This window comes from Heptranchias perlo, chromosome 19 (genome assembly GCF_035084215.1).
Source record: "Heptranchias perlo isolate sHepPer1 chromosome 19, sHepPer1.hap1, whole genome shotgun sequence".
Lineage (NCBI taxonomy): Eukaryota > Metazoa > Chordata > Chondrichthyes > Hexanchiformes > Hexanchidae > Heptranchias > Heptranchias perlo.
In genome coordinates, this window is record NC_090343.1 from 890,246 (window position 1) to 1,099,531 (window position 209,286).

The window sequence follows — 209,286 nt, forward strand, 5'->3', positions numbered from 1 at the left end:
AAGTCCGCTTGCCTGTACAAAATGTTTGAATGTAGTGCTCCATCAGTACGTTTGTGTAGAGTTAACCTTTAAAAGCTCTAAGTAAAGGTGATGTAATGTGAAGCTTCACTCCATGTGCCTGGGTACTGAATGGAGATTTGCTCACAAAGTACCATGAGCAAATTACAAATATGTTCAGAGCATGATGTGATCTTGTATGTTCCTCTAATTCAACTTTTACATTCAGCACTATAATTGTTTATTTTGGTTGGTGATGGTATTCTGAAACTTGCCAAGAACATTCTGTACTTTTGTAGTCAGTACACAGATCACTGGCTGTGATCCTTGATTTCCTGCTCAGATTATCAGTTTGAGTCCCAGTTTCTGGCACTCAGCGCAGGCTGGGATGAAATTTATTCTCTCGGGTCACAAGCTGGAATTGTTTGAGGTCGAAGATCAGCCATGATCTTATTAAATGCAAATGGTATGTTGGCCTTTATTGCAAAAGGGTTGGAGTACAAGAGTAAAAAAAGTCTTGCTGCAATTGTACAGGGCTTTGGTGAGACCACACTGGAGTACTGTGTACAGTTATGGTCCCCTTACCCAAGGAAGGATATACTTGCCTTAGAGGCGGTGCAACGAAGGTTCAACAGATTGATTCCTGGCTGTAGACAGGGCTCTAAACTAAAAAGGAGGGGGGAGGGGTCAGGTGAGGGTAAATTTATAAATCTAGAGAGAAAAGTCAAAGCCATAGAGCAGTGTAGCGATTTGGGTAAATATAAGCAGAGTGTGACAGGAAGTGACAGAATTTAATGGTAATAGTGCAACAGCGAATAAGGTCAAATCAGGGAAAAATAGTATAAAGTTAAAATTAAAGGCGCTTTTTCTGAATGCATGAAGCATTCATAACAAGATAGGCGAATTAATGGCACAGAGATAAATGGGTTTGATCTAGTAGCCGTTACTGAGACATGGTTGCAAGGTGACCACGGTTGGGAACTAAATATTCCAGGGTACTTGATTTTTTAGAAAAGATAGGCAAAATGGAAAAGGAGGTGGGTGGGGGTAATCATGATAATAAAAGATGACGTAAGGACAGGGGATGTGCCAGAGGACTGGAGAACCGCTAATGTAATACCATTATTCAAGAAGGGGAGTAGGGAAAAACCGGGGAACTACAGGCCAGTGAGCCTAACATCAATGGTAGGAAAATTATTGGAAAAAATTCTGAAGGACAAAATTAGTCTCCACTTGGAGAAGCAAGGATTAATCAGGGATAGTCAACATGGCTTTGTCAAGGGAAGATCATGTCTGACTAATTTGATTGAATTTTTTGAGGGGGTGACTAGGCGTGTGGATGAGGGTAACGCAGTGGATGTGGTATACATGGATTTCAGTAAGGCCTTCGATAAAGTCCCCCACAGGAGACTGGTCAAGAAGGTACGAGCCCATGGAATCCAGGGTGCCTTGGCACTTTGGATACAAAACTGGCTTAGTGGCAGAAGGCAGAGGGTGATGGTCGAAGGTTGTTTTTGTGACTGGAAGCCTGTGGCCAGTGGGGTACCACAGGGATCGGTGCTGGGTCCCTTGCTGTTTGTGGTCTACATTAATGACTTGGATATGAATGTAAAAGGTATGATCAGTAAGTTCGCTGATGATACAAAGATTGGTAGGGTGGTAAATAGCGAGGAGGATAGCCTCAGTCTGCAGGACGATATAGATGGGTTGGTCAGATGGGCGGAACAGTGGCAAATGGAATTTAATCTGGAAAAGTGCGAGGTGATGCACTTTGGAGGGACTAACAAGGCAAGGGAATACACAATGAATGGGAGGACCCTAGGCAAGACAGAGGGTCAGAGGGATCTTGGTGTGCAAGTTCACAGATCCCTGAAGGCGGCGGAACAGGTAGATAAGGTGGTAAAGAAGGCATATGGGATACTTGCCTTTATTAGCCGAGGCATAGAATATAAGAGCAAGGAGGTTATGATGGAGCTGTATAAAACACTGGTTAGGCCACAGCTGGAGTACTGTGTGCAGTTCTGGTCGCCACACTACAGGAAGGATGTGATCGCTTTGGAGAGGGTGCAGAGGAGATTCACCAGGATGTTACCAGGGCTGGAGCGCTTCAGCTATGAAGAGAGACTGGGAAGATTGGGTTTGTTTTCCTTGGAGCAGAGGAGGCTGAGGGGGGACATGATTGAGGTGTACAAAATTATGAGGGGCACAGATAGGATGGATACTAAGGAGCTTTTTCCCTTCGTTGAGGGTACTATAACAAGGGGACATAGATTCAAGGTAAAAGGCGGGAGGTTTAGAGGGGATTTGAGAAAGAACTTTTTCACCCAGAGGGTGGTTGGAGTCTGGAACTCACTGCCTGAAAGGGTTGTGGAGGCAGGAACCCTCACAACATTCAAGAAGCATTCGGATGAGCACTTGAAATGCCATAGCATACAAGGCTACGGACCAAATGCTGGAATATGGGAATAGAGTAGACAGGGCTGATGGCCGGCGCGGACACGATGGGCCGAAGGGCCTCTATCCGTGCTGTATAACTCTATGACTCTATGACCTTGGCTCGGAAGATCAGGAAGTAAAATCAGTATGGGTGGAAATAAGAAATAACAAAGGGGCAGAAAGCACTGGTTGGAGTAGTTTACAGGCCCCCGAACAGTAGTTACAGTGTTGGACAGAGTATAAATCAAGAAATAAGAGGAGCTTGTAACAAACGTAATGCAATAATCGTGAGGGATATTAATCTTCATATAGACTGGACAAATCAAATTGGCAAAGGTAGTTTGGAGGACGAGTTGATGGAATGTATTCGAGACAGTTTCCTAGAACAATACGTCATGGAACCAACCAGGGAACAGGCTATTTTAGATTTTGTCTTGTGTAATAAGACAGGGTTAATTAGTAATCTCATAGTAAGGGATCCTCTGGGGAAGAGTGATCATAATATAATAGAATTTCACATTGAGTGCGAGAGTGACGTACTTAAATCCGAAACTAGAGTCTTAAACTTAAACAAAGCCAATTACATAGGTATGAGAGGCGAGTTGGCTAAGGGATGGTAGCATAGTGGTTCTGTTACTGGACGAGTAATCCAGAGGCCTAGACTAATAATCCAGAGTCACTCGTTTAAATCCCGCCACGGCAGCTGGGGAATTTAAATTCAGTTAATTAAATAAAATCTGGAATAAAAAGCTAGTATCAGTAATGGTGACCATGAAACTACTGGATTGTCATAAAAACCCATCTGGTTCACTGATGTCCTTTAAGGAAGGAAACCTGCCGTCCTTGCCCAGTCTGGCCTATATGTGATGCAAGACCCACAGCAATGTGGTTGATTCTTAACTGCCCTCTGAAATGGCCTAGCAAGCCACTCAGTTGTACAATCCCGCTACAAAAAGTCATAAGAATAAAACTGGACGGACCACGAGGCACCAGACATGACAAAGGCAAACCAAGCCCAGTCGACCCTGCAAAGTCCTAACTAACATCTGGGGACTTGTGCCAAAATTGGGAGAGTGTCTTGTCCCACAGACTAGTCAAGCAACACCCTGACATAGCCATACTCACAGCATCATACCTGTCAGCCAATGTCCCAGACTCCTCCATCACCATTCCTTAGAATGTCCTGTCCCACCGGAGGTGTCGGCACAGTGGGTATACAGTCAGGAGGGAGTGGCCCTGGGAGTCCTCAACATTGACTCCGGACCCCATGAAATCTCATGGCATCGGGTCAAATATGGGCAAGGAAACCGCCTGCTGATTACCACCTAGCGTCCTCCCTCAGCTGATGAATCAGTCCTCCTCCATGCCTTTGGAGGAAGCACTGAGGGTAGCAAGGGCACAGAATGTACTCTGGGTGGGGGACTTCAATGTCCATCACCGAGACTGGCTCGGTAGCACCGCAATTGACCGAGCTGGCCGAGTCCTGAAGGACAGAGCTGCCATACCGGGGCTGCAGTAGGTGGTGAGCGAACCAACACGAGGGAAAAACCTACTTGACCTCGTCCTCACCAATTTACCTGTCACAGATGCATCTGTCCATGACAGTATTGGTAGGAGTGACCACCGCATAGTCCTTGTGGAGACGAAGTCCCATCTTCACACCAAGGACACTGTCCAATGTGTTATGTGGCACTACCACCATGCTAAATGGGATAGATTCAGAACAGATCTAGCAGCTCAAAACTGGGCATCCATGAAGCACTGTGGGCCAGCAGCAGCAGAATTGTATTCCAGCACAATCTGTAACCTCATGGCCCGGCATATTCCTCACTCTACCATTACCAATATTTCTCATTGAACCAACCTTGGTACTGAATGGTACCAAGTACTGAATGGTGGTGGACAATTAAACAACTAACAGGAGGACGAGGCTTTGTGAATATCCCCATCCTTAATGATAACAGTCCAGCAGATGAGTGCAAAAGACGGCTGAAGCGTTTTCAGCCATCTTCAGCCAGAAGTGCAGAGTGGATGAACCATCTCGGCCTCCTCCCGAGATCCCCATCACTGAAGCCAGTCTTCAGCCAATTTGATTCACTCCACGTGATATCAAGAAACGGCTGTGTGCACTAGATACAGCAAAGGCTATGGGCCCGACAACATCCCGGCTGTAGTGCTGAAGGATTGTGCTCCAGAACTAGCTGCGCCTCTAACCAAGCTGTTCCGCCTTCTTGAACCGCTGCAGTCCATGTGGTGAAGGTTCTCCCACAATGCTGTTAGGAAGGGAGTTCCAGAATTTTGACCCAGCGACGATGAAGGAACGGCGATATATTTCCAAGTCGGGATGGTGTGTGACTTGGAGGGGAACGTGCAGGTGGTGTTGTTCCCATGTGCCTGCTGCCCTTGTCCTTCTAGGTGGTTGAGGTCGTGGGTTTGGGAGTTGCTGCCAAAGAAGCCTTGGCGAGTTGCTGCAGTACATCCTGTGGATGGTACACACTGCAGTCACAGTGCGCCGGTGGTGAAGGGAGTGAATGTTTAGGGTGGTGGATGGGGTGCCAATCAAGCGGGCTGCTTTTCCCTGGACGGTGTAGAGCTTCTTGAGTGTTGTTGGAGCTGCACTCATCCAGGCAAGTGGAGAGTATTCCATCACACTCCTGACTTGTGCCATGTAGATGGTGGAAAGGCTTTGGGGAGTCAGGAGGTGAGTCACTCGCCATTAAATACCCAGCCTCTGACCTGCTCTTGTAGCCACAGTATTTATGTGGCTGGTCCAGTTAAGTTTCTGGTCATTGGTGACCCCCAGGATGTTGATGGTGGGGGATTTGGCAATGGTAATGCCGTTGAATGTCATGGGGAGGTGGTTAGACTCTCTCTTGTTAGAGATGGTCATTGCCTGGCACTTGTCTGGCGCGAATGTTACTTGCCACTTACCAGCCCAAGCCTGAATGTTGTTCAGGTCTTGCTGCATGCGGGCACGAACTGCTTCATTATCTGAGGCGTTACGAATGGAACTGAACACTGTGCAATCGTCAGCGAACATCCCCATTTCTGACCTGATGATGGAGGGAAGGTCATTGATGAAGCAGCTGAACTTGGTTGGGCCTCGGACACTGCGCTGATGAACTCCTGCGGCAATGTCCTGGGGCTGAGATGATTGGCCTCCAACAGTCACTACCATCTTCCTTTGTGCTAGGTGTGACTCCAGTCACTGGAGAGTTTTCCCCCTGATTCCCATTGACTTCAATTTTACTCGGGCTCCTTGGTGCCACACTCGGTCAAATGCTGCCTTGATGTCAAGGGCAGTCACTCTCACCTCACATCTGGAATTCAGCTTCAAGGGCAGAGTCAACGTGGTTTTATGAAATAGAAATCATGTTTGACAAAACTGTTAGAATTTTTTGAGGATGTAACTAGCAGGGTGGATAAAGGGGAACCAGTGGATGTCGTATATTTGGATTTACAAAAGGTATTCTATAAGGTGCCACATAAGAGGTTGTTACTCAAGATAAGGACTCATGGGATTGGGGGTAATATATTAGCATGGATGGAGAATTGGTTAACGGACAGAATACAGAGAGTAGGAATAAACGAGTTGGCAGGTTGTAACTAGTGGGATGTCGCAAGGGTCAGTGCTTGGGCCTCTGCTATTTACAATCTATATTAATGACTTAGATGAAGGGACCGAGTGTAATGTATCCAAGTTTGCTGATGACACAAAGCCAGGTGGGGACATAAGCTGTGAGGAGGACACAGTCTGCAAAGGGATATCGACAGGTTAAGTGAGTGGGCAAGAAGGTGGCAGATGGAGCATAATGTGGGGAAATGTGAGGTTATTCACTTTGGTAGGAAGAATAGAAAAACAGAATATTTTTTAAATGGTGAGAAACTATTAAATGTTGGTGTTCAGAGGGATTTGGGTGTCCTTGTACACGAAACACAGAAAGCTAACATGCAGGTACAGCAAGCAATTAGGAAGGCAAATGGTACCATGGCCTTTATTGCAAGGGAGCTGGAGTATAAGAGTCAGGATGTCTTGCTGCAATTGTACAGGGCTTTGGTGAGACCGCATGTGGAGTACTGTGTACAGTTTTGGTCTCCTTACCTAAGGAAGAATATACTCATCTTAGAGTAGATTAATTCCTGGGATGAGAGAGTTGTCCTATGAGGAGAGATTGAGTGGAATGGGCCTATACTCTCTGGAGTTTAGAAGAATGAGAGGTGATCTCATTGAAACATATAAGATTCTGAGAGGGCTTGACAGGGTAGATGTTGAGAGGCTGTTTCCCCTGGCTGGAGAGTCTAGAACTAGGGGTCATAGTCTCAGGATAAGGGTTCAGCCATTTTGGACTGAGATGAGGAGAAATTTCTTCACTCAGAGGATTGTGAATCTTTGGAATTTTCTACCCCAGAGGACTGTGGATGCTGAGTCATTGAGTATATTCAAGATTGAGATCGATAGATTTTTGGAGTCAAAGGGAATCGACGGATATGTGGATCGGGCGGGAAAGTGGAGTTGAGGTCGAAGATCAGCCAGGATCTGATTGAATGACAGAGCAGGCTCGAGGGGCCAAATTTCACCTACTCCTCCTATTTCTTGTGTTCTCATGTTTCTGATTGAGTATTCCAAATGTACTTGTTATTGTGGTGGTAGGGGGAGGGGTTGGGGTTGTGGGATGGGGAGAGGTTGAGGCAGGGTTGGGTTGGGGGAGGGGGAAGGGTTGGGGAGGGGGAGTTGCGATGACCCGGAGTCCGAGAGGTGAGCCCAGTGTAAAAGGAGAGTCCGAGAGCGGGAGGTGAGCCCAGTGTAAAAGGAGAGTCCCAAGAGCGAGAGGAGAGTCCGAGAGGTCAGCGCAGTGTAAAAGGAGCATCCGAGAGCGGGAGGTGAGCGCAGTGTAAAAGGAGAGTTCCGAGAGGTGAACGCAGTGTAAATCTAAGGCGACTCATGGCAGCAGAGCTCGCACCCGTGATATGCTCCTCCTGCACTTTGTCGGAAGTCATGGACACTACAGGTGTCCCTGGCGGCCATGTGTGCAGGAAGTGTGTCCACCTGCAGATACTGACTAACCGTATTTTGGAGCTGGAACTGCGGGTGGATTCACTGTGGAGCATCCGTGATGCTGAGATTATCGTGGATAGCACGTTCAGTGAGGTGGTCACACCGCAGGTAAAGAATACGCAGGCAGAAAGGAAATGGGTGACCGCCAGGAAGAGTAAAAGGACTTGGCAGGTAGAGCAGGAGTCCCCTGGGGCCATCTCCCTCTCAAACAGATATACCGCTTTGGATACTGTTGGGGGAGATGGCTTACCAGAGGAAAGCAGCAAGAGCCAGGTTCGGGGCACCACGGGTGGCTCTGCTGCACAGGAGGGGAGGAATAAGAGAGGTAGGGCTATAGTGATAGGGGATTCAATTGTAAGGGGAACAGATAGGCGTTTCTGCGGCTGCAAACATGACTCCAGGATGGTATGTTGCCTCCCTGGTGCTAGGGTCAAGGATGTCACGGAGCGGCTGCAGAGCATTCTGGAGGGGGAGGGTGAACAGCCAGTAGTCGTGGTCCATATTGGTACCAACGACATAGGTAAAAAAAAAGGGATGAGGTCCTGCAAGGTGAATTTAAGGAGTTAGGAGATAAATTAAAAAGCAGTACCTCAAAGGTAGTGATCTCAGGATTACTCCCAGTGCCACGTGCTAGTGAGTATAGGAACGGGAGAATAGACCAGATGAATGGTGGCTGCAGGGATGGTGTAGGAGGGAGGGATTTAGATTCTGGGACATTGGGACTGGTTCTGGGGAAGGTGGGACCTGTACAAGCGGGACGGGTTACACCCGAGCAGGCCCGGGACCAATGTCCTCGCGGGGGTGTTTGCTAGTGCTGTTGGGGAAGGTTTAAACTAGAATGGCAGAGGGATGGGAACCTGAGCAGGGAGACAGAGGAGGGGGAAACAAGGATAGAAACAAAAGACAGAAAGGGAAGAAGCAACAGTGGAAGGCAGAGAAAACAAGGGCGAATAACAAATAGGGCCATAGTGCAAAATAAAACTAAGATGACTAGCAATCTTAAAAAAACAAGTCTAAAGGCATTGTGTCTTAATGCGTGGAGCATTCGCAATAAGGTAGATGAATTAACAGCGCAGATAGATATTAAAGGTTATGATATAGTTGCGATTACGGAGACATGGCTGCAGGGAGACCAACGATGGAAACTGAATATCCAGGGGTATTCAATATTTAGGAAGGACAGGCAAAAAGGGAAAGGATGTGGGGTAGCGTTGTTAGTAAAGGAGGAAATCAATGCAATAGCGAGGAAGGATATTGGCTCGGAAAATCACAATGTGGAATCTGTATGGGTGGAACTAAGAAACACCAAGGGGCAGAAAATGTTGGTGGGGGTTGTCTATAGGCCCCCAAACAATAGTGGAGATGTAGGGGAGGGCATTAAACAGGAAATTAGAGACGCATGCAAGAAGGGTACAACTATAATCATGGGTGACTTTAATCTACATATAGATTGGTCAAACCAAATTAGCAATAATACTGTGGGGGAGGAATTCCTGGAGTGTGTACGTGATGGTTTTCTAGACCAATACGTTGAGGAACCAACTAGAGAACAGGCGATCCTAGACTGGGTATTGTGCAATGAGAAAGGATTAATTAACAATCTTGTTGTGCAGGGTCCCTTAGGGAAGAGCGACCATAACATGATAGAATTCCTCATTAAGATGGAGTGTGAAGTAGTTGAATCCGAAACTAGGGTCCTGAATCTAAATAAAGGAAATTACGAAAGTATGAGGTGCGAGTTGGCTATGATAGATTGGGGAACTTTACTAAAAGGGATGACAGTGGATAGGCAATGGCTAATATTTAAAGAACATGTGCAGGAATTACAACAATTATTCATTCCTGTCTGGCGCAAAAATAAAACAGGAAAGGTGGCTCAACCGTGGCTTACAAAAGAAATTAGGGATAGTATTAGATCAAAAGAGCAGACAAATAAAATTGCCAGAAAAAGCGGCAAGTCTGAGGATTGGGAGCAGTTCAGAATTCAGCAAAGGAGAACAAAGAGATTGATTAAGAGGGGAAAAATAGAGTATGAGAGTAAACTAGCAGGGAACATAAAAACTGACTGTAAAAGCTTCTACAAATATGTCGAGAAAACGATTAGTGAAGACAAATGTAGGTCCCTTACAGTCAGAAATGGGGGAAGTTATAATGGGGAACAAAGAAATGGCAGAACAATTAAACACATACTTTGGTTCTGTCTTCACAAAGGAGGACACAAATAACCTCCCAGAAATGTTAGGGAACCAAAGGTCTGGTGGGAGGGAGGAACTGAAGGAAACCAGTATTAGTAAAAAAAAATAGTGCTCGGGAAATTAATGAGGCTAAAGGCTGACAAATCCCCAGGGCCTGATAATCTACATCCCAGAGTACTAAAGGAAGTGGCCCTGGAAATAGTGGATGCATTGGTGATCATCTTCCAAAATTCTATAGACTCGAACAGTTCCTACAGATTGGAGGGTGGCAAATGTAACCCCACTATTTAAAAAAGGAGGGAGAGAAAAAACAGGGAATAACAGACCAGTTAGCCTAACATCAGTAGTGGGGAAAATGGTAGAGTCTATTATAAAAGATGTGATAACAGAACACTTGGAGGGCATTAACGGGATTGGACAAAGTCAGAACGGGTTTATGAAAGGGAAATCATGCTTAACAAATCTACTGGAGTTTTTTGAGGATGTAACTAGTAGAATAGATAGGGGAGAACCAGTGGATGTGGTGTACTTGGATTTTCAGAAGGCTTTTGAAAAGGTCCCACACAAGAGGTTAGTGTGCAAAATTAAAGCACATGGGATTGGGGGGAATATACTGGCATGGATTGAGAATTGGTTGACAGACAGGAAACAGAGAGTAGGAATAAACGGGTCTTTTTCCGGGTGGCAGGCAGTGATTAGTGGGGTACCGCAGTGATAAGTGCTTGGGCCCCAGCTATTCACAATATATATCAATGGTTTGGATGAGGGAACTAAATGTAACATTTCCAAGTTTGCAGACGACACAAAGCTGGGGTGGAATGTGAGCAGTGAGGAGGATGCAGAGAGGCTCCAATGTGATTTAGACAAGTTGGGTGAGTGGGCAAGAACATGGCAGATGCAGTATAATGTGGATAAATGTGAGGTTATCCACTTTGGTTGTAAAAACAGAAAGGCAGATTATTATCTGAATGGTGATAGATTGGGAAAAGGGGAGGTGAAACGAGACCTGGGTGTCCTTGTACACCAGTCGCTGAAAGCGAGCATTCAGGTGCAACAAGCAGTTCGGAAGGCGAATGGTATGTTGGCGTTCATTGCAAGAGGATTTGAGTACAGGAGCAGGGATGTCTTACTGCAGTTATACAGGGCCTTGGTGAGACCACATCTGGAGTATTGTTACAGTTTTGGTCTCCTTATCTGAGGAAGGATGTCCTTGCCATGGAGGGAGTGCAACGAAGGTTTACCAGACTGATTCCTGGGATGGCAGGACTGACGTATGAGGAGAGATTGGGTCAACTAGGCCTATATTCACTAGAGTTTAGAAGAATGAGAGATGATCTCATCGAAACATATAAAATTCTAACAGGACTGGACAGACTAGATGCAGGGAAGATGCTCCCGATGGCTGGGGAGTCCAGAACCAGGGGTCACAGTCTCAGGATACGGGGTATGCCATTTAGAACCGAGATGAGGAGAAATTTCTTCACTCAGAGGGTGGTGAACCTGTGGAATTCTCTACCACAGAAGGCAGTGGAGGCCAAGTCGTTAGATGTATTCAAGAAGGAGATAAATATATTTCTTAATGCTAAAGGGATCAAGGGATACGGAGAAAAAGCGGGAACAGGGTACTGAGTTAGATGATCAGCCATGATCATTTGAATGACGGAGCAGGCCTGAAGGGCCGAATGGCCTACTCCTGCTCCTATTTTCTTTGTTCTATGTTGTGTGTCCCCTCGCCTGCAGCTCCTTATCATTGCAGGGTTGGTTGGCCTTCCCATCTGTCTGAATTAAAACATGGTGAGTAAAGAGGCAGGAAACGTGACCTGTGGGTTTATGTGCATTTTCTTGCCTCAGCTCATAAGCTGCTGTCGTTTAATGGTTAATTTGAGGGGCGATGTGGTTGAGGGCTAGTTTTCCAGTTATTTTTTTTAGTTATTCACAGTCTTGTGTTCCGCACTGACCTCCTCCCTGTCCAAGATAGATTTTTGGACTCTAGGGGAATCAAGGGATATGGGGATCGGGCGGGAAAGTGGAGTTGAGGTCAAAGATCAGCCGTGATCTGATCGAATGGCGGAGCAGGCTCGAGGGGCCGAATGGCCTACTCCTGCTCCTATTTCTTATGTTCTTAAAATCAAAGGGAATGATTCTCTTCCTGATTTTTCTCATTCCCTTCACCCCAAAGTAATGTGGCTCAGATTTGGGAACTCCATGAACAACAACAACTACTTGCGTTTATATAGCACCTTTAATGTAGTAAACATCACAGGAGCATTATCAAACAAAATTTGACACCGAGCCACATGAGACTGGAGAAGCTGGGGTTGTTCTCCTTGGAACAGTGAAGGTTGAGAGGGGATTTAATAGAAGTGTTCAAAATCATGAAGGGTTTAGATAAAGTAAAAAGAGAAACTGTTCCCATTGGTGGAAGGGTCGAGAACCAGAGGACACAGATGTACGGTGATTGGCAAAAGAACCAAAGGCAACATGAGGAAAAGCTTTTTTACACAGCGAGTGGTTATGATCTGGAATGCACTGCCCGAGGGGGTGGTGGAGGCAGATTCAATCATGGCTTTCAAAAGGGAATTGGATAAATACTTGAAGGGACAAAATTTGCTGGGCTACGAGGAAAGAGTAAGGGAATGGGACCAACTGGATTGCTCTTAAAAAGAGCTGGCACAAGCTTGATGGACCGAAGGGCCTCCTTCTGAGCTGTAACCATTCTATGATTCTATTAGGACAGGTGACCAAAGGCTTGGTCAAAGGGGTAGGTTTTAAGGAGTGTCTTAAAGGAGAAGAGGGAGGAGGAGAGGCGGAGAGGTTTATGGAGGGAATTCCAGAGCTTACAACATGGGCAGCTGAAGGCACGGCCACCAATGGTGGAGCGATTAAAATTAGGGATGTGCAAGAGGCCAGAATTGGAGGAGCGCAGAGATCTCGGAGGGTTGTCGGGCTGCGAATCGAGAATTATTCCCTGGACTTTGACTATACCGAGCTCGTTCTCTCACCTTGCTAACAAGAATCATTCCCTGGACTGTGCCTCTACTGATCGTTGTCACAAGTCAGGAAGCTAACAAGAAATTACATTTAAAGGTGAACTACTGGAAAGATCATTCACAGGATGATTTTGTTTTATGATTTGCTTTATTCACACAATCTTTGTTGCACTAAAACTACATCGAAACAAAACGCAGAAGGAAGCCGGTTCAGTGACTGGAGCTCAGTCTCTCACTCTTCTTGCTGAAATAGAAAAAGAAACACGTTAGTAAACACCAAATATGAGCAGTGTCGGCACCTTCCCTTGAGAGGAGCCGGGGCTCGGAGTCGGCAAATATTTAGGATTACAACTTATATCGTGCGTTTACCATAGTCAGACGCCCCCCTGGCGCTTCACAGGAGCATTAGGAAATAAAATGTGACCAATCCACATAAGGAAATATTAGGACAGGTGACCAAAAGCCTGGTCAAAGAAGTAGGTTTTAAAAAGCATCTTAAAGGAGGGATTAAGGGAGAGAATTCCAGAGCTTAGGGCCTAGATGGCTGAAGGCACGACCGCCAATGGTGGGGTGAGGGATTGGGGGACGTGCAATAGGCCAGAATTGGAGGAATGCAGAGATCCTGGAGGACGTTACAGGGACAGGGAGGGGGTGAGGCGATGGAGGGATTTGAAAACAAGGATAAGAATTTTAAAATCGGGAGGAGATGGGGGAGGGGGAGATGGGCGATGTTAAGGAGACGGTGGTGGGGGGGGGGGGGGAAGAGACAAGTGATGTTACAGAGACGGTGGGGAAAGAGACACGGCAGGGGGTGGGGAGAGATGGGTGACGTTACGCAGACAGCGGAGGGTGGTGGAGACGGTGGGGGTCGAGATGGCGGGGGAGACGGGTGATGAGACGGAGACGGTGGGGGGGGGAGGGGAGAGGAGACGGGTGATGATATGGAGACGGTGGGGGGGGGGAGGGGAGAGGAGAGGAGACGGGTGATGATATGGAGATGGGGATGGGGGGGGGGAGGGGGGAGGAGAGAGGAGACGGGTGATGATACGGAGATGGGGATGGGGGGGGGGAGGGGGGAGGGGAGAGGAGACGGGTGATGATACGGAGATGGAGATGGGGATGGAGGGGGGAGGGGAGAGGAGACGGGTGATGATACGGAGATGGGGATGGGGATGGGGGGGGGGAGGGGAGAGGAGACGGGTGATGATACGGAGATGGGGATGGGGGGGGGAGGGGAGAGGAGACGGGTGATGATATGGAGACGGGGGAGGGGAGAGGAGAGGAGACGGGTGATGATATGGAGATGGGGATGGGGGGGGGAGGGGAGAGGAGACGGGTCCAACAACCGTTCTCTACATTTTTATATAATTCGAGTCGTACAGAGTGACCTGGAAATCTCGGACCTTTCACTACATCAGGCGAATTAATGCTGTTGTTCTGCCAAAGTGAAGCTGCCTGTCTCATTCCTACCTTGATATCCCGGCACCGGCTTCTGATTTTGTTGACCTGAGACTCTGCTATCTCAGCCCGTTCCTCAGCATCATCGAGCTCGTGCTGTAGCTTCCTGTACTTGGTTATATTTGTGCTGGTGCTTTGCTCCTGTGATAAAACCACAAAGTGTTGTTACATCAATAAATGAAACTGGCATCAATGTGAGAAACTTGCAAAGCTGCTGCTAAACTTACAGCCTCTTCAGCCTGGCGCTTGTAGCTCTTAACTTTCAGTTGCAGCTTATCGATCAGGTCTTGCATACGAGCTAGATTCTTCTTGTCCTCTTCACCCTGGGCAAGGAGTTGACAGGTTAATACTAGACCTTTCAAAGCTCCGGAAATTGTAGGTTTCTGCAGTGACTGGTGTGAAAGAGGTGCATAATCTGAAGCATTGAGACACTTCTGATAGAGGTCTTTAAAATTATGACGGGTTTGATATGGTGGAGAAAATGTTTCCACTTGTAGAGAGTCCAAAATTGGAGGTCATAAATATAAGAGAGTCACTAATAAATCCAATCGGGAATTCAGGAGAAACTTCTTTACCCAGAGAGTGGTGAGAATGTGGAACTCACTCCCACAAGGAGTGGTTGAGGTGAATAGTGTAGATACATTTAAGGGGAAGCTGGATAAACACATGAGGGAGAAAGGAATAGAAGGATATGCTGATGGGGTGAGATGAAGTAGGGAGGGAGGAGGCTCATGTGGAGCATAAACACCGGCACAGACCGGTTGGGCCGAATGGCCTGTTTCTGTGCTGTAAATTCTATGTAATTAAATGGCTCTTCACACAAGGGACGAGGGCAGGTAACCGTCAATGTGTGTTCATTTTTTGGTAAATCTTGTGTTTTAAATACTTCTGGAAGCAGGAATAAAAACCTCAGCTTTCTAGTTCCTAAAGTTTGAGTATTTACAAACCCTCCTGTTCCCAATCCAGCTGACTGTTTATTAAACGTTTACTGGCCAATTGGAAAAAACTCTGGGCTTGACTTCCCCGGAGCTCTGCAGTGAATCCATTGAGTGTTGAGGTACTGAGTCACACAGCCCAGGGAGGGTTCGCGTTTGATCCCCACTCAGTCAGGGTGACGGGGGCAATAGGCCGCAGCATTTATGTGGTGGGGGAGGGAAGAGGGGGTGTAAACAGCTCCTGGTCAACACCCACTGACCTCTGTGGGAAGTGCTGCCGAGAGTCATGTTTCTGTCAGAGTTGGGATGTCAATAGACTCATCCATGAGGTCAGAAAGGACAGGGCCTTGGTCAGTGAGTATTCTGGTGAGATGGGGGGGGGGGTCGGCACGGTGACTGGAACAGATGAATGGGATGGGGAAGAGGTCGGAGAGGAGTTCACTGGATCAGGTGTTACCAGGAGTAGAATGTGGAGCCATTCAGGTTCCTGCTCCAGGAAACACATCAAAGTTTGTGAAGGGCAGGTGAAGGATTCCACATGATGCAGCTCAGTGTTGGGCAGTTGGATTCTCACAACCAGCAGTGTGGCCAATATTCTCCCACAAACCCCTCTGTACCTGGTATGTCAGCTCTTTCATTCTCCGCTCGAATTTGCGAAGGCCTTTCAGGGACTCAGCACTTTTCCTCTGTTCAGACTCGAGCTCAGACTCCAGCTCCCTCACCTGGAAAACCGAAGGGAAAATGAGCAAGGTGTCATTGAGTTGTTGTTGATCATACAGGGTTTTGCTAAAATGTTTGTGCCCCAATTCAGGATTTTTTTTACCTTTTCCAGAGAATGGATTTAAAAATAAGAGTTACTTTTAGTGTTTTTTAAGGAATGTGTATTCTCAAGTTGAAAAGAAGAACTGAGATGAAGGGTGGTTAATATGTTAAACAGAAGTTGTTTCCTTCAGAGACTAAACAATAAGCAATTCATTAGCTTGCCGAGGTAATGATAAAGAACTTACACCCATTGTGTTGGGAAATCTTTTGACCCCTGTCTGTGACAAAGGGTTTAAAAAAAGAGGTGAGATCGGCTTTTGGAACCAGGAAGAGTGTGAGGGCCTTCACTGAGGTTATAACTGCTCATGGATAGGTAGAAGCCATCTTGTTTAAGTCAAGTAAGTTGACCCACTGATGTGGGCTACTGTGGTGTATTCTTTATTTTGTATTATTATGTGAAAATAAATTGTATGAATTGAATTGAGTCTGGTAGTAACGGGTGTCCAAGTGTTTGCTCGGCCTGGTTTTAGAGAGGTTGAAGAAATATTTGTGTGAGAGACGGGAATATCCATTTCAGGTCACAAGGGGGAGAGATATTGTACACGTAAATATAGGGCAGCTGGAGTCAACCCCACGAAAGGACGATGCTTGGGCTGCTTGTGGGGGTGACTGAACCCGCGAGGGAATCTACGACAGTTTGTAACTGGCAGACTCTATTCAAAGCTCGGCATTGCACGGCCAATAAAAAGGCCCACAGAACAACTTGTCCGTACTTGTGGCGATGTCATCACCTCAATGAGCTGGATGTTTGAAACTTTCTTCTAAAAAGATTTCTATTAGATTTGGTTACAGGTCACTGGTGAGGGAGAAAAAAGTTTGGCTTCATTCTCAATCCCATGTCACAGTGTGTGAGATTCACGGGTTCGAGATATTACCTCAAACTGACCCAGCAATACCCACATTAACCTGTCTGCAAGGAGAGACCAGGCTCACTGGTCCATTGATGGCCAATGATGTGATTTCTGTCCCTGAACAAATATTTAACATTAGAAAGAGGGCTGAAGAGTAAGATTGTTATTTTTTATGGTTTCTTTGAAAGCTGTAAAGAGTAGGAATGATTCCCCAGACCCCACAAGGAAATCTTGGACCACCCCTGCCATGGGCTTCACTCCCTCCCCTGCGTACTTACCTAACTGCTGGGGACCATTCCCACGGCCTCCTACCACCCAAAATCCCACTCCTGCCCGCTGGCCAAGTCCTGATTTCTGATGGGATCTGGCGGGAGACTCACCTGGGAGATGGAAATGAGGCCTGGAAGTTGAATTGGCCTCAGGACCTCACTCCAGTGAGACCAGATGAGCTGCACCCTCTGCCCCAAACCCGCGGCCAGAGTTAAAATCGGAGCTTGGACTGAACAAACACATGTCCAGAGGCCTCTTTCCATCTCCTTTTCCCTTTGACAGTGTTACTCACTCTGCTCTCCAGCTTTTGGATCTGTTTCTTGCCCCCTTTCATTGCGATCTGCTCAGCTTCATTCAGTCGCAGCTGCAAATCTTTAACCGTCTGCTCCGAGTTCTTTTTCATTCTCTCCAGATGTGCACTTGTATCTTGCTCCTTCTTCAGTTCCTCCGCCATCATTGCTGCCTGAAAACCGTTAAAGTGATTAAACCCCGATCACCAAGTTCCATCGAGTCTACAGCACAGAAACAGGCCATTCGGCCCAACTGGTCTATCCCGGTGTTTATGCTCCACACGAGCCTCCTTCCTCCCTACTTCATCTCACCCTATCAGCATATCCTTCTATTCCTTTCTCCCTCATGTGTTTATCCAGCTTCCCCTTAAATGTATCTCCACTATTCACCTCAACCACTCCTTGTGGGAGTGAGTTCCACATTCTCACCACTCTCTGGATAACCAAGGTTCTCCTCATTTCCCTATTAGATTTATTAAATATGAATATAGGGCAGAGGAGGTGATTAAATTGTATGATGCTGTGTTCAGACCGCACCTTGAGCACTTTGTCCAGTTCTGCCAAGAAACAGAGAGGAGCTACAAGGTCGATGTCTTTTGTCAAATGTTTGAGCTATAAGGAAATACTAGAGAGACTTGGGCTTTTCAGCCTGAAAGGGAGGAGCTTGAGAAGTTATATCAATGACTTAGATGAAGGGACCGAGTGTAATGTATCCAAGTTTGCTGATAATACAGATGTTTGCTGATGATAGGTGGGAAAGTAAGCGGTGAGGCTGCAAAGGGATAGAGACAGTTTAATGAGCGGGTTAGAATCATAGAAAGATTACAGCACGGAAGGAGGCCAATCAGTCCATCGAGTCCGTGCTGGCTCTATGCAACAGCAATCCAGCCAGTCCCACTCCCCCGCCCTTTCCCCGTAGCCCTGCAAATTTTTTCCTTTCAAGTACTTATCCAGTTCCCTTTTGAAGGCCATGATTGAATCTGCCTCCACCACCCCCTCGGGCAGTGCATTCCAGATCATAACCACTCATTGCATAAAAAAGTTTTTCCTCATGTCACCTTTGGTTCTTTTGTCAATCACCTTAAATCTATATCCTCTGGTTCTTGATCTTTCTGCCAATGGGAACAGTTTCTCTCTATCTACTCTGTCTAGACGCTTCATGATTTTGAATACCTCGATCAAATCTCCTCGCAACCGTCTCTGTTCCAAGGAGAACAACCCAGCTTCTCCAGTCTATCCACGTAACTAAAGTCCCTCATCCCTGGAATCATTCTAGCAAATCTTTTCTACGCCCTCTCTAAGGCCTTCACATCTTTCCTAAAGTGCGGTGCCCAGAACTGGACACAATACTCCAGTTGTGGCCGAACCAGTGTTTTATAAAGGTTCATCATGACTTCCTTGCTTTTTTACTCTATGCCTCTATTTATAAAGCCCAGGATCTCGTATGCTTTTTAACCGCTTTCTCAACCTGCCTTGCCACCTTCAACGATTTGTGCACATATCCCCCCAGATCTCTCTGTTCCTGTACCCCTTTTAGAGTTGTGCCCTTTATTTATATTGCCTCTCCTCGTTCTTCCGACCAAAATATATCATTTTGCATTTTGCTGTGTTAAATTTCATCTGCCTCGTGTCCGCCCATATCACCAGACTGTCTATATCCTCTTGAAGTCTATCACTAACCTCCTCACTGTTGACTACCCTTCCAAGTTTTGTGTCATCTGCTAATTTTGAAATTGTGCCCGGTACTCCTAAGTCCAAGTCAGTAATATATATCAAGAAAAGCAGGGGAACACCACTGTACACTTTGAAGAGATGACTAAAGTAGTGGACAGGGGAATGTCAATGGATGTTATTTATATGGACTTCCAGAAGGCATTTGATAAAGTCCCACATAAGAGACTGTTAGCTAAGATAGAAGCCCATGGAATCGAGGGAAAAGTACGGACTTGGTTAGGAAGTTGGCTGAGCGAAAGGCGACAGAGAGTAGGGATAATGGGAAGGTACTCACATTGGCAGGATGTGACTAGTGGAGTCCCGCAGGGATCTGTCTTGGGGCCTCAATTATTCACAATATTTATTAACGACTTAGATGAAGGCATAGAAAGTCTCATATCTAAGTTTGCCGATGACACAAAGATTGGTGGCATTGTAAGCAGTGTAGATGAGAACATAAAATTACAAAGGGATATTGATAGATCAGGTGAATGGGCAAAACTGTGGCAAATGTGAGGTCATCCACTTTGGATCAAAAAAGGATAGAACAGGGTACTTCCTAAATGGTTAAAAGTTAAAAACAGTGGATGTCCAAAGGGACTTAGGGGTTCAGGTGCATAGATCATTGAAGTGTCATGAACAGGTGCATGTATATCTAGAGGACTAGAGTACAAGGGGGCAGAAGTTATGCTGCAGCTATACAAAACCCTGGTTAGACCGCACCTGGAGTACTGTGAGCAGTTCTGGGCACCGCACCTTCGGAAGGACATATTGGCCTTGGAGGGAGTACAGCGTAGGTTTACTAGAATGATACCCGGACTTCAAGGGTTAAGTTACGAGGAGAGATTACACAAATTGGGGTTGTATTCTCTAGAGTTTCGAAGGTTAAGGGGTGATCTGATCGAAGTTTATAAGCATATTAAAGGGAACAGATAGGGTGGATAGAAACTATTTCCGCTGGTTGGGGATTCGAGGAGTAGGGGGCACAGTCTAAAAATTAGAGCACGACCTTTCAGGAGTGAGATTAGAAAACATTTCTACACACAAAGGGTGGTAGAAGTTTGGAACTCTCTTCCGCAAACGGCAATTGATACTAGCTCAATTGCTAAATTTAAATCTGAGATAGATAGCTTTTTGGCAATCAAAGGTATTAAGGGATATGGGCCAAAGGCAGGTATATGGAGTTAGATCACAGATCAGCCATGATCTTATAAAATGGCGGAGCAGGCATGAGGGGCTGAATGGCCTACTCCTGTTCCTATGTTCTTATGTCTATTCCTATGTCCTATGTCTATTAATATATATCAAGTAAAGCAGTGGTCCCAGCACTGACCCCTGAGGAACACCACTGTACACCTCCCTCCAGTCCGAAAAACAACCGTTCACCATTACTCTCTGCTTCCTGTTAGTTAGCCAATTTTATATCCATGCTGTAACTGCCCCCTTTATTCCATGGGCTTCAATCTTGAATACAAGCCTGTTATGTGGCACTTTATCAAACGCCTTTTGAAAGTCCATATAAACCACATCAACCGTATTGCCCTCATCGACCCTCTCTGTTACCTCATCAAAAAACTCTATCAAGTTGGTTAAACACGATTTTCCTTTAACAAATCCGTGCTGGCTTTCCCTAATCAATCCACCCTCATCCAAGTGACTGTTAATTCTGACCCGGATTATCGTTTCTAAAAGTTTCCCCACTGAGGTTAAACTGACTGGCCTGTAGTTGCTGGGTTTATCCTTACACCCTTTTTTGAACAAGGGTGTAACTTTTGCAATTCTCCAGTCCTCTGGCACCACCCCTGTATCTAAAGATGTTTGGAAGATTATGGCCAGTACCTCCGCAATTTCCACCCTTACTTCCCTCAGCAACCTTGGATGCATCCCATCCGGGCCGGGTGAGTTATCTCCTTTAGGTACAGCTAGCCTTTATCAATTTTTAGCCCATTCAGTATCTCAACTACCTCTTCACTTACTGAGACTCTGGCAGCATCTTCTTCCTTGGTAAAGACAGATGCAAAGTACTCATTTAGTACCTCGGACATGACCTCTGCCTCCATGAGTAGATCTCCTCTATGATCCCTAATTGGCCCCACCCCTCCTCTTACTACCCATTTACTGTTTACATGCCTGTAGAAGACTTTTGGATTCCGTTTTATGTTGGCCACCAGTCTATTCTCATACTCTCTCTTTGCCCCTCTTATTTCCTTTTTCACTTCCCCCCTGAACTTTCTATATTCTGCCTGGTTCTCACTTGTGTTATCAACCTGACATCTGTCATACGCCCCTTTTTTTCCATTTCATCTTACTCTTTATCTGTTTTGTCATCCAGGGAGCTCTGGTTTTAGTTGCCCTACCTTTCTCCCTTGTGGGAATGTACCTAGACTGTACCCCAACCATCTGCTCCTTTAAAGGCCGCCCAATGTTCAATTACAGTTTTGCCTGCCAATCTTTGATTCCAATTTACCCGGGCCACATCCGTTCTCATCCGACTGAAATTGGCCCTCCTTCAATTGAGTATTTTTACTTTAGAGTGGTCCTTGTCCTTTTCCATAGCTAATCTAAAGCTTATGATACTATGATCGCTGTTCCCTAAATGTTCCCCCACTGACACTTGTTCCATTTGGCCCGCCTCATTCCCCAGAACCAGATCCAGCAATGCCTCCTTTCTCGTTGGGCTGAAAACGTACTGGTCAAGAAAGTTCTCCTGAACACACTTCAAAAATTCCTCCCTCTCCTTGCCCCTTACACTATTACTATCCCAGTCTATATTAGGATAATTGAAGTCCCCAGTTATCACTACTCTATAGTTTTTGCACCTCTGTAATTTCCCTGCAAATTTGCTCCTCTATATCCTTCCCATTAGTTGGTGGCCTATAGAATACACCCAGTGGTGTAATGGAACCTCTATTGTTTTTTAACTCTAACCCAGTAGATTCTGTCCTTGACCCCTTCAGGACATCCTCTCTCTCCAGCACTGCAATATTCTCCTTAATCAATACTGCCAGCCCCCCTCCTTTCTTTCCTTCCCTATCTTTCCTGAATACCTTGTATCCAGGAATATTTAGTACCCAATCCTGCCCTATTTTTGTGCTTTTTTGAGCCAGGGCTCCGTTATCGCCATGACATCATATTCCCATGTGACTAATTACTCCTGCAGCTCACCAACCTTATTTACCACTCTTCGTGCATTTACACACATGCACTGTAAACCTATCTTACACCTTCTTGTATTCTCTCTTAGTCTGATCCCACCTAATACTATACTATTTCTTACTCTAGTGCTATCTTTCTCTCCTGACCCTTTGTGCCCCTTGTTTCTCCTTTCCAATGCTACATCCTGGTGTCCAACCCTCTGCCAAATTAGTTTAAACCCTCCCACACAGCACTAGTGAACTTCCCCGCGAGGACATTGGTCCTGGCTCTGTTGAGATGACAGATGGAGTATAATGTGGGGAATTGTGAAATTATCCACTTTAATAGGAAGAATAGAAAAGCAGAATATTTTTTAAAAGGTGAGAGACTAAGAAATGTTGGTGTTCAGAGGGATTTGGGTGTCCTTGTACACGAATCACAGAAAGTTAACATGCAGGTACAGCAAGCAATTAGGGAGGCAAATGGTATGTTCGCCTTTATTGCAAGGGGGTTGGGGTATAAAAGTATTGCTGCAATTATATAGGGTTGTGGTGAGACCACACCTGGAGTACTGTGTACTGTTTTGGTCTCCTTATCTAAGGAAGGATATACTTGCCTTAGAGGGAGTGCAATGATGATTCCTGGATGAGAGGGTTGTCCTATGAGGAGAGATTGAGTAGAATGGGCCTATTCTCTCTGGAGTTTAGAAGAATGAGAGGTGATCTCATTGAAATGTATAAAATTCTTCGAGGGATGACAGGGTAGAAGCTGATTGGCCATTTCCCCTGCTTGGAGAGTCTAGAACTAGGGGTCATGGTCTCAAGATAAGAGGTCAGCCATTTAGGACTGAGATGAGGAAAAATTTCTTCACTCAGAGGATTGGGTGTCTCTGGAATTCTCTACCCCAGAGAGCTGTGGATGCTGATCAATGTATTCAAGAATGAGATTGATGGATATTTGGACATGAAGTGAATCAAGGGATATGGGGATAGGGCAGGAAAGTGGAGTTGAGGTAGAAGATCAGCCATGATCTTATTGAATAGTGGAGCAGGCTGAAGGGGCTGTATGGCCTATTTTTTTTAATTATTCGTTCATGGGATGTGGGCGTCACTGGCAAGGCCCATCCCTAATTGCCCTTGAGAAGGTGGTGGTGAGCCGCCTTCTTGAACCGCTGCAGTCCGTGTGGTGAAGGTTCTCCCACAGTGCTGTTAGGAAGGGAGTTCCAGGATTTTGACCCAGCGACGATGAAGGAACGGCGATATATTTCCAAGTCGGGATGGTGTGTGACTTGGAGGGGAACGTGCAGGTGGTGGTGTTCCCATGTGCCTGCTGCCCTTGTCCTTCTAGGTGGTAGAGGTCGCGGGTTTAGGAGGTGCTGCCAAAGAAGCCTTGGCGAATTGCTGCAGTGCATCCTGTGGATGGTACACACTGTAGCCACGGTGCGCCGGTGGTGAAGGGAGTGAATGTTTAGGGTGGTGGATGGGGTGCCAATCAAGCGGGCTGCTTTGTCCTGGATGGTATCGAGCTTCTCAAGTGTTGTTGGAGCTGCACTCATCCAGGCAAGTGGAGAGTATTCCATCACATTCCTGACTTGTGCCTTGTAGATGGTGGAAAGGCTTTGGAGAGTCAGGAGGTGAGTCACTCACCACAGAATACCCAGCCTCTGACCTACTCTTGTAGCCACAGTATTTATATGGTTGGTCCAGTTAAGTTTCTGGTCAATGGTGACCCCCAGGATGTTGATGGTGGGGGATTTGGCGATGGTAATGCCGTTGAATGTCAAGGGGAGGTGGTTAGACTCCCTCTTGTTGGAGATGGTCATTGGAGGCTGTAATGAGGTCTGGAGCCGAGTGGTCCTGACCTTAGTCATGAGTCTACAATGTGGTAACTTATCGAAGGCCTTTTGAAAATCCAAATATATTACATCTACTACATTACCCTTATCTATTTTTTCTGTTACTTCTTCAGAGAATTCAATAAGGTTGGTCCCTTCTGAAATCCGTGCTGACTTTATTATATTTTCGTTCTCTAGATGTTTTGCTATTACATCTTTGAGTAAAGATTTCATTATCTTTCCTATCTCCGATGTTAAGCTAACTCTTCTATAGTTCCCTGGACTGGTTCTATCTCCCTTTTTAAACAAGGAATCACATTAACTGTCCTCTGACCTCTGGCACTATTCCCCTTTCTAATTAATTTTTTTATATATGTAACAGTGCCTCTGCTATCTCCTCTCTAGCTTCTTTTAATATGGGCGGAAGGAATCCATCCAGACCAGGGGTGTTATCCTCTCTAAGTTTGATTAGTTTATCAATTATCTTCCCCCTTTCTATCTTAAATGTTTTTATATCTTTTTTGATCTCTTCTTCCAATGTCACGCCCACCTTGTTAGTCTCCCCGGTAAATACTGAGGCAAAGGAACTATTCAATATTTCTGCCATTTCACTGTCATAACTGAGAGTTTATCTTGTGTATCCCATAGTGGCCCTATCACTATCCCGATACTTCTTTTGTTATTTGTGTGTCTGTAGAATACTTCACTATTTCTTTTTATATTCTTTGATAATTTAATTTCATAGTTTCTCTTTGCTTTCCTAATTGTTTTTTTGACTTTTTTCCCTAACCTATTTCTAACCCTTTTGTCATCCTCTCCTTTATCGTCTACGTACTTACTGAATGCCTTTTTCTTTAGTTCCAATTTTACCCTTCTCTCTTTATTCATCCATAGTGTTTCATTATTGGTTAGTTTGTTATTGCTTTTTAGAGGAATATATTTCTTCTGATCTCTATTGTTCACCGTTTTAAATATTTCCCACTGCTCTTCTATTTCTTCATCAAATTTTTTCCAGTTTACTTTCCCTAGTTCCATTCTCATCCCCTCAAAATTAGCTCTTTTTCCAATCTACTACTTTGGTCTTTGTTTTATTTATGTCTTTCTCAATCATTATCTTAGATGTTCCCCTACACTTACTTCTCTTCTCTGCTCAGGTTCATTTCCCATTACTGGATCCAGCAGTGATTCCTCTCTTGTGGGCTTCTCATATACTGGATAATAAAGGAGTCCTGTACACACTGTAAAAACTCCATTCCCTTTTCCTCTTTCCCGATCTCTTGCCAGTTTACTTGCGGGTAATTTGAAATCTCCCATGATTATTATTCGATGTTTTTTATTCATTTCATAAATTTGCCTCCATATTTCATCCTCCACTGCCCTTCCACTATTGGGTGGTCTGTAGAATATCCCTATTAACGTGATTGATCCCTTCTTATTCTTTATCTCTCGGTTATAGTCCAACAATTTTATTTGAAAATCACAAGCTTACGGAGGCTTCCTCCTTCGTCAGGTGAATGTGGGAATCCTCAGTCCATATGGATTCTGTTTCTATCTTAATATTACTTATGTCCCTTTTTTCTAATTAGTACAGCAACCCTTCCCACAACCCCCTCCTTCCCTATCCTTTCTAAATATGTTAATATCCTGCAACACTTAACTAAAGAACTGGGAGTGGCAGGATTGTAAAATCGCAGCTGGTTGTCTGTCCCTGGTCTGTGGCTCCAGTTCACTCACTCATTACTCTTTGAGTTGTACAATGACTAGTGAAATGGTCACTGAAGGCACCATTGACTGGCAATAAACGAGGCCTTTGGCAGCATCACCGACCCTGACATTAAATAAACAGCAGGTTCATTTCTGGTTATCTCCACTTACATCAGTTATTGCTTTCTTCGCTTTCTCCTCTGCATTCCGACATTCCTGTATTGCTTCGTCCATCTCAGTACTCAGCAGGTTTATGTCGTTCTCCAGCTTCTTTTTCTGGTTAATTAGGCCTGTGTTCTGAACACATCCAAAAAAAAATATATTACTTTTTCAGAAAAAAATATTGTCTTTTCCCCCCTCTTGCACCAGGGACCTGGATTATGAACAATCTCCTGTGTGTCCACTCTCTCCCACCCCCGTGTACCTGGGAGTGAAGCAGGTTAACGCGCTCCATTGCCTCAAGTAATTCTTGCTCAGCTAGTTTCCTGCTTCTCTCCGACTGTTCGAGAGCTGCCCGGAGTTCCTGCACCTCTGCCACCAGCAGATTGCTGTGTCGCTCAGAGGCTGCGATTTGCTCCTTGTAGTCATCATTCTGGCGAATTGTTTCGTCAAGTTCCAGTTGGATGTCCTACGAGAATCACAGACATTATTTTAGTGACACTAATGTTCAGGATTCACGGATCGAACATCTTAAATAACAGAAATTGACTGAAACTAAATCAGCCTTGGGAGGGAGGCCTACAACATGTGGCAAAGTCAGTTCGAATTGTATCTAAAGTTTACACAACCATTTCACTGAAATGCTCCCAAAGGTGTGTCTTTGTTTCCCGATTTCTTCCTGTCCTGGCTCCTGGGCTGGCAGCTCCCCGGGGAGCTCCTTTACTCTGTAACTCTATCCGTTGCCCTTTCTCCCCCAATCTCCTCTCTTCCACTGTTTAAGTTCCCCAGGCATTAATAGTGAGCGCATTTTTAGCCCCAACTCCAAGTTCAAGCTGTAAGTTTAAAGTTACCTGTGCCCACTGCCCATCCCCCAACCATTCCCGCTCTTTGATTTCATCAGTAGGCACTGGATCTTTGCTCAAATTCGGCTTCCAAAAATCCTGGACCTCTCTGCCGTCAAGACTACACTATTCCACTGGACTCCACTGCAAGATTCAGCTGCTGTAACTCTGATCTGCTATTCAGTCACTTAATTTTTAAGGTAACTTTGATTTTCTTTGTTCCACCATTGTCAGCCAAGACTTCAGCTGCCTAACACCTCCCTGGACCCCTCCACCCCCCCTCCCTGGACCCCTCCACCCCTCCACCCCTCCCTGGACCCCTCCACCCCTCCCTGGACCCCTCCACCCCCCCTCCCTGGACCCCTCCACCCCCCTCCACCCCCTCCCTGGACCTCTCCACCCCTCCCTGGACCCCTCCACCCCTCCCTGGACCCCTCCACCCCCCTCCACCCCCTCCCTGGACCTCTCCACCCCTCCCTGGACCCCTCCACCCCCTCCCTGGACCCCTCCACCCCTCCCTGGACCCCTCCACCCCTCCCTGGACCCCTCCACCCCTCCCTGGACCCCTCCCTGGACCCCTCCACCCTCTCTCCTTTAAGACACTGCTAAAACCTACCTCTTTGACTGAGCTTTTGGTCACCTGTCCTAATATCTCCTGAAGTGGCTCAGTGTCAAATTTTGTTTGATAATCGCTCCTGTGAAGCGCCTTGGGATGGTTTTACCACATTAAAGACGCTATATAAATGCAAGTTGTTGTTGTTTATCTAGCCTACAGTCCATCTCCCACCGCTGCTGTTACCTGCTGAGCTTATGACTGTCCTATTGGACCGACTGGTTTCCCACCTTTATTTTGCTAGTGTGGGTCACTCTCCTGGGCTGTAATCCATTTCTCCGCGCTTTTGGATCCCCAACTCCGCCACCGTTTTTCTGCCATACGGTTGATTCCCCAACACCTGGCTCTTTGTTCCCACAGAAATCCCTCCAGCAGTGTGTCCTCCAATACTCCACCCTTCAAATAGCTTCTGAACTCACTCGCCCTCCACACCTGTCTCCGAACCTGGACATCCACGTCAACTTTATCCCACCATTTCCTCTGACTTTAATCTTAGACTCCCTACGATTGCCTGCTCTTTATTCCCTGCTTATTACCAGGACATTTCTATCCTAATCTTGCTGTGTAACCCCTGCTGATGTAACTTCAATTTCCCTGTGTCCAGTCATGTGCCACTCCGGACCCGAGCCCATCACTTCCATTTCCCCCTTTTTTCTTCTTTTCTCTTTACCCCTCCTCGTCTCCTCTCTCCTGTCGTCATTCCTCCTTTCATTTCTCCCCTCTCAGTTACTCTGCCCCCCCAAATCCCTACCCCAACCTTTCAGCACTCCGCGACCTTCCTACTCTCCTGCCGCCGTCCCAGGCTTGACTCCCTCTTAGATGAGCTGACAGCTTCCCTCTGTACCTCTCTTGACATCCTCCGGGGGGCCCATCGAGGCACTCGTCACTGCCTTTATACGAGCAACAGCCCCATCCTACTCTCTTACCGATTTTCCCGCCCAGCGTGCCCGCTGGGGGGCTAATCTTGCCAATCTCGTTCCCGTCCTACTCACCCCTCCCTGTGGACTTACCAGCAGATCAGCTCTCACCGCCCCTCTCCGCATCTCCCTCCAGAATGTCCGTTCACTTGTCTGACCCTTGCCATCCATGAGTTTATTGTGGATGATTGCATCGACATCATGACCTTGACGGAAACCTGGCTGAAGGGTGATGACACCTTCCCCCTTAATAAAGCCTCCCTGCCTGGCTATACCTTCCACTACTTGCCCCGCCCAGACCGCCGCGGTGGTGGTGTGGCCCTTATCACCAAATCACACCTTGGTCTGTCCCCCTACTCCTCTGGCACCTTCTCCTCCTTTGAGCATCTCACCTTGTTCCACCCCTCTCACCTCTCCTTTAAAACCCTCGTTCTCGACCGTTCACCCAAGTACGTTTCCCCCCGAGATATCTTCACTGACTTCCTCCCTCAGCCTCTGCACCGAGCGACTTCTCCCCTTGGTGACTTCAACTCCATCCTCGTGCTCTCTCTCCTCTGAGTTCACTGCCCTCCTATCCTCTCTTGATCTCTCCCTCCATATAAACTCCCCGCTCATATTCACGGCCTCCCCCTTGAGCTTACCATCTCACGTGGCCTCTCTACTCCCATCGTGTCAATCACAGATAAGGCCATCTCTGATCACTTCCTTGTATCCCTCTCCACCCACATCCCCCTTCCCCCTCCCAATCCCACTTCTGTGTTCGCTCCAGGAATAACTCTCTCCCGAGTCACTCACAACGGCATTTTCAAATTCCCAACTGTCGAGTCTTTCGTCCTCCATTCACCACGACATTTCTGCAGCTACCGATCTGCTCAGTCACACCCTCACCTCCGCCTTTGATGCCCTTGTCCCCATTAAAACCATTACTCTCTCCCACCCTGGTCATCCTGGAATGCAAAGATAACCCCCGGCTTCTCTTCACTGCAAACCGACTTCTTAAACCCCTCTCCCCTGCGCCCTCCATCCTCACTCCAACAAGTGTGAGGAGCTCATGGACTTCCTTGTCATTAAGATTGAGACCATCCGTTCAGCTGCCTCTGCTGCTTCCCTCTCTTCCCCTAGCCCACCGAGCCAAACTTCCCATAAAGTTCCTCCCTGCCCTAGCCCTGAACTTGCATATTTCTCCAGTTACTCTCCTATCTCCCCATGCCCTCTTCAAGCTCATCTTGACCATGAGACCCGGCTCCTGCTCCCTCGGCCCTATTCCCACAAAACTGCTGACCACCCAACTTCCCTTCCTGGCCCCCACGTAGCTGATATTGTTAACGGTTCCCTCTCCTCAGGTACTGTCCCCCTCCCCTTTAAATCTGCCATCATCAACCACCCCCCGCTCAAAAAAAAACCACCCTAGACCCCTCTGTCCTCGCAAACTATTGTCCCATCTTTTTTTTACTTGTTCATGGGATGTGGGCATCGCTGGCGAGGCCAGCATTTATTGCCCATCCCTAATTGCCCTTGAGAAGGTGGTGGTGAGCCGCCTTCTTGAACCGCTGCAGTCCGTGTGGTGACGGTTCTCCCACAGTGCTGTTAGGAAGGGAGTTCCAGGATTTTGACCCAGCGATGAAGGAACGGCGATATATTTCCAAGTCGGGATGGTGTGTGACTTGGAGGGGAACGTGCAGGTGGTGTTGTTCCCATGCGCCTGCTGCCCTTGTCCTTCTAGGTGGTAGAGGTCACGGGTTTGGGAGGTGCTGTCGAAGAAGCCTTGGCGAGTTGCTGCAGTGCATCCTGTGGATGGTGCACACTGCAGCCACTGTGCGCCGGTGGTGAAGGGAGTGAATGTTTAGGGTGGTGGATGGGATGCCAATCAAGCGGGCTGCTTTGTCCTGGATGGTGTCGAGCTTCTTGAGTGTTGTTGGAGCTGCACTCATCCAGGCAAGTGGAGAATATTCCATCACACTCCTGACTTGTGCCTTGTAGATGGTGGAAAGGCTTTGGGGAGTCAGGAGGTGAGTCACTCGCCGCAGAATACCCAGCCTCTAACCTGCTCTTGTAGCCACAGTATTTATATGGCTGGTCCAGTTAAGTTTCTGGTCATTGGTGACCCCCAGGATGTTGATGGTGGGGGATTTGGCAATGGTAATGCTGTTGAATGTCATGGGGAGGTGGTTAGACTCTCTCTTGTTGGAGATGGTCATTGCCTGGCACTTGTCTGGTGCGAAAGTTACTTGCCACTTATGAGCCCAAGCCTGGATGTTGTCCAGGTCTTGCTGCATGCGGACATGGACTGCTTCATTTTCTGAGAGGTTGCAAATGGAACTGAACACTGTACAATCATCAGCGAACATCCCCATTTCTGACCTTATGATGGAGGGAAGGTCATTGATGAAGCAGCTGAAGATGGTTGGGCCTAGGACACTTCCCTGAGGAACTCCTGCAGCAATGTCCTGGGGCTGAGATGATTGGCCTCCAACAACCACTACCATCTTCCTTTGTGCTCGGTATGACTCCAGCCACTGGAGAGTTTTCCCCCTGATTCCCACTGACTTCAATTTTACTCGGGCTCCTTGGTGCCACACTCGGTCAAATGCTGCCTTGATGTCAAGGACAGTCACTCTCACCTCTCCAACCTCCCTTTCCTTTCCGAAGTCCTTGAACGTTTTGTCACCTCCCAAATCCCTGCCCATCTTTCCCGCAACTCCATGTTTGAATCCCTCCAATCAGGTTTGTGCCCCCGGCCACAGTACTGAAATGGCCCTTATCAAAGTCACAAATGACATCCTCTGTGACTGTGACGATGGTAAACTCTCCCTCCTCATCCTTCTCCACCCGTCTGCAGCCTTTGACACGGTTGACCACACCATCCTCCTCCATCGCCTCTCCTCCATCGTCCAGCTGGGTGGGACTGCGCTCGCCTGGTTCCATTCCTATCTATCCAGTCATAGCCAGAGAATCTCCTGCAATGTCTTTTCTTCCCGCTCCCGCACCGTAACCTCTGGAGTCCCCCAAAGATCTATCCTTGGCCCTCTCCTATTTTGCATCTACACGCTGCCCCTTGGCGACATCATCCAAAAACACACATCAAGTTCCACATGTACGCTGACGACACCCAGCTCTACCTCACCACCACCTCCCTCGACCCCTCCACTGTCTCACATTTCTCACTCTGCTTGTCCGACATCCGGTATTGGATGAGCAAAAATTTCCTCCATCTAAATACTGGAAAGGCTGAACCCATTGTCTTTGGTCCCTGCCATAATCTCCGTTCCCCGGCCACCGACTCCATCCCTCTCCCTGGCCATTGTCTGAGGCTGAACCAGACCGTTTGCAACCTTGGCTTTCTAACTGACCCTGAGATGTGCTTCTGACCCCATATCCGCTCCATCACCAAGGCCGCCTACTTCCACCTCTGTAACATCGCCCCTCTCCGTCCCTGCCTCAGCTCATCTGCTGCTGAAACCCTCATCCATGCTTTTGTTACCTCCAGACTGGACTATTCCAGTGCTCTCCTGGCCGGCCTCCCATCTTCCACCCTCCATAAACTTGAGCTCATCCAAAACTCTGTTGCCTGTATCCTAACTCGCACCAAGTCCCGTTCTCCCATCACCCCCTGTGCTCACTGACCTACATTGGCTCCCGGTCTGGCAATGCCTCAGTTTTAAAATTCTCTTCCTTGCTTTCAAATCCCTCCATGGCCTCGTCCCTCCCTATCTCTGTAACCTCCTTCAGCCCGTCTACCCTCCGAGATCTCTGAGCTCCTCCAATTCCAGCCTCTTGCACATCCCTGATTTCCATCGCTCCACCATTGGCGGCCGTGCCTTCAGCTGCCTCAGCCCTAAGCTCTGGAATTCCCTCCTGAAACCCCTCTATTTCTCTCTCCTCCTTTAAGACGCTCCTTAAAACCTCCCTCTTTTACCAACCTTTTGGTCACCTGTCCTAATATCTCCTTATGTAGCTCAATGTAAAATTTTGATGATAATCACTCCTGTGAAGCGCCTTGGGACGTTTTACTATGTTAAAGGCGCTATATAAATGCAAGTTGTTGTTGTACACTCACATCTGGCCTTGACTGACCTTCATCTGGGACTGGAGGCTGCGGAATAGTCTCAGGGATTCGGACGCCTGTCTATTCGCATGATTCAGCTGGACTTCCATCTCATTCAGATCTCCCTCCATTTTCTTCTTCAATCTTATTGCTTCATTTCTGGCCTTGGCTTCAGAATCCAGCGCCGTCTGCATCGATTCCAGGGTTCGTTGCTGGTTTCGCCTGAAACGGTCAAGGCAGGTTTATAATAGAAAATAAACTTGCATTTATATCACCTCTCACATCTTAAAAAAATGGATTTTTTTTTTTAAGAGCAGTGACTTTGTTATGGAGCAAACACAGCAACAATTCTCTATCAGAGACGTCCCACAGCAACCAGAAGAGTTACCTGGTCATCTTACTGTGGTGATGTTGGTTGAGGGAGGAATGTGAGCAGGACCCCCCCGCGTGCTGTATATTCTATGTAGGACCCTGCGTGTGCTGTACACTCTCTGTAGGACCCCCCCGCGTGCTGTATATTCTATGTAGGACCCCCCCGCGTGCTGTATATTCTATGTGGGACCCCCCCGCGTGCTGTATATTCTATGTAGGACCCTGCGTGTGCTGTACACTCTCTGTAGGACCCCCCGTGTGCTGTACACTCTCTGTAGGACCCCCCGTGTGCTGTACACTCTCTGTAGGACCCCCCGTGTGCTGTACACTCTCTGTAGGACCCCCCCGCGTGCTGTATATTCTATGTAGGACCCTGCGTGTGCTGTACACTCTCTGTAGGACCCCCCGTGTGCTGTACACTCTCTGTAGGACCCCCCGTGTGCTGTACACTCTCTGTAGGACCCCCCGTGTGCTGTACACTCTCTGTAGGACCCTGCGTGTGCTGTACACTCTCTGTAGGACCCCCCGTGTGCTGTACACTCTCTGTAGGACCCCCCGTGTGCTGTACACTCTCTGTGAGACCCCCCGTGTGCTGTACACTCTCTGTAGGACCCCCCGTGTGCTGTACACTCTCTGTAGGACCCCCCCGTGTGCTGTACACTCTCTGTAGGACCCTGCGTGTGCTGTACACTCTCTGTAGGACCCCCCGTGTGCTGTACACTCTCTGTAGGACCCCCCGTGTGCTGTACACTCTCTGTAGGACCCCCCGTGTGCTGTACACTCTCTGTAGGACCCCCTGCGTGCTGTATATTCTATGTAGGACCCCCCACGTGCTGTATATTCTATGTAGGACCCTGCGTGTGCTGTACACTCTCTGTAGGACCCCCCGTGTGCTGTACACTCTCTGTAGGACCCCCCGTGTGCTGTACACTCTCTGTAGGACCCCCCGTGTGCTGTACACTCTCTGTAGGACCCCCCGTGTGCTGTACACTCTCTGTAGGACCCCCCGTGTGCTGTACACTCTCTGTAGGACCCCCCGTGTGCTGTACACTGTAGGACCCCCCGTGTGCTGTACACTCTCTGTAGGACCCCCCCGCCCCATGTTCTGTGTATTCTGAAGGTCATTAGTGACAGGATTAGATTCCTGTGATGATCTGACAGATATTTTGTCCTTTTCTTCTGATGTCAGCCCAAAAATGACCAGATTTATTGAATTCAGTTTTTTTTCTAGATTTCCAGCTGTGATGCTTGTGTGTGAATGAGATTGAAATACATTCTTCCAATTCACCTGGCTTCTGAGCAAAGAACTGCATCAATTTCAAAGATCTAACAGGACATCCTCTGCATCGAGTCTCTGAGCAATCACAATTAACATATTGTTCAGGTCTTGCACATCCAATAATACTGTCACCAGATTATCTCTAGGATTGTGTGTTTGCATCCTGGCTGATCGACAGGTCAGACAGTCTGTCTGTAGACGGTTGGCTTGTCTTGGAGTTTAGTAAAGAAAAGGCTTCGAGTCCTCTAGTTATTTCAAGAATACATTACATCGAATTACATCGAGTCACCAGCACAGAAACAGGCCATTCGGCCCAACTGGTCTATGCCGGCGTTTATGCTCCACACGAGCCTCCCCCCCCCCCCACCTTCATCTAACCCTATCTACATGTCCTTCTATTCATTGAATCATAGTATGTTACAGCACAGGAGGAGGCCATTCAGCCCATCATGCCCGTGCCAGCTCTTTGAAAGAGCTATCCAATTAGTCCCACTCCCCTGCTCGTTCCCCATATCCCTGCAAATTTTTTCCCTTCAAATATTTATCCAATTCCCTTTTGAAAGTTATTATTGAATCTGCTTCCATCGCCCTTTCAGGCAGCGCATTCCAGATCAGAACAACTCGCTGCGTAAAAAAAAATGTTTCCTCGTGTTGCCTCTGGCTCTTTTGCCGATCACCTTAAATCTGTGTCCTCTGGTCACCGACCCTCCTGCCACTGGAAACAGTTTCTCCTTATTTACTCTATCAAAACCCCTCATGATTTTGAACACCTCGATCAAATCTCCCCTTAACCTTCTCTGCTCTAAGGACAATCCCAGCTTCTCCAGTCTCTCCACGGAATTGAAGTCCCTCATCCCTGGTACCATTCCAGTAAATCTCTTCTACACCCTCTCTAAGGCCTTGATATCCTTCTATTCCTTTCTCCCTCATGTGCTTCCCCTTAAATGCTATTTGCCTCAACTACTCCTTGTGATAGCAAGTTCCACATTCTCACCACTCCCTGGGTGAAGAAGTTATGAAGTATATCCTCAGTCATATAATAGAGAACCCAGAAATTTTCCTGATTCAGTGAAGGATAAAACCTAGGCTTTCACCTCATGGGTATCAGCAAATAAAGTTATGAGGAAAGGTTAAGAAAGTTGGTTCTGGTTTCTTGTGGACAGGTTATAGCTGGACAATTTTCCATATTGTTGGGTAGATGCCAGTGTGACAGTGGCAGTGTAACAGCTTGGCCGTAAACTGGGACCTCAGGTGGAGGCCGAAATGGATTATCCACTCGGCAATTCTGGCTGAAGATGTTTGCAAACACTTCAATCTTGTCTTTTGCACTTATACGCTGGGCTCCATCATGGTGAGGATATGAGGTTCACACAGCCTCTTCCTGTTAGTTGCCTGATTGTCCACCATCATTGCTTGTTTGAAACAGAGGAGACTCTTGAATTGGTACAATAGCGTTTTCAAGATTTTGAAGCAAATTGTTCATTAGGCAAAGGGTTCAGATCCCGGGGGGGTCACAAGTTCATCATATCTTAGGGCAAGAAGGGAACTAAAGGGGAGCTCAGCTCACAAGGTGGGAGAGTGTGGGACGGACACTGAAAAGGGAAGGGTTAAAGAGACAATTGGCTGCATTCTGGAGGGGAAACTCGCTGTTGCCTGTTCTTAAAATTTCTTACACTTTTGACTGCTTGACCAATTAGCTTTAACCCTTAGACTTCCAGAAGATGCATCGTAAATAATAATATGGTGGCAAAACCATTCAGCTCACCTCAGATTTTCAATTTCCTCCTCCTTTTCTGACAGTTTCCGTTCAATTTCAGCTTTGATCTGAGCCAATTCCAGCTGGACCCTGAGAGTTTTACTTTCCTCGTGTTCAAGTGTACCCTGGGAAAAAATGAAAGCACGTTGATCAGCATTTGTTTATTATTTACAGAGCGCCATCTGTTCTGATTACTCATTGGCCCATTTCGCTGGGGTACTGAGGCAGCAGCCCTGCAAGGTGCAATCCAGTTCGACATAACAAAATAAAAGATTTGGAAACAGTGGGAGTTTTCAGTGAGTTTTTAACACTTGGGTTTCCAGACAGTAAGTTGATTTAAATTCAATTAAATTTCGACCGCACTAAGTGATTTGCCAACAGTCGAAGATCTTGATCGTCTTCTGGAGTTTGGAAATTAATCTTCCTCATTCTTAAAAAAGTTCATGGAGAGAGTTGGAATTCTCAGCACAAAATTCCAATGATCATTCCAGCTAGGAGCTGACCCATGAGGCACCGCGGAGACGGCTTTAAAGGGTGTCGGTGAGTGTCGGTTACTGTCGGTTACTGTCGGTGAGTGTCGGTGAGTGTAGGTTACTGTCGGTTAGTGTCAGTTAGTGTCAGTCACTGTCGGTGAGTGTAGGTTACTGTCGGTTACTGTCGGTTAGTGTCGGTTAGTGTCAGTCACTGTCGGTGAGTGTAGGTTACTGTCGGTTACTGTCGGTGAGTGTCGGTGAGTGTAGGTTACTGTCGGTTAGTGTCGGTTACTGTCGGTGAGTGTCGGTGAGTGTCGGTTACTGTCGGTGAGTGTCGGTTACTGTCGGTGAGTGTCGGTGAGTGTAGGTTACTGTCGGTGAGTGTCGGTTACTGTCGGTTACTGTCGGTGAGTGTCGGTGAGTGTCGGTTACTGTCGGTGAGTGTCGGTTAGTGTCGGTGAGTGTCAGTTAGTGTCGGTTACTGTCGGTTACTGTCGGTGAGTGTAGATTACTGTCGGTGAGTGTCAGTTACTGTCGGTTACTGTCGGTTACTGTCGGTGAGTGTCGGTGAGTGTCGGTTACTGTCGGTGAGTGTCGGTTAGTGTCGGTGAGTGTCAGTTACTGTCGGTTACTGTCGGTTACTGTCGGTGAGCGTCGGTTACTGTCGGTTACTGTCGGTGAGTGTCGGTGAGTGTCGGTTACTGTCGGTGAGTGTAGATTACTGTCGGTGAGTGTCAGTTACTGTCGGTTACTGTCGGTGAGTGTCGGTTACTGTCGGTTACTGTCGGTGAGTGTCAGTTACTGTCGGTTACTGTCGGTGAGTGTAGATTACTGTCGGTGAGTGTCAGTTACTGTCGGTTACTGTCGGTTACTGTCGGTGAGTGCCGGTTACTGTCGGTTACTGTCGGTGAGCGTCGGTTACTGTCGGTGAGCGTCGGTTACTGTCGGTTACTGTCGGTGAGCGTCGGTTACTGTCGGTGAGCGTCAGTTACTGTCGGTGAGCGTCAGTTACTGTCGGTGAGCGTCGGTTACTGTCGGTGAGCGTCGGTTACTGTCGGTTACTGTCGGTGAGCGTCGGTTACTGTCGGTTACTGTCGGTGAGTGTCGGTTACTGTCCTGGAATCATAGAATGGTTACAGCACAGAAGGAGGCCATTCAGCTCTGAGTCTATGCTGGCTCTTTGTAAGAGCATTCCAGTTAGTCCCACTCCCCCGCTCTTTCCCCGTCACACTGTCGATGAGTGTAGGTTTCCCACTGTGAGTGTCGGAGATTGTAGGTTACTGTCAGTTATTGTCGGTAAGTGTCGATTACTCACTGAAAGGAAATCATGAGTGAAAAGAACAGCAGATAAAGAGATAGAATGTCTCCATTAAAAGACATTGCTTAACATGATGGAGCGAGATGGGAAGGGATGAGCAGGTGGAATGTACACTCACGCCCGAGATCCTGCAGATTGTAGATTAATGATCCTGGCCCTGGGTGGGTTGGGTTGTAGACGATGAGCCAAGTCTAACGTATTTCTCAGGTTCAAAATTGCTTGGATACAAATCTAAACTTATATAAATTTAAATCAGCTTTGCACAGAGTCAAGGCCTTGGTTTCACTAAGTCTTGTCTCTCATAATTTTACAAGTGTAAGGAAGATCAGAATATGTTCAAGAGTCTGAAACACAGACCCGAACTCAGGATAATCATCATCTTCATCCCTGGAAACCACCACATCAAATTGGCTCTTTATCACGAGATGGTGCTTTACACTATTATACAGGAGATACAATTGCCTCCTGTTTCTCGCCATTGACCAGTATCTATATCTAGGTGTTCATTTGGGAGCAGGCGATCTTTCCATTCACTATTACATGCTAGCTCGTGCTCTAATCTTCTTGGATAACCCACCTCAGCCTCCTCCAGCGCTGCCTGCACCTCACTCTTCTCCTGTTCCAGGCTCTTTTTCACTTTCTCCAGCTCATGGATACTCTTGTTGGTTTCACCAATCTGGTCAGTCAGGTCTGTGATCTCATCTGTCATCAAAAGAAATAGAATCTGTGTTTCCAGTAAACAGCAATCTAAGCTCCCATGGTGCCCTAGTGAACGGCCTCTCACTCAGTCAGAAGGTCCAGGGTTCCAGTCCCACTCTGGAGACCTGAGCCCATAACCTGGACTGACTCTCCAGTGACCTGCCACGGAGGGAGTGCTACTCTATCGATGTTTGGATGAGACACGAGAATGAGGCCTTGTGCTCTAGTGGGTATTAAAGATCCCATGACACTATTTGAAGAAGAGCAGGGAGTTCTCCCAGTGTCCCAGCCAACATTCCTCCTTGAACTAACACTGCCAAAAATAGATTAACTGGTTGTTCATCTTATTGCTGTTTGTGGGATCTTGCTGTGTGCAGAATGGCTGTTGTGTTTGCTTCAATAACAATAGTGATCGTGCTTCAAAGTCATTTGCTTTTTATGAAGCGTTTATTTCTTAATTTCCCTTCTCTCCCTAAACCCACAGTTTATGGACACAGAGACCGACAGGCTGATATCAGCTAACTCGGCACAGACGAGGCTCGATCAAGCTGGACCTTGGGGTCAGTTGATATTATCCAGTGCTTTGACCCACAAAAGAGTCCGGTGCATTTGCCCTGTTGGGATGATCACAGTGAATGTGCAGAGTCCGTCTGTGCAGTCTGTCTGAAGGAGAGCTGGGGAGACGGTTAAAGGCCTGAGTGACATCCAATGCTCAATCTGTGTAAAGGATTATTCCATAAACACAAGAACTAACTTTAACTAAATATTGCTATTCAAACAAACTAATGTACAGATGAAAGAGAAGAATAATGATAGTCTCCCGCCATTCAGTGGCTCAAACAGTAGTCAGAATCGATTAACAAATCTTACATCCGCTGCACTTCCTGTCTACAAAACATTACTTCCTGTTCTCACAATTTTGTGTCACTTTACCCGAATATAAATCCCTGTGTCCACATTAAATTGGAAAATCCCTATGTAAACGTCACGTCATAGTTACACCCTCCCACCACCAGTAACGCTGTAGCACTGCAGAGAAACTCCTCTGCTCCAATCATCTCTATCTTTCCACTTCCTGAACCCTTTTCCAAATATCCCGGCCTCTAAACCCCACTTCATCCACGGGAGATCGGCTCGTGTAATATCATTGGAACTTCTGAGCTACAGAAGATGGATTCCACGCGGGGATTTTAATATACCTTGAAGGTTCTTGTTCTCTCGTTTGAGGGTCTCCAAGTGGTCCAGAGACTCCTCGTAGGCATTCTTCAGTTTAAAGAGCTCGGTGCTCAGACTACGGGCCTCCTTCTGCGAGGCCTCCAGCTCAGCCTGGGCCTCCTCGTACTTCTGTTTCCAGTCTGCAATTGTCTTGTCGAAGTTGCGCTGTTTCTTGTCGAACGCCACGGCCGCTGAGTTTGCTCTCTCCAGGTCTATCGTCAAGTCCTCGATTTCTGTCTGCAGACGGTGCTTGGTCTTCTCCAGCGAAGAGCATTTGGCATTAATAGCTTCCACCGACTCTTCTGCTTCTTGGAGACGGAGGGCCAACTTTTTCCTACAACCAGGAATAAAGGGTGAATCTGGTTAGTTCTTGACGCTTACTGAGGGGACGAGTTCTGAGAAATGAACCCTTACCCATTTTAGGCATCCAGTGTCAGCATCGAACACTCCCAGGGCAGGTACAGGGTCAGGTACAGAGTAAAGCTCCCTCTACACTGTCCCATCAAACACTCCCAGGGCAGGTACAGGGTTAGATACAGAGTAAAGCTCCCTCTACACTGTCCCATCAAACACTCCCAGGGCAGGTACAGGGTTAGATACAGAGTAAAGCTCCCTCTACACTGTCCCATCAAACACTCCCAGGGCAGGTACAGGGTTAGATACAGAGTAAAGCTCCCTCTACACTGTCCCATCAAACACTCCCAGGACAGGTACAGCACGGGATAGATACAGAGTAAAGCTCCCTCAACACCGTCCATCAAACACTCCCAGGACAGGTACAGCACGGGTTAGATACAGAGTAAAGCTCCCTCTACACTGTCCCATCAAACACTCCCAGGGCAGGTACAGGGTTAGATACAGAGTAAAGCTCCCTCTACACTGTCCCATCAAACACTCCCAGAGCAGGTACAGGGTTAGATACAGAGTAAAGCTCCCTCTACACTGTCCCATCAAACACTCCCAGGGTCAGGGACAGGGTTAGATACAGAGTAAAGCTCCCTCTACACTGTCCCATCAAACACTCCCAGAGCAGGTACAGGGTTAGATACAGAGTAAAGCTCCCTCAACACCGTCCATCAAACACTCCCAGGACAGGTACAGCACGGGATAGATACAGAGTAAAGCTCCCTCTACACTGTCCCATCAAACACTCCCAGGGCAGGTACAGCACGGGTTAGATACAGAGTAAAGCTCCCTCTACACTGTCCCATCAAACACTCCCAGGGCAGGTACAGCATGGGTTAGATACAGAGTAAAGCTCCCTCTACACTGTCCCATCAAACACTCCCAGGGCAGGTACAGGGTTAGATACAGAGTAAAGCTCCCTCTACACTGTCCCATCAAACACTCCCAGGGCAGGTACAGCATGGGTTAGATACAGAGTAAAGCTCCCTCTACACTGTCCCATCAAACACTCCCAGGGCAGGTACAGCATGGGTTAGATACAAAGTAAAGCTCCCTCTACTCTGTCCCATCAAACACTCCCAGGGCAGGTACAGGGTTAGATACAGAGTAAAGCTCCCTCTACACTGTCCCATCAAACACTCCCAGGGCAGGTACAGCACGGGTTAGATACAGAGTAAAGCTCCCTCTACACTGTCCCATCAAACACTCCCAGGGCAGGTACAGCACGGGTTAGATACAGAGTAAAGCTCCCTCTATACCATCCATCAAACACTCCCGGGGCAGGTACAGCATGGGTTAGATACGAACATACGAATTAAGAGCAGGAGTAGGCCATTCGGCCCCTCGAGCCTGCTCTGCCATTCGTCCTTCCCCTAGAGTCTTTCTTTCTCACTGGAATGTATCTTTGCTGAGTGTTATGAAATATCTCATTAAATGTCTGCCACTGCATCTCTACTGGCCCATCCCTTAACCTAATTTCCCAGTTCACGTTAGCCAGCTCTGTCTTCATGCCCTCATAATTGCCCTTATTTAAGTTTAAAACACTAGTCTTAGACTTACTCTTCTCTCCCTCATACGGAATGTGAAATTCAGAGATACAGAGTAAAGCTCCCTCTGGGATCTGCAGGTTTTATAGCAGATAGTGTTTTTTTTTAGTGAACCTAGGTCCCTAGTACAGTTAACATTTTCTAATTTCAATGTAATTTAAAAGGGGTAACTAAGCTAAGGCAAGTCATGGCAGCAGACCTCGCACCCGTGATGTGCCCCTCCTGCAAGATGTGGGAAGTCATGGACACTACCAGTGTCCCTGCCGACCATGTGTGCGGGAAGTGTGTCCACCTGCAGCTACTGACCGATCGTATCTCGGAGCTGGAGCTGCGGGTGGACTCACTGTGGAGCATCCGCGATGCAGAGAAACTCGTGGATAGCACGTTTAGCGAGTTGGTCACACCGCAGGTAAAGGGTATACAGGCAGGAAGTGAATGGGTGACCACCAGGAAGAGTAAGAGATGCAGGCAGGTAGTGCAGGGGTCCCCTGTGTCCATCCCCCTCTCAAACAGATATGCCACTTTGGATGCTGTTGGGGGGGATGACTTATCAGGGGAAGGCAGCAGCAGCCAACTTCCTGGCACCACGGGTAGCTCTGCTGCACAGGCTGGGAGGAAAAAGAGTGGCAGAGCTATAGTGATAGGGGACTCAATTGTAAGGGGAATAGACAGGCGTTTCTGCGGCCGCAACCGAGACTCCAGGATGGTGTGTTGCCTCCCTGGTGCAAGGATCAAGGATGTCTCGGAGCGGCTACAGAACATTTTGGAGGGGGAGGGCGAACAGCCAGCTGTCGTGGTGCACATAGGCACCAACGATATAGGTAAAAAAGGGGATGAGGTCCTAAAAGCAGAATATAGGGAGTTAGGAGGTAAATTAAAAAATAGGACCTCAAAGGTAGTAATCTCAGGATTGCTGCCAGTGCCACGTGCTAGTCAGAGTAGAAATAGGAGGATATTTCAAATGAATACGTGGCTAGAGGAATGGTGCAAGGGGGAGGGATTCAAATTCCTGGGACACTGGAAACGGTTCTGGGGGAGGTGGGACCAGTACAAACCGGACGGTCTGCACCTGGGCAGGGCCGGGACCGCTGTCCTAGGAGGAGTGTTTGCTAGTGCTGTTGGGGAGGGTTTAAACTCAAGTGGCAGGGGGTTGGGAACCTGAGCAGGGAGAGAGAGGAAAGCGTAACAGGAAGGGACAGAAGGTATGGAGTAATAGGTAAAGTGTTAAAAAAGGACAAAGCAGGAACTAAGCGTCACAAAACAGATTTGAAAGTTCTTTATCTGAATGCACGTAGCATTCGTAATAAAATGGACGAGTTAACGGCACAAATAACTACGTATGGGTATGATCTTGTGGCCATTACAGAAACATGGCTGCAGGGTGACAACGACTGGGAATTAAATATGCCAGGGTATTTAACAATCAGGAAGGACAGGCAGGAAGGAAGGGGAGGTGGGGTGGCTATGTTAATAAAGGAAGGAATCACTGTAATACAGAGAAATGATATTGGGACAAAGCATCAAGATAATGAAACAGTTTGGGTGGAGATAAGGAATAATAAGGGAAAAAAAACATTAGTGGGCGTAGTATATAGGCCTCCTAATAGTTGCAACTCTGCTGGAAGAAGTATTAATCAGGAGATAGTCGGGGCATGTAATAAGGGAACAGCCATAATTATGGGGGATTTTAATTATCATATTAACTGGACAAATCAAATTGGGCAGAGCAGCCTTGAGGACGAGTTCATTGAGTGCATCAGGGATGGATTTCTTGAGCAGTATGTAACTGATCCTACAAGGGGGCAGGCAACCTTGGACCTGGTCCTGTGTAATGAGTCAGGATTAATTAATAATGTCCTAGTTAAGGATCCCCTTGGAACGAGCGACCACAACATGGTTGAATTCCATATCCAATTAGAGGGTGAGAAGGTTGATTCTCAAACAAGCGTACTGAGCTTGAATAAAGGCGACTATGATGGTATGAGAGCGGAATTGATTAAAGTGGACTGGGAAAATAGATTAAAGGGTAAGACGGTACATGAGCAGTGGTGTTCATTTAGGGAGTTATTTTACAACTTTCAAAATAAATATATTCCACTGAGGAAAAAAGGGTGTAAAAGAAATGACAGCCACCCGTGGCTAAGTAAAGAAATCAAGGATAGTATCCGACTAAAAACAAGGACATATAAGGTAGCCAAACTTAGTGGGAAGATAGAAGATTGGGAATTCTTCAAAAGACAGCAAAAAGTAACTAAAGGATTGATTAAGAAAGGGAAGTTAGATTATGAAAAGAAATTAGCAAAAAATATAAAAACAGATAGCAAGAGTTTCTATAGTTATATAAAAAGAAAAAGGGTGGCTAAGGCAAACATAGGTCCCTTAGAGGATGAGACCGGGAAATTAATGGTGGGAAACATGGAGATGGCAAAAATGCTGAACAAATATTTTGTTTCAGTCTTTACAGTAGAGGACACTAAGAATATCCCAACACTGGACAAACAGGGGGCTCGAGGTGGGGAGGAGCTAAATACGATTAAAATCACTCAAGAGATGGTACTCAGTAAAATAATGGGACTCAAGGCGGATAAATCCCCTGGACCTGATGGCTTCCATCCTAGGGTCTTGAGGGAAGTGGCAGTAGGGATTGTGGATGCTTTGGTGATAGTTTTCCAAAATTCCATGGACTCAGGAGAGGTCCCGGCAGATTGGAAAACTGCTAATGTAACACCGTTATTTAAAAAGGGTAGTAGGCAGAAGGCTGGAAATTATAGGCCAGTTAGCTTAACATCTGTGGTGGGTAAAATTTTGGAGTCTATTATTAAGGAGACAGTAACGGAACATTTAGATAAGCATAATTTAATAGGACAAAGTCAGCATGGCTTTATGAAGGGGAAGTCATGTCTGACAAATTTGCTTGAGTTCTTCGAGGATATAACGTATAGGGTGGATAAAGGGGAACCAGTGGACGTAGTGTATTTAGACTTCCAGAAGGCATTCGACAAGGTGCCACATAAAAGATTATTACTTAAGATAAAAAATCACGGGATTGGGGGTAATATTCTGGCATGGGTGGAGGATTGGTTATCGAACAGGAAGCAGAGAGTTGGGATAAATGGTTCATTTTCGGACTGGCAACCAGTAACCAGTGGTGTTCCACAGGGGTCGGTGCTGGGTCCCCAACTCTTTACAATCTATATTAACGATTTGGAGGAGGGGACCGAGTGCAACATATCAAAATTTGCAGATGATACAAAGATGGGAGGGAAAGTAGAGAGTGAGGAGGACATAAAAAACCTACAAGGGGATATAGACAGGCTGGGTGAGTGGGCGGAGATTTGGCAGATGCAATATAATATTGGAAAATGTGAGGTTATGCACTTTGGCAGGAAAAATCAGAGAGCAAGTTATTTTCTTAATGGCGAGAGACTGGAAAGTACTGCAGTACAAAGGGATCTGGGGGTCCTAGTGCAAGAAAATCAAAAAGTTGGTATGCAGGTGCAGCAGGTGATCAAGAAAGCCAACGGAATGTTGGCTTTTATTGCTAGGGGGATAGAATATAAAAACAAGGAGGTATTGCTGCAGTTATATAAGGTATTGGTGAGACCGCACCTGGAATACTGCATACAGTTTTGGTCTCCATACTTAAGAAAAGACATACTTGCTCTCGAGGCAGTACAAAGAAGGTTCACTCGGTTAATCCCGGGGATGAGGGGGCGGACATATGAGGAGAGGTTGAGTAGATTGGGACTCTACTCATTGGAGTTCAGAAGAATGAGAGGCGATCTTATTGAAACATATAAGATTGTGAAGGGTCTTGATCGGGTGGATGCAGTAAGGATGTTCCCAAAGATGGGTGAAACTAGAACTAGGGGGCATTATCTTAGAATAAGGGGCTGCTCTTTCAAAACTGAGATGAGGAGAAACTTCTTCACTCAGAGGGTGGTAGGTCTGTGGAATTTGCTGCCCCAGGAAGCTGTGGAAGCTACATCATTAGATAAATTTAAAACAGAAATAGACAGTTTCCTAGAAGTAAAGGGAATTAGGGGTTATGGGGAGCGGGCAGGAAATTGGACATGAAGCTGAGTTCGGATCGGTCAATGCCCTGTGGGTGGCGGAGAGGGCCCAGGGGCTATGTGGCCGGGTCCTGCTCCGACTTCTTGTGTTCTTTAGATTTGTGGTTGGGATCAGATCAGCCATGATCTTATTGAATGGCGGAGCAGGCTCGAGGGGCCGATTGGCCTACTCCTGCTCCAATTTCTTATGTTCTTATGTTCTTATGTACACTGTCCCATCAAACACTCCCAGGGCAGGTACAGCATGGGTTAGATACAGAGTAAAGCTCCCTCTACACTGTCCCGTTGACCTGAAACATTAACTTTGTTACTCTGTCTCCAGGAGCTGTCTCACCTGCTGAGCGTTTCCTACATTTTATCTTTTTATTTCAAATTTGCAGCATCTGCAGTATTTTGTTTCTGGTGTGGTCCCTGTTGTGGGAATAGGCCAGTCTTCAGCTATGGACCATTCCCACAGAACCTTTCACAGACTGCATAAACATATTTCACTGAAGGTCCTCAAGTTCTTACAGCAATGTGGTTGATTCTTAATCGCCCTCTGAAAAAGCCTAGCAAGCCACTCAATTGTACAATCTCTCGACAAAAAGTCATAAGAAGAATAAAACCGGACGGACCACCCAGCATCGGACCACTAGGCACCGGACACGACGAAGGCAAACCAAGCCCAGTCGATCCTAAAAAGTCCTCCTCACTAACATCTGGGGACTTGTGCCAAAGTTGGAAGAGCTGTCCCACAGATCAGTCAAGCAACAGCCTGACATAGCCATACTCACAGAATCACACCTTTCAGCTAAAGTCCCAGACTCTTCCATCACCATCCCTGGGTATGTCCTGTCCCACCGGCAGGACAGACCGACCAGAGGTGGTGGTACAGTGATATACAGTCAGGAGGGAGTGGCCCTGGGAGTCCTCAACATTGACACCGGACCCCATGAAATCTCATGGCATCAGGTCAAACATGGGCAAGGAAACCTCCTGCTGATTACCACCTACCGTCCTCCCTCAGCTGATGAATCAGTCCTCCTCCATGTTGAGCACCACTTGGAGGAAGCACTGAGGGTAGCAAGGGCACAGAATGTACTCTGGGTGGGGGACTTCAACCCCTCAGATAATGAAGCAGCCCGAGCCCGCATGCAGCAAGACCTGGACAACATCCAGGCTTGGGCTGATAAGTGGCAAGTAACATTCGTGCCAGACAAGTGCCAGGCAATGACCATCTCTAACAAGAGAGAGTCTAACCACCTCCCCTTGACATTCAACAGCATTACCATTGCTGAATTCCCCACCATCAACATCCTGGGGGTCACCATTGACCAGAAACTTAACTGGACCAGCCACATAAATACTGTGGCTACAAGAGCAGGTCAGAGGCTGGGTATTTAATGGCGAGTGACTCACCTCCTGACTTCCCAAAGCCTTTCCACCATCTACAAGGCACAAGTCAGGAGTGTGATGGAATACTCTCCACTTGCCTGGATGAGTGCAGCTCCAACAACACTCAAGAAGCTCGACACCATCCAGGACAAAGCAGCCCGCTTGATTGGCACCCCATCCACCACCCTAAACATTCACTCCCTTCACCACCGGCGCACTGTGGCTGCAGTGTGTACCATCCACAGGATGCACTGCAGCAACTCGCCAAGGCTTCTTCGACAGCACCTCCCAAACCCGCAACCTCTACCACCTAGAAGGACAAGGGCAGCAGGCACATGGGAACAACACCACCTGCACGTTCCCCTCCAAGTCACACACCATCCCGACTTGGAAATATATCGCCGTTCCTTCATCGTCACTCGGTCAAAATCATAGAATCATAGAATCATAGAAGTTACAACATGGAAACAGGCCCTTCGGCCCAACATGTCCATGTCGCCCAGTTTATACCACTAAGCTAGTCCCAATTGCCTGCACTTGGCCCATATCCCTCGATACCCATCTTACCCATGTAACTGTCCAAATGCTTTTTAAAAGACAAAATTGTACCCGCCTCTACTACTGCCTCTGGCAGCTCGTTCCAGACACTCACCACCCTTTGAGTGAAAAAATTGCCCCTCTGGACCCTTTTGTATCTCTCCCCTCTCACCTTAAATCTGTGCCCCCTCGTTATAGACTCCCCTACCTTTGGGAAAAGATTTTGACTATCGACCTTATCTATGCCCCTCATTATTTTATAGACTTCTATAAGATCTCCCCTTAACCTCCTACTCTCCAGGGAAAAAAGTCCCAGTCTGTCTAACCTCTCCCTGTAAGTCAAACCATCAAGTCCCGGTAGCATCCTCGTAAATCTTTTCTGCACTCTTTCTAGTTTAATAATATCCTTTCTATAATAGGGTGACCAGAACTGTACACAGTACTCCAAGTGTGGCCTCACCAATGCCCTGTACAACTTCAACAAGACATCCCAACTCCTGCATTCAATGTTCTGACCAATGAAACCAAGCATGCTGAATGCCTTCTTCACCACCCTATCCACCTGTGACTCCACTTTCAAGGAGCTATGAATCTGTACTCCCAGATCTCTTTGTTCTATAACTCTCCCCAACGCCCTACCATTAACGGAGTAGGTCCTGGCCCGATTCGATCTACCAAAATGCATCACCTCACATTTATCTAAATTAAACTCCATCTGCCATTCATCGGCCCACTGGCCCAATTTATCAAGATCCCGTTGCAATCCTAGATAACCTTCTTCACTGTCCACAATGCCACCAATCTTGGTGTCATCTGCAAACTTGCTAACCATGCCTCCTAAATTCTCATCCAAATCATTAATATAAATAACAAATAACAGCGGACCCAGCACCGATCCCTGAGGCACACCGCTGGACACAGGCATCCAGTTTGAAAAACAACCCTCTACAACCACCCTCTGTCTTCTGTCGTCAAGCCAATTTTGTATCCAATTGGCTACCTCACCTTGGATCCCATGAGATTTAACCTTATGTAACAACCTACCTTGCGGTACCTTGTCAAATGCTTTGCTGAAGTCCATGTAGACCACGTCTACTGCACAGCCCTCATCTATCTTCTTGGTTACCCCTTCAAAAAACTCAATCAAATTCGTGAGACATGATTTTCCTCTCACAAAACCATGCTGACTGTTCCTAATTAGTCCCTGCCTCTCCAAATGCCTGTAGATCCTGTCCCTCAGAATACCCTCTAACAACTTACCCACTACAGATGTCAGGCTCACTGGTCTGTAGTTCCCAGGCTTTTCCCTGCCGCCCTTCTTAAACAAAGGCACAACATTTGCTACCCTCCAATCTTCAGGCACCTCACCTGTAGCGGTGGATGATTCAAATATCTCTGCTAGGGGACCCGCAATTTCCTCCCTAACCTCCCATAACGTCCTGGGATACATTTCATCAGGTCCCGGAGATTTATCTACCTTGATGCGCGTTAAGACTTCCAGCACCTCCCTCTCTGTAATATGTACACTCCTCAAGACATCACTATTTATTTCCCCAAGTTCCCTAACATCCATGCCTTTCTCAACCGTAAATACCGATGTGAAATATTCATTCAGGATCTCACCCATCTCTTGTGGTTCCACACATAGATGACCTTGTTGATCCTTAAGAGGCCCTACTCTCTCCCTAGTTACCCTTTTGCCCTTTATGTATTTGTAGAAGCTCTTTGGATTCACCTTTGCCTGATCTGCCAAAGCAATCTCATATCCCCTTTTTGCCCTCCTGATTTCTCTCTTAACTCTACTCCGGCAATCTCTATACTCTTCAAGGTATCCACTTGATCCCAGCTGCCTATGCATGTCATATGCCTCCTTCTTCTTTTTGACTAGTGCCTCAATCTCCCGAGTCATCCAAGGTTCCCTACTTCTACCAGCCTTGCCCTTCACTTTATAAGGAATGTGCTTACCCTGAACCCTGGTTAACACACTTTTGAAAGCCTCCCACTTACCAGACGTCCCTTTGCCTGCCAACAGACTCTCCCAATCAACTTCTGAAAGTTCCTGTCTAATACCATCAAAATTGGCCTTTCCCCAATTTAGAATTTTAACTTTTGGGCCAGACCTATCCTTCTCCATAGCTATCTTGAAACTAATGGAATTATGATCACTGGTCCCAAAGTGATCCCTCACTAACACTTCTGTCACCTGCCCTTCCTTATTTCCCAAGAGGAGGTCAAGTTTTGCCCCCTCTCTAGTCGGGCCATCCACATACTGAATGAGAAATTCCTCCTGAATACACTCAACAAATTTCTCTCCATCCAAGCCCCTAATGCTATGGCTGTCCCAGTCAATGTTGGGAAAGTTAAAGTCCCCTACTATTACCACCCTATTTTTCTTGCAGCTGTCTGTAATCTCCTTACATATTTGCTCCTCAATTTCCCGTTGACTATTTGGGGGTCTGTAGTACAATCCGATCAAAGTGATCTCTCCCTTCTTATTTTTCAGTTCTACCCATATAGACTCAGTGGGCGAACCCTCGGATATATCCCCTCTCACTACTGCCGTGATGTTCTCCCTAATCAAGAACGCAACTCCCCCTCCTCTCTTACCTCCTGCTCTATCTTTCCTATAGCATCTGTACCCTGGAACATTGAGCTGCCAGTCCTGCCCCTCCCTTATCCATGTTTCAGTAATAGCTATAACATCCCAGTCCCATGTACCCATCCATGCCCTGAGTTCATCTGCTTTGCCCATCAGACTTCTTGCATTGAAATAAATGCAGTTTAATCTAGACTTCCCTTGGTCTTTGCCCTGCTTTCTCAGACCATCTGTCCGGTCATGTTCTGTGCACTCTCCCTTACTGCCTTTTGTTTCTGTCACCACTTTATTTCCCACTGACTTCCTGCATCGGTTCCCATCCCCCTGCCACATTAGTTTAAACCCTCCCCAACAGCACTGGCAAACACTCCCCCTAGGACATTGGTTCCAGTCCTGCCCAGATGCAGACCGTCCAATTTGTACTGGTCCCACCTCCCCCAGAACCGGTTCCAATGGCCCAGGAATTTGAATCCCTCCCTCTTGCACCATCTCTCAAGCCACGTATTCATCTTAGCTATCCTGTCATTCCTACTCTGACTAACCCGTGGCACTGGTAGCAATCCTGAGATTACTACCTTTGAGGTCCTGCTCTTTAGTTTAACTCCTAACTCCCTAAATTCAGCTTGTAGGACCTCATCCTGTTTTTTACCTATATCATTGGTGCCTATATGCACCACGACAACTGGCTGTTCACCCTCCCCCTCCAGAATGTCCTGGAACTCCCTTCCTAACAGCACTGTGGGAGAACCTTCACCACACGGACTGCAGCGGTTCAAGAAGGCGGCTCACCACCACCTTCTCAAGGGGCAATTAGGGATGGGCAATAAATGCCGGCCTCGCCAGCGACACCCACATCCCATGAACGAATAAAAAAAACATGATATGGGAGATGTGCTGCTGAAAGACATGTACAATCAATCTACAAAAACAATCAGCCGGGAGTTTCTAAGAGAATAATGGGCCCCTGGACCAGGCTGCCAGCTCATGCGGTGAACACTGATTCACTCAATTCCTTCTTGCGAGAGCTGGACCTTTTTCTGCTTGGGGTGGTGATCTCCTGGTACACGATGCAGCTACAGCCTAGCATTATCAGAGTCAGAGTGATCTCCTGGACTAGTTTCGATCGCCTATGGTGGGGGTCGGAGAGGAATTTTCCAGATCTCTCTCCCCTAGTTGTCCTGGTTTTTAATCTCTCCCAGGAGGTGCTGTGGTTTTAGTTGGGGTGGAGAGTGTTTACAATGTGATCCACCAGTATCAGGACTGTGGGGGACAGGCTGGATGGAACAAAGTCTCTTTTCCTGTCCAGTATTTTTATATATTTGTAGTTTGTAGCATGATTACACTGTGTTATGTAATTACTGAAACAGTTTCTCAGGCAAAGAATTCTGCCGGTAACATATCTTAGAATAGAATCATATCCTCCTGGCACATCTTAATTACAGCTCCTTAAGCTAAAAGCAGGTTGGTGAAGATTGAGTCATTTGATTGAGTTCAAACCATCCAGTCGAAAAGAAACAAAAGTACAATTGTCTGATTGGACCTTTTGAGTGTGATCGGTAGATTGTGCTGGAGGTTCAGTTGCACAGAGTTTAACTGTCCAATCATTTTAACTCTTAGACTTACAACCAGTGGAAAGAAAGTTCTGTCTCCCTGGTCTCTGGTTTTGTTTGTTTTCAGCTCATGTGATGTGACGCTGATTGTAGATGAATAAATACATCTATTCTAACATCAGAAATAGCTTTATTATTGGAGAGGGTGCAGAGGAGATTTACTGGAATGGTACCAGGGATGAGGGAACTCAGTTAGGTGGAGAGACTGGGAACAGAGAAGGTTAAGGGGAGATTTAATCGAGGTGTTTAAAATCACACAGGGTTTTGATAGAGTAAATAAGGAGAAACTGTTTCCAGTGGCAGGAGGGTTGGTGACCAGAGGACACAGGTTTAAGGTAATTAGCATAAAAGCCGGGGGTGATGAGGAGAATTTTTTTTAAATGCAGTGAGTGATGATCTGGAATTCACTGCCTGAAAGGGCGGTGGAAGCAGATTCAATAATAACTTTCAAAAGGGAATTGGATAAATACTTGAAAAGGAAAAATTTGCAGGGCTCTGGGGAAAGAGCAGTTATCGTAACAACTCAAATTCAGTGAGGACAATAATCTGTTTAATTTTTCCCGATCGATGTTAAAGGCTGTTTGCACTCACTTTGCCTCCTCCAGTTCCTCCGTTCTCTGGATGGCGTCTGTTTCATATTTGTTTCTCCATTGTGCCACCTCAGCATTGGCCTTGGAGAGAGCCCTCTGTAGTTCCCCTTTTGCCTCCTGCTCCTCCTCGTACTGTTCTCTCAGAAGATCACAATCGTGTCGGGAAGCTTGCAGAGCGTGAGCCAGAGCATTCTTGGTCTTTGATATAAGCACAAAAAAAATCAAACATCTTTGGTTTCAAATATGGGCCCGCAGCCATGGTTTGTCCATTACTGCACGACTTACCCACAGAGATGAGGCCTTGGGACAGAAGGGAGCATCAACCAATCAGCTACCCTGGTGGCTTGGGACTATGGTGGCCGTAAAGGTCAGCAATGTCCCAGATTCACATTGACCATCTCCTCCAGCAGTGAGGCACCACAACATCTCACACCAGCCTCGAGTTGGGGAGAGGAGCAATTGACCAGGGGTCCTGATCCTCATCACTACCCAGTGATTGGCTGCTATGTGAGGCTGGGCAGATTGTGGGTGAGGATAGAAAGGGACACAGTCACTAAACCACGTGAATCTCCAGCTGAAATTCGTTGTCCAGGTGCCCTCATGAAGCATTGGCAGTTGGACAAGGTCACAAAAGGCTGACAGACGTCTGGAAATTGAAATCAGTGATAACAAGGACACCAGCTGGTCTCCACACTTTTTTCTCTCCCCCAAATCACTTAAAACTGCACTTGCAAATTGCCAATTACCCAGCCTTTGGCCCTCCAGAATAATTCAGCGGTTAATCTCGCTCACCACTCACTCACCCCTCCCTCACCCCTCACCCCTCCCTCACCCCTCCCTCACCCCTCCCTCACCCCTCCCTCACCACTCCCTCACCACTCACTCACCCCTCCCTCACCCCTCCCTCACCCCTCACCACTCCCTCACCACTCCCTCACCCCTCACCACTCCCTCACCTCTCACCACTCCCTCACCTCTCACCACTCCCTCACCTCTCACCACTCCCTCACCCCTCACCACTCCCTCACCACTCCCTCACCACTCCCTCACCACTCCCTCACCCCTCACCACTCCCTCACCACTCCCTCACCCCTCACCACTCCCTCACCTCTCACCACTCCCTACTCACCCCTCACCCCTCACCCCTCCCTCACGCCTTTCTTCCCAGTAAAGCCTTTACTCTCTTCCGTCCCGGTTGACCCCCCTGGTACGGCCCCATCTTCACAACGTCAAGTCCAAGGGGTGTAGACCTGGGCGTATCTGGCGCAGAACTGGTTTAGCCAGTCATTACCAGATCTGGCTGGACCACATCACGCACCATCACTCTTCTCTGCCAAAACCACCCACTAATCTGGGAGAGAAAAAATACCCCTCTGTCGTTTACTCTCCACCACCCATCTCCCCCATCCTTCACCTCCAACAGCAAGTGCCAGGAGCTCATGGACTTCTCTGTCACTTAAATTGAAACCATCCGTTCAGCTGCCTCTGCTGCTTCCTTCCCTTCCCTTAGTGCCCTGAGCCAAATCTCTCCCCAGTTACCCCCTGCTCTAGCCTTAAACTCACAACTATCTCCCCTCATACCCTCTACAAGCTCGTCTTGTTCCTGAGACCCACCTCCTGCTCCTTCCATCCCATTCCCACTAAATTGTGGAAAACCCAATTCCCGTTCCTGGCCCCCATGTCAGCTGATATTGTAAATGGTTCCCTGACCTCAGGTACTGCCCCTCCCCTTCAAAACCACAACCATCATCACCCCCTCTTCAAAAAAGTCCTTGCAAACTACCGCTCCATCTCCAACCTCCCCGTCCTCTCCAAAGTCCACCTTTCTCGCAACTCCATGTTTGAATCCCTCCAATCAGGTTTCTGCCGCTGTCACAGTACTGAAACGGCCCTTATCAAAGTCACAAATAACATCCTCTGTGACCGTGGTAAACTCTCCCTCCTCATCCTTCTCCATCTGTCTGCAGCCTTTGTCACGGTTGACCACACCATCCTCCTCCACCGCCCCTCCTCCGTGGTCCAGTTGGGTGGGACTGCGCTCACCTGGTTCCATTCCTATCTCTCCAGTCATAGCCATGGCTTCTCTTCTCTTCCCGCTCCCGCACCGTTACCTCTGGAGTCCCCCAAGGATCAATTCTTGGCCCCTCCTATTTCTCATCTTCATGCTGCCCCTCGGTGACATCATCCGAAAACACAACATCAGATTCCACATGTACGCTGCCGACACCCAGCTCTACCTCACCACCACCTCCCTCGACCCCTCCACTCTCTCTCATTTGTCACGTTGCTTATCCGACATCCAGTCCTTAATGAGCCGTAATTTCCTCCAACTGAACATTGGGAAGACCGAAGCCTTCAGTCGCTGGCACAAACTCTGTTCCCTAGCCACCGATTCCATCCTTCTCCCTGGCCACTGTGAGGCTGAACCAGACTATTTGACTCTGAGCTGAGCTTCCGACCCCATATCTGCTCCATCACCAAGACCGCCTACTCTCACCTCTGTAACATCGCCCGTCTCCGCCCTGCCTCAGCCCATCTGCTGCTGAAACCCTCAACGCTGCCTTCAGCATCTCCTGGCGACCTCCCAACTTCATCCCAAACTCTGCTGCCTGTTTCCTATCGGAGACCAAGTACTGTTCACCCATTACCTCTGTGCTCGCTGACCTACATTGGCTCCCGGTCTGCCAACGCCTCAAGTTAAAATGCTCATCCTCGTGTTTAAATCCCTCCATGGCCTCGTCCCTCCCTATCTCTGTAACCTCCTCCAGCTCTACAACCCTCCACAACTCTCCGTTCCTTCAACACTTGCCTCTTGTGCAACTGCTTCCCTTCATCCCACCATTGGCGGCCGTGCCTTCGGTCACCTAGGTCCCATGCTCTGGAATTCCCTCCCTAAACCTCTCTGCCTCTCTCTCCTTCTTTAAGATCCTCCTTAAAATCTATATCTTTAACCAAGCTTTTGGTCACCCCTCCTAATATCTCCTTCTTTGGCTCAGCGTCCATCTTCTCTGATTATACCTCTGTGAAGCGCCTTGGGACGTTTCTTTACATCATATCGATGCAAACTGTTGTTGGAAGTAAAGAGGTGAAGAAGTGACTTACTTTGCTCTCCTCCTCCAGCTGTCTCTTCAACTCTTCAATAGTTTGTGTGAACGATAACTTTCCACGACTCAGCTGGGTGACCAGAGCTTCCTTTTCTTCCACTTGTCTGCTAAACTCCCCTGATATTGATCAAAGGACAATCTTATAAACTCTTATTCTCTATAAATCAGGAGCTAAGATTCCATTCCCTTACACTACTTGCCCCTCCCTGGAGGCACCACCTCTTGGGGTGCTTTGCTAGAAGTGTTGGCCAATTCTCCAGTAAACCCCCAGGCAGGTATTCTGCATAGTTGAGCCCTGACACTGTGGGGGGGGGGATTTTCCTCTAGATTCTCCTGTCACTTATGTCAGTTAGCAGGAGAGGCCTGGTGGATACTCACCCCCGAGTGTTGGCACTGCTGTATTAGGAGTCCTGATTTTAATCAGGTGGGCGGCCTGTTAAAATCGCCCGGGGATGGGGGGTGGGGGTCACAACCCCCCCGAAGTTCCGCTCTCGTCCCACAGTTGGTGATTTTAACCTGAGTCGAGGCCCTGCTTTAAATATGCAGATCAGAGACTGGTGAGACCATTGGAGCCTGACCAGAAGAGATAAGTCATTCCATCTCATGCCCACCCCCACCAACCCTGCCCCCCAACATTACACCACACCCCTTGGCCCTGCCCCCCATGGCCCTGCCCCCCACAGCCCTGCCCCCCCTGCCCCCCACGGCCCTGCCCACCCTGCCCCCCACGGCCCTGCCCCCCCCTGCCCCCCACGGCCCTGCCCCTCACCCCTCTCGATCTCCACAACCTCCTCCAGCTCCTTTGACTCCTGAATCCTCACCCAGGCAATTTGGTGCCTGTGGAGGATTGGGAAGCATTTCCACCTGAGGGGAGAGGGACATAACTCATGACAGAGATATTTGAGGGTGGGGAAGTCATGTCTCGTGCACTCCCCCCCCCGCTCCAGTTTCCTACCGTTCTGTGTCTGTAGTCTTGCTTTGTGAGAAGATAAATCAGCCACTTGACGCTGAAGTTCTGCAAGTTTGTTATTCGCTTCACTCAGCTGGTCCTCATAAGTTCTGCACAGCTTCTCTGAGTTGGCCTAAAACACCCAGAACATTGACCTTGTTCATTTATTCTTTATACTGATGTCAAATCACTCAACAGGAACGATTCTGTATCTCCCTCAATGGCTCGATTGGTCAGGGCAGTGCTGAATGTTGAAATGATCCACGGAAATGGGGGAGGTGCTGGGTTTAATCACCACCCCAACCGTAACCCATTTCCCCAGATCGGGGTTCATTGCCCAGGACGACAGACTCCCAGTGGGATTTCTGTCACCAAGAGAGAGCCCACTATTGATGCTGCAATATCCAGGGGTGTCCTGGGACAGCAGAGACTGCAGATAACAGGCTGCTCAGTGTGAATCAGCCTCCAGTGGGTCCAGGGAACTAAGCCCCAGCTGGGTTGGAGGGTTTGGGTAAACAAGGAGCAGAAATATCAAAAATATTTTAGTTTGTAGATGTTGATAAGAGTTGGGGATGATTCTGGAGGGTTGTTTTTGTGAAAAAAAAACAAATTGTACAAATCATTGATTAGGTCACAGTTAGAGAATTGTGTCCAGTTTTGGGCCCTTACTTTAGGAAGGATGTCAAGACCATGGAGAGGGTGCAGCAGAGATTCACTGACCAGGATGATCCCAGGGATGAGAGAGTTTAGTTATGGGGAGAGACTAAAGTAACTGGGGCTCTTCAATTAGAACAGAAAAGGGGATCTGATGGAGGTCAAAATTAGGATGGGTTTCAATAAGATATATCGGGAAAAACTATTTCTACTGGTTGGTGAGTCGGTAACTATAGAGCATAAATTTAAGATTAGCACCAAAAGAATGAACGGAAAGATTAGGGTTGTTGGGCCATGGAATAAGAAACAGTGGAATCAGAATCCATAATAGGCTTTGAAAAGGAAGTGGATAAATATTTTTTAAAAACATTACAAGGGAACAGGGAAAGGAAAGCGGATAGAACTAAAAGCCCTTTCATAGAGCTGGCACAGGTACTGAGCTTGAATAAAGGAGACTATGATGGTATGAGAGCGGAATTGATTAAAGTGGACTGGGAAAATAGATTAAAGGGTAAGACGGTACATGAGCAGTGGTGTTCATTTAGGGAGTTATTTTACAACTTTCAAAAAATATATATTCCACTGAGGAAAAAAGGGTGTAAAAGAAATGACAGCCATCCGTGGCTAAGTAAAGAAATCAAGGATAGTATCCGACTAAAAACAAGGACATATAAGGTAGCCAAACTTAGTGGGAGGATAGAAGATTGGGAAGTCTTCAAAAGACAGCAAAAAGTAACTAAAGGATTGATTAAGAAAGGGAAGTTAGATTATGAAAAGAAATTAGCAAAAAATATAAAAACAGATAGCAAGAGTTTCTATAGTTATATAAAAAGAAAAAGGGTGGCTAAGGCAAACATAGGTCCCTTAGAGGATGAGACCGGGAAATTAATGGTGGGAAACATGGAGATGGCAAAAATGCTGAACAAATATTTTGTTTCAGTCTTTACAGTAGAGGACACTAAGAATATCCCAACACTGGACAAACAGGGGGCTCGAGGTGGGGAGGAGCTAAATACGATTAAAATCACTCAGGAGATGGTACTCAGTAAAATAATGGGACTCAAGGCGGATAAATCCCCTGGACCTGATGGCTTCCATCCTAGGGTCTTGAGGGAAGTGGCAGTAGGGATTGTGGATGCTTTGGTGATAGTTTTCCAAAATTCCCTGGACTCAGGAGAGGTCCCGGCAGATTGGAAAACTGCTAATGTAACACCGTTATTTAAAAAGGGTAGTAGGCAGAAGGCTGGAAATTATAGACCAGTTAGCTTAACATCTGTGGTGGGTAAAATTTTGGAGTCTATTATTAAGGAGACAGTAACGGAACATTTAGATAAGCATAATTTAATAGGACAAAGTCAGCATGGCTTTATGAAGGGGAAGTCATGTCTGACAAATTTGCTTGAGTTCTTCGAGGATATAACGTATAGGGTGGATAAAGGGGAACCAGTGGACATAGTGTATTTAGACTTCCAGAAGGCATTCGACAAGGTGCCACATAAAAGATTATTACTTAAGATAAAAAATCACGGGATTGGGGGTAATATTCTGGCATGGGTGGAGGATTGGTTATCGAACAGGAAGCAGAGAGTTGGGATAAATGGTTCATTTTCGGACTGGCAACCAGTAACCAGTGGTGTTCCACAGGGGTCGGTGCTGGGTCCCCAACTCTTTACAATCTATATTAACGATTTGGAGGAGGGGACCGAGTGCAACATATCAAAATTTGCAGATGATACAAAGATGGGAGGGAAAGTAGAGAGTGAGGAGGACATAAAAAACCTGCAAGGGGATATAGACAGGCTGGGTGAGTGGGCGGAGATTTGGCAGATGCAATATAATATTGGAAAATGTGAGGTTATGCACTTTGGCAGGAAAAATCAGAGAGCAGGTTATTTTCTTAATGGCGAGAGACTGGAAAGTACTGCAGTACAAAGGGATCTGGGGGTCCTAGTGCAAGAAAATCAAAAAGTTGGTATGCAGGTGCAGCAGGTGATCAAGAAAGCCAACGGAATGTTGGCTTTTATTGCTAGGGGGATAGAATATAAAAACAAGGAGGTATTGCTGCAGTTATATAAGGTATTGGTGAGACCGCACCTGGAATACTGCATACAGTTTTGGTCTCCATACTTAAGAAAAGACATACTTGCTCTCGAGGCAGTACAAAGAAGGTTCACTCGGTTAATCCCGGGGATGAGGGGGCGGACATATGAGGAGAGGTTGAGTAGATTGGGACTCTACTCATTGGAGTTCAGAAGAATGAGAGGCGATCTTATTGAAACATATAAGATTGTGAAGGGTCTTGATCGGGTGGATGCAGTAAGGATGTTCCCAAAGATGGGTGAAACTAGAACTAGGGGGCATAATCTTAGAATAAGGGGCTGCTCTTTCAAAACTGAGATGAGGAGAAACTTCTTCACTCAGAGGGTGGTAGGTCTGTGGAATTTGCTGCCCCAGGAAGCTGTGGAAGCTACATCATTAGATAAATTTAAAACAGAAATAGACAGTTTCCTAGAAGTAAAGGGAATTAGGGGTTATGGGGAGCGGGCAGGAAATTGGACATGAAGCTGAGTTCGGATCGGTCAATGCCCTGTGGGTGGCGGAGAGGGCCCAGGGGCTATGTGGCCGGGTCCTGCTCCGACTTCTTGTGTTCTTTAGATTTGTGGTTGGGATCAGATCAGCCATGATCTTATTGAATGGCGGAGCAGGCTCGAGGGGCCGATTGGCCTACTCCTGCTCCAATTTCTTATGTTCTTATGTTCTAAGGGAACAGGGACCCTAGCTAGACATCGAGTAAATGAATGTTTGGTGTAATGATATAATGGTTTTAGTATATAAGAAATTATAAATATTCCCTTAACACCAGTAAATGTTGATGTTTCAATTTGGGCACCTTGAGGAAATTCTAAATGTTACCCGAATGTTTCAATGAAGCAGAATCAATTAGAATGTTGCCTGAAATTAGTTATTTTTAATCAAAGTAAACCTGCTTGTTAATCCGTTACCATTTGATGCTCGATCATTGGCAGCGTTAATAGCAATAAGAACAAAGCACTTGGGAGCCAGTGAAACCACACCAATTACAACCCAAGGTTCTCCAAGTTGCTCACCTTCCCTTTAGTTACAACTTCAATGTTGGAACTTAAATCATCTGTCTCCATTTTGAGTTCACTCTTCTCTTTCTCCAACTTTTGTTTAACCCTTTGAAGGTTGTCAACCTGCTCACTCAGCTCTGCCACTGTATCTGAATGCTTCTTACGGAGAGCGGAGCTGGTCGCTTCATGTTGCAACATCGCCTCTTCCAGATCCCGGCGCAGTTTCAGAAACTCGGCTTCTCGTTTCTTGTTCATCTCAATCTGTGCTGAGGTCGCCCCTCCTGCTTCCTCCAGCCTCTCGCTCAACTCTTCCAGCTCCCGGGACACATCAGCTCGCTGCTTCTCCACCTTGGCTCTTGCAGCTCGTTCAGCCTCCAACTCCTCCTCCAGCTCTTCAATTCGTGCCTAGTTAGAGGGTGCAAAAAATAATCAGAATTAGGACCTGACTAATCAAATCTTGAGAATTTTTCCATAAAATGGGCTGATTTTAGAGCTGAGGAGGGACAACCTATACATTAGAACAGATCGCTTTTCTGTTTTGGGATCCAGTGTCACTCTCAACATCATTAGCATAATGAGCTGTAGAATGAAGCCAACTTTACTCTGCTAATCCAATCTCACAATCTACTGTACCAGTCTGATATTTCCAACTATTTGTGTAGCGCTACTGACTGATATTGTCCATTTAATGCCGTGGGCCAATGCCCACAAGGAACGGGATGAAGAGTTGCTCAACTCTCATTTCATAGGAGCCTTGCAGCAAGGAGGCAGGACATTCAGCCCACTGGCCCCTGCCTGGTCCTAGAAATGAAAGGACAGCTTCAACCAGTTGTACTAATCAGCTGCTATTTATAGCACACATGGTTAGTCACCATTAGTATACCCATCACCATTCCTTGCTACAGCCCATTAGTATACCCATCACCATTCCTTGCTACAGTCCATTAGTATACCCATCACCATCCCTTGGTACAGACCATTAGTATACCCATCACCATTCCTTGGTACAGTCCATTAGTATACCCATCACCATCCCTTGGTACAGCCCATTAGTATACCCATCACCATCCCTTGGTACAGTCCATTAGTATACCCATCACCATCCCTTGGTACAGTCCATTAGTATACCCATCACCATCCCTTGGTACAGTCCATTAGAAAACCCATCACCATCCCTTGGTACAGACCATTAGTATACCCATCACCATTCCTTGCTACAGTCCATTAGTATACCCATCACCATCCCTTGGTACAGACCATTAGTATACCCATCACCATTCCTTGGTACAGTCCATTAGTATACCCATCACCATCCCTTGGTACAGCCCATTAGTATACCCATCACCATCCCTTGGTACAGTCCATTAGTATACCCATCACCATCCCTTGGTACAGTCCATTAGTATACCCATCACCATCCCTTGGTACAGTCCATTAGAAAACCCATCACCATCCCTTGGTACAGACCATTAGTATACCCATCACCATCCCTTGCTACAGTCCATTAGTATACCCATCACCATTCCTTGCTACAGTCCATTAGTATACCCATCACCATCCCTTGGTACAGTCCATTAGTATACCCATCACCATCCCTTGGTACAGCCCATTAGTATACCCATCATCATCCCTTGGTACAGTCCATTAGTATACCCATCACCATTCCTTGCTACAGTCCATTAGTATACCCATCACCATCCCTTGGTACAGTCCATTAGTATACCCATCACCATTCCTTGCTACAGTCCATTAGTATACCCATCACCATCCCTTGGTACAGTCCATTAGTATACCCATCACCATCCCTTGGTACAGCCCATTAGTATACCCATTACCATCCCTTGGTACAGTCCATTAGTATACCCATCACCATCCCTTGGTACAGTTCATTAGTATACCCATCACCATCCCTTGGTACAGTCCATTAGTATACCCATCACCATCCCTTGGTACAGCCCATTAGTATACCCATCACCATTCCTTGGTACAGCCCATTAGTATACCCATCACCATTCCTTGGTACAGCCCATTAGTATACCCATCATCATCCCTTGGTACAGTCCATTAGTATACCCATCACCATTCCTTGGTACAGTCCATTAGTATACCCATCACCATCCCTTGGTACAGCCCATTAGTATACCCATCACCATCCCTTGGTACAGCCCATTAGTATACCCATCACCATCCCTTGGTACAGCCCATTAGTATACCCATCATCATCCCTTGGTACAGTCCATTAGTATACCCATCACCATTCCTTGGTACAGTCCATTAGTATACCCATCACCATCCCTTGGTACAGCCCATTAGTATACCCATCACCATCCCTTGGTACAGCCCATTAGTATACCCATCACCATCCCTTGGTACAGCCCATTAGTATACCCATCACCATCCCTTGGTACAGCCCATTAGTATACCCATCACCATCCCTTGGTACAGTCCATTAGTATACCCATCACCATCCCTTGGTACAGCCCATTAGTATACCCATCACCATCCCTTGGTACAGCCCATTAGTATACCCATCACCATCCCTTGGTACAGCCCATTAGTATACCCATCACCATCCCTTGGTACAGCCCATTAGTATACCCATCACCATCCCTTGGTACAGTCCATTAGTATACCCATCACCATCCCTTGGTACAGTCCATTAGTATACCCATCACCATCCCTTGGTACAGTCCATTAGTATACCCATCACCATCCCTTGGTACAGTCCATTAGTATACCCATCACCATCCCTTGGTACAGTCCATTAGTATACCCATCACCATCCCTTGGTACAGCCCATTAGTATACCCATCACCATCCCTTGGTACAGTCCATTAGTATACCCATCACCATCCCTTGGTACAGCCCATTAGTATACCCATCACCATCCCTTGGTACAGCCCATTAGTATACCCATCACCATCCCTTGGTACAGTCCATTAGTATACCCATCACCATCCCTTGGTACAGCCCATTAGTATACCCATCACCATCCCTTGGTACAGTCCATTAGTATACCCATCGCCATCCCTTGGTACAGTCCATTAGTATACCCATCACCATCCCTTGGTACAGCCCATTAGTATACCCATCACCATCCCTTGGTACAGCCCATTAGTATACCCATCACCATCCCTTGGTGAATGAACCAATTCATTCCCTTTGATTGTGGTCTTTGTGGTCCCACCTCCTGTTTACCTGCAGTTCTTTAATCTTCTTCTGGAGTTGATTGACAAGAGCCTCTTCATCCTCAATCTTTGAGTTTAGCTGGTTTACTTCAAAATCCTTCCTGTGAAGAGCAAAATGAATGTGCATTGCATAGGTCACAGGTCATGGGTCACAGGTCACATGGGATAAGATTACTCGAGATTTATATTTACTGATACAGGTCTGGTCACCTGATTGATGAATTCTAGCCTCGCTCCCTAGACTGTGCCAAGTTTGCTGCTTTCAGTAAAGGGCAATTTCCTGGGCAATTTCCCTTTGCTAACTTGCCCAAATTCCCACTTTTCATGTGTGAGTCTAGTCAGTAAGCATTACTAAGATATTTGACAATGGGGCATCACATCAGAGCCTTGCCTTTCCTCACACGTGCACTGTCTATCAGGACCTCTGGACAATGGTCATCACTCAAGAGGCCATGATGTGAATTGTAGGCTCCTGCCCAGCTAACTCAACACCAACTGTAAGGAATCTTACAACACCAGGTTATAGTCCAACAGATTTATTTAAAATCACAAGCTTTCGGAGGCTTCCTCCTTCCTCACCTGACGAAGGAGATAATCTCCGAAAGCTTGTGATTTTAAATAAATCTGTTGGACTATAACCTGGTGTTGTAAGACTCCTTACATTTGTCCATCCCAGTCCATCACCGGCATCTCCACATCATCACCAACTGATGATGGAACATGGGACCTACTAGTCCGTGTGTTTCAGTCGCACATGAGCCGTGCAGTGACATGGGGACCGAATAGAGAAGTCCTTCCATTGCTTGCCCGTGTTGTACAAGCTCGGAGATTTCAGTCTGAATGTTCTATAACCTTGTGAAAGGAATTGTGCTCCTGGTGTGTTGTGGATGTGGCCAGCAAGTAGTGCAGGGACACCTCATTAATGGGTGATTGTCATCGATCAGGGGACAGGAAGAGACCAGAAGGGGTTAATGCTATCCTTGTCACAAGGACTAAACGTGCCTCAAATTAAACCAGGAAGGGGAAAAGCCTATTGAAAGTGAGACCAGCCTTTTGCTGGGGCCTGTGTCGAAATGTTACACTCACTTCTTCAGTCTCTCCTCCAGCTGCTGTTTATCGTTCTCCAGATCCATGACGGACTCGTGCGTTAGTTTTAAATCTCCCTCCAGTTTCCTCTTCACTCGTTCTAGATCCATTCGGACTTTTTTCTCCTGTTCCAATGACCCTTCAAGCTGCAGCAGAAATGAGAGGAAGTAAGTTAGAGGCAAACAAACACACAACTATCAGCGACTTTGGTTTCAAACAAACTGCAGGTAGAAATTCACCTCAGATTATATCGCACAGAATATTTTTATAATTTGTGGAGATATTGACGATAGCGGAAGTTTGAAAAATATAATTTCACTGTGAAGTCATCAGAATCCAACATATTGTTAATTACCAATTCAAATTAAATTTATATCTAATTTTATCCTGACTTGTGAATTTTCAGTTCTGCCTTAATGGGATTTATCTCAAATTCCTAGGGAACACAACTCGTTTCTGACCAACTGCATGTGGGGAGTCCCACCTGAAGCTGCTGATGTTAAATGATACCTTAAACATAAAGGAGGAGAGGTTTTTGGGAATGTGGGGTTGATTATAACCCTGAAAGAGTGGGGTGGACGCACGGTTAAAATGGCGGCTGGGTTTGACCCACACGTTCCCGCCGACAGCTGCCATTTTAACCGCTCTGAGTCATATGACTCAGGATGGTCATGTCCAATCACACCATGTTCACGCATCTCAGCCAAGGTGGTATTCAGGGCACCTCTGGGATTGTGAGGGTCTGATCACTGCCCCACAATCCCCTCTGGTGTACTGCAAAGTGTCAAACGGAGGCCTGGTAGATCTCCAGAAGGTCAGGAAATGACCAAAGCCCATCCTGACCTGACCTGCTATTCCAAGAAGCCCTGGCAGGCATGAGATCAGGCAACCTTGATGTTTCCTGGGGAATGGGATGTGGCCAGAAGAGACTCAAGTGCCGAATCCTTGACCTGGTGCAGTCAGGGAATGCTGATTGCAGCAAGCTATCCGGGCTAAATCAATTGGAATGGATGTAAGATCACAGACTGTGTGCCCATGATCTGTGTCCCCACTGAAGGAACTGGATCTCAGAAACAACCCTTTGGAAAAAGTAAATGGAAAAAAGTGGAAAAGTAACAAGAATCAATCCCACTTCGAACACCCAGACTTTCTCTAGATCAATAAACGACTCCAGGTTTGAAACCAGCTTGGGATTTGAGTCCACACTGAGCTTGTCTTCAGCTAGAACCTTAAAACTGGTTATTTTAAACTTTAATTTTCACTCACGTCATCCACTTGTTGCTCGAGTTTGGCCTTTGCTTTGGTCAGTGTGTTGACTTTGTCCTCCTCAGCTTGGAGATCATCCAGGACCTGCTGATGGGCCTCCTGAAGAGCCTTTTTCTCCTTAGTGAGTTTAACGATGGTTTCATCAAGAGCTGCCATTTCTTCTGTAAGATTCTTAACCTAGAAATGGTATCAAGAGACACGTAGTTACAAGCCAATCACGGCACAGTGCAGGGCATGAGAATTATCCTCATTCTTCAGCCTAATGCCTGTAGGAGGCTGTGGAACAAGTGAAGAGTTGCAGGGTTAGAGAGCAAAGTATATAGTTTTCCCTAAAATAGTTGCAAGTTACCCTGCTGGATCAATGAGTGAAGGGTCTGAGTCATAGAGACCAGGGACTTTCGGGTTTGATTCGCAGCCTGTTCAAAGTCATCTAATCTGGGGTACAGTACTGGTGGGTACAGGTCTGTCAATGTATTATACTGGGGTACAGTACTGGTGGGTACAGGTCTGTCAATGTATAACACTGGGGTACAGTACTGGTGGGTACAGGTCTGTCACTGTATAACACTGGGGTACAGTACTGGTGGGTACAGGTCTGTCACTGTATAACACTGTGGTACAGTACTGGTGGGTACAGGTCTGTCACTGTATAACACTGGGGTACAGTACTGGTGGGTACAGGTCTGTCACTGTATAACACTGTGGTACAGTACTGGTGGGTACAGGTCTGTCACTGTATAACACTGTGGTACAGTACTGGTGGGTACAGGTCTGTCACTGTATAACACTGTGGTACAGTACTGGTGGGTACAGGTCTGTCACTGTATGACGTGGGTACAGTACTGGGGGTACAGGTCTGTCACTGTATGACGTGGGTACAGTACTGGTGGGTACAGGTCTGTCACTGTATAACACTGTGGTACAGTACTGGTGGGTACAGGTCTGTCACTGTATAACGCGGGTACAGTACTGGTGGGTACAGGTCTGTCACTGTATGACGTGGGTATAGTACTGGTGTGTACAGGTGACAAGTGACAAGACTGGGTGGAGTGGCTGTGGGGGAGGGGTAGGGGGGAATGGGGGAGGATGGAGCAGGGGGTAGGGTGGGGGGGAGGTTGTAAGAAAGGGGGGAGAGGAGGGTGGGTGGGGGAGGCCGGGCACTTTCCCCCAAAATGGAAAGAAGACTGCGAGGGAATCTTAGCACAGCCATAAGAACATAAGAAATAGGAGCAGGAGTAGGCCATCCGGCCCCTCGAGCCTGCTCCGCCATTCAATCAGATCATGGCTGATCTTCTACCTCAAGTCCACTTTCTAGCCCTATCCCCATTTCCCTTGATTCCCTTAGTTTCCAAATTTCCATCGATATCAGTCTTGACTATTCTCAATGACTCAGCGCTCTGGGGTAGAGAATTCCAAATATTTGCAACCCTCTGAGTGAAGAAATTCCTCTTCATCTCAGTCCTAACTGGCTGACCCATTATCCTGAGACTATGACCCCCTTGTTCTAGACTCTCCAGCCAGGGGATTCAGCCTCTCAGCATCTACCCTGTTAAGCCCTCTTAGAATTTTATATGTTTCAATGCGATCACCTCTCATTCATCAAAACTCCAGAGAGTATAAACCCATTCTACTCAACCTCTCTTCACAGGACAACCCTCTCATCCCAGGAATCAATCTAGTGAACCTTCATTACACTGCCTCTAAGGCAAGTATATCATTCCTTAGATAAACTGTACACAGTACTCCAGGTGAGGTCTCACCAAAGCCCTGTACAATTGCAACAAGACCTCCTTACTCTTATACTCCAACCCCCTTGCAATAAAGACCAACATACAATTTGCTTTCCTAATTGCTTGCTGTACCTGCATGTTAACTTTCTGTGATTCATGTACAAGGACACCCAAATCCCTCTGACTACTAACTTTTAAAAAATATTCTGTTTTTCTAGTCTTCCTACCAAAGTGGATACTTTCACATTTCCCCACATTATACTCCATCTGCCACCTTCCTGCCCACTCACTTAATCTGTCTATATCCCTTTGCAGACTCTTTGTGTCCTTCTCACAGCTTAGCTTTGTATTATCAGCAAACTTGGTCCCTTCATCTAAGTCATCGATATATATTGTAATCCTCTAACCAATCCTCTATCCATGATAATACATTACCCCCCACCCCATGAGCCCTAATCTTGTGTAACAACCTCTTGTGTGGTACCTTATCGAATGCCTTATGAAAATCCAAATAGTTCCCCTTTATCTACCCTGCTCGTTACACCCTCAAAAAACTCTAATACATTTGTCAAACACGATTTCCCTTTCATAAAACCATGTTGAATCTGCCTAATCAGATAATTGTAAACAATTTTACAACACCAAGTTATAGTCCAACGATTTTATTTTTAATCCCACAAGCTTTCGGGGGCTTTCCCCTTCCTCAGGCAGTGTGAGGAAGGGGAAAGCCCCCGAAAGCTTGTGGGATTAAAAATAAAATCGTTGGACTATAACTTGGTGTTGTAAAATTGTTTACAATTGTTAACCCCAGTCCATCACCGGCATCTCCACATCATAATCAGATAATGATTTTCTAAGTGCTGGGAGCAGTTTCTGTTCCACCTACATGGCCACAGGCGGTGCCAGGAATGTAGAAACTGAAAAGGGGGGAGAGAGAAAGTTGCCCAATTGTAATCTTTGCTAAATGTGAATCGTACCTTATTTTCTGTTGCATGTTTCTCCTTTTCCACTTTGGCTAGAGTGATTTCCAGGTCATCAATGTCTTTCTTCAGCTCCGCACACTCGTCCTCTAATTTCCGTTTCTTGGCGGTCAACTCGGAATTCATCTCCTCTTCATCGTCCAGTCGCTCGGTCAGCTCCTTCACCTTGGCCTCCAACTGGATCTTGGATTTGATCAGCAGATCACATCGTTCCGATGCATCAATCAGATTATCCTGTTCCTAGAGACACACAAACCAAACTCTTGTTAACTTCAGCCCTCCATGTTCCTGTGTGTGAGCAGGATTAAATGTTAAAGTGGACTCCGAGCTCTCAGTGTTAAATGAGATGATTGTTATAGGAGAGGGTGACACTAGGAGTCAATATCCACCTTTTCCAACATCCACACTCGTTCTCCTGTGGTCTCTCTGAGTGAGATCATCAGCAGTTGACCCAGGACTGAGACAGGGCCTTACAATCACCAGAGAGAAAACATCACTGGCATCAGTAATACCCAACCTCAGTCTAGGTTGGATTTAAACCAGGAGTAACGGGCTGCTGTCAAACCTACTGCTCACTGGCTCCCGCGTCAAGCATTTTTAAACTCTTTGGGGATCTTTTTAAGTTTTGGGTGATAGCAAATCAGACGCCTGATTTACACTTCGTCCGATTTTCTCAAATGGAAACCAAACAGCCGATTCGTTGCCATTCGTTTCTCACCAGCGATAAAAGTTAAAATGACTCCTTTTGTGTTCAATAAACCAGGTTGAGTCCATTTACTGTGAGACGCACAGTAATTAAAGGGCCATGCCCACTAAGGACTGGATTAAAGGGCCATGCCCACTAAGGACTGTATTAAGGGGCCTTACACACTAACATCTGGATTAAGGGGCCTTACACACTAACATCTGGATTAAGGGGCCTTGCACACTAACATCTGGATTAAGGGGCCATGCTCATTAGCGACTGGATTAAGGGGCCATGCCCACTAAGGACTGGGTTAAGGGGCCATGCCCGTTAATGATGGACCATGGGGAGGGGCCTTGGGCCTTACCGCCTGTAGCTGAAGGGACAGGTCATTCTTCTCCTGGGTCAGGCTGACTTGCTTCTCCTCCAGCTCCTTGCGTTTGGCCTCCGACTTTACTAGGGCCTCCTTCAACTTCAGGAATTCTTCCTTCATGTTTGCCATCTCCTTCTCCGTCTCGGCGCTCTTCAGCAGAGGCTTAATCTTGAAGAAGAGTTTCATCCAGGACCAGTTCTTCACTGCGTTGAAAGCGCGAATGTTCCATTGGATAACAAGCAATGCATCTCTGGTAACAAGAAAATGTTACAGATACAAGTAAAATTTTTGTTGGTGTAGCCTTAATCCATTACATAATGGCCATGACCCCCTTAATCCATTACATAATGGCCATGACCCCCTTAATCCATTACATAATGGCCATGACCCCCTTAATCCATTACATAATGGCCATGACCCCCTTAATCCATTACATAATGGCCATGACCCCCTTAATCCATTATATAATGGCCATGGCCCCCTTAATCCATTAAATAATGGCCATGGCCCCCTTAATCCATTATATAATGGCCATGGCCCCCTTAATCCATTACATAATGGCCATGGCCCCCTTAATCCATCACTTAATGGCCATGGTTCCCTTAATCTATTAAATAATGGCCATGGCCCCCTTAATCCATTTCTTAGTGGCCATGGCCCCCTTAATCCATTTCTTAGTGGCCATGGCCCCCTTAATTCATTACTTAGTGGCCATGGCCCCCTTAATCCAATCCTTAATGGCCATGCCCCCCTTAATCCAGTCCTTAATAGGCATGGCCCCTTAATCCACCTGAATGTTTTCAGTGAGATTGGATACCTGGCAGGGCAGGTGGTAAACCGAGAGTGGGTTCCATCCCTCGATGAGAGGGGGACCTTCTTATTTCAGTTCAACCACAAACTTTGAAATTGAAAAAGAACAGACTTTGAAGTGACCTAACTAAAGTTAATATTCATTCATTCTCAGGATGTGGGCATCACTGGCAAGGCCACAATTTATTACCTATCCCTAGTTGCCCTAAGGTTTAATACAACTGAGTGGTTTGCTAGGCCACTTCAGAGAGCAGTTAAGAGTCAACCATATTGGTGTGGGACTGGAGCCAAATCTCGACCCAGACCGGGTAAGGACAAGAAGTTTCCTTCCCTGAAGGACATGAGTGAACCAGTTTTAAAACAATTTCATGGTCACTTTTGCTGATAAAAACCTTGTTTTAAATTGAATTCTCAAGCTGTTATGGTGGGATTTGAACTTATTTCTCTGTGATTATTAGCCTAGGCCTCTGGGTTACTAATCAAATGGCATAACCACTACACTACTGTACCCCGATAATGAAGGAGATTAACAAAGCTGCTCACTTTAGCAAAGAGTTCAGGTCTCAGGGAGACAAGTTACAAATGATGAAAGACCAAGGGGCACAACAGGAACAGTTTTATATTTCCACGTTACACAGAAGTGATGGAGTGAGAACCTAGTTAGTTCTCCATCTACTGTCATGGCAACGATAGGGTAGCGCTGTTGAGTTTCACCCAGTTAGAACCAATTGGTTGAGACGTGACCTATTGGGGTGGCTGATGAACATAATTTGATGTGATTAGGTGGGGCTGTGACTCTCACCCCTAACGTTCCCCGGCAAGCGTGAGTCGATATTTACCGTCTATCAATTATCTTCTGGTACTCAATCCTCATCAGCCGGCCCCGGCTCCTAGCTTGAATCATCGTCAGTGTCTTGGACAGTCGCTCATCTCGCATTTCTTCCAGCTGACCCAGCAAACCAGCCTTGAAGAACACCTGGGTCACAAAGGGAGGAGCATTGGTCCAGGAGCAGGAGCAGACAGGGGGAGGGGCATATCTATCATACAATCATAGTATGATACAGCACAGAAGGAGGCCATTCGGCCCAGCGTGACTATAATCTAGCACAACATTTTATTCCCTCAATAAAACTGGAGTCTCGCATGTTGCAAGTTTCGCTGCTCAGAGACTGAAGCCTAGAATGGCAGTGTCCACTGCTTAGTGCATCGCACTCCATCACAAATGGCAGGAACTTCCTCAGAGATTCTCCAGGGTGGAATCCCATTTAGCGCTACTAACAGAGTCTCTGCTGAACCCCCATCGAGGTTATGGTGGTGGAGCCCTGAGGAGATTCCTGGAGAAGTTTGTTTAGTTGCCCCGATGGCTCAGAATAATTGCACTGCCCAGTGTAGCAATGGTTTAGTCACAGATCAGGAGAGTCCTGAGTCTGATTCCCTGTCTGTGGTGATCTAGCAAGTCTGAGCTGGGCCCTGGTGATGGGGTCAGTACCCATGGCCTGGGGATGGTGAGAGCAGGAAATGAGAAGAGGAAAGCTAAAGGAAAGATTTCAGATTAGAATAATAGAATAGAAAAAACTGAAAATAAAAAAGGAGGTGCAGAAGAGGGAGTGGAGAGAAGAAAAGGAAAGAGACTCGAGGAGAAGCCCAGATAAATGCTCCAGTTTACTGACTATTATATAAAGAATAATAGTTAAGAATTAATATTCAACCAATAAAACTATTTCTAATGTTAGAGTTGATTTATTACAGTAATATTAGTGTTTGATTCAGTGTCACAATTCATGAGTCAGTCCAGGGAGACCGAGCCTGGGCAACGATCAAGAGCTTTTTCTGGTATAAATGGAGTGTGTTCTCCATTTTATTGGCCCTTACCTTTGTATGGCCAAATCTATACTGAGAGTGGTCGATATCGAGAGACCCCAACAATTTCTCTGTTGCTTTTCTGCTATCGACGAACTTGTCTTCAGGAACAGCACTTGGATTGAGAATACGATAGCTGTAAATGTACAACAGTGAAATCTGAGCAAATGTGGACAATCTGCTGTGTTTGTGCACATTACAAGTGTGAAAGAAGGCTGGTGTGCAAGGGCTAAGCTTCCTGTTACACTTACCAAACCCAGAAACCATTGGCATGGAGAATAAAATAAATAAAGCTTTTACATGAGGGGGATAGAAAACAGGGAACTACAGGCCAGTTAGCCTGACATCAATCCATGGGAAAATGCTGGAATCCATTATTAAGGACGTGGTAACGGGGCACTTAGAAAATCATAATATGAATAAGCAGAGTCAACACGATTTTATGAAAGGGGAATCGTGTTTGACAAATTTCTTAGAGTTTATTGAGGATGTAACTAGCAGGGTAGATAAAGGGGAACCAGTGGATGTCGTATATTTGGATTTTCAAAAGGCATTCGATAAGGTGCCACATAAAAGGTTGTTACACAAGGTAAGGGCTCATGGGATTGAGGGTAATATATTATCATGGATAGAGGATTGGTTAATGGACAGAAAACAGAGAGTAGGAATAAACGGGTCATTCTCAGGTTGGCAGGCTGTAACTAGTGGGGTGCTGCAAGGATCAGTGCTTGGGCCTCAGCTATTTACAATCTATATTAATGACTGAGATGAAGGGACCGAGTGTAATGTATCCAAGTTTACTGACGATGCAAAGCCAGGTGGGAAAGTAAGTTGTGAGGAGGACACAAAGGGCATGAATTTTACTCCGAGCCGGGTACCCCACATGTCCGCAGATATTCACTTGGAGAACCCGGAAGCAAATTGAGCAAGTTGCAATCTGCGATCACAATTCAACTGAAGGTGAATATTCGGGTATCCGGGTTTCCCACGTCCCGGCAGCCAGATTGACAGGCAGTGAAGGGAGCTACAAATCAGAGCGGGGGGCGGGAGAGAGAGAGAGAGATCATCGGGCTTGGAAAAAAATCGGAGGCGGGGGGAACGTGACCAACACGGGGGGAGGTGGCCAGCAAAGGAGATCGGGGGGGAGGGGGGCAGGGAGGGTCAGCCAGCGATGACAAGGGAGGGTCAGCCAGCAACGGAGTCCAGGGCAGGGGTGGGGCTCCACCATCGGTGGGGGGAGGGGTCAGCCAATGGCGAGGGTCCTGTCGGCCAGGTGAGCTTGTTGGGCCTGGATGAAGAACCCCTACCCCTCCGCAAGCAGTGCAATAAAGACCCTCACTCACCTCATGGATCAGGCCCTGCCCACTTGCTTTCACCTGACGTGAATCGGAAGCGATGGGAAACCCCAACAGGTGAGGTTAAATTTGTTTTACTATTCCAATACATAAAATATTAAATATCTCTAGTATTTCAATGAGGTACATTGCCCTTTTAAGTATCGGCCCGCCGACTTTAAGTGGGGTTGGGACCCCCTGGTGTCTGCTCTCCACACGCAGACAAACCCCCCTGGGCTAAACCCAGAGACGGGTGAGTTGGAGCTGGGATGTCCCGCACTGAAATGCTGTTATTTTAACCTCCCACCCGCCCCCGACCCATCCATTCTTGGGGGTTAAAATTTACCCCAGAGTCTGCAAAGGGATAGAGACAGGTTAAGTGAGTGGGCAAGAAGGTGGCAGATGGAGTATAATGTGGGGAAATGTGAAATTATCCACTTTGGTAGGAAGGATAGAAAAACAGAATATTTTTTAAATGGTGAGAAACTATTAAATGTTGGTGTTCAGAGGGATTTGGGTGTCCTCGTACATGAAACACAAAGGGCGCTAAATTGGGCCATGTTGTGCCTGTTGTTTCGGTGCTACACGACTCTCCGACATCCAAGATGGCGTCTTGGATGCGCACGTTACCTGCGTGATGTGCGCCGGACGCCATCTTGGTATAGGAGTTAGCGCAGGCGCAGATAACGAACGCTGGAATCATGTAAAGTTGGGAGAAAATGGCTTCAATCAGTGTGCAATGCTCATTTAAAGTGATAGACACCATTTTGGGACTTAACGCTCAACTCAACGCACAGTCTTAACCCCGACCATCTGAATGTGTCTTAGAGTGTCTGGAGGACCCCCCACCAGCGCTATTTAAAGGGACCTTGCAGGATTTACAGGTTAGTGGCTGGATTATCGCCTCTGGCTGCTGAGACATTTGTACCTGCATTTGGAGGTCTCCTGTACTTGAATACTAGGACGTGGGGACATAGCGTAACATTTAGATCCAGGACATGCAGGAGTGAAGTCAGGAAATGCTTCTACACGCAAAGGGTGGGAGACGTTTGGAACACTCTTCTGCAGACGGCAGTTGATGTTAGCTCACTGGTGAATGTTAAATCTGAGATTGATAGATTTCTGTGAACCAAGGGTATTAAGGGATATGGGGCTAAGGCGGGTATATGGAGTTAGGTCACAGGTCCACCATGATCTCACTGAATGCCACGGCCACTTGCTGCCTCTTGATATGCGCCACCTTCTCCTGTAAGAAAGCGGGACATGTGCCTGGCTGATGTACCTGTCATGGTTGAATAGCTGCCAGTGTGTGTGTGGCCTGTGAGTTGTGGGTGGGTGGCTTGAAACAGTGGTAATGTGTAAGGGTGAGAGGAAGCATCTGATTGGAAGAGTTGAATATTGATGGAAAGAGTTTGTTGGTCTGTGGGTGATGGGGGTGTAGTGTGTGGAGCAGTTGGTCGGAGATGCCACTTGACAGTTGACCTCACTCACCTTGACCACTCACGTCAAAGCATTGAACTTCTTCCTGCACTGCGTCCATGTTCATGGTGCTGTGCACCTGGCATTGACTTCGTCCCCCGCTGCCTCCCACTGCCTCCCGAGTATATGTCTGGAGGGCCTCTTGCCCCCCCACCCAGGGATATAGAATGTCCCACCTTCTGTCCTCCTCTTGCACCCAAGGTCTCTAGTGCATCAGCAGAGAACCTTGGTGCATGCACTCTCGCAGGCCTGGTACAAACTCAGATTGGTAGATTGGTGAGGTCTGGTGTGCAGATTGGAGGATGTGGGATTTAGTAGTGCGCAACCTTTATTCAATGTTTCAACATAACTCATCAGTGTGTAAACATAGGGATGCGATCTGCATCTGTGTTTTACGTGTGCGATGTCTGATCTCTGTTCAGACTCCGTGCAGACAGTAGACTGTTACTTTCAGCAAATAACAGGTACCAGCTACCTTTAAGAGATTTCTAAGAAACATCCTCCCTTTAAGAGATTGAGCTCCCTCTGGTGGTGGAAAGTGCGAATTGCATTGATTCCACGTGTAAGGCCGATGGAACGCCGATTGCGGGTCAGTGCTCCCTCGTGTCCAAACTTGCGTCCTGGCTGCGCAGGGTCCACGGGCGCGGGGTCCGTTGGGCGCGGGGTCCACAGGCGCGGGGTCCGTCGGGCGCGGGGTCCGTCGGGCGCGGGGTCCACGGGCGCGGGGTCCACAGGCGCGGGGTCCGTCGGGCGCGGGGTCCGTCGGGCGCGGGGTCCGTCAGGCGCGGGGTCCACGGGCGCGGGGTCCGTCGGGCGCGGGGTCCACGGGCGCGGGGTCCACGGGCACATCGCGCTAACACAGCCCAAAACAGACCCTTATCGAATTTTTCCTCCAGAAAGTTAACATGCAGGTACAGCAAGCAATTAGAATGACAAATGGTATGTTGGTCTTTATTGCAAGGGGGGTTGGTGTACAAGAGTAAGGAAGTCTTGCTGCAATTGTACAGGGCTTTGGTGAGACCTCACCTGGAGTACTGTGTACAGTTTTTGTCTCCTTATCTAAGGAAGGATATACTTGCCTTAGAGAGGGTGCAACGAAGGTTCACTAGATTAATTCCTGGGATGAGAGGGTTGTCCTATGAGGAGAGATTGAGTAGAATGGGCCTATACTGTCAGGAGTTTAGAAGAATGAGAGGTGATCTCATTGAAACATTTAAGATTCTGAGGGGGTTTGACAGGGTGGATGCTGAGAGGTTGTTTCCCCTGGTTGGAGAGTCTAGAACTAGGGGACAGAGTCTCAGGATAAGGGGTCGGACATTTAGGACTGAGATGGGGAGGAATTTTTTCACTCAGAGGGTCGTGAATCTTTGGAATTCTCTACCGCAGAGGGCTGTGGAGGCTCAGTCGTTGAGGAGATTCAAGACTGAGATCGATAGATTTTTGGACTCTAGGGGAATGAAGGGATATGGGGATCAGGCGGGAAAGTGGAGTTGAGGTCAAAGATCAGCGATGATCTGACTGAATAGCGGAGCAGGCTCGAGGGGCCATACGGCCTACTCCTGCTCCTATTTCTTATGTTGTTATGTACGTCACTTGTAAAGCACTTCACACAATGAATTATTTTTGGAGTGTAGTGACTGTTGATATGTCGGAAACAGTCCAGCAGTGAGAGGGATGGCCACTCAATGGCTTTTGGTGGTATTGTTTGGTGGAGGAATGTTACTGTGGGCTCTTTAACATCCACATGAAGAGCTGGAGCTCAATGTAACATCTCAGCTGAGGGATTATATCCCCAGCAATGCAGAACTCTGTTAGTGAATTGTAGCATCAGCCTAGAATATCTGGGCTAGAAGAGGCGAGTGGGGATATAGGATGGACGGGGAATGGGGAGGTGGGATGGACGGGGAGTGGGGAGGTGGGATGGACGGGGAGTGGGGAGATAGAATGGACGGGGAGTGGGGAGGTGGGATGGACGGGGAGTGGGGAGATGGGATGGACGGGGAGTGGGGAGGTGGGATGGACGGGGAGTGGGGAGATAGAATGGACGGGGAGTGGGGAGGTGGGATGGACGGGGAGTGGGGAGGTGGGATGGACGGGGAGTGGGGAGATGGGATGGACGGGGAGTGGGGAGATGGGATGGACGGGGAGTGGGGAGGTGGGATGGACAGGGAGTGGGGAGGTGGGATGGATGGGGAGTGGGGAGCTGGGATGGACGGGGAATGGGGAGGTGGGATGGACGGGGAGTGAGGAGGTGGGATGGACGGGGAGTGGGGAGGTGGGATGGACGGGGAGTGGGGAGGCGGGATGGACGGGGAGTGGGGAGGTGGGATGGACGGGGAGTGGGGAGGTGGGATGGACGGGGAGTGGGGAGGCGGGATGGACGGGGAGTGGGGAGGTGGGATGGATTGGGGGAGGTGGGATGGACTGGGAGTGGGGAGGTGGGATGGACGGGGAATGGGGAGGTGGGATGGACGGGGAGTGAGGAGGTGGGATGGACGGGGAGTGGGGAGGCGGGATGGACGGGGAGTGGGGAGGTGGGATGGATTGGGGGAGGTGGGATGGACGGGGAGTGGGGAGGTGGGATGGACAGGGGGAGGTGGGATGGACGGGGGGAGGTGGGATGGACGGGGAGTGGGGAGGTGGGATGGGGGGAGTGGGATTTTTTGTCAACATCATATACAATGTAATAAGGAACCCATTTTTCATGAGCCCTCACCGGATTGTCATTAATTCTCGGTGCATTGATTTCACAAACCTCGCCCATGTCCACAGGCTCTGGAGCCTCACTTCTATCCTCCGCTATTCCTACTCTTGGTTACTCCACCCTCTTCTCTCCTCTGCGCCCCCTTTGGCTGCAGGGTCTTCAGCCATCACACCCCTAAATCTCATCACTTCCCTCCTGTCTCCCCATTTCTTTGCCTCCACTCTGAGTTCCATCCCCTCACTGTCCAGCCTCTCCTACTTGTGTTGCCCCTCGAGATTTTCGCCATGTTAACGGTACTGTACAAATGCAGGTTCTTGATTCAACATTTTAAATTACTGCATCGAATTGGGACGGATTTGGCAAAGACTCATTAGGAGTAAAGTGAACTGTTTACACTCTCTGCCATCAGATGTCGCTGTGACTTTCCTCCGACTGTTTTAATGCAGTGGCGCACTTGCTATTTTTAAACAGGTAATCGACATTTAAAATAGCACACTGTGGATTTACCTGCCCTTATTAATTAATTTGTTAAAAATAGGACAAGGACATTTTTTACAGTCCTGACATTAAAGGCCAAATTTCATCAGCGGTTCCTCTGGACTCTTGCTTTGTAAAACCGCAGGGGACGGATACGCTGGAATCAGAGGGTGGGGCTGGGGTGGAGACTCCCTACGCAGGAAGTTCCTTCTTCCCTGGACCCTAAGGTACCCAGCGGACGTCTGTACACAAAGTGGGAGAGGTGGTACCAGCCTCCAGAGTGGCAGAAGTAGGCCAGCAATTGGTGAGGGGAGGAATCCAAACCAGGCCAAAGATGCATAAATTTAAACAAAGGGGGGCACATTGGCCACAATGTTTCAATAGGCACTGGCAGGGGGGACATACTGGTGGTGAGTGGCTCACTGGTGGGGAGGGGCTCACTGGCAGGGGGGGCTCACTGGTGGGGAGTGGCTCACTGGTGGGGAGGGGCTCACTGGCAGGGGGGGCACACTGGTGGGGAGGGGCTCACTGGCAGGGGGGGCACACTGGTGGGGAGGGGCTCACTGGCAGGGGGACTCATTAGCGGTGCAGCACAATGGCAGGGGGCTCACTGGTGGAGGGCACACTGGCAGGGAGCACATTGGCGGGGGGGCTCACTGCAGAGGGTATGCTGGTGAGGGGCTCACAGGCTGGGGGCACATTGGCGGTGCGGCACAATGGCAGGGGGCTCACTGCCAGGGGACACACTGGTGGGGCACACTGGCAGAGGGGCAAGACTGATCACGATATTTTGATGTGCACTGGCAGAGGAGGAGAAGGCTATTTGTCACTTGCAAAAGACCCTATTGTTCCATCTCCTGCCCTAAATCGTTCTTCTCCAGTACCTGAGAACTGGGCAACTCTCAGTTTCCTTTCCTTTCATAATCTTCAGGGTTTTAAAATCCATGCTTGGTGCCACCTACCCCACCACTCCTCAAATTATCTCATCTTCACTTTCACCCTGTTCCGACCAGGCCATCTCCTGGTGCTGCCACTTTGCCCAAATTTCTCAATAAAAACATCTCAGTTCTTCACAATCTCTTCTGTTCACCCCCTGCATTAAACTCAGGTTAATGAGTTAGGTAACACTAATCATGGTTAATAATTCCTCTTGTTTTGGCTCTGGGAAACTGCAGCCATTTGCAGAGGATTTACAAAATTTATGTTTAAAACCGTCCTCCTCGATACAATTTTAGGTTTGATATCGTCCCGGTAACTGGGTCACCTTTCTTGGCCATGTAATTCAGGTGCCCAGCTCCAATTGGCTGCACAAATGAGTGATGGGATTTACATCTAGAACTGCACTTTCCCACGGTGAGATCTGGTGTCTGACGTCTCTGTGGAGACCTGACTCTCCTCACAGGACGAGGGAAAGCTCTTGGTGCTATTTTAATGGAATTATTCGATTCCATGTTGTAAGGAGGTTAAAGCTTACTATCCCTAGAAGGGTCAACACTCCACTGCCAGGCTGACCATGACTGGACTCCCAGGGCCACATTTTGTTTTGTCGGAGGGTTAAAGGTGAAAAGGATTTGGGCCAAAACTTCCCCTCCCCCCCGGTCACTGTTCTCTGGCATCAAAGGATATGCCCTGGTCACGGCAGTGTGAACAATCGAGCAGTGGAGAGCGAGTGTGTAAAAGGCTAACACAATCGGCACGGTATTTTACATTGTGTGCGGAGGGCCTACTGTCACACTTTGAGGGGGTCAAAGTTCAACAGACAGGACCATGTGGTTCCGCGTAGCCAATCTCACCGTTGCTTGAAGTCTGCGTAAATCACTCTGTTCGGGAAACCTTTACGGCAAATACGGATTCCTTCCAGCACTCCATTACAACGGAGCTGGTGCAGAACCTGGAAAGGGTCCATCGCACCTGGAAAATGGAGAACACAGTCAATTACCAGCCAGAAAGGGCCAATCATCAGAGTGACCATATCTACCCCATATTAACATTCTCACCATCAGGACCTCTTACACTGGGGTCTTTCTCGTGGGTCCCTTTGAACAGGGAGCATCACTACCAGGGACACCTTAAAGAGTGACTGGGTAGTGTGAAGGGTGGGAGCTCAGACCAGACTGATGGGTTGAAAGTTTACTCTACAAAAAACGCCCATAGTTTGGCACAAATTGTCACTGCGTTCACTCACAGACCGCAAGGATAGCATTTCTTTCATGCCTTTCAGCGTCTCACGACCTCCCAAAGGGCTTTACATCCAATGAAATACTTTTGAAGTGTAGTCACTGTTGTAATGTAGGAAACGCGGCAGCCAATTTGTGCACAGCAAGATCCCACAAACAGCAATGAGATAATGACCAGATAATCTGTTTTTTAACGATATTGGTTGAGGGATAAATATTGGTCAGGACGCCGGGGAGAACTGCCCCTGCTCTTCTTCCAATAGTGGCCGTGGGATCTTTTATGTCTACCTGAGAGGGCAGACGGGGCCTTGGTTTAAGATCATATCCAAAAGACAGCACCTTCAACACTGCAGCGCTCCCTCAGTACTAACCCTCCGACACTGCAGCACTCCCTCAGTACTAACCCTCCGACACTGCGGCGCTCCCTCAGTACTGACCCTCCGACAGTGCGGCGCTCCCTCAGTACCGACCCTCCGACAGTGCGGCGCTCCCTCAGTACCGACCCTCCGACAGTGCGGCGCTCCCTCAGTACCGACCCTCCGACAGTGCGGCCCTCCCTCAGTACCGACCCTCCGACAGTGCGGCCCTCCGACACTCCCTCAGTACTGACCCTCCGACAGTGCGGCGCTCCCTCAGTACCGACCCTCCGACAGTGCGGCGCTCCCTCAGTACCGACCCTCCGACAGTGCGGCGCTCCCTCAGTACTGACCCTCCGACAGTGCGGCGCTCCCTCAGTACTGACCCTCCGACAGTGCGGCGCTCCCTCAGTACCGACCCTCCGACAGTGCGGCGCTCCCTCAGTACCGACCCTCCGGCGCTCCCTCAGTACCGACCCTCTGACAGTGCGGCGCTCCCTCAGTACCGACCCTCCGGCGCTCCCTCAGTACCGACCCTCCGACAGTGCGGCGCTCCCTCAGTACTGACCCTCCGACAGTGCGGCGCTCCCTCAGTACCGACCCTCCGACAGTGCAGCGCTCCCTCAGTACTGACCCTCCGACAGTGCAGCGCTCCCTCAGTACTGACCCTCCGACAGTGCGGCGCTCCCTCAGTACCGACCCTCCGACAGTGCGGCGCTCCCTCAGTACCGACCCTCCGACAGTGCGGCGCTCCCTCAGTACCGACCCTCCGACAGTGCGGCGCTCCCTCAGTACTGACCCTCCGACAGTGCAGCGCTCCCTCAGTACCGACCCTCCGACAGTGCAGCGCTCCCTCAGTACTGACCCTCCGACAGTGCAGCGCTCCCTCAGTACCGACCCTCCGACAGTGCAGCGCTCCCTCAGTACTGACCCTCCGACCCTCCGGCGCTCCCTCAGTACCGACCCTCCGACAGTGCGGCGCTCCCTCAGTACTGACCCTCCGACAGTGCGGCGCTCCCTCAGTACTGACCCTCCGACAGTGCAGCGCTCCCTCAGTACTGACCCTCCGACAGTGCGGCGCTCCCTCAGTACTGACCCTCCGACAGTGCAGCGCTCCCTCAGTACTGACCCTCCGACAGTGCAGCGCTCCCTCAGTACTGACCCTCCGACAGTGCGGCGCTCCCTCAGTACTGACCCTCCGACAGTGCGGCGCTCCCTCAGTACTGACCCTCCGACAGTGCGGCGCTCCCTCAGTACTGACCCTCCGACAGTGCGGCGCTCCCTCAGTACTGACCCTCCGACAGTCCTGCATTGAAGTGTCAGCCTGGATTATGAGCTCAAGTCTCTGGAGTGGGACTTGAACCCATGACCTTCTGACTTCGAGGCGAGAGTGAGACCCACTGAGCCACGGCTGGGACCTTATGTCACATTAGGTCAGTCGGGGCACTTGCCTGAGCTTAGGGCTGAGGCATGTTGTTGGGGCAGAATGGAGAGCACTTGACTTGAGAATTGGGAGGGGGAAACGTAACTTGTGTGTGGAAATATCCATTGGTCAGCAGGGGAGCAAAACACCTCCCCAGCCACACAAAAATGTATTTAAAGGATAGTTAGGAGACCAATCAAAACACAGGAGCAGATTGAGTCACACTGACGTAGTCTTGGGATCAGTATTATACATTCACTGAACGCAGGGTCACAGAGCGCAGGGTCACAGAGCGCAGGGTCACACAGCGCAGGGTCACACAGCGCAGGGTCACACAGCGCAGGGTCACACAGCGCAGGGTCACACAGCGCAGGGTCACACAGCGCAGGGTCACACAGCGCAGGGTCACACAGCGCAGGGTCACAGAGCGCAGGGTCACACAGTGCAGGGTCACACAGTGCAGGGTCACACAGTGCAGGGTCACACAGTGCAGGGTCACAGAGCGCAGGGTCACACAGTGCAGGGTCACACAGCGCAGGGTCACACAGTGCAGGGTCACACAGTGCAGGTCTGTATCTGAATCTTCACCTCCCAGAACCAGTGGAAGGACTGGAAACAACAAATACCTGGAGTCTTGGTTTCGTTGGGAATGATACAGCGCACAAAGTGAGGCTGAGTCGAACGCAAGTTAGCCATCAGCTTGTTGAGGTTCTCCTGTGGTGACGAAGGAAAGAAGCTCATTACTCCAGGTGTCTTTTTAAAGAAGCCAAGCAAGACAATGTTGGGAGCAAAGTTTGCTCAACAATTCTTTTGCTAACAATCTGCCCTTCACACAAAAACAAACCAGGAACAAAAGTTACCTTTCCCTCGAACTTTTACCCATCCCAACCCGACACAAACTCGTGCGAAGACTGGTTGTGAAGTCACCAGAAATCTGTGCGAGTGTGGACACTGAAGGTTACTAGGGGATCCTCTCTGGTTACTAGGGGATCCTCTCTGGTTACTAGGGGATCCTCTCTGGTTACTAGGGGATCCTCTCTGGTTACTAGGGGATCCTCTCTGGTTACTAGAGGATCCTCTCTGGTTACTAGGGGATCCTCTCTGGTTACTAGAGGATCCTCTCTGGTTACTGGAGGATCCTCTCTGGTTACTAGGGGATCCTCTCCAATAAGAAAAGTCACCCGGTCCGGATGGGATGCATCCTGGGTTGCTGAGGGAAGGGTGGAAATTGCGGAGCCTCTGGCCACAATCTTCCAATCCTCCTTAGATATGGGGGCAGTGCCAGAGGACTGGAGAATTGCAGATGTTAAACCCCTGTTCAAAAAAGGGGAGAGTGATAAACCCGGCAATTACAGACCAATCAGCTTAAAGTCGGTGGTGGAGAAACTTTTAGAGATAATAATCCGGGATAAAATTAATTGGCACTTGGAAAAGTCGGGGTTAATAAATGAAAGTCAGCACGAATTTGTTAAAAGCAAATCGTGTTTGACTAACTTGATTGGGCTCTTTGATGAAGTAACGCAGAGGGTTTATGAGGGTTGTGCGGTTGATGTTGTGTATATGGATTTTCAAAAGGTATTTGATAAAGTGCCACATAATAGACTTGTTAGCAAAATTAAAACCCATGGGATTAAAGGGACAGTGGGCAGTGTGGAAATGAATTTGGCCAAAGGGACAGAAAGCAGAGAGTAGTGGTGAACGGTTGTTTTTCAGACTGGAGGGAAGTTTACAGTGATGTTCCCCAAAGGTCTGTATTAGGACCACTGCTCTTTTTGATTTATATTAATGACCTGGACTTGGGTATAGAGGCTATAATTTCAAAGTTTGCAGATAAGGCGAAACTCAGAAACATAGTAAACAATGTGGAGCATAGTAACAGACTTCAGGAGCACATAGACAGACTGGCGAAATGGGCAGACACATGGCAGATGAAATTTAACGCAGAGAAATGTGAAGTGATGCATTTTGGTAGGAAGAATGAGGAGAGGAAATATAAACTAAATGGTACAATTTTAAAGGAGATGCAGGAACAGAGAGACCTGAGGGTTTATGTGCACAAATCTTTGAAGTTGGCAGGACAAGTTGAGAAGGCTGTTAAAAAAGCATCTGGGATCCTGGGCTTTATTAATAGAGGCATAGAGTACAAAAGCAAGGAAGTTATGCTAAACCTTTATTAAATACTGGTTAGTCCTTAGTTGAAGTATTGTGTCCAATTCTGGACACCACAATTTAGGAAGGATGTCAAGGCCTTAGAGAGGCTGCGGAGGAGATTTGTTAGAATGGTTCCAGGGATGAGGGACTTCAGTTACGTGGATAGACTGGAGAATCATAGAATCATAGAAGTTTACAACATGGAAACAGGCCCTTCGGCCCAACATGTCCATGTCGCCCAGTTTATACCACTAAGCTAGTCCCAATTGCCTGCACTTGGCCCATATCCCTCTATACCCATCTTACCCATGTAACTGTCCAAATGCTTTTTAAAAGACAAAATCGTACCCGCCTCTACTACTGCCTCTGGCAGCTCGTTCCAGACACTCACCACCCTTTGAGTGAAAAAATTGCCCCTCTGGACCCTTTTGTATCTCTCCCCTCTCACCTTAAATCGATGCCCCCTCGTTATAGACTCCCCTACCTTTGGGAAAAGATTTTGACTATCTACCTTATCTATGCCCCTCATTATTTTATAGATTTCTATAAGATCACCCCTAAACCTCCTACTTTCCAGGGAAAAAAGTCTCAGTCTATCCAACCTCTCCCTATAAGTCAAACCATCAAGTCCCGGTAGCATCCTAGTAAATCTTTTCTGCACTCTTTCTAGTTTAATAATATCCTTTCTATAATAGGGTGACCAGAACTGTACACAGTATTCCAAGTGTGGCCTTACTAATGTCTTGTACAACTTCAACAAGACATCCCAACTCCTGTATTCAATGTTCTGACCAATGAAACCAAGCATGCTGAATGCCTTCTTCACCACCCTATCCACCTGTGACTCCACTTTCAAGGAGCTATGAACCTGTACTCCCAGATCTCTTTGTTCTATAACTCTCCCCAACGCCCTACCATTAACGGAGTAGGTCCTGGCCCGATTCGATCTACCAAAATGCATCACCTCACATTTATCTAAATTAAACTCCATCTGCCATTCATCGGCCCACTGGCCCAATTTATCAAGATCCCGTTGCAATCCTAGATAACCTTCTTCACTGTCCACAATGCCACCAATCTTGGTGTCATCTGCAAACTTACTAACCATGCCTCCTAAATTCTCATCCAAATCATTAATATAAATAACAAACAACAGCGGACCCAGCACCGATCCCTGAGGCACACCGCTGGTCACAAGCCTCCAGTTTGAAAAACAACCCTCTACAACCACCCTCTGTCTTCTGTCGTCAAGCCAATTTTGTATCCAATTGGCTACCTCAGCTTGGATCCCATGAGATTTAACCTTATGTAACAACCTACCATGCGGTACCTTGTCAAAGGCTTTGCTAAAGTCCATGTAGACCACGTCTACTGCACAGCCCTCATCTATCTTCTTGGTTACCCCTTCAAAAAACTCAATCAAATTCGTGAGACATGATTTTCCTCTCACAAAACCATGCTGACTGTTCCTAATCAGTCCCTGCCTCTCCAAATGCCTGTAGATCCTGTCTCTCAGAATACCCTCTAACAACTTACCCACTACAGATGTCAGGCTCACCGGTCTGTAGTTCCCAGGCTTTTCCCTGCCGCCCTTCTTAAACAAAGGCACAACATTTGCTACCCTCCAATCTTCAGGCACCTCACCTGTAGCTGTCGATGATTCAAATATCTCTGCTAGGGGACCCGCAATTTCCTCCCTAACCTCCCATAACGTCCTGGGATACATTTCATCAGGTCCCGGAGATTTATCTACCTTGATGCGCGTTAAGACTTCCAGCACCTCCCTCTCTGTAATATGTACACTCCTCAAGACATCACTATTTATTTCCCCAAGTTCCCTAACATCCATGCCTTTCTCAACCGTAAATACCGATGTGAAATATTCATTTAGGATCTCACCCATCTCTTGTGGTTCCGCACATCGATGACCTTGTTGATCCTTAAGAGGCCCTACTCTCTCCCTAGTTACTCTTTTGCCCTTTATGTATTTGTAGAAGCTCTTTGGATTCTCCTTTGCCTTATCTGCCAAAGCAATCTCATGTCCCCTTTTTGCCCTCCTGATTTCTCTCTTAACTCTACTCCGGCAATCTCTATACTCTTCAAAGGATCCACTTGATCCCAGCTGCCAATGCATGTCATATGCCTCCTTTTTGACTAGGGCCTCAATCTCCCGAGTCATCCAAGGTTCCCTACTTCTACCAGCCTTGCCCTTCACTTTATAAGGAATGTGCTTACCCTGAACCCTGGTTAACACACTTTTGAAAGCCTCCCACTTACCAGACGTCCCTTTGCCTGCCAACAGACTCTCCCAATCAACTTCTGAAAGTTCCTGTCTAATACCATCAAAATTGGCCTTTCCCCAATTTAGAATTTTAACTTTTGGGCCAGACCTATCCTTCTCCATAGCTATCTTAAAACTAATGGAATTATGACCACTGGTCCCAAAGTGATCCCTCACTAACACTTCTGTCACCTGCCCTTCCTTATTTCCCAAGAGGAGGTCAGGTTTTGCCCCCTCTCTCGTCGGGCCATCCACATACTGAATGAGAAATTCCTCCTGAATACACTCAGCAAATTTCTCTCCATCCAAGCCCCTAATGCTATGGCTGTCCCAGTCAATGTTGGGAAAGTTAAAGTCCCCTACTATTACCACCCTATTTTTCTTGCAGCTGTCTGTAATCTCCTTACATATTTGCTCCTCAATTTCCCGTTGACTATTTGGGGGTCTGTAGTACGATCCTATCAAAGTGATCTCTCCCTTCTTATTTTTCAGTTCTACCCATATAGACTCAGTGGGCGAACCCTCGGATATATCCCCTCTCATGACTGCCGTGATGTTCTCCCTAATCAAGAACACAACTCCCCCTCCTCTCTTACCTCCTGCTCTATCTTTCCTATAGCATCTGTACCCTGGAACATTGAGCTGCCAGTCCTGCCCCTCCCTTAGCCATGTTTCAGTAATAGCTATAACATCCCAGTCCCATGTACCCATCCATGCCCTGAGTTCATCTGCCTTGTCCATCAGACTTCTTGCATTGAAATAAATGCAGTTTAATCTGGACTTCCCTTGGTCTTTGCCCTGCTTTCTCAGACCATCTGTCCGGTCATGTTCTGTACACTCTCCCTTACTGCCTTTTGTTTCTGTCACCACTTTATTTCCCACTGACTTCCTGCATCGGTTCCCATCCCCCTGCCACAAGAGAAGCTGGGGTTGTTCTCCTTAGAGCAGAGAAGGTTAAGAGAAAATTTGATCGAGGTATTCAAAACCATGAAGGGTTTTGATATAGAGTAAATAAGGAGAAACTGTTTCCAGTGGCAGAAGGGTCTGTGAGCAGAGGACACAGATTTAAGGTAATTGGCAAAAGCCAGAGGTGACATGAGGGAACATTTTTTTACACAGTGAGTTGTTCTGATCTGGAATGCGCTGCCTGAAAGGGCGGTGGAAGCAGATTCAATAATAACTTTCAAAAGAGAATTAGATAAATACTTGAAAAGGAAACATTTTCAGGGCTATGGGGAAAGAGCAGGGGAGTGGGTCTAATTGGATAGCTCTTTCAAAGAGCTGGCACAGGCACGATGGGCCAAATGGCCTCCTTCTGTGCTGTATCATTCAATGATTCTATGAAATAGGGGATCGTCTCCAGTAAATAGGGGATTCCCTCAATTTAATAGGGGACTCTCAGGAGTTAAGTGACTGATTGCAGTTTTCTTTGCTGGTGTGAGACTGTGGATGTTCTGTGATGGATGGTAATGGTGAGGGGATGAGACTGGTTTGGGATGACGAGGTGATGAGATTGGTTTGGGATGACGAGGAGATGAGACTGGTTTGGGATGACGAGGTGATGAGACTGGTTTGGGATGACGAGGTGATGAGATTGGTTTGGGATGACGAGGAGATGAGACTGGTTTGGGATGACGAGGTGATGAGATTGGTTTGGGATGACGAGGAGATGAGACTGGTTTGGGATGACGAGGAGATGAGACTGGTTTGGGATGACGAGGAGATGAGACTGGTTTGGGATGACGAGGTGATGAGACTGGTTTGGGATGACGAGGAGATGAGACTGGTTTGGGATGACGAGGTGATGAGATTGGTTTGGGATGACGAGGAGATGAGACTGGTTTGGGATGACGAGGAGATGAGACTGGTTTGGGATGACGAGGAGATGAGACTGGTTTGGGATGACGAGGTGATGAGATTGGTTTGGGATGACGAGGAGATGAGACTGGTTTGGTGTGTTCATTGAGGCACAGTCATGGCCTTTCTCATCGGGACTTGTCCAGCTGTCCTTCTCTTTCTATACTTACCGCATGCTACTCTTCAGCAGATAGTGAGTAGAAAGATAGCACAGACTTAAAGTGATGTTCATTCGTAAATTAGCTAAACATCACTGCAAGTCTTAACTACCTCTCCATCTCATTGTCAGGTCAGAAAGAAATCACAAAGTCAGGATGAAGAACGCTTTTGGGCGATTTCATCTCATCCAGCGAGAATCCCCAACCTACCAATTCCCACTGAGCCAAGCTGACATCAGAGAGAAGCCTTAGCGAATAGATAAGAATGAGATCTTCCGACTTGGGATCATTGAGGATGAGCACCCTGTGTAATGTTCAGGTATATGGGCACCCTGTGTAATGTTCAGGTATATGGGCACCCTGTCTAATGTTCAGGTATATGGGCACCCTGTCCAATGTTCAGGTATATGGGCACCCTGTCTAATGTTCAGGTATATGGGCACCCTGTGTAATGTTCAGGTATATGGGCACCCTGTCTAATGTTCAGGTATATGGACACCCTGTCTAATGTTCAGGTATATGGGCACCCTGTCTAATGTTCAGGTATATGGGCACCCTGTCTAATGTTCAGGTATATGGACACCCTGTCTAATGTTCAGGTATATGGGCACCCTGTCTAATGTTCAGGTATATGGACACCCTGTGTAATGTTCAGGTATATGGGCACCCTGTCTAATGTTCAGGTATATGGACACCCTGTCTAATGTTCAGGTATATGGGCACCCTGTCTAATGTTCAGGTATATGGACACCCTGTCTAATGTTCAGGTATATGGGCACCCTGTGTAATGTTCAGGTATATGGGCACCCTGTCTAATGTTCAGGTATATGGGCACCCTGTGTAATGTTCAGGTATATGAGCACCCTGTCTAATGTTCAGGTATATGGGCACCCTGTTTAATGTTCAGGTATATGGGCACCCTGTTTAATGTTCAGATGTATGGGCACCCTGTGTAATGTTCAGGTATATGGGCACCCTGTCCAATGTTCAGGTATATGGGCACCCTGTTTAATGTTCCGGTATATGGGCACCCTGTGTAATGTTCAGGTATATGGGCACCCTGTGTAATGTTCAGGTATATGGGCACCCTGTGTAATGTTCAGGTATATGGGCACCCTGTCTAATGTTCAGGTATATGGACACCCTGTCTAATGTTCAGGTATATGGGCACCCTGTCTAATGTTCAGGTATATGGACACCCTGTGTAATGTTCAGGTATATGGGCATCCTGTCTAATGTTCAGGTATATGGACACCCTGTCTAATGTTCAGGTATATGGACACCCTGTCTAATGTTCAGGTATATGGGCACCCTGTGTAATGTTCAGGTATATGAGCACCCTGTCTAATGTTCAGGTATATGGGCACCCTGTTTAATGTTCAGGTATATGGGCACCCTGTTTAATGTTCAGATGTATGGGCACCCTGTGTAATGTTCAGGTATATGGGCACCCTGTTTAATGTTCCGGTATATGGGCACCCTGTGTAATGTTCAGGTATATGGGCACCCTGTCTAATGTTCAGGTATATGGGCACCCTGTCTAATGTTCAGGTATATGGGCACCCTGTCTAATGTTCAGGTATATGGGCACCCTGTCTAATGTTCAGGTATATGGGCACCCTGTTTAATGTTCAGGTATATGGGCACCCTGTCTAATGTTCAGGTATATGGGCACCCTGTCTAATGTTCAGGTATATGGGCACCCTGTCTAATGTTCAGGTATATGGGCACCCTGTCTAATTTTCAGGTATATGGGCACCCTGTCTAATGTTCAGGTATATGGGCACCCTGTGTAATGTTCAGGTATATGGGCACCCTGTGTAATGTTCAGGTATATGGGCACCCTGTCTAATGTTCAGGTATATGGGCACCCTGTCTAATGTTCAGGTATATGGGCACCCTGTGTAATGTTCAGGTATATGGGCACCCTGTTTAATGTTCAGGTATATGGGCACCCTGTCTAATGTTCAGGTATATGGGCACCCTGTCTAATGTTCAGGTATATGGGCACCCTGTGTAATGTTCAGGTATATGGACACCCTGTTTAATGTTCAGGTATATGGGCACCCTGTGTAATGTTCAGGTATATGGGCACCCTGTCTAATGTTCAGGTATATGGACACCCTGTGTAATGTTCAGGTATATGGGCACCCTGTTTAATGTTCAGGTATATGGGCACCCTGTCTAATGTTCAGGTATATGGGCACCCTGTTTAATGTTCAGGAGTTGGGGTTCAGAAATCATACAGTTTGTGGCTGGTTTTTGAGTACATGGTGATGTGATGATTCTTAGTTCGTGGGCACCTGGGAAAGGATTTTATTTTAATTGTGAAGAGACTCTTTCACTATAAATAACTCTTCCATAGAAACTCTTCCAAAGTCACAGAGGGCACTGCACCTCTGGGAATCTGCGTCCTGAATTCCAGGAGGTCTCTGTTCTCTGCTCACTGTGAAGGTGGGATTATAAATAAGTCTGGGCCAATCTCAACCCAGTTGTTGGTTGGCATGTGTGTAGAGTTTACAAATGCCTATAACCTAGCACAAATTTACACTAAATTAACAATCGCACTTGGAGAGGAGCAGTGTGGGAAATGGATAGTTACATCAGTGCAGGAAGGGACGGTGCTGGTTTGAGGTTGTGTATGGCATATTATTTCAGGGATCTTTACTTTGTATCTAAGCATGCTACAGCTGACCTAGCAGTGCTTGGGGTATCCAAGAATGTGCTGTCTTCTAGTGCCAACATCCTTTGCCTTGATGGTCACAAAAATTCAACCAAAGCAAGAACTAACTTTTCCTGTGGTCATCTACAAAGGAGAGAAGCTTATTGGGATCGACTGAAGAAAGTTTCAGGCATTTTGATTGAGTCACTGGTAAAGTTATAAGACCATAAGAGATAGGAGCAGGAGGAGGCCATTCGGCCCCTCGAGCCTGCTCCGCCATTCAATGAGATCATGGCTGATCTGATTTTTACCTCAACTCCACTTTCCCGCCCTTTCCCCATATCCTTTGACTTCCTTGTTGATCAAAAATTTGTCTAACTCAGCCTGGAATGTATTCAATGACTCAGCCTCCACAGCTTTCTGGGGTAAAGAATTCCAAAGATTCTCTCCATTTGTTGCTCGGTCCCATCATCTCCCGTTCTGCCCAAGTTCTTTCTATAGGATCCCGGTATTTAAGGTTTAGATAGTATGAAATGTAACTGAGTGAGTGATTCAGTTTGTGACGACCAGGACTTGTTGTGATATTGACAGGGTACTCCTGAGAGCTCGGACAGTTTCAATTAACCAATCATTTGAATTAAGAAATGTGAATTACAGAGTAAAATGGGAAACTAGAGCTAAAACATTTGAAATATTGAATAATTTGAATTAAGTGGCTTTGAATTAAGAGGCTGCAGAGAGCCATCACTAAGACTGCAGAATTTTACAATCAGTTTGCATTTTTTTTGAATGAAACTATTAATGAATTTGCCACAATTTCAAATAATCCAGTCAAGCAGTGGATATTGAAATTCAAACTGTCCCTATCGCTGGCAGGGTTCCTTCCCACCAGGTTAAGATGTTACAGACGGACCAATCTCGAATCAAACCCTATCACATTGTTCCTTTTGATGCAGGACACATCTCCACACTCAGTCCGAGTGAAGCAACCTATGTCTCACCCAGCTGAGCCCCGACCCCTGGAGAGCATCAGGTGCGGTGGGTCGGGGAGGGGGGTGTAGAGATTACAATTATGCAACATTTGATGAGATTGGGGTACGTGTAAGAGGCCAGTTTGAAGCAGAATTGTAAGAAGAGTTGAATCTTACTTTATGTAACTGGGAGACAGTCTGAAATGAGGCAGCTTTTTTCCGTTTTTCCTTTGTGCCGGACTTGCTCAATTCCTGGGCTGGAATCAAAGGAGAAAAGTGAAAAACAAAATATTCATTATATGAGAATCACCTACTGCAGGTTTGGCAATAAGTGCACACCAGGAATTCCCAGGTTCAATCCCGGGTTGGTGATGAGTTACCCTGATAACACGAGTTACTTACAGGTTTAAGAGGCAGAAATGCCACACTGGTACAGCGAGGACTCTGCTCTGAGACTGAGTGATGATGCATGGCATTTAGCCTGTGTTAAACCTGTATTGAAAGTGCTTAATATTGACTCTGGGCTAAAATATTGGGAACTATTCAATTCCTCAACTCCTTGATGAACAAGGAGGATTCAGGAAATAGGAAATATTTCCTGCAGAGGGCCAGGCCTGTGGCGGTGACTTAATGTAACTGCAGTAAACTGGTGGTGTTTGGGAAAGGTCGAGGTCTGGGACGCGTCGAGTTCGGGGGTTGGGGTCGGGTCTGGGTTGGGGGTCGGTGGTCTGGTCAGGCGCGAGGTCGGAGGTCGGGTGTCGGGGTCAGGGTTGGGGTCAGGGGTCTGGGTCGGTGGTCAGGGTTGGGGGTCTGGGACGGGGTCAGGGGTCGGGGTCGGGGTCAGGGGTCGGGGTCTGGGTCGGGGTCTGGCCTGCATTGTTGAGAGAAGCCACTGGCCGTAGTACACAGAATGTGCAGGAGAGAGGGCTGAAGCATGTACTGACTGAAGGAAAGTTTCAGTCTGAGGCAATCAGCTATACAAAAAGACAGGTTCAGATATTAACAAGTTGAAAATTATTTACCTGCTTCAGCACTAATATAATTTTCATACAACGAGGCCAACAGCTTGTTGGAAGATTTTTGAAAGACTGCCACCACAGTCTCATTCAGGGGGTCCTTGTTTTTATTGAGCCACCCAAAGATGTTGTAAGGAACCTGCGGGAAAATCTAAATTAAATCTGATCCTTTAACCCAGTTATCAGTTTCTGTGTCCTGTGGAGACTGCAACATTCAGCAGAAAAACAAGTCCGACTGCAGCAGGGTGAATCTCAGTTAATTGCAAATATTCAACCTCCCTTTCCATCTCACACTTCCGAGTGTCCCCTCAAACACTCCCCGTCAAACTCTCTCACACACTCTTCCACGCTCACACTCTCTCACACTCCCTGACTCACACACTCCCTCTCTCACACTCTCTCACACTCCCTGACTCACACACTCCCTGACTCACACACTCCCTCTCTCACACTCTCTCACACTCCCTGCTCATACTGAGTGCATCCCCTCTAAACACTCCCCGTCACAGACACTCTCTGACAAACACTTACACTGAGTCCCTCCCTCAAACACTCTCTATACACTATTTATTTAGCACATCTGTATAATAATTTGTCACACCAGCGTAGTGATTTATCTCACCCCCATGTAGTGAACGATCACACTTGTGTAATGACTCACCACACCAGCGTAGTGAACCAGCTCGAAATGAGCCTCATATTTGCGTTTCTTGTCCATCCGTGGTTTCAGTAGATTGGCCGATTTTCCCAGGTGATTGTCGTATAGCTTGGCTTTGAACGACATATCTGTAGCTTTTGGGAACATGCATTCCTCCTCCAGGATTGACAGGATTCCCAAAGGCTGGTTCCAAAACAAAAATAAATAGCCAATCAGAGTTGGGCACGTTTCTGCTTCCCCACCAATTTATCTCCCTCTCCCCCTCATCCTCCCTCCCCCTCGTCCTCCCTCCCCCTCGTCCTCTCTCCCCCTCGGCCTCTCCCCCTCGGCCTCTCCCCCTCGTACTCTCTCCCCTCGTCCTCTCTCCCTCTCATCCTCTCTCCCTCTTATCCTCTCTCCGCCTCGGCCTCTCCCCCTCGTCCTCTCTCCCCCTTGGCCTCTCTCCCTCTCATCCTCTCTCCCCCTCATCCTCTCTCCCCCTCGTCCTCTCTCCTCCTCGTCCTCTCTCCCTCTCGTCCTCTCTCCCTCTCATCCTCTCTCCACCTCGGCCTCTCCCCCTCGTCCTCTCTCCCCCTCGTCCTCTCTCCCCCTTGGCCTCTCTCCCTCTCATCCTCTCTCCCCCTCGTCCTCTCTCCCCCTCGTCCTCTCTCCTCCTCGTCCTCTCTCCCTCTCGTCCTCTCTCCCCCTTGTCCTCTCTCCCCCTTGGCCTCTCTCCCTCTCATCCTCTCTCCCTCTCGTCCTCTCTCCCCCTCGTCCTCTCTCCCCCTTGTCCTCTCCCTCTCTCCCCCTCCCTCTAGTCCTCTCCCTCTCTCCCCCTCCCTCTTGTCCTCTCCCTCTCTCTTCCCCCTCCTGTCTTCTCCCTCTCTCCCCCTCCCTCTTGTCTTCTCCCTCTCTCCCCTCTCCCTCCTGTCCTCTCCCTCTCTCCCCCTCTCCCTCCCGTCCTCTCCCTCTCTCCCCCTCTCCCTCCCGTCCTCTCCCTCTCTCCCCCTCTCCCTCTCATCTTGTTCTTCTCCCGAAGTCATTAGCTCCTCCCTGAGATAAGGTTTCCATGACAGCAGTTGCCATCTTGGCCTTATTCTGTACGAGAGCCTTAACAGTGAGTTCCCTATTTGACCGGGGGGGACCTCACAGCGAGCGTCCCCATGCATTTTCCAGCAGGGATCATGGGATAACAATCATGGGAGAACTTGGACAATTCCCCCCTCCCACTCCAGGGCACTGAAGCCCAATTGTGGCCCCTTTTACCACGTCTAGCTTGGTCAAAGAGGTGGGTTTTAAGGAACATCTTAAAGGAGGAGAGAGAGGCGGAGAGGTTTAGGGAGGGAATTCCAGAGCTTAGGGCCCAGGCAGCTGAAGGCACGGCCGCCAATGGTGGAGCGATTAAAATTTGGGATGCACAAGAGGCCAGAACTGGAGGAGCGCAGAGATCTCGGAGGGTCGTAGGGCTGGAGGAGGTTACAGAGAAAGGGACGGGTGAGGCCATGGAGGGATTTGAAAACAAGGATGAGAATTTTAAAATCGAGGCGTTGCTGGCCAATGGGGTCAGAGAGCACAGGGATGATGGGAGAACAGGACTTGGTGCGAGTTAGGATTCGGGTTAGGTTGGAATACAAAGGGTGGGAGGAATAAACCTGTGGAGGGATCTGTAAACTAGGACAAATAATTTGAACTGAATATTCTGGACATGAATGGAGACCCAGACAACAAAAAATGTGAATGTCGAAAGATCTTTTTCCCCAAAAAATGAAAAATATATTTTACATTTGAAAGAGAATGAAGTGGTGAAGGTCTGTGCAAGGCTGTACCTTTTCAATAAGATCAATACAAGCCTGGAGATCCAGGCCAAAGTCAATGAAGACCCAATCAATTCCTTCCCTCTTGTACTCCTCCTGTTCCAGGACGAACATGTGATGATTGAAAAACTGTTGCAGTTTCTCATTTGTGAAGTTGATGCAGAGCTGCTCGAAACTGTTGTACTGTAGGACGAGTAAGAGAGAGAGAGAGGGAGAGGGACGGAGAGAGAGAGGGAGAGGGACGGAGAGAGAGAGAGGGACAGAGAGAGAGAGAGAGCGAGAGGGACAGAGAGAGAGGGAGAGGGACAGAGAGAGAGAGAGGGAGAGGGACGGAGAGAGAGAGAGGGACAGAGAGAGAGAGAGGGAGAGGGACAGAGAGAGAGAGAGAGGGACGGAGAGAGAGAGAGGGACAGAGAGAGAGAGAGAGCGAGAGGGACAGAGAGAGAGAGAGAGCGAGAGGGACAGAGAGAGAGAGAGAGCGAGAGGGACAGAGAGAGAGGGAGAGGGACAGAGAGAGAGAGAGGGAGGGACAGAGAGAGAGAGAGAGACAGAGAGAGAGAGGGAGAGGGACAGAGAGAGAGAGAGAGACAGAGAGAGAGAGCGAGAGGGACAGAGAGAGAGAGAGAGCGAGAGGGACAGAGAGAGAGGGAGAGGGACAGAGAGAGAGAGAGGGAGGGACAGAGAGAGAGAGAGAGACAGAGAGAGAGAGGGAGAGGGACAGAGAGAGAGAGAGGGAGGGACAGAGAGAGAGAGAGAGACAGAGAGAGAGAGCGAGAGGGACAGAGAGAGAGAGAGAGCGAGAGGGACAGAGAGAGAGGGAGAGGGACAGAGAGAGAGAGAGGGAGGGACAGAGAGAGAGAGAGAGACAGAGAGAGAGAGGGAGAGGGACAGAGAGAGAGAGAGCGGGACGGAGAGAGAGAGAGGGACAGAGAGAGAGAGGGAGAGGGACAGAGAGAGAGGGAGAGGGACAGAGAGAGAGAGAGGGAGAGGGACAGAGAGAGAGGGAGAGGGACGGAGAGGGAGAGGGACGGAGAGAGAGAGGGACAGAGAGAGAGAGGGAGCGGGACAGAGAGAGAGGGAGAGGGACAGAGAGAGAGGGAGAGGGACAGAGAGAGAGGGAGAGGGACGGAGAGAGAGAGGGAGAGAGGGAAAGAAAGAGAGCGAGGAAGAAAGGGAGGATGAGAGAGTGAGAGGGAGTCAGGGAGGGTGAGAGAGAGAGAGCATTAGTAGTTATCCAGTATGTTGGACTGAATGTGAGGCCACACAGCAGTAGCCGAGAAGGTCAGATTTTCAGTGTGATTGGGCAGCTTGTGACTGCTCCGTGTTCCTCACGGTTGGGGGGCTTTACCCCCACTGCCTGTCAGAAACTGGATTGGGGGGTAGTTAAAATGGAGCAGGGGACTCACTCACTCTGTTCCCACCTCGATCTGGCTGACGAACCTGCTCAACACCTGCCTTAAACCCACCCGAATCCCACCCGCCGCCCCCCCCCAGAATCTCGCCCTAACCCGCCCGAATCCCACCCGCCGCCCCCCCCAGAATCTCGCCCTAACCCGCCCGAATCCCACCCGCCGCCCCCCCCAGAATCTCGCCCTAACCCGCCCGAATCCCACCCGCCGCCCCCCCCAGAATCTCGCCCTAACCCGCCCGAATCCCACCTGCCGCCCCCCCCAGAATCTCGCCCTAACCCGCCCGAATTCTGTCCGACACCTGCTGAGTCCTGGTTAAATATGCAGATCGTAATCCGAGATATAGTGACCAAAGTGAAAGGCCCAACAAACCCATTCCTCTTTCACTGATCAACCACACAACTTGTGTCTCACCATATCCCTCAATCCCTTCTCTTTTCAGAGATGGACTCGTGTCTAGTGAATCCATTTAGACTCTCAGCTTCCTGCTGTCGGATTTCACAACTCTGGGGGAGGGGAAATTCTCCCTGAACTTCCCTTCTTATTCCGAACTTCCGAATGAATAAATTGCATCCCATGATACTTGTGCCCCTCCCTTAGTGAACGGCTGCATTGACTGGAATATAGAACCGTTCAAGTTTAAGGCACAGAAGGAGGCCATTCAGCACATTTTGTCTGTGTTGGTTCTTTGCTAGACTTTGACAAACTATTCGATATTCCAGAGAAACTTTAATAAGGTCACTTCAAAGTCTCTTTTCAATTGGGAAGTTCAGCTTTTTACACAAAATCAACAATCCCTGTCGTTTGGACCAGCTGGTCAGGGTTCCCACTCTTTGGAGCCCCTATCTGTTACTCCTGAGTTTTCTATTTTATCAGGATTGCCTGTGAATGGATTGCAGTTACAGCGAGGGACTTACGTCAAATATTTCAAAGCCTGCGATGTCCAGTACTCCGATGAAGAACTGCCATGCCAACTTGGTGTCCAAAGTCTTATTGATACGGGAGACCAGCCACTTAAACATGCGGTCATAAGTGGCTTTGCCGAGAGCCCCCACTGCATAAATAACCTGGAAGAGAAGAAATTAATGTTGACCCCTTGCCTGCAGTGGCTCAAAGATGCCCGTTGGGGAGATCCACACTCTGGATTACGGCCTCTTTCTGTTCCATTCTCAGAGGCTGTTTCTCAGTCACTTTGCTTTGTCCTCTTGAGTTCTCTCAAACCTTACTTTGCCTCTCCTCCTGGCTCCAGAAAGTTTCTCAAAACCCTTCCCATTGACTGTGCCTCTGGTCTTCTTCCCAGACCTTTCCTTTTTCCTCCCTTGTATCCACCTTTTTTACCTTTTGAAGCATTTGGAGATATTGGCTCAAACCGCCTCCCATGCAAGTTGGACAGAATCAAAGCTCAGAGTGGAAACCAGGTCAAAATCCTGGACTCCCTTCCCTTGTGGAAGAACCTTCACCACGTGGACTGCAATGGTTCAAGGAGAAGGCCCACTGCCACCTCCTCAAGGGACGACTAGGGATCAGCAATAAATGCTGGCCAGTGACGCCCACATCCCCAGAATGAATTAAAAAAACAGACTCCTGATGTCAGAGGGGACAGGGCTGGGGAGGGATTGCCATCGCTGAAATTGCCTCATCTCTGTCTGCCTTCTGTCAACTGTCCAGTATAGCCAAGATCAACCTGGGTGCTGGCCCTCGCAGGTCTGGGTATGGGCCCCTCCTGGGGGTCCCAGCCTTGACCCACGCAAACACTGCCTGTAAATTGGTCTCCTTGTAAAGGGACAGGGTGCTGGGCTGCCCCTCGCTGGTCCTTCGGTTTTCCCTTCACTTTTACCGGTCACTCTATAATCTGCTGTCCTTTCTATGAACAGCCAAAGGCACTTTTGTTCCCTATTGTACATTTGACCTATGGGCAAACTTCCAGACACTGGACCCACCTGAGTAATAATTATATAAACGAGCTCAGAGAGAAACAAGTACTATTTCCGCTAGATCCTTTGGGCAGGATTTACACCAAATCTTAATTCTTAGAACTGACTCTGAAACCAAAATAACAGTTAAAGAAAGGAAAAATAACAGGATGATTTTAACCAATCCACCCAGCAGTAAATAATGGACAGTGGACAGTGAGTGGGCAGTGAGTGGGCAGTGTGTGGACAGTGAGTGGGCAGTGAGTGGGCAGTGTGTGAGCAGTGTGTGGGCAGTGGGCAGTGTGTGGGCAGTGGGCAGTGAGTGGCCAGTGAGTGGACAGTGGGCAGTGAGTGGACAGTGGGCAGTGTGTGGGCAGTGGGAAGTGAGTGGGCAGTGTGTGGGCATTGTGTGGGCAGTGGGCAGTGTGTGGGCAGTGGGCAGTGTGTGGGCAGTGGGCAGTGAGTGGGCAGTGTGTGAGCAGTGTGTGGGCAGTGGGCAGTGTGTGGGCAGTGGGCAGTGAGTGGGCAGTGTGTGAGCAGTGTGTGGGCAGTGGGCAGTGTGTGGGCAGTGGGCAGTGAGTGGGCAGTGAGTGGGCAGTGTGTGAGCAGTGTGTGGGCAGTGTGTGGGCAGTGGGCAGTGAGTGGGCAGTGTGTGGGCAGTGTGTGGGCAGTGTGTGGGCAGTGAGTGGACAGTGGGCAGTGAGTGGACAGTGGGCAGTGTGTGGGCAGTGGGCAGTGAGTGGGCAGTGTGTGGGCAGTGTGTGGGCAGTGTGTGGGCAGTGTGTGGGCAGTGGGCAGTGTGTGGGCAGTGGGCAGTGGGCAGTGTGTGGGCAGTGAGTGGACAGTGGGAAGTGAGTGGGCACTGTGTGAGCAGTGAGTGGACAGTGGGCAGTGAGTGGACAGTGGGCAGTGTGTGAGCAGTGGGCAGTGGGCAGTGTGTGGGCAGTGAGTGGACAGTGGGCAGTGAGTGGACAGTGAGTAGGCAGTGAGTGGGCAGTGTGTGGGCAGTGGGCAGTGTGTGGGCAGTGGGCAGTGTGTGGGCACTGAGTGGACAGTGGGCAGTGAGTGGACAGTGGGCAGTGTGTGAGCAGTGGGCAGTGTGTGGGCAGTAGGCAGTGTGTGAGCAGTGGGCAGTGTGTGGGCAGTGAGTGGACAGTGGGAAGTGAGTGGGCAGTGAGTGGGCAGTGTGTGAGCAGTGGGCAGTGTGTGGGCAGTGAGTGGACAGTGGGAAGTGAGTGGGCAGTGAGTGGGCAGTGGGCAGTGAGTGGGCAGTGGGCAGTGTGTGAGCAGTGGGCAGTGGGCAGTGTGTGGGCAGTGAGTGCACAATGGGAAGTGAGTGGGCAGTGAGTGGGCAGTGGGCAGTGTGTGAGCAGTGGGCAGTGGGCAGTGTGTGGGCAGTGAGTGGACAGTGAGTGGACAGTGGACAGTGTGTGGGCAGTGAGTGGACAGTGGGCAGTGAGTGGACAGTGGGCAGTGTGTGAGCAGTGGGCAGTGTGTGGGCAGTAGGCAGTGTGTGAGCAGTGGGCAGTGTGTGGGCAGTGAGTGGACAGTGGGAAGTGAGTGGGCAGTGAGTGGGCAGTGTGTGAGCAGTGGGCAGTGTGTGGGCAGTGAGTGGACAGTGGGAAGTGAGTGGGCAGTGAGTGGGCAGTGGGCAGTGAGTGGGCAGTGGGCAGTGTGTGAGCAGTGGGCAGTGGGCAGTGTGTGGGCAGTGAGTGCACAATGGGAAGTGAGTGGGCAGTGAGTGGGCAGTGGGCAGTGTGTGAGCAGTGGGCAGTGGGCAGTGTGTGGGCAGTGAGTGGACAGTGAGTGGACAGTGGACAGTGTGTGGGCAGTGAGTGGACAGTGGGCAGTGAGTGGACAGTGAGTGGGCAGTGGGCAGTGTGTGAGCAGTGGGCAGTGGGCAGTGTGTGGGCAGTGAGTGGACAGTGGGCAGTGAGTGGGCAGTGAGTGGGCAGTGTGTGGGCAGTGGGCAGTGGGCAGTGAGTAGGCAGTGAGTGGGCAGTGGGCAGTGAGTGGGCAGTGGGCAGTGCATGGGCAGTGGGCAGTGAGTGGACAGTGGGCAGTGAGTGGGCAGTGGGCAGTGAGTGAGCAGTGGGCAGTGAGTGGGCAGTGAGTGGGCAGTGGGCAGTGTGTGGACAGTGGGGAGTGAGTGGGCAGTGAGTGGACAGTGGGCAGTGGGCAGTGTGTGGACAGTGGGCAGTGAGTGGGCAGTGAGTGGGCAGTGGGCAGTGAGTGGGCAGTGAGCAGTGTGTGGACAGTGGGCAGTGAGTGGACAGTGGGCAGTGAGTGGGCAGTGAGTGGGCAGTGGGCAGTGTGTGGACAGTGGGCAGTGAGTGGACAGTGGGCAGTGAGTGGGCAGTGAGTGGGCAGTGAGTGGACAGTGGGCAGTGAGTGGGCAGTGGGCAGTGAGTGGACAGTGGGCAGTGAGTGGGCAGTGAGTGGACAGTGGGCAGTGAGTGGGCAGTGGGCAGTGAGTGGGCAGTGGGCAGTGAGTGGGCAGTGAGTGGGCAGAGTGGGCAGTGAGTGGGCAGTGGGCAGTGAGTGGACAGTGGGCAGTGAGTGGGCAGTGAGTGGGCAGTGGGCAGTGAGTGGACAGTGGGCAGTGAGTGGACAGTGGGCAGTGGGCAGTGAGTGGACAGTGGGCAGTGAGTGGACAGTGGGCAGTGAGTGGGCCTGGGCATTGGGCAGTAGGTGGCCAGTGGAGCGAGTGCCTCAGAATGGGAGAGCCAGAAGGAGAGGGAAAAAATAAAATAATTTATTTTAGAAAATGAGGAATAAATAAGCCAATAAATATCAAATCTAATAAAATACTTTGTGCTACCTGAGCAACAGTTTGTCCCTTGGTCACGTATTCATTCCCTACTTTGACCCGGGGGTGGGCAAGACCCTTCAGGAGATCGGCTGAGCTGATCCCCATCAGATAAGCAGCCTTGTCAGCACCTGCAACATGAAGGGTTAACGTTACAGTGAGAATCAGCGATGCTCACAAACCGTGGCAATAAATCCCGTCTTGTACCTGGGGAGTGAAGCTCATGGAACTGAATGGCAGAGTGGGTTTACAGAATCCAGGCTCACGGGAATAATTCCCAGCCGTGAGGGTCAGAAGTGAAATGAATTCCGGTCAGTCTGTGGCACAAAACTGCCTCCAGGTCAATATTTATTGGGATGAGATTGGCAGACTGTCGGGGGACAATTTTAACCAAAGCCGCCGGTGGGAAACTGACGGGATCAGGTGCAGCACTGGTTTTACACCATGCCCGATTTTACTCTCCATTGAAGTCATAGAATAGAATCATAGAATGGTCACAGCACAGAAGGAGGCCATTCGGCCCATCAAGCCTATGCCAGCTCTTTGTAAGAGCGATCCAGTTAGTCCCGTTCCCCCGCTCTTTCCCCGTAGCCCTCCAAATTTTTTCCCTTCAAGTATTTATCCAATTCCTTTTTGAAAGCCACGATTGAATCTGCTTCCATCTGCCTTTCAGGCAGCACATTCCAGATCGTAATTACTCAATGCATAAAAAAGTTTTTCTTCACGTTGTCTTTGGTTCATTTGCCAATCACCTTAAATCTATGTCCTCTGGTTCTCAGCCCTTCTGCCAATGGGAACAGTTTCTCTTTGTTTACTTTATTTAAACTCTTCATGATTTTGAATACTTCTATCAAATGTCCTCTTATCTGTCTCTGCTCCAAGGAGAACAATCCCAGCTTCTCCAGTCTATCCACGTAACTGAAGTCCCTCATCCCTGGAATCATTCTAGTAAATCTTTTCTGCACCCTCTCTAAGGTCTTCACATCTTTCCAAAAGTGCGGTGCCCAGAACTGGACACAATACTCCAGCTGTGGCCGAACCAGTGTTTTATAAAGGTTCAACATAACTTCCTTGCTTTTGTACACTATGCCTCTATTTACAAAGCCCAGGATCCCGTATGCTTTTTTAACCACTTTCTCATCCTGTTCTGACACCTTCAAAGAGTTGTGCACATATACCCCCAGGTCTCTCAGTTTAGAGTTGTACCCTCTAGTTTATATTGCCTCTCCTTGTTCTTCCTGCCAAAGTGAATCACTTCGCACTTCTCTGCATTAAATTTCATCTGTCATGTGTCTTCCCATTCCACCAGCCTGTCTATATCCTCTTGAAGTCTATCACTATCCTCCTCACTGTTCACTACCCTTCCAAGTTTTGTGTCATCTGCAAATTTTGAAATTGTGCCCTGTACACCCAAGTCCAAGTCATTAATATATATCAAAAAAAGCAGTGGTCCCAGCACTGACCCCTGGGGAACATCACTGTACACCTCCCTCCAGTCCGTAAAACAACCGTTCACCTCTACTCTCTGTTTCCTGTCAACGGGCGGGACGTAAAACCGGAGATGGGACAGTGTAGAGGGAGCTTTACTCTGTATCTAACCCTGTACCTGCCCTGGGAGTGTTTGATGGGACAGTGTAGAGGGAGCTTTACTCTGTATCTAACCCTGTACCTGCCCTGGGAGTGTTTGATGGGACAGTGTAGAGGGAGCTTTACTCTGTATCTGACCCGTGCTGTACCTGCCCTGGGAGTGTTTGTTGGGAAGTGACTTACTTTCTGTTCCGTCTGACTCGGCCTGCTCCTCCCGTTGCTTCTGTTTGAACTTCATGTTTCCGAAGTGCATGATTGCACCTACGATTTTGTAGCAGCCATACTTTTCATCCACTGAAAACCCCAGGATGTCCATGGCGTGCTGTTTACAGCAGAAACAAGTCCAAATTAGATTTGTCAATTCTCCCTCGTTATATTTACTTCCGTGTCATACTTTCACTCTGCTCACGTGTTCCCTCAGACTGGGACTGCTTTTGTAGACTTTACTGACAGTGGTCCTGGTGGAGTTACTAGGTCAAGGATTGGCAATGCAGCTTGCCTATCGCCGCATGCTCAGAGCAGCTGCAAAGGCCCAACCATCTTCAGCTGCTTCATTAGTGACCTTCCCTCCATCATAAGGTCAGAAGTGGGGATGTTCGCTGATGATTGCACAATGTTCAGCTCCATTAGGAATTCCTCAGATAATGAAGCAGTCCGTGCCCGCATGCAGCAAGACCTGGACAACATCCATGCTTGGGCTGATAAGTGGCAAGTAACATTCACACCAGACAAGTGTCAGGCAATGACCATCTCCAACAAGAGAGAGTCTAACCACCTCCCCTTGACATTCAAAGGCATTACCATCGCCAAATCCCCCACCATCAATATCCTGGGGGTCACCATTGACCAGAAACTCACCTGGACCAGCCACATAAATACTGTGGCTACAAGAGCAGGTCAGAGGCTGGGTATTCTGTGGCAAGTGACTCACCTCCTGATTTCCCAAAGCCTTTCCACCATCTACAAGGCACAAGTCAGGAGTGTGATGGAATACTCTCCAATTGCCTGGATGTGTTTAGCTGCAACAACACTCAAGAAGCTCGACACCATCCAGGACAAAGCAGCCCGCTTGATTGGCACCCCATCCACCACCCTAAACATTCACTCCCTCCACCACCGGCACACCATGGCTGCAGTGCGTACCATCTACTGGATGCACTGCAGCAACTCGCCAAGGCTTCTTTGACAGCACCTCCCAAACCCACGACCTCTACCACCTAGAAGTACAAGAGCAGCAGGCACATGGGAACACCACCACCTGCACGTTCCCCTCCAAGTCACACACCATCCCGACTTGGAAATATATCGCCGTTCCTTCATCGTCACTGGGTCAAAATCCTGGAACTCCCTTCCTAACAGCACTGTGGGAGAACCTTCACCACACGGACTGCAGTGGTTCAAGAAGGCGGCTCACCACCACCTTCTCAAGGACAATTAGGGATGGGCAATAAATGCCGGCCTTGCCAGCGATGCCCACATCCCTGCACTGAGCTGCTGCCTAGTCAGGCTAGGCTCCTTTCTGTCCAGGAATAGTACTGATGCTGACCTACCGAGGCTGAGTTTTGAACCCAAGTTCCAAGGTTCACAGTCCAGAAATGCCCAGAACCACCAACATTATTTATTGAACACATTATTGAAAAAATAACCTGACGTTGTAAGTAATAATGAAAGATGAGCAGCTGCCCTGGATTTAACTGATGCAGCATTTCCCAAATAACTAACTCCACTGAACTGAGGATTTCACAGAAAAATGGATGGAATTGAAGTATTGGGTCCCAAAACAGCAGTAAAACCCTGGAATATCCTATAATCCCCTGTTATGAAAACATGATTTGCCTTATTCAGTTAGCATAAATGAAGGGGCCTAATTATTAACAGGCAGAAATACAGAATACGAGTCCCATAGCATTGGAAAAGTCCCAGAATCCATATACCAAAAAGCAGGATTTCATCGATTCATAGAATGATACAGCACAGAAGGAGGCCATTCAGCCCATCGGGCCTATGCTGGCTCTTTGAAAGAGCTATCCAATTAGTCCCACTTGCCCTGCTCTTTTCCCATAGCACTGCAGGATTTGACTGTCTTGGTTCACCTATAAACCTTGGTCTTGCCGAGAACCAACTAATGGAGCAAAAAGAGAAATTCAGTCGGGAAACCATTTCTGCCTCTCTTGTTTTGACTGTTGCTTAACCGTTTAATTGGATTTTTCCAGAGAGGCTTTTAAAGCACATCCCTTGCATCCCTTGCACACTCCCTAGATACACAACAATCAACGCTATCATAGGAAACATTGATTGACCCTTCTTGCTGATGGCTCAGTTGGTAGATTCACTGCCCAATGAGTGATCAGCTAATTCCGCACTAAGCAAGAATTGAACACAAGGACATAAAGGTTGGGAAGGTCACAGGTGTGATTCTCGCTGAGTTAGCTGAGGTACCAGGGAGTGATCACTCCCAGCGTAAGCTTTCAATGTTCAATAGTCTGTGCTCATGAAATGGCTCACAAGTGCTGAGTAATTCCATCTGTGTTTCTCCCCTTACTTCTTCCCTCTCCATTCCTGGATGCAAAGCTCCCAAGAAGATACAGATAACTTCATCCAGAAAGCTGCTCAGTAATTTATAAACTCCCCATATCTCTGATTTAATGGAGTAGAAATCGGTTTGCATCGTGCCCATTCCTCGAGCATAAAACAGGCGCAAAAGAAACCAATTTAACAGTGGGACATCCTGGGCCCGATCTGGGAGAGGGTTAGTTCCACTGCTAAATTATGGGGATTTTTTTAGGGCTTCAGCTAAAGTATCTCCATGATTGTTTGACATGCCTATTATGATTTTGAGAAGAAAAAGGAATTGCATTTCAATGAAGAAAGTATTCTGACACAAGAAGTAACTTTGGCTGAACTTTGCCCATTGACCCATTTCCTCCGCCCCGCTCCCTCCGTCTGAGTAACAGGTTTTACTCGATAGGAAACACCTACGTCTGTTGCCATCAGCTCCTCGCCATCATCCAGGTTGTCTACCGTGACAACCCCCTGGGAACAAACGTGATAGTCGTAGGGATTGTAAGACACCAGTAACATATCTGTAAAAGAGAATTTTCAGGTCAGTGACAAAGGGGAAATAATATGGAGAAGGGGACATTTCTCTAAAATTGAATTTGCTTTCAGACCCACGTATGTTGGTGTTTGGGGTTCAGTAAGTTTTTGTGCCCATCTGCTTTGAAGGGTAGATTTTCAGTTCCTGGTAAAATTAAGGACTTCAATGTCCATCACCAAGAGTGGCTCGGTAGCACCTCTACTGACTGAGCTGGCCGAGTTCTGAAGGACATAGCTGCCATACGGGGCCTGCGGCAGGTGGTGAGCGAACCAACACGAGGGAAAAACTTACTTGACCTCGTCCTCACCAATCTACCTGTCGCAAATGCATCTGTCCATGACAGTATTGGTAGGAGTGACCACCGCACAGTACTCGTGGAGATGAAGTCCCGTCTTCGCACTGAGGACACCATCCAATGTATTGTGTGGCACTATCACCGTGCCAACTGGGATAGATTCAGAACAGATCTAGCAGCTCAAAACTGGGCATCCATGAGGCGCTGTGGGCCATCAGCAGCAGCAGAATTGTATTCCAGCACAATCTGTAACCTCATGGCCCGGCATATTCCTCACTCTACCATTACCAACAAGCCAGGGGATCAACCCTGGTTCAATGAGGAGTGTAGAAGGGCATGCCAGGAGCAGCACCAGGCGTACCTAAAAATGAGGAGCCAACCTGGTGAAGCTACAACTCAGGACTACATGCATGCTAAACAGCGGAAGCAACATGCTATAGACAGAGCTAAGCGATTCCACAACCAACGGATCAGATCAAAGATCTGCAGTCCTGTCACATCCAGTCATGAATGGTGGTGGACAATTAAACAACTAACGGGAGGAGGAGGCTCTGCAAACATCCCCATCCTCAATGATGGCGGAGTCCAGAACGTGAGTGCAAAAGACAAGGCAGAAGCGTTTGCAACCATCTTCAGCCAGAAGTGCCGAGTGAATGATCCATCTCGGCCTCCTCCCGATATCCCCACCATCACAGAAGCCAGTCTTCAGCCAATTCGATTCACTCCACATGATATCAAGAAACGGCTGAGTGCACTGGATACAGCAAAGGCTATGGGCCCCGACAACATCCCGGCTGTAGTGCTGAAGACTTGTGCTCCAGAACTAGCTGCACCTCTAGCCAAGCTGTTCCAGTACAGCTACAACACTGGCATCTACCCGACAATGTGGAAAATTGCCCAGGTATGTCCTGTCCACAAAAAGCAGGACAAATCCAATCCGGCCAATTACCGCCCCATCAGTCTACTCTCAATCATCAGCAAAGTGATGGAAGGTGTCGTCGACAGTGCTATCAAGCGGCACTTACTCACCAATAACCTGCTCACCGATGCTCAGTTTGGGTTCCGCCAGGACCACTCGGCTTCAGACCTCATTACAGCCTTGGTCCAAACATGGACAAAAGAGCCGAATTCCAGAGGTGAGGTGAGAGTGACTGCCCTTGACATCAAGGCAGCATTTGACCGAGTGTGGCACCAAGGAGCCCCAGTAAAATTGAAGTCAATGGGAATCAGGGGGAAAACTCTCCAGTGGCTGGAGTCATACCTAGCACAAAGGAAGATGGTAGTGGTTGTTGGAGACCAATCATCTCAGCCCCAGGACATTGCTGCAGGAGTTCCTCAAGGCAGTGTCCTAGGCCCAACCATCTTCAGCTGCTTCATCAATGACCTTCCCTCCATCACAAGGTCAGAAATGGGGATGTTCGCTGATGATTGCACAGTGTTCAGTTCCATTTGCAACCCCTCAGATAATGAAGCAGTTCGTGCCCGCATGCAGCAAGACCTGGACAACATCCAGGCTTGGGCTGATAAGTGGCAAGTAACATTCGCGCCAGACAAGTGCCAGGCAATGACCATCTCCAACAAGAGAGAGTCTAAACATCTCCCCTTGACATTCAACAGCATTACCATCGCCGAATCCCCCACCATCAACATCCTGGGGGTCACCATTGACCAGAAACTTAACTGGACCAGCCACATAAATACTGTGGCTACAAGAGCATGTCAGAGGCTGGGTATTCTGTGGCAAGTGACTCACCTCCTGACTCCCCAAAGCCTTTCCACCATCTACAAGGCACCAGTCAGGAGTGTGATGGAATACTCTCCACTTGCCTGGATGAGTGCAGCTCCAACAACACTCAAGAAGCTCGACACCATCCAAGACAAAGCAGCCCGCTTGATTGGCACCCCATCCACCACCCTAAACATTCACTCCCTTCACCACCAGCGCACAGTGGCTGCAGTGTGTACCATCCACAGGATGCACTGCAGCAACTCGCCAAGGCTTCTTCGACAGCACCTCCCGAACCCGTGACCTCTACCACCTAGAAGGACAAGAGCAGCAGGCGCATGGGAACAACACCACCTGCACGTTCCCCTCCAAGTCACACACCATCCCGACTTGGAAATATATCGCCGTTCCTTCATCGTCACTGGGTCAAAATCCTGGAACTCCCTTCCTAACAGCGCTGTGGGAGAACCGTCACCACACGGACTGCAGCGGTTCAAGAAGGCAGCTCACCACCACCTTCTCAAGGGCAATTAGGGATGGGCAATAAATGCCGGCCTCGCCAGCGACGCCCACATCCCATGAACGAATAAAAAAGAAAGTCCTCGATGACTAAGGCCCAACGTAAATCCAGTCAGGAGCACAGTGGGCTAACTGCAAACCATTGCCCTAATGATCCCGAGCTCCCAGAGTAACTTTAGTCTGCTCCAGAGAGCGTGCCTAATGTGGGAGAATTGGGAAATTGTGGGATAACTGAGCTTTAAAGGGAAGTGGGTCTGTTCGGGTGTAAAGAGCCGTTCTACCTGCAGGATGACTCATTGCCAGATCAGTCTGAAAGGCAGAATAAGAAAGAAGTGTCTGGAAATACTGGTGAAAAGGGACGAGATCCAATGTGGAGGAAGGATTCTGAATCAGAGGCTAAGCAATGAAGCAGCCCCTCCCCCAACCTGTTTCACGCTGATCATGATGTTCGGCTGCACGAGGCGCGTGTTCGAAAGTTGCCCCATTTGGAACTCTAGTGTGCGCTATCTATAGGAGGCAGTGCAGCATTCCCCCAATAAGCCCGAGGGGTGAGAGGTGTTCTTCACAGCCACAGGCCATGCTGCGCCTGCAGGGCAGGCTGGCTGCAGCTCATTCTGGAGCATGTGGCCCTACTCTGCATGAATTTGGACCAGAAAGTGCAAAGAGTTCATGGGGCAAATCCATTATGTGCACCTCTTATGGGCGGGAGGGTAGCAACAGGTGATCACAGTCTTGCTGTGGGGCTACCTGACCTGCCTCGTGTTCCTCTATTGCTGCTCCCTTTCATCCCTCCAAATCATAAAAACAGGAGAACCCCCATAGAGAAACCCATTGCCTACGTGACAATACCAGTACAAGAACTCATGGCACAAAGCTTTCTGGGGAACAGGGCGGGCAAAAAAGGGGGGAAATTGCACAAAGCAGCTAATAAATCAACCTTAAAACCTTTGGTTTGACTTCCTTGACCCTTTAAATCGACAACTGCAGACTCCCATTAGAATGGGCATGGCTGAATCAGCAGGAAGCAGTGAGGATGTCAAAATCCACTCTCAATCACTGGAAGGAAAACTTCTTCCATCTGAGAAAGACCAGGACTCTTGCTGAGAACACAGGCAAGAGTGGACAACGTCATCCAAGTGGCATTCTCTGTACGAGACTAGACAGTGAGTGCTGGCAGGATATTTAACACAGCCCAGCCTGATTCTATCCTCACCCAGATGCTCACTTCCCAACAGGGGTAAATGGATGGTGGGCAGGAGCAGTGTACCCCTCTCTAACCTCGAATGCTATGGCTGATAATAGAACCCCAGTAGGAAAGCGGCCACCTTGATGGACATCGGTACCTCAGCAGAAACCAAGGGTTGAACCCAGGGTCTTCCTCGTCTGCGTGCCTCATACCCCCATCGAGAGCACCAAGTCCCAGCAACAAATTATTAGACTGGAAAACCCTTTTCAATTTTAAGATACAAAGTTTTTTGGGGGAGGTGGAAACTTGTGCCTGTTTTCACTCACCAAACAGCTCTGGTTTTTTGCCAGAAAAAATCTGGTAATAAATGTGGTAACTCCTTTCACCGGGCTGCTGGAAGATCACTCTCGATTTTTCTAATAGATCTGAAAGTCAAAGGTTAGAATTATCACAGAGCATTGCTTGCAAGCTTCATCCAATCTCCATAAGTTTTCACGGAGCAGAACGTATTATAGTCTGAAATGTGTGAAACGCAATGACTAAACCGGACTTTGAAGAAAGTACAGTGGAGACTGAAGTTGCTACTGAGACCAAGACCTGCCTTGGAGGCACGCTTTGATTGAGGGTAACACTCTGACCTTTTTATGAGTGTAGGTCTATAGTAGCGAGTCACAATGCTCCTGTCTTGGGAGCAAGTACCTCGGGTTGCGGGTTGGGGATTGAAGGCTGAGGAATTGGGGGATTAGGGCTGGGGGGGGTTGAGGATTGGGGGTAGGGTTAGGTTTGGGTTGGGGGTTGGGTGTTGTGGGTGGGGAGTTGGGCATTGTGGATTTGAGGATTGGGGTTAGGGTTGATGGTTGGAAGTTGGGAACTGGAAATTGGGAGTTGGGGTTGGGGATTGGGGATGGGGTTGGGGATTGGGGAATTGATGGTTGGGGGTTGATGGTTGGGTTTGAGGTTGGGGTATAGGCCATTCTTGTTTGGAATTGGGGGTGTCCATGGAGGAACACTGAAAGTGGTTAAATTTGGAAAATAAATTATTCAGCATAAGGCTATCTGGGACAAATTGGTTTGACCCTCAGAATTCCCACTCTGCTCAACAATGCATGGGATTAGAACACTTTCCCTATTTCATATGCAGGTATAGAATGGCCTGCTGCACTCAAACCAAATGTATCTTAATCCAAACCCAAGCAAACCTCCCCTATTGCCCCATTGTGACATGATTCTATTCCTATGGCTTCCCATCTTTGTGGATTCTCTGAGTGACATTGTCAGTTTAATATCAGATGGGGCAGTTTTGATTGGTGGGTCTGTGCTCACTGTGAAGTGTTTGCGATTGTACCAAACGGGTTTCATGCAGGAGCTTTAAACCAACTAGAAAGAGACTTTCACCTCATCAGTCTGGGCAACATTCAGCACTGGATATCAGGCTGTGCTAACTCAATGCAAAACCTGTCCTTTAGCCTGTACATTTGAACATACGAATGTACGAATTAAGAGCAGAAGTAGGCCATTCGGCCCCTCGATCCTGCTCTGCCATTTGATAAGATCATGGCTGATCTGATTGTGACCTCAACCCTACTTTCCTGTCTACCTACTATAACCGTTGACTCCCTTGTTAATCAAGAATCTATCTAACTCAGCCTTAAAAATATTCAATGACCCTGCCTCCACCGCTCTCTGGGGAAGGGATTTCCACAGACTCACAACCCTCAGAGAAAAAATTTCTCCTCATCTCCGTCTTAAATGGGAGACCTCTTATTTTTAAACTGTAGCCCCTAGTTCTAGTCTCTCCCACAAGGGGAAACATCCTCTCAGCATCTACCCCTTCCAGTCCCCTCAGGATCTTATATGTTTCAATAAAAAAAAGATCACCTCTCATTCTTCTAAACTCCAGTGTATACAGGCCCAACTTGTCCAACCTTTCCTCATAAGATAACCCCCTCATCCCAGGAATCAGTCGAGTGAACCTTCTCTGAACTGCCTCTAAAGCAATTATGTCCTTTCTTAAATAAGGAGACCAAAACTGCACACAGTATTCCAGATGTGGTCTCACCAATGCCCTGTGCAACTGGAGCAAAACATCTCTACTTTTATATTCCATTCCTCTTGCAATAAATGACAACATTCCATTTGCCTTCCTAATCACTTGCTGTACCTGCATACTAACTTTTTGTGATTCATGTACTAGGACGCCCAGATCCCTCTGTACCTCAGAGTTCTGCAATCTCTCTCCATTTAAATAATACACTGCTTTTCTATTCCTCCCGCCAAAGTGGACAAGTTCACATTTTCCCACATTATACTCCATCTGCCAAATTTTGCCCACTCACTTAACCTATCTATGTCCCTTTGCAGACTCCTTATGTCCTCTTATAGGAACATAGGAACATAGGAACAGAAGTAGGCCATTCAGCCCCTCAAGCCCACTCCGCCATTTGATAAGATCATGGCTGATCTGTGATCCAACTCCATATACCTGCCTTTGGCCCATATCCCTTTGGTTGACAAAAAGCTATCTCTCTCAGATTTAAAATTAGCAATTGAACTAGCATCAATTGCCATTTGCAGAAGAGAGTTCCAAACTTCTACCGCCCTTTGTGTGTAGAAATGTTTATCTAATCTCACTCCTGAAAGGTCTGGCTCTAATTTTTAGACTGTGCCCCCTACTCCTAGAATCCCCAACCAGCGGAAATAGTTTTTCTCTATCTGTCCCCCTTAATATCTTATAAACTTCGATCAGATCACCCCTTAACCTTCGAAACTCGAGAGAATACAACCCCAATTTGTGTAATCTCTCCTCGTAACTTAACCCTTGAAGTCCGGGTATCATTCTAGTAAACCTACGCTGCACTCCCTCCAAGGCCAATATGTCCTTCCGAAGGTGCGGTGCCCAGAACTGCTCACAGTACTCCAGGTGCGGTCTAACCAGGGTTTTGTATAGCTGCAGCATAACCTCTGCTCCCTTGTACTCTCGTCCTCTAGATATAAAGGCCAGCATTCCATTAGCCTTATTGATTATTTTCTGCACCTGTTCATGACACTTCAATGATCTATGTACCTGAACCCTTAAGTCCCTTTGGACATCCACTGTTTTTAACTTTTTACCATTTAGAATATACCCTGTTCTATCCTTTTTTGGTTCAAAGTGGATGACCTCACATTTGTCTACATTGAATTCCATTTGCCTCAGTTTTGCCCATTCACCTAATCCATCAATATCCCTTTGTAATTTTATGTTTTCATCCACACTGCTTACAATGCCACCAATCTTTGTGTCATCGGCAAACTTAGATATGAGACTTTCTATGCCTTCATCTAAGTCGTTAATAAATATTGTGAATAATTGAGGCCACAAGACAGATCCCTGCGGGACTCCACTAGTCACATCCTGCCAATGTGAGTACCTTCCCATTATCCCTACTCTCTGTCGCCTTTCGCTCAGCCAACTTCCTAACCAAGTCCGTACTTTTCCCTCGATTCCATGGGCTTCTATCTTAGCTAACAGTCTCTTATATGGGACCTTATCAAATGCCTTCTGGAAGTCCATATAAATAACATCCATTGACAGTCCCCTGTCCACTACTTTAGTCACCTCTTCAAAAAATTCAATCAGGTTTGTCAGGCACGACCTACCTTTCACAAATCCATGCTGGCTCTCTCTGATTAACTGAAAATTCTCGATGTGTTCAGTCACCCTATTCTTAATTATAGACTCCAGCATTTTCCCCACAACAGATGTTAGGCTAACTGGTCTATAATTCCCTGGTTTCCTCTCTCTCCTTTCTTAAAAAGCAGAGTGACATGTGCAATTTTCCAATCTAAAGGGACAGTTCCTGAATCTAGAGAACTTCGAAAGATTATAGTTAGGGCATCTGCAATGTGTTCACCTACTTCCTTTAAAACCCTGGGATGGAAACCATTTAGTCCTGGGGACAACTTACTTTCCTACCTACCTTTGTGTCATCAGCAAATTTAGCAGCCATGCATTCGGTCCCTTCATCCAAGTCATTGATATAGATTGTAAATAGTTGAGGCCCAAGCACTGATCCCTGTGGCACTCCACTTGTTACATCTTGCCAACCTGAAAATGTCCCATTTATGCCTACTCTCTGTTTCCTGTTAGCTAACCAATCCTTTATCTATTCTAATATATTACTCCCGACACCATGAGCTCTTATTTTGTGTCGTAGCCTTTGATGTGGTACCTTCTTAAATGCCTTCTAGAAATCCAAGTACACCACATCCACAGGATCCCCTTTATCCATGTTGCTTGTTACTTCCTCAAAGAACTCTAATAAATTAGTCAAACACGATTTCCCTTTCACAAAGCCGTGTTGACTCTGCCTGATTGCATTGAGATTTTCTAAGTGTCCTGCTATAACCTCCTTAATAATAGATTCTAGCATTTTCCCTATGACAGATGTTAAGCTAAATATTACTGCAAAGTATTCTGTACACTTACAGATATCAATATCAGCTGATGCCAGTTTTCCTGTGGTACCAAAGTGTATCCGGATAAACTTGCCCTGCACAAAAGTAAGTGAAAAGATTCATCACTACACCCGGTGATGGTGATAATACATAAATCAGCGAGTGCTCACCAATTCATTGGATGCAAAATGCTTCAAGATGTTTAGACATGATAAGGTACCACATTATCACAAGTCGTTCTTTTTATTTTCTATTATGTAATTTAGTGGTTTCAAATTGTACAGTTTATTCTCTGGTAATAACTGTTCACTTATTGTTTAATACCTTGATAATTGTGAAACAGAAAAGTGAGATTCACATTTGACCAAATACTTACAAAACGGGAAGAGTTGTCATTTCTTAAGGTCTTGGCATTGCCAAAAGCCTCCATCGCTGGATTCGCCTCAATGATCTGGTCTTCTAAAGTCCCCTGAGAATTGAATAAACCAATGTTAGTGAAGCCTGTGTGAATCAGCCCCAGTACTCACTTTAATTAATCACCTTCACCTCAGGATGGAGCCCAAAAAGTTCATCCTTTTCTCATGGACCAACTTCACCGACCCACCTGCTTACCATGTTCATTCCCTCATCCAGTTACCTCTTGTGCTTGTGTTTGCTTCAATAACTTTCCAATTAAATTATTCCACAGGTCAATGACCTTTGGATTAAAGACTCTGTCTGGCTTGCCTTCTTGCTCATATAAATTCCTCATTTCTAACTCATGTCCCTAGCTATTTAAACTCTTCCCCAGAGTGAACAATTTACTAGGATCAATTTCATCAATTTCATTCTACTGAATCCTGCTGAAATGTCTCCTCTTTTAGTACTAGTGGGGGGTTGAGATCATGATCGGGGGAGTCGAGGTCACGATTGGTGGGGCTCAGGTCAAGATCGGGGGGTCGAGATTACAATCGGGGGAATTGGGGATGTAATCAGGGGGGTCGGGGTCACGATCGGGGGGATCAAAGTCATGATCGGGGGGTCGAGGTCATGATCGGGGGGTCAAGGTCGAAATGAATCGAAATGTAAAGATGATTATCAATATTGACAGATTGGAGAAAGTCACAGTCTAGAAAGAAAGGATGTGGGAGGATATTTCACGTGAATAGTACTAAAAGGTAAACCCAGAATATTACTTCATATTAATTACCTAGAGAGTGGTGAGAATGTGGAACTCACTCCCACAAGGAGTAGTTGAGGAGAATAGTGTAGGTGCATTTAAAGGGAAGCTAGATAAGTAAATGAGGGAGAAAGGAATAGAAGGATATGGTGATAAATGTAGATGAAGTAGGGAGGGAGGAGGTTCGTGTGGAGCATAAACACCGGCATGGATCAGTTGGGCCGAATGGCCTGTTTCTGTGCGGTAGACTCGATGTAACTTCCTACCAAAATGCACCACCTCACATTTATCTATATTGAAATTCATTTGCCAATCACATGCCCATTCTGCAAGTTTATTAATGTCCTCCTGCATTTTGACGCATTCTTCCTTTGTATTAACTACATCCCCCAATTTGGTCTCGTCAACAAATTTTGAAATTGTACTTCCGATTCCTGAGTCCAAGTCGTTGATGTAAATTGTGAACAACAGTGGTCCCAGCACCGATCCCTGTGGAACACCACTTCCCACCTTTTGCCAGTCTGTGTATCTACCCTTAACCCCTACTCTCTGTTTTCTGTTTTGTGGCCAGCTTGTTATCCATTCCGCTACCTGTCCCCCGACTCCACATCCTCTGACCTTAGTCATGAGTCCACAATGCGGTACCTTATCGAAAGCCTTCTGATTATGCAAATATATTACATCTACTACATTACCCTTGTCTACTCTTTCTGTTACTTCTTCAAATCCAGGAAAGTAGAACCAGAAGTAATAAATTTGAATTGGTGTAAAGTAAAATGAAAACCGATATTAAGAAGAGTTTATTTACTGAAAGAGTGATGAATATTTAAAGTGCCCAATGGGGTGATCGAGACAAAGCATTCGGAAAGTTCACATTGCAGCTCAATGCTACGAGGGCAGAGTTTGGAAATAGGATGACAGAGTTTTGATGGGCCAAGTGGCTTCCTTATTTTCTTATTAGTCTCATTTACAGATTTGTACACAGGTACCGAAGCACACACACACAGACAAATCTACACGCACTCCCACACAAATCTGCACATATAGTTTTACATAAATGTACATACATAAAGATAAGGATACATGCACAGGAAAATACACATAGGTGTACAAACTTATACACATATGTGGAGCTACACACAAGCAAATGTAGACAAGATATATATAAAAATACACACAATGCAAATGCTAGAAATCTAAAATATGAAGAATTCCCGGGGATGAACACATGGAGTGATTACGAGTTACGTCGGGCTTGATTTTACTTTCCATCGAAGTAAAACAATGGAACAAGAGAACTGGATAAGTACTTGAAAGGAAAAAATTTGCATGGCTACGGGGATAGGGCGGGGAGAGTGGAACTAGCTGGATTGCTCTTGCATAGAGCCGGCACGGACTCGAAGGGCCGAATGGCCTCCTTCTTTGCTGTAACCTTTCTATGATTCTATGATTCTCAAACAAAGGTCTGATCCAATCCCATCAGTTTCCTGCTAGGCAGGGTAGATTAAATTTACTCCTGGGGTGCAGGTTCTAATGCAAGCGTTCAAAGTTTTGAAAGGATTTGAGAGGGTAAATAGTGAAAAATTATTTCCATTGGTCAGTGAATCAGTAACAAGGATTCCATTTAGGATTTAGTACTAAAGTTACACAGGGAGAGATCATAAGAAATCTTTACATATGGAGGTTTATGAGATTATTGAGTGTACAAGGCTCTGTTAAACCTGAGTCAATCAGACCATTTAAAAGGGAATTAGGTAAATACTTGACAAGGGAAATATTAAGGGCAAGAATGGGCTACAGGGATTAGTGCAGATCGCATCGATATGGAGCTAGCACAGGCACGATGGTCTGAAAGGGCCTCCTTCAATGCTAAAACTTCTATTATTAATACAAAGCGGATCGATCAACATCAGCACCCAAAGTGTGAATGAACGGGCGGTGGAAGCAGATTCATTAATAACTTTCAAAAGGGAATTGGATAAATACTTGAAAAGGAAAAATTTGCAGGGCTGTGGGGAAAGAGCAGGGAAATGGGACTAATTGGATAGCTCTTTCAAAGAGCCAGCACAGGCACAATGGGCTGAATGTCCTCCTTCTGTGCTGTATTATTCTATTATTCTATAATTCTAGAGGAGTCAGTGGGCATTAGCAGCATTTTCTACTGTTGTTTTCTCACACTGTGTGTAGATGTGTGGAGATATACAAGGCAAATGTACACAAACAGTGCCAAACTCAGAGGCACGCAACCCTGTAGTAGCAGGAATCTTACCCCAGTCTTTGTGGCTGGCTGCGACTTTGAGGAAAAAGAAAAAAGAGAAAAAAATAAATCTTTTTCTGATTAAAACATTAAATATTTTCCTTCACTGAAAAATCAGCAATTTTATTTTGAAAAATCACAAAAACACAGAGATAAAAAATTAGATTTAAAAAGCTTTGTTTTAAAAACATACAAAAGAAGAAAAAGAAATTTTAGGGCAAAAAGTATTTACTTGGTAAAGTACAATCTGTGTATAAATTACTGAACAGTTAAAGCAAACAGAGGAAAAAATAGTTTTTAAAGAAAAAGGCAAAAATGCAAAATGAAAAGTGAAGAAGTTTGAAAGAGTTAAATCTTACGCCCTTCTTTCCACCTCCTTCTCCCAAGGCGGCAATAATAGCAAAGTATTGAATAACACGTTTAGTGTTGACAGTTTTTCCAGCTCCAGACTCACCTCTGGGCAGATACAAAACCCAGAAAAGGAAAAAAGTGAAAATGTTAAACCCCAAAAAGTAAAAATTCAGCAAGAAAATATTCATATAAACATTAAAAATATTAAAATACAAAAGGAGAGAATCAAGGTTTCTGATAAAATGTATTATTCTCAGATTTAAAAAGGATGAGTATCTTTTAATGCTGAGTGAGTTGTGTCTTTATATTCTGTACACAGTTCATTGATTATAAAAAAGCTTATGCATGAAATGGGTTTGGGCAGGCTGTCTCTCTCTGCCTGTCTCTCTCTCTCTCTCTGTCTGTGTCTCTGTCTGTCTGTCTCTGTCTTTCTAACAAACTTCCCCTTTTGGCGGTGGTCTCTGGTGGTCCCTTTAAGGACTGTATAGACCTGTTTCTTTGGCCCAGGATCAGCTGTGCTCAGAGCAGACCAGAGGCCTCAAACAGGCATTGGGCCCCCTACTTACATCCGCAAAGGGCCTGACGCCTGTTCCAAAACTATTTAATTTTTTATGTATTTATTGTACTTTAAATTTTATTTTCAGCGATCTATAGTTAGATACTAGTGGAACCAAGATAGCCATGCACAAAGAGTTATTTTAGGGGGGGGATCAGTGAGTTTATTTTACAGAGAATGGATTTTGATTCGTCAAAGGCAAATATCAGCCAGTTACCTCAAATTATGTCCCATGGATAATTTGCTGTGTGAATGTTGAACAGATGCAAAACTTATAATTTTATATGTAAACTAGTTGGTGTCCTGGGCATTTCACACAGGAAGTCGAAATCAAGTGGGGCGAGAAGGTGGGAGTGATTGTTCTCTGGCGAGAAACCTTATTCAGTCCTCATGTAAAGCTGCTGCTTATTCTGCCCTTATTTTAACATAATATTTTGATTTTAATTATTATTTATAGTTAAATTGTGAAACATACAGCGATTTGGGAAGCAGAGAAGTGGAGTGGGTCGGAGTGAAGGAGTTCCTCTGTAGTATAGTCCAAGGAGATGGGAGACACAAGACTGAGGTGCTACAGTGCCACCTCTAGCAGGTGGGTGTAATTACAACGTGACAAGTTTACATAGGAAGTTCCCATTATAAATGTGGACAGAACTTTATAAAGGAAAAAGTTGACACAATAGAATGTTATAATGTGACAATGGGAAGTAAGGTTCTGTAGACGGGAAATGTGTGCAGATGTAAGATTTTTAATATATTAATGCTATACCAGGGGTGTTATACCCAGTAACACATGGTGCATTATTACATAATATATACACAGGAGCGTTATACTCAGTAACACATGGTGTGTTATATAATATATACAGGAGTGTTATACCCAGTAACGCACAGTGTGTTATTATATTATATGAACAGGAGTGTTATACCCAGTAACGCACGGTGTGTTATTATATTATATAAACAGGAGTGTTATACCCAGTAACACACGGTGTGTTATTGTATAATATATACAGGAGTGTTATACCCAGTAACGCACGGTGTGTTATTGTATAATATATAAACCCGCGACCTCTACCACCTAGAAGGACAAGGGCAGCAGGCGCATGGGAACAACACCACCTGCACGTTCCCCTCCAAGTCACACACCATCCCGACTTGGAAATATATCGCCGTTCCTTCATTGTCGCTGGGTCAAAATCCTGGAACTCCCTTCCTAACAGCACTGTGGGAGAACCATCACCACACGGACTGCAGCGGTTCAAGAAGGCAGCTCACCACCACCTTCTCAAGGGCAATTAGGGATGGGCAATAAATGCCGGCCTTGCCAGCGATGCCCACATCCCGTGAACGAATAAAAAAAAAAATATACGGGAGTGTTATACCCGGTAACACACAGTGTGTTATTGTATGATATATAATATATATACAGGAGTGTTATACCCAGTAACGCACGGTGTGTTATTGTATAATATATAATATATACACAGGAGTGTTATACCCATTAACGCACGGTGTGTTATTATATAATATATATACAGGAGTGTTATACCCAGTAACACACGGTGTGTTATTATATAATATATATACAGGAGTGTTATACCCAGTAACGCACAGTGTGTTATTGTATAATATATATACAGGAGTGTTATACCCATTAACGCACGGTGTGTTATTATATAATATATATACAGGAGTGTTATACCCAGTAACACACGGTGTGTTATTATATAATATATATACAGGAGTGTTATACCCAGTAACACACGGTGTGTTATTATATAATATATATACAGGAGTGTTATACCCAGTAACACACAGTGTGCTATTGTATAATATATATACAGGAGTGTTATACCCAGTAACACACGGTGTGTTATTATATAATATATATACAGGAGTGTTATACCCAGTAACGCACAGTGTGTTATTGTATAATATATATACAGGAGTGTTATACCCAGTAACACACGGTGTGTTATTGTATAATATATATACAGGAGTGTTATACCCAGTAACGCACGGTGTGTTATTATATAATATATATACAGGAGTGTTATACCCAGTAACACACAGTGTGTTATTGTATAATATATATACAGGAGTGTTATACCCAGTAACACACGGTGTGTTATTATATAATATATACAGGAGTGTTATACCCAGTAACACACAGTGTGTTATTGTATAATATATACACAGGAGTGTTATACCCAGTAACACACGGTGTGTTATTATATAATATATATACAGGAGTGTTATACCCAGTAACACACGGTGTGTTATTGTATAATATATATACAGGAGTGTTATACCCAGTAACACACGGTGTGTTATTATATAATATATATACAGGAGTGTTATACCCAGTAACGCACAGTGTGTTATTGTATAATATATATACAGGAGTGTTATACCCAGTAACGCACGGTGTGTTATTGTATAATATATATACAGGAGTGTTATACCCAGTAACGCACGGTGTGTTATTATATAATATATATACAGGAGTGTTATACCCAGTAACACACAGTGTGTTATTGTATAATATATATACAGGAGTGTTATACCCAGTAACACACGGTGTGTTATTATATAATATATACAGGAGTGTTATACCCAGTAACACACAGTGTGTTATTGTATAATATATATACAGGAGTGTTATACCCAGTAACGCACGGTGTGTTATTATATAATATATATACAGGAGTGTTATACCCAGTAACACACAGCGTGTTATTCCTAGTAATACAGTGTTATGTCATATAAATACATACATGTGCAACTGATTAATGCAATGTTACGTGGTTACAGCTCAACCTAGCTCATCAATTCCCATCCACTGGGACAATGGCACCAATCGCACAATCCAAACAAACCATGAGCAGAAAAGTTGGAATAGCAATGATCAAGGATAATATCTGAGATTCTATTGTGGGCTATTCCTCACTCTCAGATCTTGGTAATGCTAATAAGCCACAAGGGTGAAGAGTAATATTTGAGAATATACTGAGGACTCAAAGCAAAAATGATCAGCCCTTATCAATTAACTCCCTTTCATTTCTGCTTTAGATATTTGTAAGGATTAGTTTATAAATGTTATTAAAATATGAAAGTTAAGGACTCACGTAATCAGCATGGATTGATTCTCCCGATCTGAAAAAATTGAGTTATAATTAATGACAGATCCCAGTATAACTCTCCCCTGATCAATACAGGGTGCCCTTCACTGATACTCACAGTCCCCGGTATAACTCTCACCCGATCAATACAGGGTGCCCTTCACTGATACTCACAGTTCCCAGTATAACTCTTCCCCGATCAATACAGGGTGCCCTTCACTGATACTCACAGTCCCCGGTATAACTCTCACCCGATCAATACAGGGTGTCATTCACTGATACCCACATCCCCCAGTATAACTCTCATCCGATCAATACAGGGTGTCATTCACTGATACTCACAGTTCCCAGTATAACTCTCACCCGATCAATACAGGGTGCCCTTCACTGATACTCACAGTTCCCAGTATAACTCTCACCCGATCAATACAGGGTGCCCTTCACTGATACTCACAGTCCCCAGTATAACTCTTCCCCGATCAATACAGGGTGTCATTCACTGATACCCACATCCCCCAGTATAACTCTCACCCGATCAATACAGGGTGTCATTCACTGATACTCACAGTCCCCGGTATAACTCTCACCCGATCAATACAGGGTGCCCTTCACTGATACTCACAGTTCCCAGTATAACTCTCACCTGATCAATACAGGGTGCCCTTCACTGATACTCACAGTTCCCAGTATAACTCTCACCCGATCAATACAGGGTGTCATTCACTGATACTCACATCCCCCAGTATAACTCTGACCCGATAAATACAGGGTGCCCTTCACTGATACTCACAGCCCCCACCCCTCCCACCCCACATTCTGAACCCCACCAATCCCCCAACCCCCACCATCCACTACCCACCCACACCCCGCACCCACCCCCCCCGACCCCCCCCCACCCCCCCCCCGACCCCACCCCCCACCATTCACCCTCCCCCCCACTGTCTCAGTAGAGATGGTCGTACTCACTGCGGACCATGTCATTGTACGCGTTGTCAGCAATGGAGTAGATGTGTGGTGGAGCCTCTGAGCGTCGTTTGCCCTTGTAAGCTGCGACCACACTGCCACTGTACACCGGGAGCCATTTGTACGGGTTCACAGTGACACAGAACAACCCAGAGTAGGTCTGTGAGGAAAGAAGAGGTGGAATTAGATGGAGAGTTCTGGGTCCATGTTACTGAGATTCCAATATCCTGGGGAAAATTGTCCTGCTGCGAATTGCCTTTATTAAGAGATGGGGACAATAGCTGAGCAGCCTTTCACCCCTGGGACCTGTTCATTGGCTGCAAGGATCCAGTGTAAAGTTTGGGCTCTCACTCCATGAGCCCTCACTCCGAGGGCCTCACTCCGAGGGCCTCACTCCGAGGGCCTCATTCCGAGGGCCTCACTCCAAGGAGCCTCACTCTGAGGGGCCTCACTCCAAGGGTCCTCACTTCGAGGGCCTCATTCTGAGGGCCCTCACTCCAAGGAGCCTCACTCTGAGGGGCCTCACTCCGAGGGTCCTCACTTCGAGGGCCTCATTCTGAGGGCCCTCACTCCAAGGAGCCTCACTCTGAGGGGCCTCACTCCAAGGGTCCTCACTTCGAGGGCCTCATTCTGAGGGCCCTCACTCCAAGGAGCCTCACTCTGAGGGGCCTCACTCCGAGGGTCCTCACTTCGAGGGCCTCACTCCGAGGGCCTCACTCCGACGGCCTCACTCCGAGGGCCCTCACTTCAAGGAGCCTCACTCTGAGGGGCCTCACTCCGAGGGTCCTCACTTCGAGGAGCCTCACTCCGAGGGCCTCACTCCGAGGGCCTCACTCCAAGAGCCTCACTCCAAGGAGCCTCACTCTGAGGGGCCTCACTCCGAGGGTCCTCACTTCGAGGAGCCTCACTCTGAGGGGCCTCACTCCGAGGGTCCTCACTTCGAGGAGCCTCACTCTGAGGGGCCTCACTCCGAGGGTCCTCACTTCGAGGAGCCTCACCCCGAGATTCGTGGAACCCGTCCTCTGTCCCCTGAATATGGAAGTCAATCTGGAACTTTTTCAAAAGTGTTTCTCTGCTTTATCTTCAGGGGTCCAGACAGCCGCGCTGGTGCAGACACCCTGGACTTGACTCCCTGGCCTTTGATCTCTCCTCCCAGCCCTATCGTCGCTCGGAGACTTCAGTCTCTGCTCAGTCCAACGTGAAGCTCAAATGTACATCAGGAATTTCTCACCTTAAGTTTGAAACCTCTAATCACACGAGACCCATTTGTTAAATGTTATTAATTAAAGTAACTGGTGCACATCAGCAACTGAGGATCACATGACTGTTCTTACATAAATCATCCAGTTGCTGTAACGACGTCGGAGATTGGACAGGACTGAAGCTTCATTCAGATTGGTCAGCATGGCCATGTCTTCAATCATATCAAACTTGGGAGGGTTCATCTGTTGGATGTCGTCCTCTTTAAGCGTTATAGTCTGAAAGGAAGTGAGCGAAAGAGAAAGAAAACACAAGTTAAATCATTTGTCAAGCAGGCAAAACAAGCATGTTGAGAATTAACATAAAAGATCTCTTTTATAATAAAGGGCAGCGAGAGTCATTTAGACTGAATAACATCCAACCAGCACATCGCAAAATGGTGTAGAAGGAGAGACATTTGGAGGCGTTAGCAGGCTCGACACTTAACATTACACCACCGTGGAGCAGCAATCAACAAAACAGAGGATGATGAGCCATTTGGCTAGATTGGGAATGATTCAGTGAGAGGAAGGGGTACAGACAGTTTAAAGGCATCTGGTTACACTGATCTTTAAGTTACCGTGTCTAGTTTTGGTCAACATAAGAGGAACATTCAACACTGTTGGCGGTGTAAAGAAGAGCCACAAGGCTCTGAGCTTTGAGGTAAGACTAGAGAAACAGGGTCTCTTCATCCTTGAAAGCAACTGAGCGAGTGTCCTCTGAAAGTTATAAGATAATCAACCTTTAGAAAAGTTAAATCTGGAGCACGATTCAAGCTAAACTATGACAGTAGAACAAAGAAACACGGTTCAAGGGAGCGATGGGAGAATTTAGAGCTGATGTCAGCTTCTCACATAAGAACGGGTCAACACCTGACAACATGTGGCTGAGGTGAAAAATTTAAACACGTTGAGGAGTCACTTGGATCTATGAAGAGGCATTGTAAGATGGAGCCCTGAAGAGTAGAGTCGACTCCAAGACAGTAAGATGGACCCTAGGACAATAGGACCCAGGACGGATGGATGTGGTATACATGGATTTCAGTAAGGCCTTCGATAAAGTCCCGCACAGGAGACTGGTCAAGAAGGTACGAGCCCATGGAATCCAGGGTGCCTTGGCACTTTGGATACAAAACTGGCTTAGTGGCAGAAGGCAGAGGGTGATGGTCGAAGGTTGTTTTTGTGACTGGAAGCCTGTGGCCAGTGGGGTACCACAGGGATCGGTGCTGGGTCCCTTGCTGTTTGTGGTCTACATTAATGACTTGGATATGAATGTAAAAGGAATGATCAGTAAGTTCGCTGATGATACAAAAATTGGTAGGGTGGTAAATAGCGAGGAGGATAGCCTCAGTCTGCAGGACGATATAGATGGGTTGGTCAGATGGGCGGAACAGTGGCAAATGGAATTTAACCTGGAAAAGTGCGAGGTGATGCACTTTGGAGGGACTAACAAGGCAAGGGAATACACAATGAATGGGAGGACCCTAGGCAAGACAGAGGGTCAGAGGGATCTTGGTGTGCAAGTTCACAGATCCCTGAAGGCGGCGGAACAGGTAGATAAGGTGGTAAAGAAGGCATATGGGATACTTGCCTTTATTAGCCGAGGCATAGAATATAAGAGCAAGGAGGTTATGATGGAGCTGTATAAAACACTGGTTAGGCCACAGCTGGAGTACTGTGTGCAGTTCTGGTCGCCACACTACAGGAAGGATGTGATCGCTTTGGAGAGGGTGCAGAGGAGATTCACCAGGATGTTACCAGGGCTGGAGCGCTTCAGCTATGAAGAGAGACTGGGAAGATTGGGTTTGTTTTCCTTGGAGCAGAGGAGGCTGAGGGGGGACATGATTGAGGTGTACAAAATTATGAGGGGCACAGATAGGATGGATACTAAGGAGCTTTTTCCCTTCGTTGAGGGTACTATAACAAGGGGACATAGATTCAAGGTAAAAGGCGGGAGGTTTAGAGGGGATTTGAGAAAGAACTTTTTCACCCAGAGGGTGGTTGGAGTCTGGAACTCACTGCCTGAAAGTGTTGTGGAGGCAGGAACCCTCACAACATTCAAGAAGCATTTGGATGAGCACTTGAAATGCCATAGCATACAAGGCTACGGACCAAATGCTGGAATATGGGATTAGAGTAGACAGGGCTTGATGGCCGGCGCGGACACGATGGGCCGAAGGGCCTCTATCCGTAATGTATAACTCTATGACTCTATGACTCTATGACAATAGGATGGACCCCAGGACCACAGGAAGTGAGGGAGCACGGAGTAGCAGCTATCGATGGAGTCTGGTTTCGACAGAATCTATAATTGGGAATTTGGTGAGTGAGGGGATTTTTACGGGTTGATCTTTATCTAAAATTTGACTAAGTTTGGCATCAAACGTTTAACTTAAATTTAATCTTAACTTGCAGTTTTCAATTGGTGGTAAACAAGCAGCCTGAAGTGGCAGTTGGTCACCTAGTTAATTAGGTCACTGGTTAGAACTGGTAATCTACTGTCAGCTGGATCTGACTCAGGCGATTGGCATTCAAGCCAGCAGAAACTCAGAAGGGTTTTTGCTAACGCACAGAGTGAGGGAGTGAGGGAGCACGGAGTGAGGGAGTGAGGGAGCACGGAGTGAGGGAGTGAGGGAGCACGGAGTGAGGGAGTGAGGGAGCACGGAGTGAGGGAGTGAGGGAGCACGGAGTGAGGGAGTGAGGGAGCACGGAGTAGCAGGTATCGAGAGTCTGGTTCCAACAGAGTCTATAATTGGGAATTTGGTGAGTGAGGGGATCCAGTGCAGTAAGGGGTGAGGGGCATTTGATTAGGCAGCGGAGAGGAGGGTACCGAGGGCGGGGGGAGGGGCGGACCGAGGGTGGGGGGAGGGGCGTACCGAGGGCGGGGGGAGGGGCGGACCGAGGGTGGGGGGAGGGGCGTACCGAGGGCGGGGGGAGGGGCGTACCGAGAGCGGGGGGAGGGGCGGACCGAGGGCGGGGGGAGGGGCGGACCGAGGGCGGGGGGAGGGGCGGACCGAGGGTGGGGGGAGGGGCGTACCGAGGGCGGGGGGAGGGGCGTACCGAGAGCGGGGGGAGGGGCGGACCGAGGGCGGGGGGAGGGGCGTACCGAGGGCGGGGGGAGGGGCGTACCGAGAGCGGGGGGAGGGGCGGACCGAGGGCTGGGGGAGGGGCGTACCGAGAGTGGGGGGAGGGGCGGACCGAGGGTGGGGGGAGGGGCGGACCGAGAGTGGGGGGAGGGGCGGACCGAGGGTGGGGGGAGGGGCGGACCGAGAGCGGGGGGAGGGGTGGACCGAGAGCGGGGGGAGGGGCGTGCCGAGGGCGGGGGGAGGGGCGGACCGAGGGTGGGGGGAGGGGCGGACCGAGAGCGGGGGGAGGGGTGGACCGAGAGCAGGGGGAGGGGCGTGCCGAGAGTGGGGGGAGGGGCGCACCGAGAGCGGGGGGAGGGGCGGACCAAGAGTGGGGGGAGGGGCGGACCGAGGGCGGGGGGAGGGGCGGACCGAGGGCGGGGGGAGGGGCGGACCGAGGGCGGGGGGAGGGGCGGACCGAGGGCGGGGGGAGGGGCGGACCGAGGGTGGGGGAGGGGCGGACCGAGAGTGGGGGGAGGGGCGGACCGAGGGTGGGGGGAGGGGCGGACCGAGGGCGGGGGGAGGGGCGGACCGAGGGCGGGGGGAGGGGCGGACCGAGAGCGGGGAGAGGGGCGGACCGAGGGCGGGGGGAGGGGCGGACCGAGGGTGGGGGGAGGGGCGGACCGAGGGTGGGGGAGGGGCGGACCGAGAGCGGGGGGAGGGGCGGACCGAGGGTGGGGGGAGGGGCGGACCGAGGGTGGGGGGAGGGGCGGACCGAGAGCGGGGGGAGGGGCGGACCGAGGGCGGGGGGAGGGGCGGACCGAGGGTGGGGGGAGGGGCGGACCGAGGGTGGGGGGAGGGGCGGACCGAGAGCGGGGGGAGGGGCGGACCGAGGGCGGGGGGAGGGGCGGACTGAGGGTGGGGGGAGGGGCGGACCGAGGGCGGGGGGAGGGGCGGACCGAGGGCGGGGGGAGGGGCGGACCGAGGGCGGGGGGAGGGGCGGACCGAGGGTGGGTCACAGCAACAACAAAACCAAACTGCAGGGTGATGTCGGGGGTGAGGCAGGTCGGTGGTTGGTGGGGAAAATCTCTTCTGTTTTCTTCTTTCTCGGGACTGTGGGCTCAGTAACTTCGAGCAAAAAACTACATTTAAAAAAAAAATCTAAACTTAATTCAATAAGTTAAACAAAGGCCAGGACTTGGTTCAACCTAGAAATAATTTGATTGGCATTGTAGTAATCAATTAAATAAATAAAATAGTTATGACAGGGCAGAGGTGTGTTGCCGCTGCAATATGTGGGAGCTACCGGACAGTTTTGTCCAGGGCGACGACATCTGCAATAAGTGTCTGCAGCTCGAGGAACTTCGGCTCCGAGTTGAGGGGCTGGAGTCTGAGCTGCAGACATTGCGATGCATCAAGGAGGGGGAAAGTTACCTGGACACTTTGATCCAGGAGGCAGTCACACCCCTTAGACTAAATCCTGTAGAATTGGCACGTGGTCAGGGACAGGAGGGTGTGACTGCGAGTGAGGCAGGTACGGGGATCCAGGAGGGAGCATTGCAGGAGCCTCAGCCTCTGCACTTGTCCAATGGATACGAGGTTCTTGCCGCCCTTGTGGACAAGTGCAGTGACTGCAGGGAGGATGAGCAAACTGGCCACGGCACCGTGGTTCAGGGGGCCATTCAAATGGAGGGAGTAAAAAGGAATGTGGTTGTAGTAGGCGACAGTATAGTTAGAGGGATAGACACTGTTCTCTGCAGCCAAGAGCGAGTGTCCCGAAGGCTGTGTTGCCTACCCGGTGCCAGGGTTAAGGACATCTCCTCAGGGCTGGAGAGAAACTTGGAGTGGGAGGGGGAGGATCCAGTTGTCGTGGTCCAAGTAGGTACCAACGACATAGGTAGGACTAAGAAAGAGGTTCTGCTGAGGGAGTTTGAGCAGCTGGGGACTAAATTAAAAAGCAGAACCACAAAGGTGATAATCTCCGTATTATTACCTGAGACACGAGCAAATTGGCACAGGGTAAATCAGATCAGAGAGATGAATGCGTGGCTCAAGGATTGGTGTGGGAGAAGTGGGTTTAGATTCATGGGGCACTGGCACCAGTACTGGGGAAAGAGGGAGCTGTTCTGCTGGGATGGGCTTCACGTGAACCATGCTGGGACCAGTGTTCTGGCAAACCGAGAAGGCTTTAAACTAAATAGAGGGGGGGGGCTCAGGTGGGGTGAAGTTTAGATTAATAAAGAGAAAAGACAACGAAGTAGTACAGGAAAGTGATGAGGGTAATGATAAACAGAGTGTGTCAGGAAGGGACAGAGCGAACAAACATAAGAGTGCACTAGCAAATGGGGCCGGTAAAAAGACAAAATCTTTATCTGAATGCGCGCAGCATTCGTAATAAGATAGATGAATTGACGGCACAAATAGAAACAAATGGGAATGATCTCGTGGCCATTACAGAGACGTGGTTGCAAGGTGACCAAGGTTGGGAGCTAAATATTCAGGGTTATTTAACATTTCGGAAGGATAGAAAAAAAGGTAAAGGTGGTGGGGTAGCTCTGTTAATAAAGGATGAAATTGGTATAATAGTGAGAAATGATCTCGGCTCAGAAGATCAAGATGTCGAATCAATTTGGGTGGAGGTAAGAAATAGCAAGGGAAAGAAATCACTGGTGGGAGTAGTATATAGGCCCCCCAACAGTAGCTACACTGTAGGGCAAAATATTAATCAGGACATAAGGGGGGCTTGTAAAAAAGGTAATGTAATAATCATGGGCGATTTTAACTTTCACATAGATTGGACAAATCAAATTGGCAAAAATAGCCCTGAGGAGGAGTTCATAGAGTGTATTAGGGACTATTTCGGAGATCAATATGTCGGGGAACCAACCAGGGAACAGACCATTTTGGATCTGGTAATGGGCAACGAAACAGGATTGATTAATGATCTCAAAGTAAAGGATCCCTTGGGAAACAGTGATCATAATATGATAGAATTTCACATCCAGTTTGAGAGCGGGGATCTTGGGTCTGAAACTACTGTATTAAACTTAAATAAGGACAATTATAAAGGAATGAGGGTGGAATTGGCTAAAGTGGACTGGGTAAACAGATTAGATGGTATGATGGTGGATAAGCAGTGGCAAACATTTAAAAAGATGTTTCATGACTCGCAACAAAAATATATCCCTGTGAGGAGGAAAGACTCCACAAAAAGGGTGAACCAACCATGGCTAACTAAGGAAGTCAAGAATGGTATCAGGTTAGAAGAAAAAGCATACAACATGGCAAAGATTACTGGTAAGCCCGAAGATTGGGAAAACTTTAAAAACCAGCAAAGGATGACTAAAAGAATAATAATGAGGGAGAAAATAAATTATGAGAGTAAACTAGCAAGAAATATAACAACTGACAGTAAAAGCTTCGACAAGTGTATAAAAAGGAAGAGGGTAGCTAAAGTAAAGATTGGTCCCTTAGAGGATGAGACTGGGGAAATAATAATGGAAAACAAGGAAATGGCAGAGGAATTGAACAGATATTTTGTATCTGTCTTCACAGTTGAAGACTCTAATAATATACCAATAATAGTAGAAAATCAAGGGGCAAAGGGGAGGGAGGAACTAAAAACAATCACTATCACTAGAGAAAAAGTACTAGGTAAACTAATGGGTTTAAAGGCTGACAAGTCCCCTGGACCTGATGGTTTGCATCCGAGGGTCTTAAAGGAAATGGCTACAGAGATAGTGGATGCATTGGTTGTAATCTTCCAGAATTCACTAGATTCTGGAAAGGTCCCAGCGGATTGGAAAACAGCAAACATAACAGCCCTATTCAAGAAGGGAGTGAGACAGAAAGCAGGTAACTATAGACCAGTTAGCCTAACATCTGTCATTGGGAAAATGCTAGAATCCATTATTAAGGAAGTAGTAGCAGGACATTTGGAGACTCATAATACAATCAAGGAGAGTCAACATGGTTTTATGAAGGGGAAATCGTGTCTGACAAATTTATTAGAGTTCTTTGAGGAAGTAACGGGCAGGGTGGATAAAGGGGAACCAATGGATGCAGTATATTTGGATTTCCAAAAGGCATTCGATAAGGTGCCACATAAAAGATTACTGCACAAGATAAGAGCCCATGGTGTTGGGGGTAATATACTGGCACGGATAGAGGATTGGCTAACTAACAGAAAACAAAGAGTCGGGATAAAAGGGTCATTTTCAAAATGGCAATCTGTAACTAGTGGGGTGCCGCAGGGCTCAGTGCTGGGGCCTCAACTATTTACAATATATATCAGTGACTTGGATGAAGGAACAGAGTGTCTTGTGGCCAAATTTGCTGATGATACAAAGATAGGTGGAAAAGCAAGTTGTGATGAGGACACAAAGTGTCTGCAAAGGGATACTGACAGGTTAAGAGAATGGGCAAAAATTTGGCAGATGGAATATAATGTGGGAAAATGTGAAGTCATCCACTTTGGGAGGAAAAATAAAAAAGCAAAATATTATTTGAATGGAGAAATACTACAAAATGCTGCGGTACAGAGGGATCTGGGTGTCCTCGTACATGAAATACAAAAAGTCAACATACAGGTGCAGCAGGTAATCCGGAAGGCAAATGGAATATTGGCCTTTATTTCTAGGGGGATGGAGTATAAAAGCAGGGAAGTCATGCTACAACTGTACAGGGTGCTGGTGAGACCACACCTGGAGTACTGCGTACAGTTCTGGTGCCCTTATTTAAGGAAGGATATACTTGCCTTGGAGGCAGTTCAGAGAAGGTTCACTGGGTTGATTCCGGGTATGGAAGGGTTGTCTTATGAGGAAAGATTGAACAGGTTGGGTCTATACTCATTGGAGTTCAGAAGAATGAGAGGAGATCTTATTGAAACATCCAAGATTCTGAGGGAACTCCATCGGACAGATGCTGAGAGGATGTTACCCCTCATGGGGGATTCTAAAATAGGGGGCATGGTCTCAGAATAAGGGGTCGCCCATTTAAGACGGAAATGAGGAGGAATTTCTTCTCCCAGAGGGCCGTAAATCTTTGGAATTCTTTACCCCAAAAAGCTGTGGAGGCTGAGTCATTGAATACATTCAAGGCTGAGTTAGACAAATTTTGATCAGCAAGGGAGTCAAAGGATACGGGGAAAGGGCGGGAAAGTGGAGTTGAGGTAAAAATCAGATCAGCCATGATCTCATTAAATGGCGGAGCAGGCTCGAGGGGCCGAATGGCCCACTCTTGCTCCTATCTCTTATGGTCTTATAGGAAAATAGGCTGGAGCCCAGGACAATAGGATGGTTGCCAGGGCAGTGAGATGGACTCCAGGATAGTAAGATGGACTCCAGGACGGTAAGATGGACTCCAGGACAGTAAGATGGACTCCAGGACGGTAAGATGGACTCCAGGACGGTAAGATGGACTCCAGGACAGTAAGATGGATGCCAGGACCATTAGATGGACTCCAGGACAGTGAGATGGACTCCAGGACAGTAAGATGGACTCCAGGACGGTAAGATGGACTCCAGGACAGTAAGATGGATGCCAGGACCATTAGATGGACTCCAGGACAGTAAGATGGACTCCAGGACAGTAAGATGGACTCCAGGACAGTAAGATGGATGCCAGGACCATTAGATGGACTCCAGGACAGTAAGATGGACTCCAGGACAGTGAGATGAACTCCAGGACAGTGAGATGGACTCCAGGACAGTAAGATGGACTCCAGGACAGTAAGATGGACTCCAGGACAGTAAGATGGACTCCAGGACAGTGAGATGGACTCCAGGACAGTGAGATGGACTCCAGGACAGTGAGATGGACTCCAGGACAGTAAGATGGACTCCAGGACAGTAAGATGGACTCCAGGACAGTGAGATGGACTCCAGGACAGTAAGATGGACTCCAGGACGGTAAGATGGACTCCAGGACAGTAAGATGGACCCCGCTACAGTAAGATGAACCACAGGATATTAATGATGGACCCCAGGACAATTGGATGGACCTCAGGTCATTAGGATTGACCCCAGGACAGTAGGATGGACCTCAGGACAATAAGACACAAGGCTACAAGGCTACGGACCAAGTGCTGAAATGTGGGATTAGGATGGGTGGCTTATTTTAGGCTGGCGCAGATACGATGGGCCGAATGGCCTCCTTCTGTGCCGTAAATTTTCTATGATTCTTCAATGATTCCATGATGGACCTCAGGACAGTAGGATGGACTTCAGGACAATAAGACACAAGGCAACAAGGCTACGGACCAAGTGCTGGATAATGGGATTAGGATGGGTGGCTCATTTTCGGCTGGCGCAGACATGACGGACTGAATGGCCTCCTCTGTGCCATAAATTTTCTATGATTCTTCTATGATTCTAAGATGGACCTCAGGACAGTAAGATGGTCCCGGGGACAGTAGGATTGTAACAAGTCCTTGTGTAAGGTGTGGTGTTTACCAATCAGCTTCCACTTACTCTGCCATCCTTGGTTTCCACAGTGACTTTGCCATCGCTACGATCCTTAATCTCAGCTTCGAGATAGGCCTCCTTTTCATCAGGAATCCAGCACCTCTTCTTGCCTAAAGACCGAGAATAGCCAAGAATGAAAGCTGAATTGTTCTGAATTAATACAACAACTCTTATTCTCAGGAAAAACAATGAAACTTTCTGCTTAAATGGGTGAAGAACAGGTTGACCTGAGGGTGAATGTACACAAATCTTTGAAGGTGGCAGGACAAGTTGAGAAGGCTGTTAAAAAAGCATCTGGGATCCGGACGTCATTAATAGAGGCAGAGTACAAAAGCAAGGAAGTTATGCTAAACCTTTATAAAACACTGGGTGGGCCTCAGCTGGAGTATTGTGTCCCGTTCTGGGCACCGCACTTTAGGAAGGATGTCAAGGCCTTGGAGAGGGTGCAGAGGAGGTTTACTAGAATGATATGCAGCGAGTTGTGATGATCTGGAATGCGCTGCCTGAAAGGGCGGTGGAAGCAGATTCAATACTAACTTTCAAAAGGAAATTGGATAAATACTTGAAAAGGAAAAAAATTGCAGGGCTCTGGGGAAAGAGCAGGGGAGTGGGACTAATTGGATAGCTCTTTCAAAGAGCCAGCACAGGCTCGATGGGCTGAATGGCCTCCTTTTGTGCTGTAAGATCGATGATTTTATGGATTCCATGATTCTATAAAGAAAATTTCAGGGACTGAGTGGAACATTGACTTAGAAAGCTGCTCTTTCACCTTTCCGAATCTCCTGGAGTTAATGGAATATTATTTTCTGCCTTTTCAGCCCGGTTCAGGTCAGTTTCACAAACACTGGGAGCCCGGTGACATTTCACCAAACACTGTGTCTGCAGACAGTTGAACATCCCAGCCTCACAGCTGCCTGCAAACGTGCACTTTCCAGCAGAGGTCACTGGACAGTGATCAGGGGCATGAACCCTCCTTAGGCCAAGAGCATGGAGGCTAATTGTACCTACGTACTATCTCCCTGCTAACCCAGCACAAGGCAGGGATTAAACCTGGGGCCGTCCTGGTCTGTTTGATGCAGTGCCCCTTACTCACTTTGTTATTGGGAAATAGTTAAACAGGACCGCACTGGACTGAGAATCAGAAACATTTCTTGGGCCTTCTCATTGAGCCTGTCTCTCAATTGAGAGGACAGTGTATCTAACACCTCACTCATCTGAAATCAGCTGACACGATAGATTAAGTTGTCTTCCTTACCGTCAAAAGCAATGGTTTGCAACACCATCAACTCCTTTTCGCTTTTCCTCAGAAAAGCAGCAGCTTCCCCAAAGTCTGACATGTCTTGCATTTTTGCTAATTCACCAGTCTGCTCAGCAAACCCACGGGAAAGAACTTTGATTGATGCACAGAGAGGTCAGGACTGTGGGGGGAAAACACAGCTCAGTATCGAGGATGAGGATAGTGTCAGCTCACTGTTTGTGTCTCCGGGTAAGGTACCAGCCTCTTGTTTTCTAATCACCTGGATTTCTATTTCAAATTTCAGTGCCTTGGGATCCACATTACCCCATGGATTTCTCCCATATTCATCCATGCTTCTTGCAATTGGAAATATGAGAGCCCTTCTCCCCAAACCCCCAAGAAAATCTCGCCCCCCATTGTGCAGGCTCTCACTCCTTGCTTTCACATGGTGTAAACATGTTTACACCAGTCCGGGAGTGCTGGCCTCGATATGACAATGGGGATGACCTTGACCTTGTCTTGTCCAATTAACATTGATTTCCAGCCAGGGTTGCTGGATATTAATCAGTAGCTAACATTCTGGTCAAATTCTTCCCTTCTTCAACCTGAGACATTCAGACCAATTATAATGCCCCAGTCAGCACCCTGGCCGAGTGCAGAAATTCAGATCAGACTGGCATTGTCCCTGGTACCTTGGTGCATTGCTGATGATGCTTTGAGTCATGGGGCCACTGGGGGCAGGATTGTCTGCCTGAAGTTTAATGGAGACAGTCTCAAAATAGTTACACATTCATTAATAAAGAGTTCTGATTGACGTCATAGCCGAGAGGAGCCTGAGCCTGTGCCAGCCAAGGCCAATTCCTGCCCAATGGAGGAAGATAATTGAGTAGGCTGATAGCAGGATCTGCTCCCCGTCTACTCTCAGTGACACTCTATAACCATCTGCCAAAAGCCAAATTTGAGAATGGCCCTAAGCCTGACTCTTCCAGGGGCTTTTTCTCACTTATTGTGAAGAAGATCTTGTCTTCGCAAAGCCTCCTCTCTAGAGTAACGTGAGTCAAAAGCTCAACAGAGCCGGGACTCAATTGCCCACACCATGAACCCCTCAATTGCCCACACCATGAACCCCTCAATTGCCCACACCATGAACCCCTCAATTGCCCACACCATGAACCCCTCAATTGCCCACACCATGAACCCCTCAATTGCCCACACCATGAACCCCTCAATTGCCCACACCATGAACCCCTCAATTGCCCACACCATGAACCCCTCAATTGCCCACACCGTGAACCCCTCAATTGCCCACACCATGAACCCCTCAATTGCCCACACCGTGAACCCCTCAATTGCTCACACCGTGAACCCCTCAATTGCCCACACCGTGAACCCCTCAATTGCCCACACCATGAACCCCTCAATTGCCCACACCGTGAACCCCTCAATTGCCCACACCATGAACCCCTCAATTGCCCACACCATGAACCCCTCAATTGCCCACACCATGAACCCTTCAATTGCCCACACCATGAACCCCTCAATTGCCCACACCATGAACCCCTCAATTGCCCACACCATGAACCCCTCAATTGCCCACACCATGAACCCCTCAATTGCCCACACCATGAACCCCTCAATTGCCCACACCATGAACCCCTCAATTGCCCACACCATGAACCCCTCAATTGCCCACACCATGAACCCCTCAATTGCCCACACCATGAACCCCTCAATTGCCCACACCGTGAACCCCTCAATTGCCCACACCATGAACCCCTCAATTGCTCACACCGTGAACTCCTCAATTGCCCACACCATGAACCCCTCAATTGCCCACACCGTGAACCCCTCAATTGCCCACACCATGAACCCCTCAATTGCCCACAACATGAACCCCTCAATTGCCCACACAATGAACCCCTCAATTGCCCACACCATGAACCCCTCAATTGCCCACACCATGAACCCCTCAATTGCCCACACCATGAACCCCGACACATCTCAGTGCCCAACAGCATCTTGGAGAGTAATGCAATAAATAAAATCTACAGCTTTTGAAGATTTTCAAATAAGTTACAACTCAGTTATAAAACAAAATGCCATGTCATCATGGCCAATGTGATCCTGAACTCATTCTATGTAAAAACAAATTACAAAACAGGGTAAGACTCAAAGAACAGAATAACCGGAACAGGGCAACAGTCAAAGAACAGAGTAACCGGAACAGGGCAACAGTCAAAGCACAGAGTAACCGGAACAGGGCAACAGTCAAAGAACAGAATAACTGGAACAGGGCAACAGTCAAAGCACAGAGTAACCGGAACAGGGCAACAGTCAAAGAACAGAGTAACCGGAACAGGGCAACAGTCAAAGAACAGAGTAACCGGAACAGGGCAACAGTCAAAGCACAGAGTAACCGGAACAGGGCAACAGTCAAAGAACAGAATAACTGGAACAGGGCAACAGTCAAAGCACAGAGTAACCGGAACAGGGCAACAGTCAAAGCACAGAGTAACCGGAACAGGGCAACAGTCAAAGAACAGAGTAACCGGAACAGGGCAACAGTCAAAGCACAGAGTAACCGGAACAGGGCAACAGTCAAAGAACAGAATAACTGGAACAGGGCAACAGTCAAAGAACAGAGTAACCGGAACAGGGCAACAGTCAAAGCACAGAGTAACCGGAACAGGGCAACAGTCAAAGAACAGAATAACTGGAACAGGGCAACAGTCAAAGCACAGAGTAACCGGAACAGGGCAACAGTCAAAGAACAGAGTAACTGGAACAGGGCAACAGTCAAAGAACAGAATAACTGGAACAGGGCAACAGTCAAAGAACAGAGTAACTGGAACAGGGCAACAGTCAAAGAACAGAGTAACTTGAACAGGGCAACAGTCAAAGAACAGAGTAACTGGAACAGGGCAACAGTCAAAGAACAGAGTAACTGGAACAGGGCAACAGTCAAAGAACAGAGTAACTTGAACAGGGCAACAGTCAAAGAACAGAGTAACTGGAACAGGGCAACAGTCAAAGAACAGAGTAACCGGAACAGGGCAACAGTCAAAGAACAGAGTAACCGGAACAGGGCAACAGTCAAAGAACAGAGTAACCGGAACAGGGCAACAGTCAAAGAACAGAGTAACCGGAACAGGGCAACAGTCAAAGAACAGAATAACTGGAACAGGGCAACAGTCAAAGAACAGAGTAACTGGAACAGGGCAACAGTCAAAGAACAGAGTAACTGGAACAGGGCAACAGTCAAAGAACAGAGTAACTTGAACAGGGCAACAGTCAAAGAACAGAGTAACTGGAACAGGGCAACAGTCAAAGAACAGAGTAACTGGAACAGGGCAACAGTCAAAGAACAGAGTAACTTGAACAGGGCAACAGTCAAAGAACAGAGTAACTGGAACAGGGCAACAGTCAAAGAACAGAGTAACCGGAACAGGGCAACAGTCAAAGAACAGAGTAACCGGAACAGGGCAACAGTCAAAGAACAGAGTAACTTGAACAGGGCAACAGTCAAAGAACAGAGTAACTTGAACAGGGCAACAGTCAAAGAACAGAGTAACTTGAACAGGGCAACAGTCAAAGAACAGAGTAACCGGAACAGGGCAACAGTCAAAGAACAGAGTAACTTGAACAAGGCAAGACTCAAAGAACAGAGTAACTTGAACAGGGCAACAGTCAAAGAACAGAGTAACTTGAACAAGGCAAGACTCAAAGAACAGAGTAACTTGAACAGGGCAACAGTCAAAGAACAGAGTAACTTGAACAGGGCAAGACTCAAAGAACAGAGTAACTGGAACAGGGCAACAGTCAAAGAACAGAGTAACTGGAACAGGGCAACAGTCAAAGAACAGAGTAACTTGAACAAGGCAAGACTCAAAGAACAGAGTAACTTGAACAGGGCAACAGTCAAAGAACAGAGTAACTTGAACAGGGCAACAGTCAAAGAACAGAGTAACTTGAACAGGGCAACAGTCAAAGAACAGAGTAACTGGAACAAGGCAAGACTCAAAGAACAGAGTAACTGGAACAAGACAAGACTCAAAGAACAGAGTAACTGGAACAGGGCAACAGTCAAAGAACAGAGTAACCAGCAATGAGCTTTAGGAAGAGCTATCATAACACAATCTGATCTACTCCTCAAACTATGTATTTAGCAAAAAAGAATCAAAGTCAACGACATAATTCCAGAAAGCTACGAGTATTGGTGCTAAAAACTTCCAATATCTCTGTCTGTTGCAATCTTTTTCATCTCTATTTTATCACTAGAGTCCTCGCTCCTCTGTACTTTCCTCTCTTGTTCCTCCGAATCTCTCAATGCTCAATCCTACGTTCTAGTTCCTTACAGACTGTGTTGATCCAATCTCATCACACTGTGTTCTACTGTAACTCACTCTTTTACAGGACATAAAAACTGTGGACCCCCTGCCCTCCCTCAGTCTCCGATTCCTCTTACAAATCACAGCCAGTTTAAACTCAAGCTTGGTCGTTTCTAATCACCACTTCTTGACTTGCCTCTCGATTTTCTTCCTGTTTTGTGGGCCTTGGTTTCTCAATAACAACAAAAAACATTCAGGGAATTAGCAACATTTTGAAGAAAAACTATTAATGCAAAACAAAATTTTGCAGAGAAAAAGTTGTGTGTAACTGACCAATAACAAAATTAAATTGGAAGTATTTCCAGAGGTTAAACTAAAACATGCATGAGACTGAGCCTGCAGTTTATAGTATGAATGTGTTTTTAAATCACAATTCCTAGTTCGCTTACTGGCTATTCAACCTAATAAAAAGTTTGGACAAATTACACTTCAGTCAGAAACTTCAATAATGAATGCTGCAGGTCCTGGTTTGCCCACCACATAAAACCCAGGACAGGTATCGCACTGATTAGTTGTGAAAGAAAACCACTTTGATTTGTCATTGTCCATCTTCAATTTTGAGGACGTGTGGTGTGAAATTCAAACACAGACCCTGAAAATTACTAATCACAGCTCATGAATCCCAGTTCACTGCCCAAACTCCACAATATTACAAAACTGTACTTTCAGAGGCAATGGGAATGTGGGTCTCTCAGTACATCCATGAAAAGCAATCTCTTTACCTACATTAAAACCGTTATCACAATCATTACTTACATTTATCAAAATATGCAAATAAAATGAGTGCATCTTTTTCCTTTTGATACTGCAGTGTGTATAAGTCTCTGCTCATGCAATGTCCCAATCAGCACAAGGTTAGTGTGTTGCTAAAAGGTGTGAGGAAGCAAGCAGTACTAACCTTCACCAACCAGCACTGTCTGAGGTGAAGGCTTGTTCAGCCCTTTTTATTCTCCCCTCAAGGTCAGTTTGCAGGAACTATGTGAGAAATCCCTTGTGTCACTGGCTCACAAGCCCATTGGATCTGTCGCACTGTCCCAGCCGTACAGAAAAGGTAATCCACAGTGTAAGCTGTTTATTTTTATTCCTGAATCACAGCTAGCTCCAAAGAATGAGGAAGCAGCCATTATCGTCCCAGTCTATTGTTTCCTTCAATCCACCAACCTGAAATCTCCACAAATTATTTTCTGAAAGCTGCTTTTTAGATAAAAAATGGTTCTCTGTGAAAGTGGCAACTTCCTCAATGAATTCTATGTTTTATATTTTGAGTCAGTTTCTATATTTTCCTGATTGAATGACACCCTAGAGTAAATAATCCCATCTCCATGGACAATGACACAGTTGGGGAGGGAGGGGGGACCAGGTGGGGGAGGAGGCTGAGATTCAGTACAGAATCTCTCAACCAACCTAATGTGGGATGGAGCTTCATTTAAATATGATAATACATTTAATACATCAATTTTCCATCTGCTTATTTTGGGATTGTGCTGGACTCTCCTTTCACCTGTGGAGTGGGTCAGGTTCTGAAGTAGTTTTAAAAAGGTATTTTAGGGATGGCTGATAGTGACAGTCAGTGTTAATCCTCCCTCACCTCTCCTACCTCCTCCTCCTCCTCCTCCCCCCAGGCCAGTGTAGGGATCCGCTGTAAGTCTAAAACATTGCACCTGATACTGTAACAGAAACTGTAACATTTCATTGTAACATTAACTGTAATACTGACTGGACCATTAACTGTAACAGAAACTGTAACATTAGCTGTAAAATTAATTGGAAATGAAGTGTATTCATTAATTGTAACATTGACTGTAAAATGAAGTGTGACTTGAAGTGTAACATGGAAGCAATGCTGGATCGAGTTCAGGGGAATGAAGCCGGGTGAGTGGAGCAGGTTTCAGTGGGGGAGCATTTGGGAAACAGTGATCACAACATCATTAGGTTTAGAGTAGTACAAGGAACAATCAAGTGTAAAAATGCTAAATTGGAGGAGGGCTAATTTCAGTGAGTTAAAAAGGGATCTGGCCAATATGGATTAGAATCAAGAATTGGTGGCAAAACAATAATTGAACAATGGGAGGCCCTCCAAGGAGCAGGTGGTTCGGGTGCAGAGTAGACACATTCCCAGGAGGGGGAGAGGAAGGATATCCACAGCTAGAGCTCCCTGGATGACTAAAGATATAGAGATTAAAATGAAATAGAAAAATGAGCCTTATGATAAATATAAGGTTCATTATACAGTAGACAACCAGGTTGAATACAGAATGTACAGAGGAGATCTAAAAAGGGGAATGAGGGGCAAAGAGAGAGAATGAGAATAGATTAGTGGCTAACATAAAAGGGAATCCAGAAGTAGGAACATAGGAACAGGAGGAGGCCATTCAGCCCCTCGTGCCTGCTCCGCCATTTCATAAGATCATGGCTGATCTGTGATCTAACTCCATATACCTGCCTTTGGCCCATATCCCTTAATACCTTTGATTGCCAGAAAGCTATCTATCTCAGATTTAAATTTAGCAATTGAGCTAGTATCAATTGTCGTTTGCGGAAGAGAGTTCCAAACTTCAACCACCCTTTGTGTGTAGAAATGTTTTCTAATCTCGCTCCCGAAAGGTCTGGCTCTAATTTTTAGACTGTGTCCCCTACTCCTAGAATCCCCAACCAGCGGAAATAGTTTCTCTCTATCCACCCTATCTGTTCCCCTTAATATCTTATAAACTTCAATCAGATCACCCCTTGACCTTCGAAACTCCAGAGAATACAACCCCAATTTGTGTAATCTCTCCTCGTAACTTAACCCTTGAAGTCCGGGTATCATTCCAGTAAATCTACGTTGCACTCCCTCCAAGGCCAATATGTCCTTCCGAAGGTGCAGTGCCCAGAACTGCTCACAGTACTCCAGGTGCGGTCTAACCAGGGTTTTGTATAGCTGCAGCATAACTTCTGCCCCCTTGTACTCTAGTCCTCTAGATATAAAGGCCAGCATTCCATTAGCCTTATTGATTATTTTCTGCACCTGTTCATGACACTTCAATGATCTATGTACCTGAACCCCTAAGTCCCTTTGGACATCCACTGTTTTTAACTTTTTACCATTTAGAATATACCCTGTTCTATCCTTTTTTGATCCAAAGTGGATGACCTCACATTTGTCTACATTGAATTCCATTTGCCACAGTTTTGCCCATTCACCTAATCTATCAATATCGCTTTGTAATTTTATGTTCTCATCTACACTGCTTACAATGCCACCAATCTTTGTGTCATCGGCAAACTTGGATATGAAACTTTCTATGCCTTCATCTAAGTCGTTAATAAATATTGTGATTAATTGAGGCCCCAAGACAGATCCCTGCAGGACTCCACTCGTCACATCCTGCCAATGTGAGTACCTTCCCATTATCCCTACTCTCTGTCGCCTTTCGCTCAGCCAACTTCCTAACCAAGTCCGTACTTTTCCCTCGATTCCATGGGCTTCTATCTTAGCTAACAGTCTCTTATGTGGGACCTTGTCAAATGCCTTCTGGAAGTCCATATAAATAACATCCATTGACATTCCATGCCCACTACTTTAGTCACCTCTTCAAAAAATTCAATCAGGTTTGTCAGGCACGACCTACCTTTCACAAATCCATGCTGGCTCTCTCTGATTAACTGAAAATTCTCGAGGTTTTCAGTCACCCTATCCTTAATTATAGACTCCAGCATTTTCCCCACAACAGATGTTAGGCTAACTGGTCTATAATTCCCTGGTTTCCCCCTCTCTCCTTACTTAAAAAGCGGAGTGACATGTGCAATTTTCCAATCCAGAGGGACGGTTCCTGAATCTAGAGAACTTTGAAAGATTATAGTTAGGGCATCTGCAATGTGTTCACCTACTTCTTTTAAAACCCTGGGATGGAAACCATCTGGTCCTGGGGATTTGTCACTCTTTAGTGATATTATTTTCTTCATTACTGTTGCTTTACTTATGTTAATTTTATCGAGTCCCTTTCCCTGATTCAATATTAGTTTTCTTGGGATTTCCGGCATGCTATCTTCTTTTTCTACAGTAAATACTGACGCAAAGTAATTATTCAACATGTCCACCATTTCCCCATTGTCAATGACAATATCCCCACTTTCAGTTTTTAAGGGGCCAACACTGCTCCTGACCACCCTCTTTTTCCTAATATAACTATAAAAGTTCTTCGTATTGGTTTTGATATCCCTTGCAAGTTTCTTTTCATACTCTCTTTTTGTAGCTCTTACTATCTGTTTTGTGACCCTTTGTTGATCTTTGTATCTTTCCCATTCGCCAGGATCTGTGCCATTTTTTGCCTTTTTGTATGCCTTTTCCTTATGTCTTATACTGTCCCTTACCTCTTTAGTTGTCCATGGCTGTTTTTTTTGGCAAGTTCTTGCCCCTCAGGGGTATAAACCAGTTCTGTATCACGTTAAATGTTTCTTTAAACATTTCCCACTGATCATCAGTCGTTTTACCCATTAACAGATTTGCCCAGTTTACTGTGGACAGTCTCTGTCTCCTCCCATTGAAGTCGGCCTTACCCAAGTCTAGAATCTTAGCAGCTGACTCACTTTTTTCCCTTTCAAACACTACATTGAACTCGATCATGTTATGATCGCTATTGGATAGATGTTCACGTAAAGTTAAGCCGTTAACTAAATCTGGTTCATTACTCATTACTAAATCTAGTACGGCTTGCCCCCTTGTTGCCTCTAGGACATACTGCTGTAGAAAACTATCCCGGACACACTCAAGAAATTCACTACCTTTCTGACAGTTGCTAGTCTGCTTTCCCCAATCTATAAACAGTAAAAGGGCCGTCAATGGAAGGATGTGGACGATTCGAGACAAAAAAGGAGATGATCTTGTGGAGGCAGAGGGCGTGGCTGAGGTACTAAATAAATGCTTCGCATCCGTCTACACTAGAGATGTGGATGCTGTCAAAGTAGCAGTAAAGGAGGAGGTAGTAGCGATATTGGATAGGATAAAAATAGATAAAGAGGAGGTCATTAAAAGATCGGCAGCGCTCAAAGTAGAAAAGTCACCTGGTCTGGATGGGATCCTCGGTTACTGAGGGAAGTAAGGGTGGAAATTGCAGAGGCTCTGGCCACAATCTTCCAATCCTCCTTTGATACGGGGGTGGTGCCGGAGGACTGGAGGATTGCAAATATCAGATCCCTGTTCAAAAAAGGGGAGAAGGAAAAACTCGGCAATGACAGGCCAGTCAGCCTAATGTCGGTGATGGGGAAGTTTTTAGAGACAATAATCCAGGACAAAATTGATTGTCACTTGCTAAAGTCTGGGCTAATAAATGAAAGTCAGCACAGATTTGCAAAAGGAAAATTGTATTTGACTGACTTGACTGAGTTCTTTGATGAAGTAACGGAGAGGGTTGATGAGGATAGTGCGATTGATGTGTATATGGGCTTTCAAAAGGTGTTTGATAAAGTACCACATAATAGACCTGTCATCAAAATTAAAGTCCATGGGATTAAAGGGTCAGTGGCACCTTGGATATTAAATTGGCCACAGGACAGAAAGCAGAGAGTAGTGGTGAATGGTTGTTTTTCAGACTGGAGGGAAGTATACAGTGGTGTTCCCCAGGGGTCAGTATTAGGACCACTGCTCTTTTTGATATATATTAATGATCTGGACTTGGGTATAGAGGGTATAATTTAAAAGTTTGCAAATGACACGATACTCAGAAATGTAGTAAACAGTGAAGAGGATAGTAACAGATTTCAGGAGGACATAGACAGACTGGTGAAATGGGAAGACCCATGGCAGATGAAATTTAACGCAGAGAAGTGTGAAGTGATTCATTTTGTTAAGAAGATTGAGGAGAGGCAATATAAACTAAAGGGTACAATTTTGAAGGGGCGACTGGAACAGAGAGACCTGGGGGTTTATCTTCACAAATCTTTGAAGGTGGCAGGACAAGTTGAGAAGGCTGTTAAAAAAGCATTTGGGATTCTGGGCTTTTTTAATGGAGGCATGGAGTACAAAAGCAAGGAAGTTATGCTAAACCTTTATAAAATACTGGTTAGGCCTCAGCTGGAATATTGTGTTCAATTCTGGGCACCACATTTTAGGAAGGATGTCAAGGCCTTAGAGAGGATGCAGAGGAGATTTACTAGAATGGTACAAGGGATGAGGGACTTCAGTTATGTGGAGAGACTGGAGAAGCTGGGATTGTTCTCCTTGGAACAGAGAAGGTTAAGGGGAGATTTGATTGGTGTTCAAAATCATGAACAGTTTTGATAGACTAAATAAGGAGAAACTGTTTCCAGTGACAGATGGGTCGGTAACCAGAGGACACAGATTTAAGTGATTATCAAAAGAACCAGTGGGGACATGAGGAAACATTTATTTACGCAGTGAGTTATTATGGTCTGGAATGCACTGCCTGAAAGAGCGGTGGAAGCAGATTCAATAATAACTTTAAAAAGGGAATTGGATAAATACATGAAGAGAAAAAATTACAGGTCTATGGGGAAAGAGCAGTGGAGTTGGATTAATTGGATAGCTCTTTCAAAGAGCCGGCACAGGCACGATGGGCTGAAGGGCCTCCATCTGTGCTGTAACATACTATGATACTATGATACTACAGACTCTTGAAGTATAACATGGAAGCAGTGCTGGATTTAGTTCTGGGAAATGATCTGGGCAAGTGGAGCATGTTTCAGTGGGGGAGCCTTTGGGGAACAGTGATCATAACATCGTTCGGTTTAGAATAGTTGTGGAAAAGTACAAAGTACAATCAAGTGTAAAAATGCTAAACTGGAGGAAGGCTAATTTCAGTGAGTTAAAAAGGGATCTGGCCCTTGGGAATTGGAATCAAGAATTGGTCGGCAAAACAATAATTGAACAATGGGAGGCCTTCAAGGAACGTTGGTTCAGGTACCGAGTAGACACATTCCCAGGAGGGGGAGAGGAAGAGCATCCAAAGCTAGAGCTCCCTGGATGACTAAAGATATAGAGATTAAAATGAAACAGAAAAATGAGGCTTATGATGTTTGTAAGGTTCATTATACAATAGAGAACCAGGCTGAATACAGAAAGTACAGAGGGGATCTAAAAAAGGGAATAAGAGGGGCAAAGAGAGAGAATAAGAATAGATTAGTGGCTAACATAAAAGGGAATCCAAAAGTCTTTTATAAACATGTAAACAGTAAAAGGGCAGTCAAAGGAAGGGTGGGGACAACGATGGACAAAAAGGAGATCTTCTTGTTGAGGCAGAGGCTGTGGCTGAGGCACTAAATGAATATTTCACATCGGTCTACACTAGAGAAGAGGATGCTGCCATTGTAGCAGTAAAGGAGGAGGTAGTAGCGATATTGGATAGGATAAAAATAGATAAAGAGGAGGTCATTAAAAGATCGGCAGCGCTCAAAGTAGAAAAGTCACCCGGTCTGGATGGGATCCTCGGTTACTGAGGGAAGTAAGGGTGGAAATTGCAGAGGCTCTGGCCACAATCTTCCAATCCTCCTTTGATACGGGGGTGGTGCCGGAGGACTGGAGGATTGCAAATATCAGATCCCTGTTCAAAAAAGGGGAGAGGGAAAAGCTCGGCAATGACAGGCCAGTCAGCCTAATGTCGGTGATGGGGAAATTTTTAGAGACAATAATCCAGGACAAAATTGATTGTCACTTGCTAAAGTCTGGGCTAATAAATGAAAGTCAGCTCAGATTTGTAAAAGGAAAATTGCGTTTGACTGACTTGACTGAGTTCTTTGATAAAGTAACGGAGAGGGTTGATGAGGGGAGTGCGGTTGATGTTGTGTATATGGACTTTCAAAAGGTATTTGATAAAGTCCCACATAATTGACTTGTTAGCAAAATTAAAACCCATGGGATTAAAGGGACAGTGGCAGTGTGGATACAAAATTGGCTAAGGGACAGAAAGCAGAGAGTAGTGGTAAACGGTTGTTTTTCAGACTGGAGGGAAGTATACAGTGATGTTCCCTGGGGTCGATATTAGGACCAACGGTCTTTTTGATATATATTAATGACCTGGACTTGGGTATAGAGGCCTAATTTCAAAGTTTGCAGATGAGAAAAAACTCGGAAATGTAGTAAACAATGTGGAGGATAGAAACAGACTTCAGGAGGACAGGGGCAGACTGGTGAAATGGGCAGACACATGGGGGATGAAATTTAATGCAGAGAAAGATGAAGTGATGCATTTTGGTAGGAAGAATTAGGAGAGGCAATATAAACTAAATGGTACAATTTTAAAGGGAGTGCAGGAACAGAGAGACCTGAGGCTATATGTTCACAAATCTTTGAAGGTGGCAGGACAAGTTGATAAGGCTGTTAAAAAAGCATACAGGATTCTGGGCTTTATTAATAAAGACATGGTTTTAAATATATTAAGGGGAACTGATAGGATAGATAGAGAGAAACTATTTCCGCTGGTTGGGGAGTCTAGGACTAGGGGATATAGCCTAAAAATTAAAGCCAGGACTTTCAGCAGTGAAGTTAAGAAACACTTGTACATGCAAACGGTGGTAGAAGTTTGGAACCAAAGGTATTAAGGGATATGGGTCTAAGGCGGGTGTATGGAGTTAGGTCACAGATCAGCCATGATCCCATTGAATGGCGGAACAGGCCCGAGGGGCTAAATGGCCTCCTCCTGTTCCCATCTTCCTCTGTTCCTGCCTATGTTATGTGGAGAGACTGGAGAAGCTGGGGCTGTTCTCCTAACAGCAGAGATGGTTAAGATGAGATTTGATAGATTAAATAAGGAGAAACTGTTTCCAGTGGCAGAAGGGTCGGTAACCAGAGGACACAGATTTAAGGTGATTGGCAAAAGAACCAGAGGGGAGATGAGGAAATATTTTTTTACGCAGCGAGTTGTGATGATCTGGAATGCGCTGCCTGAAAGGACGGTGGAAGCAGATTCAATAATAACTTTCAAAAGGGAATCATATGAATTCTTGAAGGGAAGAAACTTACAGCGCTATGGGGAAAGAGCAGCGGTGTTGGACTGACTGGATAGCTCTTTCAAAGAGCCAGCACAGGCACGATAGGCCGAAGGGCCTCCTTCTGTGCTGTGACATCTTATGATTCTATGGATTGTGACATGAAGTGTAACATTGACTGTAACATTGACTGTAACAGAGTATCAAAGTAGGTGCAGCACAGGAGGAGGCCATTTGGCCCATCGTGCCTGTGCCAGCTCTTTGAAAGAACTATCCAATTAGTCCCATTCCTCTGCTCTTTCCCCATAGCCCTGTAAATTTTATCCCCCGCCTTTCAGGCAGTGCATTCCAGATCATTACAACTCGCTGCGTAAAAAAAATACTTTCATATCTCGCCTCTAACACTTTTGCCAATTACCTTAAATCTGTGTCCTCTGGTTACCGACCCTCCTGCCACTGGAAACAGTTTCTTGTTTATTCTGTTAAAACCGTTCATGATTTTGAACACCTCTATCAAATCTCCCCATAACCTTTTCTGTTCTAAGGAGAACAATCCCAGCTTCTCCAGTGTCTCCACATAACTAAAGTCCCTCATCCCTGGCACCATGCCAGTAAATCTCCTCTGCACCCTCTCCAAGGCCTTGACATCCTTCCTAAAGTGCGGTGCCCAGAATTGGACACAATTCTCCAGCTGAGGCCTAACCAGTGTTTTATGAAGGTTTAGCATAACTTTGTTGCTTTTGTACTCTATGCCTCTATTAATAAAGCCCAGGATCCCATATGCTTTTTTAACAGCCTTCTCAATCTATCCTGCCACCTTCAAAGATTTGTGTACAAACACCCCCAGGTCTCTCTGTTCCTGCACCCCCTTTAGAATTGTACCCTTTAGTTTATATTGCCTCTCCTCATTCTTCCCACCAAAATGCATCACTTCACACCTCTGCATTAAATTTCATCCCCCATGTGTCTGCCCATTTCACCAGTCTGTCTATGTCCTCCTGAAGTCTGTAACATGAAGTGTAACATGAGCTGTGACATGAGCTGTAACATGAACTGTAATGGTGATTAAAATATTGACTGTAACATTAACCGTGACATAAACTGTAACAGTGACTGTAACATGAAGTGTAACATTGACTGCAATATTGACTGTGACATTAAATGTCACGTTAACTGTAACATTGACTGATTGAGCAGGAAAGTGGAGTTGAGGTCGAAGATCAGCCATGATCTTGTGAATGGCGGAGCAGGCTCGAGGGGCCGTATGGCCTACTCCTGCTCCTATTTCTTAAGTTCTTATGTTCTTATGTAACATGAGGTGTGACATTGACCGTGACATGGAGAGTAACATGGAAACTAACATTAACTGTAACAATGAATGTAACATTGACTGTACCATTACCTATAACATAAACTGTAACATGAACTGTGACATGAAGTCCAGCATTGATAGTAATATTAACTTTAACATTGACTGTAACAGGAAATGTAACATTGTCTGTAAAATTGACTAATATGAACTGTAAAATGAACTTGTAAAATGAACTTGTAACATGGACTGTAACATGAAGTCCAGCATTGATAATAATATTAACTTTAACATTGACTGTAACATGAAGTGTAATGTTGAAGTGCAACATTCATTTCTTTCCTTTATTAGCCGAGGTATAGAATATAAGAGCAGGGAGGTTATGCTAAAACTGTATAAAACACTGGTTAGGCCACAGCTTGAGTACTGGGTACAGTTCTGGTCACCAAATTACAGGAAAGATGTGATTGCACTAGAGAGAGTGCGGAGGAGATTTTTCTCTCATTCTGGAGAATTTTAGCTATGAGGAAAGATTGGATAGGCTGGGGTTTTCTTTGGAACAAAGGATTCTGAGGGGAGATTTAATTGAGGTGTATAAAATTATGAGGGACCCAGATAGAGTGGATAGGGAGGACCGATTTCCCTTAGCAGAGAGGTCAGTGACCAGGGGCAGAGATTTAAAGTGATTGGTAGAAGGATTAGAGGGGAGCTGAGGAGAAATGTTTTCACACAGAAGGTGAAACTGTAACATTAAATGTAACATTGACTGTAACATGAACTGTAAAACGAAGTGTAATATTAACTGTATCATGAAATGTAACATGAATTGTAACATAGGAACATAGGAACAGGAGTAGGCCATTCAGCCCCTCGTGCCTGCTCCGCCATTTGATAAGATCATGGCTGATCTGTGATCTAACTCCATATACCTGCCTTTGGCCCATATCCCTTAATACCTTTGATTGCCAAAAAGCTATCTATCTCAGATTTAAATTTATCAGTTGAGCTAGCATCAATTGCTGTTTGCGGAAGAGAGTTCCAAACTTCTACCACCCTTTGTGTGTAGAAATGTTTTCTAATCTCGCTCCTGAAAGGTCTGACTCTAATTTTTAGACTGTGCCCCCTACTCCTAGAATCCCCAACCAGCGGAAATAGTTTCTCTCTATCCGCCCTATCCGTTCCCCTGAATATCTTATAAACTTCGATCAGATCACCCCTTAACCTTCGAAACTCGAGAGAATACAACCCCAATTTGTGTGATCTCTCCTCGTAACTTAACCCCTGAAGTCCGGGTATCATTCTAGTAAACCTACGCCGCACTCCCTCCAAGGCCAATATGTCCTTCCGAAGGTGCGGTGCCCAGAACTGCTCACAGTACTCCAGGTGTGGTCTAACCAGGGTTTTGTATAGCTGCAGCATAACTTCTGCCCCCTTGTACTCTAGTCCTCTAGATATAAAGGCCAGCATTCCATTAGCCTTATTGATTATTTTCTGCACCTGTTCATGACACTTCAATGATCTATGTACCTGAACCCCTAAGTCCCTTTGGACATCCACTGTTTTTAACTTTTTACTGTTTAGAAATTACCCTGTTCTATCCTTTTTTGATCCAAAGTGGATGAACTCACATTTGTCTACATTGAATTCCATTTGCCACAGTTTTGCCCATTCACCTGATCTATCAATATCCCTTTGTAATTTTATGTTTTCATCTACACTGCTTACAATGCCACCAATCTTTGTGTCATCGGCAAACTTAGATATGAGACTTTCTATGCCTTCATCTAAGTCGTTAATAAATATTGTGATTAATTGAGGCCACAAGACAGATCCCTGCGGGACTCCACTGGTCACATCCTGCCAATGTGAGTACCTACCCATTATCCCTACTCTCTGTCGCCTTTCGCTCAGCCAACTTCCTAACCAAGTCCGTACTTTTCCCTCGATTCCATGGGCTTCTATCTTAGCTAACAGTCTCTTATGTGGGACCTTATCAAATGCCTTCTGGAAGTCCATATAAATAACATCCATTGACATTCCCCTGTCCACTACTTTAGTCACCTCTTCAAAAAATTCAATCAGGTTTGTCAGGCACGACCTACCTTTCACAAATCCATGCTGGCTCTCTCTGATTAACTGAAAATTCTCGAGGTGTTCAGTCACCCTATCCTTAATTATAGACTCCAGCATTTTCCCCACAACAGATGTTAGGCTAACTGGTCTATAATTCCCTGGTTTCCCTCTCTCTTCTTTCTTAAAAAGCAGAGTGACTTGTGCAATTTTCCAATCCAGAGGGACAGTTCCTGAATCTAGAGAACTTTGAAAGATTATAGTAAGGGCATCTGCAATGTGCTCACCTACTTCCTTTAAAACCCTGGGATGGAAACCATCTGGTCCTGGGGATTTGTCACTCTTTAGTGCTATTATTTTCTTCATTACTGTTGCTTTACTTATGTTAATTTTATCGAGTCCCTGTCCCCGATTCAATATTAGTTTTCTTGGGATTTCCGGCATGCTATCCTCTTTTTCTACTGTAAATACTGACGCAAAGTAATCATTCAACATGTCCGCCATTTCCCCATTGTCAATGACAATATCCCCACTTTCAGTTTTTAAGGGGCCAACACTGCTCCTGACCACCCTCTTTTTCCTAATATAACTATAAAAGTTCTTTGGTTTGGTTTTGATATCCCTTGCAAGTTTCTTTTCATACTCTCTTTTTGTAGCTCTTACTAACTGTTTTGTGACCCTTTGTTGATCTTTGTATCTTTCCCATTCGCCAGGATCTGTGCCATTTTTTGCCTTTTTGTATGCCCTTTCCTTATGGCTTATACTGTCCCTTACCTCTTTAGTTGTCCATGGCTGTTTTTTTTTGGCAAGTAGAGTTCTTGCCCCTCAGGGGTATAAACGATTCTGTATCACGTTAAATGTTTCTTTGAACATTTCCCACTGATCATCAGTCGTTTTACCCATTAACAGATTTGCCCAGTTTACTGTGGACAGTCTCTGTCTCCTCCCATTGAAGTCGGCCTTACCCAAGTCTGGAATCTTAGCAGCTGACTCACTTTTTTCCCTTTCAAACACTACATTGAACTCGATCATGTTATGATCACTATTGGATAGATGTTCACGCACAGTTAAGCCGTTAACTAAATCTGGTTCATTACTCATTACTAAATCTACTATGGCTTGCCCCCTAGTTGCCTCTAGGACATACTGCTGTAGAAAACTATCCCGAACACACTCAAGAAATTCACTACCTTTCTGACAGTTGCTAGTCTGCTTTCCCCAATCTATGTGAAGGTTAAAGTCCCCCATTAAGACCACTATGCCTTTCTTACACGCTTGTCCAATCTCTGCATTTATACAATCCAGCACTTCAGAGCTGCTGCCAGGGGTCCTATATACAACTCCCACTATAGTCTTCGATCCTTTCCTATTTCTCAATTCAACCCATAAGGTCTCTGTTGGCTGCTTACCTCTCGTTATATCCTCCTTTATCATTGAAGTGATTTCATCTCTAATCATTAAGGCTACTCCTTCCCCTCTTCCATTTTCCCTATCTCTCCTGTAGACCTTGTAACCCGGTATATTTAGTTCCCAATCCTGATCATCCTGCAGCCATGTCTCAGTAATAGCTATCATGTCATATCCTCCAATTTGAATTTGTACCTGTAGTTCATTTAATTTATTCCTTATACTCCGTGCATTTGGAGATAGAACTCTTAGTTGGGCCACACACCCTAGCCTGACCTTCAACTTTGATGCTGGGTTAATCGCTTTACACCTTCTAGTTTTCACTTTATCTGTCGTGCCGAAAGTACACTTTCTTTCTGCTGCTCTACGCTTTTCCCTTTCACTTGTTCTTGAACAACTGTTTGTACTATTTGTATTGTAAATTTCCCCTGACTCTAACATTGACTGTAACGTGAAGTGTAACATTGACTGTAACGTGAAGTGTAACATTGACTGTAACGTGAAGTGTAACATTGACTGTAACGTGAAGTGTAACATGAAGAGTATCGTGCCCCATTTCCCTACATTACGACAGGTTATTTTAGGCTGTCCTGAATGACATCTTCGGACAAGTTGCAGACAAGGGGAGATTTTATGTTTGTTATTTTCGTGGCTGTGATGTGAGTTAATCTGAGCTCTGGCAGAACAAACGATGACCTTCGATAGAACAAAAGAGACAAATGTCCTTGTGGGAGGCCTGTGTACGTTATAAATAGACGCGAGTAAAACAGGCCCACGATCGGCTGCTGCAGGACTCAGTGTTGGACATGCCCTGAGCCCTGTTTTAATGACCATGGATTAAAGCCCTTTGTTTCAATCAGGACAGCACTTGGAGCTTTCCACCTGGTTACAGGAATCGTGGCCAGTGACTCTGATGTGGACAGGCCGAGGCTGGACTGTGGTGGTCTCCACAGTCGGATCGTCTGCCAGTACTCACTGTCAAGAGGTACACGGAAATAAAGGCCACTTGGCATCAATAGAACCTTCCCCTCCCCCCACCCAATACAGAATGGGGGAAGGGAAGAAAATGGAATCGAACTTTTATCAAAGCCTCTTTGTTTTCTGTTTCCTCGATCGGAAGTAGAGGATAGACGAGCAGACAGCACTTCCCGTGAAACTCTTCCTGCTCACAGGTTGATGATGGGGAGATGACCAAATCTCATAGAATCATAGAATGATACAGCACAGGAGGAGGCCATTCGGCCCATCGTGCCTGTGCCGGCTCTTTGAAAGAGCTATCCAATTAATCCCACTCCCCTTTTCCCCACAGACCTGCAAATTTTCACCCTTCAAGTATTTATCCAATTCCCTTTCTCATATTGATGTAATAATAGATGTAGTGAACAGAATCCATCACCTAATCTTCATCTTGCTGTTGCCGGAGTTGTCAGGTCACGAGGTCCATTCCATCCTTATCAAGAGACGTGCTAACCTTCTCTCCTTTCATACAACACCAGCTAAAAATACAACCCAATCAAAGCTTCCTCCAACTGAAAGAGAGTAACTGCAATAATTATCCTGGTTCCTGGGTCGATAGTCAGGTGCAGTGCTGAGGGACTGCTGCATTGTGCGAGGTCATACAATCATAGAATCGTTACAGCACAGAAGGAGGCCATTCAGACCATCGAGCCCGTGCTGGCTCTTTGTAAGAACAATCCAGTTAGTCCCATTCCCCCCGCTCTTTCCCCGTAACTTTTCTCTTCAAGTATTTATCCAATTCCTTTTTGAAATCCATGATTGAATCTGCTTCCATCACCCTTTCAGGCAGCGCATTCCAGATCAGAACGACTCAATGCATAAAAAAGTTTTTCCTCATGTCGCCTTTGGTTCTTTTGCCAATCGTCTTAAATCTGTGTCCTCTCATTTTCGACCCTTCCGCCAATGGGAACAGTTTCTCTTTATTTACTTTATCTAAACCCGTCATGATTTTAAACACTTCTATCAAATCTCCTCTCAACCTTCTCTGCTCTAAGGAGAACAACCCCAGCTTCTCCAGTCTATCCACGTAATTAAAGTCCGTCATCCCTGGGATCATTCTAGTAAATCTCTCTGCACCCTCTCTAAGGCCTTCACATCTTTCCTAAAGTGCGGTGCCCAGAACTGGACACAATACTCCAGTTGTGGCCGAACCAGTGTTTTATAAAGGTTCATCGTAACTTCCATACTTTTGTACTCAATGCCTCTATTTATAAAGCCCACGATCCCGTATACTTTTTTAACCACTTTCTCAACCTGCCCTGCCACCTTCAATGATTTGTGTACATATACCCCCAGATCTCTCTGTTCCTGCACCCACTTTAGAATTGTGCCCTCTAGTTTATATTGCCTCTCCCGGTTCTTCCTACCTAAACGTATCATAGAAAGATTAAATGAGTATCACTTTGCACTTCGCTGCATTAAATTTCATCTGCCACATGTCCGCCCATTCCACCAGCCTGTCTATATCCTCTTGAAGTCTATCACTGTCCTCCTCACTGTTCACTACACTTCCAAGTTTTGTGTCATCTGCAAATTTGGAAATTATGCCCTGTACACCCAAGTCCAAGTCATTAATATATATCAAGTAAAGCAGTGGTCCCAGCACTGACCCCTGGGGAACATCACTGTACACCTCCCTCCAGTCCGAAAAACAACCGTTCACCTCTACTCTCTGTTTCCTGTCACTTAGCCAATTCTGTATCCATGCTGCCACTGCCCCCTTTATTTCATGGGCTTCAACTTTGTTGACAAGCCTATTATGCGACACTTTATTAAACGCTTTTTGAAAGTCCATATAAACCACATCAATGATTGCCCTCATCGACCCTCTCTGTTACTTCAAAGGTGCAGTCCTTTGGATGGGACTGAGAGGACCGGGAGAGTTATCCACCGAGCCAATCTGACATACACAATATATATTATTATTATTATTATTATTATTATTATTATTCTCCAACATCACAAATCATTTTTGTTGTGACTTTATAATTCATGAATTATTTATTTAATTTTTAAAAATTCAGGTTTAATCTAATGCTGACCACAGCCAACAGATAAAACGGAGCTAAATGTGACAGCCCTGCAAGGTTAGACAGAGACCAGGACACCTGTGGAATTTCCTTTTCCTGCTTCTTTCCATCCACCCCTGAAGGTGAAGAGTCCAGAGAGAAAGAGACAGAGAGAGAGGGAGAGAGAAAGAGAGAGAGAGAGAGAGGGAGAGAGAGAGAGAGAGAGGGAGAGAGAAAAGGAAAGAGGGAGAAAGAGGGAGAGAGAGCATTAGAGCAAGGCCTGAGACTGGTAGTGTTGGGCGATGAGGGTGATGAGTGTGAGGAGGGTGAGGAGGGTGAGATTGGTGGTGTTGGTGATGAGGGTGAGGAGGGTGATGAGGGTGAGGAAGGTGGGATTGGTGATGTTGGTGAGGAGGGTGAGGAGGGTGAGATTGGTGGTGTTGGTGAGGAGGGTGAGGAGGGTGAGGAGGGTGAGATTGGTGGTGTTGGTGAGGAGGGTGATGAGGGTGATGAGGGTGAGGAGGGTGAGATTGGTGATGAGGATGAGGAGGGTGAGGAGGGTGAGGAGGGTGAGATTGGTGGTGTTGGTGATGAGGGTGAGGAGGGTGATGAGGGTGAGGAAGGTGGGATTGGTGATGTTGGTGAGGAGGGTGATGAGGGTGAGGAGGGTGAGATTGGTGGTGTTGGTGAGGAGGGTGAGGAGGGTGAGATTGGTGGTGTTGGTGAGGAGGGTGATGAGGGTGAGGAGGGTGAGATTGGTGATGAGGATGAGGAGGGTGAGGAGGGTGAGGAGGGTGAGATTGGTGGTGTTGGTGAGGAGGGTGAGATTGGTGGTGTTGGTGAGGAGGGTGATGAGGGTGATGAGGGTGAGATTGGTGATGAGGATGAGGAGGGTGAGGAGGGTGAGGAGGGTGAGGAGGGTGAGATTGGTGGTGTTGGTGAGGAGGGTGAGATTGGTGGTGTTGGTGAGGAGGGTGAGATTGGTGGTGTTGGTGAGGAGGGTGATGAGGGTGATGAGGGTGAGGAGGGTGAGATTGGTGGTGTTGGTGAGGAGGGTGATGAGGGTGAGGAGGGTGAGGAGGGTGAGATTGGTGGTGTTGGTGAGGAGGGTGATGAGGGTGAGGAGGGTGAGATTGGTGATGAGGATGAGGAGGGTGAGGAGGGTGAGGAGGGTGAGGAGGGCAGGGAGAGAATTCCAAAGAATCACAACCTTCTGAGTGGAAATTTTTCCTCATCTCTGTTCTGAATGGCTGACTCCTTGGGCCCGATAATACCCGGGCGGCGGGTTCGTGGTGGGGGGTAGATTGGGCGCGTGGGTAACTCGCCCGGTGAAATCAGTCTGCTCCGCACGCAATCGGAATCGCAGGCTGATTGGATCCACTTACCTCTTGTTCCGGGTTCCCCGCTGCTGATCTGCGCGGCGGGCGGACTGAGCATGTGCAGTAAGGTCTGTCAGCTGGAGGAGCTCTATTTAAAGGGGCAGTCCTCCACTGACAGATGCTGCAAGAAATAGGAAAAAGTACAGCATGGAGCAGCCCAGGGGGAAGGCTGCTCCCAGGTTTAATGATGCCTCACTCCAGCTCTTATTGGATGGGGTGAGGAGGAGGGGGAGGACAGAGATCCTCCCCCCGGTGGGCGGGAGGAAGCGGCCTGCCTCTGCCACCAAGAAGGCCTGGCTCGAGGTGGCAGAGGAGGTCACCAGCACCACCAACATATCGCCCACCTGCATACAGTGCAGGAGGCGCTGCAATGACATCAGTAGGTCAGCCAAAGTGAGTACACTTACTCATTCCCCTACACTCCGTCTGCCACATCACCGCCCCCACCCCACATCTCCTTCTGCACTGCCAACACTACTCTGTCACATCACCCCTCACACCCACTCAAACCTCATCCTCATCTTACCTGCACTTACTCACCTCACCAGTACTCATCCTGCCACTACCACTCAACCCAATCCTCATACAATCTCATGGCTCTATCTCATACTCACCCTCTCGTGCATCTCTTTCACGGTCAGCCTCACTCAACCTGCCACTACCTGTGCTGCAGCCACAGGGCATGTATCACATATGTGCAGTAGGCAGTGTAAGGCAAACATGTCGTGAGCATGAAGGGGATGCACAAGGGTGTTTGAGGGTTTGTCATGGTTTTTACTTATATTTAATTTCTGATCAACTCACATTACATATATTGTCACCACTACTGCCACGTCTTTGCGAATCTTGTCTGGTTTGTGCAATAATGCCCTTTCCTGAGGATCACAATGAAGACCCACAACTGATGCCACCCATTGTGTCACTGCAGAGTGGGTGTAGGTGTATTTGCCGGGCTCTTTTGTGCAGACGACTGAGAGACGTCGGCGATGTCCCCGGTGGCACCCTGGAAGGATGCGGAGGAGAAGTTGTTGAGGGCAGTGGTGACTTTGACAGCGACAGGTAAGAAGATGGTGCTCGGGCCAGCCGGGAGCAGCTTGGCATGAAGGAGGCTGCAGATGTCCACGACTACATGTCGAGTGACTCTGAGCCTCCGTGTGCACTGCTGCTCAGAGAGGTCCAGGAAGCTGAGCCTCGGTCTGTAGACCCTGTGGTGAGGGTAGTGCCCTCTGCGACGCATCTCTCTCTGCTGTTGCCCTCCCTCCTGCTGTGCAGGTGGATGTGTCACAGCACTGTGTTGTGGGGCTCCACGTGTCAGAGGTGGACGGCGTGGCCGGTGATGCTGTTCGCCCTCCGAGGAGGTCATGACGGCAGCTACGGCGGTCCCCATCCGGAAGATGTACATCTGAGGGGGTCCGCAAGGTAGGTAAATGTCTCTGGACCCCAGGGTAAGTGTGCAGGTTGGTGAATTTTATTGTTCGGAGGAGGGTGATGGAGGCCAAACTTTGTCCAAAGTGACAGAGTGGCCTCCTGCAATGAGTGAGGGTCTCCCCCCACCCCCACCTGTCAAATGGACCTTTGCAGCTGCCACGGGCTGATGGCTGCAACACGTCCATTTGAACTGGGAGTGTTTCCCCCAGTACGGGAAACAGTCTCAGTCAGTTGCAAAATCCCATCCCTGCCAAAATAACAGGTGAATCAGGTTTGTAAACCTGTTCAAGTACTTTAAGTGGCACCCCGCTGGCTTTAATTGCCGGCGGGAGTCCCACATGCGGGGGCTGCGCAGTGGGGAACCCGGAAATGGGGCGGGTTGGAGCCGGGCTCCGGACCCCCCCGGGAATCCCCGATTTTCGCAGCCCCCCCGCCACGAACGTACCCGATCGCGGTGCGAAAATCGAGCCCCTTATCTTGAGAATATGACCCCTCGTTCGAGACACTCCCACCAGGGGAAACAGCCTCTCAGCTTCCACCCTGTCAAGCCCTCTAAGAATTTTAGACGTTTCAATGAGATCACCTCTCATTTTTCTAAACTCCAGACAGTATAGGCCCATTTCACTCAACCTCTCTTCATAGGACAACCCTCTCATCCCAGGAATCAATCTAGTGAACCTTTGTTGCACCGTCTCTAAGGCAAGTATATCCTTCCTTAGGTAAGGAGACCAAAACAGTACACAGTACTCCAGGTGAGGTCTCACCAGAGCCCTATGTACTCCATCTGCCACCTTCTCTCCCACTCACTTAACCTGTCCATATCCCTTTGCAGACTCTGTGTGTCCTCCTCACAACTTACTTTCCCACCTAGCTTTGTATCGTCAGTAAACTTGGATACATTACACTCGGTCCCTTCATCTAAGTCATTAATATAGATTGTAAATAGCTGAGGCCCAAGCACTGATCCTTGCAGCACCCCACTAGTTACAGCCTGTCAACCTGAGAATGACCCGTTTATTCCTACTCTCTGTTTTCTGTCCATTAACCAATCCTCTATCCATGATAATATATTACCCTCAATCCCATGAGTCCTTACCTTGTGTAACAACTTCTTATGTGGCACCTTATTGAATGCCTTTTGAAAATCCAAATATACTACATCCACTGGTTCCCCTTTATCCACCCTGCTAGTTACATCCTCAAAAAACTCTAATAAATTTGTCAAGCATGATTTCCCTTTCATAAAACCATGTTGACTCTGCCCAATCATATTATGATTAGCAATAATACAGCGGAGGATGAATTCCTGGAGAGTGTACGAGATGGTTTTTTTAGACCAATACGTTGAGGAGCCAAGCAGGAAACAGGCTATCCTAGATTGGGTATTGTACAATGAGAAGGGGTTAATTAATAATCTTGTTGTGCGGGGTCCTTTAGGGAAGAGTGACCACAACATGATAGAATTCTTTATTAAGATGGAAAGTGAAGTAATCCAATCCGAAACGAGGGTCCTAAATCTAAACAAAGGAAACTGTGAAGGGATGAGGAATGAATTGGCTATAGAAACATAGAAACATTGAAAATAGGAGCAAGAGTAGGCCATTCGGCCCTTCAGGCCTGCTCCGCCATTCAAAATGATCATGGCTGATCGTCTAACTCAGTACCCTGTTCCCACTTTTTCCCCATAATCCCTTGATCCCTTTAGCATTAAGAAATATATCTATCTCCCTCTTGAATACATCTAATGACTTGGCCTCCACTGCCTTCTGTGGTAGAGAATTCCACAGGTTCACCACCCTCTGAGTGAAGAAATTTCTCCTCATCTCGGTTCTAAATGGCATACCCCGTATCCTGAGACTGTGACCCCTGGTTCTGGACTCCCCAGCCATCGGGAACATCCTCCCTGCATCTAGTCTGTCTAGTCCTGTTAGAATTTTATATGTTTCGATGAGATCACCTCTCATTCTTCTAAATTCTAGTGAATATAGGCCTAGGCGACCCAGTCTGGTAAACCTTCGTTGCATCTATGCTAGATTGGGAAGCTTCATTAAAAGGCATGACGGTGGATAGGCAATGGCTAACATTCAAGGAACGAATGCATGAATTGCAACAATTATACATTCCTTTCTGGCCCAAAAATACAAAAGGAAAAGTGGCCCAATCATGGCTAACAAAAGAAATTAAGGATAGTATTAGATCCAAAGAGGAGTCATATAAAGTTGCCAGAAAAAGAAGCAAATGGTGATAGATTGGGGAATGTTGATGTACAAAGGGACCTGGGTGTCCTTGTACACCAGTCACTGAAAGCAAACATTCAGGTGCAGCAAGCAATTAGGAAGGCGAATGGTATGTTGGCCTTCATTGTAAGGGGATTTGAGTACAGGAGCAAGGATGTCTTACTGCAGTTAAACAGGGCCTTGGTGAGACCACACCTGGAGTATTGTGTGCAGTTTTGGTCACCTTACCTAAGAAAGGATATACTTGCCATAGAGGGAGTGCAGCGAAGGTTCACCAGACTGATCCCTGGGATGGCAGGACTGTCGTATGAGGAGAGATTGGGTCGACTCGGCCTGTATTCACTAGAGTTTAGAAGAATGAGAGGGGATCTCATTGAAACGTATGAAATTCTGACAGGGCGAGACAGACTGGATGCAGGGAGGATGTTTCCCCTGGCTGGGGGGTCCAGAACGAGGGGTCACAGTCTCAGGATACAGGGTAGGACATTTAGGACTGAGATGAGGAGAAATTTCTTCACTCAGAGGGTGGTGAACCTGTGGAATTCTCTGCCACAGGCTGTGGAGGCCAAGTCACTGAATATATTTAAGAAGGAGCTAGATAGATTTCTAGACACAAAAGGCATCAAGGGGTATGGGGGAAGAGAGCGGGAATATGGTATTGAGATAGAGGATCAGCCATGATCATACTGAACGGCGGAGCAGGCTTGAAGGGCCGAATGGCCTACTCCTGCTCCTGTTTTCTATGTTTCTGTGTTTCTATGTTTTCTAAGTGCCCTGTTACCACTTCCTTAATAATGGATTCCAGCATTTTCCCAATACTACCTTGGAACAGAGAAGGTTGCGAGGAGATTTGATCGAGGTATTCAAAATCATGAAGGGTCTAGACAGAGTAGATAGAGAGAAACTGTTCCCATTGGCGGAAGGGTCAAGGACCAGAGGACACAGATTTAAAGTGATTGACAAAAGAGCCAAAGGTGACATGAGGAAAAACTTTTTTACACAGCGAGTGGTTAGGATCTGGAATGCACTGCCCGAGGGGGTGGTGGAGGCAGATTCAATCATGGCCTTCAAAAGGGAACTGGATAAGTACTTGAAAGGAAAAAATTTGCAGGGCTATGGGGATAATGCGGGAGAGTGGGACTAGCTGGATTGCTCTTGCATAGAGCCAGCGCGGACTCGATGGGCCAAATGGCCTCTTTCAGTGCTGTAACCTCTCTGATTCTATGATTCTACTACTGATGTCAGGCTAACTGGCCTGAAGTTCCCTGTTTTCTCTCTCCCTCCTTTCTTGAATAGTGATGTTACATTTACTACCTTCCAATCCATGGGGACCGTTCTAGAATCTAGGGAATTCTGGACGATCACATCCAATGCATCCACTATCTCTGCAGCCACCACTTTTAAAACCCCAGGATGTAGGCCATCAGGTCCAGGGGATTTGTCGGCTTTTAGTCCCATTAATTTCTACTGTACTTTTTCTTTACTAATCTTAATTACTTTAAGTTCCTCACTCTCATTAGACCCTTGGTTCCCCACTATTTACAGCACGTTTTTTCCCACTGTGAAGACAGATACTAAATATTTGTTTAACGTCTCTGCCATTATCTTATTCCCCAGTATAATTTCTCCTGTCTCAGCCTCTGAGTGGCCCACCTTTACTTTCGCTGCTCTCTTCCTTTTTGCATAGGAAGTTCTTACAATCTGTTTTTATATTTCTTGCAAGTTTACTCTCATATTCAATTTTAACTGCAGTGTGAAGTGTGACATTAACTGACATTAACTGTAACATTAATTGTAACAGGTAGTGATAACTGGGGACTTCAACTATCCTAATATAGACTGGGATAACAATAATAATATGAGGGGCAAAGAGGGGGAGGAATTTTTGCAATGTGTTCAGGAGAACTTTCTTAACGTGCGTTTCTGACCCAACGAGGAAGGAGGCATTGCTTGACTTGGTTCTAGGGAATGAGGTGGGAACAAGTGTCAGTGGGGGAGCATATAGGGAGCAGCGATCATAATATCATAAGCTTTAGATTAGCTATGGAAAAGGACAAGGACCACTCTAAAGTAAAAATACTCAATTGGAGGAGGGCCAATTTCAATGGGATGAGAACAGATCTGGCCCGGGTAAATTGGAATCAAAGATTGGCAGGCAAAACTGTAATTGAACAGTGGGCGGCCTTTAAGGTGGAGATGGTTCAGGTACAGTCCAGGTACATTCCCATGAGGGAGAAAGGTAGGGCAACTAAAACCAGAACTCCCTGGATGACAAAAGAGACAGTGAGTAAGATGAAGTGGAAAAAAGGGGCGTATGACACATGTCAGGTTGATAATATAAGTGAGAACCAGGCAGAATATAGAAAGTTCAAAGGGGAAGTGAAAAAGGAAATAAGAGGGGCAAAGAGAGAGTATGAGAATAGACTGGCAGCCAACATAAAAGGGAATCCAAAAGTCTTCTACAGGCATGTAAACAGTAAACGGGTAGTAAGAGGAGGGGGTGGGGCCAATTAGGGACCATAAAGGAGATCTACTCATGGAGGCAGAGGGCAGGGCTGAGGTAGTAAATGAGTACTTTGCATCTGTCTTTACCAAGGAAGAAGATGCTGCCAGAGTCCTGGTAAAGGAAGAGATAGTTGAGATACTGGATAGGATAAAATTGATAAAGAGGAGGTACTAGAAAGGCTGGCTGTACTTAAAGTAGATAACTCACCCGGTCCGGATGGGATGCATCCAAGGTTGCTGAGGGAAGTAAGGGTGGAAATTGCGGAGGTACTGGCCATAATTTTCCAAACATCCTGAGACACGGGGGTGGTGCCAGAGGACTGGAGAATTTCAAATGTTACACCCTTGTTCAAAAAAGGGTGTAAGGATAAACCCAGCAACTACAGGCCAGTTAGTTTAACCTCAGTGGTGGGGAAACTTTTAGAAACGATAATCTGGGACAGAATTAGCAGTCACTTGGACAAGTGTGAATTGATTGGGGAAAGCCAGCACGGATTTGTTAAAGGCAAATTGTGTTTAACTAACCCGATGAGTGAACAGAGAGGGTAGATGAGGGCAATGCAGTTGATGTGGTGTATATGGACTTTCAAAAGGCGTTTGATAAAGTGCCATATGGTAGGCTTATCATCAAGATTGCAGCCCATGGAATAAAGGGGGCAGTAACAACATGGATACAGAATTGGCTAAGTGACAGGAAACAGAGAGTAGTGGTGAACGGTTGTTTTACGGACTGGAGGGAGGTGTACAGTGATGTTCCCCAGGGGTCAGTGCTGGGACCACTGCTTTTCTTGATATATATTAATGACTTGGACTTGGGTGTACAGGGCACAATTTCAAAATTTGCAGATGGCACAAAACTTGGAAGTGTAGTGAACAGTGAGGAGGATAGTGATAGACTTCAAGAGGATATAGACAGGCTGGTGGAATGGGCGGACATGTGGCAGATGAAATTTAACACAGAAAATTGCGAAGTGACACATTTTGGTAGGAAGAACGAGGAGAGGCAATATAAACTAGAGGGCACAATTCTAAAAGGGGTTCAGGAACAGAGAGATCTGGGGGTATATGTACACAAATCGTTGAAGGTGGCAGGGCAGGTTGAGAAAATGGTTAAAAAAGCATATGGGATCCTGGGCTTTATAAATAGAGGCATAGAGTACAAAAGTATGGAAGTCATGATGAACCTTTATAAAACACTGGTTCGGTCGCAACTGGAGTATTGTGTCCAGTTCTGGGCACCACACTTCAAGAAAGATGTGAAGGCCTTAGAGAGGGTGCAGAAGAGATTTACTCGAATGATTCCAGGGATGAGGGACTTTAGTTACGTGGATAGACTGGAGAAGCTGGGGTTGTTCTCCTTGGAACAGAGACGGTTGCGAGGAGATTTGATCGAGGTGTTCAAAATCATGAAGGGTCTAGACAGAGTAGATAGAGAGAAACTGTCCCCATTGGCGGAAGGGTCAAGAACCAGAGGACAAAGATTTAAGGTGATTGGCAAAAGAACCAAAGGTGACATGAGGAAAAACTTTTTTACACAGCGAGTGGTTAGAATCTGGAATGCACTGCCCGAGGGGATGGTGGAGGCAGATTCAATCATGGCCTTCAAAAGGGAACTGGATAAGTACTTGAAAGGAAAAAATTTCCAGGGCTACAGGGAAAGGGCGGAGGAGTGGGACGAGCTGGATTGCTGTTGCATAGAGCCAGCACGGACTCGATGGGCTGAATGGCCTCCTTCCGTGCTGTAACCTTTCTATGATTCTATGATTCCATGAATTATAACATTAATTGCAGCATGAACTGTAACATTAACTGCAATATTGACTGTGACATGAACTGTAACAGTGACTGTAACATTGACTGTAACGTGAAGTGTAACATTGACTGTAACGTGAAGTGTAACAGTGACTGTAACGTGAAGTGTAACATTGACTGTAACGTGAAGTGTAACAGTGACTGTAACGTGAAGTGTAACATTGACTGTAACGTGAAGTGTAACGTGAAGTGTAACATTGACTGTAACGTGAAGTGTAACATTGACTGTAACGTGAAGTGTAACATTGACTGTAACGTGAAGTGTAACAGTGACTGTAACGTGAAGTGTAACATTGACTGTAACGTGAAGTGTAACAGTGACTGTAACGTGAAGTGTAACATTGACTGTAACGTGAAGTGTAACGTGAAGTGTAACATTGACTGTAACGTGAAGTGTAACATTGACTGTAACGTGAAGTGTAACAGTGACTGTAACGTGAAGTGTAACATTGACTGTAACGTGAAGTGTAACAGTGACTGTAACGTGAAGTGTAACATTGACTGTAACGTGAAGTGTAACATTGACTGTAACGTGAAGTGTAACATGAAGAGTATCGTGCCCCATTTCCCTACATTAGACAGGTTATTTTAGGCTGTCCTGAATGACATCTTCGGACAAGTTGCAGACAAGGGGAGATTTTATGTTTGTTATTTTCGTGGCTGTGATGTGAGTTAATCTGAGCTCTGGCAGAACAAACGATGACCTTCGATAGAACAAAAGAGACAAATGTCCTTGTGGGAGGCCTGTGTACGTTATAAATAGACGCGAGTAAAACAGGCCCACGATCGGCTGCTGCAGGACTCAGTGTTGGACATGCCCTGAGCCCTGTTTTAATGACCATGGATTAAAGCCCTTTGTTTCAATCAGGACAGCACTTGGAGCTTTCCACCTGGTTACAGGAATCGTGGCCAGTGACTCTGATGTGGACAGGCCGAGGCTGGACTGTGGTGGTCTCCACAGTCGGATCGTCTGCCAATACTCACTGTCAAGAGGTACACGGAAATAAAGACCACTTGGCATCAATAGAACCTCCCCCTCCCCCCACCCAATACAGAATGGGGGAAGGGAAGAAAATGGAATCGAACTTTTATCAAAGCCTCTTTGTTTTCTGTTTCCTCGATCGGAAGTAGAGGATAGACGAGCAGACAGCACTTCCCGTGAAACTCTTCCTGCTCACAGGTTGATGATGGGGAGATGACCAAATCTCATAGAATCATAGAATGATACAGCACAGGAGGAGGCCATTCGGCCCATCGTGCCTGTGCCGGCTCTTTGAAAGAGCTATCCAATTAATCCCACTCCCCTTTTCCCCACAGACCTGCAAATTTTCACCCTTCAAGTATTTATCCAATTCCCTTTCTCATATTGATGTAATAATAGATGTAGTGAACAGAATCCATCACCTAATCTTCATCTTGCTGTTGCCGGAGTTGTCAGGTCACGAGGTCCATTCCATCCTTATCAAGAGACGTGCTAACCTTCTCTCCTTTCATACAACACCAGCTAAAAATACAACCCAATCAAAGCTTCCTCCAACTGAAAGAGAGTAACTGCAATAATTATCCTGGTTCCTGGGTCGATAGTCAGGTGCAGTGCTGAGGGACTGCTGCATTGTGCGAGGTCATACAATCATAGAATCGTTACAGCACAGAAGGAGGCCATTCAGACCATCGAGCCCGTGCTGGCTCTTTGTAAGAACAATCCAGTTAGTCCCATTCCCCCCGCTCTTTCCCCGTAACTTTTCTCTTCAAGTATTTATCCAATTCCTTTTTGAAATCCATGATTGAATCTGCTTCCATCACCCTTTCAGGCAGCGCATTCCAGATCAGAACGACTCAATGCATAAAAAAGTTTTTCCTCATGTCGCCTTTGGTTCTTTTGCCAATCGTCTTAAATCTGTGTCCTCTCATTTTCGACCCTTCCGCCAATGGGAACAGTTTCTCTTTATTTACTTTATCTAAACCCGTCATGATTTTAAACACTTCTATCAAATCTCCTCTCAACCTTCTCTGCTCTAAGGAGAACAACCCCAGCTTCTCCAGTCTATCCACGTAATTAAAGTCCGTCATCCCTGGGATCATTCCAGTAAATCTTTTCCGCACCCTCTCTAAGGCCTTCACATCTTTCCTAAACTGCGGTGCCCAGAACTGGACACAATACTCCAGTTGTGGTCAAACCAGTGTTTTATAAAGGTTCAACATAACTTTCTTGCTTTTGTACTCAATGCCTCTATTTATAAAGCCCAGGATCCCGTATGCTTTTTAATGCTTTCTCAACCTGCCCTGCCACCTTCAATGATTTGTGCACATATACCCCCAGATCTCTCTGTTCCTGCACCCGCTTTAGAATTGTACCCTGTAGTTTATAGTGCCTCTCCCGGTTCTTCCTACCTAAACGTATCATAGAATCATAGAAAATTTACGGCACAAAAGGAGGCCATTCGGCCCATCATGTCTGTGGTGCCCAAAAATGAGCCACCCAGCCTAATCCACTTGGTCCGTAGCCTTGTAGGTTACGGCACTTCAGGTGCATATCCAGGTACGTATTAAATGAGTACCACTTTGCGCTTCGCTGCATTAAATTTCATCTGCCTCGTGTCCGCCCATTCCACCAGCCTGTCTATATCCTCTTGAAGTCTATCACTATCCTCCTCACTGTTCGCTACACTTCCAAGTTTTGTTTCATCTGCAAATTTTGAAATCGTGCCCTGTACACCCAAGTCCAAGTTATTATATGGACTTCCTGAAGGCATTTGATAAGGTCCCACATAAGAGACTGTTAGCTAAGATAGAAGCCCATGGAATCGAGGGAAAAGTACAGACTTGGTTAGGAAGTTGGCTGAGCGAAAGGCGACAGAGAGTAGGGATAATGGGTAGGTACTCACATTGGCAGGATGTGACTAGTGGAGTCCCGCAGGGATCTGTCTTGGGGCCTCAATTATTCACAATATTTATTAACAACTTAGATGAAGGCATAGAAAGTCTCATATCTAAGTTTGCCGATGACACAAAGATTGGTGGCATTGTAAGCAGTGGAGATGAAAACATAAAATTACAAAGCGATATTGATAGATTAGGTGAATGGGCAAAACTGTGGCAAATGGAATTCAATGTAGACAAATGTGAGGTCATCCACTTTGGATCAAAAAAGGATAGAACAGGGTACTTTCTAAATGGTAAAAAGTTAAAAACAGTGGATGTCCAAAGGGACTTAGGGGTTCAGGTACATCGATCATTGAAGTGTCATGAACAGGTGCAGAAAATAATCAAGAAGGCAAATGGAATGCTGGCCTTTATATCTAGAGGACTAGAGTACAAGGGGGCAGAAGTTATGCTGCAGCTATACAAAACCCTGGTTAGACCGCACCTGGAGTACTGTGAGCAGTTCTGGGCACCGCACCTTCGGAAGGTCATATTGGCCTTGGAGGGAGTGCAGCGTAGGTTTACTAGAATGATACCCGGACTTCAAGGGTTAAGTTAGGAGGAGAGATTACACAAATTGGGGTTGTATTCTCTAGAGTTTCGAAGGTTAAGGGGTGATCTGATCGAAGTTTATAAGATATTAAGGGGAACAGATAGGGTGGATAGAGAGAAACTATTTCCGCTAGTTGGGGATTCTAGGAGTAGGGGGCACAGTCTAAAAATTAGAGCCAGACCTTTCAGGAGCGAGATTAGAAAACATTTCTACACACAAAGGGTTGTCGAAGTTTGGAACTCTCTTCCGCAAACGGCAATTGATACTAGCTCAATTGCTAAATTTAAATCTGAGATAGATAGCTTTTTGGCAACCAAAGGTATTAAGGGATATGGGCCAAAGGCAGGTATATGGAGTTAGATCACAGATCAGCCATGATCTTTTCAAATGGCGGAGCAGGCACGAGGGGCTGAATGGCCTACTCCTGTTCCTATGTTCTTATGTCTATTCCTATGTCCTATGTCTATTAATATATATCAAGTAAAGCAGTGGTCCCAGCACTGACCCCTGGGGAACATCACTGTACACCTCCCTCCAGTCCGAAAAACAACCGTTCACCACTACTCTCTGTTTCCTGTCACTTAGCCAATTTTGTATCCATGCTGCCACTGCCCCCTTTATTCCATGGGCTTCAACTTTGTTGACAAGCCTATTATGCGACACTTTATTAAACGCTTTTTGAAAGTCCATATAAACCACATCAATGATTGCCCTCATCGACCCTCCCTGTTACTTCAAAGGTGCAGTCCTTTGGATGGGACTGAGAGGACCGGGAGAGTTATCCACCGAGCCAATCTGACATACACAATATATATTATTATTATTATTATTATTATTATTATTATTCTCCAACATCACAAATCATTTTTGTTGTGACTTTATAATTCATGAATTATTTATTTAATTTTTAAAAATTCAGGTTTAATCTAATGCTGACCACAGCCAACAGATAAAACGGAGCTAAATGTGACAGCCCTGCAAGGTTAGACAGAGACCAGGACACCTGTGGAATTTCCTTTTCCTGCTTCTTTCCATCCACTCCTGAAGGTGAAGAGTCCAGAGAGAAAGAGACAGAGAGAGAGGGAGAGAGAAAGAGAGAGAGAGAGGGAGAGGGAGAGAGAAAAGGAAAGAGGGAGAAAGAGGGAGAGAGAGAGAGACAGGGAGACAGAGAAAGACAGACAGAGATACAGAGGGAGAGAGAGCGAGAGGCAGAGAGACACAGAGAGAGAGAGAGAGACAGGAAGAGGGAGAGAGACAAAGTATGAGACAGAGGGAGAGAGAGTCAGAGAGAGAGAGCAGAGAGAGAGAGACACACAGGGAGTCAGAGAGACAGCAAGAGAGAGAGAGAGGGAGAGAGAGAGGGGGAAGGAGAGAATCAGAGAGAGAGAGAGACGGAGAGACGGGGAGGGAGAAAGACAGACTATGAGACAGAAAGAGAGAGACAGAGAGAGAGACTGAGAGAAAGAATCAGAGAGACACGGAGAGGGAGAGAGAGAAGAGTGTGAGACAGAGAGAGAGTGACACAGATAGAGAGAGAGGCAGAGATAGAGTGACAGAGACAGAGAGTGAGAGACAGAGACAGAGAGTGAGAGACAGAGACAGAGAGTGGGAGAGAGAGAGGAAGCGAGAGAGAGGGAGACAGAGTGAGAGAGACAGAGAGAGAGAGAGACAGAAAGACAGAGAGAGAGAGACAGAGAGAGGGAGAGAGAGCGAGAGGGCAGGGCCTGAGACTGATGGGTTGGGTGAGGAGGGTGATGGGTGAGGAGGGTGAGGGTGTGAGGAGGGTGAGTGGGGCGAGGAGGTGAGGGGGTGACGAGGGTGAGGAGGGTGAAGGGGTGAGGAGGGTGATTAGTGTGAGGAGGGTGAGGGGGTGACGAGGGTGAGGAGGGTAAGGGGGCAAGGGTTTGAGGGGGTGATTGGTGTGAGGAGGGTGAGGAGGGTGAGGAGAATGAGGGGGTAAGAGGGTGAGGACGGTGAGAATGTGAGGGGGTGAGGAGCATGAGGGGATGTCGAGGGTGAGGAGTGTGAGGGGGTGAGGAGGGCAAGGGAGTGAAGAGGGTGAGGGGTTTGAGGAGGGTGATGAGGGGCCAGAGATTGATGGTATTAGGTGAGGCAGACCCCGGATAAGAGTTGAGAGAATAACAGGCAACAGGGACGTGAGGTGGGAGCAGGTGGCCTGGATTCAGTGGAGTGAATGTAAAAAAGTGGGAAACTCAGTATGAGCAAAATATCAGAACAATTCCAGTTGTGTTATAATTTTCACTCCTGTGGGAATCCAGGGGAAGCTTCCAAGAATGGAATGGGTTAAAATGGGACCTCGTGACACTAAAACAAATTAATCTGCCAGCTTTTGACCTGTTTGTTTGAGCACAGTCCGAATGAAAAGTCTGATCCCAATCACAGAGTTTCGGCATTCCCTCGATTCCCAGACTGATTGGTGGGACAGTCGGTTTAAGTCTTGTTGTGAGGTACAGATAGTGCTGGTGCTTGAAATGTTTGTCATATCTGCTGCAGTTTAAAGTGTTGGAAGTTTATCCAGTGCCCTGCTCACAGATAAGGTAAACAGTTCTCAGTGTTTCTATTCTCAGACTGTTTCCATTTGCTGAGCCGGCTGTGGGACCAACCCTGAGTGATGTGTCATGTCCTGGTGTGACTGACCCACTCGCAGTTTAGAAAAGTGCCTCCAGTTCCCTCTGCTCCCCATTACCTGGTTCAATCTGAGTATCCAGCAACGTCCAGTTCAGCTACTTGACGAAAGGGAGTTGAAATTGGACTTGGGCCAGGAGACAAAACAGGCAGAATCAGGATCTCTCGCCCGTCCCATATTGAGTTTTATTGACGTCAATATTCCACCATTCAGTGGCTGATCTGTATCATAACCCCATTTACCCATCTTGGTTCCGTATCCCTTAATATCCAACAAAAATCTATCACTCTCAGTTTTGAAATTTTCAATTGACCCCCAGCCTCAACAGCTTTTTGGGGGAGAGAGTTCCAGATTTCCACTCCCCTTTGTGTGAAGAAGTGCTTCCTGACATCACCCCTGAACGGCCTGGCTCTAATTTCAAGGTTATGTCCCCTTGTTCTGGACTCTCCCACCAGAGCAAATAATTTCTCTGTATTGACCTGATCAAAGGCATTAATCATCTTAAACACCACAATTATATCACCCCTTAATCTTAGAATCAGAGAATCATAGAAAGGTTACAGCACAGAAGGAGGCCATTCAGCCCGTCAAGTCTGTGCTGGCTCTCTGCAACAGCAATCCAGCTAATCCCACTCCCCGGCCCTTTCCCCGTAGCCCTGAAAATGTTTTCCTTTCAAGTACTTATCCAATTCCCTTTTGAAAACCACAATTGAATCTGCCTCCACCACCCCCCCAGGGAGTTCATTCCAGATCACAACCACTCGCTGTGTAAAAAAGTTTTTCTTCACGTCTTCTTTGGTTCTTTTGTTAATCACCTTAAATCGATGTCCTCTGACATTCTTGACCCTTCCGCCAATGGGCACCGTTTCTCTCTATCTACTCTGTCTAGACCCTTCATGATTTTGAATACCTCGATCAAATCTCCTCGCAACCATCTCTGTTCCAAGGAGAACAACCCCAGCTTCTCCAGTCTATCCACGTAACTAAAGTCCCTCATCCCTGGAATCATTCTAGTAAATCTTTTCTGCACCCTCTCTAAGGCCTTCACATCTTTCCTAAAGTGCGGTTCCCAGAACTGGACACAATACTCCAGTTGTGGCCGAACCAGTGTTTTATAAAGGTTCAGCATGACTTCCATACTTTTGTACTCTATGCCTCTATTTATAAAGCCCAGGATCCCGTATGCTTTTTTAACCACCTTCTCAACCTGCTCTGCCACTTTCAACGATTTGTGCACATATACCCCCAGATCTCTCTGTTCCTGAACCCCTTTTAGAGTTGTGCCGTCTAGTTTATATTGCCTCTCCTCGTTCTGGTAAATGGTTGTGGTAATTGTAGTAACAATTTAATCTTCCATTCAGCAGAATCATACGCACATGGAGTAAAGTAAAACAAACAGATTTTCCTAGAGTTTAAGCCTTTATTTTGCAATAAGCATTCAAACAGTAACTGTTAGTAACAGATATCTCGTACAGCAGTCAATAGGATTATTCTGAGAGTGTAATGAAAATGATCTTTCTACCAAAACATATCACTTTGCATTTCTCTGCATTAAATTTCATCTGCCACGTGTCCGCCCATTCCACCAGCCTGTCTATATCCTCTTGAAGTCTATCACTATCCTCCTCACTGTTCTCTACCCTTCCAAGTTTGTGTCATCTGCAAATTTTGAAATTGTGTCCTGTACACCCAAGTCCAAGTCATTAATATATATCAAGAAATGCAATGGTCCCAGCACTGACCCCTGGGGAACATCACTGTACACCTCCCTCCAGTCCGAAAAACAACCGTTCACCACTACTCTCTGTTTCCTGTCACTTAGCCAATTTTGTATCCATGCTGCCAATTCCCCCCTTTTATTCCATGGGCTTCAACTTTGATGATAAGCCTATTATGCGGCATTTTATCAAACGCCTTTTGAAAGTCCATATACACCAAATCAGCTGCATTGCTCTCATCAACCCTCTCTGTTACCTCATCAAAAAACTCAATCAAGTTAGTTAAACATGATTTGCCTGGCTTTCCCTAATCAATCCATCCTCGTCCAAGTGACTGTTAATTATGTCCCAGATTATCATTTCTAGAAGTTTCCCCACCACTGAGGTTAAACTGACTGGCCTGTAGTTGCTGGGTTTATCCTTACACCCTTTTTTGAACAAGGGTGTAACATTTGCAATTCTCCAGTCCTCTGGCACCACCCCCGTATCTAAGGATGTTTGGAAGATTATGGCCAGTACCTCCGCAATTTCCACCCTTACTTCCCTCAGCAACCTAGGATGCATCCCATCCGGACTGGAGTGAGGCAGGTACGGGGATCCAGGAGGTCGTATTGCAGGAGCCTCAGTCTCTGCACTTGTCCAATAGATTTGAGGTTCTTGCAAACCTTGTGGACAAGTGCTGGGACTGCAGGGAGGACGAGCAAACTGGCCACAGCACCGTGGTACAGGAAGCCGTTCAAGTGGTGGGAGTAAAAAGGAATGTGGTTGTAGTAGGCGACAGTATAGTTAGGGGGATAGACACTGTTCTCTGCAGCCAAGAGCGAGAGTCCCGAAGGCTGTGTTGCCTACCCGGTGCCAGGGTTAAGGACATCTCCTCAGGGCTGGAGAGAAACTTGGAGTGGGAGGGGGAGGATCCAGTAGTCGTGGTCCACGTAGGTACCAACGACATAGGTAGGATTAAGAAAGAGGTTCTGCTGAGAGAGTTTGAGCAGCTGGGGACTAAATTAAAAAGCAGAACCACAAAGGTGATAATCTCTGGATTATTACCTGAGCTACGAGCAAATTGGCACACGGTAAATCAGATCAGAGAGATGAATGCGTGGCTCAAGGATTGGTGTGGGAGAAGTGGGTTTCGATTCATGGGGCACTGGCCCCAGTACTGGGGAAAGAGGGAGCTGTTCCACTGGGACGGGCTTCACCTGAACCATGGCGGGACCAGAGTTCTAGCGAATCGAATAACTAGGGAGGTAGATAGGGCTTTAAACTAAATAAGGGAGGGGGGAGGGGGAGGGTCCTGGTGGAGAGAAATCTAGAATGCTAAAGAGAAAAGACAAGGAAGCAGTGCAGGAAAGTGATTGGAGTCAGGAAAACCAGATTGTGTCAGGAAGGGACAGAGCGTACAAACAAAAGACAACAAATAGGGTCTGGGTAAGAAAAAATGGTAATAAGACAAATAGGGCCATAGTACAAAAAAATGTTAAGATGTCTAAAAATGTTAAAAAGACAGATCTATAAAGACACTGTATCTGAATGCACGAAGCATTCGTAATAAGGTAGATGAATTAACAGCGCAAATAGATGTAAACGGATACGATATAATTACGGAGACATGGCTGCAGGGTGACCAAGGCCGGGAGCTGAATATCCAAGGGTATTCGATATTTAGGAAGGACAGGCAAAAAGGAAAAGGAGGTGGGGTGGTATTGTTAGTAAAGGATGAAATCAGAGCAATAGTGAGAAAGGATATTGGCTCAGAAAATCAAGATGTAGAATCAGTCTGGGTGGAGTTAAGAAGCAGCAAGGGGCAGAAAACACTGTTGGGAGTTGTCTATAGGCCTCCAAACAGTAATGGTAATGTAGGGGATGGGACTAAACAGTAAATTAGAGATGCATGTAACAAGGGTACTACAGTAATCATGGGCGACTTTAATCTATATATAGACTGGCCAAACCAAATTAGCAATAATACTGTGGAGGATAAATTTCTGGAGTGTGTATGAGATGGTTTTTTAGACAAGTACACTAAGGAGCCAACCGGGGAACAGGATATCCTAGATTAGGTATTGTGCAATGAGGAGGGGTCCTATAAGGAAGAGTGACCATAACATGATAGAATTCTTCATTAAGATGGAAAGTGAAGTAGTCCAATCCGAAACTAGGGTCCTAAATCTAAACAAAGGAAACTGTGAAGGAAGAGGAGTGAGTTGGCTGTGATAGATTGGGAAGCTTCATTAAAAGGCATGACGGTGGATAGGCAATGGCTAACATTTAAGGAACGAATGCATGAATTGCAACAATTATACATTCCTTTCTTGTGCAAAAACATAAAAGGGAAAGCGGCCCAACCATGGCTAACAAAAGAAATTAAGGATAGTATTAGATCCAAACAGGTGTCATATAAAGTTGCCAGAAAAAGTAGCAAGCCTGAGGATTGGGAGCAGTTTAGAATTCAGCAAAAAAGGACCAAGAGATTGATTAAGAGGGGAAAAATAGAGTATGAGAGTAAACTTGCAAGGAACATAAAAGTGGACTGTAAGAGCTTCTACAAGTATGTAAAAAGAGAAAGATTAGTGAAGAGAAATGTCGGTCTCTTACAGTCAGAAAGAGGAGAAATTATAATAGAGTCATAGAGTCATAGAGTTATACAGCGCGGATAGAGGCCCTTCGGCCCATCGTGTCCGCGCCGGCCATCAAGCCCTGTCTACTCTAATCCCATATTCCAGCATTTGGTCCGTAGCCTTGTATGCTATGGCATTTCAAGTGCTCATCCAAATGCTTCTTGAATGTTGTGAGGGTTCCTGCCTCCACAACCCTTTCAGACAGTGAGTTCCAGACTCCAACCACCCTCTGGGTGAAAAAGTTCTTTCTCAAATCCCCTCTAAACCTCCCGCCTTTTACCTTGAATCTATGTCCCCTTGTTATAGTACCCTCAACGAAGGGAAAAAGCTCCTTAGTATCCATCCTATCTGTGCCCCTCATATGGGGAACAAGGAAATGGCAGAGCAATTAAACAAATACTTTGGCTCTGTCTTCACGGAAGAGGACACAAATAACTTCCCAGAAATGCTAGGGAACCAAGGGACTAGTGAGAAGGAGGAATTAAAGGAAATTAGTATTAGTCAAAAAATAGTGCTGGAGAAATTAATGGGACTGAAAGCCGATAAATCCCCAGGACCTGATAATCTGCATCCCAGAGTACTAAAAGAGGTAGCCATGGAAATAGTGGATGCATTGGTTGTCATCTTCCAAAATTCAATAGATTATGGATCAGTTCCTGCAGATTGGAGGGTGGCAAATGTAACCCCACTATTTGAAAAAGGAGGTGGAGAGAAAGCAGGGAACTACAGACCGGTTAGCCTAACATCAGTAGTGGGGAAAATGCTAGAGTCTATTATAAAGGATGTGATAACAGAACACTTGGAGGGCATTAACGGGATTGGACAAAGTCAGCATGGGTTTATGAAAGGGAAATCGTGTTTGATAAACCTACTGGAGTTTTTTGAGGATGTAACTGGTAGAATAGATAAGGGGGAACCAGTGGATGGGGTTTATTTGGATTTTCAGAAGGCCTTTGATAAAGTCCCACATAAGAGGTTAGTGTGCAAAATTAAAGCACATGGGATTTGTGCTAATATACTGGCATGGATTGAAAATTGGTTAACAGACAGGAAACAGAGGGTAGGAATAAATGGGTCTTTTTCGGGGTGACAGGCAGTGACTAGTGGGGTACCGCAGGGATCTGTGCTTGGGCCCCAGCTATTCACAATATATATCAATGATTTGGATGAGGGAACCAAATGTAATATTTCCAAGTTTGCTGATGACACAAAACTAGTTCAGAGGAGGATGCAAAGGGGTTTCAAGGCGGTTTAGACAAGTTGAGTGAGTGGGCAAATACATGGCAGATGCAGTATAACGTGGATAAATGTGAAGTTATCCGATTCCGAAGGAAAAACAGAAAGGCAGAGTATTATTTAAATGGTGATAGATTGGGGAATGTTGATGTACAAAGGGACCTGGGTGTCCTTGTATACCAGTCACTGAAAGCAAACATGCAGGTACAGTAAGCAGTTAGGAAGGCGAATGGTATGTTGGCCTTCATTGTAAGAGGATTTGAGTACAGGAGCAAGGATGTCTTACTACAGTTATACAGGGTCTTAGTGAGACCACACCTGGAGTATTGTGTGCAGTTTTGGTCTCCTTACCTAAGAAAGGATATACTTGCCATAGAGGGAGTGCAGCGAAGGTTCACCAGACTGATCCCTGGGATGGCAGGACTGTCGTATGAGGAGAGATTGGGTCGACTCGTCCTGTATTCACTCGAGTTTAAAAGAATGAAAGGGGATCTCATTGAAACATATAAAATTCTGACAGGGCGAGACAGACTGCAGGGAGGATGTTTCCCCTGGCTGGGGGGTCCAGAACGAGGGGTCACAGTCTCAGGATATGGGGTAGGACATTTAGGACTGAGATGAGGAGAAATTTCTTCACTCAGAGGGTGGTGAACCTGTGGAATTCTCTACCCCAGAAGGCTGTGGAGGCCAAGTCACTGAATATATTTAAGAAGGAGCTAGATAGATTTCTAGACACAGAAGGCATCAAGGGGAATGTGGAGAGAGCGGGAATATGGTATTGAGGAAGAGGATCAGCCATGATCATATTGAATGGCGGGGCAGGCTCGAAGGGCCGAATGGCCTACTCCTGCTGCTAGTTTGTATGTTTCTATGTTTCTATGACTGGGTGATTAATGTTCTTTTAAGTACAGCTAGCCTTTCTAGTACCTCCTCTTTTTCATACTTCTATACTCTTCGATACTCAAGGGAATACAAGGCTTGTTTATGCAACCTGTCCTCATAATTTAACCCTTTTAGCCCCTGTATCATTCTGGTGAATCTGTGTTGCACCCCCTCCAAGGCCGATATATCCTTCCTGAGATGTGGTGCCCAGAGCTGAGCCCAGGGTCTCCAGATGGGGCCTGACCAGAGCTCTGTGCAGCTGAAACACAACATCCACCCCTTTGTATTCCACCCCTCTTGAGATAAAGGCCAACATTCTTGATGTTACCCCTCATGGGGGAATCTAAAACGAGGGGACATAGTCTCAGAATAAGGGGTCGCCCGTTTAAGATTGAAATGAGGAGGAATTTCTTCTCCCAGAGGGTCGTGATTCTTTGGAATTCTTTATCCCAAAAAGCTGTGGAGGCTGAGTCATTGAATACATTCAAGGCTGAGTTAGACAAATTTTTGATCAGCAAGGGAGTCAAAGGATATGGGGAAAGGGCGGGAAAGTGGAGTTGAGGTAAAAATCAGATCAGCCATGATCTCATTAAATGGTGGAGCAGGCTCGAAGGGCCGAATGGCCTACTCCTGCTCCTATCTCTTATGGTCTTATGGTCTTGTTAAATCTCTCTGCTCCTCCACAGTTCCCGGCTTCTCACCATTTAGAAAATACTCTGATTTCTTTCTTGGGTCCTTGACCTCACACTTCCCCACATTGAACTCCATCTGCCCCAGTTTTGCCCACTCACTGAATCTCTCAATGTCCCTTTGCAACTTTCTGCTCCCATCGACACTACTTACTGCCACCTAATTTAGCATTGCCAGCAAACTTAGATAAAAGGCTCTCCATTCCTTCATCCAAGTCATTTATAAATATAGTGAAAAGCTGCATCCCCAGTACAGATCCCTGGGGGACACCGCCAGTCACATCCTGCCAATTGGAGAACGCACTCATTATCCCTACTCTCTGTCTCCTACCTCTTAACCAGTTCCTTATCTAAGCCAATAGTTTGCCTCCAATTCCATGAGTTCTCATCTTTGTTAACAGTCTCTTATGTGGAACCTTGTCGAATGTCTTCTGGGACTCCATATAAATAACATCCGTAGACACTCTCTTATCCACCACTTTAGTGACCTCAAAAAATTCAACTAGATTCATTAGACATGACTTACCCTTTACAAATCCACACTGACTCTCTCTGATCAGCTCACATTTGTCCAAATGCTCAGTCACACTGTCCCTAATAACAGATTCAAGTAACTTCCATACAACTGACATTAGACTAATCGGTCTTTAATTTCCTGGTTTCTCTCTCTCACCTTTCTTAAATAATGGAGTGATATTGTTAAGATTGTTGGCAAAAAATCCAGGCAGAAAATGAGGAGAATTTTTTTTACGCAGCGAGTTTTTTTTTTATTCGTTCACGGGATGTGGGCGTCGCTGGCAAGGCCGGCATTTATTGCCCATCCCTAATTGCCCTTGAGAAGGTGGTGGTGAGCCGCCTTCTTGAACCACTGCAGTCCGTGTGGTGAAGGTTCTCCCACAGTGCTGTTAGGAAGGGAGTTCCAGGATTTTGACCCAGCGACAATGAACGAACGGCGATATATTTCCAAGTCGGGATGGTGTGTGACTTGGAGGGGAACGTGCAGGTGGTGTTGTTCCCATGCGCCTGCTGCCCTTGTCCTTCTAGGTGGTAGAGGTCGCGGGTTTGGGAGGTGCTGTCGAAGAAGCCTTGGCGAGTTGCTGCAGTGCATCCTGTGGATGGTACACACTGCAGCCACGGTGCGCCGGTGGTGAAGGGAGTGAATGTTTAGGGTGGTGGATGGGGTGCCAATCAAGCGGGCTGCTTTATCTTGGATGGTGTCGAGCTTCTTGAGTGTTGTTGGAGCTGCACTCATCCAGGCAAGTGGAGAGTATTCCATCACACTCCTGACTTGTGCCTTGTAGATGGTGGAAAGGCTTTGGGGAGTCAGGAGGTGAGTCACTCGCCGCAGAATACCCAGCCTCTGACCTGCTCTTGTAGCCACAGTATTTATATGGCTGGTCCAGTTAAGTTTCTGGTCAATGATGACCCCCAGGATGTTGATGGTGGGGGATTGGGCGATGGTAATGCCGTTGAATGTCAAGGGGAGGTGGTTAGACTCTCTCTTGTTGGAGATGGTCATTGCCTGGCACTTATCTGGCGCGAATGTTACTTGCCACTTATGAGCCCAAGCCTGGATGTTGTCCAGGTCTTGCTGCATGCGGGCTCGGACTGCTTCATTATTTGAGGGGTTGCGAATGGAACTGAACACTGTGCAGTCATCAGCGAACATCCCCATTTCTGACCTTATGATGGAGGGAAGGTCATTGATGAAGCAGCTGAAGATGGTTGGGCCTAGGACACTGCCCTGAGGAACTCCTGCAGCAATGCCCTGGGGCTGAGATGATTGGCCTCCAACAACCACTACCATCTTCCTTTGTGCTAGGTATGACTCCAGCCACTGGAGAGTTTTCCCCCTGATTCCCATTGACTTCAATTTTACTAGGGCTCCTTGGTGCCACACTCGGTCAAATGCTGCCTTGATGTCAAGGGCAGTCACTCTCACCTCACCTCTGGAATTCAGCTCTTTTGTCCATGTTTGGACCAAGGCTGTAATGAGGTCTGGAGCAGAGTGGTCCTGGCGGAACCCAAACTGAGCATCGGTGAGCAGGTTATTGGTGAGTAAGAGCCGCTTGATAGCACTGTCGACGACACCTTCCATCACTTTGCTGATGATTGAGAGTAGACTGATGGGGCGGTAATTGGCCGGATTGGATTTGTCCTGCTTTTTGTGGACAGGACATACCTGGGCAATTTTCCACATTGTCGGGTGGATGCCAGTGTTGTAGCTGTACTGGAACAGCTTGGCTAGAGGCGCAGCTAGTTCTGGAGCACAAGTCTTCAGCACTACAGCCGGGATGTTGTCGGGGCCCATAGCCTTTGCTGTATCCAGTGCACTCAGCCGTTTCTTGATATCACGTGGAGTGAATCGAATTGGCCGAAGACTGGCTTCCGTGATGGTGGGGATATCGGGAGGAGGCTGAGATGGATCATCCACTCGGCACTTCTGGCTGAAGATGGTTGTTATGATCTGGAATGCGTTGCCTGAAAGGGAACTTTCAGAAGGGAATTGGATAAATACTTGAAAAGAAAAATTTACAGACTATGGGGAATGAGCAGGGGAGTGGGACTAATTGGACAGCTCTTTCAATGAGCCAGCACAGGCACGATGGGCCGAATAGCCTCCTTTGTATGATTGGCAAATTTTCCAATCCAAGGGGACAATTGCTGAATGGAGAGAGTTTTGGAAGATCATGGCTCGAGCATCTACAATTTCCTCATTGACTCCTCTTAATTTGCTGGGGTGGAAAACCATCGGGTCCTGGAGATTTATCTATCTTTAGTCTCATTATTTTCTCCATCACCATTTTTTTACTTTTATTAAATCTAGTTAGTTCCTCCTGTTGATTTATTTTTAGCTTTCCTCATATCTCTGGTATTTTATTCTCATCCCATATTGTGAAGACCAATACAAAGTAATTATTTAGCAAGTCTGCCATTTCCTGATTTTCAATTACAGTATCACCTGCGTCTGTCATTAAGGGGCCCACATTACTCTCAGCCCCCCTCCTTCTCTTAATATACTTGTTCAAACCTGTAGTGTTGTCCTTGATATCCTTTGCAGGTTTATTGTAATGTGTGTCATTGGACAAGGTGTGAAATAGCTCACAGTGCATGGATTATGTTTGAACGATGGAGAGATGGAGAGGTTCAGAGACACTGTTCAAGTGTTGGCCAGTAACTATATTGGGACGATATTACACGGCAGACTGGAAGCTGTGTCTGTTATTGTTTTGTTCAGATCCCTGGAACGTGTCATGTGACAGTCTGTCCTTCTCTGAAGACAAACTGCCCAACATTCCATCAAAGTGTATCGAAGATCAGAACCTACTCACTGCTCTTAGTCTTCCTAATTATCATTCCCAAGATCACAGGGAAAGCCTTTAGATCAGGGCTACTTAAAGAGCAGAGGAGATGCAAACTTCGACCCAACTTCCAAACTCTTCACTCTTTACCTTTAGTGCAATGCCCCCTCTACCCAGACACCCCGGGTGAACATGAAGCTGATTGGATGAGAGTTGGGATAAATGGTACATTCTCGGACTGGCAACCTGTAGCCAGTGGTGTTCCGCAGGGGTCGGTGCTGGGTCCCCAACTCTTTACAATCTATATTAACGATTTGGAGGAGGGGACCGAGTGTAACATATCAAAGTTTGCAGATGATACAAAGATGAGAGGGAAAGTAGAGAGTGAGGAGGACATAAAAAACCTACACGGGGATATAGACAGGCTGGGTGAGTGGGCGGAGATTTGGCAGATGCAATACAATATTGACTGTGGAAGCTACATCATTAAATAAATTTAAAACAGAAATAGACAGTTTCCTAGAAGTAAAGGGAATTAGGGGTTACGGGAAGCGGGCAGGAAATTGGACATGATTTTAGATTTGAGGTTAGGACCAGATCAGCCATGATCTTATTGAATGGCGGAGCAGGCTCGAGGGGCCGATTGGCCTACTCCAGCTCCTATTTCTTATGTTCTTATGTTCTTATGTTCTTATGTCTCTTGTCTTTGGCAGGTGTATCTGAAATGTACGTGAAGCAGCTCAGTCCAGATCCTGGTGAACGGAGACTCGTGCCTAAACAGTCCCCTAATTCATCACTAAATTGGTCATCTCACCCAGAGACTAGAAAGATAATTAGATGGGAAACCAGAATGTTACATTGGTTTAGTCGGGGTTGGTTAGGGCACTCTGATAGGGCTGAGAGAGGGGGGGACTTTACTTTGCATCTATGACAAACATGCAGGTGCTCATTGCTGATACTGGTGAGAAAATAAAACATCTTCCTTACTCTAAAGGTGTGAGGGTGTAATGGACAGTCTGAGGGTGTAATGGGCAGTCTGAGGGTGTAATGGACAGACCATGTGGGTGTAATGGACAGTCTGAGGGTGTAATGGACAGTCTGTGAGGGTGTAATGGATGGAGAGTCTGTGAGGGCATTATAGACAGTCTGAGAGTGTAATCGACAGTCTGAGGGTGTAATGGACAGTCTGTGAGGGTGTAATGGACTGTCTGTGAGGATGTAATGGACGGACAGTCTGTGAGGGCATAATGGACAGTCTGAGGGTGTAATGGACAGTCTGTGAGGGTGTAATGGACAGTCTGTGAGGGTGTAATGGACAGTCTGAGGGTGTAATGGACAGTCTGTGAGGGTGTAATGGACGGACAGTCTGTGAGGGCATAATGGACAGTCTGAGGGTGTAATGGACAGTCTGTGAGGGTGTAATGGACAGTCTGTGAGGGTGTAATGGACAGTCTGAGGGTGTAATGGACAGTCTGTGAGGGTGTAATGGACAGTCTGTGAGGGTGTAATGGACAGTTTGAGAGTGTAATGGACAGTTTGTGAGGGTGTAATGGACAGTCTGAGGGCGTAACATACGATGAGAGCACCTCTAGAGTATATTTGGATTTTCAAAAGGCATTCGATAAGGTGCCACATAAAAGGTTGTTACACAAGGTAAGGGCTCATGGGGTTGGTGGTAATATATTAGCATGGATAGAGGATTGGTTAACGGACAGAAAACAGAGAGTAGGAATAAACGGGTCATTCTCAGGTTGACAGGCTGTAACTAGTTGGGTGCCGCAAGGATCAGTGCTTGGGCCTCAGCTATTTACAATCTATATTAATGACTTAGATGAAGGGACCGAGTGTAATGTATCCAAGTTTGCTGACGATACAAAGCCAGGTGGGAAAGTAAGCTGTGAGGAGGACATTTTAGGGGCAAATGCGGGTGCATTAGGGGCAGGGGGGCTCTGAAAATCGTGCAAATCCCGATCGGGTTCCGAAGCCGACTCCAACCTGCCGACTTCCGAGTTTCCCAGGGACCCCCCTGTGTGCACGCGGGCTACCCGAAACTGGAAGTCCCACCGGCAGTTAAAGCCGGCAGGGTGACAGTTAAAGAGTCAAATGTACCTCATTGAGGTCCTTAAGGCACTTTACCCGTGACAGAGGAAATGATTAGAAAGATTTTTAACTCATCTGGGCGGCTTGTCCACCGCTTCTGATTCCTGCCGGGTGAAACCAAGTGTGAAGGGTCAGTTCAGGGAAAAAGAAACTAAATAAATTAAATAAAGAAACATGCAATGAAGTGAAAACATTAAATGCACCCACCTTTGAAACCTGCTCTGATATCCGATGTCTCCCACTCCGTGTCCCCCCGATCTCCCCTCCGGTCTTCCCCTCTCCCCCCCCCCAATCTTCTACTCTCCTCCCCCCCCTCCCCTCCCAGTCTTCCCCCCTCCCCTCAGTCTTCCCCACTCCTACCACCCCCGGTCTTCCCCTCTCCTCCCCCCTTCCCCCTCCCCCCCCAGTCTTCCCCTCTCCTCCCCCCCGGTCTTCCCCTCTCCTCCCCCCTTCCCCCTCCCCCCCCAGTCTTCCCCTCTCCTCCTCCCCCCCCCCCCCAGTCTTCCCCTCTCCTCCCCCCTCCCCCCGGTCTTCGGTCTTCCCCTCTCCTCCCCCACCCCCCAGTCCTCCCCACTCCTCCCCCCCAGTCTTCCCCTCTCCTCCCCCCCTCCCCCCGGTCTTCCCCCGTCCCCCCCCCGGTCTTCCCCTCTCCTCCCCCCCTCCCCCCGGTCTTCCCCCCCCCAGTCTTTCCCACTCCTCCCCCCCCCAATCTTCCCCACTCCTCCCCCCCCAGTCTTCCCCTCTCCCCCTCCCCCCCAGTCTTCCCCTCTCCCCCTCCCCCCCAGTCTTCCCCTCTCCCCCCCCCCCCCAGTCTTTCCCACTCCTCCCCCCCCAGTCTTCCCCTCTCCCCCTCCCCCCCAGTCTTCCCCTCTCCCCCCCCCCCCCCAGTCTTCCCCACTCCTCCCCCCCCAGTCTTCCCCTCTCCCCCTCCCCCCCAGTCTTCCCCTCTCCCCCTCCCCCCCAGTCTTCCCCTCTCCCCCCCCCCCCCAGTCTTTCCCACTCCTCCCCACCCCAGTCTTCCCCTCTCCTCCCCCCCCTCCAGTCTTCCCCTCTCCTCTCCCCCAGTCTTCCCCTCTCCCCTCCCCCCCAGTCTTCCCCTCTCCCCCTCCCCCCCAGTCTTCCCCTCTCCCCCCCCCCCAGTCTTTCCCACTCCTCCCCACCCCAGTCTTCCCCTCTCCCCCCCCTCTCCCCCCCTCCCCCCCCCCCCCCCTCCCCCCCCCAGTCTTCCCCTCTCCCCCCCAGTCTTCCCCTCTCCTCCCCCACCCCAGTCTTCCCCTCTCCTCCCCCCCCTCCAGTCTTCCCCTCTCCTCCCCCCCCAGTCTTCCCCTCTCCTCCCCCACCCCAGTCTTCCCCTCTCCCCCTCCCCCTCCAGTCTTCCCCTCTCCTCCCCCCCAGTCTTCCCCTCTCCTCCCCCCCCTCCAGTCTTCCCCTCTCCTCCCCCCCAGTCTTCCCCTCTCCTCCCCCCCCTCCAGTCTTCCCCTCTCCCCCTCCCCCTCCAGTCTTCCCCTCTCCTCCCCCCCCTCCAGTCTTCCCCTCTCCTCCCCCCCAGTCTTCCCCTCTCCTCCCCCCCCTCCAGTCTTCCCCTCTCCCCTCTCCCCCCCCAGTCTTCCCCTCTCCCCCTCCCCCCCAGTCTTCCCCTCTCCTCCCCCCCAGTCTTCCCCTCTCCTCCCCCACCCCAGTCTTCCCCTCTCCTCCCCCCCCAGTCTTCCCCTCTCCTCCCCCCACCCCAGTCTTCCCCTCTCCCCCTCCCCCCCAGTCTTCCCCTCTCCCCCTCCCCCCCAGTCTTCCCCTCTCCTCCCCCCGAGTCTTCCCCTCTCCTCCCCCCCCTCCAGTCTTCCCCTCTCCTCCCCCCCCAGTCTTCCCCTCTCCCCCTCCCCCCCAGTCTTCCCCACTCCTCCCCCCCCAGTCTTCCCCTCTCCCCCTCCCCCCCAGTCTTCCCCTCTCCCCCTCCCCCCCAGTCTTCCCCTCTCCCCCTCCCCCCGAGTCTTCCCCTCTCCTCCCCCTCCAGTCTTCCCCTCTCCTCCCCCCCCTCCAGTCTTCCCCTCTCCTCCCCCCTCCAGTCTTCCCCTCTCCTCCCCCCCTCCAGTCTTCCCCACTCCCCATTACGCCCGACGGTGTGGATAGAAGTGGGAATGAGATAACTGACCAGAGAATGTTTTGGTGATGTTGGTTGGGGGATTATTGTTGACCAGGAATCCCCCTCCCTTCTTCCAAAAGTGCCATGGGATCTTTTATGTCCACCTGAGGGGGCAGTTAGGGCCTCATTAGCGCCTCCGACAGTACGGTGTTCCCTCAGTGCTGCAATGATCGTCCGATTAGCTGCCTTGTGTGGGTTGAACTCCATTACCATCTGCCTCCGGGACGAGGTTCTGCCATTGGCTCAAGAGGATGCTGCTTTTATCGCTGCCTGCAGCCCTGAGTCCAAAATCACAAATCACCACCCAGTTAAGGTGGAACTAAAAGATTGTTTCCTTTTTTCTGGTGATACTGTATATATTTGTTTCTCCTCATTTGCCTCTCTGCAGTCTCCTGGTGTCGTACACCATTCCCATTGGGACCTGTGTCCTTGGAATGTGTCTCCAGAGGCTCCATTGTTGCTTCTCCTACGATGGCTGTAGGAGCTTATTGAGAATCAGAGGGTGACACTCTCTCAGGTTCTCTCTCTCCCCCAGAGCAGAGTCTAACTTGCACTTACTACAATCTCAGTAAGTCTCACACACGGAAATAGCAGGTCTGAATCTGCGTCACGCCTGTTCTAGAAGTGACTGGACTGTGCATCATGTATGAAATTTATTTTCTACATGTGTTTAAAGGAATATTCCTTCAGAATATTTAAGTTTATTTTGTTTGGTGAATTTTTCAGCATTTTTACAATTTTCGTTTTCTGTAAGTTTACAATATTTCATGTGGCTGAATATACACAATATACAGAATATACAGAATATACAGGGTATACAGAATATACAGAATATACAGGGTATACAGAATATACAGGGTATACAGGGTATACAGAATATACAGGGTATACAGGGTATACAGAATATACAGGGTATACAGAATATACAGGGTATACAGGGTATACAGAATATACAGGGTATACAGAATATACAGGGTATACAGGGTATACAGAATATACAGGGTATACAGAATATACAGGGTATACAGGGTATACAGAATATACAGGGTATACAGGGTATACAGAATATACAGAATATACAGAATATACAGGGTATACAGAATATACAGGGTATACAGAATATACAGAGTATACAGAATATACAGAATATACAGAATATACAGAGTATACAGAATATACAGAGTATACAGAATATACAGAATATACAGGGTATACAGAGTATACAGCGTATACAGAATATACAGAATATACAGGGTATACAGAATATACAGAATATACAGGGTATACAGAATATACAGGGTATACAGAATATACAGAATATACAGGGTATACAGAATATACAGAATATACAGAGTATACAGGGTATACAGAATATACAGGGTATACAGAATATACAGGGTATACAGAATATACAGAATATACAGGGTATACAGAATATACAGAATATACAGAGTATACAGGGTATACAGAATATACAGGGTATACAGAATATACAGAGTATACAGAACATACAGAATATACAGGGTATACAGAATATACAGAATATACAGGGTATACAGAATATAAAGAATATACAGAATTTTTTTTTAATATTATTCGTTCATGGGATGTGGGCGTCGCTGGCGAGGCCGGCATTTATTGCCCATCCCTAATTGCCCTTGAGAAGGTGGTGGTGAGCCGCCTTCTTGAACCGCTGCAGTCCGTGTGGTGACGGTTCTCCCACAGTGCTGTTAGGAAGGGAGTTCCAGGATTTTGACCCAGCGACAATGAAGGAACGGCGATATATTTCCAAGTCGGGATGGTGTGTGACTTGGAGGGCAATGAGCAGGTGGTGTTGTTCCCATGTGCCTGCTGCCCTTGTCCTTCTAGGTGGTAGAGGTCGCGGGTTTGGGAGGTGCTGTCGAAGAAGCCTTGGCGAGTTGCTGCAGTGCATCCTGTGGATGGTACACACTGCAGCCACTGTGCGCCGGTGGTGAAGGGAGTGAATGTTTAGGGTGGTGGATGGGGTGCCAATCAAGCGGGCTGCTTTATCTTGGATGGTGTCGAGCTTCTTGAGTGTTGTTGGAGCTGCACTCATCCAGGCAAGTGGAGAGTATTCCATCACACTCCTGACTTGTGCCTTGTAGATGGTGGAAAGGCTTTGGGGAGTCAGGAGGTGAGTCACTCGCCGCAGAATACCCAGCCTCTGACCTGCTCTTGTAGCCACAGTATTTATATGGCTGGTCCAGTTAAGTTTCTGGTCAATGGTGACCCCCAGGATGTTGATGGTGGGGGATTCGGCGATGGTAATGCCGTTGAATGTCAAGGGGAGGTGGTTAGACTCTGTCTTGTTGGAGATGGTCATTGCCTGGCACTTATCTGGCGCGAATGTTACTTGCCACTTATGAGCCCAAGCCTGGATGTTGTCCAGGTCTTGCTGCATGCCGGCTCGGACTGCTTCATTATCTGAGGGGTTGCGAATGGAACTGAACACTGTGCAGTCATCAGCGAACATCCCCATTTCTGACCTTATGATGGAGGGAAGGTCATTGATGAAGCAGCTGAAGATGGTTGGGCCTAGGACACTGCCCTGAGGAACTCCTGCAGCAATGCCCTGGGGCTGAGATGATTGGCCTCCAACAACCACTACCATCTTCCTTCGTGCTAGGTATGACTCCAGCCACTGGAGAGTTTTCCCCCTGATTCCCATTGACTTCAATTTTACCAGGGCTCCTTGGTGCCACACTCGGTCGAATGCTGCCTTGATGTCAAGAGCAGTCACTCTCACCTCACCTCTGGAATTCAGCTCTTTTGTCCATGTTTGGACCAAGGCAGTAATGAGGTCTGGAGCCGAGTGGTCCTGGCGGAACCCAAACTGAGCATCGGTGAGCAGGTTATTGGTGAGTAAGTGCCGCTTGATAGCACTGTCGACGACACCTTCCATCACTTTGCTGATGATTGAGAGTAGACTGATGGGGCGGTAATTGGCCGGATTGGATTTGTCCTGCTTTTTGTGGATAGGACATACCTGGGCAATTTTCCACATTGTCGGGTAGATGCCAGTGTTGTAGCTGTAATGGAACAGCTTGGCTAGAGGCGCAGCTAGTTCTGGAGCACAAGTCGTCAGCACTACAGCTGGGATGTTGTCGGGGCCCATAGCCTTTGCTGTATCCAGTGCACTCAGCCGCTTCTTGATATCGCGTGGAGTGAATTGAATTGGCTGAAGACTGGCTTCCGTGATGGTGGGGATATCGGGAGGAGGCTGAGATGGATCATCCACTCGGCACTTCTGGCTGAAGATGGTTGCAAACGCTTCAGCCTTGTCTTTTGCACTCACGTGCTGGACTCCGCCATCATTGAGAATGGGGATGTTTGCAGAGCCTCCTCCTCCCGTTAGTTGTTTAATTGTCCACCACCATTCACGACTGGTTGTGGCAGGACTGCAGAGCTTTGATCTGATCTGTTGGTTGTGGAATCGCTTAGCTCTGTCTATAGCATGTTGCTTCCGCTGTTTAGCATGCATGTAGTCCTGAGTTGTAGCTTCACCAGGTTGGCACCTCATTTGTAGGTACGCCTGGTGCTGCTCCTGGCATACTCTTCTACACTCCTCATTGAACCAGGGTTGATCCCCTGGCTTGTTGGTAATGGTAGAGTGAGGAATATGCCGGGCCATGAGGTTACAGATTGTGCTGGAATACAATTCTGCTGCTGCTGATGGCCCACAGCACCTCATGGATGCCCAGTTTTGAGCTGCTAGATCTGTTCTGAATCTATCCCATTTAGCACGGTGGTAGTGCCACACAACACGTTGGATGGTGTCCTCAGTGCGAAGACGGGACTTCATCTCCACGAGTACTTTGCGGTGGTCACTCCTACCAATACTGTCATGGACAGATGCATTTGCGACAGGTAGATTGGTGAGGACGAGGTCAAGTAAGTTTTTCCCTCGTGTTGGTTCGCAGGCCCAGTCTAGCAGCGATGTCCTTCCAGACTCGGCCAGCTCGGTCAGTAGTGGTGCTACCGAGCCACTCTTGGTGATGGACATTGAAGTCCCCCACCCAGAGTACATTTTGTGCCCTTGCTACCCTCAGTGCTTCCTCCAAGTGGTGCTCAACATGGAGGAGGACTGATTCATCAGCTGAGGGAGGACGGTAGGTGGTAATCAGCAGGAGGTTTCCTTGCCCATGTTTGACCTGATGCCATGAGATTTCATGGGGTCCAGAGTCAATGTTGAGGACTCCCAGGGCCACTCCCTCCTGACTGTATATCACTGTACCGCCACCTCTGGTGGGTCTGTCCTGCCGGTGGGACAGGACATACCCAGGGATATCCAGAATATACAGAGTATACAGAATATACAGAGTATACAGAGTGCAACAATGTCCATGATGAGTGGTGAGTGTTGCAGTAACCCACAGTTACCAGAAGGATGGATGTGCTTCCTGATCCTGCTTTCAAGCTATTTCTTGCTGAACTTTTCTTGGTCTCTCCTCAGCCCTTTTTGTGGTTCAATAAATTGGCAAAAGTAAAAACTGCACCTGGCTTTTCTCTAAGAATGTGTAATCGCCAAAGGCCACACTCCCTGAAACGTTATGGTTAAATGCAGTGCACACTGAGCGAGAGATGCCATCATCAATCCCTGCTCTGAACCATGGTTTTAGCAGAGTATTGCAATCTATCTCAGTTCCTCTGGGATAGAGACGTGAATCAGATCCTGCTCACTGTCCAGTCACTCCTGCAAAATCCATCTGTGTGGATTGGAGTTGAGGAAAGGATCAAGTTCAGATGTGGTTCCTCCCTGTAGGCAGGACGCATGCTTCACACTCGAGCTCGACATGTGTGGAGTGGTCACGAGGGTGAACAGTGAAGGGTGAAACCCCAGAAATGCAGGGCCGAGAAAAGGAGTTTGTGAATCTTCGAATTTACAGTTGCTCTTCTCAATAGGTTGAGGGTTGGAGTCTCTGGTCACAATGCATGGGCACCACACGAGACACAGAGAGGAAACTCACATACCAATAACACAAGGAACAACTGCTCCCTATTTTTAGAACAAAAAGACAAATGTTAACCTGAGCCACTCGCTGATCAAGGTTAGGGAGTGAGAGCTCGAGATATTGCTGCATTGTGAATTTGCTGTGTCCTTGTAAAATGAAGGTTACTGTTAATGAGTTAAGAACTCTTTGATCCTCTGATATGTTTAATGTTCTGGTTTAAAATGTGAATGAATGGATCACGATGGGTGTCTGTAACCAAAACAAACAAATGGTCCAATCCTTTGTGTTTGTGATTAACGTAAATCAAACTGAACTAAGATGACAAAAATGTTTCTTAGATTTGGGAGGAATTTGTCTTTTGAACACTGTTTGTGAGCCCTCCCTGGTCATTTATTCCAAAATGAATTCTTGATCACTTTTCTGGTTGTGATCTTGATAAGTTTCATCCAATCTAATGGATTTCCAGTTAAAAGAGGCTCCTGGACAAATCTTGAGCCCAGGGATTGATATCCAGCAATTCTTCCCAGTAAACAAACTACAGCCACAACAGAAGGAAGGACTGTGGCTGGTAACTGAGCAAAGGGTGACTGAAACTCCCATTAACACAAGGGGTGGGAGACAGGACAAAAATCCAAATACAGCAAAGCTCATCGAGTAGTAGCTTTGGTTCAAGTTAATTTTGGAGCCATTGGACTTTATAATTACATTCCCTTCTTCTCCATATCCTTTGAAAGCATTCTGGTGTATTTAGAGTCAATTGCCACCATGAGGAATTTGTTATTAAGTTCAGTTAGTAATACGGTATCAATTACCAGAATGAGGCAGTGACTGGAGGAATGGGGCCAGAATGCTTGGGGTAGAAATAGGGGATTTACTCTGGGAATCATAAACTCGGTCTTTGTAAACTCATTCCACATAAAATTCAGAGCGATCTTCTCCCATAATATCAACGACTGTGTAGTGGATTGTGGGGTTATAGGTTTGGGGAAATGTTGCCCACGCTGGACTGAGCCCTTAACCGTGTTCAGATATCGGGGCTGACACTATTTCCCTCCACCCCCTACCCCCAGCCATCGCTGTTAGATATTAAATATTAAATATGTTATTTGACTTTAACTTTTCCCAAGTCTCCTCAAGTATCTGACAGAGAGCTCAGGCAGCCTGCTCCCAGGCAGCCTCGATGTTCCCTTTAATTGACCCGTCTGAGAGGCAAACACTTTCCAGGTAGGAGTCCCCCCTCCCCCACCCCCCTCCCCCCTTCCCCTCCCCCCTCCCCCCTTCCCCTCCCCCCTCCCCCTTCCCCTCCCCCCTCCCCCTTCCCCTCCCCCCCCTACCTTCTCCTTCCCCCTTCCACTCCCCCCTCTCCCTTCTCCTTCCCGCTTCCCACTTCCCCTCCCCCCTTTCCCCTTCCCGCTTCCCCTTCCCCTCCCCCCATCCCCCTTCCCCATCCCCAGTCCCCCGTCCCTCTTCCCCCTTCTCCCTTCCCCGTCCCCTGTCCAGCATCCCCTTTCCCCTTTCCCTCTTCCCCTTCCCCCTTCCCCTTCTTAATGCCAGGAGATGCAACAGCTCCTGTCACCCAGAGTCACCTCAATACCCCAAACACCCAGAGTCACCCCAATACCCCAAACACCCAGAGTCACCTCAATACCCCAAACACCCAGAGTCACCCCAATACCCCAAACACCCAGAGTCACCCCAATACCCCAAACACCCAGAGTCACCCCAATACCCCAAACACCCAGAGTCACCTCAATACCCCAAACACCCAGAGTCACCCCAATACCCCAAACACCCAGAGTCACCCCAATACCCCAAACACCCAGAGTCACCCCAATACCCCAAACACCCAGAGTCACCTCAATACCCCAAACACCCAGAGTCACCTCAATACCCCAAACACCCAGAGTCACCCCAATACCCCAAACACCCAGAGTCACCCCAATACCCCAAACACCCAGAGTCACCCCAATACCCCAAACACCCAGAGTCACCCCAATACCCCAAACACCCAGAGTCACCCCAATACCCCAAACACCCAGAGTCACCTCAATACCCCAAACACCCAGAGTCACCCCAATACCCCAAACACCCAGAGTCACCTCAATACCCCAAACACCCAGAGTCACCTCAATACTCCAAACACCCAGAGTCACCTAAAAAAACCCAAACACCCAGAGTCACCTCAATACCCCAAACACCCAGAGTCACCCCAATACCCCAAACACCCAGAGTCACCTCAATACCCCAAACACCCAGAGTCACCTCAATACTCCAAACACCCAGAGTCACCTAAAAAAACCCAAACACCCAGAGTCACCTCAATACCCCAAACACCCAGAGTCACCCCAATACCCCAAACACCCAGAGTCACCCCAATACCCCAAACACCCAGAGTTACCCCAACACCCAGTGAATATTTTCCCTCTTTCCCCTTCCCCCCTGTCTCTGGTGTGATTAAAGTGCTGTCGGGCTCTGAAGTGTCAGTGACTTTTCTCTGGAGGTGAAACATCTTTCTAAATCTCACCTGGCACCAGATCTAAATCCAAAAACAATGTTGGATCCAGTAAAATCCCCTCACTGTAACCTGCCACTGTCTTCATGGTTTGTCAGATAATTAATCACTGACTGAACATCAGTTGGGTAGAATTGTTCCTTGAGCTAAACTTAGCACAAAAGTGACACAAAGACTCGCTTTACATTTATATTGTATTTTGTGTTAAACTCAGCGCAGAGAATAATTCTACTCCTTAATATAATTAATGGGAACAGGACAGATTGAGTATTGATTTCAGTAATGTGTAGCGATGGGAGGGGGAATTTGTGTAAAACAGGCAGCAGTCTGGTTATATATTGTGTCCTTTCCGAGATCACGCAATGATGTTAAACATTAGTTGGTGACAATTCACTCAGTAACAGGCTGTCTCTGGCCAGTGATTCGTGCTGTACTTGAATTATATTCTCCCTGCGTCGTTCCTACACAATCATTGATCGTCATACTGAGGACTGTGCAGCAGAGATGCAGAGTGCAGCCAGCACCCGATTCCCCACAGACCTGCACAACCCCTGAAAGGGAGACCTTTTGGTTTTCTAGGTTTTGGCTGAGAAAGAATGACAAAGCAGTTTGGGTTCATCCAACTATATATCCAAAGAGCATAGAGCTGAACCATGATGGTGATAATGAGAATTCAGAGATCTGTCCTTAAGTGTTGTATCAATGTTGCAATTAAGCCCTTATCAAAGTCACAAATGACGTCCTCTGTGACTGTGACGATGGTAAACTCTCCCTCCTCATCCCTCTCTGCCTGCATCCTTCGACCACATCATCCTCCTCCAGTGCCTCTCCTCTGTCGTCCAGCTGGGAGGGACTGCTCTCGCCTGGTTCCATTCCTATCTATCCAATCGTAGCCAGAGAATCTCCTGCAATGGTTTCTCCTCCCGCTCCCGCACCGTTACCTCTGGAGTCCTCACCACCACCTCCTCGCCCAGCTCTACCTCACCACCACCTCCTCGCCCAGCTCTACCTCACCACCACCTCCTCGCCCAGCTCTACCTCACCACCACCTCCTCGCCCAGCTCTACCTCACCACCACCTCCTCGCCCAGCTCTACCTCACCACCACCTCCTCGCCCAGCTCTACCTCACCACCACCTCCTCGCCCAGCTCTACCTCACCACCACCTCCTCGCCCAGCTCTACCTCACCACCACCTCCTCGCCCAGCTCTACCTCACCACCACCTCCTCGCCCAGCTCTACCTCACCACCACCTCCTCGCCCAGCTCTACCTCACCACCACCTCCTCGCCCAGCTCTACCTCACCACCACCTCCTCGCCCAGCTCTACCTCACCACCACCTCCTCGCCCAACTCTACCTCACCACCACCTCCTCGCCCAGCTCTACCTCACCACCACCTCCTCGCCCAGCTCTACCTCACCACCACCTCCTCGCCCAGCTCTACCTCACCACCACCTCCTCGCCCAGCTCTACCTCACCACCACCTCCTCGCCCAGCTCTACCTCACCACCACCTCCTCGCCCAGCTCTACCTCACCACCACCTCCTCGCCCAGCTCTACCTCACCACCACCTCCTCGCCCAGCTCTACCTCACCACCACCTCTCTCGACCCCTCCATGATTTGTCACACTGCTTGTCCGACATCCATTATTGGATGAGCAGAAATTTCCTCCAATTAAATATTGGGAAGTCCGAAGCCATTGTCTTCGGTCCCAGCCGCAAACTCCATTCCCTAATCACCGACTCCATCCCTCTCCCTGGTCACTGTCTGAGGCTGAACCAGACCGTTCGCAACCTTGGCGTCCTAACTGACCCTGAGCTGAGCTTCCGACCTCATATCTGCTCCATCACCAAGTCCGCCTACTCTCACCTCCGTGACATCGCCCATCTCCACCCCTGCCTCAGCTCATAGAATCATAGAAAGGTTACAGCACGGAAGGAGGCCATTCGGCCCATCGAGTCCGTGCTGGCTCTATGCAAGAGCAATCCAGCTAGTCCCGCTCCCCCGCCCTTTTCCCGTAGCCCCACAATTTTTTTCCTTTCAAGTACTTATCCAGTTCCCTTTTGAAGGCCATGATTGAATCTGCCTCCATCACCCCCTCGGGCAGTGCATTCCAGATCCTAACCACTCGCTGTGTAGAAAAGTTTTTCCTCATTCACCTTTGGTTCTTTTGCCAATCCCTTAAATCTTTATCCTCTGGTTCTTGACCCTTCCGCCAATGGGAACAGTTTCTCTCTATCTACTCTATCTCGACCCTTCATGATTTTGAATACCTCGACCAAATCTCCTCGCAACCGTCTCTGATCCAAGGAGAACAACCCCAGCTTCTCCAGTCTATCCACGTAACTAAAGTCCCTCATCCCTGGAACCATTCTAGTAAATCTCTTCTGCACCCTCTCTAAGGCCTTCTCATCCTTCCTAAAGTGCGGTGCCCAGAACTGGACACAATACTCCAGTTGTGGCCGAACCAGTGTTTTATAAAGGTTCATCATGACTTCCTTGCTTTTTGTACTCTATGGGCGCTAAATTGGGCCATGCAGCGCCCGTTGTTTCGGCATTACACGGCCTCTCTGACATCCAATATGGCATCTTGGATGCGCACGCACGTTTCCGGCGTGACATGCGCCAGACGCCATCTTGGTATAGGAGTTAGCGCAGGCGCAGATACCGAACGCCGGAAGTAGGGAGAAAATGCGTGCAATCAGTGTGCAACGCTGATTTAAAGTGATAGACACCATTTTGGACCTTAACGCTCAACTCAACGCACAGTCTTAACCCCGACCATCTGAACATGTCTTACAGAGCCTGAAGGACCCCCCACCAGCGCTGTTTAAAGGGACCATGCAGGTGTTGCAGGTTAGTTGCTGGATTATTGCTTCTGGCTGCTGGAGGAGTAGGAAGTGTTTTTCGAAGCTCCCTATTCTTATTGAGAGTTCCTGGACTACATTTGAGAGTGGTTTGGCAGGTACTGCCTTACGGGTCGGAAAGTTACAATCGTGGTTCAACAGCATTCCTGCCAACCATGGGCGGTATGCTAGGGCTCCCACCGGGCATTGCGCATGACTGGGAGCATGCAGAGAGGCCACGCACAGCAGATCAAGCAGCGAGGAGACGGAGGACGAGGAGGCGCAGGGCACTGAGCAGGAGGCCCTACCCAATGATCAATTCAGGGCCTTCATGTCTTACCTCAACATGACCAAGAAGGATTGCATCCGACGCCTGAGGTTCACCAAGGAAGCCGTCACCGAGATCTGTTAACTGGTGCGGCCACAACTGCAGCCTGAGAGCAGGGCGAGGACAGCATTGCCTGTGGCTGGGAAGGTCACCGTGGTGCTGAATTTCTACGGCTCAGGATCATTTCAGGCCTCTGCTGGCGACATGTGCAACATCTGGCAGTGTGCAGTGCACTGCTGCATGAGGGAGGTCCCAGACACACTGTACCAGATGAGGAACAGGTTCATCACCTTCCCTCTCCACAGAGACAAGCAGAACGAGCGAGCACGGGGGGTTCGCCCGCATTGCTGGCTTCCCCATGGTGCAGGGTGCCATGGACTGCACACATATTGCCCTGCGTGCCCCGCACATCAACTCGGCCGTCTTCGTCAACCGAAAGGGCTTCCACTCCCTCAACGTGCGGCTGGTGTGTGACCACATGCATCGAATCATGGAGATCGATGCCCACTACCCTGGGAGCAGTCACGACGCCTTCGTCATGCGGCAGGCCAACGTGCCAGCTATCTTTCACCCGACTCGGCAAGTCAAAGGCCGGCTACTGGGCGACAAGGGCTATCCCCTCACACCGTGGCTCACCGGTCAGGAACCCACGCACACGTGCACAGCAGGCCTATAATGAGAGCCATGCTGCCACACGCAACATCGTGGAGCAGACCATGGGCCTCCTCAAACAACGCTTCCGCTGCCTGGACTGGTCTGGAGGAGCCCTGCAGTACTCCCTGAGTGGGTGGGCAGATTCGTGGTGGTCTGCTGCATGCTGCACAACCTCGCCATCATGAGGGACCAGCCTTTGCCACCAATGACTGGAGAAGACCCTGAGCCAGAGATGGAGGAGGAGGAGGAGGCTGAGGAGGAAGAGGTTGAGGAGGAGGAGGAGGGGGTGGAGCCGGAAGAGGAGGTGGAGGAAGACACAAGGGTGCAACAGGAACCACACGCCTTGTCTGCAAGGGCTCTGCGTGCTCACCTGATCCGTGCCCGCTATCAATAATTGGAACTACATCCCCCAACTCACCAACAGTCCTACATTCCCCATCTTTCCCCTCCCACAAGACAATCAAATCGCCCTCCATCTGATTACACATTGATTTCCCTCTCAGCTCATTGCATGAATAAAAACCACCACCAAATGCAAAATCAAACTCTCATTTATCAATGAATAAATGAAATTATGCAAACATAACAGAACGATTCCCCCTTGTGCATTCCCTCAGTGCCTGTTGTCCGTGTGTCTTTACCTATCCCGGTGCTCCCACGAGGTGCTTCCCCAGTGGTTGGAGCATGGGTGGTGGGAGGCCGCTGGCTTTCAGTGGAGGAACGTCCAGATGGCCTTGGAGGACGACCTCGAGCAGCTCTGGGCCTGGAGGGCCCGGCTTCAGACTGCACCATCTCAGCATGGGCTGCAGCAGTCTGGCCTGGCTGGCCGACAGGCAACAACAGGGGCACGGGCGGAGTGGCAGGGGTGGGAGCAGGAAGGCTGTCGTCCTGAGAGAGGACAGCAGGTCCGACTGTCATGGCACCACTGCCACTCTCCCAGGGTAGCGCCTCAGCAATCCTGGTGATTGGCTGGAGAATGGATTGCTGGAGTGCTGTGATGCCCTGGAAGCCTCATTCCACATTCCATGATAGCAGCAGTCTGAGCTCCAAATGCAGCAGTCAGACCTCGGATGGCAGATGTTTGTGCTGCAATGGAAGCTGTGACATCAGTCATCAGACGCTGCATCATGGTGGGTTCCACAGGTGCGCTGATGGAGGTGACCACCCGTTCCACGTGGGAAAGGATGGGCTCCAAGTTCTGTGTAAAGCCCTGCACCAAGTTGGAGCTGGACTCCTCCATGGCCCTTCTCATTGTGCCCAGGCTTTGCAGTGCCCCAAGCATTTGTTGGTGTACGCCCATCAGCCGCCCTCTGTAGCCCGGCCCATCGAAGTCCTCATCAGACTCCTCTGCAGCAGAACTAGTGAGTGACCTCGCCCTCCGGTGAGCTGGCCCCTGTGGTATCCGTTCCCCTCGCCCCGGCTCCTGTGGTATCCGTTCCCCCCGCCCCGGCTCCTGTGCACTTGTGCTCGGTGTCTCACCAGGTGCCGACCCCTCCTCTAACCTAACCTCTAAAGGACGCGCAGTGTCAGTCTCTGAGCCGGTGGATGCAAGTGTTAGATCGAGTGACGGTGTGGCTTCAGTGTCCCCCTCCTCCCCCTCCTCCCCCCTCATCCTCCTCCTCCTCCTCGGACGGTGCCACCACGTGTTCTTGGGTATCTGCAATGACAAAGGGAAACAGGTTGAGTTGTGGAGTGGGGAGAGGAGTGAGGACGAGGTGTGTGCTGACAGCGTGTGCAGCACGTGAGTCAGAAAAGATTATGGGAGGAGGAAGATGTGGAAAAGGAGAAGGAGCATTAGATATGCAGAGACCCCCTTCATCGGGACCTCCAGCGCGGCACGTTGTGATGGCTGCAGTGACGGCCCGCCCAATGATCCGAATCACTGTCTCCTCTAGGGGGGGTGAGGATGTGTAAACGTCCCCGTCCAGCCTCAGGTCCCTCCTGCTGCCGGGTGTTATACGCCACCTCCTCCTGCAACACAGAGGATAGTGTGTCAGTGAGTGTCCTGCAAGGTGTGTGGGTGATGTGCCTGTTGTGGTTGAATAGCTGCCAGTTTGTGTGACCTGTGAGTGGTGGTTGTGTGGCCTGCAAGTGTGGTACTATGTGCGGGTGAGATGCAGCATGCTGAGTGCAGCATTGCGTATGGATGGGCAGTGTTTGTTGGTGGGTGGGTGGATGATGGGGAGTGTGATGCCTGGAGCAGTGGGGCAGTTGATAGGATGAGCCACTTGACACTTGCATTCACTCACCTTGACCATTCGTGTCAAATCATTGAACTTTTTTCGGCACTGCTCCCACGTGGGTGGTGCAGTGCTCCTGGCATTGACTTCCTGCGCTACAGCCTGCCAATGCCTGCGGAGCTGCAGTCGGCAGGGTCTCCGGCCACCCTGCGGGTACATGTTGGCCTTCCTGTCATCCATGCCTTCCACCCAGGGCCTCCAGAGCATCATCGGAGAACCGTGGAGCACTCTTTCGTGCCGGACCTGCTATCTTCGCGGCCATCTTTCCCTCCTCCAAGTAAGCTGTGTACCTGCCATTTGAAATGTGCACCTGCACCTTTAAGTAGTGCAGGCTGCTGATGACGTGCGCGGTGCACGCCCCTTTTCCAACTTTCTCATTCTCTTTCATGGTAAGCAGCAGGCAGCACGAAGTTCACATGCTGCCTGCGTAGGGGCTATCGGGTGCGGGGTACGAGTGCATCGTGCTACCCCCGCCCGAAAACAACCCTGAACTAATTTCTCCCCCATGCCATTATTTTTTAAGCCCAGGATCCCGTATGCTTTTTTAACTGCTTTCTCAACCTGCCCTGCCACCTTCAATGATTTGTGTACATAAAGCTATAAGACCATAAGAGATAAGAGATAGGAGCAGGAGTAGGCCATTCGGCCCCTCGAGCCTGCTCCGCCATTTAATGAGATCATGGCTGATCTGATTTTTACCTCAACTCCACTTTCCCGCCTTTTCCCCATATCCTTTGACTCCCTTGCTGATCAAAAATTTGTCTAACTCAGCCTTGAATGTATTCAATGACTCAGCCTCCACAGCTTTTTGGGGTAAAGAATTCCTAAGATTCACGACCCTCTGGGAGAAGAAATTCCTCCTCATTTCCATCTTAAACGGGCGACCCCTTATTCTGAGACTATGCCCCCTAGTTTTAGATTCCCCCATGAGGGGTAACATCCTCTCAGCATCTACCCTATCGAGTCCCCTCAGAATCTTGGATGTTTCAATAAGATCTCCTCTCATTCTTCTAAACTCCAATGAGTATAGACCCAACCTGTTCAATCTTTCCTCATAAGACAACCCTTCCATACCCGGAACCAACCGAGTGAACCCTCTCTGAACTGCCTCCAATGCAAGTATGTCCTTCCTTAAATAAGGGCATCAGAAGTGTACACAGTACTCCAGGTGTGGTCTCACCAGCACCCTGTACAGTTGGAGCATGACTTCCCTGCTTTTATACTCCATCCCCCTAGAAATAAAGGCCAATATTCCATTTGCCTTCCGGATTACCTGCCACACCTGTATGTTGACTTTTTGTATTTCATGTACGAGGACACCCAGATCCCTCTGTACCGCAGCATTTTGTAGTATTTCTCCATTCAAATAATATTTTGCTTTTTTATTTTTCCTCCCAAAGTGGATGACTTCACATTTTCCCACATTATATTCCATCTGCCAAATTTTTGCCCATTCGCTTAACCTGTCAATATCCCTTTGCAGACACTTTGTGTCCTCATCACAACTTGCTTTTCCACCTATCTTTGTATCATCAGCAAATTTGGCCACAAGACACTCTGTTCCTTCATCCAAGTCATTGATATATATTGTAAATAGTTGAGGCCCCAGCACTGAGCCCTGCGGCACCCCACTAGTTACAGATTGCCATTTTGAAAATGACCCTTTTATCCCGACTCTTTGTTTTCTGTTAGTTAGCCAATCCTCTATCCATGCCAGTATATTACCCCCAACACCATGAGCTCTTATCTTGTGCAGTAATCTTTTATGTGGCACCTTATCGAATGCCTTTTGGAAATCCAAATATACTGCATCCATTGGTTCCCCTTTATCCACCCTGCCCGTTACTTCCTCAAAGAACTCTAATAAATTTGTCAGACACGATTTCCCCTTCATAAAACCATGTTGACTCTCCTTGATTGTATTATGAGTCTCCAAATGTCCTGCTACTACTTCCTTAATAATGGATTCTAGCATTTTCCCAATGGCAGATGTTAGGCTAACTGGTCTATAGTTACCTGCTTTCTGTCTCACTCCCTTCTTGAATAGGGCTGTTACGTTTGCGGTTTTCCAATCCGCTGGGACCTTTCCAGAATCTAGTGAATTCTGGAAGATTACAACCAATGCATCCACTATCTCTGTAGCAACTTCCTTTAAGACCCTCGGATGCAAGTCATCAGGTCCAGGGGACTTGTCAGCCTTTAGACCCATTAGTTTACCCAGTACTTTTTCTCTAGTGATAGTGATTGTTTTTAGTTCCTCCCTCCCCTTTGCCCCTTGATTTTCTACTATTATTGGTATATTATTAGTGTCTTCAACTGTGAAGACAGATACAAAATATCTGTTCAATTCCTCTGCCATTTCCTTGTTTTCCATTATTATTTCCCCAGTCTCATCCTCTAAGGGACCAATGTTTACTTTAGCTACCCTCTTCCTTTTTATATACTTGTAGAAACTTTTACTGTCAGTTTTTATATTTCTTGCTAGTTTACTCTCATAATTTATTTTCTTTTAGTCATCCTTTGCTGGTTTTTAAAGTTTTCCCAATCTTCGGGCTTACCAGTAATCTTTGCCATGTTGTATGCTTTTTCTTTTAACCTGATACCATCCTTGACTTCCTTAGTTAGCCATGGTTGGTTCACCCTTTTTGTGGAGTCTTTTCTCCTCACAGGGAGTCATAAAATATCTTTTTAAATGTTTGCCAGTGTTTATCCACCATCATACCATCTAATCTGTTTACCCAGTCCACTTTAGCCAATTCCACCCTCATTCCTTTGTAATTGTCCTTATTTAAGTTTAATACAGTAGTTTCAGACCCAAGATCTTCGCTCTCAAACTGGATGTGAAATTCTATCATATTATGATCACTGTTTCCCAAGGGATCCTTTACTTTAAGATCATTAATTAATCCTGTTTCGTTACCCATTACCAGATCCAAAAGAGCCTGTTCCCTCGTTGGTTCCCCAACGTATTGATCTCAGAAATAGTCCCTAATACACTCTATGAACTCCTCCTCAGGGCTATTTTTGCCAATTTGATTTGTCCAATCTATGTGAAAGTTAAAATCGCCCATGATTATTGCACTACCTTTTTTACAAGCCCCCCTTATTTCCTGATTAATATTTTGCCCTACAGTGTAGCTACTGTTAGGGGGCCTATATACTACTCCCACCAGTGATTTCTTTCCCTTGCTATTTCTTACCTCCACCCAAATTGATTCGACATCTTGCCCCCAGATCTCTCTGTTCCTGCACCCCTTTTAGAATTGCCCCATTTAGTTTGTATTGCCTCTCCTCGTTCTTCTTACCGAAATGTATCACTTTACACTTTTCTGCTTTAAATTTTATCTGCCTTGTGTCTGCCCATTCCAGTATGTGGTCCTTCCTTTTATATTCCACACCTTATGAAGTGCAGCATCCTGGGACTACATAGTGATCACTTTTTCTCCCCACAAGGAAAGCTTTTTTTTTATTCGTTCATGAGATGTGGGCGTCGCTGGCAAGGCCGGCATTTATTGCCCATCCCTAATTGCCCTTGAGAAGATGGTGGTGAGCCGCCTTCTTGAACCGCTGCAGTCCGTGTGGTGAAGGTTCTCCCACAGTGCTGTTTAATGACTTATGTACCTAGACTCTGTTCATTTACCCATCCTGCTGCTTTCCCTGTTTGGACTGTAACCCCATCTGCCAGTCCTACACCTGGAGTACATGCCCTCACACTTTGTTAAACTACGTCTGCCAGTCTGCCACCCACGTGCCTGTTCCATACCCGTCTGCAGTTCTCTGCTCATCATACCTCCTGGCTTAGTATAATCTGCAAAGTTGGATATCCTCCCTTCTATTCCAGAATCCAGGTCATTTATCTGTAGAGGGACAAGCCGGGGCTCAGCACAGAAGCCCAGGAGACATCATTAAATCATTGCCTGACATTCTGAGAACACCCCTTTTTGCCCAAACTCTGACCCCCCTCCCCGGCCAGTTTCCTGTTCATGTCACGAAGTTGTCTCTAATGCCATGAATCTTGGTTATAGCTTGCAATCTCTTGCATAGAGCCTCACCAAATGGTCTGAACTTACCGGTGATGCCCCTGTGGCTGAATAGTCTGATGATGCTGGCTAGACTCAGCAAGTTTAGGCATGTGTACAACTGTACTCCAGCATGAGACAGCACTTCAGGGGAAAGGGCACAGAAAAAGGAAGCCTGGTTTTTTTTTCCTCCATGTTATCTGGACAAGTTATCCTGTACTGTACAGCAATGAGTCTGCTCTGAAACCCTCATCCATTCTTTTACCTCTTGCTATCTCTGGACTTGTCTATTCCATTGCTCTCCTGGCCGGCCTCCCATCTTCCACCCTTCGTAAACTTCAGCTCATCCAAAACTCTGCTGCTCGTATCCAAACTCGCACCAAGTCCCGTTCACCCATCACCCCCCGTGCTCACTGACCTACATTGGCTCCCAGTCTGGGAGCGCCTCGAATTTAAAATTCTCATCCTTGTTTTCAAACCCCTCCATGGCCTCGCCCCTCCCTTTCTCTGTAACCTCCTCCAGCCCTACAACCCTCCGAGATCTCTGCGCTCCTCCAATTATTGCCTCTTGCACATCCCCCGATTTTAATCACTCCACCATTGGTGGCCGTGCCTTCAGCTGCCTGGGCCCTAAGCTCTGGAATTCCCTCCCTAAACCTCTCCGCCTCTCTCTCCTCCTTTAAAAGCCTCCTTAAAACCTACCTCTTTGACCAAGCTTTTGGTCACCTGTCCTAATATCTCCTTATGTGGCTCGGTGTCAAGAGGAATAGAAAAGCAGTATATTATTTAAATGGAGAGAGATTGCAGAACTCTGAGGTACAGAGGGATCTGGGTGTCCGAGTACATGAATCACAAAAAGTTAGTATGCAGGTACAGCAAGTGATTAGGAAGGCAAATGGAACGTTGTCATTTATTGCAAGGGGAATGGAATATAAAAGTAGAGATGTTTTGCTACAGTTGTTCAGGGCATTGGTGAGACCACATCTAGAATACTGTGTGCAGTTTTGGTCTCGTTATTTAAGAAAGGACATAATTGCTTTGGAGGCAGTTCAGAGAAGGTTCACTCGACTGATTCCTGGGATGAGGGGGTTATCTTATGAGGAAAGGTTGGAAAAGTTGGGCCCGTATACACTGGAGTTTAGAAGAATGAGAGGTGATCTTATTGAAACATATAATATCCTGAGGGGACTAGAAGGGGTAGATGCTGAGGGGATGTTTCCCCTCGTGGGAGAGACTAGAACTAGGGGGCCACAGTTTAAAAATAAGGGGTCTCCCATTTAAGATGGAGATGAGGAGAAATTTTTTCTCTCAGAGGGCCGTGAGTCTGTGGAACTCCCTTCTCCAGAGAGCGGTGGAGGCAGGGTCATGGAATATTTTTAAGGGTGAGTTGGATAGATTCCTGATTAACAAGGGAGTCAAAGGTTATAGGAGGTTGACGGGAAAGTAGGGTTGAGGTCGCAATCAGATCAGCCATGATCTTGTCAAATGGCAGAGCAGGATCGAGGGGCCGAATGGCCTACACCTGCTCTTAATTCATATATTTCTGTCAAATTTTGTTTGATAATCGCCCCTGTGAAGCGCCTTGGGCCCTTTCACTACATTAAAGGCGCTATATAAATGCAAGTTGTTGTTGTTGTTGTTGCATCCAGAGCTCAGAAATCAGGCAATGTGCATGATGGAGTTCGCAAACTTCGCTGACTAGTTTTTAACATTAACTTGTTTAAAACATTAATATAGTTGTTTTCTTTTAGCATTCGTGTTAATGGAAGAGAAAGGAAAAAGGAGAAAGAAGCAGAAAGAGGGAGAAGGAGGAAAATGCAGGTCGAGGATGAGAAAGGGAGGAGGTGCAAATTTAATTTGCTATAAAAAAACAACTGTCAATATCGTTAGAAGTTTATTCCATGAATCGAGTTTATGAAGGTCTTCCTCAGAAAGGCACTAAACTCAATCTTCTTTTCGTCACTCTGTTCCTTCTTCATAAAAACGACAAATTTAAACTTTAGTTTTAAAGTTGTGAATGTGCTCAGACTGAAGTTACAATCCTGGCAGGAATTTATGATGTCACTGCTATGACATCATGAACTCTCTCTTATAAAGTCATAAAGCCACTGAGCTGAGGTTCCGTCACTGACAAAAACACAATGTTCAATGGTTCATCCCACTTCCCAACTATTTGTTTAATTGAATACCCAAGGTGCAACTGAGGGACATCAGCAAGTGGAAAAGAGTTGGGGAGAAGTCCCAGTAAATGAGAAGCCAGTGGCTGGACAATGGCAGGGTTTGCTTTTAAACACCTGCAGATTTGTGGTAAAGAGGAGATCTGAGAGGAAAAAACATTGAAACCTTGGACAATAAGGAGCTGTGGGTCCATGTCCAGTTATCTCTGTGAGTAGTTCCTGAGTTACGTCACGAAAGGGAGAGTTGGGGCCAAACTGAGGGGGATTAGGGGTGCTGAGGGCATCAGATGGGTGGTGAAGGCAGAAACCCTGGAACTATTTGAGAATTAGCTGGTTACTGTGATGGGTGGATGGAGATGATTGGTCAAAGGCCTTTCTCATCCATGTATATTTAGTTATCATGTGATCCACTCCACCCCTCCCCTACATCCCCACCTGGCCAATCACACACTTCCTAGCCCAGCTTCTGAAAGGGAGTGTTGGCAGAGGTGTCTTGCCTAACTGTTGGTCAAATATTGGTCCATGTTTTGGAGAGGGGTCAAAGGGGAAACAAAATGAAGGATAAACCCAGGAATGGTGCTGCTTGATCATATGGAATTGCCCTGTCTGCTACATCCAATCGTGAATGGTGGTGGACAATTAAACAACTAACGGGAAGAGGAGGTTCTGTAAACATCGCCATCCTCAACGATGGCGGAGTCCAGCACGTGAGTGCAAAAGACAAGGCTGAATCATTTGCAACCATCTTCAGCCAGAAGTGCCGAGTGGATGATCCATCTTGGCCTCCTCCCGATATCCCCACCATCACAGAAGCCAGTCTTCAGCCAATTCGATTCACTCCACGTGATTTCAAGAAACGGCTGAGTGCACTGGATACAGCAAAGGCTATGGGCCCCGACAACATCCCGGCTGTAGTGCTGAAGACTTGTGCTCCAGAACAAGCTGCGCCTCTAGCCAAGCTGTTCCAGTACAGCTACAACACTGGCATCTACCCGACAATGTGGAAAATTGCCCAGGTATGTCCTGTCCACAAAAAGCAGGACAAATCCAATCCGGCCAATTACCGCCCCATCAGTCTACTCTCAATCATCAGCAAAGTGATGGAAGGTGTCGTCGACAGTGCTATCAAGTGGCACTTACTCACCAATAACCTGCTCACCGATGCTCAGTTTGGGTTCCGCCAGGACCACTCGGCTCCAGACCTCATTACAGCCTTGGTCCAAACATGGACAAAAGAGCTGAATTCCAGAGGTGAGGTGAGAGTGACTGCCCTTGACATCAAGGCAGCATTTGACCGAGTGTGGCACCAAGGAGCCCTAGTAAAATTGAAGTCAATGGGAATCAGGGGGAAAACTCTCCACTGGCTGGAGTCATACCTAGCACGAAGGAAGATGGTAGTGGTTGTTGGAGGCCAATCATCTCAGTTCCAGGACATTGCTGCAGGAGTTCCCCAAGGCAGTGTCTTAGGCCCAACCATCTTCAGCTGCTTCATCAATGACCTTCCCTCCATCATAAGGTCAGAAATGGGGATGTTCGCTGATGATTGCACTGTGTTCAGTTCCATTCGCAACCCCTCAGATAATGAATCAGTCCGGGCCCGCATGCAGCAAGACCTGGACAACATCCAGGCTTGGGCTCATAAGTGGCAAGTAACATTCGCGCCAGATAAGTGCCAGGCAATGACCATCTCCAACAAGAGAGAGTCTAACCACCTCCCCTTGACATTCAATGTGCTTCACTCACCTGACGAAGGAGGAAAGCTCCAAAAGCTTGTGATTTAAAATAAAACTGTTGGACTATTAGCTGGTGTTGTGCAAGTCCTTACATTTGTCCACCCCAGTCCATCACCGGCATCTCCACATCATGACATTCAACGACATTACCATCACTGAATCCCCCACCATCAACATCCTGGGGGTCACCATTGACCAGAAACTTAACTGGACCAGCCATATAAATACTGTGGCTACAAGAGCAGGTCAGAGGCTGAGTATTCTGCGGCGAGTGACTCACCTCCTGACTCCCCAAAGCCTTTCCACCATCTACAAGGCACAAGTCAGGAGTGTGATGGAATACTCTCCACTTGCCTGGATGAGTGCAGCTCCAACAACACTCAAGAAGCTCGACACCATCCAGGACAAAGCAGCCCGCTTGATTGGCACCCCATCCGCCACCCTAAACATTCACTCCCTTCACCACCGGCGCACTGTGGCTGCAGTGTGTACCATCCACAGGATGCACTGCAGCAACTCGCCAAGGCTTCTTCGACAGCACCTCCCAAATCCACGACCTCTACCACCTAGAAGGACAAGGGCAGCAGGCACATGGGAACAACACCACCTGCACGTTCCCCTCCAAGTCACACACCATCCCGACTTGGAAATATATCGCCATTCCTTCATCGTCGCTGGGTCAAAATCCTGGAACTCCCTTCCTAACAGCACTGTGGGAGAACCTTCACCACACGGACTGCAGCGGTTCAAGAAGGCGGCTCACCACCACCTTCTCAAGGGCAATTAGGGATGGGCAATAAATGCCGGCCTCGCCAGCGACACCCACATCCCATGAACGAATAAAAAAAAAGTTTAAAAGCAGCCCTGATCGTTTATTTTAAGCAGATTAGCACCTCCATTAAAATAGTATCCCAAACATGACAAACATTCCGAATGTCACTAAATAAATGCACGTTGTTGTTGTTGTTGTTGCAGCTCGTTGCAGAATTTCTAGGCTATGTATATTTTTAAATATTCACAGGTAAGTATAAAAGAATCTAGCAGTGAAAAAAACAATAGTTTTACAGCAGTTATTACGTTACTAATTAACGTGAGATTACAGACTGCAGTCCCATACTGTGAAGAACTCACTCACTCACTCAGTGTGTCTCTCAGCTTCAGTAGAAGCTCATTATTCACGAGAGCTGTGGGGGGCCTGAGGAGGGGACACGTTGGCAGCACTTCCTTCTCCGGTATTATTCTCTCTTTTTTCTCCTCTTCCAATTTTCTCACTTCTTTCTTGTTCTTCTGAAAGAAGGAGCTGGAGTTGGTTCATGAGCAACATCTGCCCTCATGTCCCTTGCTCAAGTAGCCTGTCTTTGCATATCAGTCGTGATGGTGAATGTCTGGTCTGGGGGACACACAGACCAGGCCCATTCTTAGCACATCCTAATATTTGCTGAAACTTTTCTCTGCCAATTTTCTCCTCTCCTTTCCTGAAAGTGGAAACTCTGCTCCTGGTCATTGTCTGTCTGGACTATATCTGGACCCAATACTCTGCTCCTGGTCATTGTCTGTCTGGACTATAACTGGACCCGTTACCCTGCTCCTGGTCATTATTCAGGTTTCAGCAGAGTGTTGGCAGACTGTTGGATTGCAGAGACATCTGCCGTCCCCATCCTGTCCTCACCTGACATTTCCAGCAATCAGAAGTGGGTCCTCTGGCTGGTTTCCTTCTCCCTAACCCAGGTAAGGCAGCCTAGACTG

At 47.3% G+C, this 209,286-nt stretch overlaps 1 protein-coding gene and 2 non-coding genes across 3 annotated transcripts; all 3 read right to left on the bottom strand.

The window, feature by feature from the left end:
- Positions 1–12,803: 12,803 nt before the first annotated feature.
- LOC137335056 (myosin-7-like) lies at positions 12,804–134,938 on the bottom strand. Its single transcript, XM_068000132.1, has 42 exons — positions 134,789–134,938; positions 133,540–133,643; positions 124,101–124,244; positions 122,770–122,926; positions 121,810–121,837; positions 118,134–118,230; positions 117,787–117,810; positions 114,735–114,827; positions 114,390–114,453; positions 110,248–110,346; positions 106,078–106,181; positions 103,282–103,420; positions 101,524–101,642; positions 97,707–97,856; positions 95,393–95,563; positions 93,591–93,770; positions 92,936–93,068; positions 92,091–92,170; positions 82,460–82,547; positions 79,671–79,788; positions 71,896–72,019; positions 70,863–70,999; positions 69,208–69,463; positions 68,153–68,395; positions 65,446–65,622; positions 64,180–64,325; positions 63,104–63,194; positions 59,921–60,310; positions 56,166–56,292; positions 55,209–55,327; positions 52,108–52,304; positions 39,359–39,708; positions 38,038–38,162; positions 35,679–35,794; positions 32,292–32,484; positions 26,111–26,314; positions 25,858–25,983; positions 17,303–17,473; positions 15,685–15,789; positions 14,360–14,455; positions 14,145–14,273; positions 12,804–12,918 (listed from the first exon to the last, which is right to left on the bottom strand). The coding sequence occupies exons 1-42, from the start codon at positions 134,877–134,879 to the stop codon at positions 12,907–12,909; spliced, it is 5,817 nt and encodes a 1,938-aa protein (XP_067856233.1). The 5' UTR covers positions 134,880–134,938; the 3' UTR covers positions 12,804–12,906.
- A 19,289-nt stretch (positions 134,939–154,227) lies between these two features.
- On the bottom strand, positions 154,228–154,359 carry LOC137335530 (U6atac minor spliceosomal RNA). The gene has a single exon (XR_010966453.1). It is a non-coding gene; the product is annotated as a U6atac minor spliceosomal RNA (small nuclear RNA).
- Positions 154,360–166,622: 12,263 nt separating this feature from the next.
- LOC137335531 (U6atac minor spliceosomal RNA) lies at positions 166,623–166,754 on the bottom strand. The gene has a single exon (XR_010966454.1). It is a non-coding gene; the product is annotated as a U6atac minor spliceosomal RNA (small nuclear RNA).
- Positions 166,755–209,286: the final 42,532 nt, after the last annotated feature.

What these genes read in the sequence shown, in the direction of transcription:
- LOC137335056 (XM_068000132.1), bottom strand. Translation starts at nt 134,879, where the DNA reads ATGCAAGACATGTCAGACTTTGGGGAAGCTGCTGCTTTTCTGAGGAAA. An exon ending in GTACAATGACATGGTCCGCA is followed by an intron (nt 121,838 to 122,769) that starts GTGAGTACGACC and finishes CAATTTTTTCAG; the next exon opens with ATCGGGAGAATCAATCCATG. An exon ending in CTGGAGGAGAGACTGAAGAA is followed by an intron (nt 63,195 to 64,179) that starts GTGAGTGTAACA and finishes TGCTCTTCACAG; the next exon opens with GAAGGATTTTGAAGTAAACC.